Source organism: Myotis nattereri, assembly GCF_964212035.1.
Source record: "Myotis nattereri genome assembly, chromosome: 8".
NCBI lineage: Eukaryota > Metazoa > Chordata > Mammalia > Chiroptera > Vespertilionidae > Myotis > Myotis nattereri.
The window spans coordinates 11,264,789-11,536,463 of NC_138083.1; the positions used below are offsets into that span (position 1 = coordinate 11,264,789).

Consider the following 271,675-nt stretch of genomic DNA (forward strand, 5'->3'; position numbering starts at 1 on the left):
TGATTGTTGTAGTTATCACTGTGCGGAATTGACCTCCAGGCCAATTGGCTATGAGAATCAGCTGTGTCTGCAGTGGGAGAACTTCTGTACTGGAGACACCCCTCTGGGGCTAGACTTTCTTTGATGGGGTTTTGGTGCTCACTGAGTCTGCCCCCTGAGTGTGTCTTTTATGGTTCCACGGAGCTGCAAACTGGATGGTCCCACTCTGACCTCTGGGCTTCCTGGCTCCTGGATCTCTAGGGAGGTGCTAATCTAGCCTTTGCCTGAGGCTATCCAGCAAAAGTCTCCCTGCAGGGCTTGGGCGGGGCGGGTCCCACAGGACCAACAGGGCGGGGTTAGCAATTATGGCTGCTCTCAGTCTTGCCCTCAGAGGCTCTGCTTCTCAGTGTCCCAGTAATCGCTGCAAGCCCCACGGAGAGAAAGCTGCCCTAAGGTTCTGAGAGATGCCAGACAGTCCCGCTTCTCCCGTATGAGTCTGGGTCCCTAGAGACTTGCCCGGAACTGGAGCTCAGACCCTGAGACTCCCTCCCGATTGAAAATGACAACCGCGCCCTCAGCCACCAGCCCGCTCCGCATGCACTCTGCACCTTAGTATTTTACTTAAGCACTACGCCTCCTCTGAGTCTCGGTATGCTTTTCTCTTTCCTCCTAGTTGTAGAACTTCCACTCAGCCAGCCTTCCTGTGGTTCTGGATGATGTCCGTTCCGTCTTTTAGTTGTATTTTTGAAATGGTTGTTCGAGGCAGCAAACTCCAGTGTTTACCTATGCCACCATCTTGGTTTCTCCCCGGCTGTTTTTTGAAGTTATTCTAGATCACAAGACTTATAAAAATAATAGAGAAATGTAGCTACCCCCATGCTTCCCCCAATGGTGACATCCCCCATAACCATAGAACATTATCAAAACCGGGAAATTGATAGTAAAAGAAAACTCCAGACCTTTCTAAGATTTCACCAGGTTTTACATGCATACATTTAAAATATATTTTTTAAGATTTTTAAAATTTATTTTTAGAGAGAGGAAGGGAGAAGGAGAGAGACAGAAACATCATCGTGAAAGCGAAACATTAATTGGCCCCTGCACACCCCCACTGAGGATTGAGCCCGCAACCCTGGGGAATGTGCCCAGACCAGGAATCAAACCAGCAACTTTCAGTACATGGAGTGGCGCCCAACCAACTGAGCCACACTGGCCAGGGCTTTAGTATGCTTTCAGGTGTAGATCTCTGACATTTTATTTTATTTATTGGGATCACAAATGCCATTTTTAATAAACACCATCCATCCAGAAATAGAGTGCGGTATATTCAAACCCGTGGTGATGTGTGGGCTGTTTCCCCAGATGATTTTCTCTGTATATACTGGTTTTTTAAAAACAACGGCCACACTCAAAAAGGATCTTCTGAGCGGCATATGATTTTAAAAATGTGCCTTATTATAATGAAATCATGGACATCTCTCCGGGTCAGAACAAATTCAGACCTGCCACAGTGTGGGTATGTTTAGGGTAAGACGTCTGGACTATAACCGATCAAGTAACCCAACGCGTGCCCAGGCTCTCACACTCTTTGGAAAACGTGATGTGCGCAAACTTTTGGAATTTCCGAGCCAGAGCCTTGGGGTTGCCTGAGCCGGGTCTGTGCACAGGCGGGGAGCCACTTCCTCTTGGAGCCACCAGGACCCTCTGCTCATCTTCCAGTCGCCCCGGCGACCTGCTGTTCGCACACCTGCTCGACTGTGAACATTGACTGAACACTTTTATGAGGCCTCCCCCTTAACAACTTCCAGCCGAACCGCTCCGGTCCTCCGGCTGCCCTGCCCCCACGCCGGGGAACTGCGAACGCTCCCGTTTCTGCTTTTACGCATTTGGCATCAACATTTCTTGCAGCTCGTAAACACCTTGGCCGTTTTACCAGTGTCGTGAAAGATGTTTATGACCCAAATATGAAAACTTTGTGAGAATTAACACACCGGCAAACAGGCTGTGTTATTCTAGGAGAGAGGAGCCGTCTAGAGACGACCCACGGCCTGTCTGTGGAAATGCATGTGGCTGGATACAAGTGCTGAACGGTGTCCGGATGGTCTGGGACGACACCTCTTACTGCTCTTCAGGAACGGGAGGTTTCTAATGGTTATCAGCTTCCTGTTTGGCTGTTTTTATAGCATGGTTATGTTGCAAAGTGAACGAGGCAAAATAAAATAGGAAAAGCGATGTAGGACCAGGAGGTTAATAAAAATCCATTTTGTCACTGGCCAGCCTCCCCCGCGCAGCTTCCTCTGCAGGGCCCGCTGAGGCGCTTTGTATCGACAGATGCCATTGCTCATTTACGACGTGATAATAAAGGCCCTCAGCCTGACTCAGTGTTATTCTTTCCTCCCCTGACAGGAGGGAACCAAATGGCCGCAGTCGCCCCAGCAGGCATTTTTTCATTAAAGATGATAACTTTATGGTGAACAACAAAATTCAAAAGACGTTGCAGGAAAGTCACATTTGGTCAGGGAAGGCTGTAAAACGTCCCGGATTTGTCACACATAGAGGAGATCTAACGAGCATAGATGAAGGCGAGCTACACAGGTGAGCTGGAATCTCAGAATATAAAAGCATGGGCAGCGAATATGCAATATGGGCTCTGCTTCGCTCTGCCATGGTGTTGTTTGTGTAAATAAGACATAATTGCCTAACTCTTATCAACTTGTAATCCATTTTTAGTGTCTTATACGTACAAGAGCTTTGTCTTTGTTTTTCTATCATTCATGTATCCTTGGTATTTGACACTGGAGAGAATTAAAAATGCAGTTCATAGGTTTCATAGTTTTTTTATCCCCAAAATTCACATTTTATGTAGCTTTACTGCTATTAATCATTTTCAGGCTTATATTGGCTTTTTTCTTAAAACACATTATTATTAGTGCTTCTTAGTCCCTGGTTCAAACCCTATTTTAATGAAACCGCTAGTTTCGCACTCAGCCATGTTAGGCAGCTATGACCCAAATTGTTTCCTCCGATCTCTGTCGTACGCCATAAATGAGACTTGTTGGTAGACCATCGATGTCTTCAAATGAACGCAGACAGATTTCTCTGCTGTGTTTTAACATTAACCCTCTAGAGCAGTGGTTCTCAACCTCCCTAATGCCGCGACCCTTTAATACAGTTCCTCATGTTGTGGTGACCCCCAATTTCATTGGTACAAATTGAACATCATTCAAGCATAGTGATTAATCACAAAAGCAATATGTAATTATGTATGTGTTTTCCGATGGTCTTAGGCGACTCCTGTGAAAGGGTCATTCGACCCTCAAAGGGGTCGCGACCCACAGGTTGAGAACCGCTGCCCTAGAGTCTGGACAGAACTATTGTTGTCGGCCACCGACGCTTGTGTATCCTTCCTGAGAAATGGTCCATCTTCAAATAAACCTACGTGTTAAGTATGAGGCACGTCCTTGTTTAAAAAGCACAAATGCGGTCGCTCACGTTCTGCCTCTCCTGTCATTTGTGGGCTTGTTTGGATTTTTACTGAACTGTAACTACAGGCTGGGGCAGGAGTTGTTCGTATGGAAAATAGTGCAATTAGTAAGCAAGAGCACAAGAATAAACTGTGTTTCGCACACTCACAACCGGAAACCCACTTTTGCCCCATCCCGCACGGACATTTCTGTACCGATACGTCCACTTCCGTCTGTGGATTTCTATTTGGGGGAGTAAGGATCATGGCCACCGTGTGCCCGTCCTACTTCTCAACCCTACTTAAGCACTGGCTCCTTTGGTCCTCGCCATTCCCCGTAAGTAGTCTGGCTATTCTTGTTCTACAGATGGGGAAAGTGAGGCACTCAGCAGTGAAGTGGCTGAGAAATAATTGACGGCTCTGTTAATGGAAAGGCTGTTTCCAGCGTTTTCTACCGCATTACAAGCAGTGGTGTGCATCTGTCTTTCTGCACCTATTTTTATTTTTGTTGGCTTAAATGCTTGGGGTGGCATTGCTGCACCTCAGACCAAGCGCCTTTTTCCTCTTGAGAAGTATCACTGCCAAACTGTTTAGGCCAAGTATTTAGTCTTCCTGTTTTCGCTACAGCTGTCATTTAAACAGTGTGGCTTGCTAGTTGGATGGATGGATGGATGGATGGATGGATGGATGATGGTCAGAGCGACAGAACCCATTTTCTTTCTTTATTTAAAAAAAATATTTTTTAAATATTTTTATTTTTAATGATTTCAGAGAGGAAGGCAGTGGGAGTGAGAGATAGAAACATCAGTGATGAGAGGGAATTATTGATCGGCTGCCTCCTGCACACCCGTACTGGGGATCGAGCCCGCAACCCAGGCATGTGCCCTGACTTGGAACTGTGACCCCCTGTTCATAAGTGGACACTCAACCACTGAGCCACACCGGCTGGGCTAGAATCCATTTTCTCAGTCTTTCAATCAATAGCATTATATACTGATGCTCCCCCCCCCCCCTCGCTGCCACCGAATGTGGGGGTTGGCCTAAAGGATTGGGATGGTTTCCCCAAATTTATGGGGAGGCTGTTTGGAGGATACAGATCTCAGCTCTTTCTCCATTTTGTTAGCAAGGTCCAGAAACTTCTAAAATTCAGTTGTTTGGGGTTTTGTTTTGTTTTGTTGTTTTTGTCATAAATTCATTCTGAGAGGCAACTAACACACCAAATGGCGCGTCCCCACGGTGGCCCTCAGTGGACAGGAGCTACTCCCCAGGGAGACACTGGTCATCCACGAGCCTGGTTCCCCTCTCCTTCTGCAACGAGCACAGAGCAGATGCAAACCCTTTTCCTGCAGAAGCAGATGGACCCGAAATGAGCGGGCCTTCAGCATTTACCGTTCACTGCTCATAAAAGCGTAGAATCGGAGAGTGAGGGAGAGGCCCCCGCGTGTCTGCACCCTTCATACTGAGGGGACTGAAACTCACTTTGCAATTCCTGTGACTTGTGGGCAGCTCTGTCACTGTGAGCGGGGAGATCAAAGGCCCACCTCTGGGACGGAAATGGGAGAGTTAGTGTCCTGCTAGGCGTCTCTCACCCCTCTTAAGCCTGGTGATTCTTCTTATGATCGTGAGCTACTTGGCTCTCAATTTGGGGTTTCGTTAAGGACGTATCCACACTTGACTGAGGGAAATGGAAGTTGGCACTTGCTTTGGAAGTCCGGCTGTGAGGGTGAATTTGCCAAGCTCACAGCGCAGGGCCTGGTCACAGTAAGCCCTTGGTAACCTTTCAGGATCCAACAAAAATAATAGTTGCGAAACATTTATATCCTCCTGGATTTGGAGACACAGCTCTCGCCTTAGGCTACCAGGCCCCCCCACAAAGGTGTGTCCGCCCCAAGCCAGGACCTGTGCCTTTATCACGTTACACAGCAAAGGGGAATTTAGACAGCAGGTTGATAGAATGAAGGTTGCTGCTCAGCTGACCTGGAGATGGGAGATTATTCTGGATTTTCCCATGGGTCCAATGCAACCACAGAGTGCTTGTTTCGTACGTGCCAGGAGTCAGTAGATTTCTTCTGTGAAGGGCCAGGTAGTAAATATTTTAGGCTCTGTAGGCCAAGGGCAGTGCCCTCAACTCCTCAAGCAACATTCTTGCCAAAAGACTGAATAGTCTTTTTTCACACTTTGCATTTTAAAATGTAAAAACTCTTCTTGGCTCATAGGCTGTGCCAAAACCAACAGGGGGCCTGATCTGACCAGAGGACTCCAGTGTGCTGACTCCTAGTATAGGCGTATGTGCAAGTATGTACTTTATTTCCAAAAACAGGCTGATGCTAGATATACAGACTTTAATCCCTTTTTTAAAACCTACCATTTATTACGAGCATTTCCTTGGAATAAGTTATTTAACAATTCCATTGTGACGTTGCGTAGTATTTTCTCATAGGAAATGCACAACGTCCTTTTTATCTCTCGCTCTATTCTGTGTAATGGCACGCTACAAGCTTTGAACATAAATCTCTGTTCGTACCTCTGATTATATCTGAGGATCAGTACCCAGAAGTAGCATGACTGCTGCTTTCTCCTTTTAGGTCAAAGCCTTTGAAAAAGTTCGTAGAATGAGATGGGGTTTGGAAGAGAGAACAAAACCTTCATACGGAGAGAAATGAGGAGGAAGGAACTGGTCGCCGCGGGTGCTGGCTCCCTACAGAGCCCCGGGTTGAAATCCTGGGCCTGCCACGGACTGGCTGTGTGACCCGCTGCCGCTACTTAAGCTCTCTGGGTCTCAGTTTCTCCATCTGTAAAATGGAGATAAAACTAGAGCCAGCTTCCTGACTGAAGGAGATCACACACACACACACACACCTGGCCAACAGTGCCTGCTCAGCCAGTGAAGGCTTTGATCGCGATCACTGCTTTGCTGCTCATCTTTAACAAGACCCTGAGAGGAACTGGAGGCTACTGTGTTTCGCTGACTGCTGGCACCCTGGTTTTTATTTTTATTTTTTTTAATCCTCATCCGAAGGTATTTTTCCATTGATTTTTAGAGAGAGTGGAAGAGAGAGGGAAAGACAGAGAGAAATATCAACGTGAGAGAAACACATCGATTGGGTGCCTCCTGCACGAGCCAGGCCAGGGCCAGGGCCCGGGAGGAGTCTGCACCCAAGGTACCTGCCCTTGACCAGAACTGACCCTGGGACCCTTTGGTCTGCAGGCAGACGCTCTATCCGCTGAGCCAAACCTGCTAGGGCAGCATCCTGATTTTTAAGAAGAGCCAACAGTACCCCTGTTACTAATTCCTAGGGACCCTCTGGTGTCGACAGGCCCAATCGTACTGGGTCCGGCCGTACATTGAAGTTCTAGTCCAATACCTTTAGGAGTCTGGACAAGTTGCCTAACAACTTGGGAATCTGTCCCTCGGTTTCCCCATGAACTACATGGAGGCGATCCTGCCTCCCCTACCTTACTGATGAGAATGAAATGAAATAATGAGTTTGAAGTGCAGCTAAAGAAAAGGGAGGTATTTCAAGCACAGGAGGTACAGGCCCAGGAGTGACAGGCAGGGTTCGAGCTGTTTCGATGTAGAAAAGGAAATACGTGCATAAGCCATGTGCCTGTCGGGGTCCAGAACAGCACCCTGTCACCACACACATGGATGTTTCTGCAGCAGGAAAGCAGGAACATTCACACAGATAGTCTGTGTCCGTCGAGGTCGAGCTTTGCCACCAAATGAGTTCCTATCGGGTGAGCTTTGGCTATCAAATGAACTAAAGTAACATTCGGTTTTCTGAGCCTTTTGTCCTTAAATAACATTCTTCTTGGGCGTCTCCATATGCACAATAAGCTTAAGAGAGAGATACTATTACTGTGCCCATTACCGTAGGGAAACAAGCCCAGAGAAGATGAGTAACTTGCTCATGGCCACACAGCTGGTAAACAGCAAGGCTGGATGCAAATGCAGGGAGTCCAGACTAGAGCAGTTCTTCACCTGTGCCTCATGGGTAGATTTTATGGTGAACCCGGATGGTGGGGGACGACTTTATTTTCACTGCCTTCTAACTAAAATTTAGCATTCCTTCAATTACAAATGTAGGCAACAAGACACACCAAACCTCTGACTATCACCACTAGGAGATATTTCCCGTTACCATGGTGGCAGCCGTCACTTCCGCTCATCACTACTTTGAAGTTACAGGAGCTCTTAGATCCCCCCCCCCCCCCCCCCGCATGAGATGTTGTCATTAAAGGAATTCACAAAGAAGCACATGCGTTGCTATGTCACAAATTTTTTTAAGTATTTTGATAGTTGTATTTCACTATCATTGATTTCCTTTGTGCTTACATTTATGCATTTGAAAACAACTCTGAGAAGGGGCCCATGGGTGTCATCAGCATTTCAAAGGAGCCCAGGGCCCAGAAAAGGCTGAGAAGGCCTGGCCTAGAGCCACGCCTGAACCACTGACACCCTGCAGATGTAACATGCACGCGCATTGACCAAAAGTGGAAGTGAGACCTACTGGTGTTATTGGTCATCTCTGGCCGACTTCCTTCCTATTTACACATGTGTATGTTCTGGAATCGTGTGCAGTGAGCATGTATGACTTTACCATTTAGGGAGGCACACCGCTCTTTAAAGACACAGAAAGCATTCTCTTTAGTCTCACAAGACATCCCTCCCAGATGCCGGATACCGCGCAGGCACTGAGGAAGTCAACCCAACATGAAAGCTGTCGTTGAGGTCTGACGTTGAGTGAATGAGAGCCAGTCGATCACATTTCTCAAACTTGAACTTTGAAAGAACAAAAGGTCACTTCCTGCCTACCAGAGGGCCAGCGACTGCGTGGGAGAACCCAAAGCACAGGTGCCGTGGGTGTGCCCACAGCGAGAGAGAGGGTCCTATTTTTGCTCTGACTTGACTCTGCCATTTCACAGAAACAGCTATTGCTGAAGCAAAGATGGCTAAAGATAACATCTTCCTTTTGACGCTGTCCTGTGGGTTGGAACGGTGGGCTCAGGGTGCCTTTCATTCTTCTCATCCTGAGTCCCAACCGTTGCTCAGGCCTCTGTTGACAGTTAGTAACTGTGGTCTTGGCTGAATCAAATAGGATGCTGAGCACCAGTGAGCATGGGAGGGAGTCCCCAGGTGATGGGTGCTAGGAGCACAGTGGGAGCCCTGAGTGAGGAGCAGGAAACCGGAGCAGGTTGGTGATCTATCCTCCTCAGCTTCAAGGACGACTTGACCTTGGGATTTGTGCATCCTACCAGCTGGGACTCCCCAAACAGTCACAGCATCATGATATGGTCTATAGGCTCAACTTTACCTTCAAGAAAGCCATGACCAAGACTAATGGCCCCCTGCTAGCTAACTCCCACCTGCCCACCAGTTTCCAAACCCGTCCTCTCCAATAACACCTTGAAAACAGTTCTTCACAGCGCTCTTACTGCACCATGATGGCCAGCTTTGCCAAGAAGCGTCCATTCCTTGAGGGCATAGCTGTGTTTGGCGGGGAGAGTTCAGTACCGTGAATATGACCTTGGGTTGGGATTCTGGCTCAGCCACTTCCTGGTTGTATGATCTCGGGGAAGCCCCTCTCTCTAAGCCTTTCTTTTCTCCTCTGTAAAATGGGTAGTCAGTGGCTGGTCTAAAGCAGGGGTTCTCAACCTTCCTAATGCCGCGACCCTTTAATACAGTTCCTCATGTTGTGGTGACCCCCAACCATAAATTATTTTCGTTGCTACTTCATAACTGTAATTTTGCTACTGTTATGAATCGTAATGTAAATATCTGATATGCAGGATGTATTTTCAGGGGTTGCCACCCACAGGTTGATAACCGCTGGTCTAAAGTATCGAGAGCTAACTCTGTGCCAGGAACGCTTCTAGATGCCGGGGATTTAGAACCTGACGAAAACCACTGCCCAACTGAAGCCTGAATTCTAGTAGGAGTAGGGGTGACAGGCAATCAACAAGCAATAAATATAATTACGATAGTATGCCCCTCCTTACTGAGAGGATTACTTGAGATGATGCTATTATGGTGCTTAGCATAAGGCCTGGCTCATAATCACTGCTAACATGACACTGTTGGTTGCTTTCTCTAGGAAATCATTCCTGACGCCCCTCCCTCCCCCCTGTAACCAGCACCCTCGCCCCACCCCACCCCAGGCCTGGCTGCAGGCCCTCTCTCTTGATTCCAACAGCACAGCCAGTGCACTTAACCATGGCACCTATCAGATTGTGTGAAAGTATTGTCTCATGTACACATGGCTTCCATGGTGACCTCACCTACTTGAAACGTGTACTACAGATTTGTATTCATCTTTATATCTTCAGAACCTCACCCCGTGCCTGGCCCATGGCTGGTACTAAATAAATGCTTGTTCCATCAACCAGAGCTCAAACCTAAAGAAAACCCCAAGGCCTCAAATGACATTTAAGGAACTTGTGTCCAGCCTGTTTTGAAAGAGTCCTGTAGCAGCCAGCCTCCAGGTGGCCTCTGATGAGCCTCACCTTTTCACAGTCATGCCTTTGTGCAGCCAGTAGGAGACGAGGAAAGGACAGTGTGAGTTCCCAGACAAGGTCAGAGGTACTGTAGCTTCTGCGTGCCTCTCTCTTGGGTTACCTGCTCCTAGGGAAGCCAGCTGCTGTGCCCTGAGGACTCCTAGCAGCGCTATGGAGACGCCCACATGCTGAGGACCTGAACCTCCCAGCACCACCCAGGACCTGTCAATCACGTGAATGCACCATCTTGGAAATGGATCCACCAGCCCCAGGCAAGCCTTCGGAGGACGGGGACCCTGGCCAACATCTTGTCTGCAACTTCACCCAGCTCAGCCACTCCTGGATTCATAGGAAACCCACACCTTTTTAAAAAGAAATGTATTGGCAGAAACTCAGCCAGCTTGGACTGCAATGAGCAGAGACAGTACAAAATGAAAAGAGGCTTTGAACCCTCCGACTTCTACAGGCAGGAAGCAGGTGCAAGACGACTCAGCTGTCAGCAGGAGCTACCTTTCCTGGGAAAAGAAGACTGACTCAGAAAATAGACCCGCAAGTCCAGAGCGTGCATCCAAGAGAGTCAGTCACTCACTCGTGGCCACAAAGCCGATAAGAGGTAGGGCCAGGTTTCAGACGGAAGTAGCCTGGCTGTAGAGTCCATGCTCTTTCCTCCTACAGTACGTGCTCTCTCTAATGGGTAGGTGGATAGTGGATGGATGATGGGTGATGGATGGATGGATGATAGATTAATGGGTGATGGATGAATGATAGATGGATGGGTAGATGGATACAGATCATAGTTTCGATTCTCTGTATTCACATTTTTAAGGAGCAGGTGGTGACCATGTAGGCACACAGCGGGTCAGAAGTCCAGACTCCCTGACCTGGCACGTGCTGATCTGAAGCTTGATGACCTCCAAGAAAATTCACTCAAGGAACCAGTGCAGCCTCTGATCTTGAGCCTTTTCTTTGGACACGAGGGAAAATGCGCAGGAAGATGTGAAAGGCAAGGAAGGACAGTCACCTCACCACACCAGGTGCAGGGGCTTCTACCCCAGCTTACCTCCACACCCGGCGTGGGCCTGCCTGCTCCGCCTCCCTTCTGGGCATCGTTCTTACTTTCTGTGTCTTTTCTTCCTTATGCAGGTAGTTAGTTCTAACCTACGTGATCATTGGAGGAAAATCAGAACTGACCAAGGAGCACAAAGGAAGCCAAGATTGCTCATTGTCCCACTACCAAGCAATAGCCCCGGTAGCATTGCCTTTCGGTTTTGTGCTGTTTTATAGACGTGCATCCTATCTGCAGGATTTGTCACTAAGGATCCGGTTGGGTTGCACCTGAACATTTTGTTGAAAAGCCTTCAGGTTTTTTCCCCCCAGAGTTTCCTACGCCGATAGGAATTAATTTCTTTCTTCTTCCAACAATCAGCAGTATGTTTCCACCCCTAGGTGGGCTCCCGGGGAATTAAATGGAAAACATCTCCTTTAAACTCCACACCGGCTTTTGTTTGGCCCCAGTGTCTATGCAACACGAGCATAACTAGTTAAAAAGTAGTCATATTGGGACTCTTCTCCCCCGAATTGACGGTTTGTTTGGAAGTTATGTGGGCACTGACTAACCACTTCATCTCCTGGGGAAACTTAGTTAACGAGGGTCTTTCCAGGTAGCCACGGAGTGTTGTTCTGTGCTCATGCTGGCTGCTCTGTGGTCTATGGAGGGATATTTGCAACTGATATGAGTGATTTAAATGTTTGCTCTGAATTCACTGTTAACTATTCCATTTTTAAACTTAAAAACTGATCTTTATTGGGGTTTTCCTTGCCTTAAAAAACAGATTCAGGCTGGGTGATAAAATGGAAAGAGCCCGGTCAGTATGGCTTGGTGGTTGAGCATAGACCTACGAACCAGGATTTCGAAGCTCAATCCCCAGTGAGGGCTCGCTCGTGCCTGGGTTGCTGGCTCGATCCCCAGTGTCGGGCGTGCAGGAGGCAGGTGATCAATGATTCTCTCTCATCACTGATGTTTCTATCTCTCTCTCCTTCTCCCTTCCTCTCTGAAATCAATAAAAATATATTCTTTAAAAAAATAAAAGAGGGAAGAGTACAGCAACTCACAATGGAGAGAGTAGGGGTGTTCTCTCAGCCCGCCCCAGGCATCCCCTGTCACCAGCACTGTGACCCAGGCACCATTTCTATAGCAGCTGGGGGGTGGGGGGAGGATGAAAAATACAAAACAAAAAAACACGCCTGTGTCACAACTAGACTAGAAGACCACCATGTTAAAGGGGTTGTTTGGAGATGGGATTAAAGGTGATTTTTTTTCTATTTCCCAGTGTTTACCTGCATTTTCTACAAGTGTGTGACTTGTATCGCATTTTAAGTTATAAAGAAAGTAGATGGGTTCCAAAAGCCACATTAATTCACGTATGCAGTGTTTGTTGTGGTTTGTGCGTGAGCCATGACTGACCAGCCAGATGCACCTGTGAAATAGACACTGAGCTGGTCTCGTTCTCATGAGGCTTCTCCTTCTTACACCCCCCCACCCCCATCCCGGCCCCGGTCCCCCAGCTCCCTCCTTCTTTTAAGCGGCACCGCTAGTTGCCATACTTTCTGGAAGATCTTAAGGCATCAGAATCCTGTTTGAAAAACTGACAATCCGGAAACCGCGGAAAGCAAACCCTGTGTGTGGGTCACCGTCCCCAGACCCCAGACACATTGTGACGTGGCAGCAGCCCGCCTGACGGTGTCCGTTAAATAAACTCTCCAGAGGCGAGGTTTGAAGGGTCATCTCGCATACCAACTACTTTGTTCCTTTCTGATGGCTGCTGATCAGTATTAATAACGGCAACACTTACAGTGTCTGAGGGCTGGCTAAGGGCACTGGGAGAGAACCCTGCTACCCGCCTGACCTCATTACATCAGCTGCACTGCGTCCTGGCTGCGAGGCCTGGGGGGGGAGGGTGTTACTTCACCTCTCTGTGGCTCTGGCTTCTCACCCATAATATGGGGACAATGATGGTGTGTACCTCAAAGGGTTGTTGTGGGCTTAAAGGAATTAACACATTCAAAGCATCTAGAACATTGCTGGGCACCTTGTAAATAAGCTTAGCTACTGCTGTCCTGATTACCCCCACTCAAGAGGCAGAAAGACTGAGGCAGAGAGATCTCAAGCAACGTGCTCAAGGCCATACAGCGAGGCAGGGCTGGACCCTCAGTCTGGCTCTGCCTGACTGCAGCGTTCATGGCCTTGACCGAGGAGTCAGCGCACTTTTTGTGTTCAGGCTGGATAGTACACACAGGGTGTCCCCCAAAATGTATACACACTTTGAATGGTTATAGAGTCAGTGTTTACTAACATGCAGTTCATTTTCAAAATTAAGTGAGTTATCAGCTGTTAACGTGTGTATGCATTTGGGGGGAGACACCCTATATTTCAGGCTTTACAAAACAGACTTTTTTAACCTAACTCCTCAACTCTGCCTTTGCAGTGTGAAAGCTGCCATAGACAATACATAAAGAAATGGGCTTGGCTGTGTTCCAATAAAACTTTACTTACAAAAGCAGGTGGGGGGCCAGATTTGGCCCGTGGGCCTTAGCTTGCTGACCTCTGGTATCAGCTACTACACACAGGAACCTATAATGTTCATTGACTTCCAGGCTTTAGCTGCTCTGGAAAGAATCACTCTGAACTCCTTTCTGCTTCTGCCATGTTTGAATTTTACAAGAGCAGAATGAAGACGTCGCGAATACTTAGGGAATGCAATGTGAGGCTGATAACTGGTAACTTCACTTGCCTCCCTTTAAAAACATATTTCTTGCTGTTTGTTTTTTATCCTATAAGCCAGTGATGGCGAACCTATGGCACGCGTGTCGGAGGTGACACGCTAACTCATTTTTTTGGTTGATTTTTCTTTGTTAAATGGCATTTAAATATATAAAATAAATATCAAAAATATAAGTCTTTTTTTTACTATGGTTGCAAATATCAAAAAATTTCTATATGTGACACGGCACCAGAGTTAAGTTAGGGTTTTTCAAAATGCTGACACGCCGAGCTCAAAAGGTTCGCCATCACTGCTCTAGGCAAATATGTAGACATGCATTGTATGTGTTAGCATTAAAGCATGGGATAAACAGTACCTGAAACAGCACCGCTATAAGTTAAGCAAAGCTGCCTTGATGGACAGGGCTACCCTGCCAGCCAGCTGGAACCAGATAAACAGAGATAGGTCAGACGTTCGATCTTTAATCAATATGGTCTCTTGGTGATGTTTAATGCCACCCATCTTTGTCAGCTGTTATAGTTCCTGGAGAATTAAAATGGTCAGCATTAGGTTTCTTTGCCAATACCCATCTCCATGGGCTCTTTTTCTCCTGGGTGAGTGTTAGTGGATATGAGAACAGAGTCTGTCTTAGAAGCTTTTTGGAATTCTTTGGTGTTTCAGGGTACTCTTTTTGCATTTTCACATTTGAGTCTGTTCCCAATAGCTATGACTCCCAGACCTGAGGGGTAAGTGGGAGTGTTTGAGTCTATATTAAGGTATTTTGTTGTATACACGCCTAAGTGTTGCATCCATGATCTTTGCTTTTTGCAGAAATTCCTTCATCAGGAAGGAAATTAACTCGATGTCTGTGTGCTTCCTGCTTTCATCACCAACACTGTCTTCCCAGCTTTAATATTGAGTTGTAGCTTCAAATGATAAGTTTTGGCAGGCAATGAGAAAACTTGGAGAAAAGGCAAAGAGAGGGGGAAAAAACCCTCTGGTTATACTTTTACTCCCTTCATTCATGCTCCCTGTGGAAAGCTCCGTCCGGGAAGTTAACTAGTGACACCACAGATGATAGATACGGTGGAATCTGGTCACTGAACTAACAGAAATGGCCTAGCTGGTTCCTCAGCCTCATCTCTGACCTCTAAACTCACCTGCCCTCTCCTGTTTTGAAAAATAAACAGGATTTATGAGAAGTTGGGTGGGCTGCGAGGGGCATTCATGTGTTCTGGAAGAATCATCGTCAGGTGAAATGAAGGGTGAGGAAGACAGTGGCCACCAGGTGCTCTCTCTGGGAGATGCGGGAAGCCACTCGGCTCTTCACCATCACAAAGGGGCTAGAATGTGGACTTTTGACACTATTTTCAACTGAAGTCATACTCAGGGAAACACGGGCGAGACGGAAGCAATAGTCCCTTCTACACTTTTTTATGTTATTGATTTCTTTAGAGAGAGAAAGGGAGAAAAAGAGACAGAGAGAGAAGCATCGATTTGTTGTTCCACGTATTTATGCATCTATTGGCTGGCTCTTGTATGTGCCCTGACCAGGAATGGAGCCTGCAACCTTGGTGTATCAGGACGACGCTCTGACCAATTGAGCTACCCGGCCAGGGCCTATTCCTGTACTATATATATATATATATATATATATATATATATATATATATATATATTTTACTGATTTCAGAGGGGAAGGGAGAGGGAAGGAGCGATAGAAACATAAATGATGAGAGAGAATCATTGGTTGGCTGCCTCCTGCACACCCCACACTGGGGATCAAGCCTACAACCCCGGCATGTGCCCTGACCGGGAATCGAACCGTGACCTCCTGGTTCATAGGTTGACGCTCAAACACTGAGCCACGCCAGCTGGGCATTTCCTGTGCTCTTTTAATCACTCTTATTTATAATACAAATGAGTAAATTAGGCACCAATGTGTTACTTAATATTCCTTATAAGCTCCTGCACCTTCTTTGTTCTATTTTTACTTTTTATTATGAAAATTTTCAAGCATGAAGACCGGCACAGAGAGCAATGTGTGTCTCTACACGGGCGCCCACTGTCTAGATGTAATCATTGTTGACATATTTGCTTCATCGATCATTTCTTTTTCTTCAAGTAGGTATAATTATAGAAATCCTGAATTTTTGTCCCTGAATCACTCAGGTTGTGTCTCTTAAACAATAGGGAGGGGGTATATATATAATTATGTACGTATAGTCACAGTTTCCCCAAAATGTCCTTTACAGCCAGTTTATTAAACCAGGATCCAGTTACATGTGGCTGTTACATGTTCTGTGTCCCTTTTAAAATCCAGAGCAACCCTCCTCCCACCCCACCTTGCTTTCCCCAGGACATGAATTTTTTGAAGAGCCCGGGCCAGTTGTCCTGTTCAATAAGGGTGGGGCAAAAGTAGGTGTACAGTGTGAGTATGCAAAACACAGACTTGTTCATATGGAAAATAATACAATAGCTAATAAATAACAACACAAGAATAAACTGTGTTCACACGCTCACAGCTGTGAACCTACTTTTGCCCCATGCTGTATTCCTTCTTCAGGAAGATTTCATACAACTTTGCACTTTTGTATCGTCACTGGACCACAGTATATGTGAACTGGTGTTTTTTAAATTACTTCTGACCAGCATAATCATATCACCTGAGGATATTTTTTCCATTGATTTTTAGAGAGAGCGGAAGGGAGAGCAGAGAGAGAGGAAAACATTAATGTGAGAGAGACACACCAATTGGTTGCCTCCCGCACCCACCCCTAAGTGCTTCGGGGATCAAACATGCAACCCAGGCATGTGCCCTTCACCAGGGATCAAACTGGAGACCCTTCAGTGTGTGGGCTGGCGCTCTAACCATTGGGCCATGCTGGCCAAGGCAATATTGCACTGCTTTTTAGATTTCTTTTTTTTTTTCTTTTTGGTCTGTAAAAGCTATAATTTATAGCTGCGTACTGTTAACATACCACATATCACACAGGTTTAATAATATATCACACACTTGAATTAAATTATATATAAAGGATATATATAATTTATATAGTCACAGTTATATATACAGACTACTAGAGGCCCAGTGCACGACATGAGTGCACTGGCAGGGTCCCTAGCAGCTCCCTCCCTTCCCCCAGCCGGCCCTGCCCCCTAGTCAAACTCCCGGAAGAACCCCCAGTCAAGGGGACAATTTGCATACTACGCTGTCATATATTATGTATGTAATTTATACAAAATGTGTATGTGTTATTCTGTGTATATATAGAATGTTTATATTCAGAAAATTCTAGAGAAATGGAAGTGACTTGTGATCCTGACAGCTACTGGTTATATACTCAAAGATAACTGTGGGCTCATCCTAATTTGGGGGTGCTTGTCCACTGTAGCCATCGTTAGCTGCCCCCACCCCAAGTCAGTATTTATTCCCAGGCCTATAATACGGCGGTTGTGGGTCCAGAGCTGGCCCCCTGGGCGTGTCACCTGCCCTAAGGACTTGCTTCTGCCCCACCGGGCACTGCAGCCAGGCTTCCTGCCTCTCACAGCACCTTCCTGATGCTTGGACAGGCGTTCCCTGGAGATTAAGCGGAATTACTAGTATTTCCAGCAGCTCACGACTCTTTTTCCCTTGTCGCCTTAATTTCATGCCAACCTTTTCTGGGATGGAGGGTTTTCCTCCTTCCGTCTGAAGCCCTGTGCCGGCCAGCGGTGCAGCCTGTTCTGTGTTGCCTGGGAGGGTTAGTGGGAGATTTCAGAGGTCACTTGAGCCACCCTAGATGGGAAGACGTGAGCTATGTAAGCGGCAGCGGAACTAAGCCACCACGGGCTGCGGGCTGCGGCGGTTTGTTTGGAAGGAGACAGAGCTGGTCTTTGAAAATGTTAAATGAATTGCTAACATTTAAAACTTGGGTGCACTCACCACAAGAATTCAGATCACGGGGGCTTTTGACAAATGGGAAGGACCTGCCATCCTGGGAGTGGCTGGGGCCAAGGGCAGGCTGCCCTGTTGGCAGGACTGAACTTTCTAGTTGGCCGCTCACACTCGCCGTGGTGCAGAGAGGGCGGCAGAAGCCCTTGGAAGCCACGGAGAATCAATCACCCAGCAAAACGTACCAGACAATCGCTGTGCAGGCACAGGAGTAGCCGACAGACATGTCCCTTCCTTTGAGTATTGTGGGAGATTAAATAGACAGGAGTGGACAGGTATGAATCATTCAACAAATATTGATGGAGCCCTACCATGTGCTAGACGCGGTTCTAGCAAGAGATAGAGCAGTGAATGAGGCAGTCTCCTGGCACTCACATTGGGGGGTGAGGAAAGAGAGACAGACAATAAACAAAATAATCTAAGTAAAACACATTTGTTAGAGAGCGGTAAGAGCTATGGATAGGAACAGTCTGGCAGTGGTCAGAGGGGAGGGGGTTTGGGGGAACTGGATGAAAAATGGTGGAAGGATTAGCCAAAGAACACACATGCACACCCCATGGACACAGACAGCAGTGGTGATGGCCAGAGGGAAGGGGCTGCAGGGAGGGTCGAAGGGGGCAAAGTGGGGGGAAATGGGAACATCTGCAATAGTGTCAACAATAAAAATAAAGACAAACAAAAAGCTATGGATAAACAGTTGAGAGGGGAGCCGGGTTGGTGGTAGGGGTTGCCATTTTATATCCAGAGGTCAGCAAAGGTCACAGAGAGGGTGACTTGAAGGAAGAACAGAGCCAGGGAGGGAGGGGAGGAGGGAGGGCATATCTGGAGGAAAGTGTTTCAGGCAGAGGGACAGCTAGGGCAAAGGCCCCGAGGTGGGGTTATGCTGGGGAGTTGTGGAAAGAGAGGCCAGTGTGGCTGGAGGGCCCGCCAGGGAGACAGTGGGGAGCTGAGGTCAGGTTGTGAGGACGCAGACTTCTCCTGACTTGAGCTGACCAACCTTGTCATCCTCACAGGACCCCTCCCCCGCTCTGTGTAGAACGACATGGTAGGGCTGAGGAGCAGCTGAGAAACCACCACCATCCCAGACTTGGGGCAGGATGGGAGCAATGGAGAGGGAGAGAATGGTCCGACTCGGAGCACGTTTGGAAGTTGGAGATGAATGGTTGATTGCACGGGGACAGCAGAGAAAGAGGGGATTAAAGAAGTCCCTGGTTTTTGTTTGTGTTTTGCCGAGTGGCAGGATAGAGCTGCCACAGACAATCCCATAGAACAGCAGGCTGAGGGGGTCCAGGAGTTCGGTTTTGAATGTGTACATGGGGACAGGTGGGAGCTGGTGCGTTGTTCGCGGCCATTGGGTGTGTAAAGCCAGAGAGGCTTGGGGAGGCCGTGGACAGAGGGAGTGCCGGCAGAGGAGAGGGAGGGCCAGGTCTGCCGCGTGAACCTGGACGGTGCGGGAGACCCAGCAGGAGAGACGACGCGGTCACCGCGACTGGGAGGAAACCAGGCAGATGCGAGGTCTGGACGCCCAGGGTGTTTCCGGGAGGATGAACAGTCGAATGCTGCTGGCAGGCCAAGCGAATTCGCCATTGGATTTAGCAAGGCGGAGGGGTCAGTCTCTTCTAGTCTCTGGTTCCATCGCCCTTCAGTTAACAAAACCATTCATTCATCCAAAATACATCAGGTGCTGTGGCCACCAGCCTCCAAGATGGTCCCCAACGCTGATTCTTCCCGCCACAATGAACAAGGCTGGCGGACCTGTTAGCCACCGGATGTGGCAGAAACGGGGGTGTGTGACTTCCAAAACCATGCCAGGTGTCTGGAATTAGAGAGTGGTGGTGATTGTGCAACTTGGTGCAAATACTTAAAAAAAACCCCACTGAACTGTGTGCTTTAAAAGGGTGAATTTTATGGTGTGTGAATTTGTCTTAAGAAAAGAAAAAACTATATGGTGGGAAGACTAATTGAGATGCTATGGGTCAGATCAGCCATGTCAGTTGCCACAATGTATGTAATACAATGTGTTGTTCTACTTTTTAAAAAAGACCTGTGGCTGCCGGCCCGCCCCCTCCCACTTACTCCAGGGAAAGCTGCTGTCATGTCACCAGGACACTCGGAAACTCCCTGGAGGGGCCAAGGCCGCCCTGCAGGATGCTGGGAAGGACCGTTTTCTCCACGTGCCAGGACACAGTGCATCGTGTGCCTGAGCCAAGCAGCAATGCTGGTCTGGGTACTGAGGGGGTTCCCAACACCCCACCCCCACCCGGTATGTGCTGGTTTGGCAGATTAACTATTTTGAGTTAAAGGCACTTGAAGAGCAGGTGCCAGAAGGGCTCTCTGCCCGGCCCCCTATTCTTAGGACATAAACCTCCCAAGGGAAAGGCACCTTCCCTGCACCCGGAGGGAAAGAACATTCTTGTCACTGGACATGGGGCGTCAAGCCCCAGGGGCATCTGCACAAACTGTGTTAAAAATAATCCTTACCAAGAATAAATAAATCAATCAATAAACAAACATCAGAATTGCAACTACAATGCAGAACAGCCATCATGGAGAACCACCTGAAATCTAGCTGGACGAAGTCCTACAATTAGGGGATTAAAGAAGCAGCACATCAAAACTGGTAGGAGGGGCAGAAACTCGGGGCGAAATCATGGAACTGTCTGGTCCCACACTCACGTGTGGCGGTTTAAAATCGGGAGGGATATGTTGGCTCTGGAGATTTCCCTGAGGAGCAAGGGGCCCCAGCCCCACACCACGCCCCCCAGCCCAGGGTTCCAGTGCCAGGAAGAGAAGTTCCCCACAAATAAAAACCAGCGAGGATTGTGGCTGAGTGACATGAAGGCTGCTGGAGTCCCAAGCAGTTCCTCTTTTCTGTGGTTGTTGTTGTTAGTCCTTACCCAAGGATATTTTTCCCTTGATTTTTAGAGAGAGTGGAAGGGAGGGGGAGAGACACAGAGAGAGAAACATCGATGTGAGAGAGACACATCGATTGGTTGCCTCGCAAACAAGCTCCGACCAGGGCCCAGGATCAAGCCTGCAACTGAGGTGCATGCCCTTGACTGTAATCGAACCCAGGACCCTTCAGTCTATGGGCTGATGTTCAATCCACTGAGCCAAACCAGCTAGCACCCAAGCAATGCCTCTTAAAGGACCCATGCAAGGACATACTTGGACTCATTCCCTCTGAGCTCCAGTGCTGGGGCAGCAGCTTGAAAGAAACCTGAGACATTTGGGGAGGAACTAACTTGTCTGGAATCAGAGCAAGAGCTGGAGGGCAGCTTTCTCCCAGACAGAAGTGCTGGCAGAGGCCACTCTTCCTTTGCAGAGTCCTCTCTGCCACAGAGCCCACAGACTGGCACCATATCTGAATCTCCATCAACCTGGCTCACACTTTTAGCTGTGCCCTGATGATTCCCTGAGATCCTGCCCCTCCCTACTAGCAGGCTTATCCACACCATTTCCAGTGGCTTTTCCATACAACTGGCCTCTCTTGCCTCATGCTTCAGACTTTCCTAAAATCTCTCAAACAAGCAGCAGCTGGCATCAGCATGCCCCATACCTCTCAATAAGTGGCCCCAGGCCCAGCACTAGCAGCAGCCCACCTTGGTTCACAGCTTGGCTTCTCCTGGGCACCTCCAAACCCAACTCAAGTAGCAGCCATCTGCAGATGGTGCTGTAGCTCATACTGGGTAGCCCAAGGCAGGGCACAGGCAGTGGCTGACTTTATACCTCCCAGGAAGCTCCAGAGCCAGTGCACCTGGTGGTCAGTTTTGACCATGTTGATTACAACCCCACTACCTCCACGAGTGACACACTCAAGGGGTGGACTCAGTGAGCACCAAAGCCCCATCGAAGCAAGTCCTGTTCCATAGGGTCAGATTCTGCACAGCAGTTCTTCCACTGTAGTCACAGCGGATCCTCGCAACTAATTGGCCTGGGGGGCAGAGGGCAATCCCGCCCAGTGATGCTATCATCAACCAAGGCTCAACTACAATAGGACAGTGCACACAGCTCACATATGGGTGTACCTGGAGTGCCCAACTCAGGAAACTGGGAGGCTGAGCCACTGGGCCCTACAGGACACTCTATCAATTCCAGGAGACATAACAGCTCTACCTAATACATAGAAACAAACACAGGGAAGCAGCCAAAATGTGGAGACAAAGAAACATGTCACAAATGAAAGAACAGGAGTAATCTCCAGAAAAAGAACTAAATGAACTGGAAGCAAGAAAACTACCAGATACAGAATTCAAAACAATGGTTGTAAGGATCTTTAAGAAACTTACTGAGAACTTCAAGGACCTTAGTGAGAACATCAACAACATAAAAAGGACCAATCAGAAATGAAGGATACACTAATTGAAATAAAGAATAATTTACAGGGTACCAACATTAGAGTAGAGGATGCCAAGAATCAAATCAAGAATTTAGAATACAAGGAAGCAAAAAACATCCAATCAGAAGAGCAAAAAGAAAAAAAATAATCCAAAAATATGAGGAAAGTATAAGGAGCCTTTGGGACAACTTTAAGAGTACCATCATCCGCGTTATGGGGGTGCCAAAAGGAGAGGAGAGGGAGCAAATTGAAACCCTATTTGAAAATAATATGCCAGAAAACTTCCCTTACCTGGTAAAAGAAATAGACATACAAGTCCAGAAAGTGCAGAGAGTTCTAAACAAGATAACCCCAAAGAAGCATCATAATTAAAATGCCAAAGGTTAAAGACAAAGAGAGATCTTAAAAGCAGCAAGAGAAAAACAGTTAGTTACCTACAAGGGAGCACCCATACGACTGTCAGCTGATTTCTCAACAGAAACTATGCAGGCCAGAAGGGAGTGGCAAGAAATATTCAAAGTGATGAAAAGCAAGGACCTACAACCAAGATTATTCTACCCTGCAAAGCTATCATTTAGAATTGAAGGTCAGATAAAGAGCTTCCTAGACAAGAAAAAAGCTAAAGGAGTGCATCACCACCAAACCAATATTACATTAAATGTTAAAGTGCTCTTCTTTAAGAAATAGACAAAGAAAATAGAGATAAAAAATATGAACAATAAAATGGAAATGTATTCACCAATTAAATCTAAAAATCAAAGTAAATGAACAAGCAGAATAGAAACAGACTCATAGATACAGAGAACATTTTGCCAGTTCCCAGATGGGAGGGGTGTTGGGGGGATGGGTGAGAAGGTGAAGGAATTTAGAAGCACAGAGTAGTCATAGCCCATGGACACAGACCATAGACAGGCGAAGGCCTGGGGTGGGATGGGAGATGGGTGGAGGGTGGCAAAGAGGGGAAAATGGGGGACATCTGAAATACTGTCAGCAATAAAATAAATTTAAATAAATGATCTTTTTCTTCCTTTCATGGCCCGATAAACTTTAGTTACTTTTTCACAACTAGCTCTTTGTTCAGCCTAGTCATTAAACACAGGCCTGCCTGCTTCTTGGATCTTCATTTTCCTCCCATGAAGGTTCCCAGGTGCATGTAAAAACATTATTAAATACAAGTTGTATGCTTTTTCCCCGTTAGCCTGTCTTACATCAACTTAGAGAGCACAGAGAAAAAGTTTTGCCTTCCCTACAATATTATCTTGCTAACTTAACAGCCGTATTTTCTTTTCTTTACAGTGAAATACTGTTAACATTTCCTTTCATGCTTTGTCCTTAGATGTGGTTCCATCCAAGAGAGGACCATAGTCAGGGATTCAGGTCCATCTGAGTGGCTGGCCTGCGTCTTCCCAGGTAGGCTCACTGGAGAAAGTCATGGTTAAGATAAATTTATCTTAGGAAAGGGAGTCAGGTGTTCAGAGGATGAATCAGCCCTGGGGGGTCGGGGGTGAGGGGTGGGGGAGTGGAGACTCTAGCCCAGGGGCATGGAGTAGGCAGGCCTGGGAGAAGGGCAGGGAGTAGAGATGTCCTTTCATTCTTCTCGCTGACCACAGTCTGTTTTCCTTGATTTCCCCACCATCACCCCCACCCCATTCTCTTCCATGGCCAAAGGAGCTCTGGGGAAAACAAAAACATAGCTGAGCCTCACTAGTCACAATACAAGAAGACACTAAAGCTACCATAGCTCCCATTTATTGAGAATTTTCCTCGCCATGCTACACATACAATAACCTACATAAATTATCACATATATATGCGCGCGCGCACACACACACACACACACATCCTTAAAATAGAAGCAAGCACTGTATTAGCCCCATTTTATAAATGAACTAAGTACAGAGAGGTTAAGGAACTTGGCCAAGGTCAAGGTGGAGGAGGCCTGGGTTTGGACCCAGACAACCACGATGCAATCCATTGAAAGTGTTATCGAGTGGGAGGCATCATTAGAAATCTTTTTATTTTTATTTATTTATTTTTTAAAAAAATATATATTTTATTGATTTTTTACAGAGAGGAAGGGAGAGAGATAGAGAGTTAGAAACATCGATGAGAGAGAAACATCGATCAGCTGCATCCTGCACATCTCCTACTGGGGATGTGCCTGCAACCCAGGTACATGCCCTTGACCGGAATCGAACCTGGGACCTTTCAGTCCGCAGGCCGACGCTCTATCCATTGAGCCAAACCGGTTTCGGCTAGAAATCTTTTTAAAGATGTGCATATTTGATTCAAAATATTTATGCATCTGGAAATATCTCAAGCCACCCATTCTTCTCATTTAATATATTTTAATACTAACTTATTGCACCAACAAAAATACCATTGTTGCGGTTCTTAAAAATAGCAGCACAGACAAGGATATTAACATCGCCCAAAGAGGCTTTGCAAGGAGTAGTCGCTAATTACAAATAAAATTTAAAAGGAGAGGAGGGTGGCTGTTTGAGTAAACACAGTCCTAGATATGGGGTGTGTCGGGTAAAGGATTGGAATTCCACAGAAGTCTTTGCAGCGTGGCTGTGCGAGAACAGGGAGCCCTTAGCCTGCTATTGGATGTGTTATCATGTCCTCCTGTTAATAAACGTTCAGGTTCCTATTGGGCAAGCTCCTGGCCACGCTCCAAAAAGGCATTGTCCCCAGGACATACACCATTTAAATGTCAAATGCATGCCTGATGAACGGAAGCCCAGGGCTGGTAGAATTTTCGACAGAACTCGAAGGGTGATTTCATTTCCCTCCATCTCTTCAGAGTTCTGCAATTGGGTTCTGTCCACTTCCCCTGCCCCCAAGTCTGTCTGTCTTTCTCTCTGCAATCTGCTAGTGGCAGCTAGCCTACAAGATGTACCTCTGTGCTCTGGTTTGGTTTAAAAAGGCATTCGTCTTGGTTATGGGGAATAATCTATGCTAATGTGTGTTTTATTTCCAGCGAGTCTTATTGATCTGCACTTTCCATTCTTCCTTATTAATGTCCAGCAGCCCAACTTTTAAAGGGTCAGATTTCAAAGAGACTGCATCCTCTCCTTGGGACGTAGGCCCCCCTCATATTTCTGGAAACACAAGTAGGGTAACTGGTCCCTGATCCATATGCATGGATTGGTTCATGGGAACATCCCAAAGCCCTGGATGCCAAGGAGAATTTCTCAAAAGGCTCTAAAGCCTTTATAGCCTACTAAGAGGTTGGGGAGGGGGCAGAGAGGGGTCTCAAAACACTTTTTCTGAGTTGGAGGATCTCTGTGTTAGGCTTAGGGACTGCCTGATCCCAAGGCTGTCCTGCTGCTTGGGAATTCTCAGTGTCCTCCCTTCGGTGGCTGTTGCGAATGAGAGCAACAGAAACTTAGACGCCAAAAAGATCATTCCAAGCTGTGAAGTTATCTTTTTAAAATAAATGTTATATTCTGGAATAATTTTAATGTAGTAGAAAGGCTACCAAGATAGTATTGAGAGTTCCCACATACTCTTTACCCAGTTTCCCCTCATTGTAGCATCTCACACACCAAGGCCCAAGGGACAGGTGTCAAAATTGAGGAGCAGGGTGTCCACTGGTGTCCTGCTTCTGTCCAGGGTCCCATCCAGGAAACCACACTGTACTTTTTCTGATTTTTTTTAAATTCTTATTTGTTTTCATCTTGTTGACCTCCCTTCAGCATCGGGTTTTTTTCTTTCTTTCTTTCCTGCTCTTTGCATTGTTGTTGACGTTCCATTAAAACTCCCAGAGAGTAAACCTTCTGAAAGGAAGCCTAGGACCTGTTTATTTCAGTATTTCTAAGTGGTGGTACCCTTCCCACGGGTGGTACAAACGAGATAATTTTAGGTGGCACACCAATGAGCATTTGTTGTTGAAGTGGTTATGGATATATTTTAGTGGCTTTTAGAAAAGCATATAACAAGCCAATGAGACCATTCTACGTCCATATTCCCAAGGACGAGACTAAATGTGAAAAGTGAATTGATGTAAAGGCAGCTTAAGGGAGAGCACTGAGTGGTTGTGCCAGACTCACAGAGAAGTTAAATTCTGGGGGAGGGGCGCTCTGAGGCCTGAAATTGGGACACGCAGGTCTCTCTCAAATACTTCCTTATGCACATGAGGAACTGAGGCCAGGAGGTGGTGGCTTGTGCCCTCCAGCTGCCCAGTGCACTTCATCGCTAGCTCTTCCCTGGGCGGTGCCCGCCCCCCAGGCGGCCTCCGGGCAGAGCCAGGGCCGGTCCTGGGAGTCCTGTGCATCCATCCAGGTGATGGTACAGGGACGGGCTCCATGAGACTTGAGAGCAAGTCTGCTAGGGGCTTCGGGAAAGTTGTCCTTCATCTCAATAAAGGACTCAGCCATCAGTGTGGCCGGGATCGATCACCCATGGCCCCTCGGCACAGAGGCGCGCCCCAGCCCTGGACCAGGCAGCTTCTACCGCCCAGGCCACAGGGATCACCGGGAAGGTGGCCGGGTGGAAGCCTCAGCAGTGTGTCAGATGCTACTCGCCATCCGGGAATGGGGGTGGTTATGAATCCATATACAGATCGGCCCGTATTAAAAAATACAGGACAGCCCCAACCGGTTTGGCTCAGTGGATAGAGCATCAGCCTGCGGACTGAAGGGTCCCAGGTTCGATTCCGGTCAAGGGCATGTACCTTGGTTGTGGGCACATCCCCAGTGGGAGGTGTGCAGGAGGCAGCTGATCCATGTTTCTCTCTCATCGATGTTTCTAACTCTCTATCTCTCTCCCTTCCTCTCTGTAAAAAAAAATCAATAAAATATATTTTAAAAAAATACATGACAAAAAGATGAACCGAAAACTTTTAAGAACGAGTTAGCAATAAAGGGAAGGGCGGAAAGGGACAGAAGGGTCAGGCCAGAGCTTCTCTAAAAACTAATTCTGTTAGTTTTATTTCTGTCCCAGCTAAGTATGTTATATAACTAAAACTTAAATTTAACTTTGAGAAACGCAACCCCCAGATTTTGAAAACAAACCTAACTATAGTATTCAGGGCTGTAAACCTCCCTTTGCCCACCCTGTATTTACTCGGTAGCATAAGTACACAGAGAGCAAAGGTTTCAAGGGCCTTAAAAGACAATGACGTGAGTGTATGTCCTTGGTGGGATGTATATGCCCCAAGGACAAAAAGAATTGCAAAAAATGAATCTTAAAATCAGTTTTTCCATAATCACATTGTTGGTGGTCAGGTTGGTACTGCTATTCTAGAGCAGTTAAGTATAAGCTGTGGGATAAGCAAATATTTATGTCCTAGCTAAGGTCATTATGTTAAAAACAGCTTATAAAGAAAGTTCATTGCAAATTAATATGTATCATTCTATAACATACTAGAGAGGGTGAACCACTGTGACAAAAGTCACCCATAATCTTCCCATGCAGAGATAACCAGTATTCACACTGCATATCTTCCCACTCAGTTTTCTATGCATAACTGTGTCCTTCTTTTACAAAAATGACCTCATCCTGAATATATGTCTAATAACCCATGCTTCAATTTTTTTTATTACTGCATGAAATTCTTTTTGGATTCCTAAGTATTTTTCTGCATCCACTTGATTATAAACTGCATGAGAGTGGGCCTTTGAACACTATTTCTCCAACCTTATTCAAGTACCCCATCTCAAATTTTACCATCTATGCATAACACAGGTCAACTATTTGATTTAGTATTTTCCTTTAAAGTTACTCCCACTTTCTTCTCTTAGCTTAACCTTATGCTATTGTCTCCTTGGAATTAGAGGCTTGATAAACCAGTTGTATGTGCTCCCAATAAGAGTTAATATAAATACGTAACTAACACAATGTAAATTTTCATCTGTGTGTGGTTGTCCGTCATCTTGCGTACAGCCAGAGGTGTGCGCACCACATTTGACAAAGTTCTACAGTATCATTTTTCAAGGCTAAATAGATTTTAGGTTTTTCTCATGATTGTGTGCATTCTATGAGTTTTAACGCACTTTGAGAGTTGTGCAACCACCACCCCAATCAGAATACAGAACAGTTCCCTCAGGCCCTAAAGTCCCCCTGCTGCCCCTTTGTAGACCTGGCCTCTGGATGTGGCCGCCTACTGTCGGGTCATCAAGTGTTTCCTAGTTTTCTCTTTGATGACTAACCCGCTTCCTTTCAGTATTGTTGTGTTTGAAGTCCTCTGGGACAGCTTCAGATGACAATCAATCTGGGGGTTCTAAGTCCTTATATAAATACCCGGACAAACATAACTCAGTTGGTTTTTCTTCTACTTTAATTCTCTGCCTCCCCCAAGTCTTTATACATGTATTAATCATCACTGAGGATATTATTTTTTCCATTGATTTTTATTTTTCGAGAGTGGAAGGGAGGGAGAGAGGGAGAGAAACATTGATGTGAGAGAGACACATCAGTTTTGGTTGCCTGCCGGAGGTGCCCCAACCCAATCAGGGCTGGTAATTGTTTCTGAGCACCATTGAATGAAGACAAACTGTATACGTATTTTAAAGATGGAGTGTCTCTGGACTGGGAATTGTCTCTAACATTCCGTTAGTCCCTCTCCATCCTCTCATGGTCAGCAATCCGGCCCTTATGCTAACCATACCTCCCAGTACAAGGACCATCTCTCAATAGCTGATGCCCAAGAAAGACATCACGAATCAACCCCTGAACTCTTCAACTGATCCCTGATGTGCCTCGGAGCCTTTCTCTGCTTAGCTTTCCAGGCAATTGGTCCGAGTTAGCATACCAATCGAAATGTATTTGCTATTCTAACTTAGTCTTAGGTCGAGGTTGAAATAATGTCTGCCTCCATCTTGACCTGCTGGGTCTCTAAGCCCACAAGTCTTCAGTCCTCACACCTGGGTTCACTTCTCCCCACTGGAAGACCCTATTCCAATACTTGCGTAGGGTGGGAAGAGGGTGTGACTAAAAAGGGGGTAGCGCCAAGTAGTTCTTTGGGGTGATGGAGGTGTTCTGAGTCCTGATTATAGTCATGATTACACAAATTGATACCTATGTCAAAACACATCAAACTATCCACCCCGCCCCAAAAGAAAAGTCCATTTAAAACATGCTAACACTGTTTTCTCTTAGCCTGACCTTATGTATTGTCTCCTTGAAATGACAGGCTTAATAAACCAGTTGTGCATGCTTCCAATGTGAGTTAATATGAGTACAAGTGAGTGGGTGCTGTGATTCCAGAGGTGATTCGAATGCGCTTTCATTTATAAACAAACAAAAAGTAGTGAACCGATCGCCAACGGGGGTACCCCACCTCACCGCGCAGCGCACTTGGTATCCGTCTCCCATGAGTGAACTTATGTCCTGACACCACTGAGGCCGGAAGGTGTTAGTCAAGGCAAACGACTGTGTCTAGTGTGTAGCTTTCCCATCTGGGCTGTAGGTGTCCTCTTTTCCTGGCAAGTAGGTCCTTCACAGGGGGGAACTGTTGCCTGCTTGGGGACTCCATGTCTGCCGCATGGCTCTCTGAACTCTGCTCACAGAGGCTTCTCCTTCACGCCTTGGCTGCCTCTGGAACTTGCACCACCAGGGCCTGGAAGAGCTACCTCGCTCCGCTCCTCCTCACTTTTGCTGGTCTGAATCCTGCCCAGCTCCCAGCTCCCAGTTCCCAGCTCCCAGCTCCCAGCTCCCAGCTCTCAGCTCCCAGCTCCCAGCTCCCAGCTCCCAGCTCCCAGCTCCCAGCTCCCTTTCCGCCCTTGGCCAACCCAGATGAAAAGATGACTCCCATTTGAATTCTCACAGCATCAGCCTGCGGACTCAGGGGTCCCAGGTTCGATTCCGGTCAAGGGCATGTACCTTGGTTGCGGGCACATCCCCAGTGGGGAACGTGCGGGAGGCAGCTGATCCATGTTTCTCTCTCATTGATGTTTCTAACTCTCTATCCCTCTCCCTTCCTCTCTGTAAAAAATCAATAAAATATTTAAAAAAAAAAAAAAAAAAAAAACAGTGGCTAGCCTGGCTGGCATGGCTCAGTGTTTGAGCATCGACCTAAGAACCAGGAGATCACGGTTCAATTCCCAGTCAGGGCACATACCTGGGTTGTGGGCTCGATCTCCAGTATAGGGCGGGCAGGAGGCAGCCGAACCATGATTCTCTCTCATCATTGATGTTTCTATCTCTCCCTTCCTCTCTGAAATCAATAAAAAAACCTCAGTGGCTACCTACCTGAGAGACAACAGACGTGATGGGATAATAGTAACAGCTATTGTTTATTGAGTGTGCGCTGGGTGCCAGGCACTGTGTGAAACATTTGATGTGCGTTGCCTCTTGATCCTCAAAAGCAATTGCGTCCATCTGATGATGGAGACACCGGGACCTAGGGAGATAAAGAGCAAGGGAATCCACGGAGGGGACTCAGCCCATCTCCATAGAATGACTGGATTCCTGTTATCTGGTTATGCCTCATGTTGTGTTCAGCCGACCACTATATACTGTGTGGATATATATAATGGGAGTCTATGATTTGGAGGTAAATAAACTTATTATTCTGTCTTAAATTGACAGTTCCACATACGCCATATCCAGACTAAAGCAGAGGAAGACACATCACCCAGAGATACTGAAATGGAGACAGATGGAGTCCCTTGGATGTCGAGGTGCCTCCTATGGGGGTTGGGTAAGTCTGTTTTACTATATATTAACACTGGGTAGCTGAGATGACATTTTTGGAATTTTAGGAAGGAAGACGGATATGTGTAGCTCTGTGATTTGATGAGAATGGCGGCCATTGAAGTTGTGCAGTAAATTGCTCTTGTCTTCCCAGCAAGGTTGTCTCCCAAGGCCACGTAGCTTCCTTTGGAGACTCTCTTCCCACTCATGAGATCATGGGGAAGTTGCCAATCCAGATGCCTTATTATATATCCCATACCCACCACCCATAGATCAGCCAATGAGAGAACTCTGTTTCACCACCTACTACCAACACTGCCTTCCTGATTGGTTCAGAACTAAACAAGGGATCACGCTGAGCCAGTCAGAGCACTCCCTAGGACTCCTCAGCCAGAGTTAGCATGGACAATAAATTTACCTTTAAAGGAAAGCTTCCCTCGTCCTTGTGGCTCAGTTGGTTAGGCTCATCCCATGCCTCAGGAGGTTGCCAATTTGATTCCCAGTCTGTTTTTAATGTCTTTAGAAGATCATTGAAATACAGCGTGGAAGGAGGGGGGAAAGAAAATTTCAGTGGAGAAATCTCACAAATACAACCTTGACCAGGTACTCTAAGTTAACATCAACAGCGATAAGTCATGTTGATAATATGTACCCTTGAGATGAGAGGATATGAATGGCTTACCTCTGTGGTCTTTCTTCCACAAACATATGACATCAGACAAATCCCAATGGAATACATTCTATAAAATACTTGATCGGTACTCCTCAAAACTGTCAATTTCAAAAAACACACGGACAGCCCGGCCAGTGTGGTTCAGTGGTTCAGCATCTACCTATGAACCCAGAGGTCACAGTTCTATTCCCAGCATATGCCCTGGTTGTGGGTTCAATTCCCAGTAGGGGGCGTGCAGGGCGCAGCCAATCAGTGATTCTCTCTCATCACTGATGTTTCTATCTCTCCCTCTTCCTTCCTCTCTGAAATCAATAAATATTCTTTAAAAATTTTTTAAAGGAAATCTAATAAAGTATGCACTTTAATTACTAATAGTGTATCAATGTTTGTTCATGAATTGCAAGCAATGTACCATCCTACTGTAAAATGTCAGTAATAGGGAGAACACGATATGGGAATGCTCAGTGCCATCTTCACAATTTTTTTCTTTAAACCTAAAACTGTTCTAAAATGAACTTTATTTTTTTAAAAAAATATAATTGACTATTTAAAGCAAAAAGAAAGTATTTTAGGATTTATAACATAAGTAGCAGTAAAAAGTCATGACAAATACAGCACAGGAGACATGAGGGGAAATGGAAATACTCCACCACAAGGCTTTCAGATCACATGTGAAGTGTTCTACTATCATTTGATGGTACACTGTGATGTTAAAGGTGCACATAATAGGCCCTAGAACAACTACTAAAAAATAAAAAGTTAGCCCTGACTGGTTTGGCTCAGTGGATAGAGCGTCAGCCTGAGGACTGAAGGGTCCCAGGTTTGATTCCGGTCAAGGGCATGTGCCTTGGTTGTGGGCACATCCCCAGTAGGGAGTGTGCAGGAGGCAGCTGATCCATGTTTCTCTCTCATCGATGTTTCTAACTCTCTATCCCTCTCCCTTCCTCTCTGTAAAAAATCAATAAAATATATTTTTTAAAAAATAAAAGGTTAGCCCTAGCCGGTGTAGCTTAGTGGATAGAGTTTTGGCCGGTGGACGAAAGGGTCACGGGTTTGATTCTGGTCAAGGGCATGTACCTCAGTTGCAGGCCCATCCCCAGCCCCCGTTAGGGCACATGCTGGAGGCAACCAATCGATGTATCTCTCTCACATTGATGTTTCTCTCTGTGTGTTTGTCCCCCTCCACTCCACTCTCTAAAAATCAATGGGAAAATGTCCTTGGGTGAGGATTAAATCAATCAATCCATCAATCATAAAGGATATAGCTTAACAATTCAAGAGTAGATATAAAATGAAATCCTAAAAATAATTCAATTAACCCAAAGAAGGCAGGAAAAAGAAATAAAGAACAGATGAGATAATAGAAAACAAAAAGCAAGATGGTAGATTTAACTTTGAACGTATCAAAAATTACACAAGTGTAAATGACCTAAACATTCCAATTAAAAAGTCAGAGATTATCAGGCTGCATAAAAAGACAACAACCAACTATATGCTGTCTCCAAGAAACCCACTTTAAGTATATTAGACATATAAAGACATATAAAGACATATTAGAAGCAAAGACTAGAAAGAGATGCGCCATGCAAATGCTACGTATAATACTGTGGAGTGGCTACACTAGCAGGGATAAAATAGGGTCAGTTCACCAAATGATGTAACCCTAAATGTGTATGTTCTTAATTACAGAGCTAAAAGAATTATTCGTGACATGGTATGGGAATAAAAACAAATATATGAATTGTTTGACACATGGACTGGGAGTTAGCCCATGGGATAAATGCCTATAAATTAAATACAGGGTCAAAGTACACACTGATTTGAAAAAAAAATTTTAATATAATTTTATTGATTTCAGAGAGGAAGGGAGAGGGAGAGAGAGATAGAAACATCAATGATGAGAGAGAATCATTGATTGGCTGCCTCCTGCAAGTCGCCTATTGGGAATCTAGCCTGTAACCCGGGCATGTGCTCTTGACCTAGATCGAACCCGGGACCCTTCAATCCACAGGCTAACGCTCTATCCACTGAGCCAAACAGGCTAGGGCTGATTTAAAACTTAATGAATACTGTCAAATTGCTCTCCATGACAAATAGTCAAGAAAAGGAACAGCTCTGGCTGGTTAGCTTAGTAGTTCGAGCATCTGCCTGAGGACCACAGGTTCTCATGTTTGATTCCTAGTCAAGGGTACATACCTCGTACCTCTGTTGTAGGTTTAATCCCTTGCCTCAGTGGGGGCTCATTCAAGAGGCAATCAATTGATGTGTCTCTCTCAAATAGATGTTTCTCTCTCTCTCTCTCTCTCTCCCTCCCTCCTGCCTCCCTTCCACTCCCTGAAAATCAATGGGGAAAAATTCTAGGGTGAGGATTAAAAAGAGGAAGAAAGAAAAGGAACAATTGCTGTGAACAAATAACTTGTAAGAATAAGAATAATGGCTAAGATGTTTTTGGGCTCCTACTGTGTGCCAGGCTCTTCCTGTTTATTAATTTTACTCTCATCAGAGAGGCACCCTGCTTCTCTCCCATTTTATAGAAGACTGTTGGAGTAGATGGTTATAAAAGAACTGTGGATGCAGGGAGGGCACACTCCAAGTTATGATTCTCCCAAATCCGGGAAATCTTCACTTACACACATTTTAATTTTTCCTGCGTGATTGGGTAGCCTAAAATGGAGACAATGCCGTAGCTGGTTTGGCTCAGTGGATAGAGCGTCAGCCTGTGAACTGAAGGGTCCCAGGTTCGATTCTGGTCCAGGGCACATGCCCGGGTTTCGGGCTCAGTCCCCAGGAGGGAACATACAGGAAGCAGCCCATCGATGATCCTCTCTCATTATTGATGTTCCTATCTCTCTCCCTTTCATTTCCTCTCTGAAATCAATAAAAACATATATTTTTTTTAAATGGAGACGAGAGGTCCTGGCCCGGTAGCTCAGTTGGTTAGAGCGTCATCCTGATAGGCCAAGGTTTCAGGTTCCATCTCCAGTCAGGGCACACACCAGAGTCAACCCATGGATGCATAGATAAGGGCAACAACAAATCGATGTTTCTCTAAACTCAATAAAATTTTAAAAATTAAAAATAAATAAAAATGGAGACTAGAGTAGCCAATTCATCTTCTGTGTTTCCCTCTCCTGTAAGATCTCTTTGCTATTTTAGCTCCAGAGGCTGGAAACTGCATTCCAATGAGGTTTCTTTATGGACACTGACGTGTGGATTGACAGAGTTTTCTGGCATCATGAAATATTCTTTTTTTTGGTGGTTTCTCAACCATTAGCCAGAAACAAGTGCTTCACCTTTTTTGTGTGGGCACTCCACACGCATTAAACACTGTGCCCTCCCTTTTAAAGGTACTCAATTCTCTGAGCCCCCCCATTCGACCCCCCCTCCGCTCCCCAGCTTAACTTGTTTCCTTCCATTGTGAAAAGAAAATTCCATGAATGCAGAAGCGGAGACACATGAATTTTTTGTTTCTCCTCAAGGTGCTTACCTAAGATGAGCTTTGTGCCTGGAATGCAAAGAGCCATCAAAAGGAATCTCAATCGCATTAGAGCAGATAAGCAGTTATCAGATGGTTGGACTGATTGGCTGGTTAAGTATTTTCCTAAGGAAGTCAAGCTCCATAGTGCCTTCGGAGCGGCTCCCCAGCTAACCGGGTGTGGCCTGCTAACTTCTGCTTTCATTTTTTTATACTCATTTTTTTTTTTTCCTATCAGCTGCAGCCACAGCAGGTTTTAACTTTATAAAATTAAAAGGCTGGGAGGTGTCCCTATTCTGTTGCCCACCAAGGCAATCCCTACATCGCTGAGTGTGATCCCTACTGTAAACACGGACTCATCTGTTTTCTAGAATGAGGGTTTGGGACAAAGTCAGGTTATTTGCGGAGGTTTCTTCCAAGATACAATCTGCCATTTCTCAAAGTAAAATTCCAAGGCAGATTGCGAGCCACGGCTGATGGGCGCACCCGAAGTGAAAATTCTTGTGGACTTAAATCAAACAACAAGTCACAACGGCCCCGAAGGCATACTCATCATTTTTCGTCAACTTTTTTTTTTCCTTTCCGGCAAAAGACATTCTCAGAATTTGAAAAAGCCTATTCACTGGACAAGTCGTAATATTCATCATAATTATAAAAACGACAGGGTTTTAAAAGCCAGATGCCAGCCCAGTGAGAAAGCGTTTACTAGGACTTAGGGCGGGAGCCGGGGAGATTTCACATCTGCAAAGGAAGGGTAACTGGCAGGGAAATCCTGACTCCAATTATAAAGCAAAGACAAAATCCCTCGAATCCTTTCAATTCATCCATCTTCTCCGGCCAAATTGTGTTCTTTCTCCTCCCCGCCCCCTCTCACATTTCCATAAACAATATGACTACGGGCTGAGCCCCTCGGCCAGCAGATAAAGGCGCAGGGCTAAGTAAATTTGCTTCCCAGCAATTATTTTTGTGAGGTCACGGAGTTAAGCATTAAAAGAAAACTGCTGCGACCGAGGGTATTCAGTAACTGTATGATTTGTGCTGCAAAACTGACAAAAGAACTCAGCCCCCCTTTTACTTTATACCCACAGAAATCATTGACCAGGGGGCCTTTGTTCCCTAAATTCACCTAAGAGGAATCTTTCACTCGAACGCCCCTGCATGGCCGCTAATCCCCGCCTGCCGCCGATTCCCAAGGAAAGTCCATTTGATCTGAGTCTGCGCCTGCAAATTATCAGGATAATTATGATCTTTTTTAAAAAATGAAAGGAAAAATATAAAGAAAACTCCACCAAGATCTTTAGTATCCAGAGCAGGAATTAGCAAACTCTTCCTGAAAAGGGGGCAAAGAGTGAGTATTTTCATCTTTCTGGGCCTCACGTAGTGAACTGCTCAGCTCCGTGCTGTGGAATGAAAGCAGACAAGGACATCACTTAGTAAGTGGTAGTGACAGCTGGGTTCCAACAGAACCCTCTTTATGGACACCGAAACCTGAATGTATATAACTTGCACATGTCATAAAAACAATACTCTTTCGATTGCTTCTCAAACATTTAAAAATGTAAAAACCATTCTTAGCTCGGGGCAGAGTTGGCCTGGGAACTGTAGCTGGCCTTGGAAAAAACCCTTCTTGATCTGAGGTGTGTGGATTATATCCCATGGGTCTCCCCACACTCGCAGGGAGGTATGGAGGCTTGAAAACACAGCCGGACGATGATGTCTGGATTGTAATATCCTATCCCAAATACAGCGAGGGATCCCAAGAATCTGAGGCAGAAACTGGACTTCATGCCACATATTCTGAAAAATGCTCACCAGGCTGGTGATTGTACTAGTAGATGAACCCATTCAAATCCTAGGGAAGTCAGCTTTCTGGTCGGACAGGGAAAACTCACCCAAGGCTTTCCTTGCACATGTTTCTCACCCTCAGCCTTCCTGACATTGGGGCCAGGTAATTCTCTGTTGTGGCACTGCCTTGGGCACTGTAGGGTTTGTTTAGCAGCATCGCTGGCCTCCACCCACTAGGTGCTAGTTGCATCCCCCAAGTCGTGACAACCCAAAACATGTGCACGCATTGGCCCCGTGGGGGACAAAAGCATCTCCAGTTGAGAATCACTGACCGAATGAGTTCTCTCAATAGCACTTTCGGTGATAATGGAAATGTTTTATAACAGGATTGTCTACAAACTATTAGCCACTCATCAGTACTAAGTACTTGAAATGTGCTAAGGTGCCTGAGGAGCTGAATTTTAAATTTTATTTAACTTTAATTGCTTGAAAGTTAAATTTAAGTAACCACATGTAGCCGGTGGCTACCATACTGAATGGTGCTGCTTTAAATTATTTTATTTTTATTTATTGATTTGAGAGAGAGAGAGGAAGAAAGACAAAGAGAGAGAGACATTTTTGTCCAGCTGGTGTGGCTCAGGTTGAGCATCGACCTATGAACCAGGAGGTCATGCTTCAATTCTCGGTCAGGGCATGATCCCCAGTGTGGGGCATGCAGGAGGCAGCTGATCACTGATTCTCTCTCATCATTGATGTTTCTATCTCTCTTTTCCTCTCTGAATCAATAAAAATATATCTACTCTAATAAAAGAGAAAGATGCAAATTGGCCATACCTTTGCGACGCCCACCAGCCAATCAGGAGTAAGTATGCAAATTAACCCAACAAAGATGGTGGGTTAATTTGCATATGCAGGCGTTGAGTGGCCAGGGGCAGGGCGGGACACTTGCATCGTCGCTATGGCAATGACTCAGGCGTTCTGCACCACCCCAGCAGCTCCGGGCCTCGGGACAGCATGGGAAGGCAGAAAGGCAGCTACGGGTGGGAACGAAGGCAGAAAGGCCGCTCTGGGCTGGAGTGAAGGCGGAAAGGCAGCTCTGGCCAGAGCGAAGGCAGTGCCAGCAGCCAGGGGAAGGAAGGGCCATTCTTGCATGAATCTTCGTGAATTGGGCCTCTAGTATATATATAAAAGACATTGTTATTCCACTTATTCATGCATTCATTGGTTGCTTCTTATATGTGTCCTGACAGGAGAATGAACCTGAAACTTTGGCATACTGGGATGAAGCTCTAACCAACTGAGCTACCCGGCCAGGACCTTGAGTCTTATTACTTTAGAAGCCTCATAGAAATGGAATTATTCAATATTTGCTTTTTTGTGATTGGCTTATTTCACTTAGCATAATGCCCTCTAAGTTTATCCACGTTGTAGCATCTGACAAAATTTCTTACTTTTTAAAGGCTGAATAATATTCCAGTGAATGTATTTACACGTTCTTTATCCATTCATCCCTTGATAGACATTTAGGTTGCTTCTACTTACTGGCTACTGTGAATAATGTGGCAATGAACATGGGTGTGTGAGTATCTCTTCGAGATGCCATTTTTAATTCTTTAGGATAAATACCCAGAAGTGAGATTGCTGAATCTTATGATAGTTCTAATTTTAATTTTTTGAGGAGCTGCCATACTCTTTTCCATAGTGGCTACACCATTTTGCAATCTCACCAGTAGTGTATAAGGACTTCAATTTCTCAACATTTGTTGTTTTCTGTTGGGGGTGGGGGTGATAGTGGCCAATATAATGAGTATGCAATATATTTCTGTGGTTTTGACCTGCATTTTTCTGATGATTTGTGATGTTGAGCATCTTATGGACCTTTATATGTCTCCCTTGGAGAAATTTCTACTCAAGTCCTTTGCCCATTTTTTACCAGTTTATTCATTATATATTCTGGATATTAAGCCATTATCCAGTATACTAGAGGCCCAGTGCACAAATTTGTGCATCAGGGCAGATTGGGGCTGGGCCTGTTGGGAGGAGGAGACAGCGGGAGGTTGGCCAGCTGGCCCGCCCTGATTGGGGCCAGGCCAGCTGGGGGAGGGGCTGTAGACAATTTTCCAACGGACTCCACCTCCAATTGGGGTAGGGGGCCAATTGGGGGCGGGGCCTGCTGTGGGGCGGGGCTGTGGGCAGTGGGCCGGCCAGCCCCGCCCCTGAATGGGGTGGGGGGACGATCAGGGGTCAGTGGCTGGAGGAGGGGCCGGGGGAGGTTGGCCGACCAGTCCCACCCCCGATTTTGTTGGGGGGGGGCAATTGGGGGCAGAACTGGCTGAGGGGTGGGGCCCTGGGCCAATGGGGGGGTGGGGCTGTCTGGGGAGAGGGGCCACAGGTGGTTGACTGGCCAGTCTGTCCCTGATTGGGGTGGGGGTGCCAAGCTGGGGTGGGGCTGGGCAGGGAGAGGGGCAGGAGGTTGGCTGGCCGGCCCCACCCCCCCAATCGGGCCAGTTCGCTGGCCGCAGTGGGCATCATAGCAACCAGTTGTTCTGGTCATTGCAGCATTCCGGTCACTGGCTTTTTATATATATAGATGATTTGCAAATATTTTATGGCTAGATGTTCAGCAAGCAGTGAAATGGTCAGATTGGTGGTTTACAAAGATGATTTGTACCAGTTTATTCATCCTTTGTTGTTTATAAAAGGACAGAGTTGATTATGGTACCTATGGGTTTCTTTGTATGTTCAATTCATCAACTAGGAATGCTATGGTTTTTAAGAATATTAGTGGTGGCTAGAATAATGATACATTTAAAGGTATATGTCACCATATGTTAGACACTGTCTTAAGCATTTTACGTACTTTAAACTCATTTAATCCTTCTGTGATTACTACCATCCATCCAATTCTATAAATGCAGAAGCTAAAGTATAGAGAATTTATGTACCTTGCCCAAGATCACACAACTAGTAACTAATGGAGCTCAGGTTTGCACCCAGGCTTCTTGTTCTCAAGTCTGAGAATTTAACCACAGCATGCAGTGCGTCTCTGGGGCAGCTGGCGATCTTTCTTCCTATCTGAAATCTCTTTCCTAGTTTGTGACCCAAGGTAGACTCTCAGCCTCATCATTCTAAAATCGGGTTGTTTAATTAGACCATTGGTTCTCAACCTTCTGGCCCTTTAAATACAGTTCCTCATGTTGTGACCCAACCATAAAATTATTTTCGTTGCTACTTCATAACTGTCATGTTGCTACTGTTATGAATCGTCATGGAAATATCTGATATGCAGGATGGTCTTAGGCGACCCCTGTGAAAGGGTCGTTCGACCGCCAAAGGGGTCGCGACCCACAGGTTGAGAACCCCTGAATTAGATGATTCCCTCTCCTTCTAAAAAATCTGTGATGCTTTGGCCACACCTCCCTTACCAGGCATTTAGAAACGGCTTTCCGACTCACCGTCTCATTTAATCCTCCCAGGGAGGCAGCTTTACTTTGAGTGACTTGGGGGACAGATTTTGCAGTCACTCGTTCCTGGGTTCAAATCCCAGCTCTGCCTTTTGGAGCCTGTGTGGCTGTGGGTAATCACTTCACCCATCTTAGCCCCGGGAGCCTCACCCATTACATGAGTGCACTGGTAACCTTCCCCGCGTTGTAGGTTATTTCTGGAGTTAACTGACATCCTGCATCCACGGCACCTCGCTCATAGCTTACACCCAATTAAATAACTGTCAGGCACCACAAAAATGAATAATAACTTCACAGTCAGCCGCATGGGTATCACATTCGGAAATCTGAGGTCAGTGACAATGAGTGACGGGATGGGCTCAGGACCACGTGGTTGCTAAGCGTCGGACGGGAACTTCACTCTGGCCTCGCAGCACTAAGTCTTGTGGTTGTTTCTCCCGTATCTCCCCAGAGGACCTAGGACCCAAACAGACTTCACGTATGAATGACTTATCCAATCGGATTCTGGATCAACCATAACATCTTGCATGGAAAATATATCATTCGTACACTTTTCTTGTTCTTCATATTTCAGTCAAGGGAAATATACATGTGCAAGTTAAATACACATTGCATGCCATTAAAAGGAACTATGAAAATCAAATAGGGATTGTGTAAAATGCTGATAATACAACTTAATGGCAGTGAAAAATGACAAGCTAAGATTTTTTTCATTATAAGATATTTTTATTGAGCTAGAAATGACATACAACAACGTGGAGGCTTCGGGTGTGCAGCCTGCCGGTGTTATACATTTACATACTGCAATATGGTTACTGCCATAGCTTCCGCTTACACCTCAATCACACCACATAATTATCCTTTCTTTTTCGTGGTGAGAACATTGAAGATCTAATCCAGGGGTCCTCAAACTACGGCCCGCGGGCCACATGCAAATACAAATATTGTATTTGTTCCCGTTTTGTTTTTTTACTTCAAAATAAGATATGTGCAGTGTGCATAGGAATTTGTTCATAGTTTTTTTTTAAACTATAGTCTGGCCCTCCAACGGTCTGAGGGACAGTGAACGGGCCCCCTGTTTAAAAAGTTTGAGGACCCCTGGTCTAATCCCTTAGGAATTTAGAAGTACACAGTGTAGGGTTGTTGACCAGTTGTGAGACTGATCAAATAAAATCAGGAAGGATCCCTATAAATTGTGACAAATGGGGTCCCCTTTATATTTTTTAAATATATTTTTATTGATTTCAGAGAGGAAGGGAGAGGAAGAGATAGAAACATCAATGATGATGACAGAGAATCATTGATCGGCTGCCTCCTGCACGCCCCCTACTGGGGATCGAGCCTGCAACCCAGGTGTGTGCCCTTGACCAGAATCGAACCTGGAACCCTTCAGTCTGCAGGCCGAAGCTCTATCCACTGAGCCAAACCGACCAGGGTGGGCTTTCCTTTAAAAGAAACAATTCCCAAATGAGAAAGACATGAAGGATTCAATTATTTCCTTTTTTCTTCAAATTATAGATTCCATGAAATCTGGGGTGTCTGCCCTCATGGCAGAGGCTGGTATGCTTTCCATCACTAATAGAAAAAAACCCTCAGCCTTACATGAGGCCTATTTTAGGAAGAATGTTGACTGATTAGTAAAATACTATTAAATTTATTTGTCAAGGAACCCTTCTCCCAACTGAGCGGCAAAAAGTTGTAACTTTTTTGTTTTCCTAGCAGCATCACTGATAAATTCCTCCCCAGCCGGGAGGGCAGTGCCCACAGGTCGTCTCTGGAAGCCTTCTACCCGATGCTCGGAGCCCCTTTCCTGGGGGACCCTCCCGGCTCCCAGCCCAGTGAACTGAGTGAAGTTGAATTCAGTTGGTGGCTGGGGCCTGGGCGCGTAAATTGCAGGAAGCGGTCCCAGAACTAAAGATGCTCCCTCCAGAGCTTTGTCAGGAAGGGGTGGTGTCCGAGATCATAAACGCCCTGCAGCTTTTCAGGAGTTTACAGCCCCCGGGCCTCCCCCACAATGGGCTGCAGGAGGACTCTTAACACCTCGTTAAGGTTGTTTTTACCCAATGCTAATGACAAAAAGGCGCCCTCGGAGCCGGCTCGCTTTCACTCTGAATCCTCTCCTCTGGAATAAAAATAAAAAAAAAAAAGTCATAAAAGGGAAATACAATAGAGAGCCCACTTCTTGGGGTGGCTCGTTAACATGTTCAGGTGGACAAGGAGTTGGGGAAGTCAAGGCTGGGCCCAGGGGCGGGGAGCCGGCTTCCGCTCCTGGCTGGGCAGGCAATCCCCACATCACCAAGAAGGAAATGTTATTTTCAACTTTCTCTTTCTGATCACAGCACAGCTTTGGCACCGGGGCCTTTCCCCGCCCGTCTCCGCAGCCCTCCGCGCGGTCGGTGGCAGCGATTTGCCGGTGTGTCTCGAGGTTTTTTAAAATACGCGGTACTGGACTATTTAGTCAGGGCCACTGACCTTTTTCCCCCTTATCAGTGGTTCTCAACCTTCTGGCCCTTTAAATACAGGTCCTCATGTTGTGACCCAACCATAAAATTATTTTCGTTGCTACTTCATCACTGTCATGTTGCTACTGTTAGGAATCGTCATGTCAATATCTGATATGCAGGATGGTCTTAGGCGACCCCTGTGAAAGGGTCGTTCGACCGCCCAAGGGGTCGCGACCCACAGGTTGAGAACCGCTGCCTTAGACTGACAAATTAAAAAAAAAAAATGACAACAGCCAACACAACAATAGCTGTCCAGTGTGAATGAATCAAAATTACACCTTTTGGGGGGAGGGGAGTTCAGATTGGCCAAAATATATTTTTGGTGTGCGCAGAATTTTAGTGATTAGTTTATGTGTGCCATGAGATGAAAAAGGTTGAAAATCGCGGGTCTATGGTATCTATTAGGACCAAAACTTTTTTTTTTTTTTTAAAGAGGGGTCAGTGCGAAAAAGAGGTCTATATTCATAAATCCCATGACAGTGGGAAAGGGTGCTGTGCCTGAGCCTGGAAGTTGCTTTTCATTCCAGGGATTCTGGTGTGCGACCATGCAGTTAGAGGTTGATCTCGGACTACCCCCCTAGGGACCCTCTCACTGTTGAGCGTGTAAGCCTGGCATGGGACCGCCCCTCTCGGTGCCAGCCGGTCTCCTAGTCTGTAAACTAAGACGGGAGTGGCAGTAGCTACCTCTGGGTGGTTCTGAAGATTGAATGAGAGGATGCCAGGAATGTTTTGCACAGGACCAGGCAGACAGAAAACCCTCAGTGAATGGCACTTGGTACTCATTCATTCACCCATCCATCCATTCATTCATACATTCACTCAACAAACATTTCCTGGGCACCTGTTTTGTGCCCAGCACTGTTCCAGCATCAAACAGACACAAAGCCTGCTCCCTCCAGGCTGACCTTTCAGGACTGGTTCTCCCGGGGGCAGGAAGGTAAGGGCAGAATGCAGAATCGCTACTCCGCTTCTTGGAGGTGTGGGACTCTAGGTGAATCCCTCAAGCTCTGGGGTGAGAGGGTCCTTCAGGCCTCTTCTTGGTTTAGAACCGAATCTCTCAGCCTCAGCACGACGGACATTTGCGTCCTGATAATTCTTTGTTGGTGGAGAGGGGGCTGCTCGGTGCATTGGAGGATGTTTAGCAGCATCCGCCACCCACTAGATGCCAGTCGCACCCCCAAGTTGTGGCAACAAAAAATGTCCCAGACCCCGCCCCGGGTTGACAACCACTGCTCTGGATGCATGGAAGTTCCCCACCTCGGTTTCCTCTCTGAGCTGGAATAACCACTTTATCTATTTCACAGATAGTTAGGCGTGAGACGTGAGTGAAGTAAGGCCCTGCCTCGCACGCAGTAAGCCTCCATAAAAGTGATCGATGAGCTGGTCGATGCTTTCCCTCCTCCTCTGGGGAGAACGTGGGTGAAGCCAGGGTTTCCCGTTGACCACAGGTGCTCTGCTCTGATAGGTCCTAGATTTGGCGGGGAAATCTCACCTCATCCTGTCTTGGGGGCTCCCCGGTGGTGAAGGGTTTGGGCAGCCACAGCCAGGGAGCATCTGTGAGTGACTAATTGACCGTCCTTCCAACTGGCCTTTGCCAATGAAATGGCCCAGACCGTGACAGACAATGGGACTTGACTTTTTAACACGCAATTCAGCCGGAAGTCCAACCCCTCTTGGGGTGGGCACCTACCCTCTGGGGAAGGAAAATAGGCTTGCTTCTGGTGGGAAGCTTCTAGAAACCCCAGAAATTCCCATTTGTTCAGGAGGCAGAGTAAGAAAGCAGAAGGAGAAGTAGAGCAGTTCAGAGCATGGGCTGTAGAGATGCAGCCACCAGCAGAGTGGATGGCCCTGGGCAAGTCACTTCAGCTTCCTGGCCTGTTTCGTCACCTGTCCGTCACCTGTCCGTCACCTGTCCGGCAGGAACAATCGTGACACCACCCCCATTTGGTTGTGGGGATTAAAGGAGCAGAAGTGGGTGAAGAGGATCTTGCCCGAGCATCTGGAGAGATAGCTCAATATGAAAAAAGCCTGCCCCTCTGAGCCACAGGCTCTGCTTATCCCCAAGGTCCAGGGGACAGAGGGTGACCACTCATCTGGGTGTGCCTGGGACTTAGCCCTGAACGACTGGAGTCTCAGGAAATCCTGCAAACAGGGATGCTTGGCCACCCAAGGAATGACGTTGGGTGTGATTTTCCGGTTCTGTGTCCTGGTGGAGCGCCCAGGAGGGTGAATGGGTGAATGGGACCGGCTGGTGGATCGGGGAAAGTGGGGGGCCCGCCACATGGGCCGCTTGGGAGGGTATGCTCTGTGGGCCGGCAGGTTTACGAGCGCTCTCCGTGAAGGTTTAATGGTCCGGTGATTTATCCTATCTGCGCAGTCATTGCTCTAAGGAGAAACCTGCTTCTCCCAGCTTCTGCTTTCCTTTACCATCAAACCTTTCATCTTCCCGAGTCGTCTCCATCCCCCATAAATAACCTCATTACGGCCACACAAAGCCAGGGCCCCCGCCTGCAAGACTGGACTCCCCAAATCGTGGTTTCATAAACCAGTTTGACCAGAACATGCGACACTTAATAGGACCTACTGGGGATGTTTGCATGGGTGGAAGGAATGGGGGGTGGGGGGTGTCTGTGGAATGATAAGCTTGGAATCACAGTTATCCACTCAATTACCCTCCCCTGGACATCTCTAAGAATGTCTTCCCACGGCGGAAACCCTATAACACAAGGTGGACAGTCGTAATGTCCACTAGAACTTTCCATGCTGAGGGAAGTGTTCTGTAGTCTGTCCAGTATGGTGGCATTCAGCCCCCAGGGACCACTGGTGCCTGAAATGGTGCTGGGGTGACCAGCTTCTCCTCCCCAGACCTCAGGAGGTGATCACATTTGGAGCCCAGCAGCCAGTGTCCTGTAAGAAGAGAAGAAACACAGACAGAAGGAGAGACCACCATGTGGAGACAGAGGCGGAGATCGGAGTGGTGTTGCTGGAAGCCACAGGGCAGCGGAACTACCAAGAGCCCCAGAATCTGAAAGAGACAGGCGGGGTCCTCCCTGGACCCCTCAGCGCCTGGCCTGCTGACACCATGATTCTGGACGTCCTCCTCCAGAACCGTGGGGATAAATCTCTGCTGTTCTAAACCACCCAGTTTGTGGTCACTGGTCACTGTGGCCCTAGGAAACTAATATGCCCTCAGAAGCTTCGATCACTTGGCCCTCTCACCATCCAACCTGTGAGATCTGGGGGTCCTTAAGTCTGTACCCTCACCAACGCTAAATGGTATCTCTCTTTTAAAAATATTTTTTTTCCTTCTTTTGCAATAAATTGTAGAAAAGTTGCAAAGATGCTGGTAGTACCAAGTTCCCCTATGCCTTCAACATTACCCTGGTGCATTTGTCAAAATTAAGAAATTCATGTTGGTAAGATTCTACTCACCACTTACAGACTTCATTTGGATGTCACCACTTTTTCCATTATTGTTTTTCCATTCGAAGACCCGCATTGCTTAAAGCCTCCATTTCTTCAGATGTGTTTTTATTTACTACCTGGAAAGCAGTTTGAGAAGAGTTCTCATCTCTTAAAAGAAGTTTTATTTTTAAATAAATATATTTTTATTGATTTTTAGAGAGAGGAAGGGAGAGAAGTATAGAGGGATAGAGAGATAGAAACATCGATAAGAAAGAAACACCAATGGGCTGCCTCCTGCACGCCCCCTACTGGGGATCGAACCTACAACCCGGGCCTATGCCCTGACTGGGAATTAAACCGGTAACCTCTTGGTTCATGGATCAGCGCTCAACTACTGAGCCACACTGGCCAGGCTTAAGAGAAGTTTTAATAACCTTTGGACGTATTTCAAACATTCAAAGAAGAACAAACTAATAAAGTAACAGACCTGTTGATTTAATACATGGTAATATCTACAAGTCCACGATTCCTTTTCTGTATTTGCAAAACATTAACACTCTGGAAAACAGACGCTGATGGGAGCTGTGTGCAATCCTAATATTTCGCCTACTTTGTAATACAGTGCAGACATCTTATTGCAAATATATCAATGCATTTGATTAGAAGGGCTGCCCCAGTTCCCACTGAGATTACTAGTATATAGTATAGGAATGTGCTCCATATTGTCTCCCTAAGATCTAGAAAATTCTAAATTCTGGAACATCCAGCCCCAGGAGTTTCAGAGAAGGCCTTGTGGACTTCATTCAATGACTTTCAAATCTTTTTGCTGTAGTGTTTAAGAGAAAAAAATTATTACAGATAGAGCAAGCATCCCTCCCACCCTCTGACCTCATTCCCTGCTGCCTCCCCAGAGAACCCCCGGCCTGAAGTTGGATTTTATCATTTTCCTGCATGGTTTTTATCCTCACCCGAGGATATGTTTATTGATTTTTAGAAAGAGGAAGGGACAAAGAGAGACAGAGAGAGGGAGAAACATTGATATGAGAGAGAAACATCCATCAGCCAGCCACCTTCCACATGCACCCCAACCAGGGGTGGGACACAGAGCCCGGGTATGTGCCCTGACTGGGAATCGAACCCACAATCTTATGGCGCATGGGATGACCCTTCAGCCAGCTGAGCCGCCTGGATAGGGCTCCTGGTGTTTGATAATTTTATTTAACAAGTATATCGTGAAAAGAAATTATGTTATTTTGTATTCTTTGCCCCAAGAATAAAGCTCACCTCATCCGTTTTCAGGTCTGAGTAACATTCATACCATGCCCTCCGACTAAAATGTGAGCAATCAATAGCAAAAAGGTGACTTGCGAAACCCACACATTTGGAAAGTTTAAGACACATTTTTTAAAAAGTCATGGCTAAAAGGATAAATTCTTAGTGAATTCTGAAAGTATCATAACAGCAATAATTAATGTGCTACACAAAACTTATGGTATGCAACTAGGCAGTACCTAGGAACTGAAATGCTTACATTTGAAAAGAATAGGGATGAAAATTATTAGCCAGTCATCCAACGTAAGAAATCAGAAAAATAGCAGTAGAATAACATCCTTAAAAGCAGAGGAAGGAAATAATAAAAACAAAGGCAGAAATTAACAAGATAGAAAACAGGGATATAAAACAAAGAATCAACACAGGCAACAATTGAAAGCCTAATAAAATTGACAAACATTCACCTAAAATATTAAGGAAAAAACAGAAAAGCACAAATAAATATTATGAGAATGTACATATGCAGCAAATTTTTAAATACAAGGACATTTTTACAGATATATCGATGTGTTTGATTAGAAGGGCTGCCCCAGATCCTACTATCTGCCAATAAATTTGAAAACTTAGATAAATAAATGAATTAGTTCTTAGAAAAATATAACTTGCCAAAATGGATTCAACCTGTAGAATCAGGTTTTTCAAGAATTTAACAAGCTGACTCTAAAGTTTTTATGGCTGAGCAAATGGCCAAGAGCCAAGGAAACTCCCATGGAAAAACAGGTTGGGAGAGTCCTAGCCAGGTTGCTCAGTTGGTTAGAGCATCACCCTGATGCACCAAGGTTGTGGGTTCGATCCCCCTCAGGGCACATGCAAGAATCAACCAATGGCCCGGCCGGTATGCTCAGTAGGTTGGGCATCGTCCCATGTACCAAAGGGTTGCTGGTTCGATTCCTGCTCAGGGCACATGCCCAGGTGGCAGGCTTGCTCCCTAGTGGAAGGCGAGTAGGAGGTAGCCGATTAATCAATTGATGTGCTCTCGCATCAATGCTTCTTTCCCTACCTCTCTCTCTAAAAATCAATAAACTATTCTTTAAAAAAAAAGTAATAATTAACCAATGAATGCATAAATAAGTGCAACAACGAATTGATATTTCCCTCTCTGTCTCTAAAAATTAATTTAAAACAAAAATAAATAGGTTGGGAGAAATGTGCCCTGCCAAATATTAAATATTGTTTTATAAATCTGTAGTTATTAAGATAATGTAATATTGGTGTAGGGAGAGAAAACAAGACCAATAGAACAGACTAAAGAGCCCAGAAATCTAGCCAAGATGCTATGGAAAATTATTATTATAATAAATTAGCACAGGTCTGTGGAGAATATGAAGTAGTCAATAAATGGTACAGGATAATTAGTTACCCAGAAGGAAAAACATACTTAGATCTTACCCTCTTGTGATATACAAACATCTCTCCTAAAGGATGAATTTTCTGGTATGTGAATTATATCTCAAAACAAAGATCATTAAAGACTTAAAAGTGAAAGGCAAATGTTTAGGATAAACTATAGGAAAATATTTTTATAAACTTGAGTTATGAAATAATATATTAGCCCAGCTGGTGTGGCTCAGTGGTTGAGAATTCCCAGCTAGGGCACCTGCCTGGATTTCGGATTTTGGGCTCAATCCCTGTAGGGGGCTGCAGGAGGCAGCCAATTAACGATTCTCTCTCATCGTTGATGTTTCTATCTCTCTCTCCCTCTTTATTTCTCTCTGAAATAATAATAATAATAAGACATAATATATTAGACACAAATGACAGATTCCATAAAAAAATTAACTATATTAAAATACAACTAATTGATAAATACAGCTACATCAAGGGACATTACAAAGAAACTGAAAAGATGAGGTAGTATCTGGGAGAAAATTACAATATTTATAGTTATTAGAAGATTGTCCAGAATAAATAAAGAACTTCTACAAATCAATAAGAAAAAAATACACACAGATAATGTAATAGAAAAATGGACAAAATACTTTAGTGGACGTTTCACAAAAGAGGAAGCATGAATGCCCAATCTATATCATAAAAGCCTAAATGACCATTATGGCAGAACGACCAGAATGACCAGTTGCTATGATGTGCACTGACCACCAGGGGGCACACGCTCAATGGAGGAGCTGCCCCCTGGTGGTCAGTGTGCTCCCACAGGGGGAGTGCCACTCAGCCAGAAGCCGGGCTCATGGCTGGCGAGCGCAACAGCGGTGGCAGGAGATTCTCCTGCCTCCGCAGCAGCGCTAAGGAGCAGCGAGCCAAGAGGAAAGGAGCAGCAAACAGGTGGGAGGTGAGGAGCCAGGGATCCCCGACTGCGAGAGGGCGCAGGCTGGGCTGAGGGACACATCCCCCCCCCCCCAATGCATGAATTTCATGCACCAGGCCTCTAGTAAATGTATAAAGTGATGACTAATCTTATTCATAATCAAGAAATGCAAATTAGCCCTGGTTGGTGTGGCTCAGTTGATTGGGCATTGCCCCATGCACCAAAAGGTTGCTGGTTCAATTCCTGGTCAGGGGACAAGTCTGGGTTTCAGGCGTGGTCCCGGGATGTGCAGGAGGCAACCAATGAATGTTTCTTTCCCTCTCTCTATCTCCCTTCCACTCTCTCTCAAAATCAAGAAAAATATATATTTTAAAAAGAAATGCAAATTAAAACCACAAATTGGACATTCAGGCACCTTCAGGGTGGTGTGGCCTAACTTATACTATGAATTTTTACTTCTTTTTTTAAAATATATTTTTATTGATATCGATCAGCTGCCTCCTGCACACCCCTTACTGGGGATCGAGCCCACAATCCGGGTACGTGCCTTTGACTGGAATCCAACCTGGGACCCTTCAGTCCGCAGTCTGATGCTCTATCCACTGAGCCAAACCAGCTAGGGCAATTTTTACTTCTTAATCCCTTCACTTATTTCACTCAGTCTCCAACCCCCTTCCCATTTATTTGGCCACGATCAATCCATTTTCTGTATCTATGAGTCTGTTTCTATTTTGTTTGTTTATTTTGTTCTTTAAATTCCACATATAAGTGAAATCATATGGTATTTGTCTTTCTCTGAATAATTTCACTTAGCATAAAATCCTCTGGGTCCATCCATGCTGTTGCAAGAGGTAAGGTTTCATGATTTTTTTTTATGGTCAAGTAATAATCCATTGTATTTATGTACCACCACTTTCTTATCCACTCATCTAAAGATGGGCACTTGGGTTGTTTCCATATCTTGGCTATTATAAATAACGCTGCTGTGAACATAGGGGTGAATATATTCTTTTGAATTAGTGTTTCGGGTTTCTTTGGATATATGCCTAGAAGTGGAATCGCTGGGTCATAAGGCAGTTCCACTTTTAAGTTCTTTAGGAACCTTTATACTGTCTTCCGTAGTGGCTGCATCAATCTGCATTCCCACCAACAGTGGACCAGGGTTCCCTTTCCTCTGCATCCTTGCCAACACTTGTAGTTTGTTGATTTACTGATGCTAGCTGTTCTGACAGGTGTGAGGTGATATCTCATTGTGGTTTTAATTTGCATTTCTCTGATGATTAGTGACATCGAGCATCTTTTCATATGTCTGTTGGCAACTTGATGTTGTCACAGAGGTCCCTTAAAGAATCCTCGTTTTCTTATTTGTTTTTCCTTTTTCCTGCTCTGATTGGGTGTTTTCTGCTAACTTGTCTGCCAAATCATTGATTTGATCCTCTGCTTCATCTAATTTGAAATTGATTACTTCTAGTGTATTCTTCATTTCAGATATTGTATTCTTCATTTATGACTGGTTCTTTTTTTTATGATTTCTATGTCCTTTTTTACACTTATTTGCTCTTTAAGTTCTCACTGAGTTCATCCGTTCTTCTACTAGTTTCTTAAACATCCTTGTAACCATTGCCTTTAACTCCGTGTCAGGTAGATTGCTTGCCCCCATTTCATTTAGTTTGTTTTCTTGGGATTTATTCATTTAGAGTGTGTTTCTTTGTATCTCATTTTGACTGCCTCTCTATATGTTTTTGAGTATTAGGTAGATCTCCCAGGTCTCCCAGTCTTGGTGGGGTGGCCTTCCTGGTAGGTGTCCTGTGGGCTCATTGGTCCAGTCTCCCCGATTATCTGAACCAAGTGCTTCAGGGATGACGTTGTGTGGGTTTGGGGAGCCCTCCTGTTGTACAGAGCATGGGAAGCTCTGGTTATACTAGACATCACAGGGTCGGCAAACATCCAGAGACTGAACGGTCATAACATGTTAACTGAGTGCTACCCAGTGCCACACTGAACTCCTGTACTCCAGACCTCAGCCCGGCTCTAGCGCTGTGTCCACCTCCTCAGGCTCGCCACCCCGGTGACTGGGGCCTGGACCAGTAGCCACAGTGATCTCCAAAGCCCTTCCCCAACCCTCTTCCTCACCATTTCTAAACATCACTCAGATCATGTCACTCGTCCATATAACCCTCCAACCACTATGCCATTGGTAGAGTCCTGGGATGGACAGGAGGCTCAGCCCCACTCGGTGAGAGGCACTAGGAGAGGAGAAGGGACTTGAAGGAGCAGAAGGTGGCAAAACCAACCCTCCCTCTGCAGAGGCACACGCTGAAGACGACTCGGTAGGGGAGCGGTGGGGGGGTGGGGGGTGGGGAGGGACCATTCCCAGGGCTGCCCTGGGCCATGAGTTGAGGATGGAAACCACACGGGAAGGGACCTGGGTCCCTGCGTCACCCCATCAGCAACACTTGGTTTCACTGGGACAAACTGGGTCACACAAAAGACCTGCCCCTCTAAGACCTGCCAGGTGTGACTGGTCTCTCCTGAGTTCTCGCAGCTGAAGGCAGGTCTCAGTCCATCTGGGGAGGCCCTTGGTCCTCTGTTCCAGCCCGAACACTGACCGACACCAGGACAGAGGGGCATCTTAGAGAGCTAGGGGGCCCTGGGACCTCTGGAGACAGGGCCAGCCCTCCCGGTGGCAGGAGGAGCCTGGGAATCAGGAGAGCGAGCCTCACCCAGGGCAGGGCCTCACCCCTTTGCTCCGACACCCTCCGTGCAGGATGGGGTGGCCTGGCCACTCTGACCCTGGAGGGGCAGCTCCCGCTACAATGGGCCCCGTGTCCTTCCCGAAGGTGCCGCCCAGGGGCATGGCGCCCAGTGTGCCCGGGAAGGAGCAGGAGAGAGCGCGGGTTCCAGCCCTGCCTGCCTCCCTCCCCCGCCCTCGTGAGGCCTGTCCGGGGGCCTGGCCTGGGCCTGTGACAGACACGGAGCCCTCTGCCGGTCCCGTGGGGTCGACTGTGTCCCAGAGGAGCACTCACAGGCCTGGGCGCAACAGCACCGGGAGGAGAAAGAGCCGCTCGCTCTCCCTGGTGGAAGCGTGCAGGTGCCCCCACTCCAGGCAGAAGGTCCCGGGGCGGCCGCACCTTGGAGGCAGAGGGAGAGACGCAGGGAGTGGGCATCACCCAGCCGCTCCTTCGGAAGCCGATCTGCAGTCTCATTTGGCTCCGAACTTGAAAGTGTTTGAAAGAGAAAAAGGGAAAGTGCCCAGAAAACTGAGAGAAGAAAATGCACTGAGCAACGTGCTCACAGGACAAAGTGCCCGCCTCTCACAGACCAGGGGTCGTCACAGTCTGAGCACAGCCCAGCAGAGAGGCTGGGAGCCCGGCCGCCCCTTCGAAGCCGGGGAACCACATCAGGAGAAAGGCAGCCGCCTCTGGGACACGCGGGAGAGCGAGCGGCTGTCAGGTGTGCAGCGAGCGGCTGTCAGGTGTGCAGCGAGCGGATGTCAGGTGTGCAACGAGCGGCTGTCAGGTGTGCAGCGAGCGGATGTCAGGTGTGCAGCGACAGGGCTGCACCACCAGAAGCGCAGCCTCCCGGAAGGTGGAGGAGGAGTGGAGAAGGCACCGTCTGCTGCCAATAGCAGGTGCTCTTCCCTGAGGAAAAGCTCCAGAAAGGTGATGGCAGCTCTGTGGGCCGAGAGAGGCTCAATGGCTAAGAAAGTACGATCACATCAGACAGGTGCTGCCTAACGCCTAGTTCACATCCAAGCCTTTGCCAAGTGGGCATTTTGCTACGATGTTCCCTGCACAGCCACGAAGGTCCAAAGCACCAGGGGATCCCCTGGGGCACCAGGTCCCCCAGGAGGGAGGTCACGCTGGGAAGACTCAGGGCTCAAGGGTCCATGCGGGTTTCATTCATCTTCCAGAGCCGCTGGGCATGAGCACCCACCACCATGGCAAGGCCTGTGGCTGGGTTTCTCTCTACGCAAGCAATTTTGGTTTATCTCTTCCAGTCTTTACAGTCTAACTCAGGGGTGAGCAAACTTTTTGACTCGAGGGCCACGATGGGTTCTTAAACTGGACCGGAGGGCCGGAACAAAAGCATGGATGGAGTGTTTGTGTGAACTAATATAAATTCAAAGTAAACATCATTACATAAAAGGGTACGGTCTTTTTTTTTTTAGTTTTATTCATTTCAAAGGGCCGGATCTGGCCCGCGGGCCGTAGTTTGCCCACGGCTGGTCTAACTGCTGTTATTCAGCTGGTGCTATCATGGCCCATATTTAAGTGAAATGGTGTTATAATGTCAGTTAGTAGCTTTTCAAATATAGATTTCATTCATATAATTCTTAGGAATACATTCTTTTCATGTCATTGGACCAGCTAAAGTTAAATAGTGTAAGTATTGTATTTTGATTGAAATAAAAAGTCCACTTTAACCAAAACCATATTGAAGTTTGACATGGAGAGAGACTTTAAAACAATACAGTTTGCTTCCTGTGTGCTATGGTTTGTGAGATTATGTAAAAGTCACCTAATTTTTAATCTCGTAATTGTAATGGGGTTATTAAGAAATAAAAAACAAAAAAACCTTGCCCATCTGAACATCGACAGAAAACTTGCCAATGCCTTCCCTTCCCTCTCTTGTACCAAAGAGGCCTTCTCCAATGTGGTTCTGATCACCCTGGGCTTCTCTGCAGAGCTCCTACCCCCATTTATTTGCTCCCCAGGGCTCAGTGATTGCTGTTGTCACAACTTGTCTTCCCCCAGATGTTCCCATGGCCTGTTCTTCATTATTCAGTTTTGCTCAACTGCAACCTCCTCCAGGAAGCCTTCCCTGACCACCTCGGTGAAAATGCTACCCTTCCCCTGAGTCACTGTCTATCGCAATTTCTTCGATGCACTTATTGCTGGCCAACATCATCTCCTTTATTATTTGTGTACGGATCTGTCATCTGTCCCCACATGTCACCTTCAACAGGACAGCAGCCTACAGCTCCTGGGGGAGACCTTGTTGGTAAACCCTTGAGCCCCAGCATGCAGCCCAAAGGGTAGGCGATAAGTGGGCAGTGATCGCATGGATGTGTGAACGTGACTCTGGAAGAACGCTTGTCATTAGACACGTCTTTCCCCCAGTTTAGCGATAAGGAAACCAGGGCGCACTTTGTCCAAGATCAGGTAGAAACACAAGGGTCCAACTCCAGGTGCCCTGCTCTTGACCATCGCAACCTCAGGCTGAGATCAGAAAGGAAGAAGGTTCCCCGTTACTGTCTGGCTTTCACATTCCGCCATTACCTCCCCCAAACTAGAATCAACCTTTCATGCTCTGCCCACTGAGAAGTAAGCTGACAATGAGACAGCCCTGGGGTCACTGGAGTAAGGCTGAGAAGGCTCAATGTTACTCTCAAAGATGAGATGCGCCTTCACCATGGAGACAGGATGAGGCCTGAGTCAGACCAGTGAGGGAAGCCTCACAGAACAGGATTGGCGACCACTGTCCAGGCCCAGTTAAGGGCTGGGTTGAAAAACGGCAGCTCCTGGCGCCAAGGCCAAAGACTGTGGATGAACTCCTCCTCTGCAGGCGAGTTGTCGCCAGGAGGGACATTTAAAAGGCGGTTTCTCTGGACAGGACAGCCCCCGCCCCGCTGCTCTCCCCGCAGAAGGGAAACCTGGAATTCCTTCCTGGGAGAGCTTCCTTTACACACCCTGGGACTCCCTGGAGTCTGTTTTCTCTGTAAACAAGGCAGCCATCCCCAGCGTGGCCTGCGCAGTCTCCTCCCAGGTCAACAGCATTTGGTAAAAATGGAGGGGGTGGGGTGGGCAGAAGGAAGGGCGGAAAAGATGGGGAAGAAGCCAGAGCAGCCCTTTTTGTTTAGAAGAGTGTGACAGACTGTCACCCTTGAGCCCCACTTATGTTCTCCGCTTGGTGGGGGCATTTGTCCAAAGGTGCAGCCTCACACTGTTGCTGATGTTGATCAAGCCTCTGCCTTCCCTGAGCCTGAGCCCGGGAGGTGAGTGGGTGTCACGTATCTTCCTAAACCACCTCTAGGGCTGGGACAGAAGCCAAACATTTTCCCAGGTTTTCTCTCTCTGTTCTCTTCAGGGTTAAATACTTCCTGCCGCCTGAGGCCTGATTTTCTTTCCAACTAAACTGGGATCTCCATGGAGTCAGAAGTTATGTTCTATTTGTTTCTGTAATCTCAGCAATCTGGCATAGAGTACCCGGCAAGGGTGGCCTGAATGAGTGAGTAGGTAGATGAAGGGAGGATGGATGGATGGATGGATGGATGATGAGTGCATGGATGAATGCACAGAAGGACAGGTAGATGATTGGATAGGTATATGAAAGTTAGGTAGGAAGGAAGAAGGAGCATATTCTTTGCAAAAAGCTAAAACATTACAGATAAGGCTGAAGCCCTCTTCGATGATCTACTTCCCAATTTCTTTTTGTCCCCTTCCCCAATGGAAACGAGGCCTCCAGGACTTCCTCCATGCACGTCCATGTGTAAATATGCGTCTGTAAAGAATATACGGCATTGGTGTACGTTTTCTGTGTTTTGTCTTACAACTTGCTCTAGTCGCCCAGTAACAGATGTCAGTTCAGATAGACCTGCCCTTTCTCCTTAACTACGGCAGAATAGCTCTCTGGTTTGGGTCTCTCCCACAGCATCACTGTCTAGTTCCCTGTTGATGGACGTGTAGTTGGTTTCCAGTCTTTCTCCCTCACCATTAACGCTGCAGCCGCACCCCTCTCCATGCGCACAGGGACCTTCATCCCTCAGCTTGAAAGCCGTGCATGTGATAGAGCAGCCAACTAAATGGGAGCTCTGTGCTGGGGGTTTTAAATGCGGAGTCTTTAGAACCTGTCGTGTTCCTTCTCCGTGGGTTTAGATGTGGCCTGGTGGGAAAAGGAGGGCTCAGGATCCAATAGAACTCGTTCCCAGCCTTTTCCCACCAGCGCTGGCCCCTTGGGAAAGTGGCTTCCCTTTCAGAGGTTGGGCAGCCTCAGCTGCACCCTATGGGACCGTGCGAAGACTGACTGAGGTCGCCTGTGGGTGGGGCACCCCCTAGGGAGCCCTCGGAAGGAAGAGATGGTCACTGTCAAATACAGTCTGTTTCTCTGGCCTCAGGATCCTTGGTGTCCAGCTTAGACTCTCTGTGTTGCGAGCTTCTAAAGCTCATGCTGGCAGCCGCTTTCTACAGGGACGCTGCCATCCGAGTCGAGGCTTAAGAAAGAGCTGAACGTTTGGATTCCCTGCCAGTTATAAGCCAGCATGAGCTGGTGAAGCATGGAGCTGGGGAGAGGAGGCCGTGTCTAGGAGGCTACTTCCGACAAGATTTCGGGCTTTTCCCATCACCCCAACCTGATCATTAATCGGAGCCAGGAAGAAGCCCCTGATTCGTGATTGCCGATTGCCGAGGTACCGGCCTCCAAACATCTGAGGGCAAAACAGTTTGTTAATTGCTGTCTAGACAGTTTATTGCGGCAATAAGATCAAAACCCAGAATGCTAAGGTTTGTGGTATGAATCATGCAGACTAAACAATTGTTTTATTGCATTTACAGAGAAGTTGATTTATAACGTCACTGGGCAATAAAATTCCTTCATGGTTTCGCGGGAATAATTTTGCTTCTTTTATGCCACTCTGTGATAATTCCACCGCTCTGGGCTGTTAAACTGTGTCCTCTGTCCCATCTAAACAGTCTCTGATCGGATGTCTGATTGTCATCCAGGGCCAGCGTTCGCTCCATCCTGCCAGAGCCCTGGTGAGAGCAGGCAGCTGGCAGGGGCGGCCTGCGAGGCTCGGCTGTCACAGCTGCTTCTGCCCACGCCTGGACGCCTGGGCAGTTCCTGGGCCCCACAGCCTTCTGTCTTGTTTGTTGGCAAAGGCCAATGGACCGGCTTCCCCCTCAGAACCGGGTCCTGGATGGAATGGACAGAGCCGGCCAGTTCTGTGGTGCCTCTGAGGCCCCGGGGCTGACTGCTCCCTCCTTGGTCGCGAAGATTGACCCCCAGGTCTGCTCCTAAGATTCTTATGGGGTTAGCGCTTATGTTTAGCTCACTGGTACATGTTGAGTTAACTTTTGTATATGGTGTGAAGAAAAGATCCACCTGTTTGCCTGTGGATAGCCAGTTGTCCCAGCACAAATACTTAGTTTTGTGAACACCCTTTAGGTCTCATTTCCAAGGGCATCTCTGAAGCCTGACAAGGTTTAAGGACAGCCCCTCTAGCGCTCTAGGACTCAGAATCCCATCCGTCTTCCCTACGGCTCCGTGACCTTTCAGGGCACCTCACCACTTGGAGGCTTCATGGCCTGAAGTTATAAAACGGGCCCGGCCAGTGTGGTTCAGTGGCAAATGCCCAGGCTGTGGGAGGCAGCTGATTGATGATTCTCTCTTATTGATATTTCTATTCGTCTCCCTTCCTCTCCCTCTCCCTTCCTCTCTCTGAAATAAGTAAATAAATCTTTTTTTAAAAAGTTGTAAAAGGTGAATTATACTAACAGCATATTCTTTTTTAAAATATATTTTTATTGATTTTAGAGAGGGAGAGATAGAAATATAAACGATGAGAATCATTGATTGGCTGCCTCTTGCATGCCCCCTACTGGGGATTGAGCCCACAACCCGGACATGTTTCCTGACTGGGAATCGAACCATGACTTCCTGGTTCATAGGCTGATACTCAACCACTGAGCCACGCCGGCCGGGCTACTAACAGCATAGTCTTCTAGGATTTGTTTGAGTCCCAGTGAGAATGAATGTAAAGTGCTCGGTGCGATAACTGGGACATATTGGACAAAGGTCAATAATTATTTATTATCAACTAGAGGCCCAGTGCATGCAATACACTCAGGGGAGGGGGGGCCCTCAGCCTGGCCTGCATCCTCTCGCAGTCTGGGAGCCCTCAGGGGATGTGTGACTGACAGTTTAGGCCCGTTCCCCATGGGGAGTGGGCCTAAACCAGCAGTCAAACATCCTTAGTGCTGCCATGGAAGTGGCAGAGGCTCCCACCACCACGGCTGTGCTCACCAGCCGTGAGCCGGGCTTCTGGCTGAGCGGTGCTCCCCCTGTGGGAGCACACTGACCACCAGGGGGCAGCTCCTGCATTAAGCGTCTGCCCCCTAGTGGTTAGTGCACGTCATAGCAACCAGTCGTTCCACTGTTCAGTCAATTTGCATATTAGCCTTTTATTATATAGGTTAATTGCATTATCTAATTATTAGATTCTAATAAAAGGGTACTATATGCATTATACCGGACATCTTCCGGATGTCCTTCCGGACAAAGCCACAGTGGCAGGGGTCGAGGCAGAGGCGGTTAGGGGCAATCAGGCCGGCAGGGGGGAGCAGTTAGGGGGTGATCAGGCCAGCAGGCGGAGGGCAGTTAGGGGCAATCAGGCCACAGGGATTGGGCCTAAACCAGCAGTCGGATACCCCCCGAGGGGGTCCCAGATTGGAGAGGGTGCGGGCTGGGCTGAGGGACAGCCCCTGCAGTGCACAAATTTCATGCACCAGGCCTCTAGTGTGTGTGTATATGTGTGTGTGTGTGTGTGTGTGTGTGTGTATATAAAATTACCTTCCTTTAAAAAAAATAGTCAGCCAATGAATACATAAATAAGTGGAACAACAAACCAATGTTGCCCTAGCTGGTTGGCTCAGTGGATAGAGCATCAGCCTGCTGACTGAAGGGCCCTGGGTTCTATTCCAGTCAAGGGCATATGCCTGGGTTTTGGACTCAGTCCCTAGTAGGGGGAGTGCAGGAGGCAGCCAATCAATTATTCTCTCTCATCATTGATATTTCTCTTTCTCTCTCCCTCTCCCTTCCTCTCTGAAATCAATAAAAATATATTTAAAAAAACAACAATGTTTCTCTCTTTTCCTCTCTCTAAAAATCAATAAATTTTTTAAAATGCATGAAACTTGACAGCAGCTCTACTCACTATAGGCTCAAACTGGAAACCACACAGACGCTCCTCAGCAGGTGGCTGGTAAAACTGGGTATATGCACATTCAGGGTAGGACTCAGCGATCAAAAGGAACAAACTGTTGATACACTCAGCAACCTGGATGGACCAGAGCTGATATACGTGAAAAAGAGCCAGTCCCAAAAGATTACATACCATGTGATTCCACTGATGTAACAGTCTTGAAATGACCAAACTCTGGAGATAGAGAATAGTGGGGTGGTTGCCAAGGGTCAGGGGCAGAGTGAAGGGTGGGAAAGGGGTTTGACTATGAATGGGCAACAGGAGGAACCCTGGTGGTGACGGAAATAGCCTGTGTCTTGGTTGTATCAGTGTCGGCATCCTGGCTGTGACATTGTACTAAACCTTGTGACATACTACCATTATGGGAACTAGATAAGGAGTACATAGGCTCTCTGTATTATTTCTTTTGTTTGTTTGTTTGTTTGTTTGTTAATCCTCGCCCAAGGATTTTTTTTTTATTGATTTCTACAGAGAGTGGGAGTGAAGAAGGGAGGGAAGAGAAAGAGGAACATCAATGTGAGAGAGGCATTGATTGATTGGTTGCCTTCATGGAGTGCGGGGAGGGGGTGTAGGGTGGGCTGGGATCAGTTGAACCTACAACCCAGACATGTGCCCTTGACCGGGAATTGAACCAGAGACACTTTGATGCACAGGCCAACAATCTAACCACTGAAAACACTGCATATGAATCTACAGGTCTCTCAATGATAAAAGTTTAGAGTCCTCACCAAGAGTCCCAGGGGATTCCTGCTTCTACAGTGTTTGGATGGAACTGGGCACTCAATCCCCATCCCAGGCAGTAGTTGAGACCCAGCCTCTTCACAGTGCCCTGGGAGCACCTCCAGGCCCCTGCCATGGCTCTAGCGCCCACAGTCGCCTCTCCCCTGAAGCCACGCCTCTCCTCCGCCACCCATCCAGATGACGGTGATGACCGCAGTGACCATGTCCACCTCCCAAGTGTGTGAGAACTGCTACCAGGACTGGAGGCCGCCATCAACAGCCAGACCAACCTAGAGCTCTATGCTTCCTACGTCTACCTGTCCATGTCTTAGTACGTTGACGGTGACGATGTGGCTTTGAAGAACTTTGCCAAGTATTTTCTTCACCAATCTCATGAGGAGAGGGAACATGCTGAGAAACTGATGAAGCTGCAGGACCACCGAGGTGGCTGAATCTTCCTTCAGGATGTCAAGAAACCAGACCCGAGAGCTGGGAGAATGGGCTGAGTGCTGTGGGGTGTGCATTACACTTGGAAAAGAGTGTGAATCAGTCATTACTGGAATTGCACACATTGGCCACTGACAAAAAGGACCCTCATTTGTGTGACTTCACTGAGACGCACTACCTGAATGAGCAGGTGAAATCCATCAGAGAATCAGGTAATCACGAAACTAATAGGCACAGGTTGGGGGCACCTGAAACCGGCATGGCAAGCATATCCTGGGAGACAGCAAGGAGAGCTAAGCCTCGGGCTGGCTTCCCGTATGCACGGGGGTGACATCCTGGTCACCAGAGCAGTATGTGCATGTTGCAGTTACCTTTATCTTTTCTACTAGAGGCCTGGTACACGAAATCTGTGCATGGGTAGGGTCCCTAGGCCTGACAGGCGATCAGGGCCAATCTGTGGTGTGACCAGCGGGGCAATCAGCGGGGCACTGGCACCCACCTTGGCTGGCCTGGGGCCTGCAGGCTGGGGGAACCTCCTGCGTTGAGCATCTGCCCCCTGATGGTCAATGCATGTCATAGCGACTGGTCATTCCACCATTCAATTTGCATAATAGACTTCTATTATATAGGACTAGAGGCCCGATGCACAAAAATCATGCAAGCAGCTCAGCCCTTGTAGCCCCAGCTTCGTCGGGAAGGTCATTCAGCTGTCTGGTCTAATTAGCATATTATGCTTTTATTATTTTAGATAACTTGTACCAAATCATCCACTCATGTCTTTCATTTGTACCATTCCTTCAAATAAACTAATTTGTACCTCCTACCCCCAAAAAAGTTTAAGTAAATGTGTGTGTGTGCGTATGTGTGTGTGTGTATATATTGAATTATATAAAATTGTTATGTCTACATGTCAAAAATGGACTAATACTGATTGGTACTTTCACACGGTTCAGCCTAGTATTTTTTTTCCACTCAGCTGAATGGGTAGCATCCAGATCACGGTTTGGCAGCTTGCTTCTTCATTTCTCTCTACCACACGCACAATATTCCATGTCAGTATAAACACAGCTGCCTCCAGCTGCAGCAATACAATGCCGTATTCTGGATGGCCATCACTTATTTGGACAGCTTCCCCTAATGGACATTTTGGTTGTTTCCATTATTTAGCTTTTACATAGGAGGCTGCAATGTATTTCCTTGAACATACATCATTTGTCCCGTGTTCAGTCCGTACTTTCTGTGAATTTCCAGCAGAATAATAGGCCAAAGGACATGTACAGCTTTTACTTTAGTGAATGTTGGCAAATGCCCCCCAAGGGGGTAGAACCAATTTTCACTCCCACCCAGGAGGCCAGGCCAGGTATGCGAGGTTCTGCTGCCCCACGCCTTGCAAAGACAGTGTTATCACACTTTGATATCTGCTAATCTGATAAATGAAAAAAAAAGGATATCTCATAGTGATTTATATTTGCATTTTTCTTATAATGCCTAGGAGTCAAGAATCTTCTCTTGTAAGAGTACAGCCTGTGAACCTAATCTACCATATTCATTTGCAATGTCCTAAAGGGATTTTTGTGATAACATTTCTTTTTATCACATAGAGGATTTGCATCCAGTGTGTTTGCATAGAGGGGAAGATTAAGAAATATTTGAAGATTAATTGCCACACCTGGACACAAGCCCCACCCCTCTGAGCCTCGCCCTCACCTCCTCAGCTACAAGGGAAATCAGAAATGATAACTGGCAAATGGAAGTGGACAGCAGGTGGGGTCAGAGAACGCTGAGGGTGGCTTTGCTTAAACCTCCAAGGATATTTTTACAGGCTTCTGGGGCTCTAGACTCAAGGGCCTATGAGCTCTGCTCGATCCAAAGAAAAATATGGAATTCATAAATGGCTACAAAATGTATCATGCTGTCACCTGCCACGGAACTGAACTTAGCTTTTAGGACTTTTTCAATCCCAAGAGCAAACTATTCTATTCGTAACAAATCAGTAATTGCACATTTAATTTTGAACGTTTCAAAAATTGCATGTATAAATTATATAGAAAATATGTTTACATAGACTATGTTATATAATATTATATAGTAAAATATATTTTATATATAGTAATATATTTATATTAATATAGTTAATATACATAGTATAGTTAATATATGTAGTATCATATATAACATATATAGTAACATACTAGTATATAGCAAAATTTAAAGGGCTGTTTATTATACCTGATCATTTCACATGACAATGAGACATTCACTGAAATATTCATTGAAACATTCATTGGACTCGTGACCAATAACAGATACACAAGAAAATAACAGAAGCTTCTTATTTTGAAAACTGGGTGGGACTCAGGCTGATAAGCCTTTCATGCTTTCACGAATGCTAACTGGGAAGATAGTTTGGAACATTCCAGATGTTCCTTTCTTCTCTCTCCCCCTCCCTCTCCCTCCCTTCCTCCCTCGCCCCCCTCCTTGGTGCTCCAGGATGGCCATCAGGGCCCTAGGAAGCCGCCTTTATTAAGCTGGCCCATTGTATGCTAAGTAATGGTGGCTCAGAACTGATCCCTTCACAAAAGGCCTTTGTTTGGCGATTCCCTCTGTGCACTGGGACTCCGTGAATGACGCCCCTTCTGGGAAGTCTTCCTCAGTTGGTTATATTGACGGAAGCAAGTATGATTTTCTATCTTGTTTTCCTTGCTTCTTCTTCTCAAGCATAATTCAGATCTCAGGAAAGCATGAGGGAGATAAGAAAATAGCTAGGAAACAAGGTATTTCTGGCTTCTAGGCTATGTAAACAATTTAGGTTTTTACAACAAGTACGCGGCATCTTTTCAAACACTCTATTTCCCAGGTGTTGGGACTGTGGCTGACAGCCCTGGAGACACATGAGATGTTCTGATTTTGACCTCTTTTCCTTATCTGCTCTTCCTGTTCCCTTTCATTTCAGTCGTTGGGGGAGGGAGGGAGAGAGGATGAAACCAACTATTTCCTATTCATTATTTCCATCTTAAAATAAAAAATGTTTTAAATGTGACAGTAGATGGTTTAAAAGCAAAATTACAGAAAATTTTTAAAATGTGTTGATTTTAGAGAGAGAGAGAGGAAGGGAGAGAGAAGCATTGCTTTGTGGTTCTACTTATGCGTGCATTCACTGGTTGACTCTTGTGTGTGCCCTGCTCAGGGATCAAACCCGAAACCTGTGGAGTATCAGGACGATGCTCTAACCCACTGAGCTACCTGGCCAGGGCCCAAATCACAGAATTTGTTTATTTTGCATATTCTCTGTAAAGAAAACTGGTGGGACCTTTAGGGGGGAAAGGCTGCGCCACATAAAATGAGACAGCAAAGGACAAAACAGCAATAAAGGCAGCATTGGGGCGGGGGGTGGGGGTGGGGCGGGGGGAGTGCGTGTCCCCTTAGGATGGAGAATGCCCCTGTCCTTCCATGAAAAGCAGCCTTCTATTCATGGGAACCAGCCCGGCCCCTGGTTATGAGGCTACAATGAGTTCCCCAGATGTAGTTCTCAGGAGTGAGGATTCTCAGAGGAATAACAGAACCCTAGGGGCTGCTGTTGGTTTTGTTGTGAATAGGTAATGCGGCCAAGCAGTTTGCAATCACAAAGTCCAACAAACAATGAGAAGTCCCTTAAGGACCGTCCCGCAGCCCGTTTCCCGGCTCCTCGTGACCACCAGCTCCTTCCGTCTAACATTCGGAGATGTGCGGTGAGCCAGAAGCCAATATAAACACATCCTCCGACTCCCTCCCTCGCTACACCATGCGAAGATGCCTGATAGGCTGTTTGGCTCGCCTTCCTTGCAGGGCCCCTTGATTTGGGCCATTGTTCCATCTCAATACTACAGAGCTCATCAATCTTTTCTATGGCTACGTAGTGCTCCACTGTAAGTGTACCTTAATCTATTTAACCGGTCCCAACTGATGGGCCTGTGGGCTCTCTTTGATCTTCTGCTATTACAAACAGCGCTCCCTTGACTAATCTTAGTCGGACATCATTTCACACATGTGTGAGTAATTCTGAAGGGCGCATCTCTCCGAGTGCAATTGGTAGATCAAAGGGTTTACTAGCCCATTTGCGGAGAGGAAGGACCCGAGGTGCCCGGGTTATTTACAAGGCTGGCTTTTCATGCCTTCAGTTTCACAGCCTCCGTATTTAAATTTAAGATACCCAAGTAATACATTAACAGGTTCCCCCTGTTGATTAAACCAATAAATAAATAATCCAGAAAGATAGAGGGTAACGTGTGAAAGTCCCCCCTGAATGCCCTACCCCCGAGACCTCAACACCACGTTCTCCCCAAAATAACAGTGAGCAGTTAACGCATATGATTCCAGACATTTCTGAGCATTTATGTGTCTATTCATATATAGCCGTCCCTTGCTATCTGTGGGGGGCTGGTTCCAGGACCGCCTATGGATACTGAAATCCATATATGCTCAAGTTCCTTAATTAAAGTGGCGTAGTATTTGCATGTAACGTATACACATTCCTCTGTATACTTTAAATCATCTCTAGATTACTTGTAATACATAATACAATGTAATGCTATGTAAGTAGTTTTTATACCGTAATGTTTAGGGAATAATGACTACCAAAGAAAGTCTGTACATGTTCAGTACAGACACAACTGTCGCAGGCCTTACTACATACTACACGGCAGCAAGAAAGTGATCTTGTTAATACCTTAAAAATTTTTTTTGAAGAGAGAGAAAGAGAGACAGAGACAGAGAGACAGGGGGTCTGGGGGTCAGACCTGCCACCTTGGTATGTGCCTTTGGCTGGGAACCACCCCCAGGACTATGGGACGATGCTTCAATCAACTGAGCTACTCTGGGCAGGGGAACAAGGTGATTTATTTTTATTTTTAAAAAAATATATTTTATTGTTTTTTTACAGAGAGGAAGGGAGAAGGATAGAGAGTTAGAAACATTGATGGGAGAGAAACATCGATCAGTTGCCTCCCGCACACCTCCCACTAGGGATGTGCCGGCAACCAAGGTACATGCCCTTGACCAGAATCGAACCCAGGACCCCCCAGTCCGCAGGCCAATGCTCTATCCACTGAGCCAAACCGGTTAGGGCAAGGTGATTTTTTTTAGAATATTTTCTATCTGTGATTGGTTGAATACACAAATCTATCTAAGGATAAGAAGGGCCAACTGTACCTATTTCTTTCTTCTTCTATTTCTTTTAACCTATTTCTGTGTAGGTGTGGATAGATACATAGGTATGTAGATAGATAGAATACACTCAGAGGTGTGTGTGTGTGTGTGTGTGTGTGTGTGTGAATGTAAAAGTGTACAGTAGTGTTTGTCAGACTTTCCTGTGCCAGAGCGGCCCCTGCGGACTTTGTTAAATGCAGGTCCCGGTTCAGTGTGTCTGGGGTGGACCTGAGATCCCCCATTTCTAACAAGCTCCTAGTTGATACCAATACGGCTGAGTGAGGGTGTATTTTTTGTTTTGTTTTTTACATAAATGAGATCGTACCTACTTATTGTTTTGCAGCTCGCTGTTGTCCAGGCCAGGTCGCCTGGGAGGCGATGGGCATAAGGCCGAGTATGTGGTGGGCACCTGTTGGCACTATAACCCTTTATGCAGGAAACCATCGCGTTAGCTGATTTCAGCCTGGGAGCCTCTGAGACATTGCCAGGTTGACTGAGTGAGAAGGACCTGTGGTGCTATTAGAAGCAGTTCTACTTGCTGCTGAAATTAAGCCTCAAGTGACAGGAGAATTGTTTCTGTTCAGCTCATTCATTACCCTCTGGCGCTCAGCGACGGCGCCGTTTGAGAATGGGACAGACACGGAGACAGGAGAAGAGAGGAGATTCTAGTTTCTTCACATAATTCACTTCACTGGCCGAAACGTTTTCCACGGGGCGTTCAGTCAGCAGAGAGAGAAACAGAACCAAAAAGCCCTTTCTTTCACGTACAGACTTCCAGGCCGTTTCTCACCGTGCGAGGGACGGTGGATGGTTTGAATTCAGGATCAGCCGTTGCTCTAGTCAGTTGTGCTGGACCACAGGGGCCCCTCCCTCCCCTGCTCCTCCCTCACGCTCTCCACCCTCAGATCTCCAGACCCTATCAGGAACCCCCCCGTGTGCACCTCCCTTGCTCCCCATCAACCCTCGTAGGCGGGATGTAAGGCCTTTTCCAAGCTGGCCTCCTCTTTCTCTGCAGCCTCATAGCTGGTCCCACCTCCTTGCTCAGCATCAAGGACTTCAGGTCCTTTTACTCACCCAGCTCCCTATAAGCACATGCTGTTCCCTCTGCCTGGAATGCTCTTCCTGCCCATTGGACCCGTTATCTCATCCTACAGGTTTCAGCTCAAAGGTCCCTTCCTCGGAGGAGCCCCCTCGGACTAACCAACTCTCTCACCAGCACCCTGACCCTCCTCTTCATACCAGTTACCCCGGAGTGGGACGGTGGCTGTCTACCCATCTGGGAGTGAGGCTGTGATTGATGTTCGTCCCCCTCCACTAGACCCCAGGTCCCCTGAGGACGGGTACCAGGTCTGCTCTTGTTCATGGCTGCATCCAGTGCTGGCAATAGGCTTGGCATGTAACAGGCGGGCAAGTAATACTTCGGTTGTTTGGAGGAAGGGAAGAGAGGACTCACAGCACGCCGGCTACTAATATTGTTGGCAGGGCGGCTAAAATGGTTTGAGGACGATGCTGAAGGACAAGGGGACAGATTGGGGTAGATTGGGTTGGATGGTGGAGGGGCCAGAAAGCTCAGCTAGAACCTTTCTTTGCAGCTGGGCCAGAAGGTAGGATGGCAGGTAATGATGTCACCCTGGGGGTCACCTAAGGTGACTGCATCTTGCCAAGGCTGGTACTTGACAGGGAGGAAGAGCAGCCCTGCCTGCATTTCCAGGCAACATCTTGAGCCCAGCGCACTCGCAAGGAAGGAAGCGTTGACCAGATGGAGTGTTGAAGAGCACCCACTCGTGTCATTCAGATCCACCCCAGGTCTGAATCTAGTCTGAGCCAGTCTTCTCTGTGGGTGGCCGCTCCCCAGTTACAGACCAGCTGTGCCCTCCGTGTGCAGGCAGCGGTAACCAGGCGGGATTCTGTAGGTGAGAGTGGTCGATGCGTCTGTAGCAGCACCAGGCGTCATTAAGCGCTCAGGGAGGGGGATGTTCCATTGTCCAAGCCAGTCCTGAGCCCCAAAGGACAACCTGGGGATGCAGAGTGAGAAATAAATCAAAGCAAGACTTGGGGAGCTCATTTAGTAACGCCAAGGTGAAGGGTGGGCAAAACTTCTGTTTCTAACAGAACCAGTTGAGCACCAAATATGCAGCCCTAAAATGTGAGTGAAGGCTTGATCATTTAACTTATACAAATAATCTTTAAAAATATGACAGATATTCCTTTATGCTTTTCATCAATCTCTTCTTATGTTAACTATCTTACATATAACCATACTGTCATTATTTTTTAAAAAAATTTATTGAATTTATTGGGGTGACATCCTATATAATAAAAGCCTAATATACAAATTGACTGAAGGGCGGAATGACCAGCAGAACAACCAGTCACTATGATGTGCACTGACCACCAGGGGGCAGATACTATATATATATATATATAGAGAGAGAGAGAGAGAGAGAGAGAGAGAGAGAGAGAGAGATTTTTGTTCACTGCTATACCCTCCTTAGTGCCTGGCATGGTGTGGGGATGAGGATGGGATAAAGGAGGCGCCTACATTTTGTGCCCCAGGCACCCTCCCTGCCTCACTCTCGTCCCCACCGTGGCCTGACATACGGCAGGTGCTCAATAAATAGTTTTCAGATGAATGAATCCAGATATGTGGAAACAACCAGATCTTTGAGTTAAACTTTCTCCCAGATGTTTCGGCTTCTGGTCTGAGCAGCCTCAGGCTAACTTGGTGACAGTTTCTCTGAAACCTTGCCTCCCAGAAACAGACGTTCCAATCACCAAAACGTTGGTGATAATATTGCCATTTAGCCTTTCTGGAGCCCTGTGTCTCTGCCCTCTATAGTTCCTGCCAGACATTTGAAGGAGCTATTTGTTTTTAATGCTCCAAGACTGTGAAATAGGTTATGCAAGCAAGTAAGAGAAAAGAGAAAGAAAGAAAACAGCTGATTGACTGATGTTGGTGATGGTAATTTCCATGTAGAAAAGGCAGTACAAGAGCCAACTTCCTCAATGTTTTAGTCCTGCTCTGACCTGCTTAGCAGCGAATTTAGTTCTACAACTGACCTTTATATCGAAAGCAAGGTTTTACTGTTTTAAAACAGGGACATGTTGCCTCTGCATTTCTGAAGCTTTTCTCCATGTCCTATTGTTTATTTAACTTTTTTTTTGCATTGCATTTTTAAAAAACTTTTAAATTTACATCTCCACAGAAGATTTTTAAAAATAATTCAAATTGGCTCTACCAGGGAGCTTAGTGGATTAGAGCATCATACCTATTTGCCAAGGTTGTGGGCACATACAAGAATCAATCAACGAATCTATAAGTAAGTGTTTCTCTCTCTCTCTTTTCCTTCCTCTTTCTCTCTAAAAATCAATAAATAAAAATTATTTTTAGCCGAAACCGGTTTGGCTCAGTGGATAGAGCGTCGGCCTGCGGACTGAAAGGTCCCAGGTTCGATTCCGGTCAAGGGCATGTATCTGGGTTGCGGGCACATCCCCAGTGGGAGATGTGCAGGAGGCAGCTGATCGATGTTTCTCTCTCATCGATGTTTCTAGCTCTCTGTCTCTCTCCCTTCCTCTCTGTAAAAAATCAATAAAATATATTAAAAAAATTATTTTTAAAAAAGGTTAATGTCAGTAATAAGATGCCACATCAACAATATGAAGCCCTTGGTAAGACACATGGAGAAGTACACGCCACCCCTGTAGCATTCTTGCCAAAAATGCATAACTTCTTTCCAAACATGAGAAAACACCAGATGATCTCAAATTATGGGGCATTTTACAAAATAACAGACATGTAGTCTTTAAGTGTCACAGTCATGAAAGACAAGGAAAGACGGTAGAACTGTCATGGGTGAGTATGGGGTCCTGCACTGGACCCTGGAACAGAAAGAAATATTTTCCTAGTTTAGCCAGCTTGACAACACATAGAATTCCTTAATCTAATGAACAAAGCAAGCAATCAGTATGGTGATGACCAGAGGGAAGGGAGGGCAGATAGAAGAGGATAGAGAGGGGATACATGGTGTCAGAGGAGACATGACTTTGGGTGGTGAGCACACAATACAATATACAGATGATGTGTTATAAAATTGTACGCGTAAAACCCATATAATTTTATTAACCAAGTAGAGGCCTGGTGCCATGAAATGTGTGCATGGGTAGCGTCCCTAGGCCTGGCCAGCGATCAGGGCTGATCTGTGGGGCGACCGGCAGGGTGATCGGGGGGCCCTGCTGGCACTCGCCTTGGCCGGCCAGGCACTGGCCATTGATCGCCCCCGCCAGCACCCGCCTTGACTGGCCTGAGGGCAGCTCCTGCATTGAGCATCTGCCCCCTGGTGGTCATTGCACATCATAGTGACTGGTTGTTCGGCTGGTCATTCTGCCCTTCAGTCAATTTGTATATTAGGCTTTTATTATATAGGATGTCACCCCAATAAATTCAATAAATTTTTTAAAAAAAATATTGCCGAAACCGGTTTGGCTCAGTGGATAGAGCGTCGGCCTGCGGACTGAAAGGTCCCAGGTTTGATTCCGGTCAAGGCCATGTACCTGGGTTGCGGGCATATCCCCAGTAGGAGATGTGCAGGAGGCAGCTGATCAATGTTTCTCTCTCATCGATGTTTCTAACTCTCTATCTCTCTCCCTTCCTCTCTGTAAAAAATCAATAAAATATATTTAAAAAATAAATAAATAAATAAATAAAATAAAAAAATAATGACAGTATGGTTATATGTAAGATAGTCAACATAAGAAGAGATTGATGAAAAACATAAAGAAATATCTGTCATATTTTTAAACATTATTTGTATAAGTTAAATATACACAAAACAATACTGTATATATGTACACACATACTAGTATATATGTATATTTAAAGCTGCATAACACAAATAAAGGTAAATATACAGAAAGTAGATTGGAAGGATTCATTTTAAATACACAATGGTAGCTGTATATGACAGAGAAGGAATTTGGATTGCAGATGAAGATAAAGGGGAAAAATATAAAATAAACTTTAAAGGCCTTAATATTCTATTCCTGTATATTGATCCTATAGATATACATACACTTGTCTACAATTATATGTACAAATACATATGTACAAAATTATACAATACTCCCCTACCCACCCACCGAGAGCATTGTTTATAATCACAAAAACCAGAAACAGCCTAAATACTTAAGTAGATTCTGACCACATTAATCTTGGTCCATCCAAATGATGAAATACTGTGCAGCCATTAAAAAGAATGGTGTGCCCTGGCCGGTTTGGCTCAGTGGATAGAGCGTCAGCCTGTGGATTGAAGGATCCCAGGTTCGATTCTGGTCAAGGGCATGTACCTCAGTTGTGGGCACATCCCCAGTAGGGGGTGTGTGGGAGGCAGCTGATAAGTGTTTCTCTCTCATAGATGTTTCTGGATCTCTCCCTTACTCTCTGTAAAAAAAACAAAAAAAAAACAAAAAAAAAACAATGGTGTATTTTTAAAAAGGTGTTTGGCCTTAGCAGGTTTGGCTCAGTGGGTAGAATGTCAGCCTGAGGACTAAAGGGTCCTGGGTTAGATTCTGGTCAAGGACACATGCCCAGGTTTTGGGTTTGATCCCCAGTCGGGCGGGAGGGGGGGGGGCAGCTGATTAGTGATTCTCTCTCATCATTGATGTTTCTATCTCTTTCTCCTTCTCCCTTCCTCTCTGAAATTCAATTAAAAAATAAAATAAAATAAAATAAAAATGAATGGTGTTTGGCCCTAGCTGGTTTGGCTCAGTGGATAGATAGTCAGCCTGCAGACTGAAGGGTCCCGGGTTTGATTCTAGTTAAGGACACATGCTTAGGTTGTGAGCTTAATCCCCAGTAGGGGACATGCAGAAGGCAGCCAATCAATGATTCTCCTTCATCACTGATGTTTCTATCTCTCTCTCTTCCTCTCTGAAATCAATAAAAAAAATTAGAATGGTGTTTATAGGTGGAGCTGTGGAATAGACTGCAAAATACATTGTTAAATAAAAAAGTAAAAAGCAAGACTATCCATAACCAGAAAGGCAGCCGGGCCAGTGTGGCTCAGTGGTTGAGCATTGATCTATGAACCAGAAGGTCAGGGTTTGATTCCCTGTCAGAGTTATGGGCTCCATCCCCAGAGGGAGGCATGCAGGAGGCAGCCGATCGATGATTCTCTTTCATCATTCATGTTTCTCTCTCTCTCCCTCTCCCTTCCTCTCTCTGAAATCATAAAAATATTTTTTTAAAAAGAAAGGTATGTGTGTGTGTAGCATGTATATGCCCCTTGCCTGTGGATAGACCACCACTCTCAAAGGAGTCACAAGGAAACTGATCCCAGCAGGACCTTGGGGAGGGGCAGTTGGGGGCTAGGGCAGAGAGGGAGATGCTCTCTCCCTGTCACAACTCTTGGAACCTTTTAAATTCAACAACACATTCATGTATTGAGGACAAAAAGAAATAGTTAATTTTGGAAAGGAGTCTTCTTGCCCAAACCAACAGGAAAGCACGAGTGGGGGCATATGATCGACTCCATGGTGGTCCTGAGGCTCAGTGACAAAAGGCAGATGCTGATATCAGGGAGCACCTTCCTTCCTTCCGCTGAGAGCCCCTTCAAGTGCTCAGGCCCTGGGGCCCGAGCCTCTCTGCTCAGAGCCGCGTGCTTCTCAGAGCCGGTCTCCTCATCGGTGCCATGGAGACAATGGGCTCCCTTCCCAGCAGCTGTGTCCGGGAGGGTGAAACGAGATCCTCCTGGCACAGAGGAGGCCACCTCTTGTACTTTTCTTAGCACCTCTGTGTATTTCACATTGATGACTCCAGGAATCCGAAGCCAGGAGGTTAGGAGAAAGAAAAGGGTAGGCTTCATTCCAGAGACTTGCCCCTGGGCTTCCCCTGCATCTCTCCCCCTTCTTTACATAAAGAACTAGAGTCCCTGGGTGTCTGCAGGCTACACAAGTTGCCTAGGGCCACCGGGCCAGAGCTAGCCGGGCCATTTGTTCTCCCTCTCAGCCTGTTCCTGTGTTTATACTACCCTGTTTAGTTTAATGCACATCCCAAGATTACCCCTAATACACATCCTCGGAAATGTTTATGGAAATTCTTTATAAGCAAACGGCTTTATTTCCCTTGAGTAGCTGCAGAGACAGAGCACGGGTCACTTTTTTATTGACAGGCTTAAACACGCCGCAGTGCCCGACCCCCACCCGAGAGGGTCTGTTACCAGCCCACCCACGCTTCCAGGGCCCGTGGTACTGCAGTGGGAGCCGGGGCTGCCCACTCCGGGTCGGGCCGGGATCCCAGCCCCTGAACCTCTTTCCAAAGTCACATCTCCACAGCGCGTTGTTTCCTCTGCTGGTGGTTTTGTTCAGGTGAGGGAAGCGGGGAGGGGGGAGAAGGGCATATGATTTTGTATTTGTTCCCCTCCGTCTCCCCACAGACTTACTCGATGCCTGTGAAGTGCATCTATCCGATAGAGAAATTGCATTCTGATAACACAAGCAGACGATAGGCAAACAAACAAGTACATAAATATGAACACTCCTGCGGCTGGATAGTGAGTGCTATGAGGACAATCACATAAAATAATGCAATTAAAGTGTTGAGGGAGTAGGAGAACCAACATAATCTAGGATGAGGTCATGCTTGAGCAAAAACCCCAGTGAAGTGGGGAGAAAGCCAAAGTTCTGGGAAGGGCATTCCCGAAGAGGGAACAGCAAGTGCGAAGGCCCTGAGGCTGGCTCTGCTGGTTACATTGGAGGAAGAGGCAGAAGGCCCACCTGGCCGGGATGTCATGATCGAGGGGGTGAGTGGTAGGAGGTAATGTTGGAGAAGCAGGCAGAGACCAGCTCACGGTGGTCTGGGAAGCCAGAGCAAGGACTTACAGATTTTGTTCTAATTTCAATGGAAAACCTTTAGGCGCTCTAAGCAGGGAAAGACATGATGGGCTCTATGTTTTTAAAAGATCCCTTATATAGTGTTGATAAGAATGTAAATTGGTCCAACTACTATGGAAAACCATATGGAGTTTCCTAGATGTCTATACCCTCCAGCAATTCAGCTTCTGGCTATTTACCCTGGAGGCTATGAAAACAGGATTTTGATGAGATATACACTCCCAAGGTTATCAAAGCTTTATTCACAATAGCCAGGAATGGAAACAACACCAAATACTCACCAACGAATGACCAGATGAATGATGTGGCACATATACACAAAGGAATATCGTTCAGCCATGAGAAAGGAGGATAGCCTGCCATTTGCAACAACAGGGATGGCCCTTAAACACATTATGTGTGCTAAGCAAGATAAGTCCAAGAGGAACAAGGACTGTGTGATGTCACTTATAGGTGGAATCTAAAAAAAATCAAACCTGTAGAAAACACCAAAACAGCCCTAGTTTTCTCAGTGGTTAGAGCGTCGGCTCTCAGCCTGAAGGGTCTCCGATTTGATTCAGGTCAAGGGCACATACCTCGGTTGCAGGGCCAATCCCCAGCCCCAGTCTGGGTGCATGTGGGAGGCAACCAATCGATATGTTTCTCTCACATCAATGTTTCTGTCTCTCTGTCTTTCCCCCTTCCTTCCACTCTCTCTAAAAATCAATGAAAAAATATCCTCCAATGAGGATTAACAACAACAACAAAAAACTAGTAAAAGGTGATAACCAGGAAGTGGCAGAGTAGACAAGATTGACGGTGTTTAAGGGTACCAACTTGTAACAAGTAGTGAATAAGCAATAGAAATCAAATGCATAGTATAATGAATACAGACAACAATATTGCACTAACAGATGCAATGTAATAAATATCATGTCAACTGCAATCTATTACAATATATAAGTGTATCAAAGTAACACCTTCCATTTAAAATTTAAATAAATAATCCCTTTGGGTCCTATAGAGAAGATGGTCTCCAGAGGAGAGGGGAAGACCAGTTAGGAAGCCACTGCTTTGTTTAAGAGATTGTCCAAGAGAGCATGGCGGTGACTTGTTCTGAGATCTACCTGGTACAGATGGAAAGAAGCAAATAGACTGAGATATCAAGTGACCCTGGATGAATACGGATCAGGCTCATCGATGGGGTGAAATGGGGAAGGTGACCCGAGAGGAACCGTGATGGTTGAGCAACTGGGTTGTTAGGGGTACCATTTTCCATGACGGGTAAGACTGGAAGAGGAGCCAATTCAGTGGGGGGAATTTGAGGTGCCTATGGACGTCCAAATGGGACAGCACCCAAGAGTCTACCACTTTAGCATTCGTCATGGTAAAAGCCTACACTCACGCAGCATTCTCCCACACAGTGCTCCACAGCATCCTCACCATCACCCTGCAAAGCGATTATGCCAATGTTATCTCCATTTTTCAGATGATGACAGAGAAACACTGAACAGTTTAAATAATCTGTCCAAGGTGACCCAGCCTGGATTTGAACTCATAGATATTGGAGTCAGTAATGGGTTAAATTATGTCCCCCAGCAAAGATAGGTTATAGTCCTCCATCTAGTCCCACAGAATGGGACCCTATTTGGAAATAGAGTCTTTCCTGGGGTAGTAAAGGTAAACTGAGGTCATTAGGTGGGCCCTAACCCAATATGACCGATGTCATATGGGGGAAATTTAGATACCGACAGGATAGATGGAAGACAATGTGAGGAGGCACAGGGAGAAGACGGCCGTCTGCAAGCCAAGGAGAGAGCCCTGGACCGGATCCCTCCCTCACAGCCCTCAGAAGGAACCAACGCCGCCAACACCTTGATCTTGGGCTTCTAGTCTCCAGAACTGTGAGATGATGCGTTATTGTTTAAGCCCCTGGTTTGTTAGAGTAGCCCTAGAAAACTTGCATGCCAATACTTTTTTATTTCAAAGAAACAATTTTTAAATATATTTTTAAATTGGTTTTTAGAGAGAGAAAGGGAGAGGGAGAGAAAGAGAGAGGAAAAACATCAATGATGAAAGAGAAACATCATTGATCGGCTACTTCCTGCATGCCCCCGACTGGGGATTGAACCCCCGAATCGAACATGTGCCCTGACTGGGAATCGAACCAGTGATCTCTTGGTTCATGGGTCAGTGCTCAACCACTGAGCACACTGGCCGGGCCATGCCGATACTTTTAACGGGTAGCCATGTTCCTCCTGTATTAGAATTTCTTACTGAATTGTCTATCTTCTGTGCTGAAATAGATGTTTTGCTGGACAGTCAAAATCATGCAGAGCTTGCACCTCGAGTGCCTCATATGTAAAAGACAGCTCTTAGATATTATTATTATTATTATTATTATTATTATTATTATTGGCTACAACTTGGAGCTTGTACGAATTACCTTCCCCCTGGGACAGGAAGCCACCACAATACAGAGGCTCAAGCTGCCATGAGATTTTATTTCTAACCATAAGATGACATTAGTAAGTGGGTCCATCCAGGATCCTGGCAAGAATGACCAGGTTCAGTCCAACAGGGTAACTGAGGAGAGGTGATAAAGGGGTATTTACAAAGGAAGCCATAGGCGTGGTGAAGCACTCTAGGAGCCCCACCCTCAGGGCTGCCTGACCTCCTCTAGCCCTGAAAAGGCGAGGGGGGTGGAGCGGCGGGAGCGGGGGGGGGGGGGGGCGGGGGGGGGGGGGATCAGAGCCTGGCAAGAGCCGTAGGAGAGGCCAGCGCACAGGGGCTGTGCCCTTCTGAAGAGGGACACAGCCATTGCCACACCAAGGAGCTGGTATACCAACCTCACTCTCCCCCGACTTCCATCTCCTCTAACCCTTGCTCCCTAGTGGTGGAAGCCAATAAAAACCCAGATGTCACAGGAGCAAGTGAACACAGTCCCCGCAGGTCAGCCTCCTGGGCACAGAGCAGGGAAGAGAAGATGGAGAGCGATTCCTGAAGGGCTAGTAGAATACTCTGCACACTCGGCTGTCCACAGAGCTAACCCTGGCGAGTCGACAGGCCCCTTTTCTTGAAAATCATCCTATCCCTACCCATTATTTATGTTGCTAGGTTTTTGCAAGAACCATGTAAAATATTTTACTCGCTTTTAAAACTCATAAATGTAACGAAGGCAAGATGTTTCAGCAAATGTGCTTGGCAGACAAATCCTGCCGAAGATCCGCTCTTAGCTGATGTCAGGACCACGGCACAACGCTTGACCCACAGAGCATCTGACCGGGAAGCCAATAAATCCTTCCGCTGACCCACGTGGCTCCCAAGACGTCCAAGCTGTCATTGCAACTTGAGGATGTATCTATTTCTTCATGCACTTCCCGCTGTCATCTCTTGCAAGTATTTACTGCTCTTTTAAAACTGAATTTGGCCCTGGCCAGTGTGGCTCCGTTGGTTGAGCGTCATCCCCCGCACCGGAGGGTCGCCAGTTCGATTCCCAGGCAGGGCACATACACTGGTTGCCAGTTCGATCCCCAGTTGTGTGTGTCTGGGAGGCAACAGATTGATGTTTCTTTCTCATATTGATGTTTCTTCCTCCCTCTCCCTTCCTTTCTCTCAAAAATCAATTTTAATAATAATAATAATAATCCTATCTAATAAAAGAGAAACATGGTAATTGGCGTACGACCGCTGCCCTTCCCATTGGCTAATCAGCAAGATATGCAAATTAACTTCCAGCCAAGATGGCGGCCGGCAGCCAGGCAGCTGACACAAACAGGGAGGCTTGCTTGCTTCAGTGACGGAGGGAGCCAAGCTTCCCTGCCTGCCTTGCCGGCCTCTCAGCTCTAAGCAACATTGTAACAAATATAGAAGCTAAACAAAACCCCGGGCTTCAGCCAGCAAGACCGCAACATTGTTTCAAATACAGAAGGGTAAACAAAGGCCAGAAACCTGCTTTCAGCAGCAGAGGTCTCATAGCTGGAGCCGAGCCTCAGAGCTAAAGCTGGCCCAGAATTTTTTAAAAAAGGAAAAAAAGGACAGGTTGGGAGCTTCAGTCAACTGCCAGACTGAAAATGGCCCTCAGCCCCTCACCCAGGCTGGCCAGGCACCCCAGTGGGGACCCCCACCCTAAAGGGTGTGTGACCAGCTGCAAACAGCCATCATCCCCTCACCCAAGCTGGCCAGGCACCCCAGTGGGGACCCCCACCCTGATCCAGGACACCCTTCAGGGCAAACCAGCCAGCCCCCACCCGTGCACCAGGCTTCTATCCTATATAGTAAAAGGGTAATATGCCTCCCAGCACTGGGATCAGGGGAGCCGCAAGGCCTCCCAGCACCAGGATCAGCGTGACGGGGGGCAGCGCCCAAACCCCCTGATCGGCCCTGCTCTGTGTGTGACAGGGGGGAGCTCCTCAACCACCTGATCGCCCTGCGGCTCTGTGTGTGACAGGGGGCGGGGCCACAACCTCCCTATCCGCCCTGCTCTGTTCCTGACAGGGGGGAGCTCCTCAACCCCCTGATCGGCCCTGCTCTGTGTGTGACAGGGTACGGAGCCCCAACCCCCCTGATGGGCCCTGCTCTGTGTGTGACAGGGTACGGAGCCCCAACCCCCCTGATGGGCCCTGCTCTGTGCGTGACAAGGGGTGGTGCTGCAACCTCCCTATCGACCCTGCCTTGAGTGTGACAGGGGGCGGTGCCCCAACCCCCCAATCGGCCCTACCCTGAGCGTGACTAGGGGTGGCATCGCAACCTCCCAATCCGCCCTGCTCTGTGCATGACAGGGGGTGGCGCCCCAACTCCCCAATCAGCCCTGCTCTGAGCCCGACCAGGGGCTGCACCTAGGGATTGGGCCTGCCCTCTGCCACCCGGGACCAGGCCTAAGCCAGCAGGTCGTTATCTCCCAAGGGGTCCCAGACTGCAAGAGGGCACAGGCCGGGCTGAGGGACCTCCTCTCCCCTCTGAGTGCACAAATTTTTGTGCACCAGGCCTCTAGTAATAATAATAATTGAATTTGTCCAGCTGGAAATGCACTGGTGAAGAAAGGTTCCTGTATTTTGTTCAGGCATTCTGCATGGAGCCTCAGATCTGAGCTTTCTGAGGCTTTAGTAAAAATGTGTGTACCTGAAATCTGAATTGATCATCAGTAGGGGTTCAGGGTAAAAATCACTAAGCCAAAAGCTTAACACAAAACCTAGCATATGAAAAGAGTACAAGCTATATGTCAAGCAGTCTTCTAGCCTTTTGCATGGAATAATCACGCTCATTTTCTTAGTGAGTGTTTAATGCATGTGTTATTATCCCATTTTATAGATGGGTAACATGAGGCCCAGAGGGAGTGAACCAACTTGACTGGGCCACACAGCTGCCAGACAGAGTCCAGGCAGTCTGATTCCAGAGAGCATGCTGAACCTCTCTGTATCACCACATAAAGAAATGAAGGGCATTCTTAGGAAAATGGTTTACACAGTAGCATACGTGGACGGCCTGAGCTTGGGTCCAATAACAGGTACTGATGGTGTGTCTTGAACCTGTCTTCAGATCTGGAGCTCAGCCTGAGACATGGTTCTGATACATGAGTATGCCCAACAGCCATAGGTCGGGTATTTGCTCGGTGCCTGGCATTATACCGGGTACTGGGGATACAAGATTGGGTAAAGTGGATGCGGCTCTTCCTCAGGGGGCACCTGCAGTCTGGAGGAGAGAGGCTTTGGTCAAATAACCTCACAAATCAAGCAAATTGTAACCGTGATAAATGCTAGGGGAGAGGCAGCCAGCTTCACGGACGTGTGTGAGGGAGCCCGGCCTGGACAGGGAGGATGGGGAGACTGACCGAGGACAAGATGCCTGAGCGAGGGATCAAACTGGAGTCACTCCCTAGATTGGGGAAGCAGAGTGTTTGGGCAGGAAGGTGCAAAGTCCTCTGGTCTGGGAGACGGTCTGAAAAGAGGCTGCTGGAGACGTGGGGCTGAAAGTGGGGAGATCGTGAAAGAACATCCAGGTCTGCACAAAATCCATCATACAGTGGCAAAGGGTTCAGGGCCCATCCCCAGACCTTGGACCTAAGGTTAAAAATCACTAGCTTCAGCCCTGGCCAGTGTGGCTCAGTGGTAGAGTGTCGGCCTGACACACAACAGTCACAGGTTCGATTCCTGGTCAAGGGTACATACCTGGGTTGCAGGTTCGCCCCGGTGGGGGCAAGTGTGGGAAGCAACCAATCTCTCCCCACCCACCCCCGCACCCAGAAAAAGCAATGGGGGAAAAAATATCCTAATATCCTCAGGTGTGGATTAACCAAACAGAAGAGCTTCATTTACACATGAAAAGCGCTCAAAAACTTTTACCACGAAATGAGTAGCACAATATTAAGTCACCTGATACACTGAGCAACAGGCCTCCAGCTGAGATTTTTTTTCCAGCCACACCCAGCAGACCTCCAGCAGAAACACTAAAGGAATAAAATAATAGAGGAAGAGGGGAGGATACAGAAATAATCCGGCGAACACTGAAATATAAGCATAACAAAAGGATCTCTTTTAAATTAAATCTTTATTGTTCAGATTATTACATTTGTTCCTCTTTTTTCCCCCCATAACTCTCCTCCTCCCAGTTCCCGCCCCACCCTCCGCCCTCACTCCCCACCCACCGTCCTCATCCATAGGTGCACAATTTTTGCCCAGTCTGTTCCCGCATCTCTCATACCCCTTTCCCCCCCAAGAATAGTCAGTCCATTCCCTTTCTATGTCCCTGATTCTATTATGATCACCAGATTATTTATTCACTTGATTCTTAGATTCACTTGTTGATAGATGCATGTTTGTTGTTCATAATTTGTATCTTTACATTTTCTTCTTCTTCCTCTTCTTAAAGGATACCTTTCAGCATTTCATATAATACTGGTTTGGTGGTGATGAACTCCTTTAGCTTTTCCTTATCTGTGAAGCTCTTTATCTGACCTTCATTTCTGAATGATAGCTTTGCTGGATAAAGTAATCTTGGTTGTAGGTTCTTGGTATTCAACACTTTGAATATTTCTTGCCATTCCCTTCTTGGCCAGATTATTATAACCACCCTATCAGTACTTCGTTGGGCCACCTTTTGCCTGCAGTACTGCGGCGATTCTTCTTGGCATTGACTCCACGAGATGTTGAAAGTTGATGCGAGGAATCGGACACCAGGCCTGATGAATAGCACTGTCCAGTTCTGTGAGATCTGATGGCTGTGGAACCAGCTGCCTGATGGCTCTTTTAACTTCGTCCCGAAAATGCTCAATTAGATTGAGATCTGGTGATTGTGGGGGCTACCTAAGCAAGGTAAAGTCTCCCTCATGTTCTTGAAACCACTCCTGCACAATACGAGCACCGTGGCATGGTGCACTGTCTTGTTGGAAGAAGCCATCTCCATTGGGATACGCCATCAACATGATGGGATGAACTTGATCAGCAATGATACTTAGGTATGTTGTGCTATTCAGACGTTTATAATGGTCTGGCCCTCTAGCAACTTCAGCGCGAAATTATAGCTAATTTGCCTACAAACGTCAGGTGGTCATAATAATCTGGCCACTCAGTGTATATATATGCCGTTCTCGACCAGGAACAATTCTGCTAATGTCTGGAGACGTTTTGGATTTTCACACTGGGATGGGGGTGCTACTGGATCTAGTGGGTAGAGGCCAGGGATGCTGCTAAACATCCCATAAAGTGCAGGGCAGACCCACAGCAAAGAATCACCTGCTCCCAGATGTCAACAGTGCAGAGGAGAAGAAACCCTGAGCTGGGGTTTAGAGTTAGGAGGGTGGGATGTGGGCGCAAAGCCTCTGAGAATCCAAGGAAAGCTACGAACCTTCTCCCAGAAAAACACACCAAATTTGGCTTCTGGTGTCAGATGCTCCATCGTCCCGGGAACCTACTCGTGCGTCACACAACTAAGATGATGAGCCCTTGAGCTCAGGAAGGGCCCCTGTCCACAGGTGACATGTTCAAAGTCTTGGCCACTATGTTGTAATAAAAAAGGGCAGGTATTATGTTTTCCCAACAATTGAGCAATTCATTTCAACATGGCTTATTCTCCTGTAACCAGCAAGACCTCGGGGCCCAAAACAAAACAAACCGGAAAAAAAAGAGGAAAAAGAAAAAAATGGTATTGGAAGAATTATTATAAATAACAAAAGAAAGACCGATCCCAAAGGAGACCAGTCTGAGCCAGCTCTCAGCCTTTCTCAAAACTCTGATCAAGATCATTGAAGGGCAAGGAGGTCCTTCGCCTGGGGCACTTCCGTTGCCAGGACAGGCGTTCTCCCCTTCAGCCGGTGTGAGTGTTGGGCACGTCATCTCCCAAACGTAACGCACAATCTCATTAATCCTCGCAACGGCAACATCCCGCCCCTCCCACGTCACGCTGTCTGAGCTGAGGCGTGGAGCGTGCTGACCACTGCCCAGCTGGTAAAGGTGCAACCTCTGACCCCAAACCGCCTAACCCCCGAGCTCGACTTTCTCCAGGCTGAGCCAGGGTCTCCCCGAGGGTGTAGGAAGTTGCCCTCTTCTTGGTTGGACCTTCCATATTTCTGATCCTCAGACTCTCCCAGCTCATTCCTGCCTTAAGGTCCTTGCTGTTTTCCAGAACATTCTTCATCTCAGCTCCTAGTGGTCACCCATGTACATCCCCCTCCAGTCAGTCCCTGTTTATTCCCTTTGTGACTCATACACAGTCTGCATTTGTTTTATTTGTGTCTTGTTTACTCACTAAGCCGGGAGCTCTAAGAGGTAGCTTGGACCTCATTGCCAAGTCCTGGGCCTAGAAGCTTGCCTGCCCAGGGGGTTGTATGAAGAAGCAAATGGGTGTCCCGCAGTCAGACAAGCTGATGCAGAGTCGACAGTTACTGCTTGGAGGTGTGTGCCCTGGGACAGGACACAGCTTCTCCCGGCCTCAGTTTCCACATCTGTAAAATGGGAGTAATGACGCCCGTTTCTCAAAATTGTGAGGATAATTACATAAGGGCCCCACACCTTGTATCAAATTTAGTTGGAACCCAGTCAATACTGGTCTTTCCTGATAAACTCTTCTCAGGGGACTAGCCCTCCAGAACCTTCTCCATCACCCCCAATCACACACACTTCTAGATTCCTGTACAAATATCCCAGAGGTATACAGGGCTTTCTGCACAGCCATGGGTCTCTGTCAGGGGTCAGACACAGAGGACAAGGCCGGATTCGCTCAGATTCAGCTGGCATTCCCCGGCTTTATGGTGACCCAATTGACTCTCTCCTCCGCCACATTTCTGAAACTAAACTCACTGCTTCCGACTCACCCCTTCCTGACAGGCTCTGTCTGGATAAAAGATACTGTCCATTTCAACTACACCCACGCCTATCTTCCTCCTTTTCCCACCCACTCTTTCATTCATTCGCTCAATCATTCAAAAGCTAATATTTACCTAATATCTTTTGGGGGACACCCTCCAGGCCAGACTTACAGCCAGGCCATTTTTAAGTCCTATGAATGAGGTGCCAGTGATAACAATAACATCAGCAACAACTGACATTTATCGGGCATTTCCTGCACTGAGAGAGATGGTTGAATATAGTCCAGAGATCACCAATTTTTTTCTGTAAAAGACCAGACAGGTATATTTTAGAGTTTGGGGGCCAAGAGGAAAAACTGAGGGTATTATGTAGATCCTTATATAAGAGGGGAAAAAATTTTCAATTGATGAAGTACAAAATATGATAATAATTGATTACAATTTTTTTTCTAAATCAGGTCTACTGATGAGAAAAATGGAAGTCTTTTGAAGATAAGATTTTATTGGATTGGGGTTCAAAGTCAGTGTTTCTTACCAAGAAGATGGTGAATGTTCATGTGTACAGCCCTTTCTTAGCCTGCAGGCCATACAGAAAGAAATGGCAGGCTGGCGTTGGCTTCAGGCTATGGTTGGCTGACACCAGTATGGTCCTGAGGAAGCTGCTTAGTTCTGAATGTTGGCCTGAACCCTATGAGACCTTGGGCATGTCACTTACCTTTCTGCACCTCAGTCTCCTCACCTGGAAAACGAGTAAGATAATAACAGTAATTACACCACAGGGTAAATGATTACATGCATGCACTGTGATTAGAACAGTGCCTGGTCCTACATAGGCAATTCCATAAACCCTGTTAGTTATCTGACCCAATTTACAACACACACACCCCAAACCCCTAACATTTCCCCAGTGCCTTCTGGCCCTTTGTAGCAAAATCTCCTCTATCCTCACCCTTTCCTCTGAAGGTCCCTGCATCTGTGAGCTGTAACTGACCCTGTTCTCCCCTGAGGACTCCGCTTCTCCCCAAGCTGCTCCAGCAGCGGCTGTTTCCTCCTGCCCCCCCCCCAACCCCCCCCCCAACCCCCCCCACCCCCGCCTGGACAGGGCTCTTTTCCTCCCATGTTCAGCCTTTGGAGATCCAGAATTCAGGGTTTCCTATCCATACCCCCTCCTTGTTGCATCCCCTGTGGGTCCCTGAGATCTTGCCCCACCGTTCTTAGAGGTTTTGTGTCCTGATTCAGTCTCTCATTCGCCTATAATGACTTGACAGTTTGCATGTCTTTGAAGATGATCCTTTTGATTCCTGGCCGCTCAGTCCCTTGACCGCTTCCCCTTTAGGGATCTTGTCCACACCGTCTTAGCACACACCTCCCAAGCTCAGGCTCTTCGTTTCCAGTGACGACATCCTCCACCACCTCAGCTTCAAGTGCTCCTTCCAACCATCGCTCAGTATTTTCCTGCTCAGCCTCTTGGGGACCCCAAGTCCACCGGTTCCTTGACCTTCCCCATAACCTCCACTCTTACTGACTAGATCATTGCTTCACTCTTCTTACCCACTTCCCATCCTACCTCCTCTGACCAGACGTGGTTTCCTGCTCCACCATATTCCCTCACGTTCACCCTGAATGCCCTGGCTCCTTTCTTCCTCTGTCCACCTGTCTGGCTAGACCCCATTCCAGGTTAAATCCAACCCGTAGCCCATCCCACACCTGCAGGAGAACAGCTGAAGGAGGCTGGGAAAAACACACACCATGCGAACTGGCTTCTCTTTAAATGCACGAGCACCCACATGGGCCCAGCTCCACACGCAGCATTTCCTCCCTTCTCCATCCATTCTCCCTCTCTCCTGGAAGACAGCACACCCCTTACTTACTCCTCTTTTAAATTCAGTGACATAATAGATGCAATCAAGCTAAATCAACTTACTGGTCTTGACCTGCACCCAAACATTCTCCTCCCCTGCTGTTATAATGAATGGTATGTTACCAGCACCCTACCCCTTCCCACCTTCTTAAGATCATCGCTCTGTAATTCTTCCTTTTCTCTCCTCCATCATCAGCAATGCCTCTTCCCTCGGAGCCTTTCTAGCATCATCCAACACCTGCTATCATATCTCCCCTTAAACTCATATTCCCCCTGAAGTTCTCCTTCCTGCCCCACTCTACCCCTTTCTCCCCCAATCACCAAGAAGCATCTTCAAAAGAGTTGACCCTACTCACCACTTCCATCCAACTTTTTTAACCCTTTCCAATCAGCATGTGCCCCACGGCTCCACTGAAGTCTCTCCTGACGACGCGCCATCCCTGTGTTACCCAACCCAACAGTTACCTCAGTGCTTGTCTTCCCTGAATCAGCAGCAGCCGGTTCAGATGGTGGGTTCCTCCCTGTGAAGCACTTTCCTGTCTCGGCTTCTTGGGTAGCTCTCTCTTGGTCCTTCTGGCTTCGCAGTCACCTTTGTAAGTTCTCCAACTTTCTCCTTTAAACTTGGAGTTTCCCAGGCCTCATCCTTGCACTTGATTCTTCCTTATCTCCCTTCTCTACCTAGAATCCGTGGTCGGCAAACTGCGGCTCGCGAGCCACATGCGGCTCTTTGGCCCCTTGAGTGTGGCTCTTCCTAAGCCTTAGGAGTACCCTAATTAAGTTAATAACAGTGTACCTACCTATATAGTTTAAGTTTAAAAAATTTGGCTCTCAAAAGAAATTTCAATCGTTGTACTGTTGATATTTGGCTCTGTTGACTAATGAGTTTGCCCACCACTGGCCTAGGGCAGCCCTGGGAATGATCCCAACCAGTCCCGAGGCTTCAAATACCATCATACGGTGAAGGTGTCTGTCCTCATGGAGCCCACGGTGTGAATAACAAGCGAAAAACAGATATGCAATTATCTCTCCCACTCCCTAAAATCAAGGAAAACATATTTAAAAAAATGATGAAGCCTATCTAAATATTTCCATTCTTAGACTTTTTGGTGCAGGACAAATAAGCATCCTACTAGTCGCTCCTTTTGACTTATTCTTTATATCTTTGACATGTCCTAATAGATATTTGCGTGCCTATCTGGTAAGGAGCCACTGTGATATGACATTTAACACAAATGGAAGGAAAGAAGGAAGAGATAATGACAACTTTTATTTGGACTGTGAGCACGGAAGGTTTTCACCCTGAAATTCTCAGCACCTAGCTCAAGGCTCGGCACATGGTGGACAAAATAATTACTAGTTGGATGGATGAATGAACAAATAAATGACCAAGTAAGCAATATGAGAGACCCCAAAACTATCACGTATGTTTGAGTCTACTTAATATTACGAGAAACTTTCGATAAATATTCCTGCTCTAGCGTGTGGTGATTTGTATGACAATAATAGATGTTTCCTGAACACCAGTTTTGTGCCAGAGACTTGAGGTAAATCACTTCTAATTTTCACAGCAAATGCCACAAATAGAGATTGGCTCCCCCCATTCCCTGGGGAAGAAACAAGGCAGGGGGACAAGGCAGGGCGGACATTGCAAAGGTAAGAGCCTCACCCGCTCTCAGATCACCTGGAGGGGAAATGATTGAAAACTTTCCTATTATTCTCTGGGCCTAGTTTTCGTTCTGTTTCCTAGGCGCCCCTCCTTTCTCTTTTGGTGTCTTTATTTACCCCCTACAGTTTGCGTCCCCCTTGTTTTTCGTCCTCAGCTCCTGCCCTTTCCTGTCTGCCCTCTTGGTCTCCCTCCTGCCCTCCATGTTGGGGCCTCGTCCCATTCTCTTTGTCAGCCCACCAGACTAGGGCCAAGTCATTTGTTTACTTGGGAGTCTGAGCTGAGAAGAGAAGTTAATGTCTCTCCACACGTTCAAACAAAGAAAAGGACGTTTTTCTATTCCCTTTCATGGTCAAAAGATGATCCTTTCATCCCCTTCACAAAATCCATTTAGGTGTTTATAGACCAGTTATCTTAACAATGACGGTCCGTGGCTTTTCTCTCTGTGCCAATTAACGTTCTTAATTGCCTCGCTCTAACCGTCTCACCTTTGGTGTGTCGGGTCGAGCTCTCTGACAAGTTTATTTTCGATTATAATTTACATTGCCAAGACAGATCGATATTTATGACAGTAAACTCTCCTGCGCACTAGGCTTTTAGCTTCCCGGGGTTTGTTTTAATAAAGAACGCTGTGACAAATTTACAGAAGAGCCTTCTCGGGGATATATATATATATATATTTTTTTTAAGATAAAGTTCAGAATAGGCACTTTTTTTTGAGAGGGGATGCAGGACCTGTGTGTGGTAGGTAACCCAAGAAAACGTTTAAAAATTTAAAAAGCAAGAGAAAACTTTTAGGAAAGGTTGTGGGAGCCACTCCAGAAATGTCCGCGTGCAGGAGGCATCAGAACTGCTCACAAAAGGGGAAGAAATGGAAGCGGTTCTAGCAGAAAAAATGTGTTCAATCAATTGAACCTTCAACTTGCTTTTGAAAATCTATACATTTCTCCTGCCCAGTTACGAAATAGGTGAGCATCCTGATAAGCGTGTTTATGAGGTTACCGATTCAGCTTGATCCCTCACATTACTGAGGTTCGTGTCTTGCACAAGAGCCTACAGAAGGAATAAGACGGTATTTGAAAAAAGCTTTTGAAGGGCTACGAATTTGGGAGATAGCGACATTCATTTCAGAAAGGCTCAGGATGTGAGGCTTGAAGGAAAGAAATTCCTTCCTTCAAACTCACTGAAATATTCTCTATACTAAAACAACTCAAATATGTAACAGGATTGGGTAAGTAAATGAAAGGCTCATTCACAGAGTGAAAAATAACATAAGACACATTTACAATGTGTGTGTGTGTGTGTGTGTGTGTGTGTGTGTGTGTTTAATGCAACGGAAAGGGCTTCTGAAATCATGTTCTGTGAAATAAACAACTCCAAAATGTATTTTCAAATTGACCTCAATTATGTAAAGGTTATGATATTCATGGAAGAAAGATTAGAAGAAAATTCACTAAAGTGTTATCTTTCTCTAATCTTCAGAGGAAGCAAATAAATTACTCAAATCAACCCAAGGAGTGAATACGATTGTTCAATCTTTGCAGGAAAGGCCAGAATGCAGGGGTCTGACTCAGTTGGGGGAGGTTAACAAGGCTCCCGGGGACAAGATAAGAGGATTAGATTGTGATTTAGTACTTAACATTTTATTAGAAAGTATCTTACTATTAAACAATGCTAGGTAGATGCTCATATGGCCTTGAAATCATATTGCCTACAGACCTGCTTTCTGAGCTTCAGCACTATTGACATTTTGGATCAGATAACTCTTGGTTGTGGGGGCTGTGTAGGATGTTAGCATGATCCCTGGCTTCTACCTACCAAGGACCATTAACACTCTTGAGTTGTGACAACCCAAAACTGGCTCTAGACATTACCAAATGTTCCCTGTGTGAGAAGGGACAAAATCGCCCCCCACTGAGAACCACTGCTGTGGACTTAGAGAACCAGCCTCCACGCCAGTGTGTGCGTGCCCAGAGTGACCTAAAGACCCATATGCGTGGACTAGAGTGAACTCATCAAGTGACTGAGGGGCAAAAAAGCCAGGCCCGTCAACTTTCTCATTCCTAATCCATCCAGTCTTCAACTAAAGAACCTGCCCCCAAAATTCTCATTTTCTGACAATTCATTCCTGCTTGAAGGAACTTGCTGGAATATATATATATATATATATATATATTTAAATACACAGTGGTGGACTTCTATATATTAGTGGCAACTCAAGAAGATGAATTGGAGCTAGACATTGTTCGATACCAATTTGGGGTTGATCAAATGGCTGTGGGCAGAGAGATATCAAAGTGGAGGGGGGTAGATATCGTCAGTTAAGTGGTGACTGTTGCAATTAGCCAGACTTTGCAGCCATAAATCACCCCCAGCAGAAGGGCTCTGGGCCAGGACACTCGAAAAAGTGGACATTTGGCCCCATAATAAAGCACTCCCAGTGAATTACAAGCAAGATTTCAAGCAATTTTAACTCAACTTCTAAATCTCTAGAATTTGAAGAGTTCCTTCCAGACATAAAGCCTTCCATGAGAGGCAGGCAGCGATCCAATCGATGAAAGTCCATAGCCTCCAAGAGTTGCTCCATGAGAAAAAGCCGACGCTTCATACATTTCCCGAATTAAATCATCGGTGGTTACCACGTTGGGCCCCTTGGCCACTTCCTGGCATGAAAACTTAGAGACCCAAAGGGGCAGTGCTTCTGCAGGGGCGGGTCATGACTTACGGATGCCAGCCTGGCCACTTCGGTCTTTTCAAGCCCACAGAGGAAAACCACCCACCTAATTATGGCCCTTTCAATGATAGGGAGAGCCAGATCGCTAATTGCCTTCTGAAAAACGGCTTCACATATCAGAAAATTCACCCACTGTAAGCGTACATACAGTTTGATGATCTTCAATACATTTAAACAGTTGGGCCGAAACCGGTTTGGCTCAGTGGATAGAGCGTTGGCCTGTGGACTGAAAGGTCCCAGGTTCGATTCTGGTCAAGGGCATGTACCTGGGTTGCGGGCATATCCCCAGTAGGAGATGTGCAGGAGGCAGCTGATCGATGTTTCTCTCATCGATGTTTCTAACTCTCTATCTCTCTTCCTTCCTCTCTGTAAAAAATCAATAAAATATATTTAAAAAAACAAAACAAAAACAGTTGGGCAACCATCAGTTTGTCATTCCTTTTTTCCCCTAATTGTGGTAAATCTTAATCGTCTTTAATTGTACTGCTCAGTGGTATTAGGTACATTCAAATTGTGGTTCCATCTCCAGAACTCTTTTCATCTTACATACCTGAAACTCCATTCCCATAAACCAAGCATGTCAAACTCGCGGCCCATGGGCTGCATGCGGCCCACAACAAATATTTTTGCAGCCCAGCCAATATATCGGTATGTAAGAAACATATTTAATAAAATTTCGTAACTTAATTTTTATAATATTCTGTTATACATCATTATTAGTAACAAACTACAACATTCGCTAATGACTGATGACTATAATCATGTTGCCTTCATTTCTCTTACGTGCCTTACGCGCAGGCGCACCATTTCTCTCCACTATAGCAGCAGGGAATATTTTAGCAGCCGGTGGCCACGTCATTAGTCTTGGACTGACTTGTCTGGTTTGCGCAACAGGAAATATTTCGCTTTTGGAGAACAAGAAAAATAGGTTTATTTGCGTTAGGCTTATTAATTTGTGCAGTTATTCAGTGTCTGGTAAGTTAATGTTCAAGAAAAAATATCTTTATTAAAATGTTCTATTATTTTATGTTAACAATTACTCATTTATTTCAGCCTTTTGTATTCAGCATGTCTCTATCAAAATAAACCTATGTTTCTATGAAGACTGAAGCTTTTTTTTTTTGCGGCCCACACACACTTAAACCTTGTTTATTTGGCCCGTGTTAGCCTTTGAGTTTGACATGCTTGCATTAAACAGTGACTCCCTCCTCCACGCAGTCCTTGGTGACCACCATCTACTTCCTATATCCATGAGCTGACTAATCTGGGTCCCTAGTGCAAGTGGAATCATACAGTGTTTGCCTTCTGTGTCTGGCTTATTTCAATTAGCATAATATCCTCAGGCCCATCCATGTTGTAGTATGTGTTAGAATTTCTTTTATTTTTAGAGCTGAATAATATTCCATTGTGTGTATACAGCACATTTTGTTTATTCACTTGTGGGTGGACTCTTGGTTACTTCTGCCTTTTGGCTCCTGTGACTCATGCTGCCATGAGCATGGCTGTTCAGGTATCTCTTATGTCCCTGCTTTCAATCCTTTTGGGTCTATATTCAGAAGTGGAATTACTGGATCATATGCTTAATTTTGGAGGAACTGACATATTGCTTTCCATAGTGGCTGTACCAGTTTACATTCCCACCAATGGTATTTGCCTTGTAATACCTTATTTTGTATTCAGGCCCCCAAAGTCATTCGCCATTGATTGATTGATCGATTCATTGTTATTTATTGTGATTTCTGTGTTCCGTTACTGCGACCAAGTGCTAGGGACACAGTGGTGAAGGCATCTGCCCCCATGGAGCCCACAATGTGAACAACAAGCGATAAACGGATGTACAATTAAACCTATGATGATAAATTTTGAGCTGTGCTATAAACACTAATAGGCAGGGCCTCATTTGGATGAGGAAATGCCCATTTTATAGGAAGAACATTCCCTGCAGGATAGAGCAGGAGAGGGACTTTGTGGAAAGATTTTATCTGAGTTTCACTGAGACTGTATCCCTTAACTGGACAGTTACTGAATTCATACATTCAGCGAAGTCCTGACTGATCTGAGCTGGTTTTCCCATCTGTGAAATGGGAATAAAAGTGAGTTTTAGTAAGGATGAAAACAGATTATGTATCCCAAATAGCCTCAAACAGAAAAAAACTTCGGTGTTTAGAGACTGCTTGTTAAAAGGCATAACAAGTGAATTTCTGCCTGGGGCAAACAGAGAGAATGATCAGATTATAGAAACCCAGTCAGCGAGCAAAAAAGTTTAATGAAATCCTTTATTCTGGGTTTTTGTTTTTTTTTTTCTATCTCTGGTCCCACCCAGGTCTCTTGGTTTAAGGAATATTAAATGATAAATTTAAAGTGACCTTTGATTCTATGTTGGAGGTAGATTCAAAATGTGTACTGTATCTCTTTTTAATATATATATTTTATTGATTTTTTACAGAAAGGTAGGGAGAGGGATAGAGAGTTAGAAACATTGAATCAGCCGCCTCCTGCACACCTCCCACTGGGGATGTGCCCGCAACCAAGTCACATGCCCCAGGAATCGAACCTGGGACCCCCCAGTCCGCAGGCCGACACTCTATCCACTGAGCCAAACCGGTTAGGGCTGTACTGTATCTTTTCTTTTCTTTCTTTCTTTCTTTTTTTTTTTTTATGAGTTTATTCGAGCCAAACTAATGGCATGCCGGGAAACACAATCTCAGATGCTCCCTCTCTTCTCTGGGTCTGATATTCACGGGAGGGTTCCACCTGAGGGAAACCTCTCCTCAGCTTTATCTGTAGAATTCGTTTCTACAGACCCTGGGTTTATAGGAAGAACTTAGGGCAGGCGTCATTTCACATGTTTTCTTTTACCACAATTTTTTTTTTTTTTTTAGCTATTTCATCTATATTGAGCTACTGCAGGATGACAGGGCTTGGGGGGTGACAGGAAGGATTTTGGAGTCAGGCTCAACCACTTCCTAATTAAGTCACTTCACATCTTTGAACCTCAGTTTCCTCATTTTGCAAAATGGACAAAACAATGCAGATCTCCCCAGGAAGACTGAACGAGAAAGTGTGCCTTTAGTGAGTCTTTCCAGGTGTTTTTTTATTATTATTATTGTCATTATTGGAATTTTTTGCAACACAGACTATGATGGGAAAGGTGTATAGTTTAAGGAGATTGTATTATCCCAATAGGGGGGTATTTTAAATTCTCTAAAATTGTGAGTACAACATTATCTTATATTGGATATATATGCAGCGCATCTCTATGTATTTAATTCCACTAACTGCCTTGCACAATGTAAACACCCAATAGATGTTGAGTAAATGTGAAATCTTCAGCCTTGTAAGTCTTCGATGGGTGTTTCTGTCTTTATTTGGAGTTAACTTCATTGGAAGGAGCTGCAGCCATAAACCCTTCCTCCACATTTGTGCATTGCATTTTCAATTATTATTATCACTTGGAGACTCCAGTGGGACAATTGTATTACCTTGTTCTAAGTAGAAATGGTGAGCATGTTTTAACTATCACCAACTAAAATAAATAAGTACAAACAATTATCTCTTCCATGAAGTTTTCCTTAAGCCCACTACTATTTCTTGAGCTGTAAAGTTACTGTGCACTCATGTGGACTGGTAAATTGCATCTCCTGCTACACTATCTTACACAGGAAAGGTGTTGGGAATATAAGCAGATTAGTCTGCAAGACAGGCGTTAATTGGCCTTATTACTCAGTAAGAGAATTCTAAAGGCTTCCGTGTATTATTAAACCAAATTCTTGCCTTTCCAACTTTGGCTGTTGACTGTAGTTCTATCCTTTTTGCTTTAGGGGACTTACATAAAACAACACAAAACATTCTGAGAGACCAAAAATTGGAGGTTAACTTTCCTTTCTTCAGTAAGTTTTTATTGATGGCCACGAATATAAAAAAGACGATCAAGCTGATTTATTTTTTGCCTTGGGTTGTCCAAACACCCAGGTGAACATACTTCTGAGCCCAACATTCTATTTTGCTTGCATTCCTGATGAGCTTACAAGAAACGCTTACAAGCTGGGAACCTGATGAATAACTAATCAACAAAATGCAATGCACAAATGTGAAGGGAGGGTTTATAGCTGCAGCCCCTTAATGAAGTAAATGCCAAATAAAGTCAAACGCCCAGAGGCATCATGGAAACACCCATCAAAGACTTGAAGGTGGAAGATTTTGCATTTATTCAGCATCTATTAAGTATTTACATTGTGCAAGGCAGTTAATGGAATTACAGAGATTTACTGAATAGCCATATATGCATCCAATATAATATGATATAATATAATAATATAATATTGTACTCACACATACAATTTTAGAAAATGCCAACTATCCCATATTGGGACGATACAATCACTTTGAACTATATATATACCTTTTCCATAACTTCTACATTGCAAAAAAATTCAGTAATGACTAGTTTAGTAACGCCCAGAGCACAGTGCTTCCATGGGTGATGTGATAAAGTATGTAAAGTATATGTAAGTATGATGTTATCAGACATTTATGGCTGTGGGGGGAAATTGCAATGGCTTGCTCTTTTGATATTATCTGGCTGTCCTCCTTTTTAAACTGCCCTTTCTAGATTTAGTATTCTGTTATTTTAAAGTTAAAAAAAAAACCAAAAACCAAAATCAAGGTCGCATTATAACAACAAACTAATCCTTTGCGACTATGAATTCTGGGGGTTATTTATCATTTAAAGCAAAGAAATTATGGTGAGGGAATTATCGGAAAATTCGGAAACTCGAAGGTCACTTTGTGAGTTGAGACGGAGCGGGAAGGTTGAATACACCACCATTTTTATTATTCTTCAGGCATCACGAAACTCCATTTAAACATTTCAACCCCAAAGAAGATGGGAGGGGGCACGGGTCCGATCTCGGTTTTAGGTTTGCTTTTTGAGTTTTGGGTAGAGGAGCCAAAAATATGGAGCCACCGAGAAGACCTTCCTCCACGACTTGCGCGGGTATCAGCCTTACAAAAAGTCATTTTTGGAGCACACTCATCCGGGACGCTCGTTCCGAAACTTTCACGGGAGCCCCCCGCTTTTTCCTAGGTGCACAGTTCTTTTTCATTTATCCCCAAGGATTCGGGTCGCTGGGGGGAAAGAGGGTCCCCCCCACCCCACCCCACCCCACCCCACCCCCCTATTTCGCCCGCGACCCAGCCAATCTGAGCGCGGATGCTAATTAGCTGCGCTCCCGGGACGAACACGCCGTTGTCGCCTGCAGGGCCGGACTACAAAGCCCAGCATGCCTCGCCCCTCCCTGATCAATGAGGGCTTATTTAAATGATCTCTGAGGTCTTGGACCCAGGCCAATCAGCTGTCAGGGCTCATGATAAATCGCAATGCATTATTGATAATAATAATTACCGGGACATGCGCGTTCCGGCCGGAGGGGGGTAAATTTCCCCACGCCGGGACCTGGCGGCCGAGCGGGCGAGTCGCCGCGGCGCTGCGGGCGCCCCCATGCTCGCACCATGTCGAGGCGCAAGCAGGCGAAGCCGCAGCACATCCACGCCGAGGAGGAGCGCGGCACGCAGCCGCCGCCCCAGCCGGCCCCGGGGGTCGCGGCCGCAGCGGCGCCGGCGGCGGGGGAGCCGGGTGAGTGGGGCCGGGGCGGCTTTCCCGAAGCTTCGAGGGCGCGGGCAGCGGGGAGCAGCCGAGAGCCGCCGGGGCGCAGGTCCCGCGACGGGAGCCGCCCGCGCCCCGCGCGCCCCGGTGCCTTTTCCCTTTTCCCCGCGCCCCCCACTTGTGTGAGTTTCCCCCCGAGGTGGCCCTCTTGTTGTAAGATGGACCCCGGCTCCCTCCCGAGCGGTCCCGCTCCGGGCCCGCCGCCCCTCTTAATTGGTTCCACTCCCCTCGCCCCCCCCCCCACTTGTGACTTAGGCTCCCCTCCTCCCTCCTGGCGCCGCTTTTCAAAGAAAGACCCCGGGGGTCCCCCCGGGCTTCCCTCACCCCTCGGGCCTCTCTGAGAGCGGGGGGCGGCGCCCCGCGGGGGGCCCCGGGGAGGCGATCTGCGCCCGCGCCCCTCCCGGGCCCGCGGGGGGAGGGGGCGCGACCTCTGGCCCCCCGGGAGCGGGGTGCGGGCCACCCGCGCTGCGGAGGGGCCGGGGAAGGGCTCGGCGGGCCCCTGGAAAGAGAGTCTCTTTTCGGGTTTTCGCTTTTCCCCGCGGGCTGCGCCGCCCGCCGCCGCTCGCCCTCACCTTCGGGGCCTGACCTCAGCCATCTTGATTTCCGATTCCCAAAATAGCCGGCGCCGAGGTGCGGCCCGGGGCCCGGGCGGGGGCCACTGCCCCGCGGGGTGCGCCTAGCGCGGCTCCTCCGGGCGCCCGGCTCCCCCAGCGCCCCCGGGGCCACCGGGAGGGGAGAGGTCGGCGGGGCTGGGGCTGGGCGGCCGGCCACGCTGCCAGGGGTCCCCGGGTCGGGGCAGCTCGGACCCCGGCCCCGCCCGCCCGGCCGGCCCCCTGCTCCGGTCCCCTCGCCGGGAGGCTGGGGTGCGAGCTGATTCCCACTGTCCCTGCGCCCGGCCCGCCAAATTGTCGCCTGATAAGTTTCAGCGCCCGCATGGGGGCGGGTGGGCTGGAGCTCCGCGCGGCGGGCCCCCGCTCCCCGTGCCCCGCGCCGGTGGGGGTGCGGCCCCGCAGACACTCGGAGGTGGAACTCGGGTGGGAAGACGGGCGCTCCTCTAAGGCTCCTATCCTCTTTTTTTTTTTTCGGGGCGGGGATGAGGACTTTTCCCAACGATAGAGTGGGTTCCTATAAACCCCTACTACCTGCAAAATAACATTTTTTTCCAGGGCAAATGAGAGAGATCGGCTTCGCGGAGGGGGCGGGCTGTGCGTTTTGGGTGCCTGAGGGTCGTGCCGCGAGCACCCCGGGTCCCAGGAGGGTGGCCGCGCTGTGCCTGGGGGGTGGGGAAAGCCGCTGGCCCACCTGGAACAAAAGGGTTAACCCCGCGCCCGCCCGCCCGCCGCCTCCGGAGAGGAGGGCGCTCCTGCCCTGACCCTCGCGTCCTGCGCCGACCTCCCCTCCCCCTTCATTTTGGGTGAGCGCGCGCTGGTGGGGCTCCGGTGCGTTGGCACCCTTAGGGGAACTTGTTGCGGGGAGGGGCCGGCCGGAGTTTGCGGTGTTCACCGGGCTGTGCGGTCTCGGGCCCGGCCGTGCGCTCCCTCACTATTGGGGGGCGGGGGGTCGCTCTTGATCAGCGGGGTCGGAGCGGGCGGCGCGGGGTCGAGCGGCCGCCGAGCTGCGCGCGGGCGCCCCCTGGAGGCCCAGTCCCGAGCCGCGCGCTTCGCTGAGAGCGATCCCCTCGCAGGTACCAGCTCTCACCTGATGGGGCGGGGTGTGGCGGGGAATGGGGAGCGCTGGGCAGGGCCAAGGATGGGCGTCCCCGGGCACTCCAGGCAGTCGCCGGCGGGATCCCTGGCTGTGCCGGGTGTTTGCAAGTGTTTGGGATTCTTGGAGAGAATGCCTCGGTCCTAGGTTGTGCTTGCAGAGTCCCAGGTACCGCCGCGGGGCAGAAGGCAGTTTTCCCAAGCAGTCCATTTTAATGGCTGCACTTCGCATTTGGGCCGCCTGTTAGTATCTGAGTACATACAGATATAGCTATATTAGAAAGGCAAATATATAGGTAGGTGTAATTTAAAATTAACATGGGGCCGATCTTACTTTGAAGCGCCCATGTGAGACCCACTTGTAAAGAATACCGTTTTTTGAGGGAGGAAAATGAAGTTTGGCGATCAATTAGCAGATCAAAACATCTGCAGGTGGTCGGGGGGACTCCAGCTACACACAGGACAATTAGCATTTTCTCAAAAGTTTCCAGTGCCCTTTGTGTGAAACTGGATTACAACCTCCAACGATTAAGATTCCCAAGTTTCACGTAACTGCCTGGCCCGGGTTTCTAAACTGAAATGATCTACATTGGCCAGTGAGGACTTTGAAAATCGGGCATTTGGGAGCTCCCCTCTTTATTGAGGGATAGGGACGTGTGTGGGTTTGCAGCTTTCATGTTGGAAGCCGACTTTCTGTGTTTCTGAGCGGGGAGAGGCAACCCCTTTGGGTTCATTAAAGAGGTTGTTGCACAGGTAGCTGGCCATTCAAGCCTCTGCTGGCTTCCTCACCTGTGGGGAGTTGGACAGGCAGGACAGAGTTGGCCCTTCCTCTTTCAACCCCTTTGGGTTCATTAAAGAGGTTGTTGCACAGGTAGCTGGCCATTCAAGCCTCTCCTGGCTTCCTCACCTGTGGGGAGTTGGACAGGCAGGACAGAGTTGGCCCTTCCTCTTTTTAAGAGAAGGTGGCTTTGTTGTAAGGTTTTAGAGATGTGCGCTGCAGCCGGTTGTGTGCCTTTCAGCGATGCAACCTGTGAGGCCCACCTGGTTTCTCTGAGCTTCCGGGTTCTCGCCTACAGTGGTGTTGTGTCCTGTTGAGATCATTTCAACTGTTAGAGGGCTCGCTGCACTGGGAATGTGATCCGTAATTCTATTGTTCAGAGTCACCATGTCTTTGTTTTTATTTACTTATTTTGTCAAGATGGCGCTGAACTTCCAATTGAGATAATTCTGCATTTTTATCTGCAGCTTACTGTATGCCAGGCCCCAAGCTGGGGACCTTAAGCACATTATCTTTAGTTCTCATTTTTACTCATCGGAGAGTAAGTGGCAGCTCCCATTGGAAATGGCGTGCCCGTGGCTGCCATGGCTTGTTGGATTGTAGCCTCACTACAAGGGCTGTTTGTCCTGGTCTGAAGAGGAATTGGCTATGGGGTGGAATTTTCTGTCAGTTCCTTTGATGAGGGGGCCATGGTTAGTGTTTGGGTGGTTGAGTTTGATCATCTCTCCTCCCTTTTAATTTCTGAGATGTGCGTCTGGAAGCTTTTGGTTTGATGCTCTGGTCTTTATTGCCCTGGAAAAATGATGGGGGAAGAGAGTTCAAGAAGTTCCCCTTTTCATCATCTGTTGTACTTTTGATTATTTTTAAAAAGTACCCAAACATTTTTAAAAGCCTCTAGACCCAGACAAGAACTGCTCCTCAGCCACCGTCATGCTCTTTTATTTTTTGACAACCCCCCACCCCCCATAATTTTGTTCCTGTGTCAGGCTTTGTTCTAGGGGGCCCTGGAGAAGGAGGCAACAAAAGTTTCCTGCCTGCATGAATGTTACAAATTTGCTTCAAAGATGAGCTCCAGTTGAGGCAAAATGGATCACATCTCTGTAATGTCAAGCGCGTGGGTAGCAGTGCGCACACACCCTAGCAGCTCTGCAACCTCCTTTAATTCTTTTGCCCCCTTCCCACCCCTTCCTCTCCCCCCCTTTGAGCAGAGTTCCTGAATTTTGATCCTAGACTGTTTGGAACAATTGTTTTAGCTCTCCATTAAGTAGAAGCTTAATTATTGCTCTAATTTGCCATCTATGAATGAAGTTAAAGGCTTATTAAGTGTTTCTCAGATTGTGGAATTCAGATAAAAAGGCACTTTCAACTGGCTCAGTCCTTGAGGACTTCTCAATTTCCTTTTGTTTTTTGGTAATTATGCTGCGTGTGGGGGAGGGTAGTAGATATGGTGTACTTTAATCTACTCATTGTAGTTCTTTAATATAGGGATGGGGGGAGATAAGCTTGAGTCCCAATGCTTCTCAAGATAAACTTTTTTTTGAAGCATTTTCTCATCTCCAGCATTTGATTGGCCTCTGGTAGATGAGCTTTTCTTCCTATACAATGGAAAGAGTATTTTCTCTCCATTTGGCAGTGATTGAATCTAAGACCCCTGCTGGGTTTACTGCATTCTTCCAACTTATTGGATAACTAGATGCTGGGAGATAACATTCCTAAAATTCGGAGTGGGGGTGGGGTGGAAGGATGGAAGCTTTACTTGCTCTGTAATTCTCTGAACTTTGCTTTTTTTTTCCTTTTGGGAAGGGTTCACTTAAGCATGCCCAGCAATTGTTCATAACAGTCCTCTCACTCTTTGGCAAATACGGTTTCAGTATTTGCCAATGGTGGTCTGGATGTAGAAGTACTTTTTACTGCGCAAGCAAACAGAGTTCCTGCTGTTTTAAGATTCAAGTGGGATGTGGCTGGTATGGCTACAGAAGAGGCGAGTCTGTGTATACAGTGAAGGCAAGCTGGTATTCAGGTCGTAAATCACTCCTGGAACTGTTAGATCCTTCTAGAGCAGGGGAGCTTAACCTTTTTTGTGCCATAGAGCCCTGCAAAACCGAAACTATTTAAATACGTAAAAGGAAATGCATAGAAATACCGGGAAATAAATTGCATTGAGATGGTTATCAAAAGTAAAAACATTTGTGATAAAGTAACACGTGCTTCTTTATGAACACAGTAAGATGTAGCAGCTGGTCAGGTAATTTCTAGAATTTCCAGTAATGCAACAGCCTTAACACCCCATGACAATAATCTGTTTTCTGTTGAAACAAACTCACAGGTTCTGTGATACGACTGTGGTATGTGTTCCCTACATTCATAATGAACAGAAACACTGAATTTTAGTGTAGGTTACTGAAAATAAGTACCTTTCGTGCCCTCCCCACCCCCACTGTCCCCCAACTGTGGCGTGTTCCCTACTTTCATAATTAAAATAAACATTAAATTTTGGTTCAGATTACTGAAAATAAATACCTTGTACTACCCACCACCACCACCACACAAGCTGTGGTATGTTCTCTACATTCAGAATTAAAAGAAATGTTAAATTTTAGTTCAGGTTAGTGAAAAGAAAATTAATTTTTTTTCCTATCTAATTCCATGGACCCCAGTTTAAGAATGTCTTAGAAAACCTGCATTTTTAATGAGAATTTTTTTAAATATACTTTTAGTTCAGAGAGGAAGGGAGAGGGAGAGAGAGAGATAGAAACATCAGTGATGAGAATCATTGATCAGCTGCCTCCTGCATGCCCACCACTGGGATGGAGCCTGCAACCCAGGCATGTCCTCTGACCAGGAATCAACTGTGACTTCCTGGTTCGTAGGTTGACACTCCTTCTGAGGAGGATGACCACTGAGACACACCTTCCTAGCCTCAATGAGGGAATATCCCCTAGGGCAGTGATGGTGAACCTTTTGAGCTCCGCGAGTCAGCATTTTGAAAAACCCTAACTTAACTCTGGTGCCGTGTCACATATAGAAATTTTTTGATATTTGCAACCATAGTAAAAACAAAGATTTATATTTTTGATATTTATTTTATATATTTAAATGCCATTTAACAAAGAAAAATCAATCAAAAAAATGAGTTCACGTGTCACCTCGGACACGCGTGTCATAGGTTCGCCATCACTGCCCTATGGGGTAGAAGGTGTTTTTTTGGGGGGGTTGTCAAAAACATTGATGGGTATTACAGTGGTTTGTGGCCTTCCAAAGGATCACAGTGCGTGACCAGGTATACAGTGTATTTGTGGCATTAAAATGTCATGGCAAGGGGGTGATTAGGAAAAAGGATGCTTTAAAAGACTCTATAGAGAGGGGAAATAAAGAAAAAGTCGGAGAAGCTCTGCTCTAGAAGAAACAATGATAAATGAGGCCACAGAACTTCCCATATAGTATTTAAGAAGACAATCCCCGCTCTTCCATTTTCTGGTTATCCGTTTGTCCCATTGAGCTACTTAATTGTTTCTGAGTCTCACTTTCCACATCTTCCAAATGGGAGCAAAGACTTGTTTGGGTATCAGAGTATGGAGTGTATATTTTGTTGTTCAGACCCTTACAAAGTGGACTGGGCATTGTGGGGTGGGCTTTCCTGGAGATTTCCAGAAGTAGAGTGGTTGAGACAAAGGGTGTAAATATGCTAATTAAAAAGAAACCATAGTACAAAAGTATATACAGTTTATTAATCCTCACCCCAGGGTGTTCTTCCCATTTATTTTTAGAGAGAATAGAAGGAAGGGAGAGGAGGGAGTTAAGAGAGAGAAACATAAACATAGCTGTGAAAGAGACACATAGATCAGGGGACTGCGAATTGAACCTGAAACTCATTGGTTTGAGGCCCAGGGCTCCAACCACTGAACAACACCAGCACTGAGCATTTCAGATCTTGGAGAAGTGTGCCATAGATGCTGTCTGTGTTCAAGAAGTTGAAACTTGATTCTTGAAATAATGACTGTTGTGGAACAGTATTGGGACAAGAAGGAAGGCAGTACCTCCTTGTTGAGCACCACCTGGAAGTTCAGAGCTGCATTGCGTCCTAACCATATTATTTTATTTTATTATTTTTTATGATCCTCATCCGAGGATATTTTTCCATTGATTTTTTAGAGAAAGTGGAAAAGAGGGAAAGACAAATATCAGTGTGAGAGAAACACACGGATTGGTTGCCTCCTGCATAAGCCCCTATCTGGGCCTAGGCCTGGGAGGAGCCTGCAACCGAGTTACGTGCCCTTGACCGGAATCAAACCCGGGACTCTGGTCTGCAGGCTAATGCTTTGTCCACTGAGCCAAACCAGCTAGGGTGTGTCCTAACTTTAAAGTCAACTTCTGGGTGTCGCAGAAAGGTGGTAACCTATGCGCTAGCCACTCCCCCTCCCCCAGCCAACCTGACTCCTCCCCCTGGAGTTTCTGTGAGAGGAAAGATAGTTGTATTCTCAACAGAAGAAACATGATAGGAAGTGCAAGAACAAAGAAAGGACAAGTTCAAATGGAGGTGTGGGTGCTGCCTGCCTGGGTTTTAATAAGCGTAGTGTTTATGGGGCACCTGTTGGTCCGAATGCTGGAGGCTGGAGGCCCATCTTTTCATCCTAGAAGGTGAGAAGTAGTCAGTGAGCTAGTCAAGACTGTTGTCAGCAGCCCTAGTTGCCCACCTTTAGAAATAGGTGGGGGGAGGGGGGTAGAAAATATATTTTTTTTTAAAGAGCCCTTGTAGGTGGCTGGCTTGTTTGGAGCGCCTTCCCATACGTGAAAAAGGTTGTGGGTTGATTCCTGGTCAGGGCATGTACCTGGACTGCTGGTTCCATCCCCGGTCACAGTGGCTATGGGAGCCAGCTGATGGGTGTTTCTCTCTCTCTTCCTCTCTAAAATCAATAAACGTCCTTGGGTAAGGATTAAAAATAAATAGAAGAGGTGGGGAAATAATGTTCACTGAATATCTATGGTATCTGTACTTTTCACAGATCCTAGGATGGTTGGTGCTAAGCACAGCAGGTGCTCAAGCATTCGTTGAATGAATCACTTAACCCAGACATCTACCTTAGGAAGTTGTTGTAATTACACATGGCTTTTAAAATTTTATTTATTGATTTCAGAGAGAGAGATGTTGATTTGTCATTCCACTTATTTACATATCATTGGTTGCTTCATGTATGCGCTGTGGCTTGGGATAGAATCCACAAGCTTGGCTTATTGGAACAATACTCCAGCCAACTGAGTTACCTGGCCAGGACTGATTATACATGCTTAATAGCCCACCATATCAAACCTTTTATTGATGGGCCAGTGCTGGATTGGCTTTGCTGGCTTATATGGACAGAAGTCCCTGCCCCTGGTCCCTGATTGGTCAGAATAGAGCTGATTGGCAGGAGCTGCACAGCTCCAATTGGAGGGGGAAAGCTTCCATCTTACTGATTGAAATAGGATTTTAGGAACTGCTTTATAGGGACATGCACTTTAGCCCAGAGGCAGGCAGTCCAACTCCACCTTCTCTGTGAAGTGTAGTATGTGTGAGAGGTCCCTGTGCAGAAAAGGCTGCTAAGCTCTGTTTGTTTGTTTTAATTTGAACCCAATTAGCCACCAGGATCCCTTGTTAGTGACTTTTTTTCTCCTTAGGGTTCACATCCTATATAATAAATAGGTAATATGCAAATTGACCATCACATCCTTGCACAAAGATGGCCGGCAGGGGAGGGCAGTTGAGGGGGGACCAGGCCTGCAGGGGAGCAATTAGACATCGATTAGGCTGGCAGGGGGTAGTTAGGGGGTGATCAAGCAGGCAGGCGAGCAGTTGGTAGCCAGCAGTCCCGGATTGGAGAGGGTGCAGGCTGGGCTGAGGGACACCCACCCCCTACCCCCAGTGCACAAATTTTGTGCACCAGCCCTTCTAGTTTCTAACATAATTTTCATTGACCACATGAAATCCATTTGCCATCAGAAGGCCTGCTTTGAGTGGGGTGAAATCTGTGAAGGCAATTATAACTAGAGGCCTGGTGTATGAAATTTGTGCACGGGTACGGTCCCTAGGCCTGGCCGGCGATCAGGGCCAATCGGGGCCTTCCTTCGTTTCACACTGCCCCCTGATGGTCAGCACATGTCATAGCAAGTGATCGAACTCCCAAGGGGACACTGCATGTTAGCCTTTTACATATATAGATAAATTGTATGAGTTTCCTAGGGCTATTGGAATCAATTGCCACAAAGTGGGAGACTTAAAACAACTGAAATTTATTCCCTCATGGTTTTGGAGGCTACATGTACAAAGTCGGGGTGTTGGCAGGTTCGATGCCTTTTGGAAGCTCTGAGGGAGAATCTGCCCCTTGCCTTTGTCCTGCTTTCTATTGGCTCCTACTTCCCTACCTTCTACAAGCCAGCAGCCTTGGTTTATAGCACGTAACTCCCTCACCCAGCCTTTTTCCCTGTCTCTAATCTCCCTTTCCTTTATAAGCGTTGGGCAGGGGACTCATGCTAATTACATTTGCAAAGTTCCTCTTCCTAATAAGTAAGGTCACACACACATGTGCTGGAGTTAGCGCTTAGACATATTTGCACCCTTGCCAGGTAGCTCAGTTGGTTAGTGTTGTCCCGATATGCTAAGGTTGCGTGTTTGATCCCTGGTCAGGGCTCATACAAGATGCAACTAAAGAATGCGTAGATAAGTGGAATCCCAAATCAATGTTTCCTCTTAAAACAATCAATTAAAAATAATAGACATGTTTGGAAGGACATTCATTGACCCACTACGTAAGTGGTTGGTTTTTCAGACTCTTTATACATTTGATTTCCTTACACAGACTGATGCATTGTGGGTGGTCATGGTTCTTCCCAAGAAATGGTCTCTCTTCCTTCCTTGAACAGAGTTCTTAGCTTTTCCTCTCTTCACAGGTGCGTCAGTGAACTACCCGGGGACTGGTGATGACATGAATGGGGACCGGGCGACAGGAAAGAGGCCTCGTCAGGAGGAGACTCACATCTGTGAGAAATGCTGCGGAGAGTTCTTCAGCGTCTCTGAGTTCTTAGAACATAAGAAAAATTGCACTAAACACCCACCTGTCCTCATCATGAACGACAGCGAGGGGCCGATGCCTTCCGAAGACTTCTCCGGGGCCGGGCTGAGCCACCCGCCACGCAGTCCAAGCATTAAGGACAGTCACAGGGAGAGTGGCAGCAGCTCAGGGGACATGAAGGAGAAGCCAGGGGCGGAGTCTGTCCTGTACTTAAAGACAGAGCCCGCCCTGCCACCCACAGCCCAGGACTTAAGCTATTTACCCAAAGGCAAAGTGGCCAACACTAACGTCACTCTTCAAGCACTACGGGGCACCAAGGTGGCAGTGAATCAGCGGAGCGCGGACGCGCTGCCCGCCCCCCTGCCCGGTGCCAACAGCATCCCGTGGGTCCTGGAGCAGATCCTGTGTCTGCAGCAGCAGCAGCTACAGCAGATCCAGCTCACCGAGCAGATCCGAGTCCAGGTGAACATGTGGGCCGCCCATGCCCTCCACTCCGGCGCAGCGGGAGCGGACACCCTGAAGACCTTGGGCAGCCACGTGTCCCAGCAGGTCTCTGCGGCCGTGGCTTTGCTCAGCCAGAAAGCTGGAAGCCAAGGTCTGTCCCTGGACACCTTGAAACAAGCCAAGCTACCTCACACAAGCATCCCTTCCACCACCAGCTCGGTGTCCCCGGGGCTGCTGTCCTTCGCCCTGAGGCCGGATGGGACGAGGGTGCTCCCAAACCGCATCCCCGGTGCTTTGCTACCCCCGACCCCAAGCTCTGTGCTCTTCCAGAGCCCTTTCTCCACGGTGGCGTTAGACCCGTCTAAGAAAGGGAAAGGGAAGCCACCCAACGTGTCCCCGGTGGATGTCAAACCCAAAGACGAGGCCACCCTCTACAGGCACAAGTGTAAGTACTGTAGCAAGGTTTTTGGGACTGATAGCTCCTTGCAGATCCACCTCCGCTCCCATACTGGAGAGAGACCCTTCGTGTGCTCTGTCTGTGGCCACCGATTCACCACCAAGGGCAACCTCAAGGTACACTTTCATCGACACCCCCAGGTGAAGGCGAACCCCCAGCTGTTTACCGAGTTCCACGACAAAATGGCAGCAGGCAATGGCGTTCCCTATGCACTCTCTGTACCTGTCCCCATAGATGAATCGAGTCTCTCGCTAGACAGCAAACCTGTCCTGGTCGCAGGGACCCCCAGTGTAGGTCTACCTCAGAACCTCTCTTCGGGGACTAACCCCAAGGACCTAATGGGTGGCCCACTGGTCCCCGACCTGCAGCCCGGGCCGTCTCCAGAAAGTGAGGATGGATCCCTACTCTCTGGGGTGGGGCCAAACCATAATTCCCCAAGGGTTGGTGGCTTCCAAGGGAGAGGGACACCCGAGCCAGGGTCAGAGACCATGAAGTTGCAGCAGCTGGTTGAGAACATTGACAAGGCCACCACTGACCCCAACGAATGTCTCATTTGCCACCGGGTCTTAAGCTGCCAAAGCTCCCTCAAAATGCATTACCGCACCCACACCGGGGAGAGGCCCTTCCGCTGTAAGATCTGTGACCGAGCTTTCTCCACCAAAGGCAACCTGAAGACACACTTCGGGGTTCACCGAACCAACACCTCCGTAAAGACGCAGCACTCGTGCCCCATCTGCCAGAAGAAGTTTACCAACGCAGTCATGTTGCAGCAGCATATTCGGATGCACATGGGCGGTCAGATCCCCAACACGCCCCTGCCGGAGCGTCCCTGTGACTTGGTGGGTCCGGAGCTGCTGGTGGTGGGTGAGAACAGCAGCACAGCTGCTGTCTGTCCCGACGACATTGTCGAAAGCATCGATGTTGATGAAGTCGGCTCCCAGGATGCTCCCAGCAGCTCCTCGAAGGTCCCCCTGCCTCTTTCCGGCATCCACTCGGCGTCGCCCACAACAGGGTTCACCTTGATGGCCCCCCTGGAGGCCTCGGGGAAGCTGGGTCCTGCTCCTCTGGTCCTGCAGCGTCAGAGCAGCCGAGAGAACGGTTCGGTGGAGAGCGATGGCTTGACCAACGACTCCTCGTCCTCAGTGATGGGAGACCAGGAGTATCAGAGCCGAAGCCCAGACATCCTGGAGGCGACCTCCTTTCAGGCCCTCTCCCCGGCCAATAGCCAAGCAGAAAGCATCAAGTCCAAGTCTCCTGATGCCGGTGGCAGAGCAGACAGCGCGGACAGCAGCCGCACCGAGATGGAAGGTGATAGAGCTTTGGATTTAACTTATGTCCGGTTCAGGCACAAGGTCATCCAAAAGGAACCTGGGTTGAACTTGGCACACGGAGAGTGTGATAAATGTGAAGCGTCCTCTGTAGGGCAGGTAGCCGATCTGCACTTCTGGGTGGAGGGAAAGAGTAACTTCCTTTATCCCAGTAAGGACATCTTTGATTTAATGCCCGTTGGCTGTGGACAGTGGGCTTTTTTTGCTTTTATTTTGGTGTTTGGGCCCTGTGGGGACGTAGGGTAATCTTAAAGAGCAGAAGCATTTTGAGGAGGCGGGCACTGTTATTTGGCCACTGAGACAAACCATAGGTCCCACTCCCTAGTGTGAGGTTCACAAATGAATAACAGGGTAAAAAAAGAATCTAACCCTTTTGAAATGCACATATAAATGGTGGGGTGCCTATTGATGTCATTAATGGCAAAATGGGGGAACAACTACATCAGAGAGAAGGATGGGCACCTGGTCATACTTCAAGGTAACTCTTTATATAGGGATTTGGACTTGAATGCATGTTATGTGTTACATACCTTTACAGCAAAATGGTAAAATTTCCTAAGTGTGTGAGTCACGATCTTTCTCCGCACAGGTAGAGTCAAAGGAGAGCTGCTTCCGGGGTGTGAACTTCCTGAAGCCCTTTCCAGGAAGCCGAGTGGGGGCAGGAGTTTTCAAAGCTCTTTTTTGGTTTGAAGTGTGAATGAGTTTGGGGTGATAAAGTTTTGGGATTTTTTTTCTCTGCGCACTAGGTCGGAACAGTCTCCCATCCGCATTTGTTCGAGCCCAGCCAACCTACGTCAAAGTGGAAGTTCCTGGTGCGTTTGGACCCGCGACCATGTCCCCAGGCCTGGCACCTTTGCTGGCGGCCCAGCCACGCCGCCAGGGCAAGCAGCACGCCTGCACGCGGTGCGGGAAGAACTTCTCGTCGGCCAGCGCCCTCCAGATTCACGAGCGGACTCACACGGGGGAGAAGCCCTTCGTGTGTAACATCTGTGGGCGAGCTTTCACCACCAAAGGCAACTTGAAGGTGAGTTCCCTGGGGTTTCGGCGGGGATAGGACCCAGGTGGGGAGGCGCATCTCTTGGTGTTCTCCATCCATAGTACACCTTCTACTAGGAGCAAATGGGATATTACACTTCAAAACTGGCTCTTCAAAGAAATATTCTTTAAAAAGAAGTAAGTTTTCTTGTCCTAGCCAGTTTGACTTAGTGGATAGAGTGTTGGCCTGTGGACTGAAGGGTTCACTTCTGGTCAAGGGCACGTACCTCGGTTACAGGCTCGACCTCCTCCCTGGCTCTGGATCCCTGGCCTGACCAGGGCACATGTGGGAGGCAACCAGTTGGTGTGTCTCTCAGATCAGTGTTTCTCAGTCTCGCTCCCTCCCTTCCACTCTCTGAAAATCAATGGAAAAAATGCCCTCGGCTGAGGATTAACAAAAAAATAAAAAACAAAATAAAAATAATTGTATTTTCTCTATCCTGGCATCTCTGATACTGGATGCTTCTTGCTGTCAGTGTCTGTGATCAGTGATTCTTTTCTAATCTCAGTGGCAGCTAAAATCACGACACATTTTACAAGGGGTGTCGTCAAGGAGAGGACACGAAGTCTGCACTCCGCTCCCGTCTCTTGGTGTTCAGTTTAGCGTAGGCCGTTGTCCTCCCAGGCTGGGCAGACCATGCTGCCTTTCAGCAATCCTTCAGTAGCTGTGTGAAATCATAAATGGCATCTGTCATGTGTGGTAACGTAGAACTGATCAATCGTGTGATGGCCACCCTGCACTGTACGTTGCTTTTGTCTTCTGAGGCTGCTGGCTTGAAAAGAATGCCATCTGTTAAACATACAATAAAGGACCACTGCAGTGTGCCTCCAGGTCATCAGCGGTGCATTTCAAAGTAGAACAGCTGGTTCTATGGCCTATCGGTACATGGCAGGTTGGTTCCACCTAAGATTTCACACAGGAGATGGAGAGAAGACCCTCCCACGTAAGGACTGGAAGTGGCCCGCATGAGGACACAGGATGGAAATTGGGGACCTGAGTTTTCCTCTTGGCCTGGCCTCTGGTTTTACACAAGGCATGTTTCTCTGGTTCTCTTTCTCTCCCTCTCCAGAGTAGAACACTCGTTTAATTCTTTGTAGTTAGAATAAAGATCGGAACTTCATCTTAAAGATGACCTGGGAGACAACCGTATATGTCATTTTGAAAATTGAAAATACTTATTACAAAACAACCTATTCTTTTCAGTCCAATTGGCAAAACTGCGGGAGGAAGAACATGAAGTAAGTTAAGCTCTAGTACAACTCCCAGAAATACAAAGGTTACATTTGATCACAGGCCCTGCCATCAGCCAGGGGAGGTCTGGAGCTGCTCTCGCTGCACTGGGGGCTTGAGGCAGGGGCTCCTTGTTCCTGGGTTTCCCAGGCCTGGGGGTCCTGGTAATGATGGCCTCAGGCTTGTCCTGGAGATGAAATGAGTTATATAGTAAAGTGTTTCAAATTATGCCTGCAACATCTTAACAGCTTCTTAGAGCGATAAAGAGCAAGTCACTTCCGAGCTCTGTGAGGTAACTCCCGACTACTGAGGATATCAGGGAAGATGAAATGAGAAAGCCTGGTACTGCTTCAGTGTTTTAAAGAAGCTGAAAGGGGGTTGAGAATTCAAGCAGAACCAGGAAAGTAATTGCAGAAAGGAGTTGAAGAAGCAGTAGGTAGTACAAGCAGCTAAATTTTTTTCCCCCTCAAGAGAACAGATACCTGGTTTTTTATATATGAAATCTAATTTTTAAATATAAATTATATTAATACTGTTTGGCTACAACCAAACCCACACACAGGCTGAGTGGCTTGCCAGCATGCATTCACATCTCGGTTTCGGTGGAAACCTTTCTGTCCCTCTCCCTCCAGGTTCACTATATGACGCATGGCGCCAGCAACAGCTCCGCGCGCCGCGGGAGGAAGCTGGCCATCGAGAACACCATGGCTCTCCTAGGAACAGACACAAAGAGGGTCCCAGAGGTGTTTCCCAAGGAAATCATGGCCCCTTCCGTGAACGTGGACCCTGTCGTGTGGAACCAGTACACCACCATGCTCAACGGTGGTCTGGCCATGAAGACCAACGAGATCTCGGTGATCCAGAGCGGAGGCATCCCGACTCTCCCGGTGTCCCTGGGTGCCAGCTCCGTTGTCAGCAACGCCACCGTCTCCAAGATCGATGGCTCCCCGTCGGTTAGCAGCGACGTGGAAAAGCCGGGTGCTGCCGACAGCGTCCCCAAACACCAGTTCCCTCACTTCCTGGAGGAAAACAAGATTGCGGTCAGCTAAGCGACGGGAGCGCCCGTGTGAAGGAGAAATGCAGAGTGACCGCTTGAACTGGATCTTTTGTTTTTGTCGTTGTTGTTGTTGTTTAAAAGCCCATCTCCTCCTGTTTGTTTTTTTACTGATGTGCAAATGTTTACAGTTGTGACCACAACCTCAGGCACGTCCAACAATCACGATGTTGCTATGCTGCTTTGCTAAAAAAACCAAACCAAACTACACACACATACTAAAATAAATACAGACTAGTATTTTTTTTTTTTTTTAAATTTTGGAAGAAGCGGGTCTTGCAAAGTGGCTTTGTTACTTGAGACAAACTGTATATATGAAGACTTTGTACAAGCTAGAGGAACTATTTCCAAAGATCGTCCCCTGTTTCAAGTTGGAACTTACTAAACCACGATGGGAAAGAACCGCTTAGCCTCACTGGGGAGGGGGGCTGCGTACTTCCAGGACTGTGTGCGGGTAAATGGACCAGGTCTGTTGTCCTCGTGGCCTGCTGTATGTCCCTCAACCCTGCACCCATCTTTTGTTTTGTTTCCTTTTTGAATGTACTTTCCTTTTTATTTTTAACCAAGGTGTGGGTGGCATTACAAAATTCCTTCCACCTTGGGCCCGTGAGTAGGATGCCCTCCAATGGACGTATTAGTCCCTCGGGAGTCGGTGTGTGTGTTGCTGCTGTTGAAATAGAGTTCAGTGGGAGCCCTAAGCGTGCCAATGTCTTCCCTGCTTCCCGATGCCGCCTTCCTGAGCACCAGGACAGGTGGGCACCTGAGCAGGGGACCTCAGGTGACTTGATTTAGTTCACCAGTGCCTACTCTAGCGAAGAAATGAGTCTTTCATTCTTGAAGAAACTCATGGAGGGCATGTTTCTGAGAAGAGGTTCACATACTACTTTTTATAAAAATTTTGATGTGACTTATGCCAAGTAATTGTGAAGATTCTTTTCCCCCGTGAGTACTGCATGAAGGTTACGAAGTTGGAACAGGCGAGTCCTGGGTATGAAAGCTTTAATTTATCTACCTCATTTATTTTTTATTTTTGTAGCTTTAGTCTCTCTTTTCCTATGTTATGACCGCTGAAAGTGTTCCCAGTCCCTGTCTTAAACCTAAGAGTTGATGTATTGGTGGGAGCGGCTGGACCTTCAAGATGTTTTGTGATTTTTTTTTTAATCCCTTTCTTGCATATATAATAAGCAAATGCTGAAACTTTGCTCTGATGGTTTAACGAGGAAGAAGAAGGAAAGACCCTGGTTTCTGAGTCTTTCCCCTCAATGTGGAAATGTACATCAAAACGTGTATCAAAAGTTGGTCTCTGAGTTATTGCACCTGACTTCAGGATAAAAAAAAATTATTATTTTTTTGCCAAGTTGTGCCTTTCCTTCTGAAATTGTAATGAACACAAGACTAGAACCTGTTTACACTGTGAAGTGGATATTGTTACGGAGGACATGCCAGAGGCTTTCTCACTGTTATGCCTTGTGAATGTACGATCTACGGAGAAAACCTTGTAGTTTTACCTGCTGATGCTGACTGATGGAAAATAAATTTTGGTATTTTTCCCCTCACCAGATGTGTCTAAGTTTTTCTGGTCCTTTCTGCTCTAACCTGAGAGTCCATCCTTGACAAACATTTCCAGGTGACTCTGACCTCAAGGTCCTACAGTGAAGATGTTTATCCAGTTAATCTTTGCTTGACCCACTTCTCAAGCACGTAACCAACTACTTGCTGGTTCATATCTTTTCTTTTTTAAAAAAACATTTTTTTTATTGATTTCAGGGGGGGAAAGAGAGAGAGAGAGAGAGAGAAACATCAATGATGACCGAGAATTATTGACTGGCTGCCTCCTGCACGCCCCACACGAGATCAAGCCCGCAACCCAGGCTTGTGCTTTGACCGGGAATCGAACTCTGACCTCCTGTTCATAGGTGGACACTCAATCACTGAGCAACACTGGCCAGGCTGTATCATTTTTTAAGGCATAAAAGTTTTATTAAGAGTTAACTTCACTAGAGAACTCTTGCTTGTGTTTGCTTATGACTATAGAGGACTTATGCACTAGACTACCACACATCTCAGTCCATCCTGACCAAGTCACTGGGCAGAGAGACAGTATTTTTAACCATCTCATAATTATGGGTTGCTTAGGAGGGAATGGGCTGAGCGTCAAATAGGCAGCCCTTGATTCCAAGGGTAGTGGGAAAAGTGCTCATTGGAGAGATACACAGGGCAAGGCCAGGTTAGTGACCTGGGAACGGTACCCTCTCGTTGCCCATCTTTTGCTGTTTGTCTTTGCAAACCCAATGGCAAGAAGCAGATGAGACCCCAGTACCTTTGTGGCTGTGGACCCCACATTGTCCTGAGGTATATTCCCTTGACATCCAGCAAAGGGCTGGGAGTTGTGTTCTGATGACCTTTGACCTGCATGTCAACTTCCTTTGCAAGTGGATGTTTTCCACCCTCCCCTGACCCTCAAGGTCTGTCCTTTGGCCTCAGCGCTAAATTTAGGAAGAAGCAGCCACACTGTGACTCAGAGCCAGATTAAGCTGGTCCTTAAGATAGCTGAAATGGAAAGTGCCTAATTTCAGCTAATAGCATGCCTTGGTCCCAAGTGTACAATTTTCACACTTTCTCCCTCTTGATAGTAACCCACAGGTGAGTTACGTCTTTCTGGACTCAAATGTATGGTAATTATTTTACTTAAGAAAAAAAGTATATATCTTTTCCCCCCTCTCCAGCATATTTTACACATCTTTCCCAGGCAAAGCCCGTTTCTGGCTAATTGTTTTTAAATATCTACAATAATATAGAAATGTTTAATTAGCTATTTTAGAGGGTACGTCTATTTCCCTCTAACTATTTTGTTAAAGCATTTTGATCATTGCCCTGGCTGGGTAGCTCAGTTGGTTAGAGCATCATCCCCATATTCCCAGGTTGCAGGTTCAGCCCTCAGGGAACAAGAAGAAGCAACCAATGAATGCATGAAAAAGTGAAACAGCAAGTGGATGTGTCTCTCTCTCCCGCCCCCCGCCCCTTCCTCTCTAAATTTAACAAAAATTTTTTAAAAAATAATTTGGTGGTCTTTGTGGCATAGTTTTGTTTTTTTGCATTTGAATTAACTCGGTAAATTTGTACTTGGGATTACTAGCACAAAAATTGTGATGTTTCCATAAGTGTGTGGTGTGTGTGTCTATTTTCTCAGCCCTAATCTTTGAAGCCCATTTATATATATTTATCTCCTATATAATAAAAGCCTAATATGCAAATTGTCCCCTCTGGTGGTCATTTGACCGCTCACTATGATGTGCACTGACCACCAGGGGGTGGCACAGAACATGGTGGGCATTGGCAATGGGGCACTGGCAGTGGGCAGCAGTGGAGGTGCCGCTGGCCCCAATGGGCCCTGCCGAGAGCAGGACAGTGGCAGAATGGTGGAGCAGGTGAGGGGGTGGCACCAGGCCAACACGGGATGCCAGGCGAGGCTGGGGGTGCAAGCCCGATCTCTGCAGGCCACCCTGAGGGACCCCATCTGTGCACAGATTTGTGAACCGGGCCTATAGTATGTGTATATATATTACACATATATATGTACAAAAGCTTTCAGCTTTTTTCCCCCCTTTTTATTGACTTAATTGGGGTGACACTAGTAAACAAAACAGGTTTCAGGTGCACAATTCTACATATCATGTGTACATTGTATTGTGTGTTCACCACCCCAAGTCAAGTTCCTGTCCATCACCATTTATGCCCATATACCCTCCTTCCCTTTCTCCACCTCCAGGCAGTCATCACACTGTTGTTTCTGTCCATGAGTATTTTTCTCTATTTTTTGCTCATTTCCCTCCACACCCCGCCATCCGGATCTCCCCTCCCCCCACAACTGTCTGCCTGCTCTCTATTTTGATTGTTAGTTCATTTTGTTCATTAGATTTCACATATGAGTGAAATGATATGGTACCTGTCTTTCTCTGATTGGCTCATTTCACTTAGCATAAGGCTGTCCTGGTCCACCCATGCTATTGCAAAGGGTAAGATTTCCTTCTTTATTTATGGCTGAGTATTACTCCATTGTATAAATGTACCACAGCTTTTTTTATCCTACTGATGGACTCCTGGGTTGTTTCCACATCTTGGCTATTGTAAATAACGCTGCAGTGAACATAGGGGTGCATATATTCTTTCGAATCGGTGTTTCGGGTTTGGAAGAGTAGGCTGTGATGTGAGCACAGTGAGTCCTCTGAGTTTATGCAGCACAGGAGGTAAGCAATACAGCCGCTATAGAACTTGCTCTTCAGACTTGAGACCTGCCTGTCTTCTCGTGCCTTCCTCTGTGGGTTCCACATGTTCAGAACTCTGTTTTGATGATTTAAGGGGTTCTCAACATCTTGGCTTGTATAAATGGCCAGTTATATCTCAATAAAACTTGGGCGGTGGAGGGAGGGGGGGGAGTGGGAGGGAGGCAAACTTCTTTTTCCCTGGCCTGCTGGCTTTAGTTGGTACCCCCAGAACATGTTTAAACAGTGTTCTGGGAAAGGAATTGTTTGCATGATATGGATGCATTTGGAGAGGGGGCCCTCAGGTGAAGTACTTTTTGGCAGCAGAACTTGCCTAAGAGCCATTAAGAATGGGGAAGGCCCGCCTAGCTGGTTTGGCTCAGTGGATAGAGTGTCGGTCTGCGGACTGAAGGGTCCTGGGTTCAATTCTGGTCAAGGGCACATGCCCGGGCTGTGGGTTTGATCCCCAGTAGGGGGCATGCAATGATTCTCTCTCATCATTGATGTTTCTATCTCTCCCTCTCCCTCTCTGAAATCAATAAAAATATATTAAAAAAAAAAAAAAAAGAATGGGGAAGGTGGCCCTAGCCGGGTGGCTCAGTTGGTTGAAGCACCCTCCCAGACACTAAAAGGTATCGGGTTCCACTCCTGGTCAGGGCACATACCTAGGTTGTGGGTTTGATCCCAGGTCTGACACATACAGAAGGCAACCAACCGGTCAATGTTTTGCACATTGATGTTTCTGTCTCTTTTCCTCTCAATAAGAAAAAGAAATCAATAAAAGTGTGTCCCGCCCTGGCCAGTTTGGCCCAGTGGATAGAGTGTCGGCCTGCAGATGGAAGGGTCCCAGGTTTGATTCTGGTCAAGGGCACATGCCTTGGTTTCGGACTCAATCCCCAGTGTGGTGCATGCAGGAGGCAGCCGATCAATGATTCTCTCTCATCATTGGTGTTTCTATCTCTCTCTCCCTCTCCATTCCTCTCTGAAATCAATAAAAATATATAGATTTTTAAAAAGTGTGTCCTGGGGTAAGGATTTTTTTTAAAAAAGCAAGAACGGGGAAGGTGAGGTTCCGTTAAATCTGACTGCACCAGGATGACCCAGGTGGCAGTGTAGCTAAAACCACAAGGAAGGTGTTGAAATATCTGCACGTTCATAGGAAGCTCTTCAATGGCAACTCCCATAACAAGACGACCTTCGGCAGAGGGCTTGAGCCCAGACAGGGAAGGTGACACAGTCAGATATGTAGGAAGTCCAGAAACAAGAGGTTGTTTGGGAAGGAGTTAGATGATAAAGGTACCTTTCAAATGAGGAAACATGGGTTCCTGATGAGATAACTGGCCACTCCTTTGGGAGAGTCCCAGGTCAGCGCTGTGGCTGGGTGCCCTAGGGCAATGTAATTGTGGATCCTCAAATAACTCACCTGCAAAATGGGGATACTACGTGGATCGTAGCACAGAGAGGTTGTATGAGAGTATGAAAGCACTTGGTCTAGGCCAGGGATGGCGAACCTTTTGAGCTCGGCGTGTCAGCATTTTGAAAAACCCTAACTTAACTCTGGTGCCATGTCACATACAGAAATTTTTTGATATTTGCCGCCATAGTAAAACAAAGACTTACATTTTTTGATATTTATTTTATATATTTAAATGCCATTTAACGAAGAAAAATCAACCAAAAAAATGAGTTCACATGTCACCTCTGACACATGTGTCATAGGTTCGCCATCCCTGGTCTGGGCCCTCGGGCACAGGGAGCATTCCAATATGGTAGTTGTCTCTGTTCACCTGTTTGGCTCAGCAAATCAACACAGTCCCATTTAGTTAATTTTGTTCCAACTCTGGATCAGGTAGGTTCTCTTGGTTCAATTTCTTAAGCCTGACGGAGGAGGTCACGTGGTTCAGGAGGTGCCCTCTGGTCGGCAGCTCCTTTATCTTGAAGATAATGTCCATTTTGCATCTCAGAAACTTGGGAGGAATTATTTTCCCTGACCTCCGTAAATGTCCTGAGTAAATTGTGTCAGAGACGATTCTATCTTCATCTTCATTTCCTCATATGGCGAAGACCACAGAGGAGGAAGAAGAAACTAATGGATTTTTTTTTTTTTTTTTACTAATGGAATTTAAGATTGCTAATCTTTGGGATTCCACAGGCCAATGAAATTGTCTTTAAAAAAAATAGTGGAGGGGGGTGGCCCGGCATGTAGCCCAGTTGGTTTGATCTCCAGTTCGGGCACATACAAGAATCAACCAACGAATGCATAAATACGTGGAATGCCACAAATTGGTGTCTCTCGCTCTCTCTCTCAAATCAATAAATAAAAATTTAGCCCAGCCGGTGTGGCTCAGTGGTTGAGTATAGACCTATGCACCAGGAGGTCTCCGTTTGATTCCTGGTCAGGGCACATGCCTGGGTTTCGGGCTCAATCCCCTGTAGGGGGCGTGCAGGACGCAGCTGATCAATGATTCTCTCTCATCATTGATATTTCTCTCTCTCCCTTTCCCTTCCTCTCAGAAATCAATAAAAATATATTTAAAACATTTAAAAAAAATAGGGGATGTGAAACAGGGAACTGTTTAGGGTTGCCAACTTTTTATTTCTAGCAAGTTTGGATGATTAACAAGCATCTCATTCACATTCTATTTTATTATCCACATGGCATTCTGCACTTTAAAATGTTTACTTGTTTATTTTCTGTCTACCTTGTTAACATACCATGTTTTAAAAAGGAGAAGTCATGACTTCTACAAATATAAAATGGATAAGATTTTATTAACAGATTTACAGTGGAGTCAAAGAATTGCAAGAACTCCCCAATGATAGGCAATCAGGAATGTTGAAGTGAATTTACAAATCCTGGTCAATATCCACAGGGCAATAATCTAGGGCATCCCATGGGACAGAATCCATCTGCATTCCTATGGACAAGAATACTTGTATTGCTATCAGTTTTCTCCACCTTGTAGAGTTGTAAAATAGCTCAAAGCCATGACAGGCACAGGTAACCTTGCCCTTTTCAAAGTCATTTATAACCTCCTCTAGGAATTAGCAGAGCCCTCAACACCAGGAAGAGGGGCTGTGTCTGTCTTGTTAACTGTATCCCCAGGGCCTGGGACATTGTAGGTTGTCAGTGAATGAGTGAATGTTCTGTGGAATTTCCCTAAACTCCCTGTTCTTTTTGGAAGATAGCATTGCTGTGGAGAGGGAGGGGTGAGGAGAGAGAGAGAGAGAGAGAGAGAGAGAGAGAGAGAGAGAGAGAGAGAGAGAAACATCAATGATGCAATGATGAGCCCCACAGGCATGGCTCAGTGGTTGAGCACTGACCTATGAACCAGGAGGTTACGGTTAGATTCTAGTCAGGGTACGTGCCCAGGTTGCCGGCTCGCTGGGGCGTGCAGGAGGCAGCCGATCAATGACTCTCGTTATTGGTCTCTATCTCTCTCCCTCTCCCTTCCTCTCTGAAATCAATAAAAATATATTTTTTAGAAAGAGAAAGAAACATCAATGATGAGAAAGAATCACCAACTGGCGAGAGAGAGAGAGAGAGAGAGAGAGAGAGAGAGAGAGAGAGAGAGAGACTTGTTGCAATTATTTATGTTTCTTTATGTGCTCTGATGGGGAATCAAATCAGACCTTGACCTCATGGTTCATCTGGCCAGTGTGGCTCATGGTTCATCCGGCCAGTGTGGCTCAACTACTGTGACCCCCTGGCCAGTTACTTACAGAGGTTTTTTTCCTAAAAAGAGGGGTGGGAGAAGAGATTCCTGTTAGAGTCACAGCCTTACTAGGGGCTTAAACATTATTTCACATCACATGCTAGCCCAGCAGGTCTCAGCCAGGGACAATTTTGCCCTCCAGGAATCATTTTGCAATGTCTGAGGACATCTGTGGTCGTCACGACTGGGAGGGGTGGGGCTGCTACTGGCATCTAGTGGGCGGAGGCCAGGATGCTGCTAACAGGGGATGGCCCCACAATGAAACATTCAGCCCAGATGTCAGTAGAGCCAAGGTTGAGAAACTGCTCTCGGGACTACCCAGAGCATTCATTCAGAGAGAAAGTTCTAGACACCAAAAGGACTTCATTACTTCTCTGCCCGGCCCGAGTTTCCCAAATCATTGCTATTGATGGAGTTCCCATTTTCCCCAGCCAGTGCCACGGCCTCTGGTCCTCCCCCATTGGACAGGCAGGAGCAGCCAGCATGGACGTCTATGAAAATAAGGCTGACTGGTGCGTCTGCCATCTGTTGGCCACGCCTGTGGGCCTCAGTTTCTCTGATTTGTGGGCTATGTTGGTTTACCCACTAAAGACCTTTCCACCCTGGGTATCTAGGAGTTGGCAGCTTACTGCACCCAGGGCCTGAGGGCTGTCAAGGCCATGAAAGGGGTTGCTCCTCAGAAATCAGAACTCTGAGGGGACCATTCCTAGCACCATGGGCAGAAGGCAGGGCTGCACCCCCTGAGTAGGGCCCAGTATTACCCCTCATCCCATCACTGCCCCTACTCTATTCCTCTCCTGAACACTGGCACTGTTTCTGAGGGCCCCCTGGGCCTCTTGCCTATCTCAGGCAAGCTTCTAGATCTCTCTCCAGGTGAGATAATGCCCTGGCCAGGTAGCTCAGTGGGTTAGAGCATCATTCTGTACACCAAGGTTGTGGGTTCGATCCCTGGTCAGGGCACATACAAGAATCAACCAATGAATGCATAAATAAGTGCAACAACAAATCAATGTTTCTCCTTCTTCTCTCTCTCTCTCAAATCAATTAAAAATAAAATAAAAGATGAGATAAAAGCCTTTAAGTGCCTCTTGTCCTGAGGGATTGCTTTGCTGAAAGGGAGTCTTAAAAAGTGCCTTCTCCAGCTTGGCCGGTGAGGCTCAGTGGTTCAGCATCGACCTATGAACCAGGAGGTCAGGGATCGATTCCTAGTGGGGGCACATGCCTGGGTTGCAGGCTCAATCTCCAGTGGGGGACGTGCAGGAGGCAGCTTACCAGGATTCTCTCTCATCATTGCTGTTTCTCCTTTTCTCTCCCTCTCCTTCCCTCTCTGAAATCAATAAAAATATATTTTTAAAACAGTGTCTTCTCCAATGATTATGAAAGTGCACTGAAGAAAAACAAAAATGCAAAGGCAATAAAAATCACTCTTCTCTTGATGTGGAAATGTTATTACCTCTGGAGATGAAGAGGGGGCTTTTTGGTTTTTAAAAATATATTAAAGAAAAACATTGTAAAAGTGACACATGCTCACTAGGAAAAAAGTAGATGAATACTTACCACGAAGCATGCGTTGTACTAAGAGCTTCATCTGCCCCCATTACTGCTCTAAATTCTTCTAACAACCCTGTAATAACGACCTTACTCACTGCTTCCCTTGAGTGGGCACTCTTCCAGTTGCTTTATGTATATGATTAACTCATGCAATCCTTCCCACAGTCCAATGAGTCCATTTTACAGATGAGGAAACTGAGTCCCGACAGCTTGTATGTGACGCGGAAGCCACGGTTATTACTCCATACTTTAGAAAACGAGGGCCCGGTCAGATGAGAGTGGCCACAGGCGGCTCCACAAGATCTACAGGGAGCTTGAAGGTTATTTGGGATCTGGATTAGTAGGCGCCTGGAGTGTCATGATGGCTGATTCCATTGGTCACAGGAGGCCATCTTTCCTGCCTTCTGGAGCCCGAGAGACCAGGTCTGGAGCCCAGCCTGTCCCTAACCACGTGGCTTTGTGCAGGCCACTCTGAGCTACTCGTTCCTCACCTGTGAAATGGGCGTGATTGCTTAGATTTAGCTGCCAAGCCCGTCAGGAGGGTTGAGAGTGGAACTCAGGTATGTTTGAGGTGCTTGGTAAAAACAGAGCTCACAGTTACTAACCCCCAGCTGTGTGGGGCACCCTGGGTTAAAGGGTCACCATGTCCTTGGGCTTGTGACCACATGTGGTGGGGGGAGGGGGGTGAAGAAGAGGGTCTGCAACTGATCTGAGGTGGGTGGGGTTTGAGAGGGGACTGGTGGTAGAGGGTGGGGCCTACTCTGTTGCCCTAATTGGGTGTCAGGGTGTTGGCACTTCCTCCACTCAACAAACACTGAGTGCCCACTGCGTGCCCACTGCGTGCCCACTGTGTGCCGTGAGGTGTATCGATCACCGCCCCAGATGCAGAGAGAAATCGGAAAGCAAAGCAGACCAGAATGCTCTTAGGAGCAGTACTGGGAACAGATGAAGCCCTTAGTGCAATGCATGCTGTGTGGTCACTATTCATCAAAGCTTAGCCGAATGCTCTTCTCCCTTCAGAGGCGCAACGCAGCAACTTCTAAAGACACGCTTCTTCCTCGAGGAACTTGATCGGGACATGAGCTAAGTCACCCTTCGGTTTGGGATGCACCCCGCACCTCCTTCTGTCACCCAGGGCCCCAGGCTCATATTTTTGGTGGCGCCCCCATTATTTGTAGCAAAGGGATTGAAAGGCCCGCCGCCACAGGAGGTATACAGGTGTAACCACTTAAAGTTTACTTTAGTTGCAGTCGGTTAGTTTGTAAGGTATCACATTGAAGGACTCTTCAGTTACATAGGATTTTTAATTGCCCTCTATCCCTTCACCACTATTCATTTTCTTTCTTTTCTTGTTAATCCTCACCTGAGGATATTTTTTTCCATAGATTTTCAGAGAGAGAGAGGGAGGCAAGGTAGGAGAGAGAGAAACATTGATGTGATAGAGACACACCCACTGATCGCCTCCTGCACACACCCCAACGGGGGGGGGGGGGGGGGGGGGGCCAGGATCAAACCTTCAACCCAGGTACATGCCCTTGACCGGGAATCAAGCCAGAGAGCCTCCCACACACAGTGAATGCTCCAACCACTGAGTACACGGACCAGGGCCACCACTATTCACTTTCTTTCTGTTCTCAACATTTTATCAGGCCCTTGGGAAGTTGGTAGGCCTTAGACACTGTGAGAGAGTGTGAGCCAGTGGGTGTGGCTGAGGGTCTGGGCGAAGGAGTTGGGGTGTGCGATGTGAATCGGTGTGGTTGAATGTCTGAATGAGTGAGAGGGCGCGTGTGTGAGCCCCAGAGTTCGTGGAGGAAGTGTGAGAATGAGAGCGTGCAGGTTTGTGTGTGTGCACGTGTGTGATTGTGACTCCCAGGGATCCAGGTGGGAGAGTGACAGCGAGTGAAGGGTGGCGGGGAAGTGAGGTAGGGTGTGCCCCTGTGTCCACTGTGATCCCTAGGGGCACATGTGAGTGAGGCCTGAGACCCAGGATGGGCACATGAGGGTGAATATTGGGGTGTGTGCATGTGTGATTGTACACATCATCAGCGTTGGGAGTGAGGTGGGAAGCTATGCTGTGTGCTTGTGAATGTAGGATGGTGGGGAATGAGCGGGTCAGAATGAGAGCGTGTGTGGGGCTGGCGTGTGACTGCATGTTGGTGCAAGAGTGAGCGTGTGAAAAAAAAGAGTGAGCCTGTGAAACAATGTATTTAATGTGATGGCTGAGCTTGGCGGGGGGGCTGCGTGTGTGCTGGTGACTGTCGGACGCTGGTGGGCGGGTGGTGGGCGGGCGCGCGCGCGGCCGGGCGTGGGCGGGGGGCGGTGGCCGGGTGGGCGCGCGTGGGTGGCGCGCGGCGCGGGCCGGGGACACTGCGGCGGCGGCGCGGGTCCAGCCGGCCGCCCTCCGTGGCGGGCGCGGCGCGGCGCGGGGCGAGTGGGCGCAGCGCGGAGCTCGGGCCCATGGTGCGCCCGTGTCCGTCGATCGGGCCGCGCGGCCGGCTCCGCGCGTGGCCCGGCGCTCGCGAGCTCGCCCCCTCGCAGCGGGCCCGGCCCGCCCGCTGCCGCCGCCTCCTCCCCCGGGGCGGCGCGGCGCCGGCGGGCGGCGGCGCGGAGGCCGGACCGGGCGGCGGCCCAGGCGGCGCGGGGGGCGCGGCAGGCAAGGCGGGCGGCGCGGGCGACATGACGGACAACATCCCGCTGCAGCCGGTGCGCCAGAAGAAGCGGATGGACAGCAGGCCCCGCACCGGGTGAGCGGGCCGGGCCGCCTGGGCGGGCGCGCGGCGGAGCCTGGCCGGGCCCGACAGCTTGGCCGCGCGCGGCGCCATGAGCCGGCGGCCGGGGAGGCGGGCGGGAGGCGGGCGGCCGGGCGAGGCTCCTCTCCGCTCCAGCCCGGGTCGGGTCCCCGCGCGATCCCGTCCTCCTGGGCCCGAGCGCCGGGCACCTTCCTCTGGAAACCCCGAGAGCCGGCCCGCCCGGCGCTGTTTACAGCGCGCGCACCGGGAGCAGCCATGCCTGGGCTGCCTTATTGTTTTCTGGCGTCTCCTCGTCGCCGGGATTGATACGAAACCGTGCTCTGCGCGCGGAGCGGTCCTCGGACCCCGGGGTGTGCTGGGCTGCCTGGGGTGGGGCACGGCTCCTCCCGTGCCCGCCCGGGGTCCCGCGGCAGCGCCCCCGGTTCCAGCTCCAAAACGGCCCCCTTCAGCGCCCGGCCCCAGGTGGACCCGCACCGGCCGCCGCAGGAGGGTGGGAGGCGCTCTAACCGGCCGATTTCGGACCCCTCCCCGCTCCCCACATTGCGGGAAGGAGCCCCCGACAGGCGGGGCAGCCACCTGCGGCGGCTTTGCGGCAGACAGACCCGGGCGCCCGGGCATCCCTCCCTTGGAGAGGGGCCGGGGTGATGTTTTGCGCCCCTGTGTCCTCCCCTTGGGAGGCTGGCAATGACCTGTTGAGGTTTTGAGGGACCGTGGCACCAACTGCGACAGATTTACCCAGGGGCGGAGGTTGAGGGGAGCTGGTTAAAATACAGATTTTTCAGCCCAGACCCGTCAATCAGTTCTTGGGGGTGCGGCGGGGCCTGGAAATGTGCATTCCCCCCGCCCGCCCAGGTGAGGCCCAGGCCCTGAAGGCTGAGACCGGCAGCTGGGCGGGGCTGCGCCAGGGAGCAGCCCTCCCCCTGGTGTCCTGTCCTGGCCTTTCTGGGCACCTCCCTGTGGCCGTGGTTTACGCAGCGTCAGATGCTTGGTGCAGGGGGTGGGGAGGGAAACGCCTAGGGCGGCTTCATCAGGTGTACATGGGGGGGCCGATGCCAGCTGCCATTTTGTGGGGTCTTTGTCCCTGCCTTCCTTGAATCTTCCGGCGAGGAGGCCCCATTGTTGTAACACAGCGGGAACAGCTCAGCCAGGTTGAGGACTGCCGGGCAGATGCAAAGGGAGATGGGGTTAGGGTGGCCTGACCCAGAGACAGACAGCCCTCCGCCCCTTCCTTCGCTGTTTCGCGTTTTATTCCTGACCAATCCAGGCGAAAGAGTGATGTCAGCGCGAGCTCTGTGCCTGGCATAGTGCCTGATGCAATATACACCCTTCGTAAATATTTCAGCGAATTTTTACGAGCAGCGGACTCTAAAGTTTAGTTATTAATTCATGCTGCAAACAATTGTGACATTTTGCCTACTGCGAGCCCGGTCCCTGCCAGGTGACTAGGATGCAGAGTGGAATTAATAAACAAGACGTGCCCAGCAGGTGCAGGTGCCTGGCCCTGCCTGTGCATGGGAGCCATCTGGGGATGGCCCAGCCCCTGCCCATTTCAGACTTTAGAAATAAGAATCGGCAGTGGGACCCAGGCATGTATTTAATTTTTCAAAGCTCCCAGATGATTTCAACTGCAGTCGTAGTTGAGAACCTCTGATTCAGTGCATGAGAGAAAATGCACATGATTATTTAAAAGTGATAGTCTGGAGAAGCCACGGTTGGGGGTTCGATCCCCGTAACCCAGTCAACTAGTGAATGCATAAATGAGTGAAACAACAAATCAGTGTTTCTCTCACTCTCTCCCTCTGTCTCTCCCTGTCTCTGTCTCTCTCTCTGTCTCTCTCAAGTAATAAAAAAATAAAGATAAAAGTGGTAGTTACCAAGAAAGAAATATGCACTGTTAATGTGGGGATCTAGAGGGAGTGGTACAGACGGTTAAAAAAGATTTCTGTGGGATATTGGAATGGAATGTTACACCTCCTTTAGAATTTGTCACCATGGAACTAATTCATTTCCTAAATAGTGACACGGATTCAGGTTCAAATCATGTATCGGGGAGCCAGGCACTTGGAAATATGGTCTTGTATTCAGTCTACAGCATTAGAAGCAGCATGTGGAGGTGGGGATCTTGGTGTATAGAAGTACTTTGGGACAGCTGGACGGCGAGGCTTCCTGAAATATAATTCGGTGGGAGGCTGGGGGGGGGGGGGGAGTTAAAGGGAGAAGAAACAAATATGTCACAGGTCAGGCTCTGGCGGGGATTAAACGGTCCTGTTTTAATCCTCACAATGACTGTGAGTTTTGGGAATTAATGCCCCTATTTTATAGACGAGAAAACTGAGATTCATCAATGTTAAATAATTTGCTGGAGACAATAGAGGTGGTCCTTGTGAGGGGCTGAATTCGAATCCAGCAAGCTCATTTCCCCCACTGGCTCTCAGCTGTCGGGGTGGATGGGGGGTTTTGTGGTTAAAAACCCAAAACCATAGGAGCCAGGAGTCCAGGGAGACAGCGTCGCTCAGCGTTGATGATGTCACTTTGCCAAGAGGTGAAGGTGATTTGCGGAAGGAATCCCGTGGTCCCAGTGCTCATGCTCTCGTGAGAAGGTTCCACATCCTGCCGCTGAAAACACTGTGGCTGAGGTTTTAGGAAACAAGGCATTTGCGCTGTATTCGCTGGGAGCCAGTTCCTGACGTCATGTGCTCTGCTTCTGGCTGAATGGAGTTCCTTTCTTCTTGGTGAAACACCAGAGATCGGTTGTGACAAGCGTGGGTTTGGGAGTTGAGGAGCCGGGTTCGAGCCCAGCCGCCTCTCCTTACTCGCTGTGGGACTTGGGAAAATTACTTCACTTCTCTGGGTCTCTCAGGTTTTTCATCGTGAGTGGCAGTGACAAGTGCGCATCCCTTGTAGGGCTGTTCTGAGACTCAGCCCACGGCAAGTTTAGAAGACGAAGCACTCAGTGCACCTTCGTATTGACCGGTGGGGTGGGCAGAATAACGCCCTCCCAGGTGTCCACGTGGCAGAGGCCCTTTCCAGGTGTGATGAAGGTGACTGTGAGATGGGAGGCTATCCTGGATGACTCGGGTGGGCCCAGTGCAGTCACCAGCGTCCTCGAAAGAGGCCGGAGAGTGAGTCTCAGAGCTGGAGGGAGACTGGAAGATGCCAGGCTGCTGGTCTGGAGGGGGAGGCGGGCGAGGAAAGGAGCCCGGGGAGGGGTGGGGTCTCAGAAAAGTCCATCAAACAGTTTGTCCCCCGGAGCCTCCGAAGGACCTGGTCCTGCCAGCACCTTGACTTTAGCCCCCCGGGACCACTCAGGACTCCTGGCCTCCAGAACTGCACGAGAGTGCACTTGTGATCTGTTACAGCAGGAAAGGGAGGCCAGCGCAGAGGGTGTGTCCCGGAGGCCTGGGGAACGGGTTCTCCCACTGGGCTTCCCGTCCTGCCGGGATGTGGGTGCAGCAGGGGCATCTCGCGGCTGGAGGGGGCAGAGTTTAAACTGGCGTGCTGCGTGCCTCGTACCCTGACCGCTGAGGAGGGGCACGGATGTTTAGGATCTGCAGTGCTTCGTTCGCTCTGACCTAGTGTTTCCTCACTCCTGCTACAGAGCAGCCCTTGGACGTGGGCTTAATTTTTATCCGTGTTTCACTGAGAAGGAAACTGAGTCCTGGAAAGAGTAAGCAGTTATTTGGGGCCAAGAATGTGTGGCCGAAACGGATAAGAACGCAGGTGAGCCTGACGCCAGACGAGGAGAGGTGGGGAGGGTTTCTTGGAGCAGCTGTGTCCTCCATGCTGCGTTTCTCAGTGTGTGTGTGTTTCCTGTTCCCTCCAGTAACAGTGCCTTAACAGTTTGCAAAATGACCGCAGGATAGAGAATATAGGAGTGGCTGTCAAGGTATATCACATTTTGAAAACTGCTGGGAGAGTAAAGGTAAGAATATTGTAGGCTGTCATTTCATTTATTTACATATTTTATGTATTGATTTTTAGAGAGAGGCAGGGAAAAGAAACATCGATCAGTTGCCTCCCGCACATGCCCCGACGGGGGATCAGACCAGCAACCTGGGATGTTCGTTGACTAGGAACGGAACCCACCACCTTCTGGTGGAAGGGACATTCCTCCCACCAGCGGAGATGCACTGGCCAGGGCGCAGGCCTTCATTTCACACGCCCAGCACGGATGCTGGCTTCCTGGCTTTGTGGCTAGGTGTTTGGGTTCCAAGGCCACACAGACTTAGGTTCAGGTACCAGCGCTGTCGTTTTCCTGCTGGTCTAACTCCGGGCCACTGTCTTTCCCCCTCTGGGCTCCGTTTCCCCTTCTGTAAGAGCGTCTGTGTGGTTGGGCATCACCCACACAAAGTAGTTATTGGAGAACATCAGAAACAGTTCTTCTCTCTGTCTGGAGGCTCGGGCGGGGCCCCCTGTGGATGACATCTCTTCTTCCTAGATTTTGTAGAAGGTGTCGGTGAGTAAGAACTTGGCTGGAAAATGCCTACGGGATACTTGTCGCATATCTCAGATTAAGTGTCTAGTGTAGTGATGGCGAACCTATGACACGCGAACTCATTTTTTGGTTGTTTTTTCTTTGTTAAATGGCATTTAAATATATAAAATAAATATCCAAAATGTAAGTCTTTGTTTTACTATGGTTGCAAATATCAAAAAATTTCTGTATGTGACACAGCACCAGAGTTAAGTTAGGGTTTTTCAAAATGCTGACACGCTGAGCTCAGAAGGTTCGCCATCACTGGCCTAGTGACTGGGCAGCGGCAGGCCATGTGCTTCTCGGTGGCCGCCCTCGGCAGCAGGCCAGGGGCGGGGTCTGTGATCCGGATGGCACCGTTTATGGGAGCTAAGAAAATAATGCCCCTGTAGGGAGCTCTTCCTGCAGATAGACATAATTGAATCTAAAAGTCTGAACTTTTCATTGAAGCTGCCATTTCTGATTTGTGGGATTGAAGTGCCCTTTCTCTTAGGAGACGGTGGAGGCCGTATCAGGCATATGGCACCGTTGACCCTCGTCCGTCACAGTGGTTACGTCCTGTGAGGCCCCTGCCAGCCGTGCACCAGCGAGCAGTGACTTCTTGCTCCCTGGGAAGATGCGGAGGTTGGTGCCTGCGAGTAGACAGTGAAAAGGGCACGTGTGCTGCCTGAGAGCCCGGAGAAGGCAGGGCGTCACCTTGCCCCGCCCCGCTGGGAATGTGGGTGGGGCGATGAGAATGTGTTGCACCCTGCACGTGTGTACGTGGCCACCAGGGTGCTGTGGGTGCTGATTTGGAGCTGACCCTTCGAGGCAGAAGGGGAATTCACAAATACCAAAACCACGATCGATGAGGAATGACTGTATACAGGCGTGTGCGGTTTTCCAGTGTCTTCCCATGGACACGGTGGAGTGGGGTTAGGTATACAGCGGATAGGGGTGTGTCCGGGGGGTCCATGGGGGACCCTGCCTGTGGGTGAAATGCAGAGACCCAGCTCTCCCCCTGACCGAGGGGGACGCACAGTTGCATAAACAGCTCCTCGCTCCCTTGGACGAGAACAGCCAGGACAAGCCTTGGCAGTGGCCCATCTGGAAATGCTCTCTGCGTCCCCTGCCAGCCCAGCTGTATGTACTTGTGCCATTGTGTCTGGTACAGAACCCCTGCCCTGGGCCCTGCCCTGGGCCGACTGACACAGGCAGGGAGTGACACCAGAGGCAGTAGAATTACAAACCCAGACAGGGATGTGGAAGCGTGTGTATAGGAGCCAGGCTTGCCAGTGACGAAGGCCAGTGAGGGGTGGCCTGCGTGCCAGTCCCCAAGGCAAGAGGGAGGCCATTTGACCATGACCTCAGCCAGGCACACACGTCAGAAGGAGGAGGCAAGGCGTTGAACTATCCCTCTCCGGGCTTTTGTGTGTTCCTTTTCAGAACGTTCTTTCACTATCTTTACCCAGATGCAAATGACGAACACCATTCATTAGGGCCGGCCGCGTCTTACGGCCACCTTTGGAAATGGGCGCCAAGTGTCTCTGGCCTCACTCATGACAGTGAGTGGACTTTGGGTTAATTTAGAAAGAAAAAGGGTGGTGGTGAGGATTTTGTCGGTGACTTTCCCCTAAAGAGTTGGGGGGGGGGGGTGTTGATTTCTTACGCCGGGCCGGCTTTCTTCCTTTCGTGACCCTTTGAGGGACTGAGACAGGGACTCAGAGGTTGGCCTGTGGGCAGATTCCCCAAGGATCCCTGAACCAGGCTCAGGGCCCAACACGGAAAGGTTAGCAATTATTCTTATGGCTCCTTCTGTTTGTCCCAAGTGATACTTGTTTTCTCCTTGTGGTTCAGGTAGGAAGGTTCCTCTTGTTTAAGAGAAAAGGAGTAGAACTCAGAGAAAAGCAGGAAGTCAGTGGGGCTCATGCGGTTTGTGGATGGGCCCCACGTCACGCCTGAGGTGTGGGAAGCGGGGGCCTAGGGTGCTGTCTGCCTGGAAACACAGCATCATCGCCGCGGGAGAATCTGGTGGTGCTAATAGATTTAAACACTTTTATTTTGCCATGTTACCAGAAAAACATGGTTTGTAAACAATGACTAGGCCCTGGCCGGGTAGTTCAGTCGGTTAGAGCATCATCCCAATTCGCCAAGGTTGCGGGTTTGATCCCTGATCAGGGCACATACAAGAACCAATCGATGAATGCACAACTAAGCAGAATAACAACTTGATGTCTGTCTCTCCCTCTCTCTCCCTCCTTCCCTCCTTTCTCCCTTTTTCTCTCAAATCAATAAGTAAAAATTAAAAAAAAAATACACACTCAAGAAAAACCCCCCTAACCCACCCCCCCCCCCCGCCCCAGTAGTTAGTTTCCCAGGTTGATTGGGGATCTTAATGTTGTTTCTAACATCGGCTCAAGTGTTTGAGGGGATTATGGGAGAGTCCAGTTGGAGGAGTCCCGCGGAAAGGAAGGCTTCTGTGGGAATCCGGAGGGGGGGTGGGCGCTGGTGCCCCTCCCGGTGAGATCTCTGTTGGCTGCCCTCCCTGAGGAAGAAGCAGGGTGAAGTGTGGACAGTGTCCTCCTCAGGGAGCTGGGCCTGGCAGGGCCTCCCACCTGCCCTGGGCAGGCTGCTGATGGGGTGAAGTCAGACTTGGCCTGGTTAGACCTCGGGGATTCGCAGCCTCGGCCCTGTGGACGCTTTGGGTTTGATCATTCTCAGTTGTGGGGCTGTCCTGCCCATTGTACGATGGTCAGCAGCATCCCCGGCCTCCACCCACTGGCTGCAGCAGCACCTCCCTCCAGCTGAGACAACACAGATGTCTCCAGACATTGCCAAGTGTCCCCTGGGTTGGGAGGGAGACATGGGGGGTGAGGAGTGGGAAGTGGGAGCTGGCCAGCTCGTACCTGTTAGGAACTACAGGACAGATGGAATGAATATGCACTGAGTGGCCATGTCCCTTATTGTCTTTAAAAAAAATTAAATCTTTATTGTTGAAAATATTGCATATGTCCCCTTTCCACCCCTCCATTGACTGCTTCTAGCTTGCCCCTATCCCCCGCCCTTCACCACCCTATTGTCTGTGCCCATGGGTTATGCATATATGTTTTTTTTTAATTAAATCTTTATTGTTCAGATTATTACATTTGTTCCTCTTTTTTCCCCCCCATAACTCCCCTCCTCCCAGTTCCCGCCCCACCCTCCGCCCTCACTCCCCACCCACTGTCCTCATCCATAGGTGCACGATTTTTGTCCAGTCTCTTCCCGCATCTCCCACACCCCTTTCCCCCCCAAGAATGGTCAGTCCATTCCCTTTCTATGTCCCTGATTCTATTATAATCACCAGTTCATTCTGTTCATCAGATTATTTATTCACTTGATTCTTAGATTCACTTGTTGATAGATGCATATTTGTTGTTCATAATTTGTATCTTTACCTTTTTCTTCCTCTTCCTCTTCTTAAAGGATACCTTTCAGCATTTCATATAATCCTGGTTTGGTGGTGATGAACTCCTTTAGCTTTTCCTTATCTGTGAAGCTCTTTATCTGACCTTCAATTCTGAATGATAGCTTTGCTGGATAAAGTAATCTTGGTTGTAGGTTCTTGGTATTCATCACTTTGAATATTTCTTGCCACTCCCTTCTGGCCTGCAAAGTTTCTGTTGAGAAATCAGCTGACAGTCGTATGGGTATTCCCTTGTAGGTAACTGAGTTTCTTTCTCTTGCTGTTTTTAAGATTCTCTTTGACTTTTGCTCTTGGCATTTTAATGATGATGTGTCTTGGTGTGGTCCTCTTTGGATTCCTTTTGTTTGGGGTTCTCCGCGCTTCTTGGACCTGTAAGTCCATTTCTTTCACCAGGTGGGGGAAGTTTTCTGTCATTATTTCTTCAAATAGGTTTTCAAAATCTTGCTCTCTCTCATCTTCTGGCACCCCTATAATTCTGATGTTGGTACGCTTGAAGCTGTCCCAGAGGCTCCTTACACTATCCTTGCATTTTTGGATTCTTTTTTCATTCTGCCCCTCTGGTTGGGTGTTTTTTGCTTCCTCGCAATTCAAATCATTGACTTGATTCTTGCGCTCCTCTGGTCTGCTGTCAGGAGTCTGTATAATATTCGTTATTTCAGTCCGTGTATGCTTAATTTCTAGTTGGTTCCCCAATATAACATCGAGGGTCTCATTAGTTTTCTTGTAGATCTCATTAAGTTTATCGGCAGCTTCTAAACAGTTCTTGAGAGACCTTAAAAGTGTGGTTCTGAACTCTATATCTTCCATTGACAATTTTGTCCTGTTTCTTTGTCTCCGCATTTTGTTATGCTTCCTTGGTGCACCCCCTAGTGGTCTTTGTGCGCAGTGTTATAGTTAAACCTTGATTGTTGTAGCTAATTCCAGGGAGGGTTTGACCTCCAGGCCAAGTGGCTATGAGAATCAGCTGTGTCTGCAGTGAGAGAACTTCTGTCCTCTAGGGAGGTGCTAATCTAGCCTTTGCCTGAGGCTATCCGGCAAATGCCTCTGTGCAGGGCTTGGGCAAGGTGGGTCGCACAGGATCAACAGGGTGGGCCGGAGAGAGCAGTTATGGCGGCTCTCAGTCCTGTCCCCAGGGGCTCTGCCTCTCTGAGTCCCAGCAATGGCTGCAGACCTCGGAGAGAAAGCTGCACTCGCTCTGACCGAAGCCAGACAGTCCCGCTTCTCCCGTTTGAGTCTGGGTCCCTAAAGACTCGCCTGTATCTGGAGCTCAGAGTCTGCGACTCCCTCCCGATTGAAAACGCCAACCGCGCCCTCCGCCGCCAGCCTGCTCCGCGCACTCCGCACCTCAGAATTTGACTTCAGCACTGCGCCTCCTCTGAGTATCCGTATGCATTTCTCTTTCCTCCTAGTTGTAGGACTTCCACTCAGCCAGCGTTCCTGTGGTTCTGGGTGATGTCCCTTCCGTTTTTTAGTTTCACTTTTGAAGTAGTTGTTCAAGGCAGCAAACTCCGGCGTTAACCTATGCCGCCATCTTGGTTCTCTACTTTTTTTTTAAATCCATATATGTTCTTTGGTTGATCTCTTCCTACCCACCCACCCACACACCCCCGTTTTCCCTCTGAGATTCCGCAGTCTGTTCCATGCTTCTATGTCTCTGGATCTATTTTGTTCATCAGTTTATTTTTGTTCATTAGATTCCACATATGAATGAGATCATGTAATACTTGTCTTTCTCTGTCTGACTTATTTCACTTAGCATAATACTCTCCAGGTCCCTCCATGCTGTCTCAAAGGGTAAGAGAGCCTTCTTTTTTACTGCTGCATAGGATTCCATGATGTAAAGGTACCACAACTTTTTTATCTGCTTGTCTGCTGCCGAGCACTTGGGCTGTTTGCAGATCTTAGCTATTGTAAATTGTGCTGCTATGAACATAGGGGTGCATACATTTTTTCTGATTGTTTTGTTGAGTTTCTTAGGATATATTCCTAGAAATGGGATCGCTGGGTCAAATGGCAGTTCCATTTAAAAAAAATTTTTTTTTTTTAGTTAATCCTCACCTGAGGATATTTTTTCATTGATTTTTAGGGAGAGTGGAAGAGAGAAAGAGAGAAAGATCGATGTGAGAGAAACACATTGGTTTGTTGCCTCCTGCACATGCCCCGACCAGGGCCAGGCCAGGGAGGAACCTGCAACCAAGGTATATGCCCTTGACTGGAATCGAACCCAGGACCCTTTGGTCCACAGGCTGATGCTCTATCCATTGAGCAAACCAGCTAGGGCCCATTTTTAATTTTTTGAGGAAACTCCATACTGTTCTCCACAGTGGCTGCAGCAGTCTGCATTCCCACCAGCAGTGCACGAGTGTTCCTTTTTCTCCACATCCTCACCAGCACTTGTTGTTTGTTGATTTGTTGATGGTAGCCATTCTGACAGGTGTGAGGTGATACCTCATTGTCATATTAATTTGCATCTCTCTGATGATCAATGACTTTGGGCACTTTTTCATGTCTCTTGGCCATCTGTGTGACTGCTTTGGAGAAGTGTCTATTTAGTTCCTTTGCCCATTTTTTAATTGGATTGTTTATCTTCCTTTTTTTAAAAAAATAAATCTTTATTGTTGAAAGTATTACGTATTTCCTCCTTTTTCGCCCATTGACCCTCTCCAGCCCAACCCCGCCCCCGACCCCAGGCCTTCACCACTCGTTTGTCTTCCTTTTAAGTTGTATGAGTTCCTTATATATTTGGGATATTAACCCTTTATCAGATGTATCATTGCCAAATATGTTCTCCCATATAATGTGCTCCCTTTTCCTTTTGCTGATGGTTTCTTTAACTGTGCAGAAGCTTTTTATTTTGATGTAGTCCCAGTTGTTTATTTTCTCCTTAACTTCCTTTGCCTAGATGTATCAGTAAACATATTGCTATGAGAGATGTCTGAGATTTTACTGCCTATGGCTTTTTCTAGGATTTTTATGTTTTCACGACTTACATTTAAGTCTTTTATCCATTTTATTATGTACTAGAGGCCCAGTGCACAAAAATTCGTGCAGGGGTGGGGAAAGGGTTGTCCTTCAGCCCAGCCTATGCCCTTTCACAGTCCGGGAGTCCTCAGGGGATGGCCTACTGATGACTTAGGCCTGCTCCCCGCCACAGTCTAGCCTCCCTCTGCGGAAGGCGACTGGATGGGCCAATCAGGGGACAGTGCCAGCCCCCAGCATTGCCCCTCCGCTGTCACTGGTCAGGCCTCCCCCCCCCCCCCATCCCTATTCCCTCCCTCTGCCCGCTGGCACACGTCTTGGCTGGCCTGACACCACCTGCTTGCCAGCCCCGCCCCCCACTGACTGGTCATTTCACCATTTGGTTGATTTGCATATTATGCTTTTATTATATAGGATGGTGTAAGTTGGTGGTCTAGTTTTATTTTATTTTTACATGTATCTGTCCAATTTCCCCAACAGCACTTATTGAAGAAACTGTCTTGACTCCATTGTATGATCTTGCCTCCTTTTTCAAATATTAATTGAGCATAATGGCTTGGGTTGATTTCTGGGGTCTCTGTTTTGTTCCATTGATCTCTCTATGCCTATTCTTGTGCCAGTACCAGGCTGTTTTGATGACAGTGGCTTTGTAGTATAACTTGATATCTGGTATTGTGTGATTCCTCCAACTTTGTTCTTTCTCAAGATTGCTGTGGCTATTTGGGGTCTTTTTTGATTCCATATACATCTTTGGAGTATTTGTTCTAGATCTGTGGTGTATGCTGCTGGTATTTTAATAGGGATTGCATTGAATCTGCAGATTGCTTTGGGTACTATGGACATTGTAATGATGTTAATTCTACCAGTCCATGAACACAGAATGTTCTTCCATTGGTTATTTCTTCCTCTATCTCTTTTTTCAATGTCCTGTAATTTTCCAAGTACAGGTCTTTTACCTCCTTGGTTAAGTTTATTCCTAAGTATCTTAAATTTTTTATTGCAGTGATAAATGAGATTATTTGTTTAGTTTCTCTTTCTGAAAATTCATTATTGGTGTATAAAAAAAAGACAGAGATTTTTGGGTGTTGATTTTGTATCCTGCTACATTGCCAAATTCCTTTATTAACTCTAGTAGTTTTTTGGTGGAGTCTTTAGGATTTTTATGTACAATATCATGTCCTGTGCAAATAATGAGAGTTTTACTTCCTCCTTTCCAATTTGGATGCCTTTTATTTCTTCTTCTTTTCTGATCACTGTGGCTAGGACTTCCAGTACTATGTTGAATAAGAGTGGTGAAAGTGGGCATCCCTGTCTTGTTCCTGTTCTTAGGGGAAATGCTTTTAGTTTTTGCCATTGAGTATGATGTTGGCTGTAGGTTTGTCATATATGGCCTTTATCATGTTGAGATATGCTTCCTCTATTCCCACTTTGCTGAGAGTTTTTATCAAAAATGGGTGTTGGATTTTGTCGAATGCTTTTCCTGCACCTTTTGAATGATCATGTAATTTTTGTCTTTCAATTAGTTTATGGTGATGTATCAAACTTATTGATTTGCAAATATTGTATCAGCCTTGCATCCCTGGAATAAATCCCACTTGGTCATGGTGTTTGATCTTTGTAATATATCGCTGGATCCGATTTGCTAATATTTTGTTGAGGATTTTAGCATCTATGTTCATCATGGATATTGGCTTATAGTTCTCTTTCTTTGTAGTGTTTTTATCTGGTTTTGGAATTATGTTAATGCTGGCCTCACGCAAAGAGTTTGGAAGTGTTCCTTCCTCTTGGATTTTTTGGAATAGTTTGAGGAGTTTAGGTGTTGTTCTTCGAAGGTTTGGTAAAACTCCCCTGTGAAGCCATTCGGACCAGGGCTTTTGTTTGCTGGGAGTTTTTGATTACTGCTTCTATTTCATCAGTTGTTATTGGCCTATTCAGGTTTTCTGATTCTTCCTGATTCAGTTTTGGGAGATTGTATTTTTTTAGGAATTTGTCCATCTTCTCCACGTTGTCCAGCTTGTTGGCATATAGTTGTTCATAGTATTTTCTCACAATCCTCTGTATTTCTGTGGTGTCGGTTGTTACTTCACCGCTTTCTTTCTGATTTTATTCATTTGGGTCCTGCCTCTTTGTTTCTTGATGAGTCTGGCTAACGGCTCATCAATCTTGTTTATCTTTTCAAAGAACCAGCTCTTGGTTTCATTGATCTTTTGTACTGGTTTTTATCCCCTATGTCATTTATTTCTGCTCTAATCTTTATTATTTCCTTCCTTCTGCTTACTCTGGGCTTTTCTTGTTGTTCTGTTCCTTATTGTCTTTTTAAGGTGACTCATCCAGTCTTAAAAAAGAAAAAAAAAAAGAAAGAAAGAAAAACCGGTTGGGCAAGAAATTCATGTTTGGACTGTTGTTCTTATCTATGAGGTCAGCTTTCTGATTTAATAACTATGGAAGCCTTGAGCTGTTGGAAGAGACCATTCGGGAAGTGGTATGAGCTGACGTGTAACCCCTCTCCCCCCGCTCCCCCAATTCAAATGTGGAAGTCCTGACTCCCAGCAGCACCTCAGAACGTGACTGTGTTTGGAGGTAGAGCCTTTGAAGAGAAGGTTCCGTTAAAATGAGGCTGTTAGGGCGAGCCCTCATTCAGGAGAAGAGAGATTAAGACTCGCAGGAAGCTACCGAGGGCGAGAGGAAAGACCATCTGAGGACACAGTGGGAAGGCAGCCATCTGCCAGCCCAGGGGAGAGGCGTCAGAAAACCCAAACCTGCCGACACCTTGGTCTTGGACTTGCAGAACTTAGAGAAAATAGCGTTCCGTTGGGTAAGCACCCAGCTGTGCTCTTCGACTGTGGCAGCCACCGGCAGCCAGTGCAGAAAGCATCTCGTTCGTGGCCACGTCGGCAGGTGTGGCCTCGCTTGGTGTTGCTAATAAATCTTCATGAGCCCTTCAGCCGTTGTCTCTAGCCCAGCGGTTCTCAACCTTCTGGCCCTTTAAATACAGCTCCTCATGTTGTGACCCAACCATAAAATTATGTCCGTTGCTACTTCATAACTGTCATGTTGCTGCTGTTATGAATCGTCATGTAAATATCTGATATGCAGGATGGTCTTAGGCGACCCTGTGAAAGGGTCGTTCGACCCCCAAAGGGGTCGCGACCCACAGGTTGAGAACCGCTGCTCTAGACACTCCAGTCTCGAGCTAGCATCTTGCAAAGTCCTGGGGCTGACACTCCCCCTCCCCCATCTTAACCTAAAACACTCCCACGGGCTGCAGGGGGGACGCAGCCCTGGCACAGCCCCAGGTGCTTCCCTGTGCTCCAGGAGCTTACAGCCGTCGCATTTCCAGCTGCACGTTGTGTGGTGGCTGTTAGCTCTGGACACTTGGGCGGTGCAGGTCAAGTACGTCAGACTTGCGGCCGGCGGGCACACCCGTGAGTGTGACACGCTTGGGGTAGATGAACTTGAGCACTGCATCGCCGCTCAGCATTCGGTAGGCGGCCAGCACTGTTCTGAGTTCCATGTGGATCGCCCATTCAGCCCTTCTGGCAACCCTCTTACCGATGACAGCCCGAGGGACAGAGGGTTCTTTCCCCTTTAGAATGGTTTTGCTTTAGAAGGACCAAGACTCATTTCTGTATTTAAAAAAACTCATTTTCCTTTCATATGAATGTAGGCAGCAAAGAGCTTTTTGCCCACTGGTCTCCACGCCCTTTCCTATGCGAGTTTCCCTGTGCTGTCCGTTCAGAGCAGGCGGTTTTGTTGGGGTTTTTGCAGGCTTCTGTGCTTTGGAGGTGAGTATGTGTATATTCTGTTATTCGCAGTGAAAGCTGATAATTAGCAGACATGATGATATGACAGGAAAGTTCTAGAAACTTCAAGTTATCCTAGTAAGTATACATTCTTCAGAAACATGGTAACTGTTTTCAGAGTCACTTACTGATCAGTATTTTTTTTCTCACCCTCTTTGTATGAGACACATTCATGCTGGGGCGAGGGGAGGGAAGGACAGAATATCTGTTTCTAAAATATTTGTCCTCACTCTGTAAAAGGAAGTCATTTGAGTCTGATGAATACCTTTTAGCATTTATACAGTCAGTCTCCATAAAAATTCAAATAAAATGTAAAACTGGAGAACTTCCCCCCCCCCCCAATCTTCTCTCCTCATTTTCCTACTCCCCAAATGAAAGGCAATTAGAGGCTCTCTTCCAAGGATGACAACCTGTCCAGGCAAACCAAAGGACCAGGTAGTGAACAGGGAAGACCACTTGTCCCACCTGTGGATTCTGTTCCCTAAATAAGCTGATTTTAAAAAGATTCTGCACATGTACGACCATATACATACACATATACATATACATATACATATACATATACATATACATATACATATACATTCACACTCACTAAAGAGCACAACTCATGCATGCAGTCAGTGAATTCTCATAACGTGAACACACTCCTGCGGCTAAGGAGACAGGCCGCTACTCAGAACGTCCCCTGTACGCCCCCCTTCGCTACTCCCCCCCCCCACCCCCCCTTTAACTAGACCCGACTGCTAACAGCAGAGATTCCTTGGGCCTGATTGTGAACAGATGCATCAAACAGCAGGTGCTCCCTGGTGCCTGGCTTTACTGGCTCCATGTTCTGTTTGTAAGATTAGACCACGTTGCATGTGTATTACACAGGGTGGGGCCAAAGTCAGTTTACCGTTCATATGGAAAATAATCATAAGAATAAAAGGTCAGGAGACGTCTCGACCAAAACGACCAAACGACCGGTCACCATGAGGTGCATGGAGCACCTCTTGGGCCCTCCCCCACAGCCCACAGGCTCTGATCGCAGCAAGGCTGGCAGCCGGCGGCCCGTGGGGCGGCGGGCCGGTGTGACAAGGCGGGCGCAGCTGCGAGCACAGTGGGAAGGTGGGTGGGGCATGCGCGCGTGGGCGAGGCTGCGAGTGTGTAAAAGCATGAACTCTATCTAACAGCTGTAAACCTACTTTTACCCCACCCTGTAGTTTGCTCGTCCCCGTGGCCACATGTAGACGTTGTATGACATGTCATCTCTCAGTCCCTTCCCCTCTTGCTGGACCCTGGGGCTGTCTCCAGGCTTGGCTCTGGGACTAGTCCTGCTGTGAACGTATCTTGGAGCCCATGTACTGTGTGGTTTGGCTGGGCCCTGTGGTGTATCTGAGTTAGCGTGAGTAGAAATGGATAATGTTCCAGCGTGTTAGTACTCAGTGGCGTGTCCCCATCGGGGGCAGTTCCTGTCGCTCCGTATCCTCACCGACACTTGGTATCATCTGTCTCCTTTCATTTCAGCCGTCCTCGTGGGAACAGAGTAGTATCGCAAGAAATGCATTCTTTTCCTTATGATTTATGTGAGAGAGGCTTCCTTTTTCTTGACCTGAGGTTAAGTTTTCTTTTTTTAATATATTTTATTGATTTTTTACAGAGAGGGAGGGAGAGGGATAGAGAGTTAGAAACATCGATGAGAGAGAAACATCGATCAGCTGCCTCCCGCACACTCCCCACTGGGGATGTGCCCGCAACCAAGGTACATGCCCTTGACCGGAATCGAACCTGGGACCTTTCAGTCCGCAGGCTGACGCTCTATCCCCTGAGCCAAACCGGTTAGGGCCTGAGGTTAAGTTTTGAGATACAGGTTAGCCAAGTCATGTGAAATCTGAAGGTAAGCCGGGCAAAATAATCACACCTCAGCAGCCAGCACCCTGTCCTTGAGGAGTTTAATTATAGGGAAACAGTAAAACACTGTAAAGTTTATTTATACTCTCAACATTTATATGTGTTTATATTTCTTAATTATATACAATTCTATGTATCAAACTTTAATGTAATATATATTTTTATGTGTATTTGTACTTTATAAAATATAAAAGTTACATGTGTGCATGTGTATTAGAGAAAAACTGGAGAACAGAGAAAAGCGCTGAATGTAACCCTGGCGTTAACTTTCCCTTCAAAGAAACCGCAACTGCCTTGGCTTGGAGCATCGTCCCACTAGGCAGAGGTTGTGCTTTGATTCCTGGTCAGGGCACATAAATCCGTGGAATAACAAATCGATGTCTCCCCCTCACCCCATCCTTTCCCTCCCGCTTTCTCATCAATAATAACAAGCCCTGGCCGGTTTGGCTCAGTGGATAGAGCTTTGGCCCGTGGACTGAAGCGTCCAGGGTTCAGTTCTGGTCAAGGGCACATGCCCAGGTTGCAGGCTCGATCCCAGTGGGGGGCGTGCAGGAGGCAGCTGATCAGTGATTCTCTCTCATCATTGATGTTTCTCTCTCCCTCTCCCTTCCTCTCTGGAATCAATAAAAATATATAAAAAAAGAAAAAGACAACCACAGGTAACACAAACACTTCAGCGTAGGCTGTGTTTCCGGGCCCACGTCGTCTTGCGAATGATACCCATGTAGTGTGCGTGTTTGTATTTCCTACCTTTCCCACTTAGCATTGTAGCGCAGGGCCTTGTCTGTATCACCAGGGCCTTTGTAAGCGACGCTTTAAATGGCAACAGAATATTTCTTTGAAAAGACTTCGCTAATTTACTTAACCCCGGGCCCTGTAGTTCCACAAATGGATTCCTGTTTTCATTTTTTAAACAATGTTTCCGTTCTGAAGGCTGGCCCTCCAAAGCAGCCTCACCCCAAAGACACACAGGGGAACGCAGACCCCGAGACCCCAGCAGGCACCTGTTTGGGGTGGGAAGAGCGCCATCTGCAGCAGGACTTTCGCCAAACAGCTCTGCTCATGGCCCCGCAGAACCGCACATAAAATAGCGCCTTCCTCTGTCTTGTTTACATGTTCCGGAGCTCCGCACGGATTCTGGCACGTAGTAGGTGCTCAGTTAATACTCGCTGAGTGAATGATGAGGAGTAGGAGCCACAGTTCCAGCCAGCCTGCCTGCTTCCAGTGCCCTTAGTTTTATTTGAAAACATTAAAGTCCCCAAGGGACTCCGGGTTCCTAATTCCTGTGGGGTGTGGGTGGTGTGCGGGGCGCACGGCGGGCTCTCGGTGCAGGTGTGTGCGGAGTGTTGGGGCCAGAAGGCAGAGAAGCAATGGAGCAACCTTCTGCACAGAAGGAAAAGGGAGGCCTCTCCCCCCACCCCCCTCCCTCCCTCTCCTCCATCCTTCCCCTCCCTCCCCCTTTCTCATCACTCAGCCTGTTGCTTTAAGGAATTAGCCACAGAAGCAGCTTGTCCCAGGCCTGGGTCACAGATCTCAAATCGATCCCAGATTTGCTGCTCGGCTGTAGCTGCCGCTGTTGCAGTCCTCAGGGCTCCCAGCAACTTCTGCTGCCTCACCAAGATTTCTGACATCTTCAGGCAGTGAAGACTGGGGCTGGGCCTTTGTCAGGTAGTCAGGAACAACCCCCTGAGGAGCAGTGGGCCGTTTTGTGCCAAATGATGGCACCAGCAGCTTGGGGGACCAGGGCAAGCCAGACGACGCCCTGCCAAGCAGAGAGGCCCGGGGTGGCCCAGGAGGGACCTGCCCCACTTGGAGCCGTGCCTGAGCACTCTCCCCAGCTCTGGGGCCCTGCAGCGACTTTCAAGCTCTAGAGTTTTGTTTTTTTCCACGATGAAAATAATTTCTTTTTTAAAAAGTAGTGGTTCCTGTTATAGAAAACTTAAAGATGCAGTAGCTAGAATTATTGAAAGCCCTCCGTCCTCTTGTTAACATTGAGGTATGTTACCTTCTATCTGTATTTTTATTGAATGCCTATCAATGACATGATTTCAGTTCATTTTTACCATTATAAGTTAGACTTAGTCTAGAGAAGATATCTTTTTTTTTTTTTTAATCATTGATTTCAGAGAGAAAAGGAGAGGCGGAGAGAGAGGTAGAAACATCAGTGATGAGAAAGAATCACTGATTGGCTGCTTCCTGCATACACTGGAGATAGAGCCCACAACCTGGGTATGTGCCCTGACCGGGAATCAAACCGTGACCTCCTGGTTCATAGGTTGACGCTCAACCGCTGAGCCACACTGGCCGGGCTAGAGAGGATGGCTTGATGCGTGAACTTAATTCCTTTTGAGGATTTTCATAGGCTAGACTCTAAGGCCAGTGGGTTAAATGGACCACGGGGCGTTCTAGGGCTTTCTGCAAGGCCTCCCTCGTTTTACTCCCTGTGAGACCCAGAATCGCCCCACGTACTAGGGTTAGGGTGTGGGCGATGCCCCCACCAGCCATTTTAGTTTTGCTTATGCTCAGTGCATGCCCACAACATTGGGAACGTCTGAGAGAGAGAAAGAAGTAAAAGCATGTGCTTTCCTTCCTCTGTCCACCACTGGGCTTCCTGCTTATTAATGAGCGAGGTGGTGGGGGTGGAGGACGGGCCTGTGGTCGACTGAGGACACAATTCAGGCTCTGTGGATGGGCCGGGTGACCGTAGCCCCTCGTGGTGGTGTGTGTGGTGGTAGTTACGCAAGACGTGTTTGAGAGGCTGAGCCTTCTTTGTTGAATGAATAGAAGAAAGTCTGCATGTCGTTTCTCATGATGAAGCTGTGTGCAGACCGCAGGGCCACGAGCAGACTGTCCGCCTTCCCTGCCAAGGGTGGAGGCGGGCAGCATGATGGTTGGAGCCCAGGGTGGCATCCCCTGCGGCACCATCATCAGAAAAGGTGGGACCATGCTACCTGGTGAGTGCCCGCCTGTGAGCTGTCATTGCCCAGACCCCCAGCACCTTCCCAGGAAACACCTCCCATGGCCGTCCTGGGGCTGTCTCAGCGCCAAAGCCACACCCGAGGTGGGGCGCGTGTGGCCGTGGCGCTGCCCTGGTCTCCATGGGAACAGGGAGGAGCCGGATCTGGGAAGGAAAAAGGTTACTAACACGGTGGTGGCTCCCCAAGGCCAGGGTGGGCTGCTGGGGCGCTGAGGGGTTGAGTATGTGGGTTTAAGCAGGACCGCCTCTGTGCAAGTACGACCGGCTATAGGACCCTGGCATGTGAGTGCACTTCTCTGACGTGGGCATGGCTACGGTGCCCAGCGCTTCCGGGACTCGGTGAGTTGGTGCGTGTAGAGTGCGGAGATCCCAAAGCCGTGGCCCACGTGGCCCACGAAAGCACAGTCGCAGTGTTCGCTGTTGCTAAGGCTACCAGTGGGGTGGAGGGAGGAGCCAGGTGTCACTGGGACCCTTGCTGTGTCCCTGTCATTGGATTTTCTGTAGGTGGCTGTCTGGGTGATCCAGAGGCGGCTCTCATAGTCTGCCGTGGGCTGAGGTCTCCAAAGGCTGTGGTTTAGGCCGCTGGGCCAGCTGGAGGACAGTCTGAGGCCATTTCTCCATCTGTGAGCACCGCCTGTAGGACCATTCTTTTTTAAAATAAAGCATTCCTTAAAAATATGTGTGTGTGTGTGTGTGTGTGTGTGTGTATTTTTTATCAATCATTGACTGGCTGCCTCCTGCACACCCCACACTGGGGATTGAGCCCACAATCTGGGCATGTGCCCTGACCAGGAATCGAACCCTGACCTCCTGGTTCATAGGTCGATGCTCAACCACTGAGCTACACCAGCTGAGCGGACCTTTTTTTTTTTTTTTTTAATCCTCACCTGAGGATTTGTTTCCGTTGATATTTAGAGAGAGTGGAAGAGAGGAAGGAGGGGAGAGAGAGAAACATCATTGGTTCCTTCCCACATGATCCAGGCCGGGGATCGAGGCTGCAAGTGAGGTACGTGCCTTTGCCTGGGAATTGATCCTGAGACCCTGCGGTCCACGCTCTAACCATTGAGCCAAACCGGCCAAGGCGCATGTAGGCCTACTGTGAGCACCAAGGGAAGTAACTCACATTGAGGACTTCACCGCAGCACTGGGCCCACACTGAGTGCTTTAAAGATGTTCTTGCTTATTGTTTTGGTGTCTGAGGAATCTCTTAATTCCACTCTCTGGCATTTTGGGGGCTGCTGGTGCTGGCTGGGTGCTGTGGCACCAGACCTGTCTTAGAACCGTGAGCCAGTGACCTCGGTCAACTGTAAATGCATGAGGTAAGGCAGCAGGTCCACGCGTGCTGGGTGCCTGGGGCCTGGGAGCGTCATCGGCCCTCCCAGCATGCATGAGCACCTGCTGTATACCGGGCCTGACCCACGAGCTCACGCTGGGAGCCGAGGCCGCACACTGAGAGCTGTGTGCTGTTTGGGCGGCGGGTGCGGGGGTTCGTTTCTAGATTTAAAAGTTGATCAGCACGAAGTCCCGTAGTTCAGTGTTTAAAAGGTACAGAAGTGTGCACATTGCAGACTCAGCTGCCATCCCACCCCCTCCGTTCAGCTACCCGAGCCCCTCCTGAGGCAACCACGCATCAATTTGAGAAGGTCATTCTAAAGACTTTTAAAGCATTTATTAAAAAAGCCCATGTAGCCCTCGCTGGTGTGGCTCAGTGGATAGAGCGTCAGCCTGTGGACTGAAGGGTCCTAGGTTTGATTCCGATCAGGGGCACCTGCCCGGGCTGTGGGCTCCATCCCTAGTGGGGGCATGCAGGAGGCAGCCGATCAATGATTCTCTCTCATCATTGATGTTTCTATCTGTCCCTCCCTTCCTCTCTGAAATCAATTAAAAAAAAAAGCCATGTATTTTTTAAAAAATGTATCTTTATTGTAAAAGTATTACGGATATACCCCCCTTTTTTCCCTTTGATGCCCTCCACCCCACTCCCCCATATGGGAATATCTTGAAGAGGACTTACCGAGTCAGAGTGAATGTGCATTTATAATTTTGATGTTATCACCAAGTTGCCCTCCCTCAAGGCAATCCTGAATTAGACACCTCCCAGCTATGAAAGTATCTGTTTGGCTGGACTGACCAGTGCAGGTTATACTTTTTGATCTTGGTCATCGTGCTAAATAAAAAATGATATTTCAGTATGGGTTTTGCTTTGCATTAAATTTAAAAATTGCACCAGTTGCCAAAAAGTGAGTGTTCGCACATCCAAGTTTATGTTTCGTCTCTGTCTTGAAGAGTCAGATGGTCTGTTGTGCTGGGCTTATGTAGGAACATATCCTGGCAGGAGCTGGGGGCGGCCACTTCCTTCCCACAGTGTGCCCCATCCCACAGGCCTGGTGTTCATTTTCATTTATTTATTCTCTTATGTTGCTTGCTAGGCTTCTGTACATGTCAGCTTGCCAGTCCTTGTCTAGAGAGAAACCGAGTACAGTGTAGGGGTGCTCAGAGCTGCTTCCTCTTCTCTTTGCGAAGAGCTCAGAGTTGGGTTTTGAAGGGTAAGTAGGTGGGGTGGGGGCTTTCCGCAGGAAGTCCGGTGTGAATGATCCTTGCAGAGGGGTTGGGAGTTGGTGAAAGGGACCAGCGAGGGAAGGACTGGGCACCAGCATTCGGAGCTCACCAGCCTTAGCTCAGTCGGTGGCTTGCTAATGGAGGACCTGGGGTGCAAAGGTCAAAGGCTTGGACTTGAGCCTGTAATTATTGAGCCATAGTGGGGTGGGACGCCCTGTGAGTCTAGGTGCACTGCTGGGCAGAAAGAGACCAATAGGGGAAGACATAAGGAAGGAGAAGTAGGGAAAGGGGACAGTTCCCACCATCTACGCCTGCCCCCTTCTCCCAGGAGAACTAGAAATAACCACCTGTGTGTGTGTGTATTTGCTTCCCAGTATTTTCCCCCAGGCATACGTATATTAGCATGTACTTTTAACTATAATATCTCTCTCAATAAAAGGCTAATATGCTAAGTGTCCTTCCCTCTGTCTGGTAATGACATCATGTGCCAATGCCTGGCTTCCTGTCCCTAGTGATGACTAGCCTCCTTGCAGTTTCTTCAGCCCAGGAACAGGACTTGCTTTATAGCCAGGTGGAAACATTTCACACTTTAACCAAATGTCTGTGAAGCATTTTCCTGTGCCTCATCTCATTTGATCCTCACAAAAGTCCTGGTGAAGGTAGATAGGAGACTCGGTGGAATCCTGTTTTCTTTTCATTAGCCAGAAAATGGAGATTTAGAAAGCTTGGAAACTTGACCCGACTGAAAAGAAGTAAGAAATGGTAGGCCTTGAAAATGACTTCAGGTTTTCTCACTGCACAGAATATAGTCAAACACTGCTACAGTTAAATATTTTACCCTTTCTTCTCCCTGCATGATCTACAATAATCATCTGCTTCATGTTGATATTTACTGCTGTGTTGCTGACAGTTACCTGTAAGAGAAGTTGATGCGCTTCACTGGGCTGGAAAAAGTTTAGCTAAATCAGAAAGCAGTCTAATTAAGCAAGTTTATTTTATATATATAAAAGGCTAAGTTGACTCACGCATGCGCCATACATATAAAGCTCTTGCTGGTGCCAATTGCATGTGTGTGTTTCCATCTGTCATTGTTGATTGTGAATTTGGTTGACACTTCTATTATAGAGAAAGGGCCAATAGCAATATTAAACTATTTCTTCTAATTAATTTCCTTTCCATGTGCACGAATTTGTGCACCGGGCTGCTAGTAGCATACTAAATTGCATATCTTTAGCTTTACGTTTTCTCCCCCCCACTTCATCACTTGGATCTGGACCTGCCAGTGTGTGACCTCATTCTTTTATTGCCACAGGTTCAGTGTACAGGGCGCCCCTCCATAATGGACATCTGGGCCTCTCCAGGTTTTGCTCTCTCAGTGCTACTGTGAGCATCCTTGTGTGTTTCCTGTTGCTTACCGGTCCCTGTAGTTGCCTAGGATACATCCCTCCAGGTGGATGTGCTAGGTCAGAAGATCTGAGCTCTCCATTTAAAGAGAAATCGCCACCTTGACTTTTTTCATGGATATAGTCCCATTTCTCCTCTAGCCAGTAGCATCCTGTGGCCAGAGATATGGTTGACATCAGTGACCTAACTTCCTCCTTTGCATTCTTTCTAACTTGAGATTTGTATTCTCCTGCTTAAGTAAACCACACCTAGCCACTGAGATGTTTATAGAACAAAGAAGTAAAAGTTTGGCTTTGTACCTCCCTTCCTCTTTTTCCAGCATCCTTCTTTTCTCCCCTCCAGGCACCTGTGCTTAGCAATTTGGGTTACATCCTTCTAGAACAGTGGTTCTCAACCTTCCTAATGCCACGACCCTTTAATACAGTTCCTCATGTTGTGGTGACCCCCAACCATAAAATTATTTTCGTTGCTACTTCAAACAGTAATGTTGCTACTGTTATGAATCGTAATGTAAATATCTGATATGCAGGATGTATTTTCATTGTTACAAATTGAACATAATTAAAGCGTAGTGATTAATCACAAAAAACAATATGTAATTATGTATGTGTTTTCTGATGGTCTTAGGCGACCCCTGTGAAAGGGTCGTTTGACCCCCAAAGGGGTCGCGACCCACAGGTTGAGAACCGCTGCTCTAGAGCTGCAGTCGATGTGGTAAGCACTAGTTATATGTGGCTATTTAAATTGCGGGAATAACATTTAAATTTTACATTTTGAGTACTCGATAGTCTCATGTGGCTACGTGGCTGCTCTCTGACAGGGCAGATATAGAACCTTTCCATCATTGCAGACATGCGTGGAGGATGCTGCTCTGGACCAGGGTCGCAAATCGGGGTGATTGACATTTGGGGCTGGATCATCCTCTGTGTGGTGCCGCCCTGTGCGTCGGAGGATGTTTAGCAGCATCCCTGGCCTCCACCCCCTAGATGCCAGTAGTACCTCCCTTTCCTGCACCTGCATTTGGGACAACCAAACAGCCCTCTAGACATTGTCAACTGTCCTTGGGGGTCAGAATTTATCCTCAGGCGGGGGGGTGGGGGGGAGGAACTCAACCCCCCCGCCCCCCTTCCCCCGGGTCCCTCCCACCCCCCAATGCTGTAGACTATTTTTTCCATATTGCTCTCAGTTTTTCTTCCTGGGCCTTCCCAGTGTCAACATTGAGACGGTCACTTCCTGGACCCTGGCTGCCGGCAAGGTTGGTGCGTCACGCAGCAGCTCAGCAAATACTCACTGAGTGGGTGCCGCTTGCCCGCACCGAGAGCGGGCGGGATCCTTCTCCGAGGCCGGCTCCTGGCTGCAGCAGTCACCTTTCCAGAAGCACGGTTGCCATGGCACTTCCCCCTGTAATATTTGCTTTACCTTTGTTGTTGGCCCGGCCGTGTGAAACCACTGCACGTCAGCGGTCATCACCTTTGTTTGTTCTAGAGTCAATTTATAAGAAAAATCTAGTTTGGCTTTTCTTGGTTTAAATGGTCTAAGCTGGAAGCAGTGAGACTAAGTTATCTCTAGCCTCACATCTTTTACATTTTTATTTTGTTATATTTTTATTGATTTCAGAGGAAGGGAGAGGAAGAGAGAGATCGAAACATCAATGATGAGGGAGAATCATGGATCGGCTGCCTCCTGCATGCCCCACACGGGGGATTGAGCCCGCATCCCGGGCATGAGCCCTGACTGGGAATGGAACGGTGACCTCCTGGTTCATAGGTCAATGCTGAGCCCGGGCCTAGCCTTACATCTTAACCTAGTTGAATAGCTGTTGATAGTAACAGGTGAGAAAATTGTTTCATGTTTTTTTTTTTTTTTTAAATCTAGAAAAATAACTCGAGAAGTAATATCTACTGTTTTAAAAAATATATTGATTGATTGATTTTAGAGAGAGGGAGAGAGAGAGAGAGAAACATTGACTTGTTCCACTTTTTTTATGCCTCCATTGGTTGATTCTTGTATGTGCCCTGACCAGGGATCCAACCTGCAACCTTTTGGGCTGATGTTCCAACCAATTGAGCTACCTGGCCAGGGCTCAGTATCTACTATTAATTGAATGCCTGTTATGTGCTAGGTCCTGTCCTATCCCTTTTCTGTATAAAATCTTTATCCTCATAGTAACTCAGCAAGGCAGGTCTTATCTTTTTACAGGGGGGAAAATGGGCTCACAGATGAGTAGCTGGAAGGCGCACAGCCGGTGTGGAGCAGGGCTGGGATGTCTTCCTAGCGTGTTCCTCACGCTGTCCATGTGGTCCTGCTGTGTTGAAACAGTGGCTCTCGCCTGTCACTGCTTTTTCAGCCTCTCCATTAATTCTCCCTCTTAGGGATTCTGCGGCGCAGCCATGTCCCGAGGCTGCCTGGGGTGTGGGGTGGGAGTTACTTTGCCCTGGCATGTGACAGACAGCTCCGTTTGGTATTAGGAAATGGCAGTAGCAGTCCACGACACCAGGTGACAGCTGTCACAACATAGCTCTGGGCGCCTTCCTCCCAGACCTTGGAGGGGGAGGGGCCTGAAGTCCACCCACCAGGCAGAGGGGGTCTGGCAGCGGCCTGGAGGGGAAGAGCTAGAGCTTTGCAGGTTATAAATCCAGAAGCTGAGAAGGGCCTCGCTACCGCCTCTTCTGTTTGGACGGGCCGAGGGAAACTTGGTCACCTGTAAGTTGGCCACCACGCCCAAGGCTTCTGCTGCAGGACGTTAGTTCCCAAGATATGCTTCCAGACGCTGCAGTGATAGTCAGAGTAACTCAGGGACAGGAGCTAAATCACTTTGAGACGGTAGGAAGATACCCACTTCCTTTTCCAGTTTTCCGTCAGTATTGCTCACCCTGGCAGGGCCCCCTTTTTAACAGCTGACCCTGCTGCTGTCTCCGCGCTACAGGGAGGAGAAGTAGCCCCGAGCCTGGCCCCCGCTTCAGGCATAGCTGCTGTGTCCAGGGGGAATCTAGCTGGACTCGTTAGCTTCTCATTGCGTTGATCATTGCATTGATTTTGGTATTTGCCTTCTTTGTCTGACAAAGTGTGATGCTGGTTTTCCATTTATGATAGGGACATGAAGTTACCTCTTAAAATACATTTATGTAAATGGAGTTCTGACCTGGGCACCGCTGACACTTGGGGGCCGGGTCATCCTCTGTCGTGGGTCCCGTCCTGTAAGTTGGAGGACGTTGAGCAGCATCCTGGCCTGCTCTGCCTACTACCTACCAGTGGCTAACCTCCACTGGGAATCACTGACTTAGGCAAAATTGTGAATTTAGACTAGTGGTCGGCAAACTGCGGCCCCTTGAGTGTGGCTCTTCCAGAAAGTACCACGTGCGGACGCGCACCTACAGTGCGATTGAAACTTCGTGGCCACACTCAAGGGGCCAAAGAGCCGCATGTGGCTCGCGAGCCGCGGTTGCTGACCACGGATTTAGACAATAGAGGTAGTTGGATATCGCAGAAATCCTGTGTATGAAAATGGCTAAAGTTTGGGAATCTGCTTAGGAAATTTCCTTCAATGTCCTCGTCTGTCTTCTTTGGCACTGACATCGGTTCAGTAGTCAGGTGGACGCCCCGGCCGGTGTGGCTCAGTTGGTTGGAGCATTGTCCCACGGACCACAGGCTTGATTCTCCGTCAGGACACATACCTAGGTTGTGGGTTTGATCTCTGGTTGGGGCGCGTTCGAGAGGCAGCCGATCGGTGTTTCTCTCTCACATCTGTGTTTTTCTCTCTCCCCTTTCCTCCCTTTCTAAAAATAAAAAATAAAAAAGTCAGGTGGGGAGGTGTCTTGAAAGGGGAGAGAGAAAGCAACGCTGTCCAGGAGAACTTCCTGTCATGCTGGAATGCTCTGTGTGCTGCTGTGAACATAGGGGTGCTTCTTTCTGATTGGTGCTTCGGGTTTCTTAGGATATGTTCCTAAGAGTGGGATCACTGGGTCACATGGCAGATCCATATTTAATTTTTTGAGGAAACGCCATACTGTTTTCCACAGTGGCTGCACCAGCCTGCATTCCCACCAGCAGTGCACGCGGGTTCCCTTTTCTCCGCATCCTCGCCCAGCGGGAACTGTTAGGAAGCTTAGTATCTCAGACACATAAACCCATTGGGGATACACCTTTAAGGAGGGCCCGGCCATGTGGCAGACACGACCGTCAGATGGGAGGTTTGGCGTAGTGGTTAACAGATGCCCAACTGGCTTGAGCAAAGTAAAATAAAACAAAACGAATTCGCTGATTCCTAAGACAGAGAGCCCAGGGAATGGACAGACCACCAAGGAGATTTTCTGCCTGTGTAAGTCTGTATCTACATCCCTCTCAGCTCCTTCCTTTTCTTTTCTTTTTTTTTTAAATATGTTTTTATTGATTTTAGAGAGAGGAAGGGAGAGCTGCCTCCTGCCTGTCTCCTACTGGGGATGGAGCCCGAAACCCAGGCTTGCGCCCTGACCGGGAAACGAACCAGCAACCTCTCGGTGCTTGAGACAACGTTCAACCAACTGAGTCACACAGGCCGGGGCTCCTGGCTTTTCAATTTAGTGCATCTCTCAGTAGGGCCACCTGGCCCATGCAGCTCTCGGCCTTCAAAGATTGCTGGGATTCCATTTTGTGGACGTTCCCTGTTCATTTAACAGCCAGGTTTGATGACCGGTCAGGTTTGACCACTGGTCAGGTTGATGACTGGTCAGGTTTGATGACCGGCCAGGTTTGACAACTGGTCAGGTTTACTTCCAGTCTTTGGCCTCCACAGTGCAGGCCACACTGACGGTCCTGCTGTTTTGGGCACGTGCACGCCCCTGCCAGTGAAGTAACAAGCAGTTTAACCTGGCAGCTTGCTAAAACATAACCGACAAAACTTCTATAAACAGCCAGCCTGACTGTATGTGAGTCCCTTAAATTCATTCCTTAGCTTTCAGTACAAACAGACAGCGGTGGGATCCATCATTACAGGGTTATTGTAGGATGGGGAGAGAATTTCCGGTTCTGCAAATGGAAGGGTGTGCTTCCTATTAAATGAACCAACACTCCGTCCCTCCGCCCCTCCCTCGTTCATTCAACACTTAGAGTGCCCACGGATGGCCAATGTGGGTAAGTCACACCCAAGAGCAGGAATGGGGTTGGACTCCTTGAGGCTTCTGTGTGTCTCTGGCCGTTGGACGACTTAAAGAGGCGCCAACACGAATGAGTTTCTGGGAGCGAAGCCGCCCTTATCAGAGCCACACCGTACTGGGCAGCAGTTCGCTGGAGCGAGGAGGCTATTTTTAAGCAGCAGCGTCGAGTTTCAGCGTGGAAATTCTGAACATCCGAGCAGGCAGCTTGCTGGCTTGCTAATCTTTGGGGTCCTGATGCCCGGGACTGTGTTTGCTCAGCCCTGGACCCCAGCACCTGACCTGGGTCTGCTTGGCCTGCAGGACGAGTGGAGAAGGGAGTTCCTCCGTGACAAGTAATTATGTGAGTCCCGTCCGGCTGGTTTCACTTCTGCTGGATGTCTCGCGGGGCCGGCCGGCCGGGCTGGGTTCCTCCCGCCAGCCTGTGTGTTCGGGCCGCGAGGGGAGCGTGGGGTGTTCCTGTTGCCGTGCTCACCAGGGCTTGTAGCTCTCGGGAAAGACACACTGCCTTTTGGGGGTGTCTCCGAGTGGCTTTGTTCACCAGAGCCGGCCACGTTCCCAGGCGTCCCCTTAGCTTGCGCGCGGGTGACCGGGACGGCCAGGTGGGTGGCACTCGGGCCGGCCCGCCTCCAGCTTGTGCACTGGCCCGTGTCCAGGTCACGCGGGGCGAGTCTCCGTCCTTCTGTGCCGCTGAAGGGACGCTGGGGAAGGCAGCCTCTGCCCCTCCGCCCTTCCGCAGGGGGCGCGGGGTGAGCAGCAGCCCGAGCAGCAGGGCTGTTGGACAGGACGGACACGGGTCAGAGCCGGACCCGGCTGTCCCGCACGTCTCGAACCCGGGGGCTGCACCCACTCTCCTGAGCTTTCTCCCTCCTCTGTACAGTGCAGAAGCACTGACCATCTTGCCAGTGGAAAGATGAATTCTGTTTCTTGAAATAAATAATTTGGGCTTGGGGGCAGAGCACCTTTGATTGCGACCCCAGCTTCTTAGGAGCCGCGGTTCTGTTTCCCTTCTCCCCCGAGGATGCGGCCCCACGGGGGGCCCAGTGCCGAGGAGGGCGAGGCCTTGACGCTGTGGGCGTGTCTTTCCCGCAGGTGCTGTGAGTGGCTGAGATGCTGCGGTGGGGGAGAGCCCAGGCCCCGCACGGTCTGGCTGGGGCACCCCGAGAAGAGGGATCAGAGGTACCCCCGAAATGTCATCAACAATCAGAAGTACAACTTCTTCACCTTTCTCCCTGGGGTACGTATGGGCAGGGACCACACCCGTTTTTTTCTTCCCACACCACATGCACGCAGTGGTGCCAGTCTTAGAAGGAGGTCCCCGTGGCAGGTTTTGTGAACACGCGCTTGTCTTTTCCACAGCCCGTTACCGCTGGCGGTGGCTGCTCTCTGTCCGCACAGCTGTGAGACCACCTGATCAGTTACGTCAACTTCACATTTATTACTTGTTTAGTGTGTTGTGCGTAAGAGAAAAAGATATTACAGGGACCTAGCATTATAACCAGAACCCCGGAAAGCCCCAGGGCTTAAATTTCCCCCCATCGTCATGAAACACATAGTTAGCTGCAGGAAAGTTGGGGGATAAGAGTATAGAGAGAGAGAAAAAAGGTGCATTTTAATCCTTTCACCCAAAGAATTTCTATGAACATTTTTTGCTCTGCTAACATTTTTGCTAATGACTTTCTGGTTTGCTTGGTGTGTTACTCTGTAGTCATAGCACTTCCCATTAACTTATACAAATACATGGACAGGTACTCCTCCAACCTTCCCCCGACGCACGTAAATCAAACCCGATTTTTATTCACTGTGGCCTCCAGACACTGATCGACTATAGAAGCCGCAGCGGCAGCCAGTTCCAATGCTGGAAAGGAAAAAACGTTACTATCTTCGATTTATTGTGAGATAATACGGACACACACATGCATTATACTGTAGCTTAAGGTCCCTTCGAATGCTTTTTTTCTTTTAACCAGAGTCTATACCTTTATTCACAAGGCTCTTTGACCTCTGAATAGGCTAACGATGGAATCCCATTACCTTTCCTTGGTAGTCTACAGTTGCTGCCTTCTTAATGTTTTAATTGCATAGTTTCCGTTTTTCTTTTTAAAAATTATCTGTATTGTTGAAAGTATTACAGATGTCCCTTTTTTCCCCCATTGACCCCTTCCACCCTGCACGCACCCTGAATGGTTTTTAAGGATGATTTTGATTTACATTCATTGCTCGCTGTCTCAGCCCTCCCCACCCTTCCCCCAAATCTCAGTAACTTAACTCAAGAAAAAGTTTGTTTCTTGTTGCTGGGAATTCTGATGCAGACGTGACCACTCTCTTCCCTCTGGGAGCTACGCCTTCTGGAATTCTGGCCACCGGCGTCCCCGTGGCCGGGCCAGAGCAGTGGCCCAGCGATCACGCTTAACCGCCTTAGCCTTGGAGAGACTCGTCATTTTCTTTTCTTTTCTTTTTTTTAAATATATTTTTATTGATTTCAGAGAGGAAGGGAGAGGGAGAGATTGATAGAAACATCAGTGATGAGAGAGAACCATTGGTCGGCTGCCTCCTGCACGCCCCACACTGGGGATCAAACCTGAAACCTTTTGTTGTACGGGATGACGCTCCAACCAACTGAGCCACCGCCAGGGCTGTAGGAAAGTTTTAAAACATTATTCACCTCCCACTCACCCTGCCCAATCCTATCAGATAAGCCTTGAATGTCTCCTCTCTCTTCTCTCCACATTCCAGGTGCTGTTCAACCAGTTCAAGTACTTTTTCAACCTCTATTTCTTACTCCTCGCCTGCTCCCAGTTTGTACCTGAAATGAGACTCGGTGCGCTCTACACCTACTGGGTCCCCCTGGTGAGTAACGCGCCGTCTGCTCAGTGACCGCAGAGCTTGGGGACAGACAGCTCTTTGTCTCTCTCGCTCTAGCATGTGGAATAGGAGAGTAGCCCTTTCAGGGAGAGGGCACCCTCAAGCTAACTCATTGGGCGCCCCCAAGATTTATTTTAAGGTTGCAGCTCCATTTCCTACATCAGTAGGGTCAGACGATAGTGAGTTCTGTGCCATTCCTTCCTTCTGTCACTCTGCTCCTCCGTCATTCATCGTCTCAGCAAACGAGGGAGGCCAAGCCCCGGTCTCTGTGGACTGCTGTGTGAATTGTTTTCTGAGACCCCATGTTCTACCTACTCTGTGTATGCTATTTAGGGGGAGGGTTTAAAAAAGTAACAGATTCTGTGCTTTCATGTGTATGAATGTGAGAGAACTGACCAGATTGCCCCTGCATTCCTTCCCTTGCCTTCTTTTCTTTCTTCCTTTCCTTTGACAAATGGTAATTGAGCACCTACTATGCGCCAGGCACTATGTTGGGTGCTGGGGGTGCAGTGATGAACAAAACATATAAATTCCTGCTCTCATGGAATTGATTTTCAGAGGGATAGACAATACACAGATTAATAAAGTTGCTTCAAATTGTGGGAAGGCCTGTGAGGGTAACAGAATAAGGTCATAGGACAGGCGGGGTATCCCAGGCTCCTGGAGTGTTTGCTGAGTGGGTGAAGGTGGGGACTGGGAGCTGTGGAGGGGCAGACTAGCCAGGGTGGCCATGGAAGGCCTCTTGAGGAGGTGATGGGAAGGGGAATAGGAGGGTGGGAGGACTCTGGGCAGACAGCAGCCGTGCAAAGGCCCTGTGGTAGACAGGAGCTCAGAGGACTTGGAGAACAGAAAGCGGCTCAGCATGACTGGCACTGGAGAGGGCAGAGCTGATGTCTTTTTCTCCAGAGACATCATGAAGTGTATGTAATTGCTGCCTGTTTCTCTCTCAGCTGGACTCGGGGAACACTTAGATTCTCTTTTCACAAACATGGTTAAATTTTTTTAAAAAAATATTTTTATTGATTTCAGACAGGAAGGGAGAGGGGAGAGAGAGAGAGAAACATCAATGGTGAGAGAGAATCATTGATTGGCTGCTTCCTGCACGCCCCCTACTGGTGATAGAGCCTGCAACCCGGGCATGTGCCCTTGACTGGAATCAAACCCTTCAGTCCGCAGGCTGATGGCTCTGTCCAAATTGAGCCAAACCAGGTAGGGCTAAATTTTAATTGGAAGAAGATTTGTTTTAACATTTATATTTAGAGAGAGAGAGGGGACAGGGGAAAGAGAGAGGAACTTTGATTTGTTGTTCCACCTATAAGAGCCAGTGAATGCATAAATAAGTGGAACAACAAATGTATGTTTCTCTCTCTCTCCCTTCCTCTTTTTCTCTAAAAATAAATAAAGAAAATTTAAAAAAAGATATACACAGTTCTGAGTAATTTTTCTTTCTAATCTTCAGCATCTCTCCTTGACTTTTGAACACTGACAACTCACTAAAACAATGTGAGAGCACTGTGTGAGTTGGACACACTCCGCCCGTGCGCCGCTAGAAGTGGTAGGAGTTCCTTAGGACCTCGAGTGGGTGGCTTTGTGCTCAGGGCACCCACTGGGGCGTGGAATGCTCCAGACCCTGCCTCTGAAGTCTGTGTATTGGCTTCTTTGCAAACCCAGATGTGCTGCTCTCTGCTGCCTCCCAAGGGGCTCCTGTGCATTTTTCTTTTCCCTTTTCAATTACAAACGGACTCTTCCTTATTGGAAAGAAATTTGAAGAACAACTGGGGAAAAAACCCCACACAGATGCCCCTGTGCAGCCGCCCCGAGATGCCCCATTTATGTTCTGGTCCATTTCCTTTTCGTCCCTGACATGTGCCTGTGTTTTGTGCGCACTCTAACATACAGGGTAGTAAATTCTGTATGTTATGTAAGTGCATATGTTTTGTAAATTGGGATCCCAAGTGCCCACGAAGATAGCTAGCTGTGTGTCTCCCCTCCTCCCTGCCTCTTGCACCTCAAGCGTGATATCTGACCTGGTGTGTCTCCTTGTTCTTCATGGTACCCGTCTGCCCAGCCTGCGGTATAAACCCATCACCCGACAGGTTCTGGGGTACAGATCTGTTCACACCCCCACTACCTCGTCTACCTTATCTTGGCATCTATGGTGGGGAGGGGGTGTCAGCCACATTGGGAATAAGCTTTTCATTCTCTTAACCAGATTCATGTAGACACGACTAAGGGGGGGATGGATTTAACAGGAATTCACACGCCTGAGAAAGTTGGTGAGAATGAGATCAGCTCTGTTGAATTCTCCCAGAGGCGGTCAGCGAGGGTCCTGTGGGCCGGAGGCGAAGCGAGCTGCCCGGGGAAAGGACTCCCCGCTCGATAAGGGAGAACTGAGGGGCCAAGGAGCCTGGGGAAGTCGCTTGAGGTGTGGTCGGATGTGAAGGGCTTCGATCTCACAGCGACGGAGCTCCCTCCCTTTCTCCGAGGAAAGGTCTTGGGATGTCAGAAGGGCTCTGGGCTGCACGGAGGCCGTGTGCACAGGGAGATTCGTGGCGGCTTGTTGCGTATAATGAAAAATTGGAAATAAACGCTTGTCCGTCGGTAGTTACCCACATGCTGGTGGAGCTGAGCCCCGGGGTGCTGCCCAGGAGTGAGAAGCCGGGGAGTCACTCCAGGTGCTGACCCGGGAGGGTGTGACTCATGTTTTTCTTGACGTGGAAAAAGCAAGTTGCAGAACAACATGGACCGTATGCTCCAATTTTTATGACCCTCTCCCTCCCCCGCAACGAATACAGGGGTGGGCAAAAGTAGGTTTACCGTTGTGAGTACCCCAAACAGAGTTCATTCTTGTGTTATTATTTATTAATTAGTGTATATTTATTTGTATTACAACTGGGGTGAGGCAAGAGGGCTGGGGGAGTGGTGGGGGCTGGGGTGACCTGGCGGGCTCCCACCCCTTCCAGTCCTGTCTCCTGGCTGAAATGTCCCTGGGATTTTCCAGGAGAAGCCGGAAGACCTGATTTTCAGTGAAAGTCACTGACCCCTGCTTTTCCTGGGACCCGGCCTCAGCTAGAAGCCGGCAGGTTGACGGCAGCCTCGGGCCATCCTGAGGTTTCTAACTGCATCAGGGCCCCTGGGACGGTTCAGGACGCAGAGGGGATGCTTGTCTGGTAGAAGTCCTGGCTTTCTTTCCGGGGCCTGCAGAGCAGGGAGCTTGGGGTGGAAGATGAATTGGACACCTCCTATTTCTAGGTGACTGTAGCTGACTTCCCCGAAAGATGCTTGTGCAGGGAATCAACGTGCAGTTCTTGGCTAGAACACATTTTGAAATGTCTCTGACCATCTTGAAAGCCCCGGCATTTCAAACGCAGGTAGGAGCGCAGTGGCTTAGCGTGAGGGCCGTGGAGCGCGTGGCTGAGCGCCGGCCTTGGCCGCACTTCGATGAGAAGTGGTGTCATCTGAACAAACGGCTGAGCCTCAATTTCCACATCTGTAAAACGGGTGATCAGGTCTATTTCCTGGGCTTGTTGGGAGGATTACATGAAATAACAACACGGAACATGCTTCCGATAGCTCCTGGCATATAGGAAATAGTCTCATTTTAATTTTTAAAACCTGCGCTAGTGACACTGTTGTTCACTGTCTGGATTAAGTTTTAGTTTTTAATACTTTTTTCTTGGCACTAATATAGTAGAGGAAGAATTTCTTCAGGAGATAGCAGAAATAGCCCATAACATTGTATGAAGGCCAAGTAATAAATCTAGATTTTTTTTGTTATTAAGATATAATTTATACACCATAAAATGCACAGACACGGCCCAGCTGGCTTAGCTCAGTGGTTGAGCGTGGACCTATGAATCGGGAGGTCACGGTTCAATTCCCGGTCAAGGCACATGCCCGGGTTGTGGGCTGGATCCCCAGTGTGGGGCGTGCAGGAGGCAGCCGATTCATGATTCTCTCTCATCATTGATGTTTCTCTCTCTCTCTCTTCTCCCTTCCTCTCTGAAATCAATAATAAAATAAATAAATAAATAAATAAATAAATAAATATATATATACACACACACACACACACACACACACACACACATATATTTAAAAAAATGCACAGACATGGAGTTTCTGATTCAGTGAGTGTTGATCTTCATCAACACCCATGTAAACGCCGCCTCAGTAAGTCAAGAACACTTCCATTGCTCCGGAAAGTTCCCAGTGCCCCTTTCCTGCCAACCCCTCCCCCGCCAGGGGCAGCTGCTTTTCTGAATTCTATTTCTTTCAGGCAGTTTTGTTTTCGCAGGTCGACTTTTGATGTTCAACATCACCACAGAGCCTTATTGACACCTTCACAGTGGCGCTCTGTGCGCTGCCATGGCCTGCGTTTCTCTACAAGCTCAGCTTGGGCCCGACAGCCCCGGCCCACTTTCAGACCTCTTTCTAGATGTCTGTGGATGTGCAGGGCCTTCAGACCTCTTTCTAGATGTCTGTGGATGTGCAGGGCCTCCGAAGTTGGACGGCTGGAGTTGATTTCTGGACCACATTTGCATCTCTTTGTAAATAAATTTCTAGCCCAGGGAATGGCATGTCCTCCAGAATTAATGAGAACTGTGTGTTCGGGGGCGGGGAAGGGTAGGTCGGATGAACTTGGGAGGCCGTGTTCATTGGCAGCAGGGAGGCTGCAGCTTCTGTCTTTACTTACTTATTTATTTTTTTAATCCTCGCCTGAGGATGTTTTTCTATTGATTTTTAGAGAGCGTGGAAAGGAGGGGAAGAGACAGAGAGAGATACAGCGATGTGAGAGAGACACATCGATTGGTTGCCTCCTGCATGTGGGGATCCAGCCGCAACCCGCACACGCCCTTGCCTGGAATTGAACCCGGGACCCTACAGTCCACAGGCTGATGCTTCTGTCCACTGAGTCAAACTGGCTAGGGCGCAGCTTCTGTCTGCATGAGCATGCACTCCCACTGTCATCCGTGGGACTCAGCCAGGCCCATGCAGGGCAAAGAGAAACCAGGACATTTGAAGAAAACAAACAACAACAAAAACCTGGCCTCTGGCCCAGAACAACAAAACTGCCACGGCAGTGGGGGGAGGAGGGGGGGGAGGAGCTCTGCAGACCCGGCCTTGTGGTGCCGGAACAAGCTTCCTCTCCTCCATACAGGTCTGCAGGTCTGCGTATGCTTTTGTTCTGAAATGGGCCCGTTCTTCACATCTGATTGGCAGCAGGAGGCAGGAGTCCTGTGATTGTAAAACATCTGGGGCTTTGGAGGAAGGCGGTCCACAAAGCAGCGCCTCTCTGGCTAGATTTACATAAGGGATCTGAATCAAAGTTAATGCATTTCACAGGGTCAACAGCTTGAAAATGAAGTCAGCAGCAATCCCTACTGCTACCCTCCGTGGGAACCTTGCTGTCTGTGTTTTTAAAAAGTGATTTTAAAAGGAGGGGTGATAAGGGCATCTCGTAAGAAAAATGAAGGCGGCCCTGGCCGGGTAGCTCAGCTGGTTAGAGCGTCGTCCTGATACTCCAAGGTTTTGGGTTTGATCCGGGTCAGGGCACACACAAGAAGCAACCAGTTAATGCTTAAATAAGTGGAACAGCAAACCCTTGTTTGTTTCCTGCTCTTTTCTCTGTACCTCTCTCTCTAAAAAGAAATCAATAAAATAAAAAAAATTATATTTAAAAGAAAAATGGATGAAGGTTCTTGCCTTTGTGGATTCAAGAGGAAAACTGGATGGAAATAGGTCCATGCTGTGGACGACACACACCAGTCTCCCCCAGAGTTTGTGAATTGGGGTGCCTGGCTCAGGAAGATCAGACAGTTTTATATTTCCTTTTTATTAGTTGGTACTTACACTGTGAATGCGTTATAATGTTTCTTTATAAAAATTTAGGACATTACAGACATCCTGCAGTCCATCCCACTCCATCCTTGTCCCTCTTAGCAGAGGAATCTAACCAATAGTTAAGGAAATGGTAAAGTCTTTCTTTAAAAAAAAAAAAGTTTTTATTGATTTTTTGGAGAGAGAGAAAGGGAGAGGGGGAGAGAAACATCAATCGGTTGCCTCCCATACATACCCCGACTGAGGGTTGAACTTGCAGCCTGGGTATGTGCCCTGACCAGGAATTGAACCAGCAACTTTTCAGTGCATGGGATGATGCCCAACCAGCTGAGCCACACCGGCCAGGGCAGAAAGTCTTTCCCAGTGTATGGAATCTTTGTTATTTCTGTGAACGGTGTTCCATTTTATGTTCTGAAAGATTGATTTTCCCGCTGACCCTGTCCATGCAAGCAGCAGGTATCTCACTCTTTTTAGCTCCTGCTGGTGGTCCATCTCCCTGGCTCCGCCCACCGGAGTTTCTCTAGGTGCAGAACAATGTGGCTGTTAAGATCTCAAGCCAGCCGAGGCCGGTTTGGCTCAGTGGATAGAGCATCGGCCTGCAGACTGAAGGGTTCCAGGTTCGATTCCGGTCAGGGGCATGTGCCTGGGTTGCGGGCACATCCCCAGTGGGAGATGTGCAGGAGGCAGCTGATCGATGTTTCTCTCTCATCGATGTTTCTAACTCTCTATCTCTCTCCCTTCCTCTCTGTAAAAAATCAATGAAATATATTAAAAAAAAAAAGATCTCAAGCCAGATTTCCTGTGTTCAGAATTCCTGCTTATTTATAATAATACAAGGGTAATATGCTAATTAGACCAGATGTCTTCTGGATGCCCTTCCTGACAAAGCCGGGGCCAGAGGGAAGCTAGTCGGGTCCCAGGTGCCTGTCAGCGGCTGGAGGAGGGAAGCCCGGGTCCCAGGTGCTGGAGAGAAGCTGGTGCCGGCAGCCAGAGGAAGGAAGGCCTACTTTTGCATGAATTTTCGTGCATCAGGCCTCTAGTATATCTCTCTATATATAAAAGCCTAAGCAACCATTATGACGGGAAGACCAGCCGGTAGCTATGATGCGCACTGACCATCAGGGGGCAGATGCTCAACGCAGGCACTACCCCCTGGTAGTCAGTGCACTCCCGTAGCCAACCTCCTGTGGCCAGTCAACCTCCCGCAATCCCTCCCCCGGTCCGGCCGGCCCTATGGGGACTGGGCGAAACAGCTCAATTGGCCCCGATTGCCGGCCAAACCAAGGGACCCCACCCATGCATGAATTTGTGCACCGAGCCTCTAGTGTGTGTGTGTGTGTGTGTGAGTGTGTGTGTATAGTATATAAAATTCCTAAGAGTTTTATTATTCAGCCTCTTTGTGCCTCAGTTTCCTTATCTGTAGCACAGTGATCTCGTATGGTGAATCTGTACATAGGGTGGTTGTAAGGGTGGAATGCACTAACGGAAGGAAAGCCCTTCTAAGGAGCCCAGCTCATGGCCAGCGAGATTCAGATGTTAGTGGTTACCCTCCTTCAGCCATTGTCTGTGGATGGACAGTGTGGGTGTTTTGACATTTCTTACTCTCAGAAGCCCTGAGACTAGGAGGTGGTGAATAGGGCTGTCCTTGTGCCTGCGTGTTGACGAGTGTTCCTCCAGGGTGTGTGTAGGAGACCCTCGGAGAAGCGGGTTTGCTGGGCCTGTGCATTTGGGACCCTTAGCAGGCCCTGCCCTGCTGCCCTCTGGCCTTTTCTGTCCCTGGCCCCAGGAGAGGAAGGTGGGTTCCAGCAGGTCTCACTCTGTCCCCTCTCTCTGTAGGGCTTCGTGCTGGCCGTCACCATCATCCGAGAGGCAGTGGAGGAAATCCGATGCTACCTGCGGGACAAGGAAGTCAACTCCCAGGTCTACAGCCGGCTCACAGGGAGAGGTCAGCCGGGGTTTCCCTTCAGCTCAATCATCGGTCGCTGACAGTCAGGGAGCAGAGTTCAAGGCCTGGGGCTGGCGGGGGTGTGGGCGCCGCGTGGCAGGACAGCCACTCAGTTGCTGGTACCAGGGAGGCCAGCGTGTCCCCCGGGGCCTGGGGAGATGTGGGCCGCATCCCCAGGTGGCCAGGCCCTCTTAGAGGGGGTCCTGTGGGCTGACTTGCGCATCCTCAACCTGGAATTGAATTCTGTGCACTTGGCATCCTCGGCCCGTTAGTTCCTTACCCTTATGGGGTCTGGCTGCAGAGGGGAGCTGGGAACTTGGCCCTACATCCGTTTCCAAAGGAGCCACATCTTTAAAAGCCACTCTTTCAACACCACAAAGCCAATGTTACAACTGTGCGGCATTGGTTTCTGTTGATCTATTTATTTGTGTACTTTCACATTGACTGTGGACATACAAGATGAGCCACATTCGTTTTTTTTAAAAGGCACCAGAGTCACGTGAATACTGCATCTGTGAAGACTTCTTTACTGGCATCTCCTCAGTCCTTAGAACTGAAGGGGGGAGAGCCCGTAGTCTGACCCAGAGAGAACGGAGCTAGCCTTCAGTTGTTAGCCCCGGGCCGGACACCAGCGTGTTAAATGGTGGGATTTAAAACCCACCCCAAACCCCACAAAACTACCCGCCAAGGTGGACTTCTGCTTCCCTCTCCCAGTCCTAGAGTAGATTTCCTGTGAGGCTGTGTTCAGAAAGGAGAGAAAGTTCCTACCTGCAGTCCCCTAAGATGACTGATCCCATTCAAGGATTAATACTGTTTTAGGAGAGGCTTGAGGGAGTGGGAGCTGTGCCTCGCCTGCAGGAAAGGGGGAATTCTGAAAGAGACGAGACAGGTGCGGGAGGAGCTGCGCCCCGGACCTGGCGTGAACTGCTGCTGTTCAGCCCTTTAGTCTTCCTGGGTTTTCAGTAGAATTTTCCTTTTGGGAAAAATGTCAGAGGAATATATTTTGGCCTCCTCCCCCGCCCCCCCCCCCCCCGCTCCTCCCCCCCCAAACATTGAAATTTTGACAGAATTCCTTGAGGGCATGAAGTGTTTTTGTTTTAGTGCACTGAATAGATTTTCATAGTTGGTGGTCTTAAAAATTTGCAAGTCTCTGGGAGAAGGGGGACTTTAGAGCGGGTATAGAAATACGTGTTTTGTTATTGCTAAACCACTGCGTTTAGGACATTTTGCAAACTAAAGAATAAGAACCCAGTATAATCTTTGCAAAGGCAGGTGGCCTGGGGGTTCCACGTGGGTAATCAGAAGACCCCTCTGGGGAGGCGTTTTGTGTGGTTTGTGTATATGAAACCCTCCCTTAATAACATATCCTGAGGATGACATTTGCAATGCTTGGCAACCGACAAAAGCCCTGGCGGAGCGGGCCGCTGGGTCTGTTTAGAGGAGGGGCTTTGGGAGGCCTTCCATTCATCTGTCCAGCGCTGCCCGCCCTTCGCTTCTTTTCATATTGCAATGGCTTTTCCCGGCGTGGTTTTCGTGCCCTCCCCTGCAGGCCCCTCTCAGCTGCTGCTACCATCCCCTCCCTTCTTGTAAAGGCCCCAGAGAGAATTGGCAGATGGCTCCAGCAGTAAAAACTTGTCTTCCTTTGTCGGCCTCCCTTTGGGACCCACGGCTCCCATTGTCATGCCAATTCGACAGGAGAGGCCAGGGAGCCCAGCTCTGAATATTAACCCAGGCCCTCCCCCTGCAGTTTGTTTTGAAAGCCCAAAAAACGGGCGACCAAAAAACTGTCAGCCAGGGACGTGATGGAGGTGAGTTTAGTTATTTGATCCACTTTGAGGGGGAAGGGCCAGAGAGAAAAGCCCAAGCAGAAGGCTTCAGAGGGAGGAAGAGAAAGAAGCCTTTTTTGACCTTACCGCACTATTTGATGACTCAGTAATATTTTCTTGGGTGAGACATTTCACCAAGAATCCAATGAAGCCCAAAAGCGAGATGAAGCAAATAGGGACATGTATGTCCACGCAGGTCTGTTTTCTTTTTTTGATCACAGGACAACTTAAAATGGACTTTTCAACACTCCTTCTGGAGTTCAGAAATGCTTAGAAACGAGAATATCAAGTCTGCGACCACTAGATGGTAGGCCATGAGCTTTCCCTGCGTTCAACATCATTTCCTGGCTAAGAAAGCAGTGCTTGGATTAAATAAGATAGTTAAACATTTGGGGGTCATAATCTCTAACTAGCAAAAAGCTGCAGACGTCCTGCAGGGAACTCGTGCAAGCCTGTCACCCCGGTTCCTCAGTGGTCAGCGTGTTGCTAGCCTCTCTCTGTCTTAGCCATTAGAGATTAAGGTGAGGATATCATTCCTTTTGCCCCTAAACACTTCAGTGTTTAATTCCTAAGAGGACAGTTCTCTTACATAACAAAGTACAGTGAGCCAAATCAGGAAATTTAACATTGAGGCATTGCTATTAATCAGATCTAGAATCCTTTCTCAAAATTGGCTGTTTGTCCCTAAAATGTCCTTTAGTAGCATTTTTTAAAAAAATTGATTTTAGAGCGGGAGAGGGGAGAGAGAGAGAGAGAGAGAGAGAGAGAGAGAGAGAGAGAGAGAGAGAGAGAAAGAAAAGAAAGAAAGAAAGAAAGAAAGAAAGAAAGAAAGAAAGAAAGAAAGAAACATAGAAACATCTATTTGTTGTTTATACACTCATTGGTTGATTCTTGTATGTGCCCTGACTGGGGATCAAACCCGTAACCTTGGCATATTGGGGTGACATTAATCAGCTGACCTACCCGGCCAGGGCTGCAGCATTTTTTTTCTTGGTCCAGGAGCCAATCCAGGGTTGCCAATTGCGTTTAGCTGCCCTCTCTCTCTCCTTCACCCTCCAGCCTGGCATAGCTCCATGATGTTGGCGTTTTTGAAAAGGATAGGCCAGTTTTTGTCCAGTTACTTCGCAGCTTGTCCCTCAACTTGTGTTTGCCTCATGTCTCAAAGTTAGATTCATGGCGTGCATTTTGGCAGGAATTAATATAGTTTTAAGAATGTCAGTGGCACAGACTCTAAGTCAGGATGTTGCCAAAGTTTTAGAGGCATTATGTTAATCAAACTGAAAAACTTTGAGGAAAAATATTCTATTTTGAACAGCTGAACTAAAAGCCCTGATAATAATGAGGAGTTCTCCATCAGAGGGAAGTTACTTTTTAAAAAAATAATTTTTTTTTATTGATTTCAGAGAGGAATGGAAAGGTAGAGAGAGAGAGAGAAACATCAATGATGAGAGAGAATCATTGATTGGCTGCCTCCTGCACGCCCCACACTGGGGATCAAGCTCGAAACCCGGCCATGTGCCCTTCACCAGAATTGAACCTGGGACCCTTCAGTCTGTAGGTCAACACTTTATCCACTGAGCCTGAGCCAAACCAGAAAGGGTGGAAGTTACTTTTTTTTTTTAATAGCTGCTTCCGACACTATTTTTTTCCAGACTATATATGGCTAATATGCAAAGTGTCCCCATGGGAGTTTGGGAGACTGAGAGTTCTGTAGCTCGTTATGACGTATGCTGACCCTCAGGGGGTGGCACAGAGTGAAGGAAGGCCCTGGCTGGCTGCTGGAAGGCCCTGATGGGCCATGATCGCAGCCAGGCCTAGGGACCCTACCCGTGTATGAATTTCGTGTACTGGGCCTCTAGTATTCCAATAAAACGACAAAAAGGTTATAAAAATACCTGAAGTATATGAAAAATCACAGAAAAAAATATACAAATGGTGAATATATATATGAAAGGATCTCAGGCTGCTTCCAACATTTTAGATTCTCTTATTTCATTCATTGTGTACCTAAAACAACAGACCAATTGGATTCATTTTTAATGTAATTGTCATGGTCTAATGAGTATTTGAAGTATTTTATTAATATAACTAGAGGCCCAGTGCACAAAAATTTGTGCAATAGGGGGGGTCCCTCAGCCTGGCCTGTGCCCTCTTGCAGTCTGGGAACCCTTCGGGGGATGTCCACCTGCTGGGTTAGGAGCACTCTCCAGGGGAGCAGGCCTAAGCTGGCAGTCAGACATCCCTAGTGCTGCTGAGGAGGCAGGAGAGGCTCCCGCCACCACGCTGTGCTGGTAGCCATCAGCCTGGCTTGTGGCTGAGCAGAGCTCCCCCTGTGGGAGCGCACTGACCACCAGGGGACAGCTCCTGCATTGAGCATCTGCCCCCTGGTGGTCAGTGTGTGTCATAGTGACCAGTCATTCCCAGTGGTTCTGCTGTTAGGGTCAATTTGCATATTACCCTTTTATTATATAGGATTAGCCGTATAAAAGGGAGTGACCTTTTATTCATTCTTTTAAGGATATTTGAGACTCCATTTTGGCCAAAATCTACAATAGGTTTCTGTTTTATTATGAAAATTGGAGAGCTTTTATTAGTTGCTGCAGTGGTTTGGATTGTTTATTCACTTATGAATTCCATTACTTTTTTTGGGAAAAAATAGTGAGATTTGATGGAATTTTCTCTCTCCTGTATAAAGTATCTCTAAAGATTAACTATTGGGATTTTAATTTATGTTCCTTAACTTTAATATATGATAATCTATAATAGATTTCTGTTTTACAAAAATAAACATAAGGGTCTGGGCTTAGGGAATTCATGGTCCAGTGAGGTATCCAGGCATATAAGTCGATAACTTTAAGAAGCTAACTAAAAAGAACTTATATGCTTATATGCGTTGCCCATGAATACGGACAGTAGGGTGGTCAAAGCCTGGGCCTGGGTGGGTACCAGGTGGTGGGTGGGGGGCAAGGAGGCAAAAAAGGGAGAGACATTTATAATACCCTCAACAATAAAGATAAAATAAAATAAAATCAAAAAGCTAACTAATAATTATGCTTTATGGGCATGAATGTGGGGCCCTTATGAGGAAGGTCCCCTTCTTGACCACTGCACTCCTGGTTCTGAGCTTGTACTGGATTCAGAACTCGGCGTCCACCTCCTCCCCGCTGTGTGGGCAGATCGCTTAACCTGCCAGTAATTGGAGGTGGTAGTAGTACCTCCTGCCTAAGAGTTGCTTAAATGCAACTCCTACATGGGAAGAACATAGGACTGAGCCTGCAATTGGATGTGTGCTCAAGAAAGGCAGTGCTGGTGGTATGGCAGCAAGGGCTCATTAAGTGTTGGTGGATGAATCAATGGAGGTATTAGCCAAGGGTGATGGAGGTTGTGGGAGTCCGTCAGAGAGGAGTTGATGATGTCTTCCAAAAGAGATAACCTTCATCCTGCGTCTCACAGGACGGGAGAGAGCAGGACTGGCTACATTAAAAAATGAACCTGTGATGAGGCCCTTGTTCAAAAATTATTAAGATTTTCAAAATGGTGACAGTAGATCACTAAACCAAGTAAGGGGCCCTTAGGATCAGTCCTGGGATCACATGCCCATGACGTTGCCCTGATAAGAGCTCCCCAAAGGCCCCGTCATGATTGCTAGGAGTGCGGCGGAGAGAGCCCTAGGTCCTGGCTCCATCTTGCTCTTCCCGATGCGGCTGCCTCCCTGAGCCTCTCCCTCCTGGGAGAACAGAAGAAAAGAGCACGTAGGCCCGTGAGGACCGAGACTCTGGGGAAGTGGGAAGTTGACTCTGACCCAGGAATCCGTACAGGGCCTGCTACAGGGCGACGGGGACAGTGGATCTGTTGGAAAAATGCTGTCCACATTGGAAAGCAGGAGGCAAGGAAAACGAGGAAAGGTGACTTACCGTAGCCAGCAGGTGCTGGAGGTCAGGCCTGTCATTTTTAAACGGCCCCGTGCAGGGAGCTTTTCCGGGGAACTGGGGCGCAGAGAGGGAAAGCACCCTGTCTGAGTGATGCAACTAGCTAGGGACTGGAACCCCGGCCTGTCTGAATGTCAGCCCTTCGTCTGTAAGTCCAGGCACCTACTGTGTGCCAGGAGCTAGCGCAGCACTTTGCCCTAGCCCAGGGGTGGGCAAACTTTTTGACTCGAGGGCCACAATGGGTTCTTAAACTGGACCGGAGGGCCGGAACAAAAGCATGGATGGAGTGTTTGTGTGAACTAATATAAATTCAAAGTAAACATCATTACATAAAAGGGTACGGCCTTTTTTTTTTTTTTTTAGTTTTATTCATTTCAAACGGGCGGGATCCGGCCTGCGGGCCGTAGTTTGCCCACGGCTGCCATAGACAATCTCAACGATTGCCAGAGTGTTCCTCCTAAATACAAATGCTGCAGAAGGACTTCTAAGATTTAAGTCGTTTTAAAACACATTTGCATTTTTTAAATTGATTTGAGAGAGACAGACATCGATTATTTGTTGTTCCATTTATTTATGCATTTGTTGGTTGATTCTTTTTAAAAAAAATATTTTTATTGATTTCAGAGAGGAAGGGAGAGGGATAGAGAGATAGAAACATCAATAATGAGAAAGAATCATTGATCAGCTGCCTACTGCACTGAGCCAACAACCCGGGCATGTGCCCTTGACCAGAATTGAACCTGGGACCCTTCAATCTGTAGTCTGACACTCTATCCACTGAGCTAAACCAGCTAGGGCTGTTGGTTGATTCTGTATGTGCCCTGCCTGGGGATGGAACCCAAAACCTTGGGGTATCGGGATGACGCTTTAACCAACGGAGCCCCCCGTCCAGGGCCCATTTCTCAGTCCAAAGAAACTTCTCAGTCCAGCGTTCTCATTCTAAGGTGGGCAGACTGCTGAAAGCCACGTCAGGATAATGCTCTCAGATAAAGGAAAGCCCCTCTTTCCTCCTGCCTGAGTCCACATTTCCACGGGATCAGAGACCTAAGAGAGATTCCTAGACTTTTATGAGTTTTATGGCTCTAATGATGGAGCTGTCTCCCCAGAGTAACACCATTCAGCGACCCTGGAAACCCCAAAGCCATGAGGAGAGGATCTTGAAGGTGGAACAGACTCAGCAACACTTAGTTTACTTGAAAGATTTGGGCAGGGTCAGGAAGAAAGAATGAGTCCATGAGTAATTTCTCATTATACTTATCTTCCCCAAACCAAAAGTTTAATTCTGGAGAGGGGTCCCTCCGCCTTGATTATCACAGGAGGCGGGCAATGGGATTTGCATTTTCACAGGATGAATTCCAGGTCTTCATACCAGGAATGTTTTCCCAGACTGACTTGTGATCAGGGGCTAAAGGAAGCCAGCAGATAATTAGCCTTGAAAGAAACTGCAAACAGAGCACAATTAACAGGATCCGCTGATGTGTCTTTCCTGCTGGGGACATCTGGGCACCCCGGGAACCATAAGCCATAAACCAGAGGTCTACGCAAAAGGCAGGGCGTCTCTCCCACCTTGAGCTTTTTAGTCCATATGTGGTGTGAAAATCAGATCTCCCCCCTCCCCCAGTTCTTCCCAGATAGCTCTGCAGTTACGGAATAACCCCCAGGATCTCATCCCCACTTGAGAGTGGTATCCTTTTTTTCAGTTCAGTTCAGAATCCACATCGAACCATTACTTAGGATTGCAATTAATGCGACTGACTATTGAGGTGAAAGGTCATACGTGTTTTTCTTTTGGGGAATTATATTTTGCTGGAATTCATCAGAAGGTCGGATAGTGTAGGGAAGATGCGTTTATTAATGGGGAGTAGTTTAGCTGCTAGTTAATTAACAAAACTGTATTCCTAAACAGAAGTACCACTTCTGTTTTCAAAGTATAAGCTCTGTTCAGACACGGGAGAACACCAAGATATGCCTTCTACGTTTTTTAGAGAAGAGAACCACAGTGCTGGTCTTTTTTATATTATTGCAAAAAAAAAAAAAAAAAAGTCCTTTCCTAAGGATTGCAAATACAGTTGGGTGAGCAAAGGCCTCCTCTTCCTGAGCTCCTCTGGTTAAGATTCTCAGAGCATCTGCTTTTCCGAGTCTTATTTAGAACAGATTTGGCCAAACATTTTCTCATTCTCTGACACTTGCAAGTTGTTATTTCAGAGCCCTAAGGTTCTTTTTTTTTCTTCCAAAGTACTCAATTTCACTTCATTACAAATATTGGTGAACTAATCTATTGTTTAATTAAAAAATACAACCTCACATGCAAATTGTACTGCTATCTTTCCCAGAAGGTATCCCCCCCCACCGCTGGGGTGTTGGTCTGTTTCATCATTATTGGGCACCAGAAGCAACGAGAACCATTTCTATATTTATTTTAAAAGCCTCGGTTGGGTATAAACTTGTCACGTAGAAACTCCAGCCTTTCGTTGTTTAAGTTCCCACTATTTTCAACAAAAGCACCAGGAAGTGGCCGTGGAATTCCCAATAATGCTGTTTAACCCTTTGCCTATTTTCAAATCACAGCCTTTTTCTTAGGCGTTGGGGAGCGCAGACGGCCGGATGAGAATGTGAAAATTTCAACCTTAAACCTTCCGTGTGCGCTCTGCTGGGCCGGCAGAGGCGTTTTAGCGTCCACCCCAGGAAGTGTACACAAGCCGCAGCATTTACAACTCATCACTGTCACAGGCGGATTAGAGTGGGAGCTAAAGAGTAAAACATTAGCCAGGGTCAGCGCACGGGGATCGCGGTTTGAGATCTACAAAGCAATCTGTACCCTGCATGCACCGTGAAAAACAGAGTATTCTAGTAGCTGGCGGGGCTCGGGGTCAAAAAAAATAGGCCCACACATCCTAGTGCCCAGAATTTATTTAAAAAAAAAATTTTTTTTTCAGGCTGTTCTGCATTTTGACTGAATTGTCATTTGCTTGTTTCCACTCCAGGGAAACATCTGGCTTCTGCCCCCAGTGTAGACAAACTGCTCTTATTCCGAAGCTGTCACCCATGAAAAGCATGGTGTGGGCTCGATGGGTTTGCTTATGAAAGGCTCGGGGTCCATCTCTACAGAAATAAACAGCGGTCGGTAGTAATTGGAAGTTTGCTCCCTGTTAGAAACCCCGGCTCAGAGGCCGCGTGGGCGAAGTGGCGAAAGCTGAAAGGATTAAATTTACTTTAGAGAAAGCATTTAGTGGTGGTGGATGTGGCCGGTGGAGCATGTTCCACTTAACCTTTGTGAAAATCCCTCAGCCAGCTTCTGTCGAGGTTCTGCCAATGCATTAAAAACGCCCAGCGCCGAGGGGCCGAGATGGGTGTTGGAGGGGCCACACGGGGGAGAGCTCTGGGAGGAAGTCAGGGTCCCGAGGATTCTGCTCTCAGAACCAGGCCAGGTTTCCCTGTGCACTTGGCAAAGGTGAGGTTACTGGGTGTTTTTATGTCTGTTCAGCACCAGCTATGTAATCCTTGGGGCCCAGTGCAAATGAAACCGTGGGAGGCCTTGTTCAGAAGTGATTAAGAATTGGGGGGGGGGGGAAAGGTTATTAGGAGTTGTAATATGTCCGCAATTGGTCATCCACCCAAGGTTTGGGGGGTGGGGGCTGTGGGCACACAGGTTGCTCTTCTGTCTCAGGGATATCTGGGCAGGGGAGGGAAAGGAAACTTGGGGGGTGTGACTGCCAGCTGCTCCGGGAGGTGGGGGTGCGGGGGGGGGGTTGGGGGGAGCCAGGGAAAATCACTGCTGTTTTTATTTCCCGTGTGTCTGTGTTAGGAAGACGGAGCTTTCCCCGGGGCATCTGCATTTCCTAGTTTCTGTGAGAACGATGGTAGAAAGCTCAGGACAGTGGTTACATTAAGATGGGAAATCGTGTTCTGGGTCCTTTCCACCACTGAAGAGCTTTCCGCCCTGAGCTAGTCCCAGCCACCGAGTGCTGGGCTCTTCACCGAACTCTGGGCCTCCCCCCTCCCCCCTCCCCCCTCCCCCCTCCCCCTCCCCCCTCCCCCCTCGCTAGGCCTGTCCCTCCACTCTGAGCCCCTGCGCAGGGACATTTTCCTCGGCTGAGCTGGGAAGCCATAGATGCTGGAGCACACGTCGTACCAGTGCCTGCTTTCCCTCCTCGCCTCTCCCTGCTGCGTTTTCTCCTTTCCGTTCCTTTCGTTTTATTTGTTTCTCGTTCAGACACACGCTAAACACCGGTCCCACATACAGGCCTGAACTGCCCGTTTTCTGATCGCGAGCGTGACAGCGAGGGGGGGGGGGGTCGCATTCGTGGTCAGGACCCGCGTGGGAGCTCAGCAGAGTGGGAGGGCTGAGGGTCTCCCTTTGTTGAGGCTGCGAAGTCGAGGTTCACCCCCTCCTCACCCCCAAATACCAGCATGCTACTCGGGCAACCTTGGTGAAGAGGCACAAGTGACCTCTTGATGGTGTGGGCCCCCCCCCCCTCCCGTGGCTCCTGTGCCCACTATGGCCCCCGTGGCTGGCCCTCCTCCTGAGAGGGAGCGGGCCGTTGGCTGCCCATCGCCCAGGAGGAGTGCCCGTCCCCCAGGAGGAGTACCCGTCCCCCAGGAGGCGTGCCCGTCCCCCAGGAGGAGTGCCCGTCCCCCAGGAGGAGTGCCCGTCCCCCAGGAGGAGTACCCGTCCCCCAGGAGGCGTGCCCGTCCCCCAGGAGGAGTGCCCGTCCCCCAGGAGGAGTGCCCGTCCCCCAGGAGGAGTGCCCGTCCCCCAGGAGGAGTGCCCGTCCCCCAGGAGGAGGGCCCGTCCCCCAGGAGGAGTGCCCGTCCCCCAGGAGGAGTGCCCGTCCCCCAGGAGGAGGGCCCGTCCCCCAGGAGGAGGTCCCGTCCCCCAGGAGGAGTGCCCGTCCCCCAGGAGGAGTGCCCGTCCCCCAGGAGGAGGGCCCGTCCCCCAGGAGGAGGGCCCGTCCCCCAGGAGGAGTGCCGGTCCCCCAGGAGGAGTGCCCGTCCCCCAGGAGGAGGGCCGGTCCCCCAGGAGGCGTGCCCGTCCCCCAGGAGGAGTACCCGTCCCCCAGGAGGAGTGCCGGTCCCCCAGGAGGAGTGCCCGTGTGCAGGTCGGCCTGCTGGGGTAGCACAGACTGCCCTGCAGCCCAGCGGATTAAAGGGGTTTTTGTTGAGCCAGAGCAGATGGACAGAGAGCGGCAGAGTTCAAATTAACCCGTCATAAATCAGGACGCCCTGTAGGAAGGGAAAAATCTGGCAGGGGGTCAATGGGGAAAAAAAGGGACATTTGTAATACTTTCAACAATAAAGATAAAAAAAAGAAAGAAATCTGAGCCTGGTCACTTAGACGTTTGAGCTAATTTAATTTATTATTTTTTCCTTATGAGAAAAGCAGCTCGTGCTTATTTTAAAAAAACCGATGTGAAGAATTAAAAACGCGTGTGTGCAGACAGAAAGATAAACCCCGCGTCCCCAGAATTAATTGCTGTCACCCCTTTCAGTCGAACCCTTCTGGTTTTGCCCTGTCTCCTGCTAACACACACACACACACACACACACACACACACACACACACACACACACATGCATGCCGTTATTATTTAATAAGAGTAACCATACTCTTTCACCTAGATGTTGAAAGAAGGTGGGAACCAGGCCTCGAAGACCAGAACACCCGCGTGATAGTTTGGGTCAGGCCACCAGCATCAATTTGAGTAAGAGAACCAAAGACAACGTGTAAATTTATGTTTGGGGAAGTTGGGGCAAGTCCAGGGAAGGAGAAGTGTATTGGCGCAGAGGGCCGGCCGAATTTCCGATCTTCCTTCCAGGAACGCCACGGGGAGCTCCCCAGAAAGAACTGCGCATGCGTGTGCGGTGGTCCGGTCGCCCCCTAGTGGTTCGAGGAGAGCTGTTCGGGCAGGAAAAGAATTCTGTGCATTGGACCCTCTCTGGGCCCATTGCTAATGGTCTGTTTGGATCAGTGGCTGTCCTTTAGTCCCCCTGTCAATATATTTACCAAAGCCCACGACAGGATCAATGCCTGAGCCTAGTAGCTCTCCAGCACGTCGGGGCTCAGGTCATTGGACTGAATGTAGCGCCGTGTTCTGTGACAGTGGGACACTACTAAATGCTCACCTCGTGGGGTGAGAGACACATTCCTGGAGAGGCACCAAGGTGGGTTGGCCCATCACCATCTGCAACGTGCTTTCTAGAAGTCATTAGTGTTCGTGGACAGTTCTTGTAGTGCCAGTTCTACTCACTATGACAAAGTCTAATTACATATAAAAATTAGCGAAAACCCAACCCAATGGAACCTAATTGGAACAGTTGTTTCAATAGAAATAATTGGAATGAGTTAAAGTCTCCATGGTGCTGACTTACTAAAAAGACACCGGGGGTTAAATTATGTGAAATATTGTGAAAAATGGTAAAAATCTAGAGTTGTGCACTCAGATTATTCCTGTTGGTGCCTTTAAGTTATTTTTAATGCTGAAGGAACAAAAGCTAGGAATCCTCATTGGTGTTGAATGAACGATGGAGTCATTATTACTCTTTCTTTCCTCTCTCTTGTGAGTTAAATGGGCTTGTTACAAGATGCCAATAACATAAAGATTTTATGGTGTTGCTCCCTCGTGTGAGAATTGGACCCGTCTGGATGCAGACCCTGACCAGCCAGTTCCACCTTCATCTCTCTGTTCCCTGCCTTCACGCCATGTTTTTGTACTTGCTAAAGGGGCACACATGTGTCCTACTCACGTGCTCTCTCACCTCTGTGCCTGCCTCCCTTCTACTGCGGGCAACCAGGATCCTTCGTCTGGTGAGTTCTGGCCTCACCACTCCTGTGAAGCATTAATCCACACCTCTCTGCCCCCCACCCCTCCACTCATTATTTGATTCTCGCCTCCACTCGAAGGTGAGTTCCGTGGATCCCCGCCCTTAGACTGCCTGGCATACAGCAGGCATCCAGTGCATGGTGCTGGAATGTTGATTGAATAGTCAGTGCCTTCTGTGTGCTGAGCACTGTTCTAGATCCTTCTTCTAAGGGGGACTTCCCCTCCTTCCTGGTCCCTCACTCAGCTCACTGACTCACTGCCATCATTTCACATACTATTTTGCACCAGCAGCATCTGCCTGGCTGTCTTTCTCACCAGCTCATGGGTTAGCAAACTACAACTGGTGGGCAAAGTCAGCCCACTACCTTTTATTTTATTACTAGAGGCCCGGTGCACAAAATTCATGCACTCCACGGGCGGGGCGGGGGGGATGGGGGGTGGCAGGGGATCCCTCAGCCTGGCTTGCGCCCTCTTGCAGCCTGGGAGCCCTCGGGGGATGTCCTAAGCTGGCAGTTCGACACCCTTAGTGCTGCCGTGGAGGTGGGAGAAACTTCCACCACTGCCGCTCTGTTCCCCCTCTGGGAGTGCACTGACCACCAGGGGACAGCTGCTGCGTTGAGTGTCTGCCCCCTGGGGGTCAGTGTGTGTCATAGTGACCTGTCGTTCCACCATCGGGCGGAAACTGGCTCTCTTGACATCCCCTGAGGGGTCCTGGATTGCAAGAAGGCGCAGGCCAGGCTGAGGGACCCCACTGGCGCACGATCAGGGCCAGGAGGGATATGGGAGGTTGGCCAGCTGGGGAGAGACCGCAGGAGGGCCCCATGGCGTGTCTGGCCCATCTCGCTCAGTCCCAATTGGCCAGACCCCAGCAGCAAGCTAACCTACTGGTTGGAGCGTCTGCCCCCTGGTGGTCAGTCTATGTCATAACAAGTAGTTGAGCGGCCTTAACATATCATTAGCATATTATACTTTGATTGGTTGAACGGATGACTGACAACCAGACACTTTGCGTATTAGGCTTTTATTATATAGGATTTTTTGGTATGGCTTGGGAGCTGAGGATGGTTTTTGCACTTTAACACTTTGAGTGCCAACCAATATCCCAGGAACTATGCTAAAATTGCCAAGGCATTTTTGCCGATTTTACAGCAGTTTAGGAAGAAAATTATGAATCGCGAGTAATTGAAGTTACATATTCAAAAACTTAAGGAAACCTTCACTACGTTTGTTTTCATCTTTGACATATATTGTTTGCTGATTGTATTATAAAATACTAGTAGAAAAAAAATTGAATAGCACTCCCGGCACTTTTGGTGAAAGACAGGAGGAGTGGGATCGCACTCCCCGGCACTCCAGGGGTTAAAATATGAAATACAGACCAAAGACTGTTAGCCTTTGGTGGGGAGACCGTGGTTGGGAGAATTGCAAACACTGTCTCTTGGCCAGGACACGCCACACTGTTTACGGTCAGGCCCTTTATCCACTGAGCCAAACCAGCCAGGGCTACGGTCAGGCCCTTTATGGCACAGGCTTGCTGACTCCCGCCTGAGGCACGGTTTTAGGATACGGGGACCCACGTCAGTCTCTGAATTCCTAGGGCGCAGCACTCAATAGGCGTTTTTTGAGTTGAACTGAACTCACTGTTTCTTATTCCTTCCTCTGGAGTCGGATGTGGATTTGAATACCTGTGAGACTAAAGGCATCTCTGAGCCTTTGTCCTCCTTTGAAGAGAGATAATCATGCCTTCTCCCGGTGGCCACCCTGAGGAGTAAACAAAGCCATCTACATGCCAATACCTATTCAGTGTTTAGCCCAGAATTAGCATTTAAACATTTTTTATTTTTTATTTTAATCTTCACCGAAGGATATGTTTTTTAAATTGATTTTTAGAGAGTGAAGAAGGGAGAGAGAGAGAAACATCCATGTGAGAGAGAAATATCGATTGGTTGCCTCCCATACACACCTGGACTGGGGATCGAACCCAAAACCTTCTGGTGTACGGGATGTCGCTCCAACCTACTGAGCCACCCAGCCAGCGCAGCACAGAATCAGCGTTTGATGTTAGCTGTTCCATTTTTGTTCAGATAAACATCCAGCAAAAGTAACCTGATCATAACCATATAAACCAAACTGTATAGCCGTTGCAAATTTAAAAAAATAAAATAATTAGTCCTTTTCGGTTAGCATCTTTCTTTTTGAAAATTAAGAGCTGCTCTTCTGCCCTTTTCTCTCTCTTCCCCATGTCTGTGTGGGTTTTCTTTTTCGTTTGAGGCTGAATGAGTTTCTTAAGGTGCAGACGTAGGAAAGTTTCCAAGGCACCATTAGGACAGAAGATCTCGCTTGAGGGGTGTGGGCACTTCCCAGAGCTCCGTTGGGGGGTAGTTTCTGGAGCCGTTTCTGCCTCAGGCGCACCTTTCTCAGAGGGGTAGGAGGTGATGTGGGGCAGGGGGTGGGGACTCATCCTTCTGCTGTACGCACTGGCTTTGAAGGCGCTGGGCACTCTATAAAGACACATGGAACTGGAACGAGTTCAGACGGATGTGTCTTGGACCTGTTTCTTTGCAGGCACCGTGAAGGTGAAGAGTGCCAACATCCAAGTGGGAGACCTGATCATTGTCGAAAAGGTGAGGGGCCCTCTGCTGTGTGTGTAAATGGGGAGTCCCCGCTCTCACATCAATGCTGGCGTGCAGTCGGTGGCTCTGATCGAATGTTCGCTGTTTGCAGTTCCAGCCAGCAGCTCTGCTGGGGAGAAAAGTCTCTCTCTTTCCTGAGGGGCACGAAGTATTTTTTCAGGTTTACATGTGTCGGTTAGCTAGCAGTCCTACACAAGTTTTGATTTCCTGTTTGATGTGTTCGTTGTTCTTTTTGGGGTCTTTTTAAAATTTTTTTTACTTACCATGAAGTCTTTCTTAGAAGTCTGTTAACTACATAAACATGTTTGTCATTCACCTTTTGAGCAATTTTAGCTTGCACTTAAAATAATTAAATATACGTCTATATTTTATTGATTTTTAGAGGGGAAGGGGTAGGGAGAGAGAGAGAATCATCGATCGACTGCTTCCTGCAAGCCCCCTACTGGGGATTGAGCCCGCAAACCGGCCATGTGGCCTGACCAGGAATTGAACTGGTAACTTTTTGGTTCACGGGACATTGCCCGACCAACTGAGCCGCATCGGCCAGGCCTTAGCTTGCATTTTTTTACTTAAACATCATGCTTTTCAATCATTTTATGGGGAGTAGAGGTTACTATGAGAACAGTAAAAAGGCAAAAAACACATTTTTAAAAATAGCACTGCTAATTTGCTCCTGACTTCAGCGGATACTCACATCTCTTCTTACTGTGTTATTTGGAAGGCATTGGATTTTGAGGCTGGTTCTGGACAGTCTCGGGATAATATTTGACTTGAAAGGAGTGTGTCTGGACTGGGCTCTGTAGGAAGTGAACTGTGCTCTTTTAAAAGGATCAAACCCAACAACCCCGAGTTGATTTGCGGGAAAGGGAAGCCCTTCTGGGCGGCAGCGCGGAGGAGCCACACCCCCCTGTGCTGCTGGGCGCAGTCCTCGCTCTCCTTTTGAGAATGGCTTTTGTTCCTTCCTGTGACTTGACTTCCTTATTAGAATCCCACTGGAAGCCAAACCTCCAGCCGGGAAAGGGGTAGAAGCAGAGAGCATGAGCAGGGGGCGAGTATCTTTCCTTTCAGCAGACAGCCTGGACCAAAGTCAGCGAGGGTCGCGGGCCTGAGGCCGGGGTCCCTGGCTGGAATTTCGGGAGGTAATGGTTGGATTCGCCAGGAAGCTAGAAGCTCTCTTTCCGAGATGTGATTTCAACAGGGGATTAGGCACGTCACAGCAGCGTGCAAGGGTTTTCAGATTCAGAACAAAATAACCCCCCCGTCTGTCTTGGACAAAGGCAGACACTGAAAAGACGCCGTGGGTTTCGACGGCTCCCCCCACCGAGGGGCGGTGCCGGGGGGTGGGGGGTGCGGAAACCCACCTGGGATGGCCCACAGTAACAGCCCTTCTTTTTGTAACAGAACCAGCGGGTGCCTGCTGACATGATCTTCCTGAGGACATCAGAAAAGAACGGTAAACAGCTGGGATCGATTTGGAAAATAACCATTAACCTTTCAGTGGCAATTTGGCAAAGTAATCATTCGAAAATGTAACTGAAGTAGATGATCATTTCGGAGCCATGGAGGCGAATCCAAACAGCCCTTTTAACGGAGCAGTCCTAAAACAATGTTTTCGGTGCTCGAAGGGCAATAGATTGTGATCATTACAAAGATACTGCTAGTTGGACCCCTGCTGAGTCTCCGCTGGTGAAGTCTCATACATACATGCACACACACATATGCACACACGTGCACACGCACACATGCACACACGTGCACACACGCACGTACGCACACATATGCACACGCGCGCGCACATGCAGGCATGCTTGCACGTGCTGCTTTCCTTCCCTGGCTGCGTGAGGCTCAGCTTCAGGCGTTGGCGGGAGGAGGAAGAGTGTCTGACAAACAGAAATTCCCTCTCTTCTGAGAAAATACCAGGAGGTGTGTGATGAGGCGCACAGTAGGTGTCCCTTTGGGCTCTGAGTCACGAGTGGCGGGGCCAGGCCCCCCCTTGCCTGTCGGTTTGTTTGTTGTTCCAGCCCATTGGGGTTGAGGACCGCTCCCGCCTTTCCAAGCTCCTCTCCCTGCGCTCTCCCCGCTGCCACCGCTGCCCGCCCCATCCGTTGGCTCATGTCTCCTCTCTCTTTATTTTTGATATTTAAGCTGCTCTGAGGAAACGGCTGTTTCTCTCTTGCCTATCAGGCACAATCAGAGATCTTTGAACCCCCAAAAGATTCGTACTTGTATTCCTTTGAGGTTCCTGCAGCCTGTTTTATTACAAATTGAATAAAAGCACGGGTGAAATCTTACACTAATAATATATGAAGTAATGCAGAGAGGGGGGTGGAAGGCATGATGAAAGCAGCCTTCTTTTAAAAACTGCGGCTTTGTCCTCAAATCGGTTCTGTGTCCTGGTCCATGAGTGTTGGGGATTAGGTTCCCTGAAGGGCTCTCCCTTTCTAAAACACCCCCAGCCCCCCCAAAGATAGGAAGTTCCCAGGAGCCTTCGCTGCAGCGCCGGCGAGTTCCGCGCCCTGTCTGTCTGATGAGAGACACGGCCGACCTGCGGCTTGGACTGGCACGTCAGACCCACACACGCGCCCACACAGAGTGCGCGTCGGTGATGACGGCCGCCCGGCCTGGCGCGCTCGGCTTGGCATGGGCCAGCGCTTCAGCTTTCACAGTCTGAGCTCGGCGCTGTTCATCTCCATGTTCACACCCAAGGGAAACTGAGGCTCAGAGAGGACCTGCAGCTAGTGAGTGTTGGAGCCTGGACTTGCACCCAGGAGGTCTGGCTCCTGAGAAGGTGCTTGTAACCCCTGCCCAGAACAGACCCGAATGCGGGCTCTGTCAGGCCGCCTCCACGCCGGGCTTCTGTCACCACTGAGTCCCGACAGCAAGCTTGGGAGGTGTGTGTTTCTTCCCGTTTTATGGCGAGGACACGCCGAGGTTAGCAAGGGGGAGAAGCTGGCCCGGCTCCCACTGCGAGTGAGTGGGAGCATTTGCACCCAGATCTTTCTGACCCTAGAGTTTAAGGAGGAAGTGGGAAATGGGGTATTTTCCTTCCCTTTTGGTGGTTGGCCATTTGTTGGCTGTTTTTACAAGGACCAGGGCGGGGGCTGCCCCGAGAAGCCACCAAAAGGCTTCGTGAGCTGCTGGTGAACAGAAGGCACCGGCTTCCTTCCACAGGGTCTTGCTTCCTGCGGACGGATCAGCTGGACGGGGAGACGGACTGGAAGCTGCGGCTCCCGGTGGCCTGCACGCAGAGGCTCCCCACGGCCGCCGTGAGTAGCTCTCCCTGCAGAGGCACACATGGCCCCTGTCCCGGCAGAGCTCGCAAACTCGGGCGCCCTCCGGGCCAGGCATGGGTGTCAGAGGTGAAGTGGCTGGTGGGGTGTTTTGGGGCCCTGGGAGCCTCGAGTGCCGGTTGGTTCCACGTTCCGTGGCCACGCGAAATGCAGGCTCGGCATGCGGGACGGAGCTCTTCCGAGGGGATCGCAGAACCTTAGGAAACTGTGACCGGGACCGAGTGTAAAAGTAAAGGTAGGCCAAGCATGTCCTCCTCTGCTCAGAACTCTGGAGGCTTCTCAGCTCCGAGAACCCGTCCCACAGGCCTCGCTGGCACCTTTCAACTCCGTGTCATCGTATACTCTCTGTGGATGCCCTGACCTCCGCTTCGGGCCCTCCCCTCTCCCCACGCTGCAGCCACACTGGCCTCCCTGTCAGGCATGCGTCTGCCTCCCAGCATCTGTCCTTGGCCGTGTCTTCCACTGGGGACAGTTAGACCCTGTTGTCTGCTGGCTGGGCACCTCCATCATATACTTAGGTCTTGTACACCCGTCTCCTTAACGGAGAGGCGTTTTCTGGCCACCTTCTCCCTGCATTCCCATGCCACTCACTTCAAGACGGTATCTTTGAGGGTAGGGTTCTGCCCGGTATATTCACTGCTGAATTCCTGGTACATGGAACAGCATTTAGAACAGTGCGTGGAACAGCATATAGGCAGTGTGTGGAGGAGCATGTAGAACAGTGCATGGAACAGTGTATGCCCAGTGTGTGGAACAGCATTTAGAACTGTGTGGAATAGCACATGGACTCTCTCTAAGAAGGTGTGGTCTAAGTAGTTGTAACCAACAGGTGCTCAAAGCTTCCCAGGGCCCTGTAGTTCCCTATATCACACCACGATTTGTAGAGTGAGGGAGGGAGAAGGTAGCCAAAGTGTAAGTTTAAACACAAGTCACACGGGTTGGTAGTGGCCTGTGGACTAGTTACAAAATCACAGAATGTAATTCAAACGCCTGGAGACCAGCATAGGTCCCGTGCGTGGTCTGAAAGGGTTAAGCTGCACACGCCAGCTTTCCCTGGGCTGGCGGTCACATCGGTTGATGCCATGCCTTTCCTCGCCCTCTAAGGAAGGAAGAAGTTCTGTGTCTCCGTGGAGTTAGCATAACAGTAAGCGTGCCCATGGTACATATGATTGTTCGTCGCCAGGAACAAGTGAAATGGTGCTGTTAATTATTACTGCTTTTAAAGCAGGAATTCTAGAGCTGCGAGTCTCTACCTGGCCGGGAGCCCCCGGGAATCTGTAGAAGGTGCCATGGCGACCCTGGGCGGGGCTGGTCTAATAGGGGTTCTGACTTTATCTGGATGGCGTGGTCTACCTTCTGGTAAAGTTTCTGCAAAGAAAGGTTCTGGCCCTCAGAATGATCGAAGGACTCCCCTTAAGAGCGAGTCGAGAGCCTGGAGTTGTGAAGACACCTACACGTGTGGAAGGTTTCCCCTTTCCCCACCTGCCCCGTCATTTCAGGGCCTGTTTGCTTTAGAGAAAGAGCGGCTGCCTCCGGAAGTCTCTCTGCTCATAAGCCGCCTTTTCTAACTCCCAAATGTCACCTCTGTCACGCAGGATCTTCTTCAGATCCGATCGTATATCTACGCGGAAGAGCCGAGCATCGACATCCACAATTTTGTGGGAACATTTACCAGGGTACATAGCTCCGCTTGCCACGGACTCCCGTCTTAGAGTGTGGATTCACGATGGGAGCCCGCAGACACGCGTCTGAGGGTCCTCGTCAGGAAGTATCTCTTTGGGGGTGGGAGGGGGAGGAGAGGGGAGAAGGGATGGAAAGGGGAGGGGGGCAGGGGTTGGGCTGGCGGGGTGGAATTCCCTTAGGGAGGCACCGCCTGACCCCTGACACCTGACACATTGTCTCTCAGTAGAGGCCACACGTTGCAGGTTCTTCAGCCTCTGAACAGCTGGGATTGCCTGACAGTTTAGCCACGCGCTGTTCTAATTCATGTTAACGCCGATGCTCAAAGTTACTCTGTCTCCCTCTGACAGGACGACATCCTCTATTGTTTAGATAAGCCCTGCCTGCCATTGTTATACTTTTTACTTTTTAATCCTCACCCAAAGATATGTTCATTTATTTTTTTAATTTTGGAGAGAGAGAGGAAGGTAGAGCGACAAATCTCAATGTGAGAGAGAAACGTTGATTGGGTGCATCCCATAGGCACCCAGACTGGGAGGTGAACGCCCACCGCCTTTCGGTGTATGGGATGATGCTCCAGCTGACGGAGCCACCTGGCCAGGACCACTGTTGTTTACATATATTTGATTAATCCTCCCCCAAGGATATTTTCCTATTGATTTTTAGAGAGAGTGGAAAGGACGGGGAGAGACAGAGAGATAGAAACATCGATGTGAGAGAGAGGCATTGATTGGTTACATGCGCCTCCCCCCCACTACCACCGTAGGCACCCTGACTGGGGCTGGGGATCAAGCATGCAACTGAGGTACAGTGGGGCCTTGACTTACGAGTTTAATTCGTTCCGTGACGGAGCTCGTAACTCAAATTACTGGTATGTCAAATCATTAAAGTGAATGAGTGAGACACGTGGTGCTGGGCTGATGTTGTGGCTTTCACTGTGACGTTCGCTGCGCCAACTAGTGGTGGGATATCTGAAGCTGTCTCCTAACCCGAATTTTAGCTCGCAACTCAAAGCAAAAAATTGGCCAAGAGACGGCTCGTATCTTGAAAAACTCGTTAGTCGGGACACTCGTAAGTCAAGGCCCCACTGTACGTGCCTTTGCTGGATTTGAACCCGGAACCCTTCAGTCTGAGGGGTTCTATCCACTGACGCTCTATCAACTGAACAAAACTGGCCAGGGCAGTTATACTTAAAAAAAAAGTTTTTATTGATTTCAGAGAAGGAAGGGAGAGGGAGAGAGAGAGAAACATCAATGATGCAAGGGAATCATTGATTGGCTGCCTCCTGCACACCCCGCACTGGGGATCAAGCCGAAACCTGAGCACGTGCCCTGACCGGGAATCATAGGGAGATGACACACTGGCCGGGCTGGGCAGTTAATACTTTTTAAGTCACTTAACTCTTCGGAATCAAAATTAAATTTGGATTTAAGTTACTTTAGGAATCTGGGACAGGAGGGTTATAGACCCCAAATTAAACTGTTCGTGTTGTCTTTCTATGAGCCACACGACTGCCCTGTTTGATCGTTAGCTCTCACCTTAAAAACACTCCGTCCATGTTCCAGGCTTGTCCTCAAGTCAGAAGCCAGCCTTTCCAGATATTTCCATGGGGGTGGACGCCCCACGAACAGTAGTCGATGAGGGTGGCCCCTCTCTCCAGGCTGAGCTGTGAGCTTCTCACCAGGGGTCGCCCGTCTCTACCTGTCTTGTGGGTTTTTTCAAAACCTTGCTCCATAGCCCTGGCTGGTATTTCTCAGTGGTTAGAGCATTGGCCTGCACTCCCAAGGGTTGTGGGTTCGATTCACGGTCAAGGGTATGTACCTGGGTTGCAGATTTGATCCCCACCCCCTGTCGGAGCACTTGCCGGAGGCAACCAATCAACATGTCTCTCTCATATAGATATTTCTCTCTCACTCTCTTTCTCTCTCCCTCTCCCCACCTCTCTTTTACTCTCTAAAAATCAATGTAAAAAATATCCTGAGTGAGGATTAACAAGAACCCCCACGAAAACCAACAACAAGAAGCCTCGCTGATACGTGTGTGTCTGTCTGGCCTCTTGCAGGAGGACAGCGACCCTTCGATCAGCGAGAGCCTGAGCATCGAGAACGCGCTCTGGGCGGGCACCGTCATCGCCTCAGGTGAGGCGCCCTGCCCTCTCCCAGGAATGTGGTAGCAATTTGAAGAGGGAAGAAAATCCTCCCGAGTAATTAGAATAATCATCTGTCAGTTGGGAAAATTAGTCCTCGTTCAAATGGTGTTTTCCACTTGTCCCAGCACCTCCAGGGGATTCTGCTGGCATCTAATTGCCCCTCAGACGCTTAGAGAGCGGAGCAGAGAAGCCGCTGTGGCCTGCGGACTCTCTGCAGCGCCCACTTCGCGAATAGCCCTTAATTGCCGCTGCAGATGGACGTTCTAATCTGTCCCAGAGGTTGGCTCAGCCTGCACGCTGGGCTGCAGGTCGTGTCCGTGAGGCTGCTGGTCCTGTGGGTAAGGGGCTCCGTGCACAGGAAAGGGCGGAGCCTCAACATTGAAAACACCGAGGTGATGCAGAAATCCGTGCCTTTCAGTTTTGAGCATGGGGCGCAACTGAACAGAAGGTGCCCAGGGGTTGAGCCTGGCCTGCAGCAGCCCTGTTGATATCTGTGGGGTCCCGCCCGTCTCTCATGCAGTGTGACGAGCCCTTTACACATTTCACTTGACCCTCCCAAAGGTGCCACGAAGGTAGGTGCCAGTGTTGTCCCCATTCTGCAGATGAGGAAACAGGCTCTGTGGGGTTAAGTAACTGGCCCAGGGTCACTCAGCAGGGGAAAGGTGAGTTGGGACTTGAACCCAAGCACTTTGCTTGAGAAGCAGAACTCATTGTACCAGCTGCTGTTAGTATATAATAACTTATACTAATAACATGTAATTCTGCTGCTGGCAACTCTCTGTCTTTATTATTGGAGGAATCCATTTCTTTCCCCTCTTCAAGAGTGATAGCTCTCTCCTATCAACCCTTTTTCCTCTGCTTGTTGGTTCTCTGTGGCTCATAGGAGAGCAGACGCTCAATCCAGATACTCTATGACAAGCATGTCAAACTCAAAGGCTAACATGGGCCAAATAAATGAGGCATGAGTTTGACATGCTTGCTCTATGACAAGGGGAGGGAGGGACTGGCACAAGTGAGAGCCCAGGCCGCATGGCATCTCTCTCCACAGAGATGAGCTGTCCCTGGGGTTCTTGCCAGGTTTCTTCTCTCCTGGCTGTGTGGATTGGCAGCGTCATCTGGTTGTCTCTCAGTTCCCCTGATGACTAAAGGAGTGAGAAATTGGTCCTTACAATTCTGCACAGCCACTGCCTGGCCACGCCTTGGCTTCTAATAACCTCAATGTGTTTAATTCTGCACTTGATTTGATAATATTAATATTTTAGTGACAAGTACCTGTGCCTGTGTCTGTTTGGTTTTCATTCTGGTGATTGTCTCTCCTTCCTTCCTGCTTTCCTTCTTCCTGTGAAGCAAACCTTGATTGAACATCTATATTCAATCATGCCACGCTCCATTGCTTTACTGCCATTCTCTTGTTTTGGTTTCATCTCATAAAAATGAGGAGATTTAATGGATCGCAGAATGGAGACTCAGAGAGGTTAAGCAACGTGCCTAAGGTCACACAGTCTTGGAGCGGTCATCTCTTAGGAGGAGGAGAGTGGAAGGCAAATTGGGATCTTGAAGATGGGGAAGAGATTTCACAGCAGTTCATGGGAAATGCATTGTGGAGTCGGTACATGCGTTTTTCCGGTTGTTTGAGTTAATCGCTGTGCTTGGTGATGTGGGAAGAGAGGGCAGGGTTCCAGGGCTCCAGAGGCATTGCCTGCCATCCCCGTCAGCGGGTGTGTGCTTTGGAGTGAGTCAGGAGCTGGGCACCCAGCATGTCTGCAGCGGGCCTCAGTTCCCCTGACTTCTCACTGCATCTGATTCTAATGCAAACACGGAGTGAAACACAAGCCGGTGCTCCACTCAAGCCACGGCCACCAAGAGTAACCTTACCCGTATGGCATGTGGCCTGTGTGTTCCCTTTAGAATCTAACTCCTGCATCGTGGTCACTCCGCTCTTATTAGTTGGAAGTTTAAAAAATAAGAAAGCTTCCCCTGGTTGGTGCGGCTCAGTTGGCTGGGCATCATCCTGTGCAGGGAAAGGTTGCCGATTCAACTCCCCGTCAGGGCACATGCCTGGGCTGTGGCTCGATCCCCGAATGGGGGCGTGCAGGCGGCGGCTGATCATTGTTTGCTCTCATATTGAGCTTTCTCTCTCTCCCTCTCCCTCTCCATTCTTCCCCCTCTCTCTCTCTTTGCTTTAAAAGATGTGTTTATTGATTTCAGAGAGAGAAAGGGAGAGGGAGAGAGAGAAATAGAAACATCAATGATGAGAGAAAAAAATCATTAATCAGCTGCCTCATGCATGCCCCCCACTGGGGATCGAGCCCACAATCCCGGCACGTGCCCTAACCAGGAATTAAACCATGACCGCCTGGTCGAAACGCAACCACTGAGATACACTGTCTGGGCTTCCCCCTTCTCTTAAAAAAATAAAAATAAAGCTTGCTAGGGTAGATGCTGGGGGTCCAGCATCGATGCAGTTGCCATGGTAACTCAGCACAGTGCTGCTGGGTGAGGAGTCACCAGGGCGGTAAGAGGGAAGGGCAGGGGGAGGCTTGGCAGAGAAGGTGGCCTGGATGTGACAGAGCCCAGGTGTTCTAGTCCAGTTCTTCCAGGACTCAGTGGTGAGGGACCAGTTTGTTAGCCTCCCCCGCACCCGCTCCACCCCCGGAAATCTGTAGCGGATGGATGGATCAGTGCCCTGCTGGGTGTGACCAGCGGGCAGGTCACGCCACGTGCACCTGGCCACCTGAGTTTGATAATGTCCCCTGCTCGGCGGGGCTTGTCTGTGACCGCATGCTCGGCGTCAGAGGGTGCCTGATTGCCATAAACATTTCTGAACGCTGGCTCTCTGGGGCTCAGCGTTTATCTTGTTGCTGACAGGGAACAAAGGGGTTGCAGTGAGGTCTGACCTGGGACCACACTGCTGTGCGGGCTTAGGAAGAACCTCATGAAATGCCGACCACGGCAGCCTGGCTCCTTGGAGAAAGCGGCTGGGGGCCAGCTGGCAGGATGGAGAGGATTTGTGGTCTGCGGGCTGCAGAGGGTGAGGGACAGCAGAGGGGACAGCGTGGGGGGCGGCGTCCGAGGCCTGGGTCGCATGAGGAACGTGGACCCAGCCTCACCAGATCTTCCAGTTTTCCAGGAGAAGCCAGAGGTCTCCATTGTTAAATGAAAGCTCCCGGCATGAAAAGCGGCCAGCGAATTCAACACCTTAAAGCGCTGTGCAGACCAAGCCAGCGCCCCGCTGCGGCCGGCGTGTGCGCGCTGTCTGGGCGGTGAGGCCGGTTCGGATCTGGTGGTGATGGTTTTGGTCTTGAGCACAGGGAGGTGTTGGGGGGAAGGCCACTTCAGCAGCATCAGGCACTGAGGTTGGCTGGTGCCCGTGGGGGACCCTCCCTTGGGGAGCCTCTGATATGACCACGGGCTACAGGAGAGGCGGAGGAAACGGGAGTGTGCATTTCCTGTGAAACCTCATGCACCTGCACTTTGGACATCGAGGCCAGCGTGGAGCGAGTGAGCTCAGCCCAGGCTCGGCTCCCACTGCCCACCATCTGCTGTGGCCGCACCAGTGTGCCCGGGAGCCTGCCACCTGCTGGGAGCGGCCAGCGAGCTCCCCAGCCTGCCATCTGCTGGCAGCCTCCCTGCCCGGAACCGCCTCGTGCAGAACACTGTGCGCTAAACTGAGGGACTTCTGTGCCTCCAGGAGACACGGCCCGCACTGCATCTGGGTCAGCTCTTCCCCTGAGGCTGTGCTTGAGTCTCCGAGTTTTGTACATTCCTCTGCCAGTATTTTTTCCGAGGAGAGAAGGTTAGGTGTTTGCTTTTTCCAGTGGAGAGAATCACTGACTGGCTGCCTCCTGCACACCCCCTACTGGGGATCGAGCCCGCAACCCAGGCATGTGCCCTGACTGGGAATCGAACCAAGACCTCCTGGTTCATAGGTGTGCACTCAGCCACTGAGCCACGCAGGCCAGGGTCTTCACCACCGTATTGTCTGTGCATATATACATATAAGATCAACCCCTGAACCCCTTCCCTCTGAGAATCTTCAATCTGTTCCATTTCCATGCCTCTGATTCTATTTTATTCACCAGTTTATTCTGTTCATTAGATTCCTTATTAGTTTATTTTGATTTTTAGATTCAATTTTTGATAGATATGTCTTTGTTGCCGCTTTATTGTTCATATTTTTGTTCCTTTGCTTCTTCTTCTTCCTCTTCTTAAATAATACCCTTCTGCTGGGGTCCAACCCCAGCAGGTCCAGGGGTCCCCAAAGGTGTGGACGGAGTCGGTGAAGAAGGAATGACACAGAGGCAGCGTTCAGGTGATCATCATAGCCGGGTTCTCTTGTCAGGGTCTCCAGCCAGGTTCTGTAGCCAGTTCTCCAGCCAAGTTCTGTCTAGGATCTCCAGCCAGGTTCTGTAGCCATGTTCTCTCGCTAGGTTCTCCAGCCAGGTTCGGTCACCAGGTTCTGTAGCCGGGTTCTTCAGCCAGGTTCTGTCTAGGTTCTCCAACCAAGTCTGTAGCCAGGTTCTGTCCAGGATCTTTTGCCATGTTCTCTCGCTAGGTTCTGTCTCTAGGTTCTGTGTCTAGATTCTGTGTGTAGGTTCTGTATCCTGTTGTCTTGTTACATCTGTATTTATACCAGTTGATTCCAATCCTATCAATCTCTATTCCAAAGGTTAGGGCGTTTCTTATCTCCATTCCAGAGAGTAAAGATTATGTAGCTTAACCATGATTGTTCGTAGTTAAAGTGATTAATTACCCGCCTGGCACTTAGTTAAGGGGTTTTATTCCCTCCCTAACTTCAGGGGAAAATCCCTACCTGGGGAAACAACCTTTCTCAGAGAGGTGACCTTGGTTAAAACACATAGTGCTAAGAAGGTGAGCAAACATATTAAGAACAGTATGCCATATATGCCAGGTCCCTTGAAACAGCAAGGATGGACTGGCTCCCGGCACCCTTCAATATTTCATGTAATACTGGTTTGGTGGTGATGAACTCCTTTAACTTTTTCTTGTCTGTGACGCTCTTTATCTGACCTTCAATTCTAAATGATAGCTTTGCTGGGTAGAGTAATCTTGGTTGTAGGTTCTTGGCATTCATCACTTTGAATATTTCTTGCCACTCCCTTCTGGCCTGCATAGTTTCTGTTGAGAAATCAGCTGATAGTCATATGGGTACTCCCTTGTAGGTAACTGACTGTTTTTCTCTTGCTGCTTTTAAGATTCTCTCTTTGTCTTTAGTCCTTGGCATTTTAATTATGTGTCTTGGTGTGGTCCTCTTTGGGTTCTTCTTGTTTGGGACTTTCTGTGCTTCCTGGACTTGTAAGTCTATTTATTTCACCCAGTAGGGGAAGTTTTCTGTCATTATTTCTTCAAACAGGTTTTCAAATTCTTGCTCTCTCTCTCTTCTCCTTCTGGCACCTCCATGATTGAAATGTTGGTTTGCTTGAAGTTGTCCCAGAGGCCACTTATACTATCTCATATTTTAGAATTCTTTTTTCTTTTTGCTCTTCTGATTGCGTGTTTTTGCTTCCTCATATTTCAAATCGTTGTTTTGATTCTCAGAATCCTCTACTCTACTGTTGAATCCCTGTAAGTTATTCTTTATTTCAGTTAGTGTATGCTTAATTTCTGACTGGTTCTTGTCCATGTTTTTGGCATTTTTACCAAGATCCTTGAAAGTCTCACTAAGTCCCTTGAGGATCCTTGAGTAACCTTGTAACTATGGTTTTGAACTCTGTATCCAGTAGTTCACTTTTTTCCATTTGTGACATGTTTCTTTGTCTCCAAAATTTGGCTGCTTCCCTGTGTTTGTTTCTATGTATTGGGTAACTGCTATGTCTCCTGGAGTGGATAGGGTGGCCTTGTGTAAAAGGTGTCCTATAGGGCCCAGTGGCTCAGCCTCCCCAGTCACCTGAGCTGGGCACTCTAGGTGTGTCCCTTTGTGGGCTGTGTGCACAGCCTTGTTGTAGTTGAGCCTTGATTGCTGTTGGTGTCACTGGGAGGAATTGACCTCCAGGCCTATTGGCTGTGAGAACCAGCTGCGACTATAGTGGGAGGCTGCTGTGTGGGAACACCCCTATGGAGCTGGACTTGTTTCAGTGGGGCTATGGTGCTCACTGAGTCTACCTCTTGAGTGTGTTGCTTGTGGATGTGTAGTGTTGTAATCTGGTATGGTCTGAAGCTGTCCACTGGGTGCACTGACTCTTGGGTCTCCAGGGAGGTGCAAAGCTAGCCACTGCCTGTGCCACCATTTTGGTTCCCCTGCCTATTTGATTTCATTTTAATTGAATTTAGATTGCTGCCCGTGGCTAGCAGCTTCCATGCTGGTCAGTGTGGCCATGGGTCGTTGGCTGGCCCCGATGTGAACACACTGACACTCTCCCCGTGTGGGTGTGGGATTTAGAAGATGTCCTCGCAGGCAGCCCAGGCTCTGGTGTTCATAAGCCCGTCTGTCCGCACTAACAGTTCTTTGTGTTGTGTTTTTCTGTTCTAGGAACTGTTGTGGGTGTTGTTCTTTACACGGGCAGAGAACTCCGGAGTGTCATGAATACCTCAAATCCTCGAAGTAAGGTGTGTTCAGTCACGAGAAGCGTCTCCTTGTCAGACCTTTCGACCTGATGGACTTTGATGATTGGTGTTGGGGGTGAGGAGCTAGAGTTAAAAGCTGGAACTCCTGACAGTATTATCTCATTTATACAAACCTACTATCTTTTCATATATATACTAGAGGCCCATGGCACGAAGAGATTTGTGCCATAGGCCTGCCTTCCCCTGGCTGCTGGCACCGCTCTTCCTTCCCCTGGCTGCCAGCACCATTCTTCCTCTGGCACCCGGCCCCAGGCCTTCGCTTAGGCCACAGCGGAGAAGCCAAGCCTCTTCAGTCTTCAATCTTCGCTCGGGTGGAGCCTTCAGGCTCCGTGCCTGCATGTGCGAATTAACCACCATCTTTGTTGGGTTAATTTGCATACTCATCCTGATTGGATGATGGGTGTAGCGGAGTGGCACCCATTTGCATGTTTCTCTTTTATTAGTGTAGATCTGTAGGTATATATACATATATGTAGATATGCACACATATAATACATAAGTAGCTATTCATATATATACAAATACATAAAATTAAACACCTATTTTTTATTTTTTAAATTAAAAAAATTTTTTTATGACCAGAACATTTAAAAATTCCCCTTCTTTTTGTTGTTGTTAATCCTCACCTGAGGATATTTTTTTCCATTCATTTTTAGAGAGTGGAAGGGAGGGAGGGGGAGACAGAGAAACATGATTGATTGCCTCCCTCATGCACCCTGACCTAGGGCTGGGGAATGAACCTGCAACCCAGGTACATGTCCTTGACTGGGAATCCTACCAGAGACGCTTCAATGTGTGAGCTGACGCTCTCCCACTGAGCCACACTGGTCAGGGTGTATTCCCATTTTTTAATACATCGCATTTTAAAACCTTTTAACTTAAAGCAAACTGTTGTTTGCTGTGTGATGCGGTGTCCTTCACATGCGTCTCATCTCAGCCCGCCTCTGAGCAGGTCTTCCCTGGCCTCACCTCCTGGAGGAGAAGTGGCCTTGCACCTGCCATGCTGTGCCGTGTGCGCTGTGCCCCGGGGGCAGGCCCCGTCAAACTCCACTGACGGCAGACAGGGTCAGATCTGCTGTCTGCTCTGTTCGTGCTCGTTTCACTCCGTGACCCTCCCTCCCAGCCCCACCCCTCCTCCAATCTTTAAGTTAGAATATTGCAGAATGATTTCCTTTGTCAATTCCATGAACAATTGCTGTTTCCCAAACTCCAGTCATTTTCACCCTTCCCCCCATTACAACTATAAATGACCTGTATTTGATGTTTTTGTCTCCTCTTAGGCCATATTTCAGTGAAGTTTTGGGTCTGTTTTGCTAGTTACATTGACAAAATACACTGAAATAAATACGTAATAATTAAACAAACAATGTTAATTAATGCAGCACCTGAAAATCAGGTGCCACCAGAGGTGTGTGCCCCAAACTTGCAGGCACATCTGACTCAGTGTGTGGGACGATGCTGGGAGTGTAGACAGTCATTTTACAGGCCGCTGTGTGGGATGGTGGAGACCATGCATTGTGCAGCCCCACCAAGCGCAGCAATAACCTGCGTATGTGTTTCCAAGCCTGAATCTTAAGTCTGAAAAACGCTGAAAGCAGAAATGTCCGAGGTCCCGGAGATGCCTGTTGTGGACTGCAGCCCAGGGCGCCCAGTGCTCTCAGCCAAAGCCGTGGGTGCGGAAGCGTCCCAGTGTCCCCCCTGGGTGCAGGGGTTCATGGCTGCGGGTTGCACCGGCTGATCCTGAGCCCCCCTTTGTGCCTTGTCCCCAGATTGGCCTGTTTGACCTGGAAGTGAACTGCCTCACGAAGATCCTCTTTGGTGCTCTGGTGGTGGTGTCCCTGGTCATGGTGGCCCTTCAGCACTTCGCTGGACGCTGGTACCTGCAGATCATCCGCTTCCTCCTCCTGTTTTCCAACATCATTCCCATCAGGTGAGCAGAGAATGAGCTTGCGTCTGGGTGCCGTGATATTTCTTCTCTTTACCAGCTGGGCCCTTGGCTGAGTGATGACCAAGAACAGTCAGGATCCTCCGGAGTCTGAGCCCTGGTCTGTGGCGGTAGCATTGGAAGGGTGCATGCCTCCAGGACCCATCCTTTCTTTTTCTTTTTTTAAAAAATATGTTTCTATTGATTTTAGAGAGAGAGGAAGTGGGGGGAGAGAAACATCGATGGGAGAGAAACATCGATCTGCTGCCTCTGAACGCCCCCTACTGGGGAACGAACCCACAACCTGGGCATGCGCTGTGACCGGGAATCGAACAGGTGACCTCTTGGTGGACGGGACGATGCTCAAGCAGCTGAGCCACACCAGCCAGGGCTGATCCATCTTTTCTTAAGGGACTTTCTGCTCAAAAGATCTTGCCTTGCCCAGTCTGTGATAGGGAAGCCAGTTAGAGCTCATCTCATCTGCCAGCTCCAAGGTGTTGGTGGTGGCTGTGTGGAGAAGGACTCTGAGCCTGAGCCTGGGCTCAGCAGGAGATAATTTTGAGATTGATTAGCAATGGAAGCTGGATGGTACAGGCCAATTGTCTGCTTTCCTCATTGGGAGCCTGAATAAATGGTTTAAAAATGATACCAGTAATACATTATCACAGTAGGAAAAAAACAAAGATTCACAGTAGCAAAAGATTAAAATAAAAGTCACTTCTAATCTCACAACTGACTGATAATTGCTGTTAATATTTTGGGATGTATCTTTTTTCAGAGCGCTTTCTATTTTAGAAAAAAGAGACTCTGCTCTCCACAAAGTCTGTCCCCCCTTTTTAACAGCAGTGTGCTGCAAGTAACTTCTCACATCAAATGTACTTGGAAACCCATCCTTTTTTACAACTACCCTAGTACTTATTCTGGGTTTAACAATTTACTCTGTTCCTCTGTTATTGGATATTTGTTTCTACTTTTTCCATAGTAAATGATCAGTAAAAATAATTTTTTATTGATTGATTTGAGAGAGAGAGAGAGAGAAACATTGATTTGTTGTTCCACTTGTTTATACATTAATTGGTTGATTCTTCTTTTTGTCGTTTTGTTAATCCTCAGGATATTTGGATATTTTTTCCATTGATTTTTAGAGAGTGGAAGGGAATGAAGGAGAGAGGAATGGAGGAAGAGAGAGAAAGAAAGAAACATCAATGTGAGAGAGACACATTGATTGGTTGTCTCCCACATACTCCCTGACCAGGGCTGGGGATCGAACCTGCAACCCAGGTATGTGCCTGTGCCCTTAACCAGGAATCAAACCCGAGACCCTTCGGTGCATGGACTGACACTCTAACCACTGAGATACTGGCCAGGGCTCATTGGTTGATTCTTCTTTATTATTTAAAGTATTACATATAGTATTACATATGTCTCCTTTTTCCCCCGTTGACCTCTCCCTGGCCACCTCCATACCCCAGCACATGTGCTCACACCCTTAAAGTCTGTGTCCATTGGTTATGCTTATATGCAAGCATACAAGTCCTTTGGTTGATCTCTTCCCTCCCCTGCCTTCCCTCTGAGGTTTGATGGTCTGTTCGATGCTTCTCTGTCTCTGGTCCTGTTTTTGTTCATCAGTTTATGTTGTTCATTATATTTCACAAATGAGTGAGATCATGTGATATTTATCTTTCTCCGACTGACTTATTTTGCTTAGCATAATTCTCTCCAGGTCCATCCATGCTGTTGCGAATGATAGAGTTCTTTCTTTCTTACAGCAGCGTAGTATTCCATCGTGTAGATGTACCCCAGTGGTTGATTCTTGTATGTGCCCTGACTGAGGATCGAACCTGTAACCTTGGCGTATTGGGATGACGCTCTAACCAACTGAGCTACCCTGCCAGGGCGATCAGTAGATAATTATTAAAGCAGGCCATTTCTTTCCCCTGAAACTTTTAGTGCTTCTCATCTCTATTTTACACTTGATATATTGTCTTTCCTTTTGCGTAATTATATCATCCTACCTAGAATTTGTCTTTTTCTGAGGACAAGATTGTAGTTGTGGTACAACAGCATGACCCGTACAGGGGGATCGAACCCCTCACCGAGGTGCTCTGGGTAATGGTTTCAAGAATAACAAGTCTACCTTGTTTCCAGCAAAAAAGTGTTTGTGGTGTAATGTTAAGTAAAATTGTGGTCTTTAAAGTTCTATCTACGATTGAAAATTACTGAAGTGAATCTTCATATGGTCCAGGTAGCCAGTAAAATAGTGAGCAGTTTGGTTAGTTTAAAGGACTATGAGTGAATTTGAAGATTTTTAAAAATTTTTCTTTTGCAATAAAATATTTTTAAGTGAACAGAATACACACAATGGAATATTATTTAGCCTTAAAAAGCAAGGAAATTCTGACCTGCTATAACATAGATGAACCCTGAAGATGTGCTGTGTGAAATAAACTAGTCACAGAAGGAAAAATACTGTATGATTCCCCTTATGTGAGGTACCCAGAAAGAAAGTCCTAGAAACAGAAAGTAGAATGGTGGTTTCCAGGGGGAGGGCGTAGTGGGGGATTATTGCTTAATGGGTGGGAATTTCAGTTTGGGAAGATGAAGAAGTTGTGGGCATGGATGGTGCTGGTGCTGGTGCTGCACAACAGTGTGAAAGTGCTCAATGCCACAGAACTGTCCACTTAAACTGGTTTAAACGTTGTGTATATTTTACCACAATTTTAAAAAATGACTAGAGTATCAAAAGTCTATTAGTTCAGAGGATCAGTAATTAAAAAAAAAAAAAGTAAAACTAAAACAACTACCCTTTCGGTATTTAAAGTGACCTTGGTCCATGATAGAATAGCTTCATGTAATCTGATGGTGGTGTTGACTCCTGTTGTATCTGGGGATTGAGCCCCGGCAGTGGCTTCTGTGGGGAGTGACTCCAGATGCGGTGGCACAAAGGATGAGTAGCCGGAGTCCTTGCTGTTTGCAAAAGAGACACAAGGGCCTTGCGTGCATCCTGTTAACGTCGGCTCTGTTTCCCCGGCCAGTTTGCGTGTGAACCTGGACATGGGCAAGATCGTGTACAGCTGGGTGATTCGAAGGGATTCAAAAATCCCGGGCACGGTGGTTCGCTCCAGCACGATCCCCGAGCAGCTGGGGAGGATCTCTTACCTGCTCACGGACAAGACAGGTGAGCCTCCTGCCCAGGGTGCAGGCGAGAGAGGTGCCCGGAGCCTCCTGCTGCTCTTGATTTCCTTCATCTTCTGATGAAGACTGCGTATTTGTGATGGGATGACGATAATAGCAACAGAGCTCTACACATACTTCTTAAGTTTTGGGTGTTTACATGTTTATATGTAGTTAGTTATTCCTCATCCTAACCTTGTATTTTTGCAGGTGAACAAATGAAACCCAAGCTAAGTGACTTGTCAGAGCACGTGGGGGCGGAAGTAGGCTTTGAGCCCAGGCAGTCTGACTTGGAGTCCTGACCTCGTAACCACACCCCAGATTCCTGCTCTGCTGTTCAATGTCCTAGTGGTGAAGAGCAAGGGCTGGGAGAGGGGAGATGTGGGTTAAGCTTCCTCTCTACCTCTTGGTGCCCACGGGATGAAAGGGAATCTGGTGCAGAGGTCGGAGTGGCTCACTCCATCAGAGGAACTGGGTTTGGGGGAGGAGAGTTGCCGGGGAAGTCCCGGAGGTGTCAGCATCAGGACCCCTGGGTCGTCTCTGTAGGGTCTGCCACTGGGTGGCCGGACTCCACTCATCTTCCGCCCACGCCTCTGCCTGCTCACGGTTTAGGCGCCTTCAGAATAGAGTCTGATTGGACTGGTGTACGTCATGTGCCACCCTCTTGGCCAGTGAAGTGAGACAGGCACCCTGATTGGCACTCCCTGTGGACCATCCCAGGAAACGAGGGGAGTGGTTTCCCCATGGAAACCTTGGATGCCATTTTCAAAAGAAAGGGAGTTGGATTCCAGGCCAGCAAAACAGCACAGCGAAAGCAGGGGCGGAGCTAAAACCAGTGTATGACGTGTAGTAAACACTCAAAAATAGCAGCTGTCACTACTGCTTGGACTGATAAAAGCTCCCGGATGTCGGACCAGTTACTCGTTTGCCTGTGTTTCAGGAACTCTTACCCAGAATGAGATGGTTTTCAAGCGGCTCCATCTGGGCACAGTGGCCTACGGCCTCGACTCCATGGACGAAGTGCAGAGCCACATCTTCAGCATCTACACCCAGGTAACGCTTTCCCTTTCCTTCTTTTTTAAAAAATATATTTTTTATTTATTTCAGAGAGGAAGGGAGAGGGAGAGAGAGAGAGAAACATCAATGATGAGAGAAAATCATTGGTCGGCTGCCTCCTGCAGGCCCTCTACTGGGGATTGAGCAGTAACCCAGGCACATGCCCTTGACCGGAATCGAACCCAGGACTCTTCAGTCCGCAGGCCGACGGTCTAGCCACTGAGCCAAACCAGCGTCGCTTTACCTTCCGATACTCCGATCAGTTTTTTATGTGGATGAACACCTATATTGAGATGTAACTCTTAATGCCGAGTGACTCACCCTGTGTTGTGCGGCTCCCTCTCGGGGACGGAGACATCGTCTGGAGGGTTCGCTGTGTGGATGGTCACGCTTGCTGGTGCCGGGCTGAGCACCCCCCGGCCCCTTCTCAGCCATGCGGGCCTGCTGATAACTATGAGCCAGCCTCCTGGTCGTGGTGTGACCCCTGGCCCGTTTTGGGGACTTTAAGAGCCCATGGAACTTACAGAAGCCATGCCTTCTCAGTTATCTGTGCAGTTCAGCTTTTATGGTCCGTTTTTGGTTTAGGACAGATAACACTCTTTGGAAAGTGTTGCAAGTCAGAAAACAACATTTCTGACCTTGCACTTTAACTCCTAACCCTTCCTTAGGAGAAGCTCAAAAATGGATTTGTCCATATCCTGGCCTTGGGTGTAAAATAGCTAAGTGTTGAAGGGTTAGGTCATCTCAAGGTTGGTGTGAGCTCAGAATTATAGTACCCGCCCCCAACCCCCTCCCCCGCCCCCCTCCCTCCTTGCCAATGTGCATGTTCGTCCTTCTCTCATGACATCTAAAAATCCTGCAGTAAACGCATGAATACTTCCGTGGTGAGAGGTATGAAGGCTTTCCCGTGTCTTCTTTTTCACAGCTTTTATTGAGGCATACCTTGCATGCCGTAAAACTCAGCTCTCTGTTAATTTGCAATACGATTCTTTTTAGTCAGTTACTGAGTTATGGACCCATGAGCACCCGAGAAAGAGTCCCCTGGAGCCCATGCCATCATTCCCCTGACCTTTGGAGTTATGACTAGGGCTTTGTAACAGTGTTTTGTAAAGCACGGTGTTTGGAACGCCGGGGTCAGGCCACGTGGGACCGTCAGAATCTCTAGACCCAGTCTCAGCAGGAGGACCAGGTGGTTCCAAAGTGCGGCAGTTTGAGAACCTGTGCCATGAACCTGAGCATGTATGTATAAGTGTGTGTGTGTATGTATGTGTGTGTGTGTATATATATATATATATATACCTGGAACCTCTTGCATTCTTTAGGTGTGGGGGGCCCAAACATCTCTATTTCTTAAAATTATTAAAGTGTTTGCTGGTTATTTTGAGAAGCATTTCTGGTTAAGAACCACTGTTAGAATAATACTACCCAACTTCCTGTTTTCACTCCTGTCAGTGAGTCTCATAATTTTAATGGTTTTACAATAGGGCCAGGACAGCGAGGGTAAGAAGAGTGGGGCATGCACCTTGAGAGCAAAGCTTAATGGGATGCACCCCCCTCCCCCCCCAAGCCTCAGTAATCAAAATTCATGGGAAAATCCATGATGAACAGTACTGACGTTTTAAATGGACGGGACCCAGCCTGCGCAGTTAGGTGTCTGCCACTCCCTGGCCCTGGCTTCCTAGTGTCGACGGCCTAAGGTGGTTTTCAGCTGCGGGAATGCACATTGTGCTGGATAAGGCTGCGTTGTGAGGGCCGTCCTGTGTTTCGTTCTAGGATTTTAGCAGCGTCTCTGCCCTCTACCATCAGGTTGTCTGTAGTACACGTTCCCTCCTCTGCCCCAGGTAGTGACAACCCCAGTATCCCTAGAGATTGCCAGATGGTAGCCCAAAGCACCCCAGTTGAGAACCTCTGTGCTATCGGGTTCGATGTCACAGAATTGAAATGTGCTGCCTTTGCCGTGCTCTAAGATGTCTGCAGTTCAACAGTGAACGCTGTACTTACTCACCATCAATCAGCCTGTAACTCCGTGGGCTCATTTGGAAGTAGCAGCCCCGAGCCTGCCTCTGTTGGGGTGCCCCTTTGAGGCTGATGCGTGACCAACTTTGGGCTTTACCTAGGGAGTGAGGTGGGACAATCGAAGCAGGAGTTCCTTCTCCTCAATCGTGTGATTTTACCTACTGCCACCCATCCACACTGTCCGTTGACATTACGAACGCCCATGAGGTGGTGGTGAACTTTTAATTGCATTTAGAAAGAACGTTTATGTCCACGGTGGCTCCATATTTAAGTTTTGTGCTGCTGTTTCCTGTCACACAAACTGGAGTTCTCGTTGGGAAAGGCCCCGCCGTGGGTCAGTAATGAGAAGCAGGGGCCTGTTTCTCAAGGATCCTCATGTCTCAGTGAGGGCAGGACGCTGTAGGGTGACTCGGAAGCATTGGGTGGTGCGAGGACCCCACCCTAGGGCCCACGTCCGGGGCCTGTGCACATGGAGGTCTTGGTTCCTCTCCCGACTCCTGACCTTGCGGGAGCGGCGCTGGCCTCTCTCTCCCCCCTCTAAGAGGACCAGTGGTTCCCCCAGGGCAGCAGGACTGGGAACCTGCCTCTGTGTCCACATCTGTTTTGATTTTCCCCTGGTATTTTTTAAGTAAGAAGAAATGGGTGTAGGTTAAAGGGCCTGTGGGCAGGAGGCTAGAGAGAAACACTGTACAATGTGAAACTCTTCCATATGGGGAATGTGAGGATGTTTGAAGACGGGGCCCAATACTAACACTGGCAGAGCCCCTGGTAATTACCAGGGTCTAAGGATACACGTGGATCACCATTTGGTGTGCGAACGAGCCTTTTACTTGAAAATTAAGAGAATTTCAGAACCAGTGGTTTTGACCCCTCCTCCCTGAAGCTTCACCGTAGCCGTAGGGAAGGGGATACGTGCTAATGTCAGAGAGAAATCTGTGAGCGTGGAGACTTACACCAGCCGCCTGCTGGTGGGGGCTGGGCACCCTCATCTTCTGATTTGTTGTCAAATGGTCCCCTGTCCTGAAAGTGGGGTCCTTGCGGAGACCGGGGCTGCCTGGCTTGTCCCCCATTGGGATGTCAGTGGGAGGATTTGTCTTCTGGGGGAGACATGAAATCAGGTTGCTTACAGAATCCTAAGGTTTGTGGCGGTCCTCCACGCGGCCCTTCCTTCTAACCCACTGTTACTGACACTTGCCAGCCGAAGCAATTGCTCTGGCAGAGGTCTCGCTCTTGCCCCTGGCGCTCAATCATAATTTGGTCCAGGTGCTGAGGAAGGTGGGCAGCCGCGAGGACGTGTGTCCGTGCCTGGGACGGACATCACAGAACGCAGGGAACCGCCTTCCTGACGGCGTCTGTCCCACGGAGGGAGAGCTGTCCTCTAAACCCACGGGCCTCGGTGTCGTGTTGGAGTTAAAGTCTTTCTCGTCAAAAGCACTCGGCAAATAATGATTCGTTTAAACTGCAGTTCTGATTCATTACTCTAATTATCGTTACCATGCAGTGCCCTCTGGCCTGGAAGTGAAACTCGTGTCCTCTTGACACCAGAGGTTAACAGAGCAGGAAGCCAGGGCGGTGTGCGCGCCTGCATGACAAGAATAATTTAGTAATTGTCTAATTACCCGAGGAGTCCAAAGCCGCTGCTAAAAATAGTATTAAAAAATTAAACGAAAGTCATTTTCTTGTTTCGTGTAGCCCATCTGTTCTCTATTTTGGGCATGTGTTCACAGGCACAAAACACATTTCACTCTCAGAGACCAGCTTGCTTCTCCTCTGTCGGGCAAAATATGTTTCTAATGGAATGTAGCTTCCAGTATGTCCGCCAGCATCTCAGGCTCTCGGACGCAGCCGTGGAGGCAGGAAGACTATGATAGGCCCATTGTCCAAAACTGTGGTTTAAAATCCGGACCTGAAGTGGGTCCATTTGACATTTATTTCTTCTTGGAGATGGAAAAAAATTCATGTCAAGTCAGGACCCCCTCCATCACCTTAGGAGCAGTAAATCGTTCATTTGTTCAGCAAGCAGCTCCTGCGTTAGATACTAGGGATGCAGCAGACAGCTGTCCTCACGGTTGGCCAGGAGAATCATCAGCCAGTTGTAGACAGTGGGGACGATAAGCCCCCGGGAAGCATGACTTCCAGTGGGAGGGCAGGCGGGGTAATAGGATTTAGGGCAGTGGTCCGTCGCCAACCGGTGGTCCGCAGACCACTGGTGGTCCATGAGGTCTGAAAGGTTGGCGACCGCTGAGTTAGGGGGCTCAGAGAAGCCCTCGTTGAGGAGGTTACATTTGAACTTAGACCTCCATGATGAGATGGAGTGAGCTGGCCCTGCAGAGACCCAGGAAGTGGTATTCTAGGCAGAGGGTACAGCAGGTGCACAGGCCTTGTGGCAGGAAGCAGCGTGGCAGTGTTCAAAGAACTGAAGAGGTCATCGGGGCTGGAGCAGAGTGCATAGGAGGTTGCAGAGATGGGCAGGGGCTAATCAGACGGGCCCCATGAGCCATGGGAGGGCATCTGAGACATAAACTGTTAATAAGTGATCATTGCCTGGTGGTCTTAATTTTTTAAATTACATTTCAAGGCAATAGAAACCCTTTTTCCAGGGAAGGTCTTCATGGCACCCGATGTGTAATTCAACAGATAGGAATGGGCTGCTTGCTTTGCACTTTGGGGACGCTGAGTGGGTGGCTTGGGATTCCTGCTACTCGGGTGTGGACCCCACTCCCCTACCCCACTCCCTCATTTGTAGGAAGATGAGGCCCAGAGGGCAGATGGGGCTGGCTTAAAGTCGCACAGCTTTTTACAACCCATCCAAGAATAAAGCTCAGGGTGGTTAACCTTTAACACTATTTTTACCATGTTGCTTGAAGCCACTTTCTCCAAGACTTAACGCATTCAGGAGGCTCAGCCATATGTCGAAAGGTCTGAACAAGAGGGCGGAATAGCTTTTTCCACAAGTGAAGGGTCTGAAGTCAGCATAGAAAGCAAAAGTTGAGCACACATAAAATTAGTCTCTTTTTAAAGAACGTATTTATTTATTTATCTTTAAATTGCTCTTGGGAACCTACCTTAAGTGCAGTGCTAGGTACCAGGTGTTCAGTACGCTCATCTAGGAGTGTCATTCCTGTTACTGTCCCAGGCCTGCCCCGAGTTACGTGTCACTGATGATCGTTTCGCCTGTAGAGCACCAGTCACCCAAAGAGTGTACATTAGAAACAGTGGTTCTGAACCAGGGAGGGGCTTGGTCTCCCTGGGACTTTTGGCAGCATCCGTTGAGACCGCTAGGAGCGAGGTGCTTCTGGGATCTAGGAGGTGAGGCTGGAGGTGCAGCTGAACATCCCACAGGCACGGGATTGTCCCAACCACAGACACGTTTGCCCCGAATGCCAGCAGTGCCGTGGTGGAGAAGCCCTGGTCTGAGCACCAGGACCGCTGGCAGCATGGTGGGACCTCACTCTGTTGGAGGCTCCCCGACACCCCCAACGGAAGACAGGTTCCCACATTAGCAGGCAGAATCACCCACAGTCACTAGATTACTATTTTCCTATTTATTTTGTGTGGTTTTTGTTGCTGTGCTGAGCGTCAATGACTGGGTCCCTGAAAACCACACGCCATTTATTGCAGTGTCGCCGTAGCTAGCCTGGGAGTTACCGCTAGTCCGCAGTAAGAAACGCCAACTCCGCGAGGCTGTACTTCCACACGTTGGAGACCTTCTGTGCCTGAGGTCACCTTCCTTGTCGTTCCCTCCTCACAGCAATCCCAGGACCCGCCTGCTCAGAAGGGCCCCACCATCACCACCAAAGTCCGGCGGACCATGAGCAGCCGCGTGCACGAGGCCGTGAAGGCCATCGCGCTCTGCCACAACGTGACCCCCGTGTACGAGTCCAACGGCGTGACCGACCAGGCCGAGGCCGAGAAGCAGTATGAAGACTCGTGCCGTGTGTACCAGGCGTCCAGCCCGGACGAGGTAAACCCTGGGCCGGTGTGGCTCCCATGGATCCAGCTATCAGGGCAGGCAGGAGCCAGGGAGGGGCAGGGCAGCGAGGCAGGTACCATATTTTTCCATGTATAAGACGCTGTTTTTTCTAAAATCGTTAGACTGAAAATCGAGGGGCATCTTATACATGGAAGTCAGCCGAGGCAGCTACACGCGTGTGTGTAGCTGCCCATACCTTGTCAAACAGGCTTCCTTCAATCACAAGTCTTATTGTTACTGACATCAGCTTATTGGAGGTGGAGGTGGAGAGTGTGCAGATGCAACAGGGACCTTAGCGTTCTGAGCCCATAAAGGTGTCAAAAAATAAAAAGGTAAATACCGGTAAGCGATTGTCTTACTCCGCAAAATTCAAACCGAATGTAATCAGCTATGCAAAGAGCATGGAAATAGAGCTGCAGAGAGACAATTTGGACCTCATTCCACTGAGTATATGATCAGACAGTGGAGAAAACAGGAAGAACAACTCCTTAAGATGCCAAATAAAGAGGAAGGCCTTAAGAGGGAAACCAGAAAAATGTTTAAAATATTGATTTCTTAACTTTGGGTTGGGAAAGTGGGGGGCGTCTTATACATGGGGCGTCATACATGGGAAATACAGTACCTTTCACGTGCGTGCAGGACTTGATCTTCCCTAGGGGTAGTCACGGACTTGAGATGTGTCCAGAGTTAGGAAGGAGCAGGAGGTCTTATTTGTAATTCAGGTGGCTAGCCCAAAAGGGAGACAAGATCCCATTGAATCCGCATCCCCTTGGAAAACACAACCACCAAAACACAGCTTTATTAAGATAAAACTCACATACCCTACAGCCATTTAACATGTAGTGGGCAGGGTTTTTTTTAGTGTGTTCACAGAGTTCCATAACCATGACCACAATAAACTTTGCAACATTTTCATCACCCCAAAGGAAGTACTCCATGCCATTGTCCCTGTAGACTCCCCGCCCCCAGCCCTGGCAACCACTAACCTACTTCCTGTCTGTGCAGAATTGCCTTTTTTGGGCATTTCATACAAATGGAAACATACATTATATAACCTTTTGTGTCTGGTTCTTTCCCTTAGCATATGTTTTGAAGATTCATTCGTGTTGTAGCCTGTCAGGACTTCATGACTTTTATGGATGAATAATATTCCATTGTATGGATAACACTACATTTTGTTTATCCATTCATTGGTTGATGGATATTTAGATTGTATTTTGTGTGTTTGTTTGTTTGTTTACTATTATGGATAATGCTGCTATGAATATTTGCATACACTTTTTTTGTTTTTTTAAGAAAGATTTTTAAATTGATTTTTAGAGGGAGAGGCAGGGAGAGGGAGAGAGAAACATGGATGTGAGAGCATAACATCGATCGGTATGCCTCCTGCATGCTCCCTACTAGGGATTGAGCCTGCAACCTGAACCTGTACACTGACTGGGAATTGAACTGGTGACCCCTAGGTACACGGGATGACACCCAACCAACTGAACCGCTCGGGCCAGGGCTGTGTACAAGTTTTTGAGTGGACATATGTTTCTCTTGGTGTATGTCTAGGAATGGATTGCTGGGGCACATGGTAACTCTATGTTTAACCTTCTGAGGAACTGCCAGGCTGTTTTCTAAAGTGGCTGCACCATTTTACATTCCCATCAGCAGGGTGTGAGGGTTCCCGTTTCTCCACATCTTAGCCATCACTTGTCGTCGTTGGTCCTTTTGAGTCTGGCCATCCGAGGGAGTGTGAAGTGGAACCTCATTTTGGTTTTGATTTGCGTATCTCTGATGGCTAGTAACATTGGGCATCTTTCCATGTGCTTACTGGTTATTGGTGCATCTTCTTTGGAGAAATGTCTGTCCATATCCTTTGCCCACTACTAATTGTGTTATGTGTCTTTTTACTGTTGAGTTGTAAAAATTCTTTATACATCTCATATAAGTCTTTTATCGGATTTGTAAATATTTTCTCCCATTCTGAAGCCTTTTTGAAAAAATTATATATATATATATATACACACACACACACACATATATACACACACATATGTATGTATATATTTATACATACATATGTGTGTGTGTGTATTATATATATTTTGTGTGTGTGTGTGTGTGTGTGTGTATTTATTTCAGAGAGGAAAGGAGAGGGATAGAGAGATAGAAACATCAATGATGAGAGAGAATCACTGATCGGCTGCCTCCTGCACACCCCCTACTGGGGATCGAGCCCACAACCCAGGCATGTGCCCTTGACCAGAATCGAGTCTGTGACCCCTCAGTCCACAGGCTGACGCTCTATCCACTGAGCCAAACCAGCTAGGGCTGAAGGCGTTTTCATGATGGTGTCCTTTGAAACACGAAAGTTTCTAATTTTTAAGAAAATATGTATTTTATTGATTTCAGAGAGGAAGAGGGAGAGAGAGATAGAAACATCAATAGTGAGAGAGAGTAATTGATCAGCTGCCTCCTGCATGCCCCTTACTGGGGCTCGAGCCCACAACCTGGGCATGTGCCCTGACCGGAATTGAACCGTGACCTCCTTCCTGGTTCATAGGACAATGCTCAACCACTGAGCCACACCGGCCAAAAGTCTAATTTGATGCAGTCCAATAAGCCACACATTTTAAAGTTGCTGTTCATATCTAAGCATATTCTTTTGCTAAGTCCAAAAGGGATTCATTTGATTCCATGTTCAAGAGCGTTACCCCTTTAATGTTTTCTGTAACAGGACCCAATTGCTTTCCCTTTTAGGGTGTTGTATGATAGGAACCCCCTCTGTGTATGTTTAGGCAGAGGACTTGCCCAGCATAAAACAGTAGCATCATACCCTTTGTCCCCCTCCCCTGAGTGTAATTCACACACAGGTTCTTGTTTTCCCAATCTGTTAGCATTTTGATCTTTTCTCCTTCCAGTTTTTTTACTTCTTTTCTTAAAGAAAACTTGCGTTCTGATTATTAAAGCAATGTTTGTTAGTGTAGAAAATTTGGAAATTTCAGAAGACCATAAAGAAGAAAGTGGGTCAATTGCAATACCAGCGGTACGGGAGAACAACAGGAACTTTCCTGGAACATGTGGTTGGCATCGGGTCCCGTTTGAAGTATGTTCCATGTATTATCTCATTTTTTTGTTTTTTTGTTCATCCTCACCTGAGGGTATTTTTTCCATTGCTTTTCAGAGAGAGTGGAAGGGAGTGAGGGAGGGGGAGAGAGAGAGAGAAACATCAATGTGAGAGAGACACATTGGTTGCCTTCCACAGGCTCCCTGACCAGGGGTGGGGAGCAAACCCACAAACCAGGTATGTGTTCTTGACCAGGAATCGAACCCACAACCCTTCAGTCTGAGGGCAGATGCTCTAACCACCTACCCACACCAGCCAGGGCTCAACCATTTTTTTTTCCCCAGAAGCCACTAAGAACATTTTGATAGATAGCCTTCCAGTATTTTATATATTTTTTCTTTTTCTTTTTAGTTTATCTTTATCGTTGAAAGTATTACAGAAGTTTCTTTTGTTTTTTGTTTTTTTCCCATTGACTCCCTCCACCCGGCACCCACCCCTCTGAAGCTATCACCACACTGTTGTCCATGGGCTATGCATATATGTATATAAGTTCCCCAGTTAATTCCCCACCCCCCGCCTTCCCTCTGAAATTCATCAGTTCCATGGTTCTATGTCTCTGGATCTATTTTGTTCATCAGTTTATTTTGTTCATTAGATTTCACGTATGAGGGAGAGCATGTGATACTTTCTCTGACCTTCCAGTGGCTTATATATGTTTTTTCTTAAAACAATGGGAATTTTAATAAGCTATGGTTTTGTATCCTCTTTTTTTCATTTAATATTTTATCATGCCTGTTTTCAGTTCTCCTGAATATTATTAAAAAAACAGTTTTTCAGCATTATTGCCTCTGTTCTCATAGGACTGGAACTCAGATTATTTCTAATTTTTGGCAATCATATTTATAAACATTGCAGTGAGCATTGTTACACCCAGCGTTTCTAGAAATGTGGAGATTGGGTTCATATTTGAGCACCTGTGATGGGCTAGGTCTGTGGTCGGCAAACCGTGGCTAGCGAGCCACATGTGGCTCTTTGGCCCCTTCAGTGTGGCTTTTCCACAAAATACCACGTGCGGGCGCCCATGTGTAGTGTGATTGAAATTTAGTGGCCTATGCGCAGAAGTTGGTATTTTGTGGAAGAGCCACACTGAAGGGGTCAAAGAGCCGCATGTGGCTCGCGAGCCGCGGTTTGCCGAGCCACAGTTTGCCGACCACTGGGCTAGGTGACGTCAGCGTGGGACAGGACTGCAGCCAGGCCCCCAGGAGGCAGCAGAAGTGAGGCAGTTTAGCACCCAAGTCTTGGGACTCAGACCAGCCACGTATCCTTGTCCTGCCTCCGTGTGTCTGTGACATGGGCCCATGAGAGGGGGTGGTGAGGCCCTTGGCAGGCAGCCGGTAAGTCCTGTGGGTCAGGTTGGATGAGTATTTTCAGGCCCGTGATGTAAATTACCAGAAACAGACATTTAAACCGTTTTGCTCTTCCACCAACGTTACCGGGACTCCCAGTGGTGGTTTTGTTCGCTGTAAGGAGCAGGGGCTTCCCTGGTAGAGGACGTGTTTAACGGTGCGGACCAGCCTCCGAATGTCAGCGAGCCCTGGTTGGTGGCAGCTGGGAACAGCGCAGAGAGAGCCTTTCCCAAAGCTCAGACGTGGAAGGGCTCCTCGATGGGCCTTTCCCTCTTGTTACTTCTTTCTCTTTCTCTGGGCAAAGGAGTGTGTCCCCAGGGGACTCCTCCTTCCAGCCTGCGTGGTGGTTGCAGAACAGCTGTGAGGCTCCACAGATGACACCTGGACCAGGCTTCCTAAGGGTGAACAGTGTCGCCCGTGGCCGAATTCCCAGATGGGCTTGTGTGCTGAACGAGAGGGGAGGAGGGACAGGAGGGATGGCTGATGCCGCCGACCTACTTGGGCGCGGGCCCTGGTCACCAGCACTGCAGGTTGTCCCCGTTGCCTCACCAGGCTTAGTCGGTTTGCTCTCCGTTTCCCGTTTGGGGCGTGAGGACGATCCACTGAATGGTGGACGAGAGAGGGACCAGCCTCTTGGTGGTTTGGACTGGGAACGGCAGCGTCCGGTACTTGTGGAATTGGAACACGTTCCGGATGTTGGGGATCTGATCAGTCCGCACTTTGCCCCCGAGCTCGAACACTCCGATTGGCTAGAGATGGGTAGGGGGGTTCTTTACGGGGGTCTTTCATGCCTGCCCCACGCCCCTCTGCTCCCACTGAATCCTGAGATAATTTGTTTTAGGGCTGGGCAAGGGTTGTCCCACGAGGGTAAATCTTTCATGGACTGCTCTGTGCTTCTTAGCTCCTTTTTCTTGAGTGAATAATTCTTCCTCTCTTCTGTCCATTAATTGCACTGGGATTCAGATTGGTCCTGCTTTTCTAAGATTCTGAATAATGATTAAAAAACAAGTATTTTCTTTGGGCCTTTTGTTATCTTCACAGAGGTCTTGTTGGTAATTCTCCCCCCCCCCCCCAAATGTTATTATTTGTATTGCACCACTGTCCTGTGTTTCTGGTGGAATATGTGAAAATACAGATAAGAAAATAAAGTAAACCACAATCCTACTAACAAAAGCTACAACCACTGTGAGGAGTTTACTGACCAGCCTTCTAGACGATCTCAAAAGCTGTGTGCCGCAAACTACAAATCTGCGTGCAAAGACACACCATGCGATGGAGAGCAGGCAAAATCCCCTCACGGTGAAATCTACTGAAAACCGAGCCGTTTCCGAGTCCCCGTGGGTCTCCACGTGGACGTGGCCGCATCTAGAACCCTCCCTTTGAAATTCTGTATCAGTAAAACATTGCTGGTCAAGGCAGGGTCAGCTTACAAACACATGCAGAGCCAGCATTCTCTTCGCCGAGGAGCTGCCGGGGTAATTCCTACCAGTTGGGGTGGTGTTCGTTTCCTGTAACAGAAGCGGGGCTTCCTAAATTTGTTTCCTGTGCACATTCCGCTTGGGAAGCCTTGAAGGGTCTGTATTCAGCGGTTGATTGCAGCCCGAGGGGCGCTCCGTACAGGAGCTCCCAGCGGAGAGGAAGGGGCTCTCGGAGAGGAGCTCACAGAGAGACCGTGGCCGAGACGCCCCTTTTCATGCATCTGTTTCTTGGTGTGAGCCGTCAGGAGGCGCTCTGCTGCGAGCAGGTAGACGCAGCCCATGGCTCACTTATTTGTCTTTTCCACGAACGCTGTCATATTAACAAAAAATTACTTAATTTTTAAAAATCACAGTTACTAATGTTCTCCCTAGAAAAAAGCAGACATAGAGTCAAAAAGAAGTTGATAAACATAACCTGTAATGCTTATCACCTGGCGATATCTGCTGTTTATGTTCTGATGTAGATTTTCCCAGAGTTCCCCTAAATTTGTGCATATATGTGTGTGTGTGTGTATAATGTTATGTTTCTGTAATACAGAATCGCACTGCAGTGCACATCACTAAGCAGGAAGGAAAGTGAAAGCCATACGGTTTCCTAGTGTGTGTGCATGTGTTTGTGTGCCGAGTATATGTGTTTGTATATATATGCACACGCATGTGTGGGTGTGGATACGTACGTGCTTGCGTGTGTGTGTGCACATGTGTGCCGTGTGAGCATGTGTGTGTGGGGACGTGCGTGGGTGTTTGTACAGGGTGTGCATATAGGTGCGAGGATCAGTGAAAGTTTCTTCACACATTTGGCTAGGCCTTGGCTAGCTCAGTAATTTCAGAGCCACTAATTACAAGTTGTCCGTCATGTGTAGAATGCTCTGGGTGGCCGCCCCACGCTCGTGGCCCAGTGAGACGGCTGTCTCTCTCCCCCCGATGACCGTTCGCGAAGTCTCTGTGTTGGTCCTCCTCGCCCGACCTCGTCCTCTGAGCCACCCGCTGTCGTCACTGTCCGCGCCCTGCAGATATCATCTGTAGAAACTGGAATCTTCCTCACCCTTTAACTAATAGTGAAAGAGTTTAAAAGCAAGTTATAAATTATAGATATAGTTTTGTACCTTGCTTTCGGTAGTACGTCGTCTTCTTTTTTTTTTTTTAATATATTTTATTGATTTTTTACAGAGAGGAAGGGAGAGAGATAGAGAGTCAGAAACATCGATGAGAGAGAAACATCGATCAGCCGCCCCCTGCACATCTCTCACCGGGGATGTGCCCGCAACCCAGGTACATGCCCTTGACCGGAATCGAACCCGGGACCCCTCAGTCCGCAGGCCGATGCTCTATCCACTGAGCCAAACCGGTTTCGGCGGTAGTATGTCTTCTTAAAGAGTGTTGGGCCTTGGCTGGTTTTGCTCAATGGTTAGAGTTTCAGCCTGCAGGCCAAAGGGTCTCAGGTCCGATTCCTGATCAAGTGCATGTACCTGGGTTACAGGTTTGATCCACAGCCTGGTCAGGGTGTGTGCATCCAGGAGGCAACCAATTGATGTTTCTCCCGCCCTCCCTCCCTCCCTCCCTCCCTCCCTCCCTCCTCTCTAAAAAAAAAAAAGTCAATGGAAAAAATACGCTCAGGTGAGGATGAACAGACAAACAAGAAAAAGCGTGGGTAATGGAACACCATTGCTCTGTGGGTCGGCCGAGGGCCGAGTCTCAGGAAGACATTGGATTGCTTTATGTTCCTGCAGTCGGCGAGGGCATCAATGACCGTCTGCCTTTCCAGACCCCCTGCCCACGAATTCCAGGAAGGACGAGGGCATCGCATCGGCGCCTCACCTTCCCGGCGCAGTGCTGGCTGCGGCGGCCTTCCGTGCTCGCTGGATGAGCTGTGCGATTTCAGGCAAATTCTTAAACTTCAGTAATCCTCGCTGAGCTCGGCCTCCTGAAGGTGTCAGGGCTGCTGCCACTGAGCTCGCAGCCTTAGAGAGTGAGGACAGCAGGGGTCCGGACAGCAGCAAGAAATGGCCCCTGCGGGACCCCTGCTCTGTGCGTGCACCGGGCCCTCAGCATTCCTTGCAACCCACTGGTTATGATCGTGCCATGTTGCCAGTGATGTGGTTGGCAAGGCCACACGGCTGGCAGGATGACAGCCAGGCAACTCATACCAAGTTTGGATCTGATCCATCCATCTGTCCACCTAACGAGGTTTCTTTTTCTCCTGCTGCTCTGACCTCCTGGTATTCTGACCCAAGACCCCCCTGAGGCCCCAACTCTGGCTGTTAAGGACAGTGAGACACAAGACCCTGAAATCTTCATACTTGGACGATTCTTTTGAAGGGAGGCTCGGACCCGCCCGAATGGGAGGTGGCCTGCTTTTAGTCACCTTGTTCTGGGAAGGAGTGTGGCGGTCTGTCCTCACCCTGAGGTGTTTGTCCCTGTCACAGCGGAGAGGGTTAGTGAGCCCCGGATTCTATGCTAAGATTCTGCGCCTGTCTCTTCTCAGTGGGACCTGGGCGAGATGGGGGCGGGGTCAGCTCTGTGTTCTGTTAGGAAGTAGCTTTAAATTAAGGCTGACAAAGTCGAAGTGAGAGAGTGGAAGGTAAAAATGAACGACCCCCCGCAGGGCTCATATCCTGTTGGAATCAGCCCCGGAGGAGCCAAGGAGGTTTTGATTAGGACGAGGGACCCAAGGGGCGGGGGCGGGGGCGGGGGAGGGAGGACAGGCATAGTGTTATGCAGGCCCCTTAGCTCTGTTGAGATTCGCTGTAGGATAAAGCTCGGTTAAACGATGTTTACCTCCAGTTGCAATTCATCCCTCATCAGGAGCATTTGCCAGTGCCAATCATTTCAGATTTATAGTCGGCGTCTCCGCTAACAAGGCCTGTGGGGTCCAGGGCGTGGGGGCCGGGCTGGGCCCAAAGTCCCTTGTGGTCCTGGAGTTAGAGATTCTTTCTCCATTGAAGTTAGGAACAGGCTTTGGGGGATTAGCAGGTCTCCCCGAAGCCCAGTATCACAGACTTTAACCATCTTTTCAGAACGATAAAGTTGGGTTTGAACCAGCTGTTTGAAACAAGAGTGAAAAAATTCTTTTAATAACAATCATGTTTGAAATGTGAAGAAGGATTTTTCTTCTCACATAAAATTGGTACGTAGAGGATGTAAATTTAGCTAAGCTTTTTTGGGTTTGTGTGTATCTAGGTATTTGTATTCTGTTGGGATATTTTATTTACTTAATTAAAAATAAAAGAAATGCATGTACATGCTTAAAATACGTCAGCAGTGTGGAAAGATGCAAGTGAAAGCTAGATGTATTTCTCTTCACGTGTCACCCCAGAAACATTTTGTACACCGATGGGACTACTTTGTATATACGGGTCTTTACTGATTTATTAATTTTTAAAAATTTTTAAATTTTCATTGATTTCAAAGAGGAAGGGAGAGGGAGAGAGAGGTAGAAACATCAGTGATGAGAATCACTGATTGGCTGTCTCCTGCACACTTCACACTGGGGATGGAGCCCGCAACCCAGCCATGTGCCCTGACTGGGATTCGAACCGTGACCTCCTGGTTCATACATAGGTCGACGCTCAACCACTGAGCAACACCAGCCGGGCTGGTTTTAAACTTTGAAAGAAGATTGTTAGCAGGTAGGCCAGGGATATTGAAGGTCAGGGTCATTGAATTAAATAAGCAAATACATTTACAGAGACTTAAGCAGGTTAATAGCAAAAGCAAAACAAAACATCGTTACTGGACTGGCCTTTGCTTTGGGGGGGTGGGGGTGGGGGAGCAGCGTGACCGCGGCTTCCCCTGGCAGATTGGAAGCTCGCTCCCTTCACCATGGCTGGCTTGCTGCGACGTGATTACCACAGGGTGGAGTTTCCTGTTCTCCAAGAAGAACTTTCTAATGTGAATTCCGTTAATATCAGCAACAGAAGCCCATTAGGCCTCTGAGCACAGCACCCACCAGGGTTGTACAGACACAACCGTGACAGTGGGCACAGAAATGAGGACTCTTCCCTGTGGCCCCGATTTCAGAGGCCCTGGAAGGGGGTGGGGTGGGGCGGGTTTGACCTCCAGCCTGACCCCCCCCACCTTCAGGTGTGGCACTTCAGCCGCAGCGATGCCTGGGGTGCCAAGCTGGGGGCGGCTTCCTTGTGGCTTTTGCAGTCTCTTGGGGAAAGGAATGGGGACTCAGGGCGAACCCCGAGAAAATAGAGGCGCTGTTGGTGGCTGCTGCTACTAGGTTTCCTGGAAAAGCGACTCTTTATCTACCATCCCCTCGATGAAAAAAATAACCATAATCATGAAACATCTCAGACATGCAGACAGTTATAGAGGGTAATTAGTGCACGCCATGTACTCACCACCAGGCTTAACGATGATAAAGCATTTCAGATGGATGCCTCTCGTGTGCCAACTTTGTCAGCTTCCCTCCCTCCTCAAGTCGACACTCTCCCAAAATCCACCCCCTTGTCTTTCCCTAAAGATCGGTTCATAGGAAGAAAGGAAGGAGGGTGCCTTTTCTTGTTTCTTTTGTAGACACCATGACTTTGAACTTGGATGGAATAAAACGGCAGCTTGTTTGGCATTAAACCCGGCGCCTCCTATACTTGTTTCCTATCGCTGCTGTAGCAAATCGCTGCAAATCTGGAGTTCAAAACAACAGGGGTTTACTGTTACAGTCCTGTGGGTCAGGGGTCTGACACGGGTCTTGCCAGGCTATGATCAGGGTGCCCTCAGGGCTGCGTTCCTCCTGGTCTGTGTCCTTGTGTGCCCAGCTCCGGAAGCTGCCCACCTTCCCAGGTCTGTGGCCCTTCCTCTGGCTTCACCGTCACCTGTGTCTCACCCTCCTCCTGTCCTCACATTTCTCTCTGGCCACAGCCAGGAAGATTCTCCCATTTCAGGGCCCTCAGTCTTAATCACATCTGCAAAGTCCATTTTGCCTCGTAAGGTGACAGTCACAGGTTCTGGGGATCAGGACGTGGGCATCGTTGGCGACTGTTAAACCTCCTACCACTCCTCCCATCAACTTCCTGATGGTGACGGTGTGTCGGGGTGGACGCCTGACAAATCATGCCTCCAGGGGTGCCAGGCCCACTGCTAGGGGCCCGCCTTGCAGGTGCCCGCCTGGCCCTGGCCTCTGTCCCTTCCTCGTCTGTGTGACTAGTGTTGTCAGCCTCGGCAGGACGGACATCTGGGGATAATTTTGTGTTGTGTTTGGCAGCATCCCTGGCCTCCACCCACTGGATGCCAGTAGCACACTCCCATCCCCCAGTTGTGACAACCAAACATGTCCCCAGATATTGAAATGCCCTTTGGGGGGCAGTATTGCCCAGTTGAGAACTGCTGTAAACACCCATCTGGGTGAGTATCCATGAGACCTAAACAGGAGCCTGATGGTCAGGCCACCCCGTCTGTCCTGATAGTTGTTTGGCGTGGCACAGATTCTCCCAGAAGTGATCTGTGGCGAAGCGCTCTGTAGTCACGCCTAACCCTGTGCGTGCTCTGCCTGGGCTCTGGCATGGCCTGCCGTGGGGCCAGGAAGAGAAGGCGAGTCGTGCCTCTAGGGGCAGCTGTGAGTGCAGAGCCCCAGGAGCCCGGGGGAGCGGACGCCGTCACTGGGTTGGCACAGCCTTCCCAGGGACACAGGGGCTGCTTTCAGTTCACCTGTCTGCCCCCCTCCCTCCGTTGTGCTCCTGTGGTTGGCCTCTGCACCAGGACGCTCAGCCTGTCTGACCTTCGACCCGTGTTACCCGCAGGTGGCCCTGGTACAGTGGACCGAAAGTGTGGGCTTAACCCTGGTGGACCGAGACCAGTCTTCCATGCAGCTGAGGACCCCTGGCGACCAGATCCTGAACTTCACCATCTTGCAGATCTTCCCTTTCACCTACGAGAGCAAGCGCATGGGCATCATCGTGCGGGTGAGTCCTCTCTGCGTACGACGGGGGATAGTTCAGAACCCCCAAGTGCTCCGTGAGTGTCCCCGTGGCTTGACCTTCTTCCGACCCCTTTTTATCATGTCCTCCGTTGCCCAAACTAACAAGGGAACGTGAGTCCCTAAGCAAGTGGTTCTCAACCTTCTGGCCCTTTAAATGCAGCTCCTCATGTGGTGGCCCAACCATAAGATTATTTTCGTGGCTACTTCATCACTGTCATGTTGCTACTGTGATGAATCGTCATGTCAATATCTGATATGCAGGATGGTCTTAGGCGACCCCTGTGAAAGGGTCGTTCGACCGCCAAAGGGGTCGCGACCCACAGGTTGAGAACCTGCCTAAGCAGACAGAAAAGCCATTCATTCATCAGACAGCTGGTCAGCTCCTTGTTAACCCCGTTCTAGAGCAGTGGTTCTCAACGTTGGCTGCACGTTAGAATCACCTGGGAATCTTTAAAATCCTGATTTCTGGGCCTCATCCTCCAGAAATTCTGTTTCTTTGTTATGGGGTGGGGCCACGCATTAGTAACAAAGAAACAGAATTTCCGGAGGATGAGGCCCAGAAATCAGGATTTTAACAAGATTCCCAGGTGATTCTAATGTGCAGCCAACGTTGAGAACCACTGGTCTAAGGCAGTGGTCGACAAACTGTGGCCCCTTGGGTGTGGCTCTTCCAGAAAATACCACATGCGGGCACGCACGTACAGTGCGATTGAAACTTCGTGGCCACACTCAAGGGGCCAAAGAGCCACATGCGGCTCGAGAGCCGTAGTTTGCCGACCACTGGTCTAAGGAATATAGACTGGGCACTTCTTGGTAAGAATATACTTCCATTGTATGCTCTTCTGTTTAATTAAATGTATATCTTTTATTGAGGTGAAGTTCATTTAACATGAATGAGCCATTTTAAATGTATAAGTCAGTGGCAGTTAGAATATTCACAATGCTGTGCACCTTTTTGTCAAGTTTCAGAATGTTTTTATCATCCCAGAGGGAACTTGTACCCACTAAGCAGCCACTCCCTCACTCACTGTCTCTTCTTCCTCCTACTTCCTGGCAGTCACTAACCTGCTTTCTGTCTCGATGGATTTTCCTGTTCTGGGCATTTCATATATTAAGTGGAATCACAGAACATATGGCCTTTTGTGTCTGGTTCCATTCACTTAGCATAATGTTCTCGAGGTTCATCCATGTCCAACAGGTATCAATACTTCATTCCTTTTTATGGCTGAATAATATTCCACATTGCTATCCATTCATCCATTGATGGGCAGTTGGGTTGTTTGCATCTTTTGGCTATTGTGTCTAATGCTGCCAGGACATGTATGTACAAGAATTACAATACCTGTTTTCAGTTCTTCAGGGTGGAATTGCTGGGTCATGCTCGGTCAGTTACTCAATTGCTGGGTAATTCTATTTTTAAACTTATGAGGAATGTCTAAACTCTTTCTGCAGTGCTGCACTATTTTACATTCCAGCCAGCGGTATACGAAGGTTCCAGTTCTTCCACATCCTCATCAGCACTGTCATTTTCCATGTTTTAAATTACAGCCATCCTAGTGGTTGTGAAGTGGCATTTCATTGTGGTTTTGATTTGTATTTCCCTAATGACTGATGGTGGGGAACATCTTCATTTGCTTATTGGCCACTTGTATATCTTCCATGGAGAAATGTCTATTCAAGGACTTTGCCCACTTTTTAATTGGGTTGTTTGTCTTTTTGTTGTTTTATTGTAGATAGTCTGGTTACTAGAGCTTTATCCAAGATATGATATGCAAATGGTTTCTCTCATTCTATAGGTTGTCTTTTACTTTATTGATAAAATTCCTTTCATGCACAGAAGTTACTAATTTCGAATAAGTCCAGCTTGTCAGTTTTTTCTTTTGTTGATTTTGACGAGGTATCATATCTAAGAGTTCATTGGTAAATCCAAGGACTTGAATTTACTCCTATGTTTCCTCCTAAGGGTGTTGTAGGTTTTGCTTTTTAGGCCATTGATCCCTTTGGGGTTAGTTTTTGTATATGGTGTGAGGTAGGCGTTCAACTTCATTCTTTTGCATGTGGAGCTCCAGTTGCCCCAGGACCGTTTATTGAAGACACTATTGTTTCCCCATTGAATAGTCTTGACGTCCTTGTTAAAAATTAAATATTTAATATTAAAAATAATTAAAAATTAAATATTTTTAATGGGTTTTCATTTGTGCAGTCACAACATTATTGAAGAAATGTTTACTCAGCATCATTTGCCATATTTATTTCAGAACTTCTCTTTATGCTTTTGCAACTTTTATTGAACTAAGCATACACAGAGAAAAGCACAAACATCTGAAATGTGTACACCTCAAGTGCTTACAAAGTTAACACACCCATGCAGCCAGCCTCCAGAGCAAGGAACAGAAGCCCCCCACCATCACCCTTAGCTCCCTCGTGCCCCATTTCTGCTCACTACATCCCCCTCCCTACAAGGATATAACCACCGTCCCATTTCTGTCATTGATTAATTTTGTCTCTTGTTGAACTTTATGTAAAGGAAATTGTACAGTAGATACCCTTTTGAATTTGAATTTATTTCCTCAAATTTTTATTTCTAAGATTCACCCATGCTGGGGTCCAACCCCAGCAGGTCCAGGGGTCCCCAAAGGTGTGGACGGAGTCGGCGAAGAAGGAATGACACGGAGGCAGCGTTCAGTTGATCAGCAGCCTAGCCAGGATCTCTAGCCAGGATCTCCAGCCAAGTTCTGTCTAGGTTCTCCAGCCACGTTCAGTCACCAGGTTCTAGTCAGGTTCTCTTGCCATGTTCTATCCAGGTTCTGTAGCCAGGTTTTGTCTCTAGGTTCTTCAGTCAGGTTCTCTCGCTAGGTTCTGTCTCTAGGTTCTGTTGCCAGTTTCTGTCCAGGATCTTTTGCCATGTTCTGTCTCTAGGTTCTTCTCTAGATTCTGTGTCTAGGTTCTGTGTAGGTTCTGTGTCTAGGTTCTGTGTCCTGTTGTCTTGTTACATCTGTATTTATACCAGTTGATTCCAATCCTATCAATCTCTATTCCAAAGGTTAGGGCGTTTCTTATCTCCATTCCAGGGAGTAAAGATTATGTAGCTTAAGCATGATTGTTCGTAGTTAAAGTGATTAATTACCCACCTGGCACTTAGTTAAGGGGTTTTATTCCCTCCCTAACTTCAGGGGGAAAATCCCTACCTGGGGAAACAACCTTTCTCAGAGAGGTGACCTTGGTTAAAACACAAGAAGGTGAGCAAACATATTAAGAACAGTATGCCATATATGCCAGGTCCCTTGAAACAGCAAGGATGGACTGGCTCCCGGCACACCCATATTTTTGTATGGATTGTAGCTCAGAAATTTTCTTAAAGAAATAGAACATGCATTCAGTCGAAGTCTCCCCATCTGCCACTCCTAGAAGTGTCTCCTGCACCAAGTTCCTCATTCTTAGGAATTTTAAAATACTGTTATCAGACATGTTGAGTATAAATAATGTATATCATGGAGTTACATATTTTTATTCTCTCTCTAAGAGGCGTTGTAGTCTATGTATCATTTTTGCACTTCCTGTTTTTTGTTTAACACTAACTAAACAATGCTAAATTTACACCCACTTCATTAAGCTTAGCTGATTTTTGGTACTGCATTTTGTGACTATGCCCCTCTTCCTTCCGTCTTTTGCGGTTCTCTCTTGATAGACACTAGTTAGCTGCCACTAGCAAGAGCACAGCTCTGCGTAGCCTTGTCTGCTCCAGGCTCCATCGTACAGACGTCAGTTTCTCTATGCAGTTCTCCCAGAGGGAGAGTTGCTGGGTTGTAGAATTTGCACATCTTTAACTCCGCCAGGCATCCTCGGCTCTTTCCCCAAAGGGCTTGCTCTACTCTCAGTCCCCCCCATGCTCCCCCACATTGGATCGTGTCAGACTTTTACAGTGTTGCCTGTCTGAGGAGTCGGAATGAGCGTCTTGTCTGCCTACTTGCGCTTTTACTCCTAGAGACCACACTTTCCGTCCAGGGAAGCCTGGGAGCCCTGGAGTCATAGGCCACTTTCTTCTTAAACCTGGCCGGCCACCAGCATGACCGGGGCGCTCAGTGCGTGCAGGTGACCTGGTGCCATCCAGTCCTGTTTGAGCATTGGGCGGTTGCTGGTGTGTTTAAAGGTTCCGTGCACTATCTGGCATGGCTGGAGAAAACTCTGCCTCAGATCATGAGAATCTTTGGAATAAGAGTCTCATTTTTTTCTGGATTTAAAAAAACACCCCACAAATGAGGATCTCTACCACCCTATCTACACAAGTCTTTCTTGCCCTAGGGATCCAAGTTGTAGATTCTATTACAGCCGTTAGTAATAGTCGTATTAGGAATTGGGAATAGTAGTAATAGCCTGCAACCTGGGCATGTGCCCTGACCGGGAATTGAACCGTGACTTCCTGGTTCATAGGCCGATACTCAACCACTGAGCCATGCTGGCTGGGCCCAGCAGGTGCTTTTACACTCCATGGGGCGTGTGTCCTTGGCACTGGGGGCCTGGAGGGAGCTCCCCTCCCACAGACCGGCTGCTTTTCTCGCTGGTCTCCGCCTCTATGACCCAGGGCCTCCGCATCGGCAGCACACATCTGATGTCGGGAGCACCCGTGGCCTCGGAGCCACAGCGTAAATCCTGGGGAATTAGAACCATTTTCTCCTGTGGAATCACTTTAACTTCGTTCCAGCCTTTATTTTTCCAAGTGTGAGGCCATGGGCTCTGCTAAAGTCATTTCAGGGTTGGATCATCAGGACTGGCCCCCTATCAGCCATCCTAGAACGAGTGGGCAGCGTGCACCCGCCCTTCCTCTGTGGGAAGGGACTCTCATTCCCAGACACTCTGTTAGGTGTGGCCCCGCGTCTTCCCACAGCAAGAACAGGACTCATGCCTGGAAGTGGGATACTGTTGGGTGGGCAAATGCATCATCTGAAAACAGCACTCCCTCCTACCCAGGTTATGAAAAAGTCAGCATTCAGTTGACATTTGGAACAAATAATTATATAAAGAAGAAGATCAAAACTACTTGTCTTTATTTTCGGCTGCTGTAACCTTCTCGGAGAATTTCCCATCAGTTTTTTCCAAGCGTATGAGTGTGCATATCTGTGACCATTTTTATAAAGTTGGCATTGAACTCCACAGGCGGCTTCCTAAACTGCTCCTCTCCAGTGAGCTATGCATGGTGAAAATGTTCTCCTATTGTTAAAACATGATTTTTAAACAGGACTTTTAATGTGTGCATGGTGTTTTGTTGGAAGAAAGTGTACCATTATTTAATTGAATATATATTTTTGGGTGCTTAGGTTGTTTTTCATTTCTTGCTGCTGAAGGTACATGTATGAGCAGCCATCTTGGGTTGGCTGTCTTGGACACGATGCGTATTATTTTGCTAATTTTTCTTGGTTTCTGACCTGTCTTCCTCTTTCTCTTTGCTTTTGATGGGTGGAAGTCAGCACCCAGGGCGTTTGGACCAGTTTTGCATTTTGCATGACTTTCACTCAGGTTCTCATGCTGGGGGCCACCTTGCCCGCAGGGGCATCTGCAAGTACCGGAGACAGTGTTGGTTGTCACAGCTCCAAGGGTGGCATCTGGTGGGTGGAGGCCAGGACAGCCTCCTCACAAAGAATCCAGCGCTGCTGTTCACTGTGGCGGGCCCGGGAGCTGAGTGCGAACGTGTCCATGTATCCTGTCTGTTATTTGAAAGTCACCGTCCATTACCTGATGTGACGACGTTTCAGTCAGTGATAGAAGCTCTTGGTTTATTTTGTGACTGTTGAGTTAGGGTTTGCTCTCGCCTGGTTCATCAGCCCTCTCAAACGTGTGGGCTCCTGGGCAGGACGTGGTGGTACCGTCTGGCGCTCACAGAGCGAGGTCGGGTCTGCGTGAGTCTCTCTTCTCAGGAGGTGGGTACGGCTCAGAGGAACCAGCTTCTTCGGGGCTTGTGTGCTTGTCCTTTTGAAGGGACAAGCCTGCCCTGCTTTTCTTCTGCACAAGATGTTCCACCGCCTCCCCACGTGGAGCGATGCAGTCGGGCCGTTGGCGTAGATCATCCCCTTGTCATTGTTTGAACAGAAGAGGCCTTTGAACAGGTGCCAGCACCAGACCACAGTGGAAAAAGATGAGGCCCCCAAACAATGCCACACACCCGGCAGATCTCTGTAAATTTATAGCGTCATCTTGCCATAATATGGGAACGAAGTAACCTGGTGATGAACTTGGTGGGAGGAAATGACTAAGGGGAGGAGACAGTCGACACAGTATTTACATTGGACGGGAGGCTGAGCTCTCTCGAGTCCCTGCTGGAGGAGAGGAAGCCGGGGAGGGCCTCATTTCCTACGGTTCTCTTGTTCAGCACCATTCGGGGGAAGGGGAAGGGGAAGGGGAAAAACTCCAGGCTTTCATGTTCAGACCCCACAGCTCTCCTTGGCCTGAGTCACCCGCGAGCTTGGGCGCGATCTGTCGGCGATAAGGCGCACCGCCCCGAGCTTTCAGACGCAGGGGGCGCTGCGTGGAGGGTGGTGCTTTTCTGAGTAATCATGTTGTTCTAAAAAGATCCTCAGTGATTAGAGGGCTTTGAAAGTTATTTTAAAAGAGGAAGCTGTACCACTGATTTGGCGGTGTGTTCTTCCTTTGTATGAAGCGTTAACAGGCACGCATTCTGGCGTCTGGGCAGTAGAATTTAGGCCCCGGGAGGCGTGGGGGGGTGGTGGGGTGGTGGGGGTGGGGTGGTGGGGTGGTGGTGGTGATGGCCACGCTCAGTTCCCTTGCCCATCTCCCTGCCTCCAGCCTCCAGCCTCCCCATAATGGGCATCATCGAGGAAAGAGTCGTGTAAGGGGCAAGAACCAGCGATTTCCTCATCATCCCTCAGAGCCAGCAGTCCCCAGCCTTGACGCTGTGGGCGTTTGAGGCCGGGTGGTTCTTGGTTGTGAGTCTGTCCTGTGCACTGTAGGATGTTCAGCAGCCTCCCTGGTCTGTACCCACTAGGCTCCAGCAGCACGCCCCCTGCCCCCCACTCTGACAACCAAAAATGTCTCCAGACATTGCCCCATGTCTCTGGGCAGGGGTGGGTGGGGGGAATTACCCCCATTGAGGACCACTGTGCTGATAAGCCTCCTTCTCCACATATAGTGTGACTGAGGAGACAGTCAACACAGTATTTACATTGGACGGGAGGCTGAGCTCTCAAGCGGAAAGGGGTGCGGGGGCGGGGGGGAGCGTTTCCTGTGTGTCTGGCCCTTTGCTACGTGCTCTACGTAGTTGGTCTCGTTTAAGCCACACTCACCTCTGCAGTAAGAGTTGTTAGGGTCCCTATTTTACAGGTGAGGAAACCGAGGTTTAGAGAAAAGATGTAGCTTGTCCCGTGGGGGATCGGCTGGGGCTGGTACCAGGTTCGACATTTGATGGCTGTACAGTGGGTTACCCACTCCCCAGAAAGCCTGGCCAGGTGAACTGAAACTCCCTAGCCCAGTGCTCAGCTACACGTCGAGGGTGGAGGGGGTGGCATCATCTAGGTCAGTGGTTTTCAGCGGAGGTTTTACCTCCTAGGGGACATGTGTTCATGTCTGGAGACATTTTGTGGGTCTCCCTGGGTGCTGCTGGTGTCTGGTGGTGGAGGGCCAGGGATGCTGCCGGAGACCCTGCCCACACTGCAGAGAGTTCTCCAGGCGCGTGTCATGGTGCCAGGGCTGAGCAGCCCTGGCCCAGGGAATTGTCTCCGGTCTGCGTGGTGGGGGTTGGGGGTGGGGGCGCCGTGGTGACACTGGCAAGCCAGTGTGTAAACGGAGTTATCTTACAGCGTGGGAGCTGTTCCTGCTGGAATGGTAGTTACTTAGAAAAAACACAAACAAACAAAGTTCTTACATCCTTTTGATCTTGCTTTCATCATTTAATAATTTTTCAAATGCTCTGAGTTTTCTGCTATTTTCTGTGGCCTTTGCCCCAAAGCGAGGTCCCCTCTGGCTTTTTATCTCTGGCCAAGTGGAAAACATGGGCGTCTGCTGAGCACACGGGGCGCACCAGCTGTCAGGGGAAGCGGGCACTGGAGCCGGCGGGCGCTCCTCCCGCTCACTCCTGCCTTCCGGCCCCTCTAGGATGAATCAACGGGGGAAATTACCTTCTACATCAAGGGAGCCGACGTCGTCATGGCTGGCATCGTGCAGTACAACGACTGGCTGGAGGAAGAGGTGAGCGTGATGTGGGCGTGGGAACCGGCCTTGCCGGCACCTCTGAAGGCCTGCCCTCACAGGGGGTCAGGAGGGGGGTCTCTGTATTCGTTCTCCACGTAGCACATCACCCCAAAATGCTGCAGCCTCGCATAACACATTCAATTCTCACCGTTTCTATGGGTCAAGAATGTGGGCACAGCTTGGCTGGGTCCTCCACCGGGTCTCTCACAGGCTGCAGTCAAGGGGTCGGCTGGGGCTGGGGTCTCATCTGAAGCCTCAGCCGGGGCAGGACCCTGTCCGGACTCAGTGGTCACGGGCAGGAGTCTGCTCTTTGGTGGCTGTTGGCCGGAGGCTGCCACGTTCCTCGCCACATGGACCTTCCCGTGGGACAGCTCCCAACTTGCAGCTGGCGTTGTCAGCGGGGGAAGCGAGGGAGCAGGACGGGGCGGGGAGAGGACGTCGCCTGCCCTCGGTAGGGACCTCCCCTCACTTCGCCACACTCTTTGCCGGGAACAGGCCACTGGGTCCAGCACACACTCATGGGAAGTGACTATAAAGGGTGTGGATATTGCATCTTCGATTGGGTGGTTTGCAAACACCAATGCCCACAGGGCCAGGCGGGTAACACAGACGGAACTGGCCGGGCCATGTTTTCCTGCCAGGGTCACGTTTTGTGTGTGAAAGGCACGGGCATGGTGTCAGCTCGACACCTGCTTTCCGGCAGCCCACGGAAGCGGCCGCATGTCACCGTCAGCTGCCGCGGTTATTTGGGAACACGTGCTCAGCGTGTCAGAGGTTCCGTTTCCCCAGCAAGCCGGAAACCCAGACTTTCCTGTGCAGTGTTACACCCTTGACTTAAATTTCGGAACAAACGGTGCCCATCACAGAAACTGTAGCCGTGTGGCCTGTGGGTCATGCCAAGACCTCCCCTTAGAAGGTTCACTCAGGGACACGGCTTTGGGGAAGGCAGGGTCTGGTGGCGGTGCGCTGTCCCCACGGCAGGGGCCTGTCCCCTTCAGCGCCTGGCCCTCCTCAGCGGGCGTCAGGGCCCGGGGCAGAGCCTCCGAGCAGCCCCGCTGACCGCCCTCTGTTCACAGTGCGGGAACATGGCCCGAGAGGGGCTGCGGGTGCTCGTGGTGGCGAAGAAGTCTCTGGCCGAGGAGCAGTATCAGGACTTCGAGGTGAGTGGTCCTGTGACAGTTGGTTATTCTCAGCCCTGCCCACCTGCCGGTCACATCTCCTCCCACTGCCCCTCGCTCCTCCCGCTCTTGCCATCCTCCTGTCACTGCCGAGCACAGTCAGGTTCACTCCTGTCCCCGGCCTTCGCACTTGCTCTCTGAGTGCACAGAACTCTCTTTCCGCCTGTTGCTCCGTGGCCCACGCCCTCGCTTCCTTTGGCTCTCAGCTCAAATGCCGCCGCCTCTGAGAAGTCCTCCTGGACTCCCCATCTAAAGCAGCCCCACCTCAACACTCTCCACCCTTCACCCCATTGAACTTTCTTTATTGCACTTAACAACATCTAGAATGACCATATACATAAACATTAACATATCTTTTCTGGAATAGAGTCTTTTTGAGAGCACTTTGCTACTCTGCTTGGCTCTTATATCCCCAACGTTTAGGCTGGTCATCGGCACATAGCACACTTCCTGGAAAATTTGGAATGAGGCCCTAGTTTTTTAAAGTAAAAAATATTAATGTTGAACTAGATCATTGACTTGCACAGCCAAGGGTTCCAGCATAAATATGTCATCTTGTCCCGTAGACTGTCCCTCGAAGGGAAGTGTCTTTGTTAGGTCCCCAGTCCTGGCATAAAGCCAAGCGCGCACATGCATGCAAGATGGGAAGGGAGGGGTGAGGCTGGGGTCAGGCCCTGGGCCCTTGTCCTGTTCTACCCAGAGAAGCTGTGCTTGTCTGTCTCTTTTATGTGTGAGTTCTTCGTACAGTTTTAATTAACAAGAGGCCTAGCCTTGATCAAGTCCACCTTCCTTTCCATTTTAAAGGCATCAGTTTGGAGTCGGCCCATGAGGGGCCTTTGATTTTCCTCTAGGTCTTTGCCAGCACTGGAAAGAGGGGAGAAACTGAAGGGTTGGGTCGATGGTCTTCTGAAGTGGTACTTTGTCAAGGATGCTTGGTTACAAAGTGTGCTTTGTGCCGGAGAACCTACTGCTTTTCTGAGCTCTTGAGTTGTGCCAATCCTTGCAACAACCCAGTGAGGTTGGGCTGTTATTGCTGCTTCTGGGTGAAAACAATAGAAGCTCAGAGAAGTTAAGCCACTTGCTGGAAGTTGCACAGCAGGTGGGTGTAGAGCCAAGGGTGGAACTCAGGTCTGTCCATTCCCGTGTCTGGACTGTGAACTTGGGAGGGACTGAAGCCTCCATGTCATCCCTCTGGGGGCTGCACCAGGTGCCGCGGTGGGATCAGCATGCCGTCCCACTCGGCGTCGGACAGCCTTGCACCTCCCCACCCTAAGCGTGTCCCCTGCGGTGTCCCAGGCTCGCTACGTGCAGGCCAAGCTGAGCGTGCACGACCGCTCCCTCAAAGTGGCCACGGTGATCGAGAGCCTGGAGATGGAGATGGAGCTGCTGTGCCTGACGGGGGTGGAGGACCAGCTGCAGGCGGACGTCCGGCCCACGCTGGAGACGCTGCGGAACGCCGGCATCAAGGTAGGTGGCCTGCTGCGGCCTGGCTGCGGAGCGACCCCCCGGGGAATGGGCTCCGGAATTGTACAGCTGTCCCTTGAGCGGGGTGCGAAGGTGGGGGATGGGAGAGGGGGGGACGTGTGACAGAGGGAGCCAGGCGTGCAGGGACTCCAGCCCCGTCTCAGGTGGGCCTCTCGTCACCTCCCGCCCCGGCAGCCCTGCGCGCTTGCTTTCCTGGCTGTCCTTCCTGACTGGGCCGGGCTCCACGCAGGCAGGACCGCCCGCGGCTCCTCATCCCTCCGTGCCGAGTGTGTCCACTATACCCCTGTGAGTGGCCAGCCAGCCGTCTGTCTGTGCGTCTGGGTGGATGGGTGACCACCCAACAGAGTGACCGCCTGCCCCAGCAACTGCCATGTTTACATGTTGTACTCTACTCTTTGGGGCCCCCAAATGTCCAGTAGTTTGATCGGGAGAGGCCAGTAGAGGGTGTCTGAGGAGCCTGCAAAGGATCAGCGAACTTCCTGGCTCAGCGCCCCTGAGAACACGTATGTGTTGGCCACCCGCCTCCGCCCCAAAGCAGCTCTGGGCTGCGTCCTCTGGCCTGCGTGCGGCAGAAGCGCGTGTGAGCTGGGCCATGCGAGCTTGTGGATTAAGACCGGCCACAAGGGTGCTCCGGGCACGTCTGTGCCCATCGGGGGCTCCCGTGTGTGCGAGCGTGGATTTTTGTAAACCGAACGCTGTCACGTACCTTCGGCTCATAGGAAACTGACAGCGAGATCCCAATTTTGAAAAAAACGGGCTGAAGTCAGAGGGCCCGTTTCTACTGCGTTGTGGTGTTTAAACTTTGTCCCTGGGCCATTTCCAGGACCTCCCTATTGGGACCTCGCTGTGCGGCTTTGGGGCAAGTCACCCCTCTGCCCCCACAGCAGTGAGGGATCTGTTCCGAGGCTGGAACCTGGAGGTCCACCGCCAGCGCTTTATAGTCAGGGTTAACCCCACAGGATTCCTGACCGGCGTCCGACCAGGCAGAAAGACCATGTGTCCGCGACAAGTCCGTGTTTCCTGTGGGACCCGGAAGTGACCCCTCACCCATGCAGGCTCCCCTTGCTTAGAGATCAGTTATGACTTTAAGAAGAATTCCCAGAAGAGGGGTTGTGAGGCCAGAGGCCGGGCTTTGCGATGTCCCCTGAAGCGTGTGGCCCAGCGTCTGCTGCCACCAGGGGTGGTCGCGCAGCGTCCTGACGGCCTTGAACGGGGCGTTTCCTGTCACGTGTGGGGGCCCCCGTGAGCCTCGAGGAGGTAAACGGGACACACTAAGTTCAGCTCCATGTTCCGGGAAACTCGGCCGACGCAGGCGACAGGCCGCCCCTAACAACACTAACCGCGGGGACCTCTTCCATGCGGTGATTCCAGGTTTGGATGCTGACGGGGGACAAGCTGGAGACAGCCACGTGCACAGCGAAGAACGCGCATCTGGTGACCAGAAACCAAGACATCCACGTGTTTCGGCTGGTAAAGCATTCTCTGCGGGGGGCCTCCTGGGGGTGTGGCTGCAGTTTGCCTGTAACCTCGTGACCTCATAACCTCGAGGGGGCCCCAAGAGGGGAGCACGTTAACCTGCTGGGCGCGGGCTTCCACGGTCAGTTTGGGAGGAATCACTGATGAACCAGTGAGGCCGGAGGCTCCTTCCGGTGGTGTCTCCGGAGCACCCCGTCCCGTCCCGGCTGTGTGGATGCGTGGCCTTAACCTGGTGGGGTCGTGGGCCCTTTGAGAGGCTGCTGGAAGTGAGGCAGGTGGCATGAAGGATGCAGATAAGCACATGCATGTGGAATTGTACCTGGGAGTCCAGGGTTTCACCAAGTCCTTGAAGGCCAGTCCTGGGGTAAGAAATAACGTCCAGATCACAGTATTGGCCTGAAGGAACACCTGGGAGCCTGTAGAAGGAGGTGTGTTGGGTGGGCACGGGAAACGTGGCCCCAAACAAGCAGGCATTAGGCGCCCCGAGGCTGGAGGCCAGGGGCTGTGCCTGGCCTTACTGAGCTGAGGTGAGGAGCAGGTCCCTCTGGGGCAGGGTCCCACTCCTCCGAAACCGGAGCCACCGTACCAACAGCTGCAGGGACCTAGGTGTTTGGGGGTCTCCTCTCACCCCGGCCTGTGGTCCGTAGCACGTAGAAGCTCCAAGAAGGCCAGCTGTGTGGGGAGCAGCATGCAGTGTTGCTGAGAGGCAGGTGCGGTGGATCCTCCTTGTTCGCAGGATCTGCTGACAAACCCGCCACTCGCTAAAATCGATCTGTGACCCGAAAGGCAGGGGTCAGGTGCTTTCCGAGTCGCCGGGGTCAGGTGCGCGTGGTGCCGTCCGGGTCGTGCCCGTCCGCGGAGGACGAACGGGGTGGGTCCGCCGTCTCGTCTCAGCGCTCACGCTGCACACAGTGTCCTTTGCACGGTCCATGTCGGGCCACTGTTTTGCATTTTTGTGCTTTTGGTTAGCGATTTCACCGTGTGAAACGGCCCCAGCACAGTGGTGAGGGATGGCCGCTGCTCCGAAGCACAGGCGGGCTGTATGTGCCTCACGGAGGAAATGCGTGGCTTAGCTAAGCCTCTCTCAGGCCCGCGTCCAATGTTGCTGGCCATGAGCTCAGTGTTAAGGGATCAACAGATGTCCTCAAAAAAGACATTTAAGCAGTAGCACATATAACACGAGGTTATGCATTGATCCGGTGGCAAGAGATACGGTGAGCGGAGGCTGGCAGGAGCCATGCCTGTGCTTGCTGGGGCCTGGGCCGTGTTGCTGACTCAGCGTTCAGGGCGGGGCCGTACAGAGCGTAACTCTCACAGCGCATGAGAGTCCACTGCACGTCCTAGAATTCAGGGCCCGCAGACCGTGGCTCTCGTGCTAGCTCCCTGTTCTGGGAAACAGTTTTACCTAAACGCAGATACGCCCGTTGTTTCCATAACTGTCGGAGGCTGCTTCGCGGCCCACGGAGCCCACAGGAGTTCACGTCTGGTCCTGCCTGGAAAGCCGGCGTCCCCTGCCGGGTGCCCGCACGCAGCGTTCTCACTGTGTGTTTCAGGCAGGCTGACACACATGCCCTGCTTTACTTTCCTTACATGTAAGGGAGCGTGACGTCCTGTGGGAAATGCATGGGGAAACACGGGAGTGGGGCAGGCCTGGCACAGGAGGAACCTGCAGTCCTTCTTGTTCTTGTTTTATTTTTTTACGTGGTCACAGCCGTCCTGGGGAAACGCAAGGTGGCAGACAGGCTCTCCGGTCCCCACAGAATCATCACGAACAGGATTTAATTTGGCTCTGGGTCCGGTGGCAGGAGAGGGGCAGGGGTCCTTGGCCAAGTGGCCATTGTCTTCATGCGGCTCCAGGAAGCCACTGTTTGTTGTTCTGCGGTCTCCAAAGAGCGAGGCCGCCTCACCCCTCGCTCCCTTCCAGGTGACCAACCGCGGCGAGGCCCACCTCGAGCTGAACGCCTTCCGCAGGAAACACGACTGTGCCCTGGTCATCTCTGGAGACTCCCTGGAGGTAGGACCGCCTGGTGCCCCTTCCTGCTGCTGTGAGGGAAGTGACCTTGCTGACCCCCTCCCTCCCCAACAGATCTGCCTCAAGTACTACGAGTACGAGTTCATGGAGCTGGCCTGCCAGTGCCCGGCCGTGGTCTGCTGTCGCTGCGCCCCCACACAGAAGGCCCAGATCGTGCGTCTGCTGCAGGAGCGCACTGGGAAGCTCACCTGTGCAGTAGGTAGGCTAGTCACCTGGGCAGTAGGTAGGCTAGTCACCTGGGCAGTAGCTAGGGAAGTTACCTGGGCAGTAGGTAGGCTAGTCACCTAGGCGGTAGGTAGGGAAGTTACCTGGGCAGGAGGTAGGGAAGTTACCTGGGCAGTAGCTAGGCTAGTCACCTGGGCAGTAGGTAGGCTAGTCACCTGGGCAGTAGGTAGGGAAGTTACCTGGGCAGTAGGTAGTTCACCTGGGCGGTAGGTAGGGTAGCTCACCTGGGCGGTAGGTAGGGGAGCTCACCTGGGTGGTAGGTAGGCTAGTCACCTGGGCAGTAGGTAGGCTAGTTCACCTGGGCAGTAGGTAGGGGAGCTCACCTGGGCGGTAGGTAGGGGAGCTCACCTGGGCAGTAGGTAGGGGAGCTCACCTGGGCGGTAGGTAGGGGAGCTCACCTGGGCGGTAGGTAGGGGAGCTCACCTGGGCGGTAGGTAGGGTAGTTCACCTGGGCGGGTAGGCTGCAGCTTGAGCCTGTCCCGCTCTTCTGCTGGGTCCATTTTCTGGCGGGATAATTGGGTCCTGTGGCTGTGTTCTGCACACTCCCCAGGCCACCTTGCTCGGGTCTTGATATTTTCCTCTATGGACTTGGTTCTGTTTTGTTATAATTATGATTTTGCTCTTTCCCTTTGAGAAAGAGGAGGTAGGTGTGCCTGAGGGCTTCTCTCCTTAGCTGGCACTTTCTTCGCCAGCGACCTGGGGCGCAGCATTGCTGAGGGGTGAAGACCACACAGGGCGCTGGATCTGGGTGCCGCTCTAAGCGGGTGTTTACTGGCTGGGTGCCCGGTGGCTCCCTTCAGCCGCTGAGCCTGTCTGCTCATGGTCAGTGGGAGAGCTACAGCGCTCTTCTCCGGTGGAGCTGACGAGATCAGACAGGGTAACTTAAAAAGTGCTTGCCACAACAGCCCCCATCAGAGGCAGGCCGGTGGTGGTCGTAAACGGGGTGGGGGTGGGGGGGTTTGAACACAGACCCCCTGCTGCTGCGGAGTGGCAGGGACCTTCAGCCAGTCACCGGTCCCTCTGACGCCCGCCGTCAAACAGGAACCCCGTGCCGCAGGTTGTTGGTGTGGTTATGGGAAGTAACCAAGTTTCTTGTCTCTCCCAACTTCTGACTTGTTTCTCCGGTCTGTGTGCCCATAGGTGACGGCGGCAATGACGTCAGTATGATTCAGGAGTCTGACTGCGGCGTGGGCGTCGAGGGGAAGGTGAGCGGGTGCCGGGTGCCGGGTGGCAGTGCCAGGTGGCGTGGAGTTCTCTCTTCTCCGAGGCACAGCGTCAGTGCTTCTGGGAATCGCACATTAGGAATGTGCTGTAAGGAACCCTGCATCCTGACGACCCCGCCTTACCCCCTGGGGTCAGAATTCGGATCACTGCATCCTGCAGACAAATGCTGATTTTTTGCTTGCGAAAACCTAAGTTAAAAATAAAGAAGGTTTTTGCCATAATCTTAGGGTACTGGATGTGCTTCCGACTTTTCCCTGGGGTGGTGGTGTCAGTTGGAGCCCGAGTTGTCACACTGTGTGCGGAGCGGGGTGTGGGAGAATGGGATGTGGTGGGCGCTTGCTAAAAGGCCCGGGGCCTGCAGTTCTTTTGAGTGTTTGTTACAACAGTTTTCCATCTCTTTCCTTGTCAGCTGTGTGCTGCCTCCCATAGTTTGCTCTGCCCTCTCTAATTTGTGCCGCTCAGTGACTCTCTGCCAGAATAGTGGCCACCAGCTGCCAGAACGGGGTGCAAAATACGGCCCTGGGTGAGGGCCGGGGGCTCCCCTTACATTTTGGTCCGTGTCCTCATGAATTTGGCTCATCCTTTTCTTCCTTTTTCACCCTTTCTGGTTAAGGGACCGCGAATGAAATGTTACGTCTGAACTCTGTACGGACTCCTTTGTTGCAGGTTTTAGGAAGACACTTGAGTTTAATAGATAGAATTCTTTACAGGTGTCTATGTGGAGCCAAAACATTTCCCCTAAAAATTATACTCTGATACCTTTGTTTTTGGAGAATGAAAGGAAGAAATGGTCACTGTAAAAAATTAGAACAACTTAGAAATAGATGAAGTGTCTTTTAGATAGTCTCATCTAAGTGGTAACATTGTTTATTATTCAGAACTTTTGTCTATGTGTATATTGCTGGTTATGAATATGTATGTATGCATATATTGAATACACATACGTACGTTCATGCATATGCATATCTTACACATGCATGTATATTATTTTCAGGTATAGTTTTAAATTAGAAACATTATGCATTTTAAAAAAAATACCTACAGTGGGGCCTTGACTTACGAGTGTCCTGACTAATGAGTTTTTCGAGATACGAGCCATCTCTCGGCTGATTTTTTGCTTTGAGTTGTGAGCTAAAATTCGGGTTACGAGCCAGCTTCAGATACCCCACCGCTAGTTGGCGCAGCGAACGTCACAGTGAACACCACAACATCAGCCCAGCATCACGTGTCTCACTCGTTCACTTTTTGATTTGACATACGAGTAATTTGAGTTACGAGCTCTGTCACGGAATGAATTAAACTCGTAAGTCAAGGCCCCACTGTATTTTTATTGATTCAGAGAGGAAGGGAGAGGGAGAGAGAGAGAGAGAGAGAGAGAGAGAGAGAGAGAGAGAGATAAAAACATCAATGAAGAGAGAGATTGATTGGTCGGCTGTCTCCTGTATGCCCTACACTGGAGATCAAGTCTGCAACCCGGGCATGTGCCCTGACCAGGAATCGAACCGTGACCTCCTGGCTCATAGGTCAATGCTCAACCACTGACCTACGCGTGGCTGAGCAACATTATGCATTTTTAATGCAACTTGATGACATCTGTTATCTTGGATTTGTTTCTACATCAGAACATGTAGATCCGTCCTTTTTTTTACCTTCCCTCAAACTTTTTATTTTGAAGATGTCACTCCTTCAGAAAAGTTGAAATAGAGCAGTGAGCACCTATCTATTCTTCACTTCAGCTGACCAGTTGTTAACATTTGCCTCATTCTCTCTCTCCTCCCCCAGCCCCCAAATCAGTGGAAAGTCAGTTGCCGAGATAATGCGTTACCCCTAACTACTTTAGCATGGACCTCTTAAGAAAAAGAACATTATGTTACGTACTCAAAATAACATTATATGCCCCCCCCCACCGAATGCCACGTTGAGATAACATTATATAATTTTCATAGTTCATTCTCCTCTGTCGTCCTCAAAATGTTTAATGAAAGTATCTCCAGGAACCAACGAAGGGACAGTTGTGGGTTCTCCCCGCTACCTGTGGGTGAGGTTGATTTGATTCACATTCTGTGTTTTTGGTGTGAGTAGCACCTAAGGGGAATTTGCATCCCCTGTTGCATCTGATCAGTTTGTCCCATAAGTGGCATCCGTCATGGACCTTTTAAAATGATAAAATTCCACTACATGGTTGCACTGTAAATTATTTCCGCTTCTATAAATGTGCAAAGCTGCCATGTATGTTCAGGAATGTTCCATTTAATACTGTTAGTAGCATCTGATCCTCCCGCCCCCGCTCCCCCCCCCCCATTTTTAACTCTTAAGGGGACCGAGCGTTATAAAATGCCTGTCTTTGAGCGATTTTGTGCTTCTGATGAGCATTACGGTGTGGGCCTTACCCCCAAGGCTTAATGCTACATCCATTTGACCTCCAAATTATAACTATCTGTGATTTGGAATGTTTTTTGTTTAAATAAATTCCTCTTTTTAAATCAAATTTAGACTTGGACCACCAACTGTGTAGAGCTTGAAACCAAAGAATCTCTTTATTGAAGTTCTCGGGAGATCTCCTTACAGTGTCTTGCTTTTTCAATTAAAACAAATGTGTTCGCTTTGACCTCTTGTGCATCTGACGGTGCCCAATTTCATCGGATTTCAGGAAGGAAAACAGGCCTCGCTGGCTGCAGACTTCTCCATCACTCAGTTCAAGCACCTCGGCCGCTTGCTCATGGTGCATGGCCGCAACAGCTACAAGCGCTCGGCCGCCCTCAGCCAGTTCGTGATCCACAGGAGCCTGTGCATCAGCACCATGCAGGTGGGTGGCCGCCGCCCCTCCGCGCAGGCGCGCGTGGCTGTCCTGGAGAGAGCGGGGAACCAGGCTGTGCCTTGGAGCTGCTACCCCCTCCAGGCCACGTGGCAGCTGATAGACCTCAGATTGCCCGGATCCTTCCTGTTAGGCGGTGAAGGCCATTCTTGGGGTGTCGTATAGACCGGAGTTGTTATAACTGGTTTGCCGGAAGGAAAAATGCTGTTAAATGCTAAGTGGGTACTGAGTTTTCCACATGCAGAAATAAGGGCCAGTCGAGAATAACTTGCTGTCTGTAGCGCTACCTACACACTGGGCATCGGGCTGTGTTCACAAGGCAGTGTCTCACTCAGTCCTCACAGTAGCACCCATTTCACAGATGGGGAGCCTGAGGCTGGGGGCGGGGGAGTTTGTGTAGTGTCCCTCAGGGTTAGTGTGCTCAGACAGGGGACTCCAAGCCTGTGCTCTTAATCAAGGTCTCCGCCTCGGTGCCCTCCATACATAAGGGCTATAGCAGCTAACTGTGTACTAGGGAGAAGGCCAAAGGGGAGAAAAGAAAACATTTTGGGTGTTGAAAACCTGTCTACTGATTTTCCTCCGTGGGCATTTAGGTGAAAATACTCCCAGTTAAGTGGGGAGAACATGGGGATGATATATCTCAGAACCCATGGTTTTTGTTCTGACCAAGTCACTAAGTATAGCAGGTCCTCAAATAATGTCGATTTGTTTAAGATAATTTCATTATAACATTGGTGTTATAATAAATGTTCTTTTAAAAATCAATTAGCCTATGGTAAACATTGTTTTCATTATACATCATGTTGCTTAAAGTCACAGAACCTATCCACGGTGTTAAGTGAGGACTTACTCTATGATACCTTGAGCAAGCCACTCCACCACTCTGGGCCTCGGTCTTTCCACCTGTAAAATGGGGACGGGAAGATCTGCCTTGTCTCTCAGGGCTCCTTTGAAAAGTAGAGCATTTTATAAGGGACCAAGTGCTAAAGGCATCCTTACCATTATTAATAAAACAAAAGAGGATGATGTGTAAAATAAGAGGACATTTAAATTTGTAGGAAAGGTGATTAATCATACATGAAAGGCACAAGGCGTCCTGCCTTTCCGAGCGAGTCGGGTGGTGCTGCTCTGTGTTGATGAGAATTCGCCCGTCACCGGCCTCCTCCGTGCATGCCTTTCGGGGTGAATGTATGTTTTTAATATCTGTGCACTTATGAGTGTAGGAGCCTTAAAGTGATTTTCATCAACATGCTCTAAACCCAAACAGCTGGTTCGGTTCATCAGACTGCATCTGTACTTTCAACTTATGCTCGCTCCTCAATTGAACTGGATAGGACGGTGGTTTTAATCACCGGGAGATCAGTCAGCCCGTCCCCGGTGAGGCACACAAAGCGGGCCTGGGTGAGCTCCCTTCTGTAAGGCTCGCATGCCACCAGGAACACGGCTTAGAAAACATGGGCGCTGGGAATCGTTCTCTGTGCTAGGAGAGTGCCCTTGACCCTGTCCACCGTGCTGACAGTGGGCCAGTCCGTGTTAGAACTGGCCCTGGACGGGGGTCTCTTTGATAGAGGTGTGGCGTCTTGTGTCCCCCCTCTGCTCCCCCCCCCCAAGTGCTCTTTTCAAGATGAGGTCTTTGTGGTCAGCTCGGGGCATTTGGAGAAGGAGGCTCCCCGTGGTGATCTGCAAAACGAAACACCAGATTTTTGACATTTTTACAACCATCCTTTCTCTGCAACAGCCCAGCCTGGGTGAGAAGCTCCTTGAAAAGTGGCTTTCACCTTTCAATTCTGAAATCACGACCAGGGTGGCACCAGGGCTTCCTGCCAGTGACCGTGGCCTTAGGTGACCCCGTGTCCTGAGCTGTGCCAGGTGAACAGGCATGGCAGGGGCTGCGGGGAGGTGTCTGGGGTTAGACCTCTTCCTGGTCACGAGGCTGGCTCAGCCTTTCTCCCGTGTCCGTCCTTGGAAAGCCTTAGGGAGCAGCTGTCCCTGCTTCCTTTGGTTTTATACTCAGGGGAGTGAGCTTCGCGGCCACTTTCCTTCCGTGAGCCCCTAGAAGTCCAGAGAAGGAGGTCACAGCATCAGGCCTGCTTTGAGCTCCCTGGTTTATTTCTTCACCGCCCGTAGCTAATAGTTCCCAAACGAGGAAGCAGAAGTTTCGGGAAGGGGTCATAAATATCTTTATTCCTCTTGTCTAATTGCAATTCGTAAAATTTTCAAAAATAGTAAGACCTATAGTGTAAGAAGTAAAGCCTTCTCTCCAACCGCACCCTCCAGGGTGATTGCTTGTGTCCTCCTGTCAGAGGCTGTGTTTCCATATCAGTTCCCACACATAGGCCCACTTGTGATGGTTGCACATCCAGGGAGGCGGTGATGCTGAGCTCTTAGGAGCGTGGGCTCTGAGACAGGTGGGCTAGAGTCCCGAAGTGCCACTTACCTGCCCAGTTTCCCCGCCTGTAATATTCAGGTGACGTTAGGACTCGACCTCGTGAGCGGTTCTGGAGAGTCACTGAGCCCATCTACACAGTGTTCCAGCTCATGTTCGCAGAGGGGCTGAGAGTGGACTCTGGAGCTAACAGACTCCTTGGGTATGATTCCTGGCTCTGTCACTTATGAGCTGTGTGATCTCGGGCAAGTCACTTAACCTCTCTGTGCCTTCTCTCATTGGTAATATGGGGATGATGATCACAGTACCTCCTCCATAGGGTTGAGTGAGCGTTAAGCGAGCTAATACACTTAAAGCACTTACGACTGTTGGTGTGAAGTAAGTGCTTTGTAAGAGTTGGGTGCTGTTTTTATAAACGTAAACATCAGGGCTTTGGCGATGGTTTTGCTAACGTCCTCTTTCTCCTTGCACAGGCTGTCTTCTCCTCTGTGTTTTACTTTGCCTCCGTTCCTCTGTACCAAGGATTCCTCATCATTGGGTAAGGAAATCCAGGCAAGCTATTAATTTTTTATGAAACCACCCTGAAATGCCACAAAAGAAAGAAGGAACATTATATAAAGGAACATTATACAAAGTCCCCAAGTGGCCAGCCAAGCCGGGTCCAGCAATGCAGGTTAGACTTTTTTGGAATTACTGAGTTTTTGAACTGCTGAGCCTGTAACCAGGCCGAGGAGGTTGTGTCCGGTCGGCTTGTGTCCATGGCACTTGGCCATTTGTACCTGGTGAGGGAAAACCGCCGGCCCGCGAGACCCAAGGTTATTGGCTGATTGGCCACCAAAGCAAGAGGGAAGGCTCGCAGACCAGCGATTCCATGTGGGTCCTAGGAAAAGAGAAAAGCGGGGTCTGCGCAGCACCCCCCTATGCGGCTGACCGCAGTGGGACGGCCCGCTGTTGGGTGTGCAAGGTGGGCGAGTCTTGGCAGACCCCTGCTGCCTCTGACCCATTAGACAGGGTGTCCCTTAGACATTTGCTGCCACCAGCTCACCCTCACTCCTCACCTGGATTCATGATGTTCCTTTTGACCTTTTCAGAGGGTTGCTCAGTCTTTGACTTACCCAGGTGGGTGGAGTCTAGTTACCACCCGCCCTAGATAGAGGCGCACAGGCGCCCCTGGCTCGGAAGAGGTGCAGGAAGGCGCTGGCCCCAAGGACGGTGTTTTGCCCGGTCAGCCGAGAGTAGGCACTGGACTTCTAATTGGAAAAATGGACTGTCCTTTGTCAGGTCCTGGAAGAGTAAAGCAAACAGGCCTGAATATAGCAGGGGCTTCCGTGTTCCACGTGGTCCTTTCAGGAACTGGTGCCCGATTCCCTCTCGGTTCTCATCTCCTCCTCTCTCCACCCTTCAGCTCCAGCTGCACTGGCTGCCTTGCTGGTCTTCCAACAGAAGGGACACATTGCTACCTCAGGGCCTTTGCACTCACTCTGCTGTCTGCCTGGGGTGCTCTTCGCTCCCGTATCGGCATGGCTGCCCCCTCATGTCTTGTGGATGTTTACCAATGTCAGGTCCCTTGGCCGCCTTCTCAAACTGCACCCCCACCCTGTGCCTTAGTCCCCTTCTCTATTACACTTTCCTCCAACACGTGGTGTAGTTTACTGGAGTGTTTATTGACTCACGTTTTGTCTGTTTTTCATCTTGACTCTCCAGTGCTTCGTTAGAACTGGCCCTGGCACGTGGGAGGCACTCGGTACATGGTTGTCGATGGGTGAATGGGAACGGGCCAGGCCTTACCCGCAATCTTTCTCTCCTAGGTACTCCACCATCTACACCATGTTCCCTGTGTTTTCTCTGGTCCTGGACAAAGACGTCAAGTCAGAAGTTGCCATGCTGTATCCTGAGCTCTACAAGGATCTCCTCAAGGTTCACCGAGCTCCTTCGCCTTCCCCTTCCTCCCTCCTTCCTTCCTCCTTCCTTCCTTCTTCTTCCTCCCTCTTTCCTCCCTCCCTCCCTCCCTCCCCCTTTCCTTCCTCCTTCCTTTCTTCCCTCCCTTTCCCTCCCCTTCTTCCTTCCTTTCTCCATCCCCCCTTTTTCTGTATTTCATATAAAAGATACCTGATTTGAACACACTTGAACTGGTGGCTTTGAGGAGAAATGCATGGGAGTTTTTTCCCCCTTAAAAAAGTAACATACGCACATGTAAAGAATATTAAACAGTAATATATAAATGGAAAACAAGCCAACTAACAACTTTTGTAGAAGCTCTGGACAGTCTTGTATCTGCTCCTAGAAATGTTTATGTACACGTCTGAAAAGTGTGTGTGTGTGTGTGGAGTGTGTGTGTGTGTGTAATTTCATTTGCTCTCGAGGGTTTTTTACTAAAGGGCAGACTTATTCCTATCTAATGTCGATTCTCTTTAAAAAACATAATTTATTTGATGTATTCAGATATGTGTAAGCCACTTCCTTTGATGAAGACGGGCAGGTGGCCTTGCCTCGTTTGGGGAGGAGTTGCATGAAGGCAGCGGGCGCCCTGGCTGAGCCCCGCACGGTAACCTCTTCTGTCTGTCTCTCCCGTAGGGACGGCCGTTGTCCTACAAGACATTCTTAATATGGGTTTTGATTAGCATCTATCAAGGTAAGAAAGGGGAACCCACCGCTTGCCTTCTGCTCTGGCCTGGGCCCCAGGGCAGCTTTATGTTCTGTTGTCTGTAGGACGGAGAAGCTGGAACCCTAGGATAGCAGGAGGGAGCGTGTCCGCCTGCCCCTGGGGGCCCCTCTCAGGGAGTCCTAAGGACTAGAATATGCAGCACTCAGAAGTCCCACATGTGAGGTGCTGCTGTCAGCTCAATGCCATGAAGTCAGAGAAAAAAATGACTCACACTAATCAAAACCTGCCAAGGTGTTAGAGCCATTGTACCCAAAAGCGGTTACTTTCTGGAATGTTCTGCTGCTTTTCCTGAGGTCAAGTTGCAGTGTTTGAAAAGCATATTTATTCCAGTGGCCTCCGGGGAGGGTCCCTGAGGCCGTGGAGGCTTTGTGAGACCTTAGTGAAGTCCGAGGAGGGAGCATCAAAGCCTCTATTTGTTTTTATTTTTCCTCACTCTTTCCAGAAGGTCTATTTAAAGTATGTTTTATAAGCCACATTATATACGGTGGTCCTAATACCTCCCTCCATCAGCTCATATAGAATTTACAAATATACAAGGTATATTGGGGTTTGTTTTTAATGCTTTCTGCTGGCGGGGTGCACAAAGAGTGTGGAGACCGTGGAATTTGTTAGCAGGGGCCTAAATGGTCATGACAAAATGCCAGGGGTATTTTAAAGGAGTGTATCAAGGCATAATATATGCATCTGGTTCAAGAAAGCCAGCCCGGCATGAGAGTTCAGGTGGGAAGCAGTGGGCTGCGTTCCACGCCCTCCACTCCACCGGCTATGACGGGCCGCCACCCGGCGGGTCCCCCTCGGCGGGTCTGCAGGTTTCCCCGGGCCCTGCCTCGGAGTGTTATTCCTGTGCCGCTAGCAGTTTTGATCGGTGTGAGATGTATCCATCCAGCCCCTGCCTTGCTGGCTAAAGCCTCATCTACACCCTCCCCTCTCCCCTCTCTCTCCTCAGTAGCGGCTGAGTGAGCCTCCTGGTCAGCTCTATCATTTCGTATAAAGTTTACCGTCTTAACTCTTGGGAAGGGCACCGTTCGGCAGTGTCCAGTCTATTGGCGCTGTGACAGGTCTCCAGAGCTTTGTATCCATCCGACCATAAACTCCTCTTTCACCTCCTGGCAGCCCCTGGGAGCCTCGGCCCGCCAGCCCGCTTTCTGTGTCTGTGAATTCCACTTGTTTAGAGAACGCTGTCATATAAGGGGCATCATTCGGATTTTCCTTTCATGTCTACTTGCCTCTGTCATTTTAAATAGTACATTTAAATTTCTATTTCTTGTTCCATCCGCTTCAGATAGTTAACCTCACCCCATCTCCCTCCCTCCCTCTTCCCCCCACCCCCCCACCCCACCCCCGCAGTGATAGACTCTTGGTTATTACGTAAGGTCAGAAGGGGAAGTCGGAAAACTAGACAAAACTGGAAGGTGATGCCTCTTTAAAACTTGCATAAAGCACCACTCATTCAGCAAGTGGTACTTCTCAGGTCTTAATGGAAAAACAAATGAAAAAAAAGGCGTCTGACGTGAGTGAGTGAGCCGTGAGCCTTCGGGGAGCGTGGGGAGGCGTCACGGGGGAGGTGGGAGCACGGGGGTTTGCGCTCCCGGTGAGAATGCCGCCGGGGGCGCAGCGGCCCTCCCCACCCGCACTTCCTCTCTCCAGGGAGCACCATCATGTACGGGGCGCTGCTGCTCTTCGAGTCGGAGTTCGTGCACATTGTGGCGATCTCCTTCACGTCGCTGATCCTCACGGAGCTGCTGATGGTGGCCCTGACCATCCAGACCTGGCACTGGCTCATGACGGTGGCCGAGCTGCTCAGCCTGGCCTGCTACATCGCCTCCCTGGTGTTCCTACACGAATTCATCGGTGAGACCCCCGCCCCCGCCCCCCCTGCATGGGAAGCCTGTCTGTCGCCTCCAGAGGTCTCCCAGCTTGCGAAGGAAGGCAGCCCCCGGCACTGGGGTCCTGGGCTCCGTGTCCACCAGGCCGTGGCCCTCGACTGCCCCGCTGACGGCTGTCCCGTGGGCAGTGTGCGTCAGCCATCCGGGCCGGGCGCTTGGGCAGGGTCCCAGCGGAGAGAGCTTCCTTTGGGAACTGGATGTGCTGATGGGCTCCGGAGAGGATTCTGTGTCGTTCAACAAGGGCCCGGTGGGTTTCCCAGGGAGCGACTGCTGTGCTGGGCTCTGTGTCATATGGAGATGCCGAATGCCCAGGTCTTGCTGGTGAATGAACGACAGAGGGCAGGACTTAGCATTATTCCCTTGGGAAACTGCCTGACCAGGACGGCGCCTCTGATCACGTCTCTGTGCCTCAGCAAACACTCCTTACAAAGGTCTTGGTAAAGATAAAGGAGCATCCGTGTGAAAAGTGAAAAGTCTTAGAACGATTTCACACTTGTCCCCAAAAGTTCAAATGGGTTTTGTAAGCACCTACTATGCGCTCAATGGCTTGAGACTGGGGAATGGGGGTGCACCCAGGGGCTTAGAAAAGCTGTGGTCGGTCCCCTTAAATGTGCACCTGCCGTAGGACTGGGTGAGCAGCATACAGTGGGCCTTAGGGCTGGCACATAGTAGGTGCTTAATCAATGCCAGCTGTGTTTCCCCATCCTGTGTCTCGGGCAGTGGGGTCATGTTTACTGTGACCTCCATTCCATGCACTGTTGAAGCCACCAGCTGTCGCCCCCCTAGCACCGAAGGGCGTGCCTGTCCTTAGATCAAAGCCCCGAGCTTACCCTGTTTCCGACCAGGGGGCCCACCTGCCTTGCGCCACCCCCAGACCCGTCCCCTGGCTTCCTGTGACCATCACGCAGACGAAGGGGAAATCGGTGGGGAAGCAGGCACGTGTGTTTGAGGGTCGCTTTCTGCTCTCCGGCGGCCGTGTTTAAAAAACTCCAACTTTCAGAGCCCAAATCAAAAACACCTGTAAGAATTGGTTTTCGTCTGCAGTCTCTGTTTCCTAGTTGTTGAAAAGAGCAGTTCACCGAGGACCAGGAATACAGAAGCAGGTCAGAGAGAGGGGAGCGCGAGGCAGGTTGGGCTGACAGCCTTACGGGCTATTAGCTGCTGGCACGTCTGCCCCTGAAAGATGGAGTGGAGGGAAGGAGCACGCCAGGAGGCCGTGTGTGTGTGTGTGTGTGTGTGTGTGTGTGTGTGTGTGTGTGACGGGCGATAGCTGTGGTGGCCGTTTCTGGACCACAGGTGCCTTCTGGAACATTCCCGCCCACTCACGCTGTCTTCCCGTTTGCTTGCAGATGTGTACTTCATCGCCACTCTGTCCTTCCTGTGGAAAGTCTCTGTTATCACGCTGGTCAGCTGCCTGCCCCTCTACATCCTCAAGTACCTGCGCAGACGGTTCTCCCCGCCCAGCTACTCCAAGCTCACCTCGTAGGCTGTGTGCGCGGCGGCGGGAGTCTGGTCCCTGCTCTCCTGCCGGACAGAGTCAGTCCCGTTCATCCTGACCGCCCGAGGGCTCTGCAGGAGGGGCTGCACGTGTGGTGTGGACGAGAAGAGGCTCTGCCTGGAGTCCTGCCCGAATACACGGGAGGGAACCCCAAGGAGCCCGCGCGGCCCGTGTGAACCCCGTGGTTCTGCCTGGAGTGAATGTGAATGTGTCCCCGTGGGTGGCTCAGCCAAGAGATTTATACGCGGGTCGCTGTGCAAGGTCCTTATGACTTGAATTTTGTTGTCACGTGATAAAGTTTCTGTCTAGTTGGAGATTGTAGAGGACTTTTGGTTGGTTGGTTTTTTTCATCAGTCCTGACGTGTGTGCACTCTTTATGTCTTTTCTGCTCCTAAAGACTGGTTTTAGAGAAACGTAAAGCTCTTGGTTTCGGGGGAAAGACGGTGCATTTGGTTAAAAGTTATCCGGACACTAACCTCAATTTGGAAACGCCAGGTGTCCCCTCTAAGGCCGCTCTGCTACTGAAGCCGGGCTTCCTGGGATCACAGGAAGGCAAATGAGAGGCGAGGGAGAATGAGCTGCAAATCCAGGTTTCCCAGGCATCTCACTCCGCACCCACACTGGAGTCACGTCCCCGCCGCCTCGTAAAGGAGTGTCAAGGTGCCACTCTGCTTTGTCCGGACCTGGGAACAATCATGAAGCCCGCGGCCATCTAGGACACCCGCGGCATCCTCTGGGAGTTGTTTTCGCAGGAAATGTGCCACCGAACAGCCCCTTAATATGCCAACAGGGTGAAAAGAGGTACAACTAATGCTTTAGACAGTGGGGCTCACACGGCTCGGACCCTGGTCCAGAGCGGGGAGGTCAGGACTGGGCCCTTCACCTGCACTGAGGTCTGTTTCCTGTTGGGAGGAATGATGGAGGACAGAAGGACAGAGGCGGCAGCCTCTTACCACGTTGCCATGCTCGGTGGCAGCTTCGAGCAGGGAGCCCCATGGGAGGAGGCCTGGCATGGGCCTGGGCTCTGCTCCTCGGCGTGCAGCCTTCACGGGGGGACGGGGGGGCTTCTGAAGGGCAGGCAGAGGCCGAGACGCCACCCACCGGGCTGCGGCACGGGCGTGGTTTTTTTTTTTTTTTAAATGTATTATTGATTTTTACAGAGAGGAAGGGAGAGAGATAGAGAGTTAGAAACATCGATGAGAGAGAAACATCCATCAGCTGCCTCCTGCACACCTCCTACTGGGGATGTGCCTGCAACCCAGGTACATGCCCTTGACCGGAATCGAGCCTGGGACCCTTCAGTCCGCAGGCCGACGCTCTATCCACTGAGCCAAACCGGTTTCAGCTGGGCGTGGTGTTTCTTATAAAGCCGTGGCTTCTCGGCCCGGTCACTCTTGCAGCGGCCAGGTGTGCAGGCCCCGGGGGTTCCGTTGGCGAGTCTTCAGGAGGTGACTGTGTCTGAGGCCTCAGATGGGTGGTTAATCCTGTGTGAGTACATGCCCTTCAATCTGTGGGCACGGCTTCTGTGTGTGCTTCAGAGACGTAGGCTTGGCCTGGGTGCTGGCCCCACTGCCCGAGGGCCCCTGCTCCGGGGACACGAGGAGCCGGCGTGCCTCGCCTTGGCAGCACCCTTCCTGTGCTCACGTCTTCATGTTGCCTTTTTATATCTTTATAAAGTGACAGCAAGTTGCAGGCCCTCGGAAATTAGCTATTGACAGCACTTCTGTCTTAAGATTCTGCAATGTTACAGTATTTGCCCCTCCCTGTTCCACCCATTTCCACCTCCCACCGAGATCTACAGGGAGCATATATAGGGTGGAGCAAAAGTAGGCTTACAGTTGTTCATATGGAAAAATCATGCAGTAATTAATAAATGATGATGTAAGGATAAACTGTTTTGCATACTCATAACTGTAAACCTACTCCCCCCACTCCTCCCCCCCCCCCTCGGCCCCCCTATAATGCAGTGGAGGAATGGCTATTTCAGAACAGGGTTTTTGCCTAGAACGCTCAGAAAGGTCGAGCAGGTCTGAGTCCACTGCGCTATTTTACGCAGTTTCAAAAGTGGAGGAGGAGGCTGTGCTCCGAGTGCCTGCACCTGGCTGCCGTGTTGGGCGTCAGACGGGCGTCTTAAGTATTTACTCTCTGCGCTTGCAAACCCGGGACCGGGCCTTGCTCACAGGCCGGTGAGGGCTCCTGCAGGGAGGGCGTGTGGATTCCTTGTCCGGGACGTTCGGGTGTTCCCAGCAGACACGGGATGGAGATGGTTTCTGTGGCCTTCCCCTGAAGTCCCATTTTGGGCAAGGTGCGTGAGTTGACCTTTAAGATACTGCTTGGCCTCTCGAAGGGAGAACGCTTCTAAGGGGGCTAGAGAAGCCATCCCTGAGGGGCGACGGATGTGCACCAGGGCCACCAGACAGTCCTGCCCACTGCCCTCGGGCACACTCTGTGGAGGCAGTCGGGCGAGGGGGATGAAACCCTGTAGAGACCACCACGGTGTAAGCCACCCGAGGGTGGGCAGCCTGCTCACGCCCCTGCTGGGGTCCGGGGGCGCCTAGGAATGGGGCTCACTACCTGCACACACCAGACTAATCCCAGCAGAGAACTGGTGCCCACTGGGCGCTTCTGGGGGCATCTTAGTGGTTGGGGGGAACCAAGAAACAAAACACCGGAGCTCTTTTGAGGGAAACTCCCAAGTTCATGACCTTGACCATAAGGCTTCTGTTGACTGTTTTCTGGGTTCATCCACCTGGAAAGATCTTCCCTTCGCTTTGGAACTCAATGGGATCCCAGGCCCAACAGCCAGTTGAGTCTGAGGCCAGAGGCCCCGTGGCCACAATCAGCAGGTTAAACACTTCCTTCTAGTGAAAACGATCACTCCCTCCGCCCTCGGACAGCACTCGGTATTTGTGCCAGAGCAAGCACTTTTGTTATTTATGATTATTCCTTTTTGGTGACGGTGTGTGTTGGGGGGGGGCGGTAAGAATGGTTTCTATTTGCCCCCCTCGTCTTCCCTTTCTCTAAGAAAATGGCCGGGCGAGCCATTGGAGTGGTTTCTCCTGCCTGGCAGGGTGACTACCTTGGGGAGCCTGCATGCACGTGTGTGTGGAGCCTGTGGTGGTCAGTGAGGCTCTGGGTGAGGCTGGCCGCACTGACTCGGGCTGCTGGGGGCAAAGGACTTGCCACCTGGAGCTGGGAGGCCAGGAGCTGGGGTTTCAAACGCCCGCTGTTGGCATTATTATATCCAGATCCCAGACTCGCTTCCCTGAAGCGCACCCCTTTTTTGTCACCGTCATCGTAAATGCCACCATCTGCTTTCCCGTCCCCCAGCTTCTCTGCTGAAAACGTAGGTGATTCTGACAACTTTGGAATGTACTTTGCGTTCTGTGCTCATTGGAAATGACATAATAATGCCTGTTTTCCTTCCGCCAGACTTTTGTTTTCATACTTTTTTTTTTTTTTTTTAGCTGGGGTGGGGATGGCAGTACCCGCACGCCTTTCCTGGGGCAGCATTTTAAACCTTTGCCAAAATTTCAGACGGGACCTATGCATTCTCCCAGTCCACCCTGCGTGAGGCAAACACCCATCAGCTATTTTTAATCTCTGTGTGTGTGTGTTTGAAATGTGTGTGTGTGTGTGGGGGGATGTATGATGTTATCTCCAGGTTTTTGAAGAGAGATTTGGTTTGGGTCAACATCCCATCATGCTCAGCTTTGTAGTCATTAAAAGAAACAATCACAATGAGCTTTGTAAATACAACAGATTTAATTTCTCTCCCCTTTCAATGTAAAGCCTTCGGTCATTTCTATATACTTGTTAGGAGACGGTTCCTTTAACTGTGTCCGTTTCACCCTGGAAGGATGCTCGCTGTGCTTTTGGGAGGGACTGTAAGCACAGCCCGTAGCACCTGACGCCACAGCAGCATCACCTGGGAAACGGCGTCTCCGTCCCAGCGCGGGGGGCGGTGCGGTCTGTTCGTGTCGCCAGACGGTGTCACTGAATGTTGTGTTTGCTGGGGCAGGTGGGCGTGCGGTGTTTGCAGGAAGAAGAACTCGTGGCTCATTTCTGACTTCCTTGCGCCGGGGCTGGCGGTGACCGCATGGAGGGTCCCCGAGGGCCTCATCGGTGCTCTGTGATCCTCCCTGCGGTGCTCACGGCCGCGGTTTTGATGAGAGGGAGCGGGTGCAGTGCACTTTAATTTGGCAGGGACTCCCAGATGCTTTAAATTCTCGATCCTGTGATGGCACACGTGTGATCCCGTGTGCTTCCGAGCGGTCCTGCTTTCATTGTCTGCCGGCGTGGCCTGCTGCTGTTGCCCAATAAAGCTTGTGCACTTACGCTTTGGGGGTCGTTTTAATTTGTGTGCAAACATGAATTCTGGTGTCAAAATGAGGGCTTTTTATTCTGATGCTTCTCTTTTGTGCAGATCTCCTGGTACATAAATGGTAAATAGCTTTTTCTCCATTTAAGTTTTTTTTTTAATTTTAGCAAAAAAACAACAAACCCACCCACCCCAAACCCATGCATTATTTATTGACCTGTGCTGGTGTGTGTTGCAGACATGTCGGAATTTCAAACAGTGATCGACATACATAGAAAAAAAGGAGAAAAGCGTTCGACAAGATTCATGTTTTGTTTACACACCCATGGTCCTTGATTGCTTCGGATACTTTTATATTTTTTGAATCATGGGATAGAAGATTTAGGAACGCGGTGACTTAAGTTTTAGGCAAATGAGGTTTCTAAGCTCATTTGTAAGAAGCAGAGGACATGTTTTACCAATTTCATCTGACGATCCTCATCTCGGAGTGATTTTGCCCCCAGGGGACATACGGAGTGTGGGGAGTCACAGCTGGTGTGTGTGTGTGTATTGCGGGGGGGTTGCCCTGCTTCTAGCGAGGAGAGCCCCGGATGCCATGGGACACCCTACGGTGCACAAACCCCCTCAACAAAGAAGCAGTCGGGCCCCCGATGTCAAAAGTGCCGAGGCTGTGAAACCCCAACAGACTCTGCGCATGTCAGTCTTACCCTTTGTCGGTGCCTTCCCCCATGTCCCGGGGAGCCTAGCCCCAGACACCCCCGTGTCCCAGCCACGCGTGCACCTGCCTGGCCAGATGTTTCAATTAGTAGCTGTTGGCAGTGTGGGTCGCAGTGTGGGCTCTCGGTGGAAAGGCCCTTCTCCGTTTATCAGTTAAAAGAGATTGTACGCGAACTGTGTCTCCATCAGCAGCGGCTCCCTGGGCACACGGGAGCGTGCGCTCGGCTCCTGTGACGTGGGCGCAGGAGGAGCACCCGGCAGTGCTTTCCTAAAGCGTGTGCGTGTGCGTGCGTGTGCACGTGCGTGTGTGCGTGTGTGTGTGTGTGTGCGTGTGCTCTTGGAGCAAAGCCCTGCACTCTGCAGCTGCCCGCACAACATTCTGCCCGTGTGGTCGCTCTGCCAGCGAGCTGCTGGGGAAACCTGAAGGTTGAAAGGCCTTCCTCCCTTCCTTCCTCCCTCCCTCCCTCCCTTCTTTCCTTCCTTCCTCCCTTCCCCTCCCCCTCTTTCTCTCTCTCCCCCCCTCCCTTCCTTTCTTTTAAAAATTGATTTTAGAGAGAGAGGAAAAGAGAGAGAGAGAGAAAAACATCGATTTGTTGTTCCACTTGTCTACACACCCATGGTCGACGCTTGGATTGCCTTGCCTGGGATCGAACCCCACGTCGGTGTATCCGGATGACACTCTAACCAACGGAGCTGCCCGGCCAGGGCCTGAAAGACATTTCTGTTTCCAACTCCCAGGCAGGCCACACAGACCCAAGACGCTGCTTTCGTAGGGTCCGAGTTCGTTTCATGGCCCACAGCTCCGTTACAAACAGGCACTTCTTTAATGTTATTGACCAGACTATTTTGCTGAATTTAGAAAACCCAAACAAAACTAAACTGGGGTGTGGAGGGTGGGCGATGACTATTTATTTGATCTTGGATATTTGTATTACATTAAAGTTTACGTTCAATATTACTTTGTTCTAGTTTCAGGAGTACAGCAGTTAGACACTCATATACTTTACAAAGTGCCCCCCCAATATTTCCAGTACCCGCCCGGCAGCATGCATAGTCATTACAACATTACTGACCCTTCCTGTGCGGTGCTTTATGCTCCGGTGGCTGTTGTATAAACACCAATTTGTGCTTCTCAGTCCCTTCGCCTTTTTCGCCCAGCCCCCAACACCCTCTCCTCTGGCAACCACCAGTCTGTCCCCTGTGTTTATTAATCGGTTTCCGTTTTGTTTATGTTGTTCTTTAGATTCCACAGATAAGTGAACTGATATGGCATTTCTCTTTTTCTGACTGACTTATTCACTTAGCGTAATGGTTGGGGTCTCTCCCACAGCTTCACTGTCTGTCAGGGGTGGGCAAACTTTTTGACTCGAGGGCCACAATGGGTTCTTAAACTGGACCGGAGGCCGGAACAAAAGCATGGATGGAGTGTTTGTGTGAACTAATATAAATTCAAAGTAAACATCATTACATAAAAGGGTACGGTCTTTTTTTTGTTTAGTTTTATTCATTTCAAATGGGCGGGATCCGGCCCGCGGGCCGTAGTTTGCCCACGGCTGACTCTAGTTCCTTGTTGATGGACATGTAGTTGGTTTCCAGTCTTTCTCTCTCACCATTAACGCTACAGCCGCACCCCACTCCATGCGCACAGGGACCTTCATCCCTCAGCTTGAAATCTGTGCATGTGGTAGAGCAGCCAACTAAATGTGCTGGGGGTTTTACATGCGGAGTCTTTAGAACCTGTCGTGTTCCTTCTCCGTGGGTGTAGATGTGGCCTGGTGGGAAGAGGAGGGCTCAGGATCCAGTAGAGCTCCTGCCCAGCCTTTTCCCACCAGCGCTGGCCCCTCGGGAAAGTGGCTTCCATTTCAGAGGTTGGGCAGCCTCAGCTGCACCCTATGGGACCGTGCAAAGACGGACTGAGGTCGCCTGTGGGTGGGGCACCCCCTAGGGAGCCCTCGGAAGGAACAGATGGTCACTGTCAAATACAGTCTCTTTCTCTGGCCTCAGGATCCTCGGTGTCCAGCTTAGACTCCCCGTGCTGCGAGCTTCTAAAGCTCATGCTGGCAGCTGCTTTCTACAGGGACGCTGCCATCCGAGTCGCGGCTTAAGAAAGAGCTGGACATTCAGGTTTCCTGCCAGTTCAGCAGGATGTGGTGAAGGACAGCGCTCGGCATATCCTCCTGGGATTTGTTTGAGCCTCAGTGAGGATGAATGTGCAGTGCTTGGTGTGATACCTGGGACATGTTGGACGAGGGTCCATCATTATTTATTATCAATAACTATATTAATATTATTCAGCTCCTATTCTGAATTATTATTATTCATAACTGTTATTGAGTGAGTTGAAAGGACTTGGCGAGGAAGTCTGAATTACTTTCCTGAAGGGAAGTCACGGGCTGTGCAAGGTCAACGAGGAAGAAGAATTGAGGCGTGGACACCTTCAGGAATCATTTGTTCTCAACCTCGCGGGTGCTGCCTCACCCTCTATGATGTAAATGGACGTGATTCTACCTTCACCAGGGACCAGACTTCGCCAGACCTGGTCCCCTCAGTATCTCCTGTTGCCGACTCTGCCGCTGTCTTTGGATGCTCTGGAGAGCATGTCGGGAAATAATATAAGTGGTCAAACCTCCAGAAACAAAGGTAGGAAAATCCTCGGGGTCTAGGGCTCGGCATAGAGTTCTCAGCCTCGACAGCAAAGGCACAGCCCAGAGACGGAAAAGGTGGTCAGTTATATCATTAACACTAACGGCGTTCGGGCCGTGAAAGACCCTATCAAGGGGATGAGAAGACAACCTGTAGAAAATATCGCACATCGCATACCCGGCCAAGGAGTATCCAACACGAAGGGGCTGGGGTGGGCGGGGGGGCGCTAGAGAAAGAACTCTTAAAACTCAGCAGCAGTATGAGCATCCCAATTAGAAAATGGGCAAAAGACACAGGTTTCCCCAAAGAGGGTACAGAGGACAGACGCTCATGGGAAGGTGTACAACATCATTACTATCAGGGATGCAAAACACCACAAGGAGCTACCACACACCCATCAGAATAGCCAACAATAAATAAACAAGGTAGCGACACCCCCAAATGCCAGTGAGCACATGGGAAAGCTGGTGTACTATACAATGTTGGTAGGAATGCCACGTGTTACAGCCACTCTGGAAAGCGAGTTTGGCGGTTTCTGAAAAAAACGACACATGCACCTACCCTATAACCCAGCAATTGCCTTCCTGGTCCTTTATCCCGGAGAAATCAATTTACATTCACACAAAAACCTGCCCATGAAACTTGACAGCAGCTCTACTCACTATAGGTTCGAGCTGGAAACCACACAGATACCGTTCAGGGTCGGACTCGGCCATCAGAAGGAACCAGCTGTTGATACACTCAGCAGCGCGGACGGACCTCTGGAGAGGGACACACATGAAAACAAGCCAATCCCCAAAGGTTCCGTACCATGCGATTCCATTCATGCAATGGCCTTGGAATGACCACACTCTGGAGATGGAGAACAGACTAGTGGTTGCCAGGGGTCGGGGCCAGAGTGAGGGGTGGGAAAGGGGTGTGGCTCTGAAAGGGCAACAGGAGGGACCCTGGTGGTGATGGAAATGGCCTGTGTCTTGGTGTATCAGTGTCGGCATCCGGCTGTGACATTGTACTAAACCTGTGACATGCTACCATGATGGGAAGTAGGTAAGGAGTACATGGGCTCTCTCTGTATTATTTCTTACAACTGCATGAGAATGTACAGGTATCTCAAAACTAAAAGTTTAGGATGGATATATATATACATATTGAATTTTATAAAATTATTGCATTTATATGTAAAAAATGGACTAATACTGATTGGTACTTTCACACGGTTCAGCCTACTATTTTTTTTCCACTCAGCTGAATGGGTAGCACCCAGATCACGGTTTGGCAGCTTGCTTCTTCATTTCACTCTACCACACGCACAATATTCCATGTCAGTATAAACACAGCTGCCTCCAGCTGCAGCAATACAATGCCGTATTCTGGATGGCCATCACTTATTTGGACAGCTTCCCCTAATGGACATTTTGGTTGTTTCCATTATTTAGCTTTTACATAGGAGGCTGCAATGTATTTCCTTGAACATACATCATTTGTCCCGTGTTCAGTCCGTACTTTCTGTGAATTTCCAGCAGAATAATAGGCCAAAGGACATGTACATCTTTTACTTTAGTGAATGTTGGCAAATGCCCCCCAAGGGGGTAGAACCAATTTTCACTCCCACCCAGGAGGCCAGGCCAGGTATGCGAGGGTCTGCTGCCCCACGCCTTGCAAAGACAGTGTTATCACACTTTGATATCTGCTAATCTGATAAATGAAAAAAAAGGATATCTCATAGTGATTTATATTTGCATTTTTCTTATAATGCCTAGGAGTCAAGAATCTTCTCTTGTAAGAGTACAGCTTGTGAACCTAATCTACCATATTCATTTGCAATGTCCTAAAGGGATTTTGTTGAATATTTCTTTTCATCACATAGAGGATTTGCATCCAGTGTGTTTGCATAGAGGGGAAGATTAAGAAATATTTGAAGATTAATTGCCACACCTGGACACAAGCCCCCACCCGCTGAGCCTCACCCTCACCTCCTCAGCTACAAGGGACAGAATGACAATGAGAAATCAGAAATGTGTTTTAGATAACTAGCAAATGGACAGCAGGCGGGTCAAAGAACGCTGAGGGGGCTTTGCCTAAACGTTTGGGGATATTTTTGTCACATATATTAATCCTTGTTGGTGCCAATGTAATGCCTGAAGAAGGAAACTTGATTCAGTGCAAAACAGCTCAACTGTGAAAACAGCATGGCTGTGAGGGAGACCCTCTCTGGCTAGACAGTTCCGCTCTTTTCCTTGCCTGTCTGCCTTGTCCTGCGTGGTTCTGCTTGCTCTGCTCCTGCCAGAAGCGTAGGTGTTTCCGCTTAGCCAGGGAGACTCAGTCTTCATGGGAAGAGAAAGTGTGTGCTCTGAGCTGGAGGGAAGCTGCCTTATATACACAGAAGTCCCTGCCCCTGCCCTGATTGGTCTGTCTTCATGCAAATGAGAACGCCAAATCGTCACAGTTTGATTGGTCCAAAGGCGCCGTCCTCATTGGTCATAACACAGTTGCTCAGGTTGGTCAGGCTGCAGCTCCTGTGGGATGGGAGAAGTCTCAGTCCCATTGGCTGAAAGAGGATTTCAGGAACTCCGTTATAAGGGCTGGCTCAGGTGGCAGGCGCAGTGCAGGAGGGCAGGTCCGTGCAAGCTTCTCCCTGAAGTGCAGTGCGAGTGAGAGGCCTCTGTGCAGAAACGGCTGCTAAGTTCTGTTTTTGTTTTTGTTTTGTTTTTAATTTGAGCCCAGGTAGCTACCAGGATCCCTTCTTAGTAGGCGTCTTTCTTTCTCAGGGCATATCTATCTATCTATCTATCTCAAAATTCAAAGGGCTATTTATTGTACCTGGTTATTAACATAAATAATAACACATTCATTGGAAAAGTATTTATATGCCTTTACAGATCTTCTGGACCAAAGGCAAAGACCTCTCTTGACTGATAACAGATACACAATAAAATGGCAGAAGCTTCTTATTTTGAAAAATGGGTGGGACTCAGGCTGAGGAGAAGCCTTTCATGCGTTCACGAATGCTAACTGGGAAGATAGTTTGGAACATTCCAGATGTTTCTTTTCTCTCCCTCTCCCTCCCTTCCTCCCTCGCCCCCTTCTCCCTTCTCCCCCCTCCTTGGTGCTCCAGGATGGCCCATTGTATGCTAAGTAATGGTGGCTCAGAACTGATCCCTTCACAAAAGGCCTTTGTTTGGGGATTACCTCTATACCAGAGGTTCTCAACCTTCCTAATGCCCCAACCTTTTAATACAGTTCCTCATGTTGTGGTGACCCCCAACCATAAAATTATTTCCGTTGCTACTTCATAACTGTAATTTTGCTACTGTAAACAGTATGTAATTATAGATGTGTTTTCCGATGGTCTTAGGTGACCCCTGTGAAAGGGTCGTTCGACCCCCAAAGGGGTCGCGACCCACAGGTTGAGAACCACTGCTCTATACACTGGGACTCGGTGAATGGTGCCCCTTCTGGGAAGTCTTCCTCAGTTGGTTATATTTATGGAAGCAAGTATGATTTTCTATCTTGTTTTCCTTTCTTCTTTTTCTCAAGCATAATTCAGATCTCAGGAAAGCATGGGGGAGATACAGGCAATTGCTAGGCGATAAGGTGTTTCTGGCTTATAGACTAGGTAATTGATGGAGGTTTTATAACATGTGGGCACCTTTTCAAAAATTCTAGTTCCCAGGTGTTGGGACTGTGGCCTACAGCCCCGGAGACACATGAGGTGTTCTGATTTTGACCTGTTTTCCTTGTCTGCTCTTCCTGTTCCCTTTTGTGTTTATTGGTGGGCTGGGAAAAGGGAGGATGAAACCAACTACAGTGGGGCCTTGACTTACAACTAACCTATTTTTTGAGATACCAGCTGTCTCCCCGCCGATTTTTTTCATTGAATTGACAGAGTAATTTGAGTTAACGAGCTCCTTAACGAGCTCCTTAACGAATTAAACTCGTAAGTCAAGGCCCCACTGTATTTCCTATTCATCATTGTTATCTCAGAATAAAAGCGTTTTCTTGTAATCTGACAATTGGGGGATGGTTTAAAAGCAAAATTACAGAAAATTTTTTTTTTATTGTTTTATTGATGGATTTTATTCTCTTTTTAAGAAGAAAAAAAAAGGCTGAGCCACGTAAAATTAGACAGTAAAAGGATGAGATGGCATTTGCAGGCGGTGAAATTCCATTAACGCGCGGACGCTCCTCCAGTCGGCCGCTAGGGGGCGCCCGAGGACTGAAAGACATTTCTGTTTCCTGTTTTCAACCACCAGGCAGGCCCCACGGACCCAAGATGCTGCTTTCATAGCTTCAGAATTTATTTCATGGCCAACAGCTCCGTTAAAAACAGACATTTCTTTTTATGTTGTTGACCAGACTATTTTGCTGAACTTGGAAAAAAACAACAACGCACAGAACTGGGGGGCGGGGCCTGGGAGATGAATATTGATTTGATCTTGGGTATTTTGTATTTTTGAATAATTGGCAACTGGGGAAGGCTTGCCCTCCTCACTGCTCAGGCGAGTAAGGTTTTGAGACGAAATGTTCCAACACCCCACGTACTTGCACTGTTTTTATTATGAAGCTTTTCAGGGTGACATGGAGCCCTGCGGTATTTGCGAGGAGATCTATAAATGATGGATTTGCTCACCTCAAAATAGAACTGTAGTCGCTCCAAACTTTCCAGAAGTCAGAACACAGTAACAGAATTCATTCAGGACTTGCTAATTTCCTACTTTAAATGGGTTACATAACAGAACAGTCCCGCCTTCGCACCTCTCAAAACTACCCATGAAGTGATGGTGAGATGTATCATTAAAAGCCAGAAATAGCTTTGCTAACCTCTGGGAAAAAGATGAGGGTTTTTTTTTTTTATTATTATATCTTCCCCCCCTTTTTTTTCACCCAAACATTGCATAATGTCAAAAAAGTCAACTCTTTCCAGGGGATTTAATTTCATCCTCCATGTGGCTGCGGTCAGAGGGGTAACTTAAGCACTTTGGGGCTGGAGGATTTTTGGAGGATCACGCATTCCCGGATCAGTTTTCATCCGAACCCTTAGCAGACAAATCCGCCTGATCCTGGGCTTCTCTCCTTCCCCCTTGCCCGCTCCCCGCTCCACCCCCCCTTTTGTGGACAAGCTATCTACAACGTAGCGTCTTTCAGAAGCCGGACTCCTTGTAGGAATGCCAAAGCAAAGCCGCTCCCTGAGCTTTCCATATTGAGGTTTTGATTTCGAAATGGATTCCCCCTAAGATGTGGGCTGACTGAATCATTTGTGAAGTCACCGGCCCCACAACCTATGCCTGGAGGCCAGACAGGTCTCTTCTCTCAGAACTCAGCTGCAGGTTCTTCTCGCTCACCCTCGGAACTTGGCGTTCCAAGCCTCTGCTGTCCATTCTCAAGAGATTTAAGAGAAAAACATTTAAAAAATATTTTTATTGATGTCAGAGAGGGAGGGAGAGGGAGGTGGAAACATCAATGATGAGAGAGAATCACTGATCGGCTGCCTCCTGCACGCCCCACACTAGGGATGGAGCCTGCAACCCGGGCATGTGCTCTGACTGGGAATCAAACCGTGACCTCCTGGTTCATAGGTCGGTGCTCAACCACTGAGCCACGCTGGCCGGGCAAAACATTTTTTCTTTTATCAGGTCCAGGTAAACCCAGGAATATGTATTTTTTTTAATTTTTATTTTCTTCAAGAAAGATTGCAGAATCCAGAAAGAAAAGGGGGAATAGGGTTGTTTGGAATATTTTGACATTTTCAGTCCCTCATTCATGAACTATTTATTGAGCACCCACTAGGTGTTGGGTACTGTTCTTTGGGCTGGAGGCCCGGTGCAGAACAAGATAGGCAGTCCCTGCCTTCATAGAGATTTTATTCCTGTATGTGCATGAGAGGCCACATAAGGCCAGGCGGAGTGAGGGGTGGGCTGACGGTGACAGTCAGAGAAGAGTGATGGGGTCACAAAAGGCACCTTTGGGGATGGGCTGGCGGAGCAGAGACCTGGAGGGTGAGAAGGAAGGAGCCATGGGAAGCTCTGGAGGAGGTGGCATTAGGCAGTGGATGTGCAAAGGCCCTGGGGTAGCAAAGGCTGGGCATGTTGGAGGAGCAGAAATAAGGGCACATGGCTAGAGTGTTAAGACCGAGGCGGGGGGGGGGGGGCTAGAAGAGATCAGGGTGGGAAGGAAAGTAAGGCCCACAGACCATGGCGTTTGGACTAAGAAGCTTTGGATGAGAGCCGAGCAAAAGCATGATTAAAGTTAGCCCAGTGCACTTCAACGAGGTCCAAGGGGCCCTGTCACTCCTCCCCTGCTCCTCGGCCTCACTCACCCATCCCTGCCTCTTCCCATTTCCACCGCAGCCTTTCACGGGGGCCGACTTATTGGCGTAAGTGACGCTAACCATGAAATAACGGTTCTTGGATGGGGTTCATCCTGCTTTCCAGCCATTACTGCAGAGGGTCTCTGCTCAGCCCCGCCGGGTGCAGTGGCGGAGGGCCCGCCCCCTAAGCACTGGGGGTGAGTCTCGGGGAGCACAGGTAGAGAAAAGTCAGCGGCCTGCTCCCTGGGGGAGACCACATTTCCCACTGTGGCCAGTTGGGCCCGATTTCGAAGAGGAAGCCTTTTGCAGTCATGAGCTGCGTGCGGGCGCCCAGGCTGCGTTCAAATTCCTCCCGGAGAAAAGTAATAACGAGAACAGGCTGTGGAAAAGAATGTAGTTAGTGTCTTAAAGATGGGCAAATATTCATTCTCATTTGTCCTTTTATGTGAAACAGATTTTTAAAAAGGCAATTGGAGTAGCTAATGACATCCAGAATCGTGTTGATTCAAGTGGGGCGCGGCAGGGGGGGAGGGGGGCTTACGTTGGCCCCAACGACTAATCAGACCCAAAGAAAAGAGGTGAGCTGATTACCCTGGAAATTGCACAGGGATTCTTCAAAGACGTGGCCAGTAATTAGAGTGTAAGATGCAATTCTCTATGCACATAACTTAGCATAATTTTATTAGGCCGCTCATCACCGCCAGAACCAGAGGAAGTCTGCTCGCGGGCTGGGCGGCTGGCGGCCATGCGGAGACTTGCTCTGCAATGGCCTCTGCTCGGGAGAGACCGGCCAAAGGCACCATCTTCCCTCTGGGCCCAGAGTGGGGGCAGCGGGAGAAGCAGTGAGTGCAACGTCGTTTTAGGGGAGGCGCTGGACTCGGGTGGCAGCATGGGCACCGTGCCATGGGCCCCGCTGGAATCGAAGCAGACTTGGTTTGGATACTGACTCCCACACTTCCTGAGCGGGGCTATGGGGCCGACTCCTTCAATGCCCGAGATCCTGCTCCTCGCCTGTGAGGAGTGGCAGCCCCACGCGTGAGGATCGGCTGTGAGGCTCGGAGACAGAATGGCAGCTGTTGGGACATCGGTCACTGTGGAGGGCAGGAGCAGGTGCAGGAGGCAGCGTCCTGCCCACGCTCAAAGGTGACCCCAACACCGAGGGTACCCACCTGGTTGGAGCTCTTAGGCCAGTGATGGCAAAGCTTTTGAGCTCGGCGTGTCAGCATTTTGAAAAACCCTAACTTAACTCTGGTGCCGTGTCACATAGAGAAATTTTTTGATATTTGCAACCATAGTCAAACAAAGACATATTTTTGATATTTATTTTATACATTTAAATGCCATTTAACAAAGAAAAATCAACCAAAAAAATGAGTTCGCGTGTCACCTCTGACACGCGTGTCGTAGGTTCGCCATCACTGTCTTAGGAGATCTCGGAGTTTGGGTGCAGAGGTTGCAGCCCGGCTTGGATCGCCCCCACCCCCCACCCCAACCACCACCACAGCGGCTCTCTCTTCAGTGGACGTCTGACTCCTCCCCCAGCCGGTGCTCTGAGTGGGAATGGAACCCCTCCTGTCTGGGGGCTGGGCTGGGCCTCCTCAGGGACACCCCCCCCCCCCCCCCCCGCCATCAGGGCTGGGGGTGGATGTGGCCAAAGGAGAAGGGGGACTTGCCAAGCCTCCATTGGCAGGGATTTGGGAGGGAGAATGGGAGAAAGTCATTGAATTGGCAAAACATTAAAACAATGTTGTTTCACATGAAAATAAATTCATTCATGTGGTAAAATGGAAGGCAAACGTTTTTTGAGCTAAAGAAAATAAACCTTGAGGCTGGTGAGAGGTGAGGGGGTGGGGTGGCTGGTGGCCACGTGGTTGGGGTTTCCACCTTGGCCTCTCGCTGAGGGACCTCAGGGAAGTCTGGGGGACTGACTTCCGTCTCACCCTCCGTGGCCCAGGGCCTGGCTCATGGAGAGGGCGCCGTCAACCTTGGTGACATTAAAGTATTTTTTAAAATTGTGGTAAAATAGAGATAACACAACATTTGCCACTTTCACCATTTCTGAGTTTGCAGGCCGTCGCTGTTGCGTTTGCAGAGCGCACGGCGGAAGGTGGGGAGCCGGGCTGAGAGAGCGGGCCTGGCCTTGCCGTGGCCTTTCACGTGGGAAGTGAGAAGACAGCCCTGAGAGAGGCTGCGATGAAGCCAGCTCCCTGGGCAGCCCACACCTTCATCGAGCGTTGTTCACAATCGCCCCAAAGCGGGTCCCCCAGCTGATGAATGGATGTGCAAAAGGGGGGTGCCACACAGTGGAATACTATGCAGCCGTAAAAACGAATGAAGACTGACACATGTTACCACACGGGTGGACCTGGCGAGCGTCATGCTAAGTGGAACAAGCCAGGCGCTCAGGCCCCATGGCGCATGGTTTCGTTTCTATGAGACAGAAGCGGATTGGTGGTTGCCAAGGGCTGGGAAGACGGGGACAGAGGGGCGATTGGGGGTGGGTGCAGGCTTTCTTCTATGGGGGATGAAAATGTCCTCAGGTTAGATTGTGATGGTGGTTACACAACTTTCAATGGGTGAATTCTATAGTCTGTAACTTATATCTCAGGAAAAATGTTTACAGAAAACCCGCCAAGCGGTTTGCCAGAGTGTCCGTGTCATTCTGCTTTGGGGCCAGGACCCCCTGGGAGTGCCAGGGGCTCCATCATTGGTGCCGTGGGAGCTCTTCATGGTTTTAATTGTACTTTCTTTAATAATTTTTAACGTTTTTATTGATTTCAGAGAGAGGACGGGAAAGGGAGATAGAAACATCAATGATGAGAATCATGGATCGGCTGCCTCCTACACACCACCCCACTGGGGATCGGGCCCGCAACCCAGGCACGTGAATTGAACCGTGACCTCCTGGTTCACGGAGCGACACTCAACCACTGAGCCACACCGGCCAGGCTAGTTGTGCTGCCTTAATGGCGGGTAACCTCAGACGTCTTTTCACACGCTTGGTAGCCATCCACGTATCTTCTTCAGTGAGCTGTTCAAATCTTTTGCCCAGTGTTTAAATTAGATGGTTGAGTTCTAAGAGTTCTTTATAGGTTCTGGATGTAAGTATGTTGTTGAATGTGTAATTTGTTATTCCCCTCCTCCTTACACCCCCCCCCCCCCGCCCCATAGCTTGTTGTTTCATGCCCTTTATTGTAATGTTTCTAATTCTAGCCACTCTGGTAGGTGCGTTGTGGTATCTCATTGTGGTTTTAATTTGCATCAACTCATTTCTTAGTCTAGTTTGTGGGGTCCTGTTCAACAGCGGCTCTGGCTGTGTGCAAAGTGCTTCACATACAGAATCCTTTTGAAGAGGGGAGATTGCTGGCATCTTTTCCCCGCACGACTTTAAGAGGTTCAGGGACTGGCTCAAGGTCACACAGCTCCTAGGTGAGAGAGAGGTGGGGCCAAAATTGGCAGCTGCCTTTTTTTTTTAAATCTCCCCGCCACCCCTTGAGGATCTGTTTTTACTGATTTTTAGAGAGAGAGGAAGAGAGAGAGAAGTATCAATGTGAGAGAGAAGTATCGATTAGTTGCCTCCCGTACATGCCCCCACCAGGGATTGAACCCGCAACCTAGGTATGTGTTCTGACCAGGAATCAAACTCACAACCTTTTGGTGCACAGGACAATGCTCCAACTAACTGACCTACCCGGCCAGGGTGGCAGCCGCCTCTTTTGACGCTAATCTGTTTCAACTCCCAACGTCAAGGCTCCTGGTAAAAGCGGCAGCCTGACTTCTCTCCGCAAGCTGCATTCCTTGATGGCGTGTCACGGGAGGCTGAGCGATGCCAGCAAAGATGACGAGTGAATGCTCCATTTGTCTGATCCCATCATCCCCTAGGACCCTCCTCACCTCCATCCCTGACACAGCAGTTCCCCGGGAATTGCAACATGCTCTAGCCGCTGTCATTGTGGCTATTCCCACCTTCTAATCATGAGCAGAGCCAGCTTGGGATGGGGTAGAAGCCTCAAGCCGTGAGTCATCATGGGAATGTCGTCACCCGGACTGAAGAGACCCCCGCCCACACCCGGGGCTGTCCAGAGGACTCATTTGACAGCCGTGGCCTGCATATTTATTGAGCACATACTGGGTGCCCAGCAGCCTCCGTAGGTGATCAATATGACATTCATGGCCCCTGCCCTCAAGTGGAGCTTCTGTTTTAGACGGGGAGAAACAGAAAAGCATCATTTCGGTGTTTGCTCAGATGTCCCTTCTAGAAAGGCCTTCCCCGACCGCCCATCTAGTATCACAGCCCTGCATCCCCTGACCCCTTACTCTGCTGTACGTGTTCTCCGGCACTCTGTACTCTTAGGGCGTTATTTTCAGTCTAGTCTACTAAAATGTATGCTCTCTGAGGGCAGGGCTCAAGTGTATAACTGCGTTGCACAGTGATAAGTACTACGGTGAAATTAAAGCACAGTGCTGTTGGGGAGACTGGCCAGAGAAGGATGGGGGGAAGGATGGGCAGTGTGTGCGGCTGTTTTAGACTATTCAGTGGTCAGGGAGGGTGTCCCTGAATAGGTGGGTTTTGAGCCCAAGTCTGAAAGATGAGGGGAGCTAGCATTCATGAGTGAGAGGAAAGAGGAATAGCATGTGCAAGTGCCCTGGGGCAGGAGAGGTGCCGTATATTGAAGAACAGAGAGAGGAGCAATGGTGGCCAGTGCTGATGAGTGGCAGGAAGTGAGTCGATGTCTCTGTTGACCCCCCTGGGCCCGTCTCCATCAAGCCAGAGGTGCTGCCTTCTGACCGGCGGAGGCCAGCTTAGAGACTCACTGTGTGTCAGTCACGTCGAGGGACTCCACACCCCAGGCCATGGGCTCCTGCAGCCAGACCACATCGCCCAGGTATGACCGAGTTCCTTCTCCAAGTCCAGGGCTGAGGCTTTTGGTAGCTGGACCAGCCCGTGAGGAACGCTCTCGATTCCTGAGGGAATCCCTCCCGAGCCCAGGAAGTGACTCTCAAGGACAGAGACTTCAGAGAGCCACGTGGCCTCCACATGGGGGGTGGAGGCTGGCTCGTAGTCCCTTCCACCTGCATTATCAGGCTGCGTCCTCACTGTCACCATGGGGGGCACGTGGAATTAAACTCATCTCACAGATAAGGAGAGCAAAATGCACGTCCATTCCAGACCTGGCAACCCAGTAACCACGACATGCTGGGCAAGTAGCACCCTCTGAGCCTGAAGCTCCTCGTCTGTGAAGTGGGTATATGTCTGTGTGTGTGTGTGTGTGTGTGTGTGTGTGTGTGAAGTGCCTGGCAGGGCGCTATTCTGTCTCAGTTACAGCTCTGGGGCTGCACACAACTTTTCTTGGCACCGTTAAGCCAAGGAAGAGGGAGAGGGACTTGATTGCCAGGGTGCGGAGTGGCTCACAGACTAGAACTTCAGCTTGGGCCGGACAAGAGCCAGGACCCGCTGGGGATGCACTTAGCAGGAGCCAGCCCACCTCCGGTGAGGTCCCTGTAGTTTGTTTTATCTCCTCCAGCTGTATCATCCCCGCTCTCCCCCCTCTCCCCGCCCCCCTCCCACCTCACATCACTCGAGAGTCAGTGTCCTGGGGGGAGAATCGCATGAGCCCAGTTGGGGTCACACGTCAGGGTATGTTGACCGACTTCCTCCAGACTGTCTGCCGTGGGGAAGAGGTGAACCTCTAGAGAGGCCGTGTTTGTGTTCCCAAGAAGAAAGGTTGAATGGCTGCTTTGTGGTCAGAGTGACACTTGCCCGCCGCCGTAGTGATGCTGGCTTCGCCATGGGCTCCCTGCTCCAGGCACCGCCTGTCCAGCCTCTGCCAGGTGAAGGCTCTGAGCTCCACACCTGGGCGGCGCAGCATCTCCGGTGGAACTTCCGAAAAACCAGGGCGGGCTCTTCTCTAGGCCATCGCTTTCCGTCAGCTTTGACAGCTTCTCCGGGAAGCCTCTCTTACATCTCATTGGCCGGGACTGGGCTACACACCCACTCCGAAGCCAGTCACTGGAGAGGGGAATACGTAGATAACGACCAGTCAGATCTGACCCATCTCTGCCTGAAGCCAGGGCGAGGGGCTGGCAGTCGGCTGACTCCGGAGTGGCCTGCCAGGCTTTCCCTCAGAAATCATGGGCTCTGTGTCCGTTGGTGAGGCCTGTATGCGTGCATATAAGTCCTTTGGTTGATTTCTCCCTCTTACCCCCACCCTCCCCTACCTTCCCTCTGAGGAACAGGGGGATGAGGGCATGAGTGGGGGGAATGGGGGGTAATGTGGGGATAAGGACACATATGTAATAACTTAATCAATAAAGATATTAAAAAAAAACAAAAACAAAAAAAACAAACAGAAATCGTGGGCTCTGTCGGACAGACTTCTCCGAGCCAGGAAGGCTTAAACATGGGGTCGAGGTGTCCTTTTCAGTCCAGAAGGTGTCCGTGAAAGCTGGTTGTGTTGCCACTGCTCCAGGGGGCACCTCCGAGAGAGGACATCTGTCCCCCTGTCAGGAGCTCAGTCTCCCCGGATACGAAACCTTCCTGAGACGAGAGCCGTCTGCGACCCTGGGGAGGGAAGAAACGCCAGGTGGGAGCACCCAATGAATGAGAGTTGTGGCTGAACTGAAAAAAAATAAATAAATAACATAAAATTCATGTTGCCAGGCACGGCAGCCGCATGGTGTTGACTTAAGGCAGGTTTTCATTAGGGCCAGGCCGGCCGTCCGTGCCGCCTGCTGGGGGCTGTCCGAGCCCGGCTGTCAGCTCCGCTCACCTGCCGGAGAGCTGACAGTTCCATGGTGGCGCCTCCCCTGGTGTGTGACCGAACACAGCCACTTTTCTCAAAAGTCGGTAACTAAATGAGAGGTGCTGAAAGAAATATTGCAATTGAAATAATGCTTTAGGGAACGTTTATAAGCCTTGGAGTGAATTAACGTCTAAAAAAAAAAAAAGAGCCCCCTCTTTAAGCACAAATACATACTTTTCACATTCCTTTTCAGGCACCAAGGATTTTAACAGCAGTGTAAATCAGACTTTACAGGCCACATATTTCAAGTATGGAGTTCATTAAATGTGTGAAATTTGACGTTTGCTTCAGGGCGTGGCTGGGTCTCCCGTAATGAATCGCAAATTGTGTTGGGCTTTCTGATGGCGCTCTGATGCTAGGACCCCCGTGGGCTTGTGCACACAAAGAGGCGAGTTCTCCTCCCGCCTCCGCAGGCCTGGCTCTCCCTGGAGTCTGCTTCAAGGGACCAGGTACTCACCGCAGCTGTGGTCCCACCACCTTTGCTCACGCTGGGAACCACGGGGCCATATTCTTTTCGTTGGTTTCTGAGTGGTGTCGATGCATTTAGTAATCCGGTGGCCATTTGCTGAGCCCGACCGTGTGCCAGGCTCCGTGCCGAGCCCTGAGAATTCAGTGGCAAATGAGACAATGTCTGAGTTGGTGGAGTTTGTAGTTTTGGGAGAAGATGGACATAGAATGATTCGTTTCACCAACAATTAGGCAATCGCCAACTGTGAGAAGTGCCATGAAGGACGTGTCTGGGGCTTTGTGAAGCCCAGCGGAGGCCTAGTTTTTTCTGGAGAATTAAGAAAGGTCTTATGGGAGTCACGGGGGAGATGAGACTGCAGGATGGGTGGGTCTTAGCTAGATGAACAGTGGGGAAGGCGCACTAAGGGAGAGGGCAGAGAGCATGCCCTGGACTCCGTTAGTGAGCGAGTAAATGTTTATGGACCCCTTGTGCCCTGGGTTAGGCTTAACGATTGAGGGAAAGACTTGGAAGCTGTACCAGCTGAGACTCATGAGTGTGGGTGACAGAAGCCCGAAGAGTTGGGAATTTACCGGCTCATCTACCTAAAAAGTGCAGAGCCGCTGGCTTCAGGCAGGGCTGGCCAGGGAGGAAACGCCGTCAGGCACCTGCCCTACCTCCAGGCTCTGTTGTGCTCTATGTCTGCTTCTTGTTGAGTCTCCATGGCGGGCCACACGCCCAGCACGGAGGCAGTCCCTGTGGTGGGACTGTGGGGAGCCCTGGCTGGCTGGTCTGGGTCCCCTGCTATTGAGAGGTGGGGTGAACTCTGTGTGAGCCACAAGTATGCAAATGGAGATGGAGTGGTTCCCCAAAGGAAAAGCGGGGTGCTGAGAGGAAAGGTGGAGTGACGGACGCCAGGCAGGCTCATCTGTCACAACGTCAAGGCTTCAGGCGAGTGTGTCCTTGGTGCCTCTCCAGGTGGACAGCAAGGCAAAGCTCCTTTACCGAGCTCCGGTTCCGTGCCACACGCTGTGCTCAGGGGGAGCCAATAAGGATGCCTCCTTGTTGAGGGCATCCTTGTCTCTGAGAAGGGATAGGAGGGGCATACACGAATATGAGGGACAGGAAGCAAGGCAACGACAATGAGGGCATTCTCGTGGAGGGAGCCCTGTGGGGAAACACCTCAAGGAGAAGCTGCATTTTGGTAGGCAGCGATGGGAAGGGGCATTTTAGGTCAAGGGAACAGCAGGACTGAAGGCACAGGGGCCGGAGTGTGGGATGTGTTCTGCTAACGGCTCAAGAGGCCATTTCCTAGAAGCACAGACGTGCGGGGAACTAGGACAGCAGAAGAGGAAGTCGGAACCATACTGTTGTGTTGTCAGAGACAGAAACTCGTGTCAAACCAGTTCAGTCCTAAAACACAGAGGGATGTAGTGAGTGGGTGTGACTGGCTTCAGGCACAGCTGTATCCAGGGGCTTAACAATACGTTAGAGACCACTGGTTTCTTGATCTCACAGCTTTGCTTTCCCCTGAGTTTGCTCTCCCTTGTGGTGGGAAGATAGACATAGCCATTAGCAGCGAGAGAGAGAGAGAGAGAGAGAGAGAGATATGCAGCCAGACCTGGCTCATGTGGCCAACCCTGACCAGCTCCTGTGACTCCTGTGTTGAGGAGAAGGTAGCACGTGCATTGGCCCAGTCTGGGTCACACAACCTCCTGCTGGCCCTGAGGGCAGCCCTCCCCCCCTGCCCCTAAGAAAAACGAGAGTGGAGTTAGCAAAGGAAGAGAAAAGGTGCTGGAAAACCAAACAGCAGACATCCACGGCAAGGTTTGCCACCATGGCAGCCTAATATTTGTTTTAGGAGGCGGTGGGAGCCACAGCAGGCTGTTGAGCAGGGCCATGATCTTATCAGTCAAGCTGTCCTTTGGGAAGGTACCTTTGGCGGTGGTGGAGGGAGAGGGCTGGTTGGCGTGGAAGGAGAAGAGGTGGGGGGTGGGGTGGAGAAGAGGCTTGTGGCGGGTCAGGAGGAATGGGACGTCCCTCTGAGACGGGCAGTGGCTGCCAGGGTGGCAAAGAGACCCAGCGGCAGGGACCCTGGTGGGGTGGGACGGGAATATGCTGGGCGTAAGGCAGGGAGCCCAGGAGCCTGCCGGGCACTTGCCCAGTCAGGGCCGGGAGCTGGGAGCCACCCCCGGAGGTGGGGGTGAGTGTGGAAGGACGTGACCCCAGGCGAAGACAGGGCTTTGGGAGGAGAACAGAGGGGCCGGCGACTCTCCTCGGAGAGCATTTGGGGGCCAGTTGCGAATCCCATGGGCGGCTGTGCTCTGACTCTGGGGAGGGTGGGTCCATTTTCCACAAAGCTTTCCAGATGTTTGCTTTGTTGGTTTGCTTTATTTATTTATTTCCTTAAGTGGTAACAACAGGGAGAGAAGGAGGAGGAGAAAGAAAGAAGGCAAACCGGAGTGGAAAGTGAGGCGCCCTGGAGGAGAGGAGCCTGGGAGAGGCCTTGCCCCCCCACGCCCCACGGCTTCCTCTGGTCCCGAAGGGCTGGGGGCAACCATCCAATGTCCTTCCCCTTTCCCGGTGCCAGGCCCTTGCCGCCCCGCAGGGACCGGCCCCCTGGGCTTTCTGCTGCTCCCAGGGCAGCGGCGCCCCCTCCCGGGCCTCCGGCCTTACCCAGGGGTGGGGACCGGGCTCCCCCCAGAGGAGCCTCGGGGGCAGCGGCTGCCCAGTCCCTCCTGCTCGGAGGTGGGATTCCGAGAGCCTGGCCTTGTTCTTAAACTCGCCCCACCGCTTACTAGGTGTGCGACCAGGCCTCCGCCTCGGTTTACTCACCTGTAGAAGGAGGACGTCTCTCCTGCCTGCTGGAATGACGCCTTTGCGAGAGAGTAATTTCCAAATGGGGGTGGCGGTGGGTCTCCACCATGGTGGGTCCTTGCTAATGGAGACGTCCCGGTCCAGAGGAGGGCGATGGAGTGACCGCGAGTTCCCGCTGTGGCCATGGGCTGGTCCGTGCAGACGGCAGGCCAGGGTACCTCTCTGCCCTGAGGGAAGGGGCTGGGGCTGGGCATCAGTGAAGACACCCCTGGGTTCCAATGACCCGAAACCTGGCCCAAACCGGTAGGGTTGCCAGTTAGAACACAGGACAACCAGTTAAATTTGGGTTTCAGTTTAACAACGATAATTGTTTAGCATAAGTAGGTTCTGTGCAATGTTTGGGACACACGCTAAGAACTTACTCAGTCTACCTGAAATTCAACCCACGCCCTCTGCAACCTTACAAACGGGCCTAAGTAAGTAGGCAGAGTTTATTATCGAGAATCCCGGGGGGACTACAGGCTCATTTGGATCCAGGGGTTCAAACATCAAGGGTTCCCTCTCACTCTCTGGGCTCTGCTATTGCCCCACCAACTCGACCCCAGCTTGCCCCTCCTGCCGCGGCCACATCCCTCCCCCTTCCCTGCCAGCGGGAGAGCCGTCTGCCCACAGCCCAGCTGTGTAGCACTGGCCCTGACCTGGCCACGTGCCCATCCCTGAACCATCACTGAGGTCAGGGGAATTCCATGTGCTGATTGGCTTAGGCCTTGATCACATGACACCCCCCCTCCCTCAGTCTCTTTCTTCCTTTCTTTCTTTCTTTCTTTCTTTCTTTCTTTCTTTCTTTCTTTCTTTTTTCTTCCTTCCTTCCTTCCTTCCTTCCTTCCTTCCTTCCTTCCTTTCTTTCTTTCTTTCTTTCTTTCTTTCTTTCTTTCTTTCTTTCTTTCTTTCTTCTCCCTGTCTTTCTCTTTGTCCTTCTTCCTCTCCTGCTCCTGTTCCTTCTCCTTTCCCCTCTTTCATTGTATACAGACATTTTATAAAAAAATATATTTTATTGATTTTTTTTACAGAGAGGAAGGGAGAAGGAGAAGGATAGAGAATTAGAAACACCGATGAGAGAGAAACATGGATCAGCTGCCTCCTGCACACTCCCTCCTGGAGATGTGCCCGCAACCAAGGTACATGCCCTTGACCGGAATCGAACCTGGGACCCTATAGTCCGCAGGCCGACGCTCTATCCACTGAGCCAAACTGGTAAGGGCAAGACATTTTATTTTTATTTATTTATTTTATAGATAACTTAAAAAAATTTATTATTATTATTATTATTTTTTAATCAGAGAGGAAGGGAGAAGGAAAGAGAGATAGAAACATCAATGATGAGAGAATCATTGATCGGCTGCCTCCTGCACGCCCCCCAATGGGGATCAAGCCCGCAACCTGGGCATGTGCCCTTGACTGGAATTGAACCCGGGTCCTTTCAGTCCTCAGGCCAATGCTCCATCCCACTGGTTGGCAAACTGCGGCTCGCGAGCCAAATGCGGCTCTTTGGCCCCTTAAGTGTGGCTCTTCCACAAAATACCACGTGCGGGAGCGCACGTATAGTGCGATTGAATCTTCGTGGCCCATGTGCAGAAGTCGGTATTTTGTGGAAGAGCCACACTCAGGGGCCAAAGAGCTGCATGTGGCTCGTGAGCCACAGTTTGCCGACCACTGCCCTATCCACTGAGCCAAACCGGCAAGGGCCGGTTATTATTTCAATATATAACATTTGTGACAACCCAATTGCATTTTTTAAAATTTATTTTAAAATTGTTTTACTTCAATCACTGTTTATATTCAGTATTATTTTGTGTGAGTTTCAGGCGTACAGCACAGTGGTTCGACAATCATATGATGTACAAAGTGGCCCCCTGGAATTTCCAGCAGCCCCCCGGCACCATAAACAGTTATCACCAACTACGGACCACTTTTCCTACGCGGTACTTGGCACCCCGTGACTGTTTTGTGGAAATGGGGAAGGGATTAAGAAGCGCGGGTTGCATTTTCCCCCGTGGCTTATGAAGCGCAGGATGACATTTCTCTTTCAATCCCGAGACCCTCGGGGTCACTGGTCTTTGGAGAGTCTGGTCTCTGGTACCAGGAATACCAGTGGTACTTGGTAGCAAAGAGCATTCGGCTGAGTTACGCTCAGGGTCCTTGCTCAGGACGCTCACCTCGCTCGTCTAATCGGGTTTCCAGTGCGTGGCCACGTGCTTCTCCACTCTTGTGTTCGGGGAGCCACAGTTTCACGTGTCTACAGGGCGCGTCCACGGGCGGGCAGGCAGCAGGGCCAGCGCTCCCTGGCGACGACAGTGTCTGGACGAGGGGACACGCAGATTTATGACAAACACCGTGTGACGCTCCACTGAGGACTGGAAAGAAACGCCTCGCGATCATTCTCTTTGGTGTCACCCATTTTACCGCTCTGCTGCGGCGAGCCAAGATGCTTATCAGGTGGCAGGAAAGAAGATGCTGAAGAGAAACTGCTTTCAGATTCTGCTTCCAGGCCCCACCGTTTCTGTCCGTTCGCAGCAACGCACCACAAGCCCACCACCTCGTCGCCACATGACCCAGCTGTGAACTGGGATGGAGCCCCTCCCCATGGCGAGACAGGGTGGGGAAGGGGTGTGTGGTGCGGGCCTCCTCACTACCCCGGGACTGGGGGAAGCCCCAGCTCTTGTCCCCTGGACTGCCCTCCCAGTGTCGCTCTTGATTTCACCTGAGGGACCAGTGACCTCCCCACAAGGAGGGTTCCATCCTACCTGGCACGACGGAAAATGACACGGCCCCCAGCCTGCGCTCATGGGGCCGTGAGGGTGGGAAGAAAAGCCAGAGAAAGGAAGGGAACCGTCTGCGGAGGCCCCGCTGGGGCTGCTCGCTCTGGGCTGGAATCGGCATAGCTGGTCTCTAGTCCTCACAGCTGCCGTTGGAGTGGGATCGTCTCTGTGTTACACGCAAGAAAACCGAGTGTGTCACTTGGGACACTTTTGGCTGCATGTCATGCAAAACTGACTCAAACTGGCTTAAACCTTAAGGCAGTGCATCATCTCATTGCCACATGCTTCGGTGGTAAGGTGGGTTTCAGGAATGGCACGATCAAGGTGCTGGCTCCACTTTGCTGCCTTTCCCTTGGTTTGCCCTTGTCTTTCTTCATGGCAGTGAGGTGGCTGCTCTCAGCAGCTGGGACAGCATTTCCAGACTTAGGAAGCCAGTGTTGCAAGTGACAGAAATTCCACCAACTCCTGTTCTGTGGGGCCGGGTTCCGTTTGAGGGCCATCTTCTTGTTCACCAGTTCAGGCTTCCAGACGCTAAAGGGTGGGCTGCAGAAAGCGTTCTAAAGTAATGTCAAATGGTTCCCAAATGGGGAAAAGCCAGGAACTGTCCAGAGGACTTGGATCTTCTCGCATCGGCCTGCTGCGGGGAGAAACTGCCATGCGTACATGTGAGGTGGGGCTGCAACAGTTTTGGGGTAAAAAAAAAAAAAAGATAATTTGGGCCCATTAGCCCTGAAAATGAGTAACAGTAGTATGAAGCTCTTAGTTTTCCTCTAGAGCTGGGATCAACAAACTTTATAAAGGGCCTGGTAGTAGATCCGTTCAGCTTTGCAGGCCGTATGGCCTCTATTGCAACTCGATTGTACTACTGTCATTTTATCATGAAAATAACCTTAGACACTCCATAAACAAATGTGCATGGCTGCGTTCCAATAAAGCTTTATTTATAAAAAGCAGGTAATGGGCCAGATTTGGTAATAGTGTGTCAACCCCTGACCTAAACCAAAGAAGCTGTAGGAACAGTGAGTACCCTGAGTCAGCAAGCTGGTATTTTCTAAAGTCAACTTCGCTACGTTATAATTTACATATAATGAAATGCACATTTGAAGTGCACAGCTCAGTCAGTTTTGACCACCAGCCCAGTCAAAACACAGAACCTCTCCACGGCCTTTTGCACTTGACCTCCCGTCCTCACGCAGGCGATTGGTCTCATTGCCGTCGGCCAGATGGGTTTGGACTGGTCAGCATTTCGTGTGAGTGGACTCCCGCCTGTTCTCCTTTGGTCTGGGGAAGCTGGTCCGAGGCCCTCTGGCCTGCTCAGAGAGCCTAGTTGGTCACTCGTGATTTTAAACTGGATTTGTGAGTTCTCTGACACACTGCCCTTCAAAAGGCAACGGTGGGGCCCAACTCCTTTGCCCTTGAATGTAGACTGGACTCGGACAGTCTTCTGAAAGGGAGTGAGGGAAGTCACAGCAGTGACTTCTGTGACCAGTCACGGCCTCTGGTTCTGCCTGGTTCTCTCTCTTCACTCCAAGGGAAGCCAGCGCCATGCGTGAGGGCGCTCAAGGGGCCCCGAGGAGAGGCCCGTGTGGGGGAGGAACAAATATCTACTGTGTTAACAACTTTTACTAGTTCACACTTCTGCACTGTACAGTGCTCTCTTCCGAGCCTGTTCCTTATATGACTCCCATTGTGTCCCCATTTTGCAGACGAGGAAACTGACTCCCTGAAGGGTGGAGCCCGTGGCCGCAAGGTCCCATGGGCTGAACTAGGGCCCAGAGCCCACAGCCTTCACCGCGGCGCCACGTGCACCCCTCTCCACTCTGTCCTCCCTCGACCCCAGAAAGACATCGCCATGGCCCCTGCCGGATGACCTGCTTCTAAGTCTGTCGCCCTGCGAAGCCTGAGCTCCTCTAGGCCAAGATGGTCTTTTCTGTCCGCGTGGTGCTGGGCCCAAGCAGGTCCCCAACAAATGCGTGTTGACCGACTGACTAACTAGGCAGTGGTTCTCAACCTTCCTAATGCCGCGACCCTTTAATACACTTCCTCATGTGGTGGTGACCCCCAACCACAAAATTATTTTCGTTGCGACTTCATCACTGTAATGTTGCTACTGTTATGAATCGTCATGTAAATATCTGATATGCAGGATGGTCTTAGGCGACCCCTGTGAAAGGGTCGTTCGACCGCCAAAGGGGTTTCGACCCACAGGTTGAGAACCTCTGGACTAGAGGGAGGATGGACGCGGCATGTCTTGTGCTAGGAAAGGCCGGGGACCCTAACAGCAGTGGCACTGCCCTCTCGCGTGTCTCCCCAGCGGAGATGGGCACCCAGAGCCTGCTCCCCAGGCCCCGATCGGGGCTCAGAGCGCATGGCCCGGCGGGAGGAGCTGCTTCCCTCGGGAGGCAGGCCTCTTTTGTAACACACTTATTGTTGCCAAGAGCCCAAAAATACTTTTATTCATGGAAAAACAGGGATGGCTCCACAAAGAAATATTTTGACAAGCCCGGAGGAGCCAGCGGGTCGGCTCAGAGCAGATCCTCTGGAAGCCGGGTTTCTTATCTTCTAGGCGCCCGCGGGGGGGAAAGGGCCGCGCAGCAGGGCCTGCCCTGTTGCCACGCGGGCTCCCAGGCTCGGCGTCCTGGGCTGGATGGTGCTGAGGTGGCTTTCTGCAACGTGGTCTGGCCTACACCCCACTCTGTACAGCCCCCGGCCCAGCGACCTTTCCGGGTGGTTACCGCCAGTTCGGCTGTTCTCCCGCAGGGACCGTTTCCTCTGCTGGCAAATGAAGGCCTCTCTCTGCGCTCCCAGGGCCCTGCCAGAGCCTGTTGGGAGGGGGAGCCTCCAAAGTGCTCTGCATCAGGACCCAATGCTCAGGTGAGGTGTCCCCGACAGCAGCTCTCACCGAGCCCAAAACTCCCTCATATGTGCCAGGTGCTATTTGAAGCCCTGACATGTGCTAACTCCTCAAAACAGCTCTCCCATCGGTCACTATTTCCTCACCATTTTGTAGGTGAGGAAACCGAGAGGCAGAGAGGTTAAGGAACTGGCCTCTGATCGCACAGTTAGGGAGAGGCGGAGCTGGGAGCTGTGTCCAGGCCAGCTGGCTCTGGAGTCCGAACCTTGACCCCTCCCATGGCTGGCCATCTTTCTCAAGTGCATATCTGATCATGCTACTCACTGTCTCTGCACCTGAGGTCTTCACACGTTTAAAATAA

General features: G+C 49.0%; 2 protein-coding genes and 1 pseudogene across 5 annotated transcripts; all 3 read left to right on the forward strand.

Moving 5' to 3' along the window:
* Positions 1 to 60,433: 60,433 nt before the first annotated feature.
* LOC308523671 (ferritin heavy chain-like) lies at positions 60,434 to 60,989 on the forward strand (annotated as a pseudogene). The gene has a single exon. The product of its transcript is annotated as a ferritin heavy chain-like (transcript).
* Positions 60,990 to 94,778: 33,789 nt separating this feature from the next.
* Positions 94,779 to 110,003, forward strand: SALL4 (spalt like transcription factor 4; the record flags this gene model as incomplete). Of its 3 annotated transcripts, none has more annotated exons than XM_081097915.1 (4): positions 94,779 to 94,902; positions 104,338 to 106,668; positions 107,435 to 107,712; positions 109,587 to 110,003. In XM_081097915.1, 4 exons carry the CDS (start codon positions 94,779 to 94,781, stop codon positions 110,001 to 110,003), a joined length of 3,150 nt encoding a protein of 1,049 aa, XP_080954041.1. The 3 variants fall into 3 exon arrangements, with proteins under 3 accessions (XP_080954041.1, XP_080954042.1, XP_080954043.1); XM_081097916.1 differs by having other exon boundaries at positions 104,338 to 105,348; XM_081097917.1 differs by lacking the exon at positions 104,338 to 106,668.
* A 12,170-nt stretch (positions 110,004 to 122,173) lies between these two features.
* On the forward strand, positions 122,174 to 242,389 carry ATP9A (ATPase phospholipid transporting 9A (putative)). Its single transcript, XM_081096742.1, has 28 exons — positions 122,174 to 122,281; positions 152,043 to 152,187; positions 153,687 to 153,800; positions 161,493 to 161,601; positions 176,743 to 176,801; positions 178,212 to 178,263; positions 179,982 to 180,076; positions 181,696 to 181,776; positions 183,843 to 183,918; positions 190,420 to 190,496; positions 192,284 to 192,444; positions 195,474 to 195,616; positions 196,553 to 196,665; positions 202,436 to 202,648; positions 214,341 to 214,502; positions 222,623 to 222,715; positions 223,795 to 223,878; positions 225,193 to 225,363; positions 226,753 to 226,851; positions 228,782 to 228,871; positions 228,944 to 229,088; positions 230,255 to 230,319; positions 232,989 to 233,144; positions 236,013 to 236,077; positions 237,348 to 237,456; positions 238,114 to 238,171; positions 239,852 to 240,055; positions 241,440 to 242,389. Exons 1-28 carry the CDS (start codon positions 122,214 to 122,216, stop codon positions 241,574 to 241,576), a joined length of 3,144 nt encoding a protein of 1,047 aa, XP_080952868.1. The 5' UTR covers positions 122,174 to 122,213; the 3' UTR covers positions 241,577 to 242,389.
* The last annotated feature ends 29,286 nt before the right edge of the window (positions 242,390 to 271,675 follow it).

Bases quoted from the DNA above. Each gene is read 5' to 3' on its own strand.
- ATP9A (XM_081096742.1), top strand. From the start codon at position 122,214: ATGACGGACAACATCCCGCTGCAGCCGGTGCGCCAGAAGAAGCGGATG. The intron at 229,089-230,254 runs GTAGGCTAGTCA...GTGTGCCCATAG, and splicing joins GAAGCTCACCTGTGCAGTAG to GTGACGGCGGCAATGACGTC. The intron at 236,078-237,347 runs GTAAGGAAATCC...TTTCTCTCCTAG, and splicing joins CAAGGATTCCTCATCATTGG to GTACTCCACCATCTACACCA.